The following is a 243,793-nucleotide window of genomic DNA, read 5'->3' as shown; positions in this document are numbered from 1 at the left end:
TAGTGGCTTCCGTTTTCCTTTTCTCTGGCTTCCTAAGTGTTGCTTCCCTTCTGTTAGTTTTATCTCGGCCGTGCAAATGAGCACAGATTCACACCCCGGGCGCCAGGCTCTGCACCCGTGCACGTGCGCTCTGCGCCCCCTCGACCTTCTACAGGTTCCCCCTCCCGCGCCACCCGGTCCCCGCCGGCCACTTCTCCTCCCTGGCGCCCCCGCCTCCGGCCGCTGCAGCAGAGCGGGACGGACCCGGCAGAGAGGCCGGGGTTTCGGCCGGGGCGCAGGAGCACTCCGCTTCCCGCCGCCCCATCCCTCCCGGGCAGAGCCCGAGGGGTCCCCTCCTCTGGGCAGGAGTGAGGACGAGCTTCAAAGGTGAGGGAGGACTCTGGGGAGCCTGCTCCCAGGCTGGAAGGCCAGGCTACCCCGGGACCTGGGCTCGACTCAGAAAACGCGGGCGCCCGGCACCCCAGGTGAGGTTGTCTCCGAGCGGGCTGGGTCGGAGAAGGCCCGTCTACACTGCACGCGCTCGGCTCCGGAACAGCGCGGCCGAGCAGCCCGGTGGCTGCAGGAGAAGGAAGCGGGTCGCGCGGGGGAGGCAGCCCCACCCCTGCCGCCCAAGGCCGGACTCCCCCGCGCCCGCCGCAGCAGCAGGTGGGGGCCCGGAGGGCCGGGGGAGGGGCCCGGCTCGGGGCGGAGCCTCAGCGGCGAGCACTGGGCGGTGCGAGCGGGGGTAGGGGCTGGAGCCGCAGCCGGAGCAGGAGCCGGAACCGCGAGCCGGGCTGTCCGGGCGCCCGCCGGAGCTTGCAGCGCGCCGGGGCTGGGACCGGCCGAGCCGAGCGCGCCGGCGCCGCGACCGCAGACAAAGGCGCCGCTCGCTCCCGGGCCGCCGCGCTCTCGGGCTCTGCTTTGGGTAAGTGGCTCCCCCTTTGCTTTCTTTCTTCTCCCGGCTGCCTGCTCCTCTCGGAGTTCCACGGGCTCCAGAGAAGCCGGAGAGAAAGGAAGAAATGATACTTCCCCTCTCTCTCTGCAGCCCCATTTCACCTTAAAAAAAAAAAAACCCCTAAACAAAACCCCCAGCAAATTTCACACTAGCGAGTTTCCGAGCGGTGGGACGTTTCCCGTGGGATCGACTCGGCCGCCCTCTGTGACCCCTTGCTCCGCCGACTGCGCGCGCCTGTGTAGACCCTGGATCGGCGATTTGGATGGGAATGTTACCGCTGGGCTCCCCCGGGGCGGGAGGTGTAAGGGAAGAGGCTACAGGGACCGGACGCCGCGAGGGGACCCCATCCCCAAGGACAGTTCGGCGCGTTTTGGGGCGCCGAGGGGCTGTTCGCACTGCCAGTTCAGATTCGGATCTCGGTGATGGGGTCTGCCCCAGTCCTCTAGCATCCTCCCCTCCAGCCACCTTCCCGTCTTTTTCAAGGGTTAATATAGCGCCCCCTACGCCCCACCCCACCGAGGCTCACACTCTGCCCCTTCGCGGCCCCAGGGAGGAGGCTCGGGGCGCCCGGGAGAGCGGGGAGGGAAGGGAGCTCCGCCGCTTTTCCCGCTGGGTAACCTCAAACCCGAATCTGCGGGGAGAGCGGGCGGCTACGGGCGGAGAATCGGGTTTGACATCACAGCGCCGTCCCGGGCGGGCTCTCCCAGCCTCTTCCCCGGCTGCTCTCCATCAGAAAAGCAATCGGAAGCCCGGCTGGCTTTTTTGCTTTTGTTCTGTCCTTAACTCTCCGGAACCCGGGGAGAAGCCGGGGCGGGCAGATACCCCGGGAAGGGGACCCTGGCGGAAGCTCCAGGTGCAACCCCAAAGTGACAATTGGAGGCGGCAGCTGTTTCCCCACCCCTGGGTGGGGAAGAGATTCCGATCGCTAATCAATGCTCGGGATCTGGCAGTGGGTCCGCTGCTTGCTAAAGAGTGGGGTGTCCGCCGCGGCCGCGCGCCGTCACGCGCCTCTTCAGCACTCTCGAAAACGCTACCTCGAGACGCGCATTTCCATTCATGGATCTGTGCCTGGGACTTGATTAATGTCACCCCGCCCAGGTTCTCTAAGTAGCGAGTGTCTGCTTCCATTCAATTTAATAGCCATTTATAGAGGCCTACTATGTGCAAGGCAGCAGCCCTACGATTATCTTAATTTAAAAGATATTTATGGAGCACCTACCATGTGCAAAACAGATGTGTTACAAACTTTTCAGTTTAGAGGATTTTTATTGAGTACTTACGGTGTTCAAGGCACCTGTGCTCTGACCTTGTTTTAATAGATATTTACTGAGCATCTATTGAGTACAAGCTGGGGTTTTTTCCCCACTTTTTTTTCCTGAAGGTTTGCCCAGTGTATCTTTTGAGGGCGGGATATGGAGGCAAGGAAGCCAGAATATGTCTTCGAACCCTTCAATTCCTTTAGTAACCTGAATTTTAACCTTTCCAGACAGCTTCTTGTGTGGTTTAGGAAGAGCTGGTCTTCTACACTACAGCTTGAGGGTTTCTCACAGGGGAGCAGGGCAGAATAATGAAAAGGCTACTCTGGGACCTCTTTCCAATTCAGTTTCCTCACATTGAAAAAAAAAAAAGGGAACCAGTTTCTTTGTGCAAAGCACCATGCTAGTTATTGCAGGGAATCAAAGGTTAATGAGGCAAAGCCTTGACACTCAAAGGGTGGAGAGTTTGTGGTAGGGACAGAAAGACAGACAAAAGACAATCAATTAAACCAGGAGGGCGGGGGGCTGGGTTGGGGGCATGAAGATAGGGCCAGCATGGACCTGCCAGCCGCTAGCTCCAAACTGGTGACTGGGTTGAGAGTGGCTTTAAAATCCCATCATTGTGGTGTCTGGGGACCTTCAGGCAAAATCAAATTGTCTGAGGGTCCTACCTACTAAAAGATTAGATGACTCTATTACTCTGATACTCCTGGGATCCTGAGACACGCTGGAATATCCAGATTGGCAAGAAAACCATGGGTCCTCAGCCTCTTGACAAATAGTTGTTATATATAGGCTGTTATCAAGGAAATGTAGTCTAGTTGGTAGGATTGTAGTCTAGTAGGAGTTCTTGAGATAAACCCGTAAACTGACTGCTTGGGCAGCATATATGAAACGCCAGGAGCAAATTCCTCCCAGAATTTAATGTCGAAAACAAAATTCTCTTCTCATGGAATTGTGCCTTTCCTTTTATCAGATGGCGAGAACTTGCTCTGTGTCTAGTATGGTTATCTTTTTAACTTGGCGTCCAGAAATTCCTAGTAAGTGCTTTATCCTAGCTTCTTGGTACAATGATCTTTTTCTTCCCAATTTATTTCTCATCTCCCTTAAAATTTTTTTTCTTTTAAATACTGCACTGTGTTACTTTTTGTTACGAATCTGAAAGCTCCCCTCAAATCTTTTCTGGAAGTAGCCCCGTTATGAAAGATACCTAGGAAATATGGTAAACACTAGATGAATGACTTGGAGGCCCTGTACTTATAAGAAGAGGGAGGGAAAAAAGGCCAAAATCAGGAATGTACAGAGAAAACATAAGTGGCCTTGCAAGATGGAACAGGATTCAGATAAGAAAAGAAGACAAACAAAGACCTCCCTCCCAAATTGAGGGAAAGGTTGTAAGCGGAAGTGTGATGGAAAACAAACCATCTTTAGAGCACTTTAGGAATTTGATAGCTATTCATCTGGAAGAGTTTCCGTTCATTCAACAAAGAAGCACTGCCCGAGCATTTAACTCTGTGTCCAGGACTTTGCTAGGTAGGGGCTTCACCCAGCACAGTCTGGGGTTCACTGTGATTCCCACAGCTGGTGAGGACCCTTGTCTCCTGTTCCAGCTGCAGGGATAGCACTGCATCCCTACCATTCTTTGAAACATTCCTAGAGTTTTTTCACCTGAGCTGAACTGTACTGTAATCTTCCTCCAGGCCAAGAATGTGACTTTGGTTTTTTTCTCTGCATCCTTCCCTGCCTACAGGATCCAGCATAGTCTGTAGAGTAGGTGACATTTATTCCAGAACCCTGGATTGCCCATTCCTTCCCCCTTTCCCTACCTCCTCAGGGCCTGGCCTCTCTTCCTCTCCACCACTTTCAGCTGCCCAAAGCCTTTCACTGTATGAAAATGAGGGGCAAAACTAATCTGTCATCAGTCACTTTCTCTTGAATATGAATGTAGGTCACTGTTTTCCCTTCCAGGGGTCCCTGCACTTGAAGCCTCATTATGGAAGGAAAAGTTTTGTCCACCATGAGATTTCAAGCATAGACAAGTGGGTATTGGAGGTACCTGGGTAGGCGAAGCGCCTTTCCTGGTGCTCCTGAAATTATGCTACCACCTCCTCACCTAGGCCCTCTTGGCAAGGGTCTCTGCAGTCCCACAATCCATAAAAGTCTGGAGCCTTCATTGCTTCTTACCGTGGCATGGTGGTTGAGGTCAGAGAGCAGCTCTGCCTGAGCTCCCTGTCAACCTAGCCTTCACTCTCTCTGTTCTTTAAACGTTAATCATTTTCTAGACAGAATCCTTGCTTCCTTCCCTACAGGTGCCATTATTTGAAGGCTGGGAAACCTGGGTGCTCTTGGTGTTGTGGGCTGGGTAATTCTTCGTCGTGGGGAGCTGACCTGTGCATTGTAGAATGTTTAGCAGCAGCCCTGGCCTCTACCCACTAGATGCCAGTAGCACCCCACACCCCCTCCCCAAGTTGTGACAATGAAAAGTGCTCCCAGTTATTGCCAGATGTCCCCTGGGGAGCAGAGTCACCCCTGATTGTGAACAGCTGTTCTGAGGGGTACTGGTTGCTCTGTATCATGCTGTGTAACCATTCCCACTTTTCTGGGAGAGGGCTTCTCTAATGTAACTTGGTTGGCAAGACAGGTGACTTGGTAAGTGTGTACTATACATTGTGGAATTTCCGTATGAATAATTTCATAAATCAGAATAAACATCCTTTGTCAGGACACATATCCTAATCTGGTCATCACAATGAGTCAATCTTTGGAGGCAAAACAACAATCACCACCACAACCCTCCCCCACCCCCCCCCAAAAAAATCTCTCACATTCATCCCCTAGCATGCGTTTGATTTATATACTAGGAATGCAGGTAGTAGGACCTCCACTGGCAAACAGGATTACCCACAGGGTCATGCCCAGCCACTGAGCAGCAGTGGGAGAGGGAAGTGGCAGGCGAGGATCCAGTTCTGAGGAGTCCTCTTTAAGAAAAAGACAAATACCGTTTGCTAACACATATATATGGACTCTAAGAAAAAAAAAAATGTCATCAAGAGCCTAGGGGTAGGACGGGAATAAAACACAGACCTACTAGAGCGTGGCCTTGAGGATATGGGGAGGGGGAAGGGTAAGCTGTGACGAAGTGAGAGAGTGGCATGGACATATATACACCACCAATGTAAAATAGATAGCTAGAGGGAAGCAGCCGCATGGCACAGGGAGATCAGCTCTGTGCTTTGTGACCACCTAGTGGGGTGGGAGGGAGGGAGACGCAAGAGGGAAGAGATATGGGAACATATGTGTATGTATAACTGATTCACTTTGTTGTAAAGCAGAAACTAACACACCTTTGTAAAGCAATTATACTCCAATAAAGGCGTTAAAAAAAAGAAAAAGACAAAATAACCAGGTGAACGTGTGGTTGCTAGAGCCCCTCCCCAGCGTTGGGAGGGTTTCTGAGGTTTCAGTTTCATTTGCTTCAGGTGAAGCTGCCTCTGGACATTGTTTTGAGGAGTGACAGCACAGCTGTGGCTGCAGGAAAGGGAAAGTGGAGGCTTTCTTCTACCCATGACTGGCAAGAGCTAAGAGAAGCTTCTCAGGCTTGACTTCAGTAGTGCACAGGGATCAAAATAGAATTGTTAAATAAATACAGGGTAGCTGGTACTTCTGTTAATATCTGCCTTCAGAAGTAGAACTTTCATAGTGTCAGCATCATCAAGAAGGTGATGAACTTTCTTTGCAGGATGGAACAGGGGACATGGTTAGTTCAAGCTTAGCAGCAGGATCCTTGAGTTCTTCTAGTGGATGGAAGTAACTTAATGAACATTGTAAGAGTGATGTTGGCCTAGTGCCCAAGTTATTGCTTCCAAAAGCGAGTGAAACTCTTTTTCAAGTCACGGTAATGGTATTGGAAAAGTTTACAGATTTCATTGCTTCAAACTTCTATTTTGGAATACCCAAGTGTGGGGTGAGACTTTTCCTTTCATTGAAACAGGCCAGATAGGAAATACCTTTTGGGGGCAGGGTGGGCAACTAACTCAAGTACTCAAAAACTTAAAATAATAAAACAAGCAAACAAAAGCCCTCTATATTTCAGACTTTTCATTCATTCACAATCTTTTTCCTTAGTCTAAACGGACCTATTTTCAAGGAGGAAGAGAAGGTGCTATGATTAGTATCTAAATGTGCCTGCTGTGCGTGAAACTGATCTGCCAACGTGCCATTGTCTAGATTTAACAAAAATAAAGACTCTCTATTGGAAAATTTGCTGTAGGAGGGATTCTTTAAAAAATTACTAGTTTTCTATTTGTCTTTAAAGTGATTTGATTTTTACAAAACTTTTCAAGAGTCAAGATCAATTTGGAGATTTGGGATCAAATCTACACGTCATCAGAGACCTTAGACCTGCAAGGGATCTTGGGAATCAGTGACCAGCTCTCCTTGCCCCATTGTGTAAATGGGGAAACTGAGGCTGAGAGAAGTTAGGTGGTTTGCCAAAGTCACACAGAGGTCAGTGCTGAGGCTGGGCTAGGAGTCCAGAGTTTGTCCTGTTCCCTTTGATACTCATGCCACCGGGGTACCTTTCCATATTTCCAGGTGAATATTAGTGTAGGAAGAGCCAGGAGGAAAAAGAGTTCGATAACTTGTCTCCTTTCCAGGTCATCTAATCCGGATAGAACTAATCATTGATTCAGACTGATTACATCTATGCCCAAGGTGTGTGTGCATACAGGTAGCACTGGGGGAAAACTGGGACAGTTGGATTAGTGGCATGAGATTATTTTATAAAACTTTCTATGTACAGCATGGTGACTACAGTTACCAATACTGTATTATATATATATATATATTTGAAAGCTGCTAAGAGAGTAGATCTTAAAAGTTCTCATCACAAGAAGAAAATTGTAACTATGTGTGGCGATGACTTATTGTGGTGATCATTTTGCGATATACATACAAATATAGCATCATTGTTTTACACCTGAAAGTGATATAATGTAATATGTCAATTATATCTCAATAAACATTTTGAAAAAATTATTTTAACTTCCTTTAATGTTCTTTTATATTCTTTTTACAGTAAATAACATTTATTTCCCTATTTGGGAAAGTAATACCGATTCATTATGGAAAGTAGCAAGATGAATGAAAATAATCATTCTACCTGTGATTGATCTGATCATATTGTGCTATGTTTATTTTTAGTGTTTTTTTCTCAGCCCATTTTAAAACACAGTTCAGATCATACTGTACATGTAATTTTAATTTTTTATCTTGCTTTTTTCAGCTAATATTGTAACAAACAATTTCCATGTTATTACAAACTCTTTGTAAACATAATTTTTAATGACTACATAATTCAGTACTTTGGAAGCCTGTCAACTTATCACAATATTTCGTTACTAGTGGACATTATTTGCTCCCAATTTCTGACTACTGTATCATTTCAATGCGTAGTTTTGTGCCTATACTTTTCTACAATTCGGATTGTTTTCTTAGTAAAAATTCCCAGATAGTGAAATTACTCAACCAGGTATGGAAAGCACCATGTTAATAAATTGCTTTCTAGAACTGGAAATGATTTCACCACATCATTGACAACTTAGGGTCTTTTATTTTTTTAATTATTTATTTAAGATGAAAAAATATGTCGTGGTTGTTTTCATTTTGGTTATCAACATGGCTAAACATTTCTCTGTAGGATTGTTACCCTGTTTGTATTTTTTGTTAATTATCTATTTACCCTCCCTCCCCTGCATGCATATTTTATGAAGAGTTCCATCTAACCCTGCTGTTCCACAATTCCAATACTTCAAGGGCTGTGTTTCAGGCTGAGCTCTTTTTGTCTCAGTAATGGAGCTGCCTGTTCCATTCCTGAAGCGAGCTCGGGTGGACGGGGAGCTCCATCCCCTTGGTACCAGGCGGCATACAGTGAGTACTTATTCAGTGCTTCCCAGGCATTAATTCTCAATCCCTACCTTGTGAAGTGGGTACTGTTTAACTACATGGGAGAGTGAAGCACATAGTCACATATACTTTTAAAAGGGTTCTGATCACCAATTCCAGTGTATGTGGGGTTTTCCCCACACATCTGAGCAATTCTCTGTGACACCAGCTTGGTGTCCTACGATTCAACCCAATTCTGACACTATGTACCTGAGACAGCATCAGATCCCACAGGTTAAGGGCTCAGAACCACAAGGCTGCCCTTCAGTTCCAGTCGCAAGCTGGGTTATCACCTGTGCTTCTGACCAACTGGCTATAAATCATGACTCCCTCCTTGTGTTCAGTTAATTTGCTGGAGTCGTCACAGACTCAGGAAAACCCATTTACTCACTAGATTGCTGGTTTATTACAAAGGATATTAAAGGATACAAATCAATAGCCAGATGAAGAGATACCCAGGGCGAGGACCCGAACAAAGGAGGTTCTGTACTCGCGGAGATTGGGGCCCAGCACGGTGGTACGTGGAAGCGTTCTTTTTCTCCAACCTGGAAGCTCTCTGAACCCCTCCTTTTGGATTTTTATGGAGGCTTCATTACAAAGGCATGATTGATCAAATCATTGGCCACTGGCAATTGATTCAACCTCCAGCTCCTCGCCCCAACCTGGAAATCAGGGGGTGGGACTGAAAGTTCCATCCCTCTTTCCATGGTTGGCTCCCCTGGCAACCAACCCCCATCCCTATGTACTTTCCAAAAGCCACTTCATTAATATAAATCCAGGTGTGGTGGAGTGGGGCTTGTTATGGATACCAAGACACCCATCTCACCTTTTCGGCTCTAGAGCAATTTCAGGAACTGAGGACGAGAGACCGAATATTATAACAAAGGATATTGCCATTGCACTTATCGCTTAGGAGATTCCAAGGGTTTTGGGAGCTGTGATGTGAAGACCATATATGTGAGAAATACATTTTGTTCATCTGAATGGCCAAATTCATATTTCTTATAAATCACAATATTGCAACTTTTAACCACTGTCGTACTACCTCTGGATCTTTGCTAAAGTGACCTGCCTCAATTGCGTAGTTGGTCTTTGAGGGAACTGGGCTTAGGAAAAGTAGCAGCTTGCTCTGAACTCTATTGCCTGTTACTGGGAGAACTTTGTGGTATAAGGTAATTTTGCTACCTTAAACTTATTGCTAACTTTTATATCTCTTAGCCTCTCTTCTGTTTTTCCATCCTTTTTTTTATCTCCTAGCTACATCTGGTCGTTTTCCTGACCTATCTTCTAAGTCCCACCATGTCTCTTCAACTGTATCTAATCTGCAGTTAAATCCATCTGTTTCTTTCTTAATTTCAGTTACTGAATTTCAGTTCTAGAATTTTTAGCTCTTTTTCAAATCTTTAATGTTACTTTATATAGTCCTGGTTCCTTGTTCTGAAATTTTTAAGCCCAACTTCTATCTCCATAAGCATAGCAACTGTAGTTGTCTTACATTCTGTGTCTGATAATTTTTCCATCTGGGATGTGTCTGTTTCTTCTGTTTGTTGTTTGTCCAGATTCTCATGTTGGTTCATATTTATGTCATCATATGTCCTCGTGTGCCTTGTTGTCTTTGAATGTGTGTTAGATACTGTTTTGAAAAAAAAACTTTGTATAAATGCCATGTCTCATCAATTAAGAAATACATTTTTTCACATTTTAATCTCTGAAATTCAGATGTGGTTTACAATGGACCGAGACGTACATTTATAGTTGGTAGCATTTTTCTCTTTTAATTGGCTCGTACCTAAAAAAAATAGTGCATAATACAATTAGCAATACTGAAGGTTGATGCAATGAAATAATTTGAGGCTTTGAATGATGATAAACATGACAAGAGTTCTAGAGAGCCTTTTAAATAGCCTCTGTGGGCATTTTGGGTACCAGCAATCCCAGATCAATTTGAGCGCTTGAGATTTTCTAGGCCATCCAGATGACAGGAAGCCAGACTAGTTTATTTTTTGTTTTTGCTTACTAAAAAGAGGGCCTAGCTCTTTGAGGTCCCAACCGCAGGTGTGAAGTGGCTTACCAGACTTTAACCCTAGGGATGCCTTGGGTCCCTGACCCCATCAGGCTGTGCAAAGTGCTTTTCAACTTCCCAACTTCCTCATTCTGGTTGACAGATTCCCCCCAACTGGGTAAGCGTGGCTCCTAAGACCTAGGGCCACATCTAGGGATCTTCTCCCAGATCTTAAGCCTGAATCCCCCTCTCTCATAAGCTCTTTGGTGCTTTTAAGAAGAATTAAAAAAAATATTTCATCTGGGTTTCTTTGTTGTATTTTCTGGGAAGCTTGGTTCTAATTATGCAGTTTATCACTGCCGGAAGGAGGCAGTAGTGAATCTGATCTCTTAGAGACGGACAGAAGAGCGTGAAATACCAGCTGCTCTTTGCCAGCTCATGACTAGAGAACTTTCTCCCTCCACTCCTCATATGTCGTCCGGGTTGCAGCTGGAAAGTGGAAATTGGGATGAATACATTTCTACAAACTGGACACAGCTAAATATAGATATATTTCCCTATATAAAAGAGACTAATTCCTCAGGTTTTTCCCAATAAGGCGGGTGACAGCAGAGAGAGCAGTTGCAGGAGTGGTATCGAGAGCCCCATCAATCATCAGTCCCCATCTGGTCTCTTCCTTCTCATCTGTGCTGTCCTGCAGAGAGACGGGGATTTAGGACCAAGGAACCTGATGAGGGAGGAAGATGCTCTGTATTCCAGCAACTGTTGAGAAGTAAAAAAAAGTAGACCATATTTTAGCTAGGTAAGATGTCTTCCATTCATTGTGGGCCCCCGACATTTCCATTTGGAGAGCTGAATTTCTCACCCATGGCCGAGGCTATTCCTTGTGGAGACTAGACTTTTGTGTCCACAAGCCTCAGGGTGGCCTTTCCAGGGGACTCTTCTTAAATCTTATTTTTCAAAAGCAGATTCCTTTCTGGCTATTCAAAGACATATGCTTACCTATGTGTTCTCAAAATCAGCAGCCAAATGTATTTTCCCCCTACCTTGTTCCAACTCTCATAGATGTTTTCCCACCAGCTCTCTTGAAGCCAGAGAAATTTACAATGAGAAAAATGTACGTGTAGAGTTTGAAAAGGTTGGACAAAGGGGCACAAATGGCGGGAAGCCCTTCCTCCCACTTTACCAGAGCCTCCACTGGATTTTTTTTTTTTTTTGGCTGTGGGCGGGGCGGGGGGCCTTAGTTTTATTTGGGGCTCTTATTTTTATTTTCTCCCTGGAAACCTCAGAGCTGTCCTCTCAGAAAATTGCTATCTGCCCAGGGAACTGCAGATCCACTGTCACCCTTCAGGTGTGTAGCCACTGGGTAAAGTGAAGGAAGGTATGGTAGCAGGGGTCTCTCTCTCTAGAAGGGGCTTGTTTGGGATGGATATCCCCGCCAACTTTCTGGAGACCACCTCATACCTTTTATGTATTCCATGATGATTTACCCATTTTCTTTTCTTTTTTTTTTTAATTTATTTATTTTTCATTTATTTAGTTTTGGCTGTGTTGGGTCTTCGTTTCTGTGCGTGGGCTTTCTCTAGTCGCGGCGAGCGGGGGCCACTCCTCATCGCGGTGCGCGGGCCTCTCTCACTGTCGCGGCCTCTCTTGTTGCGGAGCACAGGCTCCAGATGTGCAGGCTCAGCAGTTGTGGCTCACGGGCCCAGTTGCCCCGTGGCATGTGGGACCTTCCCAGACCAGGTCTCGAACCCGTGTCCCCTTCATTGGCAGGCAGATTCTCAACCACTGCGCCACCAGGGAAGCCCAATACCCATTTTCTTTTATTTTTATTTAATTTTACAATACTTCACACATAGGAAAGACTACATATAACTTAGTCCATCTATTGCTAGAAATGGAAATCCTCCAGTTAGGTTTTTTTTTTTTTTTTTTTTTTTTTTTTTTTTTTTTTTTTTTTTTTTTGCGGTATGCGGGCCTCTCACTGTTGTGGCCTCTCCCGTTGCGGAGCACAGGCTCCGGACGCGCAGGCGCAGCGGCCACGGCTCACGGGCCCAGCCGCTCCGCGGCATGCGGGATCTTCCCGGACCAGGGCACGAACCCGTGTCCCCTGCATTGGCAGGCGGATTCTCAACCACTGCGCCACCAGGGAAGCCCCCTCCAGTTAGGTTTTAATAGTTGTCCTTAAAGGAACAAATCTGTCATTTCACTCCCAGGTGATTCTAGATTGTGACCGATACTTTTGGAGGAAATGATTAATGACTTAATTTTGAAGAGGCAAATTTTCTATTCTCCCAGAAAATGTACCATTCCATGATGATTTTTGGAGGCAGAATTCCTAGAAAGCCCCACCAGCCATAAGAATTTATGAACCATGATGTCTGAAAACTCTTCAGCCTGAAAGGAAGTAAATTAATTCCTCCAGGGTGATTCACTTTAGGTACAAGCCAGATTCCTCAATTTATCCATAAGTTAGGCTCTTAAGCTGATTTTTCTAAAGAGGCATAATTATTTTGACCTCAAGGCCGTTTTCTATATTTCTATCATCAAATTTTCCATTGATTTGAATTTGAGGTTTTTTCCAGCCATCGTGAGACCATTTTGTCCGCTAATAAGAGATAATATGCTGTGATTTCACTCACATGTGTGAGAACCACAGGGGCTTCAGACAAAGTTAGCTGAGCAATTTCTGTACTTGCCATAGAGACCAGGACATTGCGTTCAGGATGTGGTAGCAATGGCACTTTTTACCAAATAGAACTTTTTAGAAGACTCGCAGCAGTAAAGTATGATAGCTCTTTCAACAGAAATAAAAGGGAGAGAGAAATTCAGAAATCTGAAATGATTTTATTTGTAGGAGGAGTATAAGGAAGATGATTGCAGCAAACCACTTAGAAGAGGAGGTGAGAACTATATAACAATGGAGTAACCACAGTGACTCTTTGGGCTTTCCAGATCTGAGGAGAGAAAATGAAAAATGTCTTGATCAATTACTATAACAACCCACCCATCTGCTATGTAATAAAGCCAGTGAAATATGGGCTATCAAAATGACAGGGAGAACTTTAGGATATACAGAGTATGGAAAGAGAGTTTTTTTTTTTTTTTACATTGTGAGTGAGAATACGTCTGGTAAATAGTTCTGGGCATGTTGTGACCTGTCATTTTCCTATACTTTATCATTTTCTTGAGCTGAATGGAGACTAAAGACAAATACAAGGCTTAGGTCCTTATTTTGTTAGGTCTCTAGATGAAGGATGATGAGAGGGAATATGAGTCCAATAGGAAAATGCTCTTAGTTTATGAAAGTATTTTAGTTACAAACTTGATGTCTCATTTCTAAATTTTTGGGCATGCTTTCATTCTTCAAGAGTTATCCAGTGAGTTTGTTAATCCTGTAAGCCCCCTTTTCATGAGCAGTCTTTGAAAGTGAACCTGAAATACATTTATGGAACAAGAGGAGGTAAAAAAAAAAATCCTTTGGCTTCTCTCTTCAATTTATTCAGAAGCAGATCCCCAGAACCAAAGATTTATCTATAGATTTATCTATATTTAACAGTTGACTTTTCTTTTTATTTCACCAACAAACATCACAGTGTTTTTGCTTTGCACTCCTGAATTGAGGATTTGGCTTCCATAATGTTTAAATAACCTTCTTGTCTTCTGTTCCTATTGGCAAGAAATAATAAGAACATTATTATTTAATTATCACCACTAGAAGCAATGTCAGATTTCAGTAATCTAAAACTATATTGCCTTAAACTGAGATTATTTGAAATAAGATCTTTCCTCTCCAGTAATGGATACCTAGAAAAGGAAGTGTATAGCTGTAGACACAGGGAGCAGATACAGGAACATATACATATACAGTTGTGATTATGGGGTAACCATAAGCTTTGTTTCTGGAAGGACACATAGACATTGTGAGTAGTGGTAAAGTAAGAAGTAACTGGTTATTGAGGCGAGGGAAAGGATTTTTTATTTTATACCTTTCCATACTATTTTGTTTTCAAAATAAGCACATATTTTTATTTAATAAGTAAATAAGGAGGAAAATTAAGTTCAGAACTAGAAGCCAAGTTCAGTGTTCCTTGAACCCTGATAGAATGAACTTTACCATTTATTTTGGACATTAAAAAAAATACTCCAAGCTGCCTCCTCACTGGTTTCATGCTGTAGCATCTATCATTCTATCTTAAATCATGGTTAGATGTATAACTATTTTCCTCATTAATTTTTATCACCATAGGTTGTCTCTCTTCCTTCTGTAGCTTTACTGTTCTAGTCCATTTCCATTATGGTGCATATATTAGTTCCTTAATCTTTGTTTTATGGAATTGGATATTCAAGCTACTTTCTCCCAGATAATCATTTTTAGGAAAACAAAGTAATAAACGTAGCCATTTCCACAAGACTAATATCATTGTCCACAAGAGAATTCAAACCACATAATGTCTGAGCTGGAAGAAAACCATCTTTGCGTGTATTTATTCTCTTGTTTTAGAAATGAGGAGCCTGAAGATCAAATCACTTGCTCAAGATCACACGGGGAATGAGAGGTGACTTGATACTCAGAGCCCGGATCTCTTCCAGCCCAGCCCTCCTCCTGCTGCAACAGTCATTACAGACAATCATTCTCTTGGTCATCAGGCATTTAGATGAATGGTCAATGCTGGCGAAAGATAGGTCAATTAAAACAGCAACTTGTGAAGAGGTAACTTCAAAAAGAAGAGGAGGTATTGAGCTGATTTTTTTCCAAGTTTTAATGAACCATTTTGCAGATTTACCTCCTTTTAAAGCAAATTTGCTATATAAACGTCAGCATTTCCACAAAATGATTGACAGTAGGAATCTTTTAGATGACAGGTATCCTAACCATGAGCGTTCGATAGAGTCAAATCTAGGCACAGAGTATCAAAGCTGTGAAATGAGGAATTAATTGCGTTTTCTGTCTTACCTGTTGGCTTTTTAAAATTGGAGCCATGTCTGGCCTGGTGAATAAGCCACCTGTCAGCAAGGAGTGATGAGCCCTCCAATTCCTAAGTTCACCCCTGGGCACCTAAGCACTCAAAAGCCATTCCCAGTTTTCAAACATGTTGAGAAGGGAGCTGGAAAGACTGTTTTTTTTGTTTGTTTTTTTTTGTTGTTGTTTTTTTGTGGTACGCGGGCCTCTCACCGTTGTGGCCTCTCCCGTTGCGGAGCACAAGCTCCGGACGCGCAGGCTCAGCGGCCATGGCTCACGGGCCCAGCCGCTCCGCGGCATGTGGGATCTTCCCGGACCGGGGCACGAACCCGTGTCCCCTGCATCGGCAGGCGGACTCTCAACCACTGCGCCACCAAGGAAGCCCCTGGAAAGACTTTTTTTTTGTCTGACACTACGCAAAGGAGAAACAGAAGGAGAAATTCCAAAGAGGGAGACAGTACCAGAAGTGTAAGGACTGGGGGAGCCCTGAGCATGGATTCGCTAATGAGTAGGCAGAATGCCACTTTTTCTGAAATATGTTCTTTTTGTGCCACTTCCTTTTGGATTCATACCATCCTAGAAGGCACTAGCTCCAATAGGCATAGCTGTAAAAGACACATCTTTTACAATAGGCATAGTTGTAAAAGACACATCTTTTAAAAATTTAATTCAGTTCAACAAATATTTAAGGTAGGTGCTGTACGAGAGTTACAGTAAAAATAGCAGAAGCCCAGCCCAGTTCTTCTGGAGCTTGGAGTCTGTGCTGCGCTTTCCAAACTTGTCTGCATGTTGGAATCATCTAGGGACCTTCAAAAAACACCGGTGTCTGTGTCCAGGCCACCATCCCTGAGCGAGCTTGTGATCCAGTTGGTTTGGGATGTGGCCTGAGGTTTGGAATAGTTTAAAAGATAATTCTAAAGTGCAGACAGATTTGGAAACCAATGATCTATGGAGTGGTTCTCAACCTTGACTGTATTAGAATCACCTAGACTGTATATGTATGTGTGCAAGTGTGTGTATATATGTGCATATGTATATGTATATATACAGAAGTATGCATGTGTATATAAGCATAAGCACATGTGTATACAAATGCATGTGTGCATTATGCATGTATATGCATGTGCATATACTCACGTGCATAATATACATATGCATATACATACATGCCCAGGCTCCAGCCTTAGAGACTATGATTTACGTGGTTTGAGGTGGGATAGTCCCCACCTCAATACTATTTAAAACCATGGTTCCCCAAATTGGAGTTTTAAAAATGCTGATGCCTGAGTCCCACTCCAGACATTCTGGTTTAATTGGTCTGGGGTCTGGTCTAGGCATCAGAATCTTTTCAAAGCCCGCCGTGTGATTCTAATATGCAGCAAAGGTTGTGATCCACTGGGTTAGTGTGCAAGACCAGGCTACCTTGTGCATAGTAGGTTCTCCAGAAAAATGATTAATTATGAAATGAAAACTAGATAGAAGAACTTATAAGAAAAGTCAGTACTAAAAAATTGTACATTCCTGGTTCTTTGGGCATTTCCCTAGGCTTGAATATGTTCTGCCGTGATTTGGGGATGGAGGGGGTGTCAAAAGCTAATTCAGCTCACGACCATAGCCTTTGTTGTGGCTACCAGTGAAACTTTCAGCTGAAAGTGACAGCCAAGATCTTCCTAACTGCTCTGTTCCACTATATCTGCTTGTGATGGGCGTGGCAGATCTGCCTGTCATACTTCTGATGTGTTTACCATTGTGTTTGGAAGAAAAATAACCAGAAACTAGCTTCTGTGAGATCTTGGTGCTCCAGCCTTGCATTTAGCCTGAGGTGAACTCTGTCCGGTGCAGCAGGCATCTGTGAGGGCCTGCCCCATGCCTGGGGTTTGGGAGAGCTCCCTGGAACACAGAGCAAAGAGTTGCCTCGTTTCCTTTGTTCCCTAGGTGATTCTTGATTAGTCCAAGAGGTTCAAGGAGGGGAAGTATTTCTGCATCTGGCCCCAGTGAATGCAGCTGCTTTCCGCCTTGGAGAGGCTCCACCACCCTGGAAAGGGGAAAACTGCCAGGCAGGGAGTTCACCACAGCTGCTTACTGGGCAAAATCTGAACTGCTCCTATTGGTCTTTGAAGACTCTAGGGCACTGGTTCTGAAACTTGAGTGGATCAGAATCCCCTGGAGTCATGTTAAACCACATACCTCTGGGGCAGCCCCCAGATTTTCTGATTCGGTAGGACTGGGGTGGGACCCAAGAACTTTGGATGTCTAATACCTTCTGGGCAGTACGAACCTGGCTGGTCTGGGGACTATCCCTTGAACACCACTGCTCTAGAAGGAAGGACACAGATGGCACCTGTGTTGTTTCGTGAAAGGTTATTACTTGATTGCTGCAAATTTACCTGATGGTCACAAGATCAAGAATTGAAACAACCTCCAACTATAAGATTGATAGATTAATTGATTGTTTAAATTATGAGACACCTGCTACATGCTAGGGGTCGTGCAAGCTTTGCTGCTATAAGGAAGAGGAAGATGCGGCTACTCGCTAAGCAGCTAGTCTGGGGGAGTAGGTGATGCATCACTAAAGGGACCCCTTTGTGCTCTGTAGAGGGAGTGCCCAGGTTTCCATGGGACATACACGGGCAGGAGGAGTGTGGCTTAGAGCTGGCTTCCAGGAGTAGGTGATTCTGGGGTGGGATCTCGGGGCATGACTAGGGGTTCGGCAGGTGAAGAAGAGGGGGCTGTGTTCCAGGGGCAGCATGAGTGAAGATGAGTGAGCCTGGTACGGGGAGCCACACGTGGTTTGGGGTGATGGATGGGGAGAGAGAGCTGAGTGTGGACAGGCAGGCAGATGCCAGATCCCAGGGGCCTGTCCTGCACATGGAGGAGCCTGGGCTGATCCAAAACCCAGGGAGGTCACTGAAGGGTTTTCAGTAGGTGAGTGACACGATCAGATTTGCCTGCAGTTTGGAGGAGCCTGTACCTGCAAGAGGCGCGGGAGGCTATCATGGGAGCCCCCGGGAAGGGATGAGGCCACAGGGCCCATGGCCTTTCCGGCACATTGTCCTTGCATCACCCTCTGCGTCTGCTCAGTATTTCACACTTTTCAAAGCTATTTCCAATGGACGCATTAACTGGCTTTTTGAGCGTCTGCTGTGTGTGCTTTTGGAGTGGAACCACGCAATGAGTCTTGTGGCTCCCCGTAAAGATGCTGTGTTTCAAGGAAAATTAAGTTAAAGTGAACGTCAAGGGCAACCTTGGAACAGGTGAGCCTCAAAAATGCAACCGCATGAGAGGCCTGTGTGGAAGGGATTGGGCGTTTCAAACCATTTAGCCTGGGTTGGCGGGGGGGAGGGATGGTCTCTCTGCGTGCTGTGTGTCTTTCGTGGAGCTCTGAGTTTTTCCTTTTTGGTTCTAACTGGGAGTCACACTTCCCTCCCCTGCTTTTACCTTGAGCACAGATTACAGATCTGAGTCATAGTCCAGCCCCCTGCTGGCAGCCACCTTCCCCCACCTCCCCGCCCTGCCATTTGAGGGCTTACCAAGAACAGTCTCCTAAATTCCTAGTACCCCAAGGTGACCTGAGTGCTGGGCATTATGGAGAGAAAGCGATTTCCAAAACAGATAAGACCCAGTCCATGCCCACCGCAGTTGGGAACGAGCTGTGCTTGTAGAAAACCATGAAGAGGGCTGCAGTGAGCTAGCCCTTGGGTAGAGACAAGTGCAAAAAGGGTTGGGGAGAGGAAGTCCTCATCTGACCCTGACCCATCTTAAAAAGAATCAACACGGATGAATTCCACTTGTGGTCCTTCGCACTTCATCTGGCAGTGAGAATTTGATTTGTGGCTTCCTCTCATAGGGCTCTTCATCACAGCGTAATCGATCCATCTCCAACAAGTGGCTCTTGAGGAAATCTATCCCGATAGGTCTCATCAGGATCCAGAGAGCCCCCCTGGGGATGTTGGAGGCTCCGTGTCTCCTGTCACGCCCCTTCCTCCTGCAGGCTGTGGGGTTTCACCATCGGCTGAGTGAGGGGCTCCCTCAGAAGCCTTGAGGGGGCTGCCGCTGGGAGAGGCAGGGGTCACACTGAATAGACTGATGGCCAGTGTCAGTGAGCCGTCTGTGCTCTCAGGTAATGGCGTCAAGATTTATAGGTCACAGACACCAAGGTGGATTTGCTGCTTCAAACCAACACAGTGGGTGTGAGAGTCGATTGCAGAATGAGTGGCTGGCAGCCCAGCTCAGATTGCAGGAGTGAGTAAGAGCAGAAAGCAATGGGCATGACCCTCTGTTGATGTTTGTCCTTGTCACTCGACGCTGTCCAGAGACACAACCTGCATGCCTCCGTGATGACTGTCCCAGGCATTTTGCTAGTGACCTGTCCGGCTGGGATTCTCTTGCTAGAGGGTTGCTAAGAAGCTTTTCCCGGGCTTCCCTGGTGGCGCAGTGGTTGAGAGTCCGCCTGCCGATGCAGGGGACACGGGTTTGCGCCCCGTGTCCCCTGGGAAGATCCCACATGCCGCGGAGCGGCTGGGCCCGTGAGCAGTGGCCGCTGAGCCTGCGCGTCCGGAGCCTGTGCTCCGCAACGGGAGAGGCCACAGCAGTGAGAGGCCCGCGTACCGCAAAAAAAAAAAAAAAAAAAAAAAAATGGTTTACCAAATGTCCAAGGGAACTTTCCTCCACCTTTGTCTAGTTAAGGCAGAGCTGCTTTCATCCTGATTCCATTTGCTGTTTGTCTCTGAATGAAGCTCGCCATGCAGTGGGTACCGTCATGGAAGTCTGTTCTTGGGTCATTTGAGGGGCTCTGCCTTCTCTCTTTCTCTCTCTTTCATGTTGTTTACCGCTGGCCCTGCTCGATGGACCAGAACTAGAATACAAAGTGTTTTGTCCATTAATGACATCGATTGTGCTAGTCGGATGTTTAAGTAAACCTTCAAGGCAGGAACTAAACCGATTACCGAACTTCTTTTCTACCACCCTCTTGCTTTCCATTTTGCCTACCATCACACAAGAGCTGTTGTGTAACTGGATGCTTGATCGAGGTGGCTGAATTCCCGTTGGCTCTGAGTCAATTCATTATCCAAACATGTCCGCCTTTATACTGCTCATGGGGCCTTTAGCCTTATACTGACCCAGTAGGAATGCTTGATGCATTTATTTATCCTTCACTCTGTAACCAGTAAGGGTCATAGTTTGCATATTCATTCTGGGTCCTCTTGTACCAAAATACACTAGTGCTTTTACTTAAAAAATGAGGGAACAAGATGTATTAATTATCTATTGCTGTGCAACAAATGATTCCACAATTTGAAAGCCTAAAAGAGCAAACATTTATTATCTTACAGTTGCTATGGGTCAGGAATTTGGAAGCGGTGTGGCTGGGTGGTTTTAGTTTAGGGTCTCTCATGAGGTTGAAGTCAAGATGTTGGCTGGGGTTACAGACGTCTGAAGACTTACCTTGGGTGGGAGGGTCTGCTTCCAAGTTCACTTGTGGCTCTTGGCTAGTGGCCTCAGTTCCTCTCTGGAGAGGTCCACACAACATCGCACCTGCCTACCCCAGAGCAAGTGATCCAAGAGAGAGCAGCCAGGAAGCTGCATTGCCTTTTATAACTTAGACTGAAATCGCATAGTGTCATTCCCATTTTCTTCCTATTCATTAGAAGTAAGTCGCTAGGTCCAGCCTACACCCAAGGGGAAGGGGAATTATGTTCTACCTTTTGAAGGGAGTGTCAGATAACTTTTGAACATGTTTTAAATCCATCACATAAAGTATGGTTCCTGGGTCTGACCAAATGGATGAGCAGAGATGGCTGAGTCCATCCTCTGCTAAGAACTCACTTCTTCCTGTGGGTGACTTGGTGCCTGCTCTGGGGAACTCCATGAGCTGTTGAGGGTGGAAAATGGTTGGGATGCCCAGGTGTAGAATTTAGAGTTACTCTGATAACAGTTATTGACTAGGACATATGTCAGTACAGTCACTGCAGGCAAGTATACTTCTATATATTCTTGGGAATAGGAAACTCATTTTTTATTTAATCTACTTTTGGGATTGTGGCCGGGGTGGTGGTGGTGGCTCTGTTTATATGCCATTGCCACCTGGTGGTGAAACCCTCAAATTGCAGGGTTTTTTGAGATACACATATATCTTTTTAAATATTTCAATTTGAAAAGATAAAGCTACGAAATGACCGCTGGTAGAAAATTTGCATCATACCTTTCAAAGCTCATTTAACATACTCTACCTCATTTGGTTACTACCAGAAGTCTGTAAAGTAAATAGAACAGATGTTATTATTTATCTCCACGTTGCAGATGGGAATCAGGCAGAAGAGACTGAATGCCTTGCCCAAAGTATGGACTAAGTCAAAAGTGAGAGCTGGAACTTAGGCCTCCAAGTCTACACCAGCAGAGCTTTCCTGGCATCCCATTAGGTGTAGCCCCTACATGAAGGTGGTAGATGCTTCCAAAGAGTGTTTATCAAGTGAAGTGGGAAGTACAGCACATGAAAGACATTTAACTTCCCAACACTGCTGCTGAATACAAGACTTCAGCTATCTGCTGCACAGAAGGGTTTGAAATTCTCTGTCTACATGGCTGATGATGTCATTTGTGTCAGTGTTTCTGAACGTTCTTTTCTGTAGTAGAATGAAGAGACACTGCTGTTTCTGTTATTTACTGCTGTATAACAAACCACCCCAAAACTTGGTGTCTTAACCCAGCAGTGACTTATTATTTCTCATAAGTGTGTAATTTGGGCAGCACTTGGCTGGTTGACACTTCTGCTCCATGTGGCATCATATGGGATCACTCATTTGGCTGCTCTCAGCTGCTGACTGAGTTGGGCTGGGCCGGAAGATCCAAGAAGGCTTCCCTCACATGTCTCACACCTTGTGTTCCTCTGTGTGATCTCTGTATCTGGCTTGGGCTTCCTCACAGCATGGTGGTCTCAAGGCAGCCAGACTTCTTATGTAGAGACTGGCTTCTGAGGGAGTAAGCAGATGTTGCCAGTTCTCTTAAGATCCAGGCTCCAGAGTCCCAGAATGAGCATCATTTCTACCACTTCCTGTTGGTCAGAGTAGCTCCCAAGGCCAACCCAGACTCACAGGGAGGAGGAGTAGACTCCACTTCTTGGTGTGCAGGGCGACATCTACAAACAATTATGGGAGGTGTTGGTGGCTAAGTGAGGAATTTATCTATTACAGTAACATTCATGCGTCCACTTGCTGAGAGAAACTCAGATATTTTTACTACCATGTACCATCCATAGGTACGAAGAAAACTATCTGGTAAATCCACCACGTATGCATAAGGCATTTGTGAAAATTCAGGAACAGCAAGTTCAGCCCAATGCGAAGATAAGGTGGAGGAAGAGCCCTGGCACCTGGGTCCTCTCTCTGCCTTTTGGCAGACCAGGCCCCCATTTGGGCTCTTTTCTGGGACTGCCCGTAGCTCCAGGAATTATGGCCTTGGTCTTAAAGATTACTTTATGCATCTAACCCAAACTCAATTCAGACAGATACTTATGAATAGAGGAAAAAACTTGGAAATATGGCTGAAAAGTTAACCTGTTAGATGGTAGAAAATATGAACTCTAAATGTCATGATAATGGTATGTCTAAAGCCTTTTATTTGGATTTGAATTATGGTTCAAATCCAAATAATGTGCTCAAATATGCACTGCTTCAATCGTTTATGTCTGGAAAATGGTCCTCTCTTTTAGTTTCACTCCATCCACCCGCCCAAGCACATCCTTACTTCCTGAGCAAGCTTTTGTTAGGTCTTAATTGCATTGAGAGCATAGGGTACAGAAGTTCAAATTGCAGTTAACAGAATTCACAGCTGGAGCTCCTATTGTTCCATGTGGTGGTTCTCTCACCTGCAAATTTTCACTGCCAATATATTCTGTAAAGCTCTTAATTTTTTCGAAGAGCTTTCAGACGCATTATTACATTTAGTTTTCATGGTAATGCCATAAGATAACACTGAGTAAGATTGCTCCCTTGGAGAAAGAAGGAAATATATAGAAGTCCAGGGATGTTAAGAATTTGGTCAAGGAGTGGCAAAGCCAGACTTACGTCGTCCTCTTTTTCAGTGGTGTTTCCTCTGTTCCGCACATCCAGCTTATAATATGCCTACCCTACTGCCCAGAGCATGGTGACCAGTCATGAGGAAGGAGCAATTCTTAGACTAAAACATCTGTTAGGGGCTTAATAATGGCCTTGGTCATGAAGTTAAGCTGCAAAGATATGCATCTTTAACTGGAATTTCAGTTAGTGGTGTAAAAACTTGCTTTTTGCAGTCAGTGGAGGGACCAGCAGGAAACGTGTTTTTGCCAAGCCCTGATGGAGGCTTTCTCTTTGGAGGGGGATTTGCGCTCATTCCCTTGTGGACCTGAGCATCCTGTAGGAGAGGGATCAGGGCAGCACTCGCATCAGCTGCTGGAGCACTTCCACTTTGCCACTCGGTTCAGAGCTGCCCAGGAGGTGGATGGTTTCGGGCCCCGTCAGCACGTCCCATGGTGCCATCAGCCAGCTCAAAGCACCGCACACAAATTAAGGAGGAAACTTTCTGTTTTTTAAGAAAAAAAAAAAAAAATTATTTTCGGCTGTGTTGGGTCTTCGTTTCTGTATGCAGGCTTTCTCTAGTTGCGGCGAGCGGGGGCCACTCTTGATCGCGGTGCGCGGGCCTCTCACCGTCGCGGCCTCTCTTGTTGCAGAGCACAGGCTCCAGACGGGCAGGCTCAGTAGTTGTGGCTCACGGGCCTAGTTGCTCCGCGGCATGTGGGATCCTCCCAGACCAGGGCTCGAACCCGTGTCCCCTGCGTTGGCAGGTAGATTCTCAACCGCTGCACCACCAGGGAAGCCCCACGGAGGAAACTTTCTTAATAGCAATGAATGGGCTTTCCTGCTGTGCTAAAATTAGAGCTGAAAGATAAACACAGATATATCACTGGAGTGGAATAATAATGTTATGCCATATGGGAAAATTCTAGTGCAGATTAGTGATCCTGTTGTCCTTGGAGTTCTTCAAAACTTTGTTATGAGCTTTGCAGAGATGGGGGGACAATGCATTCTGATTTGCCGGGGACAGTCTCAGTACAGTTTCTCGTCCTTGCATAATTGTTATGTTGTATGTTTCCTCTTACTCTCAGAAGTGTTCAGGTTTGGGTGATGTTATTAATAATACCACCAAAACTGGAACCAAGGCTTTTCCCACCTTTTGATTCTACATCCTTCCCTTAATCCCGCCCCTTGCAGATGTTCCCAACAGCGATGTCTGGCCATAGCCATGTTGGCTTAAGATGTCTCTTTTAATGCCCAGTAGAACTTAGGACCCAGTGAAGTGGGTGAAGATGTAGCGTGCTGACCTCGGTGACAGTGCAGAATTTGGTTACTCTGGAACATGCAATGTTGCTGCTCATTCCTTCATCTCGTGTGGCCAAGGGACACCCTCATGAAACAAGTCTTCTATTTGTTTAGTTCTTTTATGGCTCACAAGGCATTTGTTTCTGCAGTGTCTGTTTGCAGCATCTGTTTGATGCATCAGAAACATAAGGTGCAGGTTAGAGGTCTTGCAATCACTTTTTTCCCTAAGAGAGGAGGAAAGAGGCTCAGAAAGATGAATTGGATTGCTCAAGGTGACACAGCAAGTAAATGGCAGCGCTTGGCCCAGAGCTCAAGTATTTCTGACAGTTGACCCCCTGCTGGCCCCTCATTCCTGATTTCAAGGAGCTTTTCCAGCATGTTGTTAAAGTCGAGAGAGATGGTTTGATCCTAGGGCCACAGGGCTCAGAATGAGCACCTCATGAAAGGCTGAGGCGGATTCTCCGCTGTGAAGGACAAGTATGGTCTCTCTGACACCACAGTGGTGAGAAACGCAGTGGCCTCTTCCAGGACGTGGATGATTGTAATCGACCAAAAAGGCCTGAGAAGTTAATTAAGCAGCTCATTTTCAAATGGAGCCAAGTGGACAGAAGGCAAGCAGAGAAAGGCAAAGGACTCAGGAAGGAGAGGGTTTTTAAGGCTTGCAGACCCTGCCTGTCGTGAGTGAGAAATGGGGTTAAAAAAATGCTAGAGGCCCACAAAGGTTGGAGAAGACAAAAAAGAAAGGCCCAGAAAAGGGTTCAAGGGCAGGCCAGTGGCTCCTTCCACAGGGAAATTGTGTTTGGTTCCTCATTTGGATCAGGGAGGACTCAAGGGCAAGGAATTTTAGACAAATACAAATCAATAAAGACCAGAGCTGGAGGGGCTTCCCTGGTGGCGCAGTGGTTAAGAATCCACCTGCCAATGCAGGGAACACGGGTTCGAGCCCTGGTCCGGGAAGATCCCACGTGCTGCCTAGCAACTAAGCCCATGCGCCACAACTACTGAGCCTGTGCTCTAGAGCCCACGAGCCACAACTACTGAGCCCGCGTGCTACAACTGCTGAAGCCCAAGTGCCTAGAGCCTCTGCTCTGCAACAAGAGAAGCCACCGCAATGAGACGCCTGCGCACTGCAACGAAGAGTAGCCCCCACTTGCTGCAACTAGAGAAAGCCCGCGTGCAGCAACGAAGACCCAATGCAGCCAAAAATAAATAAATAAAATAAATTTTTTTAAAAAGAAAAAAGACCAGAGCTGGAGAAGAAACAGTCGCCAGTGTGGAACTGAGGACTGAAATGCTCGCTTGCTCTGAGTTAGAATAATGCCATTCCCCCTCACCATGGGCTTCAAAAGATCTCAGTAAGAGATTCAAAGACATAACAGAGGAAGCAACTAACTCATGTTGTGAGCAAATTAATTATAACTCCTCTTCTTGCTGTCCGTCTTTTCTTTCTATTTTATTTTCTGTCTCCCTTGTTTGACTGAGGGCACAGACTGATTTAGGTTTTCTCATACCAGGTAGAGGCTTTTGTTTCCAAGCAAGCTGGGAATTTATCAATGGAGTGAAGGGAGAACGAGCTGATTGGATGAGGTGAGAAGGCGGTCATGCCTGTTGTTTACTTCCTAACTTTTGAAGGAGTTGACTTAGAATCACTGGATGTTAGAACTCAGAAAAGGAACCCTAGAAACTGTGTAGTTCAACTTTTCATCTAATGCAGGTACACTGAACTTTTCTGCACCTATGTAAGTAGATGGCAATTCAGACATTTTTGGAACACTTTTCAGAGAGTCAATTTACAGGTATACCTCATTTTCTTACACTTTATTGCACCTCGCAGGTATGCATTTTTTACAAATCAAAGGTTTGTTGCAATCCTACATTGTCAGATGATGGTTAGCATTTTTTAACCATAAAATATTTTTTAATTAAGGTATTTACATTGTTTTTTTTTTTTTTTTTTTTTTTTTTTTTTGTGCTACACGGGCCTCTCACTGTCGTGGCCTCTCCCGTTGCGGAGCACAGGCTCCAGACGCACAGGCTCAGCTGCCATAACTCACGGGTCCAGCTGCCCCGCGGCATGTGGGATCTTCCCGGACCGGGGCACGAACCCGTGTCCCCTGCATCGGCAGGCGGACTCTCAACCACTGCGCCACCAGGGAAGCCCCCTACATTGTTTTTTTAGTCATAATGATATTGCATACTTAATAGGCTACAGTATAGTGTAAACATAACTTGTATGCACTGGAAACCAAAAAAAATTCATACTTTATTGTGATATTCACTTTATTGCTATGGTCTGGAACCGAACCTGCAGCATCTTCAATGTATTCCATCTCAGCAGATTGTCCTTTCCATTTCTAAATTTTTTAACCTATTAACCTTGACATAGCATCTGTTATGTACCTGACACTGACTGGTGTGAGTCCTTTACGTTTACAAAGTCATGGAGCTAACACAACTTTTATCCCTATTTTATAAATGAAGAAATTGAGACAGAGACGTTAAGTAACTTAACCAAGGTCACACAACTAGTAAGTGACAGAGATGGTTTTGGAACCCAGGCAGCCTGACTCCACAGTCTGTGCACTTAACCACCAATTTTGTTACCTCTCTGATAAGACATCTTGAGTAATTACTGTTTTTTTCTTATTTTGCATCAAATTGGCCCCTTGCATTTTCTATTCCAGGGTCTTACATGTGATTTACATGCTCCTGGTGCGTCTTCTGGTGGCATGCAATTTCCTGCATGCAAGAGCCTGGTGAAAAGCACCTGAGATTTAAGATCAGACTCACTCAGGGAGGAATCTCAACCTCCTTACTTGCTAGCTGTATATACTTACACAGATATTTTATCAGTCTTTCAGAGCAGAGGGCCCTCCATTTATGAAGCTGGACTAATTCTAAGATTCCTGGGTCATCATAAAGATGAGCAAAGGATAGGACTCATAGTGTGAGCTCCATCAAGGGTATGTGTTACTTTGTTGTAACTATATAGCCATAATGACATCTGTATTCATTCCCCCAAAATTGATCTGTAGATTCATACAATCTCAATCAAAACCGTAGCAGACTAATTTGAAGAAACTGACAAGCTGATCTAAAATTTATATGAAAATGCAAAGGATCTAAAATAGCAAAACAATATTGAAAAAGAACAAAGTTGGTGGATGTCCAGCAGGAAGTAATCCACCTGATTTCAAGATTTACTATAAAGTTATAGTAACAAAGATAGTATGATTCTGACATAGAAAAAACAAGTAGATCAATGAAACAGAATAGAGACTAGAAATAGACCCACACATCTACAATTAATTGATTTTTTTTTTCCAATAGTGTATTTTATTTTATTTTTTTTAACATCTTTATTGGAGTATAACTGTTTTACAATAGTGTGTTAGTTTTCCCTTTACAACAAAGTGAATCAGTTATACATATACATATGTTCCCATATTTCTTCCCTCTTGCGTCACCCTCCCTCCCACCCTCCCTATCCCACCCCTCTAGGTGGTCACAAAGCACAGAGGTGATCTCCCTGTGCTTTGCGGCAGCTTCCCACTAGCTATCTAATTTACATTTGGTAGTGTATATATGTCCCTGCCACTCTCTTACTTCGTCACAGCCCACCCTTCCCCTTCCCCATATCCTCAAGTCCATGCTCTAGTAGGTCTGTGTTTTATTCCCGTCCTACCACTAATCTCTTCATGACATTTTTTTTTCTTAGAGTCCATATATATGTGTTAGCATACGGTATTTGTTTTTCTCCTTCTGACTTACTTCACTCTGTATGACAGACTCCAGGTCTATCCACCTCATTACAGTTTTATTTCTTTTTATGGCTGAGTAATATTCCATTGTATATATGTGCCACATCTTCTTTATCCATTCATCTGTTGATGGACACTTAGGTTGCTTCCATGTCCTGGCTATTGTAAATAGAGCTGCAATGACATTTTGGTACATGACTCTTTTTGAATTATGGTTTTCTCAGGGTATATGCCCAGTAGTGGGATTGCTGGGTCGTATGGTAGTTCTATTTGTAGTTTTTTAAGGAACCTCCATACTGTTCTCCATAGTGGCTGTATCAATTTACATTCCCACCAGCAGTGCAAGAGGGTTCCCTTTTCTCCACACCCTCTCCAGCATTTATTGTTTCTAGAGTTTTTGATGATGGCCAATCTGACCGGTGTGAGATGATATCTCATTGTAGTTTTGATTTGCATTGCTCTAATGATTAATGATGTTGAGCATTCTTTCATGTGTTTGTTGGCAATCTGTATATCTTCTTTGGAGAAATGTCTATTTAGTTCTTCTGCCCATTTTTGGATTCAGCTGTTTGTTTTTTTGATATTGAGCTGCATGAGCGGCTTGTATATTTTGGAGATTAATCCTCTGTCAGTTGCTTCATTTGCAAATATTTTCTCCCATTCTGAGGGTTGTCTTTTCGTCTTGTGTATGGTTTCCTTTGCTGTGCAAAAGCTTGTAAGTTTCATTAGGCCCCATTTGTTTATTTTTGTTTTTATTTCCATTTCTCTAGGAGGTGGGTCAAAAAGGATCTTGCTGTGATTTATGTCATAGAGTGTTCTGCCTATGTTTCCCTCTAAGAGTTTTATAGTGTCTGGCCTTACATTTAGGTCTTTAATCCATTTAGAGTTCATTTTTGTGTATGGTATTAGGGAGTGTTCAAATTTCATTCTTTTACATGTAGCTGTCCAGTTGTCCCAAAACCACTTATTGAAGAGGCTGTCTTTTCTCCACTGTATTTTCTTGCCTCCTCTATCAAAGATAAACTGACCATAGGTACGTGGGTTTATCTCTGGGCTTTCTATCCTGTTCCATTGATCTATGTTTCTGTTTTTGTGCCAGTACCATACTGTCTTGATTACTGTAGACTTATAGTATAGTCTGAAGTCAGGGAGCCTGATTCCTCCAGCTCCATTTTTCATTCTCAAGATTGCTTTGGCTATTCGGGGTCTTTTGTGTTTCCATACAAATTGTGAAATTTTTTGTTCTAGTTCTGTAAAAAATGCCAGTGGTAATTTGATAGGGATTGCATTGAATCTGTAGATTGCTTTGCGTAGTAGAGTCATTTTCACAATGTTGATTCTTCCAATCCAAGAACATGGTATATTTGACAAAGATGCAAAGTCAAGTCAAGAACGGCCGTTTAACAGATGGTGCTGGAAAAAATAGGTATCTATCTATAAATAAAATGAACTTGATCCCAGCTCCACTGTACACATCAAAACTAATATTAGATCGTAGACTTAATGTGAAAGCTAGACATAAAACTTCAAGGAGAAAACACAGGAGATTATCTTTAAGATTTTTGATTAGTCAGAGATTGGGACACAAAAAACACTAACCATAAAGGAAGGAAAGGATATATTGGACTTAATCGAAATTGGATATTTCTGTTCATGAAGAGATGTTATTAAGAAAATGAATAGGCAGTCTACAGACTAGGAGGAAATATTTGCAACACATATAAATAAGACTTACTTAAAATGCAATGAAGAAGTCCTACAAATCAATAATAAGACAAATAGACCGATGAAAAACATGGGCAAAAGACTTGGACAGATATTTGACAAGAGAAGATATACAAAGGCCAGTAAAGAGTTTGCATCATTTGTCATAAGGGAAGTGCGGATTAAATGAGATGCTATTCATGACTGTGAGAATAACTAAAATCAGAAAGGCTGGCGATATCAAATGTTGGCAAGAATATGGAGCAACTGAGATGCTTGGACAATACTGGTGGGTATGTAAATGATACAACCATCTTGGAGAACTGTTTGACAGTTCTTATAAAGTTAAACACACCCTATGGCCCAGCTCTTTCACTCTTAAATCTTTACACAAGAGAAATGAAAACATATGTCTATAAAAAACTCATATGAGAATATTTGTAGCAGCTTTATTCATAATAGTCCCAAACTGGAATCAACCCAAGAGCTCATCAACAGGGAATGAATTGTGGTATGATAATGGAAAAGGGAATAATACTCAACAACAAAAAAGAATGAAATACTGATACACGCAACAGAATCTCAAAAACAAAATAGTGAGTGGGGAAAAAAAAGCCAGAAAAAAAACGGTACTTCCTAAATGATTTATATGAAGTTCAGGAACAGACAAAACTAATTCATGGTGATAGAAATCAAAACAATGGTGGCCTTTGTCAGGAGTGGGTGGGAATTGACTGGAAGGGGCTGTGATGAAATTTTCTGGGGTTACAGAAACATTCTGTTTCTTGATTGGGGGGTGGTTATACAGGTGGACATGGTCATCAAAACTCATTCTGTTAAATACTTAAGATCTGTGTAAATGCTATCTCAATGTTAAAAAACAATAATGATATCTGAAATTGAATATGTCATGATTTAAACAGTAACAACTGCATTGGGGCTGTCTGTTATTTCCATGATTTAAAACTTTCTGCTTCTATTAATGTGGTCTGAGAATGAATTCACTTTTTTTTTTTTTTTAAGCGGCAACTTCATTACACTCTTGCCATTTATGGAATTTGTGGCTAATGAAAACTGCCAGGTCTCTCTCTTCCTTTTAAGCATGAATTGCTACCAAGCAGTGCTCCTTTCTGAAATACTTCCTTTGTTTATCTAAGTGGGTCTATATGTAGCCCTTGAAGGAATGAATAGAACTTAGATAAACAAAGGAGGTATTTCAGAAGAGAGTAATACTGTAAATAATAACGAACGCTTAAAATGAATGCAGCAGTGCTTACTGCTGGATACCCTTCTAGGGCTTTACACATATTCTCCAATTTAACTCTCAGAACGACTCTATGGGAGAGATGCTACTATTATGCCCATTTCATGGATGAGCTGATCTGAGGCACAGTGAGAATAAATGACTTCTTGTCTAAGGTCACGTGGTCAGTAAGGGATGGTGCTGGAATTCAAATCCCGGTTGATCTGATGCCCAAAACTGCTCTTAGCTCCTGTGCTACACTCTGCCTGATCCCTGGTTTGCTTCTGCTTGATGTTTTGACTTGTTGACCACCTGTTCTGTCTCTGGCTAATCCTCTTAGAATAGCTCAACTTAGGTCACTCCCCTAAGGAACATCATACCAAGAGCACTTCATGAATTCCTTTCGTGACTCTTGTGGGAGAACCTGTCTATGAAGGGGCAGTGAGGGGGAATGTCACTCATGATCTCCAGACCTTATTCCAAGCCCAACCTTCACAGTCTCTCTCCACACACCAAAGTTCCAAGGAATTCCTTAAATACTGTCAATTAGCCTTGAGGTGCATGCTGCTGTTCTACATATCTAGCCAAATAGACATCAGTTACATAAAGTTAGATCGGGATGTGCTGCCTGGTAGCAACTCATGCCTGAAAGGAAGAAAGACTTGGCAGTTATCATCAGCCACAAATTCCATAAATGGCAAGAGTGTGATGACGCTGCTTAAAAAAATAAAGTGAAATCAAACTCAAGCCACCTTAATAGAAGTAGGATGTTCAGATTATGGAATAGCAGCCCCAAAGCACTCGTCATGGTTTAGAGTAAATCTTAGCATGTTAAATTTCAGATGTCGTTATTATTATTTTTTAACATTTAAGTAGCTTTTACACAGATCTTAAGTGTTCAGTTTAATGACTGTGTCCGCCCATGTGCCCATCACCCCAGTCAAGATACGGATGTTTCTATTACCCCCAAAAGTTTCCTCATTTCCCCTCTACTCCATCCATCCTCACCAAAAACATATTTTGATCCAGAGAGAAGAGGTCTTCTGGACCAGATTGGGACTTCTGTGTACTAATCTTTACCAAGCACTTTGTACACCCACAGACCCAGAGGAAGAGTCCATCGGAAGCGGGTGGCATAGGCTGGAAATAGCTTGTTGTGGAGGCAGATTTGATCTTACCGACTGGGAACACTGCATCCATCCCTCACAGCCAGTCCTGGAGGATGCTCACCTGTGCTAAAATCATGACTCTGTCCTGCTCATTTTCTTTCTAGACCAGTGTTCCCAGAGAGTCTTGCTAGATCAAAGCATAAGTTTCTGGTTTTGCATGCCAAAGGAAGCTGTCATGGAGCATTTAATTAACTAGAAAGTTCCAGGTGGTGAGTTATAAGTCTTATTTAGACCTTTTAATGATCTACATTCTTAATAGGCTATGTCAAATTGGCCTTAAAGTCAGACAGAAAGAAGACAGGAGAAGATGTTGGACCAGGAGGCACCCACAGGACACAGGGTGATGTTATATTTGGGAGATATGCCTAGTGCGTATACTTGATTGACAAGGCACACCTAGGTTTTCCCTGGGGCTCTATCGTAGTTCAGCTCTGTGTACACACTTACTTTCTTTGGGCTTCAAAGTCCTCAACCGGAAATTGAGATTAATGTGGTTTTTCTATCTCAAGGTTATCAGCAAAGGTTAAATGAGATATGAAGTAGCTAGAGGTCTGAAAATGCATAAAAGCTGTGTGACATTCGGGAGCATTGCCTGTCAAAGCCATAGATGTGGCCCCTTGAGGAAGCTGAGCTAGTGGAAAAACAAAACAATACAATAGTTGGGTTTGGGACCATCAATCAAACAACTTTTTCAGTCCCTCTGTGTTTGAGAATTCACCCTTAGTCATTCACTCTTCAAGGCTCCCTCCCCTCACAGCTAAGACCTCCTGAGAGATGTTAGGCTCTGAAACTGGATCTTCTAAATCGAAATCAACGGACGTTAATATTAAATATCTACTTCATGCCAAGCACTGTGAAGGTTATAAAAATGAGTAAGAAATAGCTCCTTCCCTCCAAGAATTTACAACTTGGTCATATCCCTAACATCAGGAGAATCCCAAACAAATCATGCCCTCCTATTTCATTCACTAACCAACACTACTGGTCTTCTTACTAGTTTGTCTTGATTTGTCCGAGTCTCAGCTTTTTCACACATTAAATAATTCCTGAGTTTCCTTTCTACAGTGAGTAATGGCCTAGCCAAGAAAAAAATCCTATCCTGAACTTCTAAGAGAAGACCAAAAAAAAAAAATTTACTGTATCTTTTGAAAGAGACATAAGTAAACTTGATATCGTTGTGTTCTCAATTTTTGGATGATTTTTGTTTTAAAATTTTCCATACACCTTTATCTTCGTCATTCATGCCTTGAGCTGACTCTTTTTTTTTTTTTTTTTTTTAGCTAAACACTGTACTTTATTTGGATTTCACCAGCTTTTCCATTAATGTACTCTTCTTGTTCCAGGAGCCAGTCCAAAGTAAGGCATCACACTTAGTTGTCACATCTCCCCAGCCTCCCCTAGTCTGTGATAGTTGCTGAGTCTTTCCTTGTTTGTTCATGACCTTAGCAGTCTTGAGGAGTACTGGCTCAGTATCATGTCCCCCCATCTGGGTTTGTCTGATGTTCTTCTCATGATCAGACTAGGGTTATAGGGTTTGGGAAGGAACACCACAGAGGTAAAGTGCCCTCTTGTCACATCATCTCGGGGTGTAGGACATCCACAGACATCACTGATGATGTTAACCTTGATCATGCAATTAAGGAGAGGTTTCCCACGTTTCCTCCACCATAAAAAGCTATTCTTTTCCCCTTTCCATGCTCTCTGTTTTGGAAGTGGACCACTTAGTCCAGCACACCCTAAGAGTCACCTCCTGCAGCAGAAAGTATCTACATATATCAGTTGGGTGAATGTTTCCCGGATGGAATTAATATTCAGCCTCTCTACAGTAGTACGATTCAACCTTGTACTACATTTTATCCTTGCTCTGTGCTTTGAGAACATTAGCTAATTAATCCTAATTAGGCATTATAGCAGAATCTCACTAATTCTCACTTCACTGATCTGTAAATAGAACAGCTTTTCTAAAGACCATCTGTCTTTACTTCACTTCTAAACTGAGATGTATATCAATGAAGTCTGTATCTATGAATGTATTTCTAAAGAGCTTATCTACAGAGTCTCAGCATGAGTAACTTTCCACAGATATTTTACTTGCTATTTTCTGCTTTCCTGTGGAGCATTATCCTTAAGTCATTTAAAAGAATATGTTTGTGAAAATAGCCTTGGATTTTAATCTCTGTATTATATTATGAACTCGAAATGGAACACCTTTCTTTAAGGAGTGCAAAGCCGATTATGATATATAATTAGGTAATATCTTCACTCTCAGAAAAACCCAGTCTCCTTATGACTTGATTTTTAATAGAACACAGTTTGGTTTAGGATGAATCTGTCTTGGATTCTGTCTAGTAGAATACATTGTATTTGGTACTTAAATACATTGCCTTGTGTATTATAATTATTTTCCATTTATATGCATCTGTGCTTTAACTCAACCATAACCTAAATGTTTTGAGAGAGTAGTCTGTGACTTATAACTTTGTCTCCTGTAGTGACTAGCTTGTGGCATTTGTAGTAGATACTGTTGGTTGCCTATCCAACAACAATCTGTGCCTTTCCTTCCAGTTTATTCAGGTACCCTCTCCCCTTCCTCAACCAGGCATCTCAGGAGAAATGGACCCACCCTTAGCTCCAAGAGCAGATCTGATTGGTTTAAGGGCATGCATCCTCCAGGCTTACGATTGCTTAGGGTGTGCACATGACCCCAAATAGACCATGAGAGGGCTTTCTGGGAGCTTCTGATAAAAGTTTCCTCCAATTAAAAAAAAAAAAAAAGCGACAGGGAGATGGGGGTTGGTTCCTCTGCCTATGGACATCGTCGTGTGTAACTCTGAAGATCAGAGCTGCAGGAGCCTCCCATCTCCAGTGGGAGCATAAAGCCAGGAGAATCTCAGGGCAAGGGCTGAGGCCGGTGCCATGCTGTGGCTTCTAGTTTTGTGAAACGATACATGTACTTACTGTTTAAGCCACTTTGAGATAAGTTTCTCATTATTTGCAGCCAAAGGCATCCCGAATGATACCAAATTATCCATAAATATTTTTATTTGATTGACTTTGGTTCCACAGGTCCTCTTTGGAAGAAGAGATTAAAATTGAACAAGAAGCACTAGTTGACTTTGGGAGAGTAATTGCATACCAGTTAGAAAATTTTAAAGAATATGTAGTTTTTGTTCCTATTCAGTCCTTTTTCATAAATGTATTCATTACATGATATTTTAAACTTGGTATTGTTCGTGGTTTGATGCTATAAAATAATAATAATAGTTGGAGTGGAGTGGATTGGTCTGTTTTGTTCTAGTGTACTAGTAGCGTGGGTCTGGGGTCATGAAGCGGGCTTGATTGTCACCTCCTCTGAATCCCATGCAACTCTCTCCTCCAAAAGTTGTTTGGTGTCAATCTCTTCCGCCCTTCCACTCGGCATCCCTCCTCTTTCCCTTTCCTTGGGCCAGCCTCGTGTGGGTAGATGCCCATGGAGCTGTCTTCCCTGGTGCAGGGTTAGCCTCAGCCCCTCTATCTTGGGAATAGGACGCAACCTCCCCTCGAGTCCACCCTTGATTTCCCCCCACGATTTCTTGGAGATCCTATTTGCTGCTTCATGGCATTAACTCATGACTTTTATTTATCGAGGCTCTGCAAGCTGACACCTATAGGAAGTCAGGCCCAGGAATATTGTTTCTCACCTTTACCCATATTTGCTTGATCACCAGGCACGTCCTACACTCTACGCATCTTCCTTTGCCTTACCTGCTGCTTCCACAGCAACTCACTGTGAGGGGGCTTACGAGGAAAGTTCTCTCCATCTCCAGGGACACCAGTTTGTTTTCCCTCCGTCCTCAGGAAAAGACCCATTAATTTGGTATCTTAAACCTTAGCCCAGTAAGTAAATTTCTTTTTTCTCTCCAGCCAGCAGCCCGATACTTCCCAGCTGGGATGAGCCAGCTCTAGCCCCTATATTTTTTATACTGTGTTTCTTGCATTATCTTCTGCAGAGTGTAGTCCCTTAAGGTTCTCTGTAGAAAAATGGTTCCATAGACTAAGTAATTTGAGAAATGCTGCAGACCATCCCAGCGAGTCTCCGGACATATTAGCACATTATAGGTCCCGATAATCCTGTATAAAGACAAAAGACAACTGCTTAACTTATTCGACTGTAACTCCCCTCAACCTCTTCTTCCCTTGGTACCTCCCCTCCCCAGTTTATTCAGTAGCCTGTGGATCCCACTGTGTAGAAGTTAGACTTCTCTGAACCCATTTGAGCTTTGCCACCTCTAAGCCTCTGCTCTGGGGGGTTCCTTACCTGGGACATCCTCACTCCCTTTGTCTCCAGATGGCTAGCCCTGACCCAGAGCCTCATGCAAGTGTCTGTGTGATAGTTTACTCTGAAATATTTCCATATAAAAGTTGCAGCAGGAGTGTGGACAAAATTTAACTCCAGTCCGCATCCCAGGGGTAAGTGAGTAGTGTCCAAGGTACCCTAATCAGGAACTAACATTCCAGAGATAGTTACCCAGCATTCCAGGCATCCCTGATAGCTATACCTGTGGGTTAATTAGCATAAGGTATGTGAGAAATGATTTTTCGCTGGTGTACTGAATGGTGTTTGGGATCAGTGATTAGTTAGAAAGATTGTCTAGGCCACACCTCCTGCATGAAAGAAGTAAAATCTGTGGGCCCAGGTATTGGATGCCCTGGGGGTCCTGAGGTCCCTGCTTCATGGAGGACCCCTGCTGCCTGTGTTCAAAACAGCCTCCTGAGAAGCAAGATGCTGGCTGAGTTGTCAAAGGGCCAAGATGGGGACTTTTCTGAGCTACCGGCACTGTTCATGTGGCTGTGTTTGCAGACAGAGCTGAGAAATGTTAAACAATTGGCTGAATTTCATCTAAGACTTGCTTCAGTCGTATCCTACTAGCTGGTACTAGCTCTTGTGTTCAGTCTTATCTTTGCTGTACCTCAGAGTTTGTACCTGCAAAATGGGTATTTATTTATTTAGTTTTTGGCTGAAAATGTTAAAAATGATGTTGGTAATCTGAAGAAAAATATGACAACATGTTTAGAATTATTCCACTAGACAAAGATGTATAAGGGAGGGGGCCAGCAGGATGCAGAAAAGGCAGACTGAAAGAGTGAAAGGATGAGGAAAAGTATCAGGTAAATGTCATTATTAAAATCATCACGGGACAGTGAATACTAAGTACTGCTTTTTAATACCAACTTAGGGTGCATGTTTTAAAGCTAAAATGACAAAAGGGGGTTAAAAGTTCCATGAATAATTCTTAAAAGACTTTGTATTATGATTTTCCCGGAGCTAAAGTCTTCCACTTATTTGCATCTCTTTAAACGAAAAGCTAAACCAGAGGCGACTGAGAGTTACCAGAAGAGCCTCACAGACAGGTTGGCTAGTCAGCAGAGGGTTCAGTCCCCAAAGGTGGTGACAGCAGGCTCAGTCCCCACCCGCTCCGGTGCTCAAGGTGATGCTGAGAAGGGCAGAGAGTCATCAGCCACCCCAGAGCTCTGCCAGCTCAATGGGCTTTCGTTTGCCATTACTCCTTTGTCCCACGGAGTAAACGTGGCTACATCAGGGACCTCTGAGCAACTGAGGCACCCAATTAAGGGACACCCACATCTCCTCTTCCCCTGTGACCACCACGAAGAGGGGACCTTTGCACCAGGCAACCACACACAACAGTTCCCTGCCAGTGTCCTGCCCTCCTCATCCGCCTGCTCTGTCTGCCACCACATTCTTGGGGTTCTTGCAGGAGCCTGTACCAGGAGATGGCACACCGTCATGCCTCCAGAACCCAATCTTCCACGCTAGGCCCTTGTGCTCAGTCTTACCTTGGCTGTGCCTCAGAGTCCATACCTGCAAAATGGGTATAAAAATAGTATTCCCTTCATGGGCCTGTTGTGCGGGAAGCTAGCTCGTAAATGCAAAGGCCCTAGAATATTGTACATTAGTACCTGTTCATTCTTCTTCTCCTTTCCCTCCCTCCCTTCCTCCCTCCTTCCTTCTTTCCTTCCCTTCTCTCTCTCTCTCTCCCCTCCCTTCCTCCTCTCCCCCTCCCTTCTTTCCTTCCTTCCTTCTTTCTTCTTAATCATCAAAGCTTCATCTTAACAGGCTGGGCTCGTTACACTGGTGAGGAATAGGTGAACTTCCTTCGTTCCTCCATGGAAGTTTGGATCAGATTTCTATTAGCCAAGATAGATGTCACAATGACCGTGTACTAACCTTCAGTTCTTTATTCAGAAACGAGTCCCTTCAGCCTTAGTTAGAGCTTATTTACTCTTGGTTTACATGGAGTTCTAATAAGCTTAATTTGCTTTCCGACTTCAGAGAAGATTAGAAATGACACATTAGAAGGAATTTGTGGCAGGCATACTCAAAGCAGCAAGAAGTGACTGCTGATAGTGAAGGTAGAGGCATATACATATAAAAAGCAGACAAAAGAACTTCTGGGATCTTTAGGGATAGAAAAAAGACACAATAGTCCCATACCTCAGTAGTTCTTGAATAGTGTCGTTGTTTTAAAGCCCCCTGGAATGGTTGATGTTTATAGTGATGGCCCTGAGTTATCAGGATGATTAATGATTGTTAGCGTGCTTTGTTTAGCGAGGCCGAAAAGTATGTGACAAGCTTTAGAACTTGCAGCAAAGTGGTAAATGTTAGTTTTGATGCTGACAGTGAGAAATCATCCTTTTATTTGTTAAGGCAATTTATATAACATACCCAGTGCCCAGATCATGCTGGGTAAATGAGGCATCACTTTACGTAGTTACAGCAGTTAATGTTTATAAAATATCCCCTAATTCATGAGACACAAGCTCAGTTACTTTATTAGGGAAACAACTCCCAAATCTGACTCCTGCCAGATCTGAAGGAGTTTTACAGACACACGTGAGAATACACAGAGTGTGGAGGATAATGGATCTGAGGAAGAGACTGTTGCCTGTAAATAAAGCAGCTCTTTTCTAACTTCTATTTTTAACTTCTGCTTTCTGTCTTGCCCTAGAAGGCCTTATCCACTGTTATGTTTTGCTAAGTTGGGAGCAGATATATTTTAGAGGTACCAGGAAAAGGCCTGTGGAATCTTTTGCTTTGGGCTGCAAAGAGTTTCCTGGTCACTGTGCTCAAGTTTGCCTTGGCCTTTTGGGAGCAGCTAGTCTCAAGGGTAGAAGGCCTGGAGCTGGGGTTTTGCCCCACCAGTGACTCAGATGTGACCCAGTCTGGATTCTGATTTGTGTCTTCTACAGAGATACGTAAGTTGGTAAGTCGGTAAGGGATTTGAAGATCTGTGACAAATGATACAGCAAGAAGCAGAAACTTAAATTACTGAATATACTTCCCCATTAAGGAGGAGGATGGTAATTATAACCCGACATTATTGCTGTGGCCATTGCCATGTATTAAGCTTTTCCACTGTACCAGGCACCATGCACAAATCAGTGCTTCAGCTCAGAACTCTCAACCCTCCAAGGCAGGTACTTTGTAGAATGAGAAGACTGAGGCTCAGGGAGGTTAAGTGACTTAGCCAAAGCCACACAGCTAACTAGAGAAGGAACTGAAGTTGAAATCCAGATCTGTCTGCCTCCAAGGGTCCTGCTTTTAACCATGAGGCAAGCACCTGGGGACATGCCCTTCCCCCGGGACCAGCCCAACCTTGGTCTTCGTGTAGAGGAAGGAGCCAGAGAGGGCTCCCAGGAGGACGCAAGTACCGCTCTGAGGGAGAAATGCCAGGGATAAAGATGTGGAGCCACTTGGATGGGGCCTTGGTGGAGCACTGCCTGGTCGTAACACTCCTCCCGGCGTGGGCCCTGGGTTCTCGGAGCCAGAACAAAGCACAGCAGCAGCAGGAGTGTACCCACCCACCGCATAGGGAAGCGCTCTGTGTCCCTGCTCCCATGGCCAACGTGTCCTTAGCCAGGGGCTTGTTCGGGGTCACCTCTGCCTGGGCAGTTTCATTGCTGATCTCCTTAGGTTTTTCAATTCAGGCTTCACGTTGTTCTCACATGGGTTGTCTCTCAGGGCAGCTGAGCTGCCATATCTCCCAGGAGGTGGAGAGGAAAGGGACCAGCAACCCAAGCTTCCTTCTGGAGGCTGGGCCATCGGGACAGGATGCCTGCTCTCCTGGGGGGGCCCGGGCTCTCCATTCCTTTTCTTTCCAGCTGACTCAGCTGCTGCTCTGCTTCCCTGGGTAACATGGCAGCTTCTGTCCATTGCCTCAGCCTGGCGCCAATTCCTCCAGATCCTCTTGTTTGTTAGGTAGGCGGCAGTCAGAGGGAAAGTTCAGAGGATGGATTAGGGCCGTGATCTCAAAGGGAAAGAGAGGTGTGGGCAGACCATCGCTTCATCCAGTGCTCTGTAAGGCATTCTGGGCTGCAGCAGAAAATGGAGGCTTGTGTTTCTCATGGGTCCAAGAAAAAGGAAGGAAGGGAGGGAGGGAGGAAAGAAAGAAAGAGAGAAGAAAGAAAGAGAGAGAGAGAGAAAGAAGGAAGAAAGAAAGAGGGGAAGTAACAGGTATCATGGTAACATAAGAGTACTTGGAAAGGACAGGCCTCTGCCCTGGAGTCAGACAGACATGGGGATAATGCCACTTGTGGCATTATCATGTGGCCACATGCCACATGTGGCCATGGACATTTTCTTAGATTCTGAGAGAGATTAGATAGATAGAAGCAAAGAAATCCTGGTTGGGAATAGTGGGGAATATTATAGGATGGGTAATATATATATGCCAGATTTTTGAGGATCTTGAGTGTCAAGCAGAGGGGTTGGAATTTTATCTTTTATATATTAGGGATCCAGTCAACGTTCCTGAGCAGGGACATTGCCTGATGAAACAGTGCTCCAGTGAGATTAGCTCAGCAGTATTAGTTCCATTCAAGTCCACGCCTGCTCCTGGAAAAAGAATTGCTGCCATTTCAAAAATGCTGCCCTGTTGGTGGCTTGGTAAGTCACTAATGATAGACTATGGTATTGTCTACCGAGCATTTCTAGTGCTGTTTTCCGGGACCATAGTAGGATTATGTTTTCCTATTTCAAAGTTAGGTGTGACTGAGTGACTTGTTGAGACCAATGCTGAGGGCAGTAAACTTTTTCTTGAAGGACCAGAGAGTAAATATGTACTGTCAGCTTATGGGCCCTATAGTCTCTGTTGCAACCGCTCAGCTCTGCTGTCGTTGTGTGGAAGCAGCTGCAGAGAGTAAGCACAGGAGCAGGTGCAGCCATGTTCCTATGAAACTTTGTGTAGAAAAACAGGCGGCTGGCCCATGGGCCGTAGTTTGCGACCCCCGGATCAATGTATCGTGACCGGGAGTGACCCTTTTGGACAGAAGCTCTGATCATGGCACGCGGTGACCGTGGAAGCACACGTGCAAGTGAAGCCCCCTGCCCACCTGGGACCCTAAGTGAGCGCATGGTGTGAATGAGACATAAACTTGGCAGTGTGAAGCCGTGGAGATTTTGGTGTTGCTTCTTACTGTAGCATCACCTGTCTCTGCCGAGTGATACCGCATCATCTTTGCATACAGGGTATCCCTGTCATCAATCAGCATCTTCGTTCTCCTAGGCCTCACTATCACAGCTAATGTTCACAAGCTCTAGGGGGAGGTCTTTACCAACTTTGTCTCAGTAATTCCTTCCCACAGCATGAGACATGGATACTGTTATTATACCCATTTTTACAGAAACAGGAAAGGGAAGTTTAGAGAGGTGAAATAATTTGCCCACGATCTCACAAACGGTTAAGTGTGGGAACTGGATTTGAGCCCCAGTCTTCTAATTCTAAATCCTAAATTCTTAACCTCTGTGTATCCTGCCTCGGGTTCAGGTCTTTGGATTTTTTTTTTTTTTTCTGTTATCCCTTCACCTCTTTGATCACTGCTCTTGGCTGTATGTGCTATTCTGACATAACCCACAGTGGCTCTGGCAGCAGGGTGAGAGGGAAGAGACTTGCTTACAGAAAAGTGCTGGTCTGAGCAGTTGGAGGAGGTAGATGGAAATAGAGGGATGGATTGGGTTGGCAGCTCAGACGCTCACAGGAAGAGGACCATTTTGGGGACTGACAGATCTGAGGAATCACTCTCAGTCGTGTATTCCTATATTTCCATCAGTCATCTCGAAGGCACGCTGTCCTCTTTCCATTCTCAGCCATGTTCTTGTCTTTCTTTGAAGGGAAAAAGTAATTTATGTTCTGGAATGGTCTTGAGAAATTGTGTTACTCTCCTTCCTGGCCTGACAAAGCCCTGAACAAGCTATCAAGCTATGATTGTCATCTCTGATGGTTTTGCAGATAATTTACCAATCTGGTATTGCAAAGGCCTAGCTCTATTTGATCAAGTAATAACAAGACATGTGATGAGTTCTTGTAACATCTGAGGAGCTACCACTGAGCTACCCGTGTGTTATTCAATATTTCTTATTTAAAGTCCCACTTACTTAAATTTCTCTATTTAGTGTCATGGAAAATTTTCTCTCGTTAAAATGATCGCTTTCCCTAATCAAAAATGAGGATTACATAAGCGATTATGTTTCCCTTTTTACCTTGGCTGTTGGGAAACAGGATTTATTTGATACTTGGAGATAATACCCATTTGGACTCAGGATCAGAGTAGATTATCTGCCCATTTCCCCCTCCTCCTTCACCTCTGGGTTCAGGTCTCTGTTTCTGACTTTAAGTTTTAAGTCACGGTTGGTTGTTTGGCCTGAGGTGACCCAACACTGGAGCCTACCTGGGCTCTTTGGTGGGGCTAATGGCAGACTCTGGGAGGGCTCACACCAAGGAGTACTTCCCAGAACTTCTGCTGCCAGTGTCCTTGTCCTCACACTGAGACAGAGCCACCCCCCGCCTCTGCAGGAGACCCCCAACACTAGCAGCTTTTGGGATCTCAGTTCCGCCACCAGGGATTGAACCCAGGCCAGAGCAGTGAAAGTGCCAGATCCTAACAACTAGACCACCAGGCTGTTGGTGCTCCAGCCAGGTGTCAGGGCTGTGCCACTGAGGTGGGAGAGCCAAGTTCAGGACACTGGTCCACAAGAGACCTCCCAGCCCCACATAATATCAAACGGTGAAAATCTCCCAGAGATCTCCCTCTCAACGCCAGGACCTAGCTCCACTCAACAACCAGCAGGCTACAGTGCTGGACACCCTATGCCAAACAACTAGCAAGACAGGAACACATCCCCACCCATTAACAGAGAGGCTGCCTAAAATCATAATAAGGCCACAGATGCCCCAAAACACACCACCAGACGTAGACCTGCCCATCAGAAAGACAAGATCCAGCCTCATCCACCAGAACACAGGCACTAGTCCCCTCCACCAGGAAGCCTACACAACCCACTGAACCAACCTTAGCCACTGGGGACAGACACCAAAAACAATGGGAACTATGAACCTGCAGACTGTGAAAAGGAGACCCCAAACACAGTAAGTTAAGCAAAATGAGGTGACAAAGAAACACACAGCAGATGAAGGAGCAAGGCAAAAACCCACCAGACATAACAAATGAAGATGAAATAGACATTCTACCTGAAAAAGATTTCAGAATAATGATAGTAAAGATGATCCAAAATCTTGGAAATAGAATGGAGAAAATACAAGAAATGTTTAACAAGGACCTAGAAGAACTAAAGAGCAAACAAACAGTGATGAACAACACAATAAATGAAATTAAAAATTCTCTAGAAGGGATCAATAGCAGAATAACTGAGGCAGAAGAATGGATAAGTGACCTGGAAGATAAAATAGTGGAAATAACTACTGCAGAGCAGAATAAAGAAGAAAGAATGAAAAGAATTGACAACAGTCTCAGAGACCTCTGGGACAACATTAAATGCACCAACATTCGAATAACAGGGGTCCCAGAAGAAGAAGATAAAAAGAAAGGGACTGAGAAAGTATTTGAAGAGGGCTTCCCTGGTGGCGTAGTGGTTGAGAATCCGCCTGCCGATGCAGGGGACATGGGTTCGTGCCCCGGTCCGGGAAGATCCCATATGCCGAGGAGTGGCTGGGCCTGTGAGCCATGGCCTCTGAGCCTGCACGTCTGGAGCCTTTGCTCTGCATCGGGAGAGGCTGCAACAGTGAGAGGCCTGCATACAGCAAAAAAAAAAAAAAAAAAAAACAACTCTCTCTCTCTCTCTCTCTCCCTCTCTCTCTCTCTCTCTCTCTCTCTCTCTCTCTCTCTCTCTCTCTCTATATATATATATATATATATATATATATATATATATATATATTTGAAGAGATTGTAGTTGAAAACTTCCTTAATATGGTAAAGGAAATAGTTAATCAAGTCCAGGAAGCACACAGAGTCCCATACAGGATAAATCCAAGGAGAAACACGCCAAGCCACATATTAATCAAACTATCAAAAATTAAATATGAAGAACAAATATTAAAAGCAGCAAGGGAAAAACAACAAATAACACATAAGGGAATCCCCATAAGGTTAACAGCTGATCTTTCAGCAGAAACTCTGCAAGCCAGAAGGGAGTGGCAAGACATATTTAAAGTGATGAAGGAGAAAAACCTACAACTAAGATTATTCTAACCAGCAAAGATCTCATTCAGATTAGATGGAGAAATTAAAACCTTTACAGAGAAGCAAAAGCTAAGAGAATTCAGCACCACTAAACCAGCTTTACAACAAATGCTAAAGGAACTTCTCTAGGCAGGAAACACAAGAGAAGGAAAAGACCTACAATAAGAAACCCAAAACAATTAAGAAAATGGTAATAGGAACATACGTATCAATAATTACCTAAATCTAAATGGCTTAAATCCTCCACCAAAAGACATAGATTGGTTGAATGGATACAAAAACAAGACCATATATATGCTGTCTACAAGAGACCCACTTCAGACCTAGGATCACATACAGACTGAAAGTGAGGGCATGGAAAAGATATTCCATGCAAATGGAAATCAAAAAGCTGTAGTAGCAATTCTCATCTCAGACAAAATAGACTTAAAACAAAGACTATTACAAGAGACAAAGAAGGACACTGCATAATGATCAAGGGATCAATCCAAGAAGAAGATATAACAGTTGTAAATATTTATGCACCCAACATAGGCGCACCTCAATACATAAGGCAAATACTAACAGCCATAAAAGGGGAAATAGACAGTAACACAATCATTGTAGGGGACTTTAACACCCCACTTTCACCAATGGACAGAACATCCAAAATGAAAATACGTAAGGAAACACAATCTTTAAATGATACATTAAACAAGATGGACTTAATTGTTATTTATAGGACATTCCATCCAAAAAAAAACCAGAATACACTTTCTTCTCAAGTGCTCATGGAACATTCTCCAGGATAGATATCTTGGATCACAAATCAAGGCTTAATAAATTTCAGAAAATTGAAATCGTATCAAGTATCTTTTCTGACCACAATGCTATGAGACTAGATATCAATTACAGGAAAAAATCTGTAAGAAATACAAACACATGGAGACTAAACAACACACTACTTAATAACCAAGAGATCACTGAAGAAATCAAAGAGGAAATTAAAAAATACCTAGAAACAAATGACAATGAAAACACGACGACCCAAAACCTATGGGATGCAGCAAAAGCAGTTCTAAGAAGGAAGTTTATAGCAATACAATCCTACCTTAAAAAACAGGAAACATCTCAAATAAACAATCTAACCTTACACCTAAAGCACTTAGAGAAAGAAGGACAAAAACCCCACAAAGTTAGCAGAAGGAAAGAAATCATAAAGATCAGATCAGAAATAAGTGAAAAAGAAATGAAGGAAACAACAGCAAAGATCAGTAAAACTGAAAGCTGGTTCTTTGAGAAGATAAACAAAATTGCTAAACCATTAGCCAGACTCATCAAGATAAAAAGGGAGAATACTCAATCAATAGAATTAGAAATGAAAAAGGAGAAGTAACAACTGACACTGCAGAAATAAAAAGGATCATGAGAGATTACTACAAGAAACTGTATGCCAATAAAATGGACAACCTGGAAGAAATGGACAAATTCTTAGAAATGCACAACCTGCCGAGACTGAACCAGGAAGAAATAGAAAATATGAACAAACCAATCACAAGCACTGAAATTGAAACTGTGATTTAAAATCTTCCAACAAACAAAAGTCCAGGACCAGATGGCTTCACAGGCGAATTCTATCAAACATTTAGAGAAGAGCTAACACCTCTCTTTCTCAAACTCTTCCAAAATATAGCAGAGGGAGGAACACTCCCAAACTCATTCTATGAGGCCACCATCACTCTGATACCAAAACCAGACTAAGACGTCACAAAGAAAGAAAACTACAGGCCAATATCACTGATGAACATAGATGTAAAAATGCTCAACAAAATACTAGCAAACAGAATCCAACAGCGCATTAAAAGGATCATACACCATGATCCAGTGGGGTTTATTCCAGGAATACAAGGATTCTTCAATATACACAAATCAATCAATGTGATACACCATATTAACAAATTGAAGGAGTAAAACCATATGATCATCTCAATAGATGCAGAGAAAGCCTTCGACAAAATTCAACACCCATTTATGATAAAAACCCTGCAGAAAGTAGACATAGAGGGAACTTTCCTCAACATAATAAAGGCCATATATGACAAACCCACAGCCAACATCGTCCTCAATGGTGAAAAACTGAAACCATTTCCACTAAGATCAGAAACAAGACAAGGTTTTCCACTCTCACCACTATTATTGAACATAGTTTTGGGTGTTTTATTCACAGCAATCAGAGAAGAAAAAGAAATAAAAGGACTCCAAACTGGAAAAGAAGAAGTAAAGCTGTCACTGTTGCAGATGACATGTTACTATACATAGAGAATCCTAGAGATGCTACCGGAAAACTACTAGAGCTAATCAATGAATTTGGTAAAGTAGCAGGATACAAAATTAAAGCACAAGAATCTCTTGCATTCCTATACACTAATGATGAAAAAGCTGGAAGTGAAATTAAGAAAACACTCTCATTTACCACTGCAACAAAAAGAATAAAATATCTAGGAATAAACCTACCTAAGGAGACAAAAGACCTGTATGCAGAAAATTATAAGACACTGATGAAAGAAATTAAAGATGATACAAATAGATGGAGGGATATACCATGTTCTAGGATTGGAAGAATCAACATTGTGAAAATGACTTTACTACCCAAAGCAATCTACAGATTCAATGCAATCCCTATCAAACTACCAATGGCATTTTTCACAGAACTAGAACAAAAAACCTCACAAGTTGTATGGAAACACAAAAGACCCCGAATAGCCAAAGCAATCTTGAGAACGAAAAATGGAGCTGGAGGAATCAGGCTCCCTGATTTCAGACTATACTACAAAGCTACAGTAATCAGGACTGTATGGTACCGACACAAAAACAGAAATCTAGATCAATGGAACAGGATAGAAAGCCCAGAGATAAACCCACACACATATGGTCACCTTATCTTTGATAAAGGAGGGAAGGATATACAGTGGAGAAAAGACAGCCTCTTCAATAAGTGGTGCTGGGAAAACTGGACAGCTACATGTAAAAGAATGAAATTTGAACACTCCCTAATACCATACACAAAAATGAACTCTAAATGGATTAAAGACCTAAATGTAAGGCCAGACACTATAAAACTCTTAGAGGGAAACATAGGCAGAACACTCTATGACATAAATCACAGCAAGATCCTTTTTGACCCATCTCCTAGATAAATGGAAATAAAAATAAAAATAAACAAATGGGGCCTAATGAAACTTACAAGCTTTTGCACAGCAAAGGAAACCATACACAAGACGAAAAGACAACCCTCAGAATAGGAGAAAATATTTGCAAATGAAGCAACTGACAGAGGATTAATCTCCAAAATATACAAGCCGCTCATGCAGCTCAATATCAAAAAAACAAACAACTGAATCCAAAAATGGGCAGAAGACCTAAATAGACATTTCTCCAAAGAAGATATAGATTGCCAACAGACACATGAAAGAATGCTCACCCTCATTAATCATTAGAGAAATGCAAATCAAAACTACAATGAGGTGTCATCTCACACCAGTCAGAATGGCCATCATCAAAAAATCTACAAACGGGGCTTCCCTGGTGGCGCAATGGTTGAGGGTCTGCCTGCCGATGCAGGGGACACGGGTTTGTGCCCCGGTCCAGGAGAATCCCACATGCTGTGGAGCGGCTGGGCCCGTGAGCCATGGCCGCTGGGCCTGCGCGTCGAGAGCCTGTGTCCCACAATGGGAGAGGCCGCAATGGTGAGAGTCCCGCATACTGCAAAAAAAAAAAAAAAAAAATCTACAAACAATAAATGCTGGAGAGGGTGTGGGGAAAAGGGAACCCTCTTGCACTGTTGGTGGGAATGTAAATTGATATAGCCACTATGGAGAACAGTATGGACATTCCGTAAAAAACAAAAAATAGAACTACCATATAACCCAGCAATCCCACTACGGGGCATATACCCTGAGAAAACCATAATTCAAAAAGAGTCATGTACCAAAATGTTCATTGCAACTCTATTTACAATAGCCAGGACATGGAAGCAACCTAAGTGTCCATCAACAGATGAATGGATAAAGAAGATGTGGCACATATATACAATGGAATATTACTCAGCCATAAAAAGAAATGAAACTGAGTTATTTGTAGTGAGGTGGATGGACCTAGAGACTGTCATACAGAGTGAAGTAAGACAGAAAGAGAAAAACAAATACTGTATGCTAACACATATATATGGAATCTAAAAAAAAAAAAAAAAAAAAAGAAAAAGTCATGAGGATCCTAGAGGCAAGATGGGAATAAAGATGTGGACCTACTAGAGAATGGACTTGAGGATACAGGGAGGGGGAAGGGTAACCTGGGACAAAGTGAGAGAGTGGCATGGACATATATACACTACTAAATGTAAAATAGATAGCTAGTGGGAAGCAGCCGCATAGCACAGGGAGATGAGCTCGGTGCTTTGTGAGCACCTAGAGGGGTGGGATAGGGAGGGTGGGAGGGAGACGCAAGAGGGAAGAGATATGGGGACATATGTATATATATAACTGATTCACTTTGTTATAAAGCAGAAACTAACACACCATTGTAAACAATAAAGATGTTAATAAAAGTTTTAAGTGGTATAGCATTCTATCGTAGGTTACTGAAAATCCTTCTTGGAAGTAGATAGGATGTAAATTATAATGGAGACTTCACATGGCCATGTCATAGCAAGTCAGTGAGTTAAACTGAGAGCCACTGATCCCCTTATCCTAGAAGGAAGTTCTTGTTGTGAATCATCTAAGATGGTGGTCAATCAGAATTTGAAATAGGGTAGGTTCACTTCCTTTTCCACAATGACAACTCAGGGTATCCTTGTTCTAAACTCATTGTGTGCATGTACCAGTGATCTAGATGGAGGTTTGGGTCCAGCAGACTTGATAAAATTAGTAACTGGAGAGAAACCTTTTACTCAGCACTTGCTTGCTGGACACAGCGTTTTACATGTTCTATCACATTTCCTTCTCAGACTGAGAGACCTGGCTTATGATGGGGATGAGGAAACAGGCTCAGATAGGTAAAGTAACTTGCCAAGGACACACAGTGAATAAGGGGCAGAACCAAGATTTAAACAAGACCTTTGTTACTAAGAACTACATTGTTTCTAATATGCTGCTTCTTGATGGTGATGACAGTGATACTAGGTACTTTTGTCCTATATGCCAGGTACTATTTTAAGTGCCTGATACCCATTAATGCATCACGATATACTTATGATAGGTTCTGTTACCACTTAAGTTTTACTGATGTGGAGACTGAGGCACAGAGAAGTAACTTGCCATAGGTCACAAAGCTAGTAATTGGGGGCAGGATTTGAATCTAGGCACTTTGGCTTTGAAACCCACTTGATTGTTATGCTGTACTATCTTTGATCCTATTGGTCTATAGATGTGGTAGTTACAGTGGGGAGAAAATTAGGATTTGGGATCATGAAACCTGGTTCCTGGTACCAGTTATGCCACTGAGTGACCAAGAAATATTGCACAGGTGACCTCCTTTCTGTACCAGCCAAGATCCAGTGAGAAGAGCAGAACCCCACCAGTTATTTTAACAGAGAGAGTTTAGTAGAGGGAATTGGTTATACAGGTGTGAGAGGTCTGCAAAGGCAAAGCGAACTTGGAGGAAACACAGAGGTAACCACAGGGAGTACACCCCTCCCCCCGCCAGGACAAGTGGAAGTAAAGGAAAGAAGCTTGGGGAGGGGACCTCATGGAACAGGGGCTCAGACTTCAGAGGATGGTCCCCCACTCCACTGGTCTGGGTATCGTAGGTCCTTGGAGAAGGGCCTCTCAGGGCTGACTCTGACCTTGGAGAAGCGGGCCCTGCCCACATGCTGCTGGTGCCTCTGAGGGGTGTGGTGAGGCTGGCTCTGGGAGTGTGGGACAGGGGGAGACGAGCACCAACTTCCAGTGCCTGGGTGAAGGGGCCTTTGCTGAGGCCACGCTGCCAGGAATAGCCCTCCTCCCGCCTTGCAGTTTAGTTTCCCTCTAGTGCCCCCTGTTGGCGGAAACTGACAGGGCACCTGCTGTCAGAGGAGCCTTGTGATCTGCATTTTGCTGATCCCCAGCCCAGCACCACTGAGCAGAGTATTGACATGTGGTTCACAGCTGAGAGACAAGCACTTCCTTGTAACAGGTACACCCTCTCTGCCCCTACTTCTTTATTTATAAAGGATGAGGTTGAACACATGGTGTGCAGGGGGCCGAATAGCACTCTATTGACCCCTCTCCTAGGCCTCGATCACAGCGAAAGATGTAGCCAATCAAGTTTTCATCCTCCCCTCCTCCCCTCTCTACTCTTAGCAGTGAGCATTTTGAGGCCTCATATGTCTTTTTTCCCCCGTACTTGCCTAGTGCCAAGAACAGTGCTTGCAGGGGACATTCATTATATGCTTGAAATATTGAATTATTGGATTTTTATATGTATGTAAGTCACCAAGTATTCGATAACCACAGACTGTGTACCCAGCCTGGGGCCAAAGAATGTGGGGAGCAGGCCATGCATGAGGCATGGCTTGGCCATGCATGAGCTTACAGTCTTGTTAGAAAGTGAGATAAACCCAATAAGCAGCGAGCAGGTTTTTTACCTTTATGATGAAAAGTCTCAAGTTTTAGTAGATTCTGGTGGAGTTTGAGTTCACGGAAGGGAAGGGGATCCACATTGCTTGGAGTAGGAGGTTTTCAAGAGGATGTGGTTTCTTACCCATCTCCCACGTGCTAACCTGGAGACATAATTTCTCCAACAACATGTGTGCTTGGGAGAAGGTATTGATTCTGCCACCTCTGTCATGTGGCATCGCAGATGTTGTGATTTTCCTCAGCATCATCTTCCCACAGTGAACCCAGTAGTTTGTGACTTCCTACATTAAAAAAAAATGAATGTTTGAGATATCAAGAGAACATCCAGCATCGTTACTTATTCACGGCTGCTGAAAATCTGCAACAGAGAAATCCCCTTGGGAGTAGCCCTGGATTCATCCTTGCATACCTCTACCAAATAAGTGAGCAGAGCAGACCTTTTGCTGAAAGGTGTCACAGAGCTCCTCATCCAGGCCTGGGCCAGAGTGTAACCTTGCAGATGTCACCCCAGGGAGAGCTGCACACCTCTCTGACAGCTGGGGCATTGTTCCCTGACCTCAAGGGAAGGCTTCAGGGACTCAATTAATGAAGCAGCACTTGATCTTCAAGGTCTACAGAGAAGGATAAATGGCCCAGAGGAAATGGTAGCATTCTTTCAGCGGCACCTGTCCACGTCAGCAAGATGTGGGGACAAACACTGAGTTAAACAACTAAGGAGGAATCTGATGATGCATCCCTTTGAGGTGACCACACTGTTGACACCACTTTCCCCGACTCCTTGTACAGGAATGGGACTGTGCGCTTTACACAGGGAGCTCAGGCACACTCCCCTCTCCCCTCTTTTTAATTTATCTTTTTAAAGGTTGAAGTATGTTGCATAAAGTAAAGCTCATGAATCTTCAACGTACAGCTTGATGAGTTTTTTACATGCGTATACACTATGCAAGTAGATAAGACTATAGACTATTTCTACTTCTACCCTAAAAGGCTTCTTCCTGCCCCCTCCCAGGGAGTCCTCTCCACTAAAGATTAGCTTTGTCTGGCTTTGAACCTCATATAAATGAAATCATAGAAAAAATATTCAATTATATCTTTTTCTTTTGCTGAATGTTGTACAATTCCATTTTTCTTTTTCTTTCTTTTTTTTTTTAATTATGGAAAAACTAGAAACAAGTTCAGAGAAGTGGCATGGCTTTAACAAGGTTTGATACCTTCAGTCCTATTCTGTTTACCATTGCACAGCTCATTACCATCCATCCATCCATCCATCCATCCATCCATCCATCCATCCATCCATCCATCCATCCTTCCACCCATCCATGCAAACTCATGTTGAAAGATGGCTCTATGTCAGGGATGGTTCCAGGTACTGGACATGTAGATATGAGTAAGTCACCCTGCTCTCAAAGATCTCCCAGTGTAATGGGACTGAGATATTTTAGGAGGATAATTAAGGTTTAGAGGGTGTAGAACTCTGTACAAGGAGCTGTGTATTTATGTGGATGCCTGGAGGAGGAGGAGGAGGGGGAGGAGGAAGAGGAGGGAAGGAAGAAGAAGAGGCAGTGGCTATTGCTGGAGGGCTCAGGGAGAAGGAAATGACATTAGAACAGAATTTCATTTTTCCTGTTTTCTCATCAACAGGGCTGCAAAATTTAAGAAGGCAGGTAGGGTTGAGGTAATCTTCTGTGTATATCTTATAGGGCCTTATGTTCATGGAGCTAGCAGGCATTCATGACCCACAATCTCCAAACATTACAAAATGTCTTCTCTACGGGCATGAGTAGTACAGCTAGATCTTTCTAATTAGGCAGAGAGCAGAAAGCAGCAGGTTACCATTTGATTTGATTAGACACCTAGAAAGATCTATGGCAAACAACAATGACAGTTTCAGCAGAGTTCCTGGAGTGGAACTTTCTAGCTAGGATAGACATAGGGCCCTGTATGAATTTCTGAAAATTATGTACATTAACTTGCTTCTCTAGGTATGTAGGTAGGAAGTTTTTCAAGATCTCTCCCTTCTGTCAGAACATAAGAATACACACTGTGGCAGACATGTGGTAAGGTGACCCCCAGTGAGTATAACCCCTTTATAATACCCCTGTATAATCCCCTCCTCCTGAGCGTGGCAGAACCTATGACTTGTTTCTAACCAATAGAATATGGCAAAGGTGATTGAGGATCATTCCCTTGATTAGGCTACATTTTATGGAAAGATGATAGGATGTCTCTCCCATAATTATGTTGTGTTATATAAGACTCTGCCTTAGCAGACTAGAGAGAGAGAGAGAGAAGGAGAGAGAGAGAGAGAGAGAGTATTCTGTTGGCCTTGAAAAGGCATACAGCCATATTGTAAGAAGGCCTGTGAAGAGGGCCACATGGCAAGAAACTGTAGGTGGGGTGGCCTCTAGGACCTGAGTGGCCTCCAGCCAAACAGCTGGTAAGAAGCTGGGGCCCTAAGTCATACAGCTGCAAGGAAATGAATTCTACTAACAACCACAATGAGCTTGGATTCTTCCCCAGTCAAGCGTCCAGAGGACAATGCAGCCCATTCAATATCTTGAGATCTGAGCAGAGGACCCAGCTAAACTGTGTCTAGACTCCTGACCTCCAGAAACTGTGAGATTATAAACATGTGTTACTTTAAGCTGCTAACTTTGTGGTTATTTGTTACACAGCAATGGATAACTAGTACACATACTTATCTACAAACATTGGTTGTATCAAAATAACCCCTCAGTGACACATGGCTCTGCAGACACTCTGAGTCCTATATGCTGTACAGAGATGTAGAAGTGGATGCAATGAATTCCTTTAAGGATTGCCATTTAGCATTTTACTTTGATACTATTATGGGCTCTGACTTATTTAAGAAGTAAACAAGGGCATTGCATAGGACATAAGTTTAGTTGTTCTGAGAGAGACCCTAAATCAGCCCCCTTTCTAACATTTGTAGGGCCTGGGGCAAGAATACAAATGGATGATATGCCATATGTCTAAAGAATGGAAAGTTACAAATCACTATTATGTATAATATGTTCTGCTATGTTGACAGATATACTTTCATAATAACAGTATATGTGTAAAGGTCTTTATATCACTGAAAATGGCAAAATATTAAAGATAATGGAGTATAATGATTATTTTGCATGCTTGGCTATTCTGCTGATGGAAAATATTTGGATAGAGTAATAAAATAGACATTTAATTCATATATTATTATATATTCCATAAAATATATTTCCTTGCTTTCATTTCAGGAAAAGGTCACTAATTATTTTGTTTAACATAGTGGGTGCTCAGTTGACAGTAAGAATCTAAAGGATTGAAAAATAAAACGTGTGCCAAATTTGAACAACGTATTTTCATCAAAATATAAATTTAAAGTAGTCAAAAATTTCAAGTTTAAGTGAAAGTTTTCAAAAAACTTTTTCCAAAATATTCAAAAATCTATTAAAACTAAACAGAAAACATACAAATTATAAATAATAAAAAACTTAACATTTTAAATTTGTTATTTAAATAAGGCTGAATTGTTAGTTTCTTGAACATTTAGCTCAAGATCTTATTAAACATTCTTATAAAAATAAAACTACTGTGGGCTTCCCTGGTGGCACAGTGGTTAAGAATCTGCCTGCCAATGCAGGGGACACGGGTTTGAGCCCTGGTCTGGGAAGATTCCACCTGCCGCAGAGCAACTAAGCCCGTGAGCCACAACTACTGAGCCTGCGCGTCTGGAGCCTGTGCTCCGCAACAGGAGAGGCCGTGACAGTGAGAGGCCCGCGCACCGCGATGAAGAGTGGCCCCCGCTTGCCACAACTGGAGGCAGCCCTCGCACAGAAACAAAGACCCAACACAGCCAAAAAGAAATAAATAAATAAATTTATTTTAATAAATAAATAAATAAAACTACTTGTAATTATAGCTTTTAAAGTCCATCTAGGTGCCAATGTAAAGAATCAGGGTCAAATTTCACATATATTATCTCTAGAGCCTCATAGATGTGTGTAAATTTAAGAGTTATATGAATTATTTAATATTGCAAACTATTGCTCCACTTTCCATATGGAACTCTTGTAAATCCCACTCCAATCCAGTGGTACTGATGGAACCAAGAACTAGAAGATGAAGAGAAGCGAAAAAACAGATATTTTGCCCTTCTGGGAAACAATACTTCTTTATCAAGCAGAAATCTGTTGCATTGATGCTATCAGCGAAGAAGGATTTGATGAGTTAATACCCCAGCGCTGGCACTGTTCAAATTCTCCACGTACTCTGAAGCTGCATCTGTCCCAGATCCTGGCAATGGCAAAGGCCCCAATCTTTCACAACATTTGGACACAGTGGCCTTTTGATTGAGCACTAGGGTACGAGATGTGGAGAAATGTTTCCCTGGAGCTTGAATGATGTTAGTCATGCCAGTGGATGTTTAAGGTACCAATCGTGCTGTGTCAGCACTGAGTCCTGAGTAATTGGAGCGCCCACGTGTTCTTTTGTGTGTGTGTGTGTGTGTGTGTGTGTGTGTGTGTGTGTGAGAGAGAGAGAGAGAGAGAGAGAGAGAGAGAGAGAGAGAGAGAGAGAGAATTGACCCAGGGCTTTCAGAAGGGCAGGGCCCCATGCAGTCACCCTTCTTGTCGGAGTCCAAGGGGGTGCTCGCTGCCCCAAATATTTTTTAAACAATATAGCAGTTGGTTTCCTTCTCACATTAGCTTGCAAGCGTAACAGTCCTTGATGGGACGGCAGCTCCACAGTCTCGAGGACCCAGCCTTGCTCTCTCTGATTGTTCCCCTTTCCCAAAGATGTTGCCCTCATCTGCATGGCTCAACACGGTTCCCCCTGTGTCTACAATCCAGCCAGAAGGAAGAAGAAGGGAGAGAAGCAGGGCATGCCCCTCTTTAAGGGTCTGAACCTGAACTTGCACACACCAATTCTGCACATATCCCACTGTCCACAGACGGCTGAGAAATGTAATCTTCCACTGGGTGTTCTTGTGTCCAACTAAAAATTTATGTTTCTATGAGAGAGGGAGAGGACACAATTTGGGTGACAGCCAGTAATCTCTGCCACAGGTGTATATTTTCTTATATAAGTTTGGAAGGAACCATAATAATTTAGAGTCACGGATACAAGGTTGCCCAAGTCAGTTATATTTCATCAAAACAACAGATATATAAGAAAGAGCTTTGGATGGTTTTAAGCACATTGCAGGCCAGGTGCTACCTGAAATGTGAAGCTGAGTGGGTGGAAAACTGAACTAGGTTCAGACCCACAAACAGCCACAGACTACTAAAGTGACCTCGATCCAGTTACGTTACATCTCTTGGCCCTAGTTTGCTCTTCAGTAAAATGAGGGCTTTGGATTAGACTACTGGGTTTACAAACTGGGTTCCATGGAAAGTTACGGTTCCTCAGTGTTGCTTCAGGTGCTGGGGGTTGGCTCTGAACTTTTCTTCCCTATGTGTTAGTCACAGCAGCTCCATTTTTATTGGTTGTGTGATTTTTTAAAAAGTGGGGGAAGAGGGCTTCTATTTCTAAAATGAAAGTTTGAAAATGCCTGGACACTGTGGTGACCGGTGGAGATAGCAGGCTATGGGGTCAGCCTGCCTGCATATAGTTATTTACTTATTTATTTAACATCTTTATTGGAGTATAATTGCTCTACAATGGTGCGTTAGTTTCTGCTTTGTAACAAAGTGAATCAGCTGTACATATACATATATCCCCATATGTCCTCCTTCTTGCATCTCCCTCCTACCCTCCCTATCCCACCCCTCTAGGTGGTCACAAAGCACCGAGCTCATCTCCCTGTGCTATGCGGCTGCTTCCCACTAGCTATCTATTTTACGTTTGGTAGTGTATATATGTCCATGCCACTCTCACTTCGTCCCAGCTTACCCTTCCCCCTCCCTGTGTCCTCAAGTCCATTCTCTACGTCTGCGTCTTTATTCCTGTCCTGTCCCTAGGTTCTTCATAACCATTTTTTTGTTTTTTTAGATTCCATATATATGTGTTAGCATACGGTATTTGTTTTTCTCTTTCTGACTTAGCTCACTCTGGGAGAAATCATACAGATCAGATCAGAAATAAATGAAAAAGAAATGAAGGAAACAGTAGCAAAGATCAATAAAACTAAAAGCTGGTTCTTTGAGAAGATAAACAAAATTGATAAACCATTAGCCAGTCTCATCAAGAAAAAAAAGGGAGAAGACTCAAATCAATAGAATTAAAAATGCCTACGTTTAAACCCCATCTTTGCTACTTACTCTCTGGGATATCTCAGGCTGAGGTATTTACCTTTCCTGAGCCTCATCTCGAAAATGTTGTCTCCTCATCTATAAAATATTGTTACTGTTATTTGCCTCTTGGGACTGTCTTGGGCTTAAATGAGATAATGATTCAGAGCGCTTATTTTTGAGGGTCTGGTGTAACGGACATGTTTAATAAATGGGAACCATTGTTATCATTGCTACCATCACCAACCTCATCTCTAAGCCTTCAGCTTTGGGCTCTAAGGCTTTGTGTTTCTGTGAATTGTTGTACAAAACTAAGGACCTTTTTATGAAATGAATTAACGATCAGTGGACATTTCTCTTTACTCCTGGATTTTCACAGGTTTTCTCCAAATGATGCACCTTAGAGTTAGCCCATACTGGGTAAAACAATAAACATAAGTAAGATGTAGGGTTCTGGAATTTCAGAGACAATATTAAAATAACTCTTTTGCGACAGACAAAACAATTTCAGTCTTTTAATTCAAGGAGAAAATGATTCAATTTTTTGAGGCTGCACATGGCAGGAAATAATACGCAGAGTTTATAGCACTTGAAATAGTTAACAAGAAGGATAAGCAGGAAAATCCCATGATATGACTTTTTGTCGAACTTGACTTTCCAGGGATTAAAGCTGCTTTGAGTTTAGACCCACGCTTATTCCAGTTTGTTTAACCCTTGACAGCTCCAGTCTGTTCCACTCAGTAGTTCCACATGAGGGGGTCATAATTAAAGAGCCGATGAAGCGACAATATAGAACTGTGTGATCCTGGAACTGAGAGGCCAGTCGATGTTCTACCCAGAATCGAATGGAAGAAATGTAACAGGGCTTTGGATCCACCCACCCATCTTATGATTTAAAATCCTCTCTAGCAAATTCCTGTTAAATCTTTACTCCGACTTGTAACCATAAGACCTTTGACATCCGTCTTGTTTTCTAGCTCTGTAACGATTCTTGTTTATAGAACCTGAAAATCTTAGCACTGAAGTGATGCTCAGAGTTTATGCAATGCCAGAGTCTTCTTCACATCATCCTTGACAGATTGTTACTGCTCCTTCCTGACCATGTCCCATGATGGGGCGCTCACGGCTTTGTTAGGAGGCAGCCATTCCTTTGGAGGAAAGAACCAACTTACTTGAAAACTTTTCTTTGGCCCTGAAACTTGCTTTTCTGATATATATGTATTGTACATGGGTGTATATACCTGACAGCCTTTTTTACCTTCCAGATCAACGCTATATAAACTTGATCCCTCTTTGCATGTGGTCTTTGAAATATTTGAAGCCAACCCACCTCTATCTTCAGCCTTAACATGCTCTGCTCTCTCAGCATCCCTCATATGTCCTGATGCCCTTTACCCTCCTGGTTACTGCCCTCTGGGCTTCTTTGGTTTTGATGAAAGTATATTTGTTGAAGTGAGTGAACCAAACCAGTTATCATACCCTGCACCTACTCTCATTCTTTTTCCATTTCTCCCCATTTCACTTTAAAATCTGTATGTGATACCCCCAATAATGGCTTGCTTAATGTTGGGGAAAATAAGAGGAGGAATATATACAGGCTCTTAAGTTCTGTTTCTCTGCATACATTTCTGTATCAAGATGGCTTCTAAAAATAGTTTTGTAATAATAATTCAGATGTAAATCTGGGGTCTGCAAAGTCTCTCAAGCCTTTTCCAATGGCCATTCCTGTGTTTCAGATCTTTATAATAAACCTGGGGGTAAAGGCTGCATCTTTTATTTATCCTTACTACATTTCCCTTGGCTTTTCCTTTGTGCTTGTGTTTTTTAATTACCTCTAAAATGTATTAAGGTACTTAAAAAATCTATTTCTATCTTTAGAAATGTTAGAGATCACAAGCAATTAGGCACCATCTACAAGCCTGACAAGAAAGCATTTGCTTCGTTGATAACTGTCACCATAGAAATGGAGTGAGCCCCACCTGGGACAGGTGTTTGAAGGGATGGATCAGGGTAAATAAGACCATCCCAAACCTCAAGTGAAAATGCAAAGACTGTGCTCTACAAAATACTGTCTAAAAGTCAGTGTGTGGGACCTTTGACACTTCTGAGATGCAGGCTCCTGGCTTGGGTAACTGCCTTTCTATAGTATGTCTTTCTATGACCCAAGAGGGTCAAGGTCATTACATGTTGTGTTTAAAAAAAGAAAAAAGAAGGTAAATGGAAACTGAGCTGAGAAGTGCAAAGTGTATCATTTTAATTAGGACATTCCCCTGCAAAAAGAAAGACCTATATGAAGGTCTTTCTTTTGTGAAGACTCATCTCTCTGTAAACCTGGATTAACATGACCCGGCTAGAGATTCCTAGCCTAAGGTGTATGAGATGCTATATTATATACCCATTAGTTTGTAATTATGATATCTGAAAAAATAGTGAAAAATATTCATCAGAAAAAATGAAATGATCGGCCATGATGTGTTTTTTAGTGAGTTATTATATTTATGTGAACTGCCTCATCAAAATTCAGGCGTTTACATTAAACTGGACCTAGAATCCTTGACTCACCCAATGAGACAAGCAAATCTGAATTATCATTGATGACTGCCTCTCTCCTGCTGTGTCTTTTGAGTAATCCTTCCTTCCCCAAGCAGTGAGCACATTTATACTCAGGGAAATCTTCTTTTAGACATTATTTTTAACTTCTTTATCCTTTTACCAAAACTGAGAACCACAAGCCAAATTGATGTTTCTCTTCCTTCTCCACCACAGGCCTTTCTTTCTGCAGTGTTGGTGAGATAGGAAGCACAGCCGCAGGCTAGTCCACGGGGGCTTGGCCTAAGTAGGGATGCTGGATGCTGGATGCTGCAGAGTTGCCAGCCATGAAACAGAACCAGGGGCCTGGCTCTCCTGAGGAAATGCAGGCCGTGCAACTTCTCTGTTTGGGTTGGCAACAGGAGTCATGTGCTTCACTTTTGCTGAGGCCTGATCATTTGCTGAATATTTATTTGTCCCCAAGATTATTTAGTTATTCTCAGGAATCCAGGCTCTCTGGCCAACTTTTCTCCTTTGGCATGGGCTCCCAGTGGGGAATGTGATTGACCCCTTCTCCTTTCAGAAGGGGCCTTAATGCTCATCAGGTTGGAAGCATTTTAGTAGAAAAGCAAAAGGGGACCCAGGAGGACACATGACTTGCCAAAAGATAGCAGCAGTACTAAGACTAGAGCTTGGATCTTCTGATCCCAAATCCAGAGTTCCTTCTAGAATCTCTCAAACTCTGGGGAGCATATAAGTGCCTGAGGAACTTATTTAATAAAATAGAGATTCTTGGGTCTCTTCTTTAGAAATTCTGACATGGAATCTGCCTGTTGAACACGAATCTCCGTGATCCAAGATCGCTTGTGTGCACTAGGTCACACTGGCTTATCAGTGTTTACCTTCTACTTGCATTCACCCTGTGCGGTTACTCAGTTAAATATGAAGATTGTTGTATTCCCTTACTTATTAAAAAAAAGAATATAGCACAAAGAACATAGTAAAAACATTAAAATAACTTACAGAAATAAAAAAACCTACCCATCAGTCTATCTATTCTACCTACCCTTTCATCTTTGGAGATGTTATCTATCAACCCAATAATTCTGTTATCTCATTTTTACTTCTTTTGAGCCAAGTAGCCTGTGTTATTTGACTTCCTAGGAAACAGGGTCCTCAAAATCTATTAAAGTGGAAAAATACTATTAATTTTATTGAGCATATGCTACATTACTGAGTGCCGTGCTCAGTGTTTTACATGCATTCACTCATTTAATCACATTGACCTTATGAAGAAAGTCCTATTGTTCCCATTTTCCAGATAAGAAAACTGAAGCTTGGAGAGGCTAATTAACTTATGCTAAGTTTTCTGGTTAGGAAGCAATAAAGCTGAGATTCAAACCCTCCTACTCCAAAGCCTATGCTCTTCCTCACCACACTGCTTTCCAGGTGTGCAGACAAAAGTCAGAGATGCCTGAACTTCAGGTCCTCACCTCCATGAAGAAAGGAGACATTCCTAAACAGAGAACAATCAGAGGACAAAAATAACAAGTGTACTTAATTTCTAAAATGTGTGCTAAATATATATGGTGCTATAGGGAGTAAGAGTACGGACGTATCCACTGGGCTGGAAGCTTTGAATGCGAGGGAGGAAAATGGCACTTTATCCTAATGGCAGAGGATGCTATGATAGGCTTGGGAGGCAGGGAGTAACTCAGTGAAATGAAAAGTCCCAGAGAGCCCCAGTCTGTCACGAAGCCATCCATTTTGGCTGACTCTCCAAGCAGGCCCGTTGCCAGAGCCAATAAAGGATTTGGGATTTGACTCTTTTCTTCTCTCTAGAGCTGTTAATCAGCACAGACAGGACCCCAAATGAGAGGGAAAAGGGATGACAAGCTGGAGGTCTTAATAATTCAGGATATAGTGCTACCAGGAGAAAAATTTTCCCCAGAAGTGAAATCTCCATTGTCCCCAGTGAGTTAAGTATTATAAAAGTTTTTCTTATGATTTCCTTGGAGTTTCTCCAATCTCTCCCTCTTCGAAGTATCCACTGTGCTTTCATTTGGCTGTAGCTTTAGACACGCCATCGTTTCACGTGCTGCTCATCACTGCCAATGATGTCAACTGATATTTACTGTCTTTTTTTGAAATTGAAGTATAATTCACTTACAATATTATATTAGTTTCAGCTGTACAACATAATGATTTGATACTTTTATACATTACAAAATGATCATCACAATAAATCTAGTTACCATCTGTCACCACTGTTACAATATTATTGACTGTATTCCCTATGCTGTATATTTCATCCCTAGAGGCATTTATTTTGTAACTGGAAGTTTGTACCTCTTAATTTCCTTCACCTATTTTACTCATCCACCCCCCTCCTCTCTGGCAACCTCTGTATCTCTGAGTCTGTTTCTGTTTTGTTTGTTTGTTTTGTTTTTTAGATTCCACGTATAAGTGAAATCATATAGTATTTGTCTTTCTCTGACTTATTTTACTAAGCATAATACCCTCTAGGTCCATCCCTGTCACAAATGGCACGGTTTTGTTTTTTACATGGATGAATAATATTCCATTGTATATACATACCATGTTTCCTTTATCTGTTTATCTATTGATAGACACTTAACTTGCTTCCATATCTTGGCTATTGTAAATAATGTGGCAATTAGCACAGGGATGCATATGTCTTTTCAAATTGGTGTTTTCGTTTTCTTCAGAAAAATACCCAGAAGTGGAATTGCTGGATTGCATGGTATTTTTAATATTTTGAGGAACCTCCATACTGTTTCCCACAGAGGCTGCCCCAATGGACATTCCCACCAATAGTGCACGAGGGCTCCCTTTTCTCCACGTCCTCGCCAACACTTGTTATGTGTTGTCTTTTTTATAATGGCCATTGTGACAAGTGTGAGGTGATACCTCATTGTGGTTTTGATTTGCATGTCCCTGGTGGTTAGTGATGCTGAGCAACTTTTCACGTGTGACAGCTACTGTCTTGTGCACTGTACTGTGCCAGGCACGGAAGATACTTAAGTCCCTGCCCTTGGGTGTTTAAGGCCCGTCTGGGGAGATAGGACCCGTCCATAACACCAATTAGCAGCCCTTAGAGTTCACTGTGATCTCAGTGGACTTTATTATAAAGGGAGGAAGACGTAGGCCACAAATTAAGAGGACAGACCAAAAGTGAGCCAGAGAGTCAGAGGACCCGGAGGTCCTGAGGCCTGGCATGGCCTGGGGTGGGAGGGACTCATCTTTTAGAGAAGGCAAGCCTCAAGAGGGGGTTCTGCAGGTAGGACTGGAGTTACACAATAGGCTACAGTGAGGGTGCTTCCAGCAGCTCTGTCTCCCTGCCTAGACCACAGCCGCTGGGAGGGGTCCGGGTTCCCACCACATCTCCCCCGGGGGCCCTGCCCCATGAGTTATACATCAGAGGCAGTGGCCATTGGGGTCCCCTGGGAAGCAGGCTTTATGACAAAGATTTATGTAAAGGGCGTTTGTTAGGGAGGGCTCTTGGGAAAGAAGAAAGAGGGAAGCAGAATTGAGGATAAGTTGGGCTGTGAGGCTGTCTCAGTGACAGCCTCGTCTGACGCCCTGGGGACTTCTGCAGCTGAAATGTCCTTCAGAGTTGCCCCAGCTCGGAGGTCTTTATACTCTCCTGTTATCTTGTCCTTGGATGTGGGCTGCCCCGGGAGGGAGCATGACCTCAGCTCTATTCAGCAGAGACAGTTCCGAATGGGGGCCGCACCCCCTGCAGCCAGTGCAGTAAGTCCTCTGTCCCTGAAGGGGGCACTGGGCAGCGGGGCAGATCCATCCCATGGGCTCTCCAAGAGCACTGGACACCTTGACTGAGAACAGCTCTCTCAGTAGCACTGGGTCTCTGATGGCACTTGGTCCCTGACTTGTGGCCGCTACATAGACAGGGTAGGGTTGGAATTGTTATTCTTGTTTAAAGAATAATAATTTTCCAGGCCAAGAAAGACCATTTTGCACAGGGTTGAGTAGCAGCCACCACAAATGGCCAAGTGTATGGGTTTCAGGCTTCAAAATACCATCATCATTTGTAATGAGAGGGAATGGCAGTGTTCCCAAGCCAATTAGTGATGGTTGGGGAGGAATTCGTGACCTGTAAAGTCAGGCAAATGGTATCATTTCAGATACTGTTCCCCAGAGACTTTTTTGGAGACAGAGAGGCCTTGGAGTAAGATAAACATCTCCGTGTACACAACCGTTAGTTAATTCAGGAGCCAGCCTAGGAAACAAAATAATGTATGGTAAGCCTCCTTTCGAGGAGTTGAAATACTTTGGGTATCCTTTCTCAGCCTTTAAGAGAGCTGTAGGAATTAGGAAGGGGGCACTCACTCTCTTTATTTTGTTGGAGGTGAGGAATCTCCGCAAAGTGAGGTGAGGCAGAACTTGGATCAGCCGGGCCTCAGTGCTTGAAGCACCAAGTTCCTTGGAGGCAGGGAGAGAGTGGATCTAAAAAGATTGATAAACATTGTGCAGCAGGGTAGAGTTTTCCACAAACTCATTTAGACTCCAAATCTGCGTGTCCCCCAGACTTTCCCATTTGTGTAAATGGTACCATAAACACCCAGTCAGTCAAGCAAAATCATTAGGAATCTTTCTTAAGTTCTCCCTGTCCTCATTCCTTAGAGCTAACCTGTCAGCACATGTTATTAGTTCCACTTGCAGAATGTATCTTGCATCTCTCTCCACCTGCCACCTGCACCCTGACACCCAAGTCATCATCATCGCCCACCTGGAGCACCTCAGTGGCTTCCTTGCTGGTCTCTCTGTTTTCATGCTAACCTCCCCCTAATACATTCTTCACATTTCAGGAATCAGCCAGAAGGAACTTATCAGCATGCAAATTAGATCACATCACTCCCCTAGTGAACACTTCATGGCTTCCTGGTACGCTGGAATAAAGTTGAAACTGCTTATTATACAAGACCCTGTGGGATCCTCCTCTTCAACCTTATCCCACACTGCTCTTCTTGCTTCAGCCCCACCAGCCTCTTTCCTGAATATACCAACCTCTTTCCTGCCCCAGGGCCTTTGCACTTGCTGTTTTCACTGTCTTGCTTGCTCTTCCTCTAGCTGTTTACATGGATGACTCCTTCTCTTTCAGGACTCAGCCCAAACGATATCTTTTCAGAAAGGCCTTCTAGCTAAAATAACCCTCTCCCCTGAGATAGTTGTTACATCACCTGTCTCTATTTCCTTCATGGCCCTTATCACAATCTGATTTTTTTTTTTTTTTTTTTTTTTTACTAAATCACTGTTTCTTTATGTGTTGTCTGTCTTCTCTCATTGCAGTGTAAGTTCCATCGGAGCAGGGACTTGTCTGTTTACTGGTTTACTGTTGTATCTCATTGCTAACACAACGATGGAACATAGTAGGCATGTAATCAGCATAGGGTGAAAGAATGAATGAATAAGTAAATATATGAGTTTTCTAGGGCCTGTTGTACAAATGAAAGAAGAATACAGGAGCACCAGCCAAACTGTGATTTCCTAATTACATTACTAGAGGTTTGTACATTAAGCTATAATTTGCAAATATTTTATTTTATTATTAATTTTTATTGGCGTATAGTTGCTTTACAATGTTGTGTTAGTTTCTGCTGTACAGCAAAGTGAATCAGCTATACGTATACATATATCCAAGTATTTTATTTAAGGTTCTAGAAGGACACACTATCTAAGGGAAACCAACACATGAGTAAATTGTGGTACTCCATACTATGTTGCCGTGGAGCTGTTAGATGATGCAGCATCTCCTCTTATAATTTCTTATAGTATGTTGCTTATAAGATAGGATATACTGTATGATCCTATTTTCCTTTTTTAAAAAAAGTGATATTATATCTATACGGCAAAGGCTAGAAGGATGTTACCAAAGTGTTAGCTAGGATCATCTGTGGAGTGTTCTGGTTATTCTTTGTTTTGTTTCTCTTATCTTTCTTATCTTATTTTTATATGGTGAATCTATAATCGTTTTAAAAGCAGCAACTGTTTTTGTTGTTTTTCTTCCTAAACATAGGAATGGCGAATTCTTTTGTGGAGTAAAGAATGAGCATCATCTTTGTCTTTTTCCTAAATCCAACTTTTCATACCTTGGTTCACTTGCTTTTCACTGAATACGCTGTGAATTAGGAGTTTTGTGGAGGTGATAGTGGTGGTGTCATTGGTGACAATGTTGTTTTAAGAAAAAGCCCTTCTCCGACGTGCGGCTCCTCCCTGGAGGGCGCTGTCTGGTACACTCTCCTGGTGCGGCCTGCAGGGAAGCTGTGGCTGCCTTGGGGCCTCCGGAGAGCCTGCTGTGTTCAGAAAAGAACTCCCGAGAGCGCCCAGCGGCCTGCTGAAGGAGTGCTGAGTCAGCCGTAAGTTTTGTCAAAGCACACAGCTGAGCCAGAGCCTCATCCTCTGTGGTTCTGAATTCCATTTGGATTCCCTCTCTAGGGTACCAGCGAGAGAAGCTGACGCTCAGGCCGCCCTAAACACTCAACCAGCTCTGTTCCTCCCTGAGCGGACTCGAGCACAGGGGCAGGTGAGGAGCGGGTGCAGGTCTAGAAGCGACTGACACTGGCCCTGGAAAGGCATCATCTGCATCGGGGAGGCCTGGCCTCTGTAGCCTCCGGAGATCAAGCCTTGGGTGACCAGAGTCCTGGGTTGCTAAGGGAGAGCAAAGGTGCTGGGCGTGAAACGCCGTGAGGTTTTGCTCGTTCCTCCCTTTGCCCTTGCCTCCTATCTTGATCTTTCTCCTTTCCTGGGCCCCCGGCATCATCCTCTGAGAGCCCCTAACTAGCCTCCACCTTCCACAGACCCGCAGGAGTCGAGAACCAACATTCTGTAAATAAATGCGCATCAGACGCTCAGCAGATGAGGCCAAGGGGCAGAAGGGTCCCTTTGTCATGGAGCTTCCACTCGAAGGAGAGAGGACAGACGTGCTCGTGCGGGCAAGACAAAGTGTAAGGCACGGACACCAGGGTAGAAGTGAAGCAGTAAATGCCCACATCAAAGGCCAGGCTGGATCCAGGACTGGGGAGGCCTGAGGCTTATACCACGTTGGAGGCCTTCTCAGAAAGAGGAGAGATGAGCTGCTAGGCCCCCTCCCAGGACTCTGAAAGGGGCCCTTGCAAGTGAGGAGCCCTTGGCTTAAGCCCTGTTAGTTTTCTGGTGTGATAGGGTTCTCCAGAGAAACAGAACCTATAGAATGTGTGTGTGTATATAAATAAAAGTATATTTAGATAGAGAAATAAATATATATGTGTGTGTGTGTATATATACATACACACATATATAAATATATATATAAAAAGAGATTTATTTTAAGGAACTGGCTCATTTGATTTTGGAGGCTGGCAAGTTCAAAATCTGCTGGTGGGCCAGCAGACCAGAGACCCAGAAAGAGCCGATGTTGCAGTTGAACTCCAAAGGCCGTCTGCCAGCAGAATTCCCTCTTGCTCGGGAGAGGTCAGCATTTTGTTCTGTTGGATGAGACCTGCCCATATTATGGAGGGCAATCTGCTTTACTCAGTGTCCCCTGATTTAAATGTAAATCTCATCCAAAACACCATCACAAAAACTTCCAGAATAGTTTTTACCCTAATATCTGGGCACCATGGCCCAGCCAAGTTAACATAAAATTAGCCATCACACCTGGTAAATCCATCTCTGAACGTGAGGAGGGAAGCAGCTCTGTGGACCAAGCCATCGGAGAAGGCTTCTTGGGAGTGGCGGACTTGAACCAGCCTTAGTGGACGAGTTGGCTTCATGGGGCCGGCTGTCCTTGCGTATTAAACCACAGGAGGGACTGGAGGGGTCTGTGTCGCATGACCCTCTACCAGACACCTCACCAGAGCTGCAAGGATTCTGGGATGGCTAAAGGGGTTGGTGGCCTTTGGCTCAAGAGGTCATCAAGGCCATTTCTTGTGGCCTACTTCTCCCTATACCGTCCCACCATGGGAACCTGGTTTTCCTTTTTCTTGTCCTCTTTCCCCTCTTTTGTCTTTCTCACCTTTTCTTCCTGTCTTTGCCCTCCTCCCTCAGGTTAAACCTCAGACAAGACAAGGCCCGTCTGGCTCACCAGACGTCACGAGAGGCTCTAGCAAGTGAGCTTCAGTCCAAGTCCTTAGAATGAGCCACAGCCTCGGTCTGTGGAGTCTTTCACTCATGCACCCAGGTCTCCTTGATGTTCAGAGAAAGCCTGCATTGGCTGATTTAATCGGTGTGTGATGTCATTCATCATGCAGGTGTAATTTAAGGGAGCCTCTCTGTGTTCCCTGTACAGGGAAGCCAGCCTCCTGGCTCTCCCAAGCCCCCCATCAATCTGCAAGACAAATGGGTGTTTTCATTAAGCCCTTTACCTACAGGCGGGCAAAGCATTCCAGCTCGGCACTTTTTGTATTCCCCCCTCTAGTCTTGGCCAAGTGGCTTCTATTTCAGCTCCTGTTGTATTTTCGCAGCTGGATCCTGCCTAGACCTCCCTCTGGGGGGAGGTTCTAGAAGGAGAAAGCTGACAAAAATCATCTGAGGAGGGTACAATGGATAGCAATGGCCCAGTGAGGAAGAAGGCCCTCCCTTCCAGAACATTCCTTCCTGCTCCTTGCCACCAGCTTCAGAGTCAGCCTGGGCTCGGGAGGAAGGAGGGGCTTCAGCCACACTTTCTCCTTCTTCCAAAACCCAGCCTTGAGATCCTTCTGATTTGAAAACGAAGTCAAAACACTCCACCGCCAGGGTTCATTCAAAGCAAAGTCGTCTGGTTGTAAGGGTCCCTTGCCTGCATTTTGTGCTGACAGCGTTCACCACTCTTCTTCACAGCACCCTGATGAGGAGGACAGGGCATGTTATCACCCCTATTCTGGGGAGGTGAGGTGAGGCCCGTGAGTGCCAGGACTTGAACCAGATCCCATGGCCAGTGCTGCCTGCCCAGGAATGATGCAAAGGGCAGAGTCACCCTTGGCTGTGACTTTGGACGGTGTTTACAGGCTACTCCGGAGTCCTGGCCTCACAGGGTGGTCTCTCCTAATTTCTTGGGGCCTGATGGAAGAATCTTTGTGAAGTCAGTGAGACAAGTCTGGCGATGACAGCATCCCCTGTGAGATATTAGACTCTGAGTGTGAGCCTCGGGGCCCGGAATGAGCTTCCACCAGGCCACCTCCACTCATCTGTCCCCTGTGATGACTTGTGACTCTCACGCTGAGCTACGTTTCCTGGGGGATGGGGTCTGGGGAGGAGGGAGGCCTGGTCTCCATTGTAGCTCTCCCCAAATGCCAAGTTGCAGCTAGCTCGGCTAATTGGCAAGCGAAGGAGAAGCAAAAATAGTGAAAATCTGTGAATTAATAAAACAGCCTTGAAGCAACTGCCAAAATGTGTACAAATCATGAAGTAATTAGAAGTGTGAAGAATTCTATCAGGTTGGCTGTTTCCAAATCCAGCATCTGATTGCTTTAGGAGGCCAAGGGCTGGCAGGCCAGGGGAGTAGAAATTCTTTCCATTGCATTCTGATCTTGCCTCCTTGGAGCCTGGGTTTCTTGAAACCCTTCTGGGGTCCGGGCAGTTGCTTGAATCAAATGTGCACCTTCCGAAGGCCCATTAGCACATGCGAGACCTAATAACTCCGGTAACATCTTATAGTTTAGAATAAAACTTTAAGGTGTCACGAAGTAGTTGTTGCAGCAGTGGTCTTATTTAATCTCACTGTCGCAAAATATTTTTATGTCAGTGTTTTTCAGAGGAGGAAACCTAGGTCCACAGAGTGGAGTGATATAAACCCAACTCCAAGAGCTAACTAGTAGCAGAACTAGGGCCAGATCCAGGGTCTCCTGACAACCCCACCAACCTTTCCCTCTCCCACCTACATTATTCCTTTGGGCCCTGCTGTGTCTCCCAGCAGTGCTAGATATTTGTATCTCACAATTCTCATGGCTAGCAGCTAGCTGCAGTTCTGTTTGGCCATGGTATTAAATTTAGATAAGTTGCTCAACCCATTTGTTTGATTCATAAACTAAGGCTCAGGCACAGTTAGCTATTGGTTGATTTTAGTTTCATTTTCTATCCAGATTAGAGCGGGGAGGAGAAAAGGATCCATTTTTCTTATCTTTTTGGAAACACTTTACGGAGAGAGGTTTCAGGTCTTAAGTCTTGTCATAAACCCTGTGAGGAGGGCTAGAACAGCATGTGCTTAGAGTTTCTTTGTTTGGGCTTGTTCTTTCTGGTCTGTGGGGACCTTCAGAGTAGGTGCACACATTCAGTAATCCAAGGGCGGGCTCACTCAGGGTTGAAATGCAGCTCAGAGGTAGAAATTCTGAGAGCAGAAATCAGAGCAGAGCCCTAAGAGAGTCATGTAACCGAGCTTGACGTGTATTGTTAATTCCCCAAGCGGCAGCGAAAGCTCCCGGGAGGATGGGGTTTACATCGTTTATAGCCAGACTGAGCAAACAACAGTGTGATTAAGTTACATGCATTAGTTGGCTCCATAATCAGAATAGAAATGTATGTGTTAATTTGGGATGGAGAGTTTTCAACAAAGCAGCGGCTGCTTGCAAAGACCCGTGGGAGAGGAAATGGGGAGTCAGGAGCGGTACCGGCTCTGGGATTTGAGGCGCCCAGTGCAGAAGGAAGATGTGGCCCCTTGTTTGAAAATTAAGAATTTCAAGACAGCCACGGCAGACGTTAAACCAAGTGCAAGGTCCTTCTGAGCGTGGGTGGAGCACTGTAGGGCTGCATAGGTCTGAAGCCCTGGAAGCCACAGGAGAAAGGAGGTTATGACCTGGGGCTAGAGGGTTCTGCGTGCACCGAATGGCATTGCCTAGAAGGCCAGAGGTGAATGTTGTTTGGCGTATATTTCTGGAGTCACTGGGATGCCCCGACTCGGTTCCAAGCTGCAGGGATTCTGTAGGGAGCAAGCAAGAGCTGCCAGGAGTGTGGGTGTTTCTGCGGACTCTGGCATCAGACCGTCAGCCCAGACAGCTTCAACCTAAGCTTGTTCCTTTCCTATCTGTAAATGGGCTGAATCATAAAACGCCCACCTCTGCTGTGAGGACTAAACACATTACCAGCTATCATGTGCAAGTGTGTGGACACCTCAAGGGCTTTAATGAATGTCGGCAAAGAAGACAGGCAGGTACACAGCCGTGATGCCTGATGGGGAGCCATGGGAGCACACAGGAGGGAGCCGGAGGACGGAGTTGGGGAAGGCCGCCCTTCCGGGCATTCCGTCTGCCTGAATCCTGGCTTGTTCCCTTTGGATGGATACTGAGACTTGGGCGTCTGACACCACAAGCTATTTCCTCCTCTCACTCCCTCTAGACCAGCCTCTCATTGCCATCCTGGGGAGCCAGGGGTGCTCTGGTGCCGACCAGACCTGGCCACTGTGTCCACAGAGGCCTCCTCTCCTGACTCATCCTTCAAGGTCCTAAAATTATGCTCTTTTCTAGTCCTCCACTTGCCAGGTTCTCTGTGATCTCCTGGATAAAGTGTTATTCCTCATCCTAATATTCACAGCCCTCCCCCATCTGACCACACCTGTCTTGCCGGCCCCGCCCCCTCCCATCACTACATTATGCAGAATCAGCTTCTCACCCTCACTGCATCGGCTTCAATCATTTTCTTCACCTGAGAGCCTCCCTCACCTGTGTTTGCAGTCGAATTCAATTCCGCATAAGTGGACTGAGTGCCTCTCCTACAGATTCTGTATTTGCCAACTCGCCTACCCACCAACATTTATTTGTAACCCTCAACTCAGTATTCCTGGTGCTTTCACTACTATTCACGGTCACGTGCAGAGCGGAAAGGCAAAAATTTGAGCCGCCTGGCGTGCACGTTCCCAGCTGAGATCCAGCAAGGTAACGGTGCCTTCCTGTTTCAGCTCTCAGACTGTAAACAAGCATCCTTTCTGCGTCTATTTAATGCCACTTTCTGTGCATGTTGGTGCTTTCTGTCGATGGTTTCACTGTTTAAGCGCTCCTAAGTGTAGAGCTCAAGGTCTCTCTAGTGTTCCTATGGTCAAGAAGACTGTCATGTGCCCTGAGGAGGAGACACATGTAGCACGCGTACGATGGGCGTCCTTCAGACCCTGAGTTCAGTGTTAATGAATCCACAATATGGTACATCCAGAAAAAGGAAGAGGAAATGCAGCAAAGTGTATGTAAGGCCGCTCCATTGTTTTGACCAGAGGCTCCAAGGGGCCCGACCCTGTATTTCCCCTGGGAGCAGTGGTTCCGTAGTAACGAATTCAGTGTCTGTGGAGACGTTGTAGAACATAACTACCACGAATAAAGGAAGTCAACCTTGCAGCCCCCGCCCTCCCCGGAAAAAAGGTTGAGATTCTACTAAGCATCAGACATCATTCAAACCCCTCTGGTCCTTTGTTGCTTCCTGCTTGATCCAGACCAGTGCTTTCTCTGTCCTGTGAGCTGATTTTGCGTCAGTGTCCGTGCATTCTATTTAATATTCACTCAAACCCTGCCTTCTGATGCCCCATCATTGTTATTTTAACTCTCCAGGTATGGCCCCCAGGTAGACAGTAAGTCCCTTTAGGGCAAAAAACAATGGACCCTCACACTGTCCTTCCCCGGGAGGTGGACACTGAAGATGTGCTGATGCCAAAGGTGGAAAAATTGTTAGAGTGGAATGTGCGTGCAGAGAGATACTAGACACAGCAGGGAATAATACAACAGAGGCTTTAGCTGCAAGAAAAACCTCAGAGCGCCTGCCTCCCCCGCCCCGCACCAGGGACGTGTGAGAATCAGAGATGTTTGTAAAAGCACAAAGTAAACGTTGAAAGTGCCACGTGAGTGTTCTTTGCTGTTGACATCTGTGGGTGGCCACAGGAAGGGATCGCTGGGAGTGGGGGGCTGCCTGGGATCCCCAGGCCAACGGGGCCCTCGTGGGACCTGGGAGGCTGACTCGGCGCTTTTCCAGCCAGGATCCCACCGGATACTTGGCAAACCAGCCAAGTATCTCGTGCTGCTGAGGGGAGAAAGTGAGATTTCAGATGGCCCTGAGTTTGATGTCCTCAGGCTGCTGCCTGGGGGAACTGCTGCCTTCCCTCTGGCAGAGGTCATGTATTTCCCGTCCACCTTCACGTGGCCTGGAGTGGTCACAGGTTAGGGCTTGGCCGCCCAGTCCCTGCAGGGATTCTTGGGAGCCTGTAGGCTGCTGTGGTGGGTGGCACATCCGCCTGTGTTTCTTCTTCTATTCATTTGAGAGAGGTCAATTTTTCTTCTTGTTGTTTGATTTCCACATAATTAGATTTGCAAGGTTTTTCTCTGTGTTTTGTCACAATCTACTGTCCTGATCTTTCCCTTTGCACTTTGGGGTGCCCTCTGCCCTTGGTACTTCCCTCTACTGGTTCTCCTGGATTCTTTCACATTCTGTCATGTGCTGTCTCGCGTTATGGATCTTTGTGAATGATATTAAGCACCTTCTGGTCTTTAATCATTCCTTGAGGACAGAGACTGGGTCTGGTACAATACCAAGAAAGTCATAGATTTATTACTGTTATCTATTGAACTGATGGAGTCATTTAATGAAAACGGTAACAAAGGTTAAGGTTCTACACCTGGGTCCCTGGGGCAATAAGGAAATGGACTAAGTCATGCTCCTCACCTGTCCCAGGTGTCTGTGTGGCAGGGAAGCCTCAGCTTAGCTCTCTTCTACCCTGTGGTGAGGGGAGAGGCTGCCTGTGGCATAAGAGAGGTGGGAGGGACACAAGGAAGTCCCTGCCGAGTCTAGAAGACCCTCGAGGGCACTGGGGGATCCTTTTCATCATGAATCTTTAGGAAAAAGAGACATCCATCTGCCTGGAATTGTTGCCTGGAAACGGGGACCTGCCTGGGAAAGGACAGCTGTTCCCAGGCAGCCTTGGCTGGGCCCCGTGGCCTGAGCTATTGTGGCAGGAGGGGTTGGGAGGTCCTGCGTCCCGGAGCAGTGAGCAGGTGTCCTAGTTGACTTAAATGTCATAACACGCACTGGCTCAGAGAATGTTCTAGTGCATCTCTAGGACACTTGACAACACGTGGGCTTCTGAGGGTTTGATTCTTGTCAGCGGCCTCCCTTTGTGCAGTGGCTTACCGGGCCAAGCCACTTGCTCAAGGTGCTGCCAGGCTAATCTCACTAACATACCTTGATCGTATCACTCAGAAACCCTCAGTGACTTCACACTGACGAAGGGATGAAATCATAGCTCCTTTCATCTTACTCTAAAATCTGTGAGGTCAGGGCCTTCCTCTGATGCTTCTTACTCGTGTCCTCAGGACAGTTGATATGGCTGGTGATGAAATGCTGAGTGAGTGTTGGCTTGATTTGATCTGTGATCACTTCTGGAGAATGGCCAGACTCTAGAATGTTCTGTCTGTCAGCCGGCTCTCCATCCTAAGGTAGAGAGCACAGTCCAGCACAGTCAGGGTTTCACTGTGCCATGTTGCTTTGCTTATAATCAGGTGTGGGCGTTAGGAAGAAGTCAGGGAACATTGTGCACGAAGCAGACAGTGTGAAGTTAGGGCAGATGGTGGGGAACAACAGTTTTGTTGGAGGTTGAAGTTCAGGTTTGTTTTTTCTGGGTCCCTGCCGCTCCCGCCTCTTCATATCTCCCAGGTGCATCATTTCTTTCCTTTGCCAACAGGCCCAGTGAAGCCCGGCACCTCCCTTCCCATCAGCCTGCAGCAAAGATGAGCGGGAAAGTTCTGAGCAGTGCTGGGCTCTGCTCCTGGAGAGGGCAGGATGCGAGCCCCTGGCACCATTGCCGACGTGGGGTTTGTCCGACACGTGCTACTTCTTTTCAACCTGGCTGTCAGGTTTTTTTTCTCTTCAAGAAAATTGAGGAATGTGTGCTTTCAGAGTGAGTTCAAGGGCAAAGTGAGTTCAGTTCCAGGAGTGAGAAATCTGAGTGGTCCATTGTAGTGACTTGGAAAGAGGAGTACAACGTGAGAAGTCTGATATTCTTTGGCATTTATTTTGTTCCTAGATATTGGCATGGATCACATCCTGCCTTATGTCATAGTTGACTTACATCTTGTATTAGAGCATCAGCTCTTTTAGAGAAGGGATTATCTGTCATCCGTCTTTTATTCCACCATGGGCATAAGAGGGGTTTCTCTGTGTCGTGGAAGAAGCTCTATGATCTGAGATAGCCAGGCTCAGTTCCTTAATAAGGGAGCCAGGAAACAGCTGCGAACCAGGAATTACTAAGGATGAAAATATATTGGCTCAGTATCCAAAGAATATTATCCCTATTACACCATGTGCTTTAGTATTTCTGTTCTAAATCCTTAAGGCCTAAGTTCTTGAGTCATTTTGCTACTTCCCCTTCCTGTGTGACTAGACTCAGGGCATTCTGGATCTTGCATGTTCCGGAGAGGTGGTTCTCAACCCTGATTCCATAATAGAATCGCCTGGGAACCGCTCCTGAACCACCTGATGCCCAATTAACTGAGACCCCCTGGGTAGGATCCGAGCATCAGTAGCTGTCAGACTCCCAGGTGATTCCAGCATGCGGCCAAGGCTCAGCACGAGCCATTTGAGGGAGGGGAATCTGTTTTATTAAATCATTTTATCTCCAGGGCCTCCTAGAGTGCTTGGCCCAGAGTGAGTATTCAGCAGATGTCAGTGCCTCCTGTGACCATCTCCTCGTGGATGTCATGTAACTTCAAACAACGTGATTCTAAGACCAAGCTCATCCCTCTTCCGGGGCTTCCCTGTCTCAGCATTTGCATCCCTGTCTGTCTAGTAGTGCAGGCCAGAAGCTTGGGGTTCATCTTTGATGCCCCTCTCTCTCCTTCCGCCACATCCCAGTCCTTCACTGTGTTTGGGGATTTTACACACTAAATCTATCTCACAGCTGTGCATTTGTTTCCATCCTCATCCACGGTCCTATCATCGATCCCCTGAACTACCTCAGAAGCTCCCTAGCCAGCTTCCTGAGTGCAGCCCAGCCCCACCAATCCACTCTCCACACCACAGTCAGAATCATCTTTACAAAATGCAGATATGATCTTGTGGCCTGTTGATTACAGCCCTTCAGTGACTTCCCACAGCTGTTGGGGACCGAACTCTTTAATCCGGCTAACAAGGCCCTGTGGTCTGGTCCTCAGGTCTCTGTGGTCTGGTCCACTAGACCCCAGGGTCTGACCTACTTTCTCAGTCTCAGTTCACTCCACTCTCTGGCCACAGCTTTGTACTCCAGCCACTCTCGCTTTCTTTCACTTCCTTGAATCCCTTGCTCTCTCCAGCCTTGGGGCCTTTGCACATGCATTTAAAAGGGAACGCTGGGGGCTTCCCTGGTGGCGCAGTGGTTGAGGGTCCGCCTGCCGATGCAGGGGACACGGGTTCGTGCCCCGGTCCGGGAAGATCCCACATGCCGCAGAGCGGCTGGGCCCGTGAGCCATGGCCGCTGAGCCTGCGCGTCCGGAGCCTGCGCTCCGCAATGGGAGAGGCCACAACAGTGAGAGGCCCGCGTACCACAAAAAAAAAAAGGGAACGCTTTCCCCATCTCCCTCTCCCTCCTTGCCTTGTTAATTGCCCCTGATCCTTCAGTTCTCAGCTTAAGAACCCTTATCTCAGTGAAGCCTTCCCAGGCCTCAGCCGGAAACTATTTTGTCCTGTGGTCTTGTGGCCTCAGGCTCGCTTCTCCATACTGGTTACCTTAATTTGTAGCTCACTTTCCATATGGGTGATTTTTTGACCCGTGTCTCTCTGCCCTGCTTGACTGCAGCCCCGCGAGGGGCAGGGCTGTGTCTGATTTTGCTCATTCTACTCCCAGTGCCGGGCAAAGGGCAGAACACCTAGGACGTGCTCAGTAAACCCTTGCTGACTGCATGCCTGGATACTCTTGCAGAGCAGCCCTAGGCATCTTTGGTCCCAGAGCTCCAGGCCCAGGAGTAGCTGCTGGCTTCTCTTGTCTCCTCTTCTCTTAGGCAGGGGCTGCCTCTCCTGCCTGAGACCCTGTGCTGGTTCCTAACCGCACAGTTATATGAAAGATTCCACATGACGTGTCTGCTTTGCCCTATTTTCAGCAACCTCGTAAAGATCAATGAATATCCATGCCCATCAATTGCTTTTCTATGGGAATCTTCTGATATTTCTTAACCTTCTTAGAACTTTCCCAAATCTTAATTTTTAGGGTTTAAGGTGTATCTTCTGTCCTGCCCTTTGGCTCACAAGGGATTTCAGGAGTTGCTCTTTCTCGTTCTGAATCCCGTCGCATAGTGTCGTATGTCATCCAGGCGCTTTCACGTATTAGTGCTTGTGGCCTCACAGTGACGCTTGGGGGGCTAGGGGGGGGGCGGGTGAGGGGATCTCTGTTTATAGATGAGAACATGAGGCCCAGGACCGCAGCTTCCCAATTCCCATCTCAGCCTTCTGACTACCTTTAACCCACTGCACACCCTCGCCTCACTTTAAAAGCCACTAGAAGCTAAACCCTGCATCCAAACATTGGTTTCTCTGAATCTCCCCACAACAATGGAGAGAACATTCGACTCCTGATTACCTGGTTCTGTGACCTTCTAAGACGCTTTTCCCATCTCTGGACCTCACTTTACTGATTTTGAAAAATGAGAAGTTTGGATCAGATTATTAAGGATTCTTCAGTAATAATAATGGTGATGGTAGTAATAATGGTGAAAATTAGAGTAATAATAATATTAGCTAATATTTATCGGGCACTTACTATGTGTCAAGTACTAAGTAAGTATTTTACACTGTCTAGGAAAAACGCTGTGCTTTTCCTTTATTCTTTCTCACAACACTTTTTTTTTTTTTTTTTTGCGGTACGGGGGCCTCTCACTGCTGTGGCCTCTCCCGTTGCGGAGCACAGGCTCCAGACGCGCAGGCTCAGCGGCCATGGCTCACGGGCCCAGCCGCTCAGCGGCCTGTGGGATCTTCCCAGACCAGGGCACGAACCCGTGTCCCCTGCATCGGCAGGCGGACTCGCAACCACTGCGCCACCAGGGAAGCCCTCTCACAACGCTTTTGACAGCAGATTGTATGGGGTTTTCTCTGACACCGACCAATTCTGTGACACCAGCTGGGTGTCCTACAATGCAGTTCAGTTCTGACACTGTCTACCTGAAGTTAACATCAGATTCTACAGGTGAAGGGCTCAGTCCCACAAGACTGCACCCATTTCAGACACCAATTGCAAGTCCAGGTTGTCACCTGTGCTTCTGATCTGCTGGGTATCAATCAGAAGTTCCCTTGACTCTACTTAGATTCAATTAATTTGCTAGCACAGCTCACAGAACTCCAGAAAACCTTTTATGTACTAGGTTTCTGGTCTATTACAAAAGATATTAAAGGATACATAGGGTGAGGTCCAGAAGGGTCCTGAACACACGAGCCTCTGTCCCTGTGGAGTTTGGGGTGCACCACCTTCCAGCACCGGTATGCATTCTTATTCAACAGCCTGGAAACTTTTCAAACCCATACTTTTGGGATTTATGGAGGCTTCACCACATAGGCATGATTGATTATTAACTTCTCTTCTAGCCCCTGTCTCCTCTCCGGAGCATGGCAGGTAGAGCTGAAAGTTCCAGGCATAGCAAGGCTTAGTCTTGTTGGTGACCAGCCCCCATCCAGGAACCCAACAAGAGTCTCCTCATTAGAACAAAAGATGCTCTTATCACTCAAGAAATCCCGAGGGATATAGGAGCTCTGTGTCAGGAACCAGGATCAAAGACCAAATATTAGCAGGAACCAGGTGTGGAGACCAATATATATATATTTCTATTATATATATATAATTAATATATATTATTTCACATACATGTATAGCTCAGTTTTAAATTCTTTAATCCCCTCTACAAGCAACCAAGTAGGGATTTCTGTGGCTCAGTTTTACAGATGTTGAAATTCAGAATTTAAAGCAACTCACTCAAAGCCACAGAGCCAGGAAATGACAGAGCTAGGATGTGAACCCAGGATCACTGGCTCCAAAGCCCCCCTTCTTCACCAGCTAAAGTAGAAGGCAGAGACCAGGCTTTGGGGTCAAACAGGTCTGGTTTGAGGACTGACTCTGCCACTTACCAGCTGTGTGATCCCAGATCCAGGGTACTTCTGTACATCTGTTTTCCCATATGTAAAATGGGAATAATACCTGTAGCAGGTGTATCAGGTTGCTTGGGCTGCTATAACAAAATACTACAGACATTTATTTTTTCACCGTTCGGGAAGCTAGAAGTCCAAGATCAAGGTGTGGGCAGCTTTGGTTTCTCCTGAGGCCTCTCCCCTTGGCTTGCAGGTGGCACTGCTCACTGTGTCCTCACACGGTCTTCCCTCTGTGCTCGTGCATGTCTGTGTCCTAATCTCCTCTTCTAATAAGGATATCAGTCATATTGGATTAGGACCTACCCATATGATTTCGTTTTATTTTAATCACCTCTTTAAAGGTCCTGTCTCCAGATACAGTCATATTCTGTAATCCTGGGGGTTAGGGCTTCAACATATGAATTTAAGGGGGTATGCAATCCAGCCCATAACAAGAGAGTCTTGTGCACCTTCAAGGACATCATGTTGGACAGAGTGCCTGACACACATAGGCACTCGGTTAATGCAGGGTCCTTCCCCCTCTCCTCTCATTGCTAGTTCTGACTGCACATCCATCCCTTTTTTTCCCTGGGTAATGATGAGACATGATGCTCTGTTGGCAGCATGAGAGTGAGCACGGGGTGGAATCTGTCTGTTTGGCAGCTATTTCTAGGGTGGAAAGAAATCCCTCCCTCCTTTTAGATTGTTTAGGGCAGGGTTTACAGTCCTAGAATTAACACCAGAAGCCTTGAAGTCTTAGAAAAATGTTATGATAAAACACAAGCCTTCAAACTTGCATGACCTCCTTTATCCAGGGATGGTTGCTTACCTTTCACATGTGAATTTCTCCTTTTCCTCCAGTAAGGCAGCACCTCCCTCCTCTTGCAGCTGAATAGCTGAGGCATTAACACTTTGCACACAAACGGCAACAGGCATCTTGGAGCTGCCCACCGCTGTACCCTGGTGGTTCCTGTGTTTGCTTCTGGCCTCCTTTCCCTCCTGAGAGCCCACCTTTCCAAAGTCACAGAATGTTGGAGGTGAGCTGCCCAAGAGGAGCCAGGAGAGCGGAAACATTAATTTAGTGCTGCTGACTTAATGAAGATGCTCTAGCATGGTGAAGTGGACATGAAAAGAGATGTGGGAGCCTTTAGAGAAAGACCAGATTCTTCCCTGGAAGGAAGAACCGAGAAGCAGCAGCAACAGTATTGTAAAAAAAATAGCAGCCACTGTTGACAGACTGAGAGCCCGTTACGTGCTAAGCACCAAGCAAAACTGCTTGGGTGAATTTTCTCCGCCCTCAGAGTAGGTTTAATGATCCCCTTTCTTCAGACAAGGGACTGAGGCCTGGGGAGGCCAAACAACTCATCTGGGGTGTCACAGCTCATAAGGAGCAGAGCCAGGATCCAAACCCAGGCCTGCTTATCTGCAAGAGGTCAGCAGAGGAGCAAACCTGCTCAGGGACTCCCCGGGGCACAATCTGGGAAGGTCACGTAGGTGACCAGATGGATGGGGCAGAACAGCTGCCTCCTAAGTCAGCAGGGAGTACCTGGTGCCCAGAGCTGACATGACCTTGTCCCTTCAGATATCCAGGGGATGGCCAGAAACACAGCTCAAACTCCACCTGTGGGGAGAGTAAGAAGCAAGCAATCTTGAAGAAACTAAAGTAATTCCTTCAAGGCTGGTGCCAAGCTTGATGACGAAATGGGAGTAAACCTGGAAAGCAGAAGTTCTTACACTAGAGCCAAATTATCTAAATTCTAACATAGCAGTTTGTTCTCTTTCTTTTCTGTGTGTACAGTCATCCCTTGGTATCCTCAGGGGACTGGTTCCAGGACACTAGCGGATCTAAAATTCACAGATGCTCAAGTCCCATAGTCGGTCCTTGGTATCTGCGGATGCAGAACCTGCATATATGAAGGGGCAACTGCAGTTTGCATCCTGAAAAAACTCTATTCTCTAGTTGCTGATTTGAGTGGGCTCGGAGAGCTAGGTATTTTATTAAGAGAGGTTGGGAAGAAATGGAGAAAAGCTGTAGTCTCAATGTCAAACCACTTTTGCTTTATTAATTTTTTTCTGCTTGTAAAATTATGGTTATGGCAGGAAATTAGAGAGAAAAACACAGGAAATTATAAAGAAAAACAATTTCTGTAATCTACCACTTGCAGATAACCATCAAAAATTTTAAAGACTTTTTTCCAGTCTCTTTTCTATACAATTTTAAAACAACAAAAAAAGAGATCATACTTTGCATCATTTAGTAAACTTTTATCACTTAGTGCTATATCATGCACATTTTCTAATATCTTTAAATGTTTTTTGAACAGACGTTTTTCTCCCCCAGTGGGTGATATACCATAATCTAATTAGTCCTTCCTTGTTGGTCGAGAGTTTCTTCCCTCTATTTGCTCACCTGGTAGGTGACCATTAGGGACCTCCCAATAGCAGAACAAGGTGGGAAGTCTATGCTATTTATATACAGTTCACTCTGTTAATAATTATCTCTAATATCAGCTAACAGAGGTCTGAACTAGTGTCAGTATCTGGTATTTATAGCCACCTCACATTTTTTGTCCTCCTAATAGAAACAGTTCAAATGTGTCACAAACCTTTTATTCTGGAAGTGAATATTAGAGAAAGATGATTCATCTTGGGAAGTGTGGGCATAGCCCAATGTTCTTTATAAACATCACACACACACACGTGATCTTTATATATACACATATATAAAAGCAAAGGGCAAGTGGCAAAGACCACCATGTTGGGAATAGAAAAGTTCGTATGACAATGAGATGTGAGATGTTTTGAAGGAGACTGACAATGAGATATACTACAAAATGGGCTTTTTATCCTCTTTGGGTGCACATCAGCAGTGTGGCCATTCAGAAACCATGCTCTGCCACCAGGGGTGTTGGACCAAGGAAATATGGGTATTTACCTCAATCCCAAATGGTTCTTGTTCCCAGGACATTTCCCTCTTTGCTTACAAAAAAGTCATATGAATGACCTTGCCTTAGGAATAGGACTTATGACTGCTTTCAACTCTTGCATTGGCCTTCACACACACACACACACACACACACACACACACATAACACCTATGTGTTAGTGGCTGAGCAACCAGGGGAGGAGAAAAGGGGACAACTTACAGACCTATAGATGGAGCAGCCTTCTATGAATGTATCTAAAAAAAGAAGGAAAAGGCAAATGTCAGCAAACAAAAATTATTTGAAAATTTACAAATCAGTATTTTTTTTGTTTTACTTTGTTATTGCCCAAGATTATTATTTGTCAATTTCAGGAGAATCATCTGAGCTGCAAACTGAAAAAAATGTTGGCTGAGTGAGATATCCAGGTGGTGACACAAAATCAGGCTCCATTCTTTTTCTTTTCGCTAGTTCACTGAAGACCCTGAAGTAGCCACTTTCCCAAAAATAATCTCTCTCAAGCGTTCCCTCTCTGAAACATGGAACATAAAAAGAGGCCTGGACATGTTGTCAGGAGAAGTTGGTTCTAATCTCACCCTGTCACTGAATCCCTCTGTGGGGTTTGGGCAAGTCTTTCTTGCCCCTGATTTCCTCATCTGTAAAAAAAGAAGTTCATATAGATTGTAGCTTTTGTGTTTGAAGGTGCTTTGGTGTTGCATAGATGTTTGATTTGAACTTCTTTTAAAATATAGTTTTAATTTCTTTTAAGAATCATAGGGACTTCCCTGGTGGCACAGTGGATAAGACTCCGTGCTCCCAATGCAGGGGGCCTGGGCTCGATCCCTGGTCGGGGAACTAGATCCCACATGCATGCTGCAACTAAGAGTTCATGTGCCACAACTAAGGAGACTGTGAGCCACAACTAAGGAGCCCACCTGCTGTAACTAAGACGTGGCACAACCAAATAAATAAATATTTTTTAAAAAGAATTATAACTCCCAAACCACACTCAAATGCATTGTTTATAATACAGTCAATGTGTTAATTTGAATTTTAGCTCACCTGAAAGTTTGTTCTGCCATCTCTTTTTAACTTAAAAATAATTTGAGGTTGTCAGTGTAAACTGTATTTTTTTAAAGCTATTATACATTTGCTATAACTTATCTCTATGAATCAGGATTTTTCAATAATATCAAGTTAACAAAATTTAGAAATAAACTGGGTATTACATAAGAATCAGGTTCAATGTTCTCATTGATTGTCTTTATAATTAAATGATTAGAATTTATACTAAAAATGGAGTAAATTAAATAGCATAGTCCAGAGTCTGTCTTGCAGTAGGTATTGTTACCAATTATTTAGAATGTTAGCAATTCTCCACTGTATTTTTTTGGTTTCCTGTAAGATCTTGTCTTTTGTTTATTTTTTTTTTAAAGTTCTGCAACATTACCTCTGAGAACCCCTCAGACCTGACATTCTATATAAATTACATTTTTACATGTAAAACAAAACGTACTTGTTGCCCTCCAAACATAATAGTATATACTAATGACCTTTAGTGGTTTTAGTGGAAGGCAGGGGATTAAAATAATTAAATGATAACCATTATAAAAGAAGTATAAGCAATATCCTAATTAATGAATTTGCTAATTATTTTCCCCACTGCTTCGCTGCTATTTGGTTGTTAGCTGAAGCACATTATTGTACATTTGGGAAGAGGAAATGTACTTGAAGATTGCAAAGACTAGCCTACGAACCAGAGCTAAAGATTTCCACCTCAGGGGATTTTAGGGAATAGGTTTTGGACAATTGCCCAATTGATCATTCTAATTTAAATTACTAACTACTGACTCCAGATTTGGTTTAGAGAAACTTTGCTGGTATATGCATTTTGTCTTCCTTCCCTTATTTTATAAGTAAAGAATACTCCAAGAAATTGCCTAAGTTTGAGTAGTCAGGACTATCAGGAAATTGTTTTCAGGAGCAACTTTGCCCTTTAATATAAATTCAGTGAAGCATTAAGTAGAACTCCTTTTTAAGGCTGGTGTCCCCGGACAGAATGGATGCCCCTTGTTTAATTACTATTTTAAGGGGTTAAATGATGCTGGGCATGAGCTCTAATGTGGCAGATGTGAACAGAGAACGCTGTAGCCAGGTTCATCATACAGTGTTCAAAGCCCAAACGGTCCTTCTGTGATTAGTACCCTGCAGGGGGTTGTTGGTAATCAATCAGCCTAAGTCTTGAGCCTTTAAAGTGAGACTAGAGGGGCTATTTTGCCATCATCCTCTTGATGGCTCCCTTTTGCCTTGGGAAAGGGGTTTCTTTACCTACTCTCCCTCCTCCAAGTCCCCCTAAGTCAGTGGTTCTCAAAGGCTGGTCTTGGACTTCCCTGGTGGCACAGTGGTTGGGAATCTGCCTGCCAATGCAGGGGACAAGGTTCGAGCCCTGGTCCGGGAAGATCCCACAGGCCGCGGAGCAGCTAGGCCCGTGTGCCACAACTGCCGAGCCTGCGCTCTGGAGCCTGCGAGCCACAACTACTGAAGCCCGTGCACCGCAACGAAGAGTAGCCCCTGCTCACTGCAACTAGAGAAAGCTTGTGCGCAGCAATGAAGACCCAATGCCGCCAAAAATAAGTAATAAATAAAATAAATAAATTTATTTTTTAAAAAAAGGCTGGTCTAGAGACCAGTAACATCAGCATCACCTGGGAACTTGTTAGAAGAGCAAATTTTCCAGTTTCACCCCAGACCTCCTGAATAGGACACTCCGGGGGTGGGACCAGTCACCTGCGTTTGAAAGATCCTTTGAGGTGATTCTGATGCTCACTCAAATTTAAGCACCGCTGCTCTGAGTCATGGCTCACCCAGGCAGGGTGCCCATTCAGGAGTAGGGTCTGGGGACTTCTGCTGATGTCATACCAACTGAGAGGAAGTTTGGGCTTACCCCCTAACTTCATTTGGCTGTGGTTCCAGACAGTCGTCTTCTTGCTTACAAAAAATGATATGGATGGTCTTGCCAAAGGAACAGGAATCGTGGCTGCTTTCATTCCTTCCATTGGCCTTAATGCACATAGACACACACAGGCACACTCTACCACAGCACTCTACAATCACCTATAGTAGTGAAAGACTAGTTCCTCTCAGCTGTGTGCTACTTGGGAGGGTAGCCATTTTGCAAATCAGTCTTCATCTTCTGCTGTGGTCCTCCAACATGGCTGCATGTTGGAATCACCTGGGGATTCCCCGTCCCTGCACTAGAAATTCTGGCTTAATGGTCAGAGTGAAGTCTGGGTATTGATATTTCTTTTCATTTTTATCTTTTTAGAGAAGTTTTAGGTTCACAGCAAAATTGAGAGAAAGGTACCGAGGTTTCCTGTATACCCCTGCCTTCACATATTCACAGCCTCCCTCATTACCAGCATCCCCCACCAGAGTGGTACATCTGTTACAATCGATGCATCTACACTGACACATCATAGTCACCCAAAGTCAAGAGTTTTCATTAAAGCTTATTTTTTTCTAAAACAGCAAATGTTTCTTTCTCACAGTTCTGGAGGCTGGGAAGTCCAAGATCAAGGAGTCAGCAGTGTCTGGTGAGGGACTGCTTCCTGGCTTGTAGATGGCTGTCTTCTCAGTGTATCCTCACATGGTGGAGAGCAGAGAGGAAGTAAACTCTCTCATGTCCCTTTTTATAAGGACACTAATCCCATCATGAGGCCTCTACCTTCCTGACCTAATTACCCCCCCAAAGACCCACCTCCAAATGCTGTCATATTATCATAGTTTATTCTTGACATTGTACATTCTGTAGGTTTGGACAAATGTATAATGACATGTATCCATCATTATGGTATCATACAGAGTATTTTCACTGCCCTAAAAATTATCTGTGCTCTGCCTATTCATTCCTCCCCCATTTCCCCAACACCAGGCAACCACTGTTCTTTTTACTGTCTGCATAATTTTGCTGTTTACAGGATGTCATATAGTTGGAATCATACAGTATGTAGCCTTTTCAAATTGGCTTCTTTTACTTAGTAATATGCATTTAAGGTTTCTCCATGTGTTTTCTTGACTTGATACCTCATTTCTTTTTAACGCTGAAAAATATTCCATTGTGTGGACCTACCACAGTTTATTCATTCACCTACTGAAGGTCATCTTGGTTGCTTCCAAGTTTTGGCAGCCGTGAATAAGCTGCAATAAACATCCGTGTGCAGGTTTTTGTGTGGATATAAGTTTTCAACTTCTTTGGATGAATACCAAGAAGCACAATTGCTGGATCATACGGTAAGATTATGTTTAGTTTTGTAGAAACTACCAAACTCTTCCAAAGTGGTTGTACCATTTTGCATTCCCACCTGCAATGTATGAGAGTTCTTGTTGCTCCATATCCTCGACAGCATTTGGTGTTGTCAGTGTTCCAGATTTTGGCCATTCTGATTGGTGTATAGTGGCTGATTTAACTTGCATTTCCAAGATGATGTATGATGTGGAACATCTCTTCATATCCTCATTTGCCATCTGTATATCTTCTTTGGTGAGTTGTCCGTTAAGGTCTTTGGCCCATTTTTTAATGGGGTTGTTTGTTTTCTTATTGTTGAGTTTTAAGAGTTCTTTGAATATTTTAGATAACAGTCCTTTATCAGATATGTCTTTTACAAATATTGTTTCCCAGTCTGTGGCTTATCTTCTCATTCTCTTGAAGCATCAGGATTTTAAAAGCCTCCCAGGTGGTTCTAATATGCTGCTGAGCTTGAGAATCAATCAGTTAAAATGTCAAGGCACCTGATGAAGGTGAGGAGGCGGATGGGATAGGCAGTGAGGGAAAAGCCCAGTCACTGACAAGGGGCACAAGCTCTTAAAAGCTGGTTCTCCAGGCAGCTCTCACAGCCCTCTCTTCTTTCCAAAAGCAAGACTTGAACTGGGTCCTTCCCAACATCTTGTCCCATGGAACCAAAACAGCTTTTCGTCTTCCCACGTTGTCCTTGTGACCATGAAGTTGACAGTAAGTGGATGACTCCCTCGTCTTTCTCACTTCAATCAATGCAAGCCATGTTTGTTTTTTTTTTAAGGTTCAAAAGGGACTCATAATGGAAAGCTACCATCATCTTCCCATCCCTGACCCCAAACTTTCAAGCATTTCTTTCTTTAGTTGTTTTGTTGTTTAGTTTCATATCTTTAAATAATTACTTTACCTGCTTTGTTGTGTTTTTTTGTTTGTTTTTGCTCATTTTTGTTGTCGTTTAAGAAAAAAAGAACAAGGCTGAGAAAGGAGTAGTTTGGGGAGTGAAAATCTCCTTTTCTGCCCATGAAATAATCTGATAGTATGTTATGTATTTATTTTTTGATGAATCTTTAATTCCTCCATAACTAGAAAATAAGCATTGTGGTCAGCGTCTTTACTTGATTTTGATAGTAACTGTCACTTTTTAAAGAGCTTATATTTATCCTTTAACTTCAAGTCCTTATATTATAGTCACTATCTTTAACTTCCTTTCTCTTTCCATCAGATTTCAGCAGTAGCTCTCAACTTGGTATGAGAATATGTTCCTTTTCCTTCCCTCCTTCTTCCCTTCCATCTTCCAAACTTTTTTTTTTCTACTGGATCTTTTTTTTACATGTCAAAGGTGATGACATTTACATTTTGTGGCCTATTCACCTGTCGATTGATTCTAAAAGTTGAAAACCAGTAAATGTCAGATTCATTTGTATTATGAAAAAAAATGTGAAAAGAAATGTTGTCCCCCACCCCCACCGCCCTCAATAACTCTCATCCCATCCCTGATTCTGCATTGCAAACAACAACAATGGCCCCTCAGAACTTGGGGTTTAAGTAGGGGGTGGGAAGGGGAGGTAGGTAGGAACTACTTGCTTTTCTACACACAGCAGTTTTGTTGGGGGTGGGGGTGAGGGCGTCCAGTGGTTTCACAGGCAAACCTTCACGGAATTCAACAGTTTCAGGAATTACTTCCCACCTGCCTTTTGACCTCAACCTGGGGCCTCTCCAGGTGTCAGTGGAGCTGGAGAGCCTCCTCCTCAGCTGACCCTGCTCCTGCCCCACCCCCAGCGTGCATTCTGAGCTGAGACTTCCAAATTCTCAACTTTTCAGGAAAGTGTTAAAATCCCTTGTCTTCTGGTCTTTCCCCTTCTGTTCTCTTCACTCTTATGGGTTTATATTGATGTAAAGACCCCCTTCCTAGCATTTTAATGCCATCTAAGTGGAAAAGGAGACAAATGCCTGCTTGGTCCGCATCTAGTACAGCATCTGAGTTGCCTCCCCCTCTCTCTGCAGCTGCCTCCCAGCAGGACTTGCGTGCAATAAGATCTGGGGTTTCTGCTTTGGAGAGGAGACCTTGCTTAGATAACTTTTCATTTGGGTGGGGCGAAGAGGGACTGGAAGAACTGAATACGATAGTATAAAATAATGGCCACATTCGGTTGCCTTGGTAACAGCCTCCCTCTGTAAATAACACCTGGGAGGTTGAGGGAGAAGGGGCGAGCTGATGTCAGCAGGTCTGGCAGGGGGGTTGATGGGGGTGGGAGAAGGGGAGGTAGTCACCAGATTGGAACCGCTGAGTGGCTAGGATCGGCTTGATGGCTGGGAACAACGTCACACCTGTCATTGGTATCTGGAGGGCCCCAAACGTGTTCAGTCATGCAAACAAAAGACTCAGGAGTTGTTTGAACAGGGAGAACAGGCAGCTGTGCTTTGGGTGGTGGGGCACTACTACACTATCTTCCACCCCTCTGCTCAGAGGGGCTCCTTGAAGCTCTCTTCTCCTTTTTCTTGGCAGCCCGGGAAATGAACTCCCTGATGTCAATTTACCATTCCCCTAAATAGCCAAAGCGATACCTAACCTTTCCTAACTAGGACATGGGTTTTCATTCCATGGTTAGAGATAAAGCTTAAAACATAGATCCCCGGGCTTCCCTGGTGGCACAATGGTCGAGAGTCCGCCTGCCGATGCAGGGGACACGGGTTCATGCCCAGGTCCGGGAAGATCCCACATGCTACGGAGTGGCTGGGCCCGTGAGCCATGGCCGCCGAGCCTGCGCGTCCGGAGCCTGTGCTCTGCAACGGGAGAGGCCACAACAGTGAGAGGCCCGCGTACTGCAAAAAAATAAAATAAAATAAAATAAAATAAAATATAGATCCCCTGGGAGAGGGAACCTGGTATCTTTAGTCTCAGAGAAGTATAGATGGCTGGACTCAGACCCTTCTGTAGGTGCTAATGGGGAGGGGTATGAGTGTTTGAAAAGGCGGTAGACAGGACACTGCAGAGAAAGAAAAGGATTAGAAATTGACTTTGGAACCATCGGATAGATGTTTCCTGACCATTTACCTATGATTGGCTGTTCCCTCATCCTCCCACCACCACCAGCACCACCCCCATCCCCTTCTCTAAACTCCCAAGTAGCTGTTCTGAGGGGGATCTTGTTCAGAGTTGCAGTGGAGAATATGGGATGGGATGAGGCTTCGCAGGGGAGAACCATCTAAAGAGGGAAGCTGGGGCAGCAGGAAAGAAAGGTACTTGTGGAGGGAATGGGGTGGCTGGGGAAGAGTGGAGAGAGGGGTGATGGGAGGTGAGGGATCGTTCTGCTGCACATTTAAAGCCATGGGATTAAAGACAAGGGGTGAATGCCGACGCGCCATCCAAAATGGCCCTAGAATTGGGCAGAGCACCACAAGCTCTCGAAGTTGGCGGAGACTAACTAGTTTGCCGTATTGCGGTTGCAGGAAGGATGGGCTTGTGAGCATCTGTGCAGGATCTTGCTGCTGTGTGATTATTAAACACTATATATAGCCATCTGACACTAGCGACGGGAGCTAGTTACCTTTCTTGGGGTTTCCTACAGTGAGGCCATTAATCTGTCTGCTGTCCCTGGTCACAAAAGGAAAGGGAAGCAAGAGAAAGACAGTCCCTTGTCAAGGGGCACATAGCAAGCTAATGGCAATTTAGTGGTGTCCCTTTGCACACCAGCTCCGTCGTCTGATTATACTGGGACAAGTCTTAGCAGTCAGTGCCCTGGGGCATTTAATTCACTCCGGCAGCATAGCCTAATGGTTAGGGCGTGGGGGTCTGGAGGCAGACTGCTGGGGTTTGAAAGCCTTATCTGCCACTTCCCAGCTGGGTATGCTTGAGCAAGTTCTTCACCATCCTGTGCCTCAGTTTCCCTGTTTGTAAGATGGAAGCAATACATCAGTATTGCAGTATCCCAGTATATTCCTGGGAATATCATTGTGAAGTTAAATGAGATGGAGTACATTGTTACCAGTTATTATTTAGTGTGGGAAGGTAAATAATAGCTACATGATTATTATTTCAGCAGTCTTTTATGTGATATTTACTTTACACCCTGACTTCATGGCTATTGCTTTTAACAAAAACCCTGTGAGATAAATACGGAAGGTATTAATATTCTAGTTAACAGATGTGGAAACTGAGGCTCAAGGTCATGTAATCTATGAGTGGCAGAGGTCAGACTTGAACCCAGAGTTCTTTCATGAGCCAGAGGCTCTCCACTGCACCTGATGGTCACCTTCTCCTTGGGGGACACTGCCTCCTCCAGGCAGTTTCCAAAAAATTATGCGAGGCTCTTCCTAAAAACAAGGGTCGTTCACTCTTGGCTGGTGTTTGAGAGTCAGGTGATGTTGTTCAGCCTCTGCACCTGGGGGCACACCTGCAGATGGCCAGTCAGGGTAGGGGGCTGCCGGGAACGTGGGATGGAGGGGGGTGGGCACCTCAGCAAGCCCCACCCCATCCCGCTCGGGCTGCCTGAGCATAGCCAAGGTGGAGCCGAGGGCCATGGGCTTGTGCCAGGACTGTCAGAGCACCTGCGAGGGCCACTCTCCCCAGGGTGTCCAGCTCAGAGCTCCCATCTCTCCACACCTACCGGGGAGCCTCTACTCACTCCTCAAGTCTCCGTTTAAACGTCAGTTCTTCAGGGAATCTGCCATTTTTCACCAAAGTAATTGTCTCCTTGTCACCCCTGCTCATAGCATCCTGTACTTTCCCATGATACGTTTATCACAGTTGTAATCATACGTACACGCTATTGGTGCCAATATTTGTGTCACATCTGCCTCTCCACCCCCAGACTGTAAGTTCCTTGGGGCCAGGGATCGTGTCTGCTTGATTTGCCCTGGGTCCTCCCCACTGCCTGGTACAAAGTGATGCTCAGTAAATATTACATGAAAGTATTAAGTATTAAAAATACATGCAAATGCTTTGGAAAGTGGAAAGTTGCTTTGCAAATGTGTTTTCACCTTAATTTTATTGCTATCTGTGGGACAACCACACAATAAAAGAACTATGGCATACTGCCATATGGCACACTGTCTATGGCAGCTGAAGCTTCCAGAAAAATCGGGCAAGACAGTTCATGGGAAGACTCAGCTATGTGACCTTTCAGTGTGGCTGCTGGTGAACGAAGGGAACTAGACAGATGAGCCTGAGGAGGTAGCCTTGGTAAACAACCTGAATTTAGCATCCCGAGTTTGTCAATGTGATGATCTGAAAGCTGGTAGGAGAAAACAAAAAATGAACAACTAAGGGAATGGCATGCAGTTGCTCTCTGGGTTTATTTTTGCTTAAGCTGGTGTGTTCCTACCATGCTGGTGATGCCCCACCTTCGGTGAGATACCTGAAAGCGAGCAGTTACCAGGAACCTACCAGCAAAATCCCTTCTCTGATCCCAGTTCCTTTTGGTTCCGCCGGACTCTCTGCAACACTCCCACTAAGTCAACTATCTGTTTCTACACCTCCGCTCAGCTCCTATCTGACCTCACTGTCACCCACACCGTGGCGGGTGCTGCCCCAGTGCGGTCTGTAAGGCCGGCCCAGTCTTCAGTGCTCACCATTCAACTGCTCCCTTGTCCCTGTGACCGCCCCGCTCTCGTCCCAGAGAACCGACCACGCTTCCACCAACACGTCACCCCTCCAGGGGATATGCCTCTGTGCGCACTTCCCCCAAGCACTCCTTGCAAACACCTCCACTCTCAAGTCGCTGGCTCCATTCCCACCCATCTCTTTATTTGTTCATCAGCTCTTTATTGAGCACCTACTATATGCCAGGAATTGTACAAGGCTGGGGATATAAGGACGAACCAGCCACTGTGCTTTTGCTCTCAGGATTCCCAGTAGTGGGAAGAAGGGCCTACAGAGAGGTACAACCCCATGAGATTACTGCCTTAGGTGTAGGCATTGTGCTTCATGATTCTGGAGAAGAGAGAGTTTACTCTGAGGATGGCAGGGCGACATTAGGGTAGCACTGCTTCAGGGGCCCAAAGAGGACAGTATCACCAACATACGGGCTGCATGTTCTGGGAAGGTAGAAAGTCAGGAACAGTCGCCCCAGTCTGTGTGGCTGCAGCGTGGGGTGCAGTTTAGGGAGTGGTTGGCCGTGAGGCGGGAAGACGGATCAGGTCTGATGCAGGGCCTGTGTGAGAAGCTTGGGCTTTAATCTCTGGGCAGTGGGGAGCTATTGCAAACCTTTTGAAAACAGGAGAATGAAATGATCAGTTGTGTTTCCGAGATAATTGGAAACAGAAAGGAGGATGGATTGGAGAGGTTGCAGGAAGGTGGTAGAGAGACCATTTGGGGGCTTTGGGGACTTCATTCATTCATTCACTCACTCACTCATTCTAAACCTGTTCACGGAGGGAGGGAAGCCACAGATGCTACAGGGCTCTCAGCTGCAGGAAAGCAAATGTGAATGGTCTCGCACCCCGCTGCTACAGTGGGGACAAAAGCTAGAGGTGGTAGAATGCAGACTCTGGACATGTCAGGATATCCAGGACCTAAACTCAGGCAGTCTGGCTGAAGACAAGGGGGACAGATGGCAGGATTTTCAAGACGGGGTCCTAGCTCCTCCCGTATCACCACCTCAATTCTTCAGTCTGGTCACAGCCCTCACCAGCTTCTCCTGGGAGGTGAGCCCATAGGAGACCTTGGCAGGGAGTGGGAAGAGAAAGGGCAAGTCCAGGCTCAGAGAACACCCTGAGCACAGGCACAGGTATCTAAGATTTTTTCCAGGCTTTAGTCCCAGTCATCTTTTCTGGCACTTCAAAAGAAATCGGAGCCGATCTTTGCTCCTTGGAGCCTGGCGAGCGTGAGGTGGAAGCTGGCACTCCGTCCCTTTCTGCATTTGTGTCGAAGAAAGACAGAACAAATCAATCCACAGGTCCAAAAGATGACTATCAAAGTCAGTGTCTGGTTTGCTTTTTGCTTTATTTCAAAGCAAACCTCGCCTTATAAAACTGAACAAAGGGATGCGGGTGGACTTTGGGTCCCGAACCCTCTACCTCAGTTCCGGTTGGTCAGGACTCTTGCAGGACCCCTTGGCTCCATCCTGATGAGACCCACACTGTCCTTCTCTCCAGGCTTCCTGAAGCCTGGCCTCATGAACACAGGCGCTACATCCCGACACTCTATCTGCCCACGCTTGAGATCCTAATTCGCAGTTTTGGCAGTTGAAACAGATTCTAAATTAAAAACAAGTTACATTGTTGCTTGAAAAACGAAAGTGTTTTTTGTCATTGGTCAGATAAAGCCTTACTGTAAAAGCAACCTTCTTCCCGCCTAGGAGGTTCTTACTGATGGGTGGGTAGCGGTTCCTCCCACCACGCTTGGTGAGCAGGGGAGTCAGTCCTTTGTATCCATGGGTTCCGCGTCTGCGGATTCAACCAACTGCAGGTCAAAAACATTTGAAAAAAATTTCCAGAAAGTTCCAAAAAGCAAAACTTGAATTTGCTGCACTCCAGCAACTAGTAACATAGTATTTTTATTGTATTAGGGATTATACGTCATCTAGAGATGATTCGAAGTATACAGGAGGATGTGCGTAGGTTATATGCAAATACCATGTCATTTTATATAAGGGACTTGAGCATCCTCAGATTTTGGTACCCACAGGGGTTCCTGGAACCAATCCCCATGGATACGAGGGGACGACAGTCATCTCTCTCTGCTTACTCCGAGTGAGAGGTGACCAGTGCTGGAGGGGGCAGCTCCTTCCAGCCACCCCTTCTTACTATCTGGCCTTACCTCTTCCCTCATGTTCTGGAAGGCAGCTCTGTCCACAGTGCCCACCCAGTCAACTGCCTTACCTACTCCTTTGAGCCCTAATTTGCCCTGGCCCTATAGCATTGGTGGATATTGAGGGCAGTGTCTACCCAGGAGCCTTCCTCTCAAAGGGTGGCTTGGAGGCTGGATCTACCTTTAAGCCTGGGAGTGGCTGAGCCCTTCCCCAGGCAGGCCCCCTGCCCAGGCCCATCGGCTTTGCTCTTGTTCCTGGCACCTGAGAATGCCAGCATAACAAGGGCACAGAGCCTGGTTTGTGCTGGTTTTTCAGAACTCATTAAATCCCAAGGTTCGTTTATCTGGAGTCTGCAGAGAATGGGAGAGGTGAAGGAATGCTTCACTGCGTCACTGTCCCACCCAAATACTTACACTGTGCTGGCCTCGGTGCCAGCCTGATCCAGGTTTCCAGCTCATGACACTGAGCAGGTAAAATCCAGTTCCTGCCCAGGACTCCCTGTATCTGGGAGAGCTGCGGAGTTGGTGGCTGCCGGCACCATTATGTTTGTCAAGCTAATGCGCTGTATTGTGTTGGTCAAACTGCTGCTCTTGTCAAGCTTCCAGCATTTTCTGCAATGAGGACTTTATTGATGTGTGTGTCTAAGGATCCCGGGCTGTGAGGACAGTCTTTGTGTGACAAATGCTAACAACAGCCCAGAGACTCAATAAGGAGGCAGGAGTGGCCTCTGGGAGTGGGGGCAGGGTCCCTCTTTCTTCCTGTTACCCTTCCTTCTCTCTCCTCATTCTTGCTCTCTTGCTTCCACTGCTTTCTTTCCCAACCTCCCTCCACTCCCCTCCCAGGCACTGGAGCCATCTGTCTTCTTCTCCAGGCAGCTCGTGATCTGTCGGAAGGCTGATCACTTCCTTCCCTCCCCCTTCCATGTCCGGCGGGGTTTGATGTCCCTGACCATCGGACGTAAGAAGCTTATTTGCATGTGGAATCCCTCACAGGCTTGTGGGAGTTCATTGTTCCTAAGAGGCCAGTGACACTCCCTAGTATCTCTCCTGCTAGAGTGAGGAGGAAAATGAAAAACAAGCACCCCGTCAGCACGTTTCCCCTCCAATGGGTCAGGTTCCTACAGTGTTATCTCTGTGGCATGGGGTTCTGACTCCTGGGGTCTAATAAGCTTTCAGTGAAGGAGGCATTCACAAGGAGAGCAGTGGAGAGGGCGATGGAGACATGGAGGTTAATAAGTGAGAGCAAATGGCCTCACCATGATGGACTTGCTTAGCCCCTTGGTGAGTATCTTAGTCTGTTCAGGCTGCTACAACAAAACCATAGACAGAGTGGCTTATAAATAACAGAAATGTATTTCTTATGGTCTGGAGGTTGGGAAGTCCAAGATCAGGGGTCCAGCATGGTCGACTTCTGGTGAGAGCCCTTTTCAGGATTGTAGATGGCTGATTGTATCTACACTGTATCCTCACACGGTACAAACAGGGTGAAAGAGCTCTCTGGGGTCCCTTTTATCAGGACTCCCATTCATGAGGGCTCTATCCTCATGACCTAATCACCTCCCAAATGCCCCACTTCCTAATACCGTCACATTGGGGGTTAGGATTTCAACATATGAATTGTGTTGGGGGCACAGATACAGACATCCGGTCCATTGCAGTGATTCATTGTAGACGCTCCATCCCGGGCTGGGTGTCTCAGTGTGTTCTAGGTCATAAGAGAAGACAGGGATAATTTAGCCTAAAGTTCCCTGCCAAAAAAAAAAAGACTCAAAACGCATGTGCAGTGGCTAGTGAACCAATACTCACTTCTTCCCATGCAGAGGCCACTCACTCTTGGCGGGCTGTGAAGGGATGAGAAAGGGTAACAGTTCCAGCCCCCTAGACTCCAGCTAACATCACCGTGGAAGTGGTTTAATTTTAGTATAATTGGTTTGTGGTCGTGGCTTACCTCCGATTTGTGCGAAATACTTTTGGAAGTATATTCAGATCACCACCCTGTTCTGATTCCCACGAGTTAAGTGGGGAAGTATGGTTATTCCCACTTCACAGATTAGAAACTCCTTGCTAGAGAGCTCCCAGGCAGTGGTAGGACTCGAACCCAGGTCTCCTGGCTCCCAGCCTATGGCTTTCCTCCTCAGCTATGACAGTCCCGTATGGGCCAGACATTGTTGCTGTCACCTGAGCTGTCAAAATACCACTTCTTCTGTCACTTGTGAACAGGGAGATGCAATCACCAAGAGAGGGAACATTTTTTTCTGCCCTATGAATGATTTCTTTGTACCTCTGAGTGCAACCCCTGTAAATGATTAGCCTCCATGAGAATAGGAGGGAGTAGTGTGTGATATATTTGCTGGATAATGGGCCAGGTAACTGGGTGAGAAGCAGGCCAGTGAAAGAAGTCAAGAATTCTATGAAATTTATTAAAGAGACTGCACTGCACAGAGGATTTGAGTCAGAAAAGACTTGTGAAATTCTCATATCTGCTTGGCATCTCTAACGGGGAGAAAAGAAGTGAGTTTTACAACTTTGAATTTGTAAATGGTGCTCTGGAGCCTGGGGCTTCTCAGAATGCATTTGTTCTGCCCAAGTATTATTTATTATTGAGTAGGTTAGGAATTAGGCACTGGGGCTAGAGTGATGCACAGGAAGGGGTCCCTGCCCTCACCAGTCTTCCAATCAAACACCGAAGACAAGCAATTAAAGCTGAAACAAAAAGGCAGAAAGTGATATGAGACAGGGAGGTGGAGGACACAACCCGACAGATAAGCTAGTCTGGGGAGGGAAAGGAGTATCAGGGAAAGCTTTCTGGATGACGGGGCATTTAAACTTGTACTTGTAAGGCTGAGTAAGAATTAGCCAGAGGAAAAGGATGGCGAACAGCATGTGTGGAGGCCTAGAGGCAAGACAGAAGATGACGTCTTCAATGGACTGAAAGACATTTTGTATGGCTGGTGAGTAGAGTCAAGGAAACCATGAGGTTAGAGGTTGAGACCTTTAGAAGCGATGCCAGTTTCCAAGATGACTTAAAGGAGGAAAGCAAATGCTTCTTCTCCAAGGAACTGGGGGAACTAGAAAAACAAAAGCAAGCACTCAAATGTGAGAGGGATGGGGGCGGGACCCTCCATGACAGAAGTCCCCATGGGAGATGACAGAATGCACTGGTGTTGCAACCAAGCCTGGATCAGGAAGCGGGCTCAACCCCTTTCTAGCGTGTGATCTTGAGAAAGTTACTTCCACTCTCTCAGAACGGAAGCAAGAGGTGCCTGCCATGCACAGATCACTGGCACAGTGTTCATTCATGTCACGGAATAGTTCCCCACAGTGTGGTGTGAAAGTTCAAACATCACTGAACATGTGTCACCGTGCCCAGCACATAGTAGGTCCTCGATAAATGCCAGCTGAGGCGGACCATGTGCCCGGAAGTGACTTTCTCATGAAATCTGGGCTGACAGAGAGTAATCTCGGAATTCAGGAAGGCACAGTGGCCCGTGGGCACTCTGCAGTGGGTGCTAAAGCAAGTGTGGGAGAAATGAAAGATGCCCAGGCTCTGCTTTTGCGAAGCTTAGACCCTGGCTGGGATCTCTACCCTTTAGAATACAGTCCAAACAAAGCAAACCCCAAAGAGGCTCACCTTATTTAGCCACTTAAGTCATAACTGTCCTGATTTAGATATTGCAAGAGGCCAACATCTTCTGTGATGCCAGGTTTCCTTCCTCTAAAAAAACAAAAAAGAAAGAAAAATGAGAAGTTTCCCTTTGCGTCTACAAAGGTCAAATGTAGGAGTTGTCTCAAATCAGAAGGATTTAAATGCTGGCACACACTCACACCCTCACACACTGGTGATCTGAAAGTCGGACTCCCAGCCTCAAGCCTAGGCAGGTACAGCCCCTGCCCCCGTGCTGTTCCCGTGGCGACCAGCACCCACACCCCACACTCAGGGACCCAGACTGACTGCCCACCCCCAGCTCTGCGCTCATGTGGGCATCAGAGCTCCAAACGAGGCCTCCGGAATTTCTCTCTGTGCTATTTCAGTATTGTTGGGAGGCTTGGGAAGCCTTTGTTCTCCCTGGCTGGTTACGTAATTTTCAAGAGAAAAAGGCAGAGAATCAGTGACTGAGCTGAATACTCCCAGAGTTTGCTCTTGGGGGAGGCGGTAACCCCAGAGTCTGATGTCCTTGCCGCTCATTTTTTCCTTCCAGCCCTCTGTAGCTGTCCTCCTATCCCCCCTGAGGGAGATGAGGATAAAACAGGTTCCCCTCCTGTTTCTTACTCGGTGGCACCCCCACCAGCATGCTCTGGAGGAAACCGTAGAAGGGAAACAAACAAGGGCCAGTGGCCTCACTGCCTGAAAGGGATGTTAAGGAGTTTGCACATGCTCACTGGGGCACCTGTCAGTGGCTCCCTGCTTGAGACGTATATATTTTAGGCCGAGGAGTGCTTTGGGCCTGGGTTGGTCACTGTCCTGCCGGCTGGTGTTTGAAGGGGATCCCGGGACCTCAGTTGGAGAGGTCCTGGGCGCAAGAGAGGCTCGGGACACTGCAGCCTGAGTTGGCCTCATGGGTGATCGCTGGGAGGAGCCATCTGCCTGTGCACGTGGGTTTCCACAAACAGAAGGGGCTTCCAGACTCGGGTACCTTACTGCCCATGGACACCTCCAGCCTGTTTCCCTCCTGGGTCGGGGGGAGTGGTACTTCACTTCAAGAGCTGGAAGACCAGGAAGGGTTGTTTCTCCTGATTCCTGGGAGCCCCGATGCTAAAAATCAGAGGTAACACAGTGATCACTGCCTTGGGACTAGCATTCCTCTCCTCGGTGAGGAAACGCCTCCTGGTCACCTCTCTTCTGGGGCTTGTGTGGCATTGTTGCTTGAGCCCCCCGCTTTATCTCCCACTCACCTTGGAGGGGTTCAGAAGCTTTCTGATCTGCGCCTCAGGGGCACATTTTTAAAATTTGTCTTTCCATTTGGGTTATACTTTGTCATAAGCCTAATCTTACTGCACAACGTAGCCATTCCTGTGTCAACTGGTATTTATTTCTGGAATCCTCACCGTGTGCCAGACACAGGACTCACCCCCGGGGTTAAGTCAGTGAAAAAGGGAGGTAAGATTCCACCCCCCGCCACCCCCTGCAAAAACCCTGATGACTTCCCAAGATTCTGTCTGGCTCTGGAATCTGATGGGCTCTAAGCCAGGTAAGACCCAGGACCCCCTGCCCAAAGCCTCAAGATTTCAGGCCAAGTTTGCATCTTTTCCATCTTGGACATGTCAAGAGCCAAGGTCTATGCGTCCCTCCTCTCTGTTAGCTACCTGTTATCTATAATAAATACCCCTGCATTTAGTGGCTTAAACAGCATTTGCTGTCACAGGTTCTGTGAGTCAGGAATCCGGGCACAGCTTTTAGCTGGGTGCCTGTGGTATAAGGTCTCTTGTGAGCCTTCAGTGGAGCCGTGGCCACTGGAGAGGGCTGGAGTCCTCTCAAGCTCACTTTGGGGAAGATCCGCTTCCTGGCTCGCTCACGTGGTGGCCAGCGGGCCTCGGAAGATCCCATTGCAAGAACTCACCCAGGTCTCACCTCAGGGCTGCCTCATGACATGGCCACTGGCTTCCCCCAGACCTATCACCTGGGATGGAAGCCACAGTCTTCTCATAACCTGATCTCAGAAGTGACATCCCATTATTTCCGCCATATTCTGTTCCTTAGAAGTGAGTCAGGAAGTCCACAAATGCTTAGGGGAGGGGATTCCACAGAGCCTGAAGCCAGGAGGCGGGGTCCATTGGTGGCTGTCTTGGAAGCTGCCTTCCCCCTCCTCCAGGAGGCTTCTCTGACTGATCTTCCTGGTCCTCTTACTGCACTTGCAGTCGAACTATGAAGTTGGTCCCTGAATATTCTTGCACTGTTTCTGTTATTGTTATGTGGTCCTTCTCTCCCTATAGGAATATGGGCTCCTTGAGGTCAGGAGCCATATGTTCTCCATCTCTTTATTTCCCACTTAGACCAACCATGTACCTAGCAGGTTACTATCAGGTGGACAGTGACAGCTTCAGGTTAAAAGAAAAAAGACAGTAAAAATGTCTTAAGCAAAAATAGAGCTTGACCATCTCACTTGGCAAGAAAGCTGGAGGCAGGCATTTCCAGGCTTAGCTCAGCTACTCAGTGATGTCTGCAGGGCCCCATGCTCATCTGCCAACTCTGGTGTGCTGGCTTGGCCTCCCAGCTTGTCCCCACATGGTCTCAAGATGGCTGCTGTGGCACCAACACCACTTCTTCCTACAAGTGCAGCTAAGGACAGGGAGTAGGGGAAGAAAACTTTTTCAGTGAGGCCCCTCTAGTGCCTTTAAGGCTTATTGTCGAGAACTGGCTGATATGATCACCTCTAAACCACCCATTGCCAAAGGGGAGTTGGGTTAGCACGATTGACTTAGATTCATGGCCCTCAGCAGGGATGCGTGTGGGAGATGTCATTGCCCTCTAGGATTTTGGCTATGTGTGAGGCTGTCACAGGAACCAGGGGGTGCTGTTGCCATTTAGTGGAGCAAGGCCGGGGTTGCTAAACTTTAGGCAATACTGTACCCTGTACCATATAGCTCCATGAAACAAATAACTCTTCTGTGCAATTGCCAATACTGCTGGAGACTGCTGCTTTGGACCAGTGGTTCTCAACTAGGGGTAATTTTCTGCCTTCTCCACTGGTGATAGTTTTCAATGTTTAGGGACATTTTGGTTGTCACAACTGGGGGGTGCTACTAGTGCATCTGGTGGGTAGAGGCCCGGGATGCTGTTAAACATCCTACAGTGCACAGGAAAGCCCTGCAGCTGAGAAGGACCTGGCACAAAATTTCAATCATTCTGAGGTTGAGAAGCCCTGGTTTAGACCCATCATCTAACCATGAGTCAACCCTGAGTTGGGCTCAGCTGCTCAATGGCTGACTCAGACTTGGTTTCTGTTTCTTTGGAGGAAGTGGGAATGGTTCCTGGGCAGGTGACCAGTGGCAGATACAGGACCAGCTGGGAGGATGCTCAGCTCAGCTACCCTCTAGGATGGCCAGTCCCTGCAGCCAGGGCCTCTGGCATCTGAGGTTTACAGTTAAAGAAGAGGTCAAGGGCTTCCCTGGTGGCGCAGTGGTTGAGAGTCCGGCTGCCGATGCAGGGGACACGGGTTCGTGCCCCGGTCCGGGGAGATCCCACATGCCGCGGAGCGGCTGGGCCCGTGAGCCATGGCCGCTGAGCCTGCGCGTCCGGAGCCTGTGCTCCGCAACGGGAGAGGCCACAACAGTGAGAGGCCCGCATACCGCAAACAAACAAACAAAAAAGTACTGGTTGGAAAGCAGGGTTATGGCTGTTTGAAGTTGGCGGAGGTTTTTTTTTTTTTTTTTTTTTTTGCGGTACGCGGGCCTCTCACTGTTGTGGCCTCTCCCGTTGCGGAGCACAGGCTCCGGACGCGCAGGCTCAGCGGCCATGGCTCACGGGCCCAGCCTTTCCGTGGCATGTGGGATCCTCCCGGACCGGAGCACGAACCCGTGTCCCCTGCATCGGCAGCCGGACTCTCAACCACTGCGCCACCAGGGAAGCCCTTGGCGGAGGTTTTCTGTTGCTGTTGTTGTTTGGGGTTTTTTGGTGTGTTTTGTTTTCTTTTTGGTTTGGTTTAGTTTTCCTTAACTTTTAATCTCATTTTAATGTTTTATTTCTCAATTTTTCTTTTTATCAAGTGGGCTAATTAACTGTGATCTCCACACTGAAGCTCAACACAGGCTGAAAAGGTATCTGGCTTGTGCTTTAATTTGAGAAGAACCACAGGGTGTGCATCCCCCAAATTTGCCCTCACTAGTCCTGGGAAGTCACATTGGGTCTAGATGGGTCTTGGTGGGAATCACCTACTTGGGCTCAGCTAATGGGCTACAGTGATGAGAAGTGTGGGCTTTGGAGTCAGACGGACCCTCGTTTACACCCCAGATTCATCACTGGCTACTTGTGTGACTTTGGGAAAGTCATTTCCCTCTGGGGGCTTCATGGGAGAATGATATCAACCTCATGGGGTTCTTGTGAGACCCAACTAATCAGTCCCTTGGCCCAGAGTGAACCCTCCACGTGTGTAGTTACCCCATCTTCATAGTGTCATCTTCACCAGTTCCCCAGAAAGGCTCTGTTAAGATACACATGGGGTTTGGGAGCGAGGCCCATCAACAGCACCATAGAATCGCAGAGCTGGAAGGTAGCTTGTGGAAAGCAGAGAGCTGGGTCCTGGGGGAACAAAACCTACAGATGAGCTGAACTAAGCCTGGGGCTGGGGGATCCCAAGCCCAGGGTTCTTCCGGGGGGGGGGGGCAGGCGTGGGATAGTGCCACTGTGAAGGGGAATGGGGGCTGGTGGTAGGGGATTGAGTCCAGGAGAGAGGAGACGGTGCAGAAAGAGCCGGAAAGGGGCCTGGTTGCCACACACTTCAGTGCCTCCTTGGGAACAAGCTAGAGGGCATTCCTACACAATCTAGAGCAGGGGTCTAGAGCAACTTACCCCCTGGCCCAGTCCAGCCTCCCACCTATTTTTGTCAAGTTTTATTGAAACAGAGCCATGCCATTCATTTGGGTATTGTCTGCGGCTGCTTTTGTGATGCAGAGGCAGGGTTGAATAATTGTAACAGAGACTGTTTGTCCTACAAAGCCTAAGATTTTTATTCTCTAGCCCTTTATAGAAAAAAACCTGCCAATCTCTGGTCTAGGGACTTCATTCACATAGACTGCAGCAATTAGGACCATGGAACTTCGAGTCAGACAGACTTGACTGATATGAATGGTACTACCTGGAATTGTGCAGGGTACATACAGCCTGTTCAACTGTAAACATCAGCCCTGCCGAAGAAGGTTTTCCTGCAAGTTTTTGGGTGCTCAGGAGAGGGAAGAAAGCAGTATCTGGGAAATGTCCTCCAGACAAGGCCTCCAATGCTGGGGGCCTTGGTTCCTGCTGAAAGCCACCAGCCTGAGGCTTGGGAGGGATCAGAGCAAGCAGAGGAGGTGAGTCTAAATTTAGACTCTCCAAAGCCGCTTTGTAAACTAGAGCCCCAGGAATCCCAGGAAGGGACAATTGGCACACACCACCAATCTCTGGTTTGCCTCCACATGTTAAAAGGCTGGATGCATGCGAGGATAATTAATTGGCCTCAGATAAGAGACTGATGGAAAGTTGGTGAGAAATCAGTGGAGAAAAGAAGCACCATTGCTAGGAGTCCTGGGGTAGAGATTTCTACTCCTATGTTTATTACGATGTTCACCATGGAATTGTGGGAGCCTTGCGGCCCTTGGAAGAGTTACATGTGTTCTTCTCGCTGACTGTCATTTGAGCACAGCTGAACCCATGACCTTTCCACTTCTCAAGGTGAATGCCAGCTCCCTGGTTCCAAATCACACCTGTGATTCAGAGCAGCTGTGAGCCACACCCCCCCCCCAAATGGAGAATGACTGTGCTTTGCCCTGAGATGCTGCATCACACCAAGAGCTGCCATCCTCACCCCTCTGCCCAGGTGGGCACATCCAGATGCCAGATGTGCCCCTCTCTAGGGCCGTTGGGCCCACGCCTCTTGGTATACCATGCAAGAAAAGAGCCCTAATCCGAGACTTCTTAGGTAATCGGCATTTCATAATCAGTCCACCTGTGAGGAAAGGCAAAGGGTTTACGGTAGAAATTATAGAGGAATGATAGGGGAAAACTTAGAAAATAAGGAGGTTTGAGAAGAGATGAATAACAGTAAACTCAAATGGGAACAGAGAAATGGTCAGGTGAGGGCTGCCTTTTTCGTGTTGAAATGCTAAGAGATGCAGCATCTAAGCAGATGATACTGAAGTTCAGAGATATTGGTTGGTCTGAGCAGTTGGGGCTTGTTGTACGAAGATCCCTGTTGCAGTGAACACGTTGCATTGGGGCAGCGATGGGAAAGGGGAGGAGGCTGACCGTCTAGGGAAGGTAGGCATCGTGGTTTTGTAGACATAACAAATGCACCTCAGGTAACTCCAATTCACAGGTATGTTCTAAGCACTACTTTGTGTCCTGGGCTTGAGAAACAAAGCCTAGTTGAGAGATAGACATGTATAAAAAGTTAAATAACAGCCCAGATTAGTATATGGTAAATGTCAAATACAGTATATATACACAAACACACTGGAGTTCAGAAAAGGGAGGAATGTCACTGAGGACACTTCAGAGAGGACGTGAGACTTCATCTGGATTTGGAATGATGGACAGGATTTCAACAAGTGGGGAAGAAGCAGGATATTTCAAGAACCAGAAAGGTGCAAGCAAAGCAGCAGGATGGGAATTAAAAGAGTGTATTTAGAGGCCATGAGGATGGTGGATTGGCTGGAATCGAGCCTTCCCAAGGTGACGGGGTTCCTGCTTTTAGCATGTTGGGCAGACCACTCAGACAGACAGACAGACAGACAGACACACACACACACACACACACACACACACACACAGACATTTCCTCCGCCTGTGAGAGGAAGAAGAAAGAGTTTTAAAAATAAATAAAACCCCTCTTAATTATCCACAAATTATCTGCACTGCAGCTGATATGGAACAAATCCTGCCTTCAGCTTGCTGGTGATGTCATCTCCCTGCTTAGGTGCTCATTCCCGTCTCTGTTTACATCCCATTGGGAGCCAGAAAGGGAAGAAGGCTTCAGCATCTCCCCTATAAAGCAATATGTAATTTCTTCTGTTTGCTCTGCCCTTGGGAATCGGGCCAAGTATATGGGTAGAAAGTGAAAGGTGTTCCAGTTTAGTTTCTGTTACCTGACTTGAGCAGCAGGAGTTGGAGGAGGGATGGAACAGGGCCCCAGGTGGCTCTTTTGTTCCCCTAAATTAGGTGTCCAGGTGGACTTTACAACACAAGCCATAGACAGGCTCAGTGGGTGGTCCCAGTACTGTCTCTAACTGGCTAGGAATCCTCAGAGTGAATGGTATTCATTTATCAATTCATCAAATGTTTATTGACCCTGTCTATGCTAGAAGCACTGAGCTGGTGTTCCCTGAGCTTCAGTGCCCTTATCTGTAAAGTGAGAACTCAGACTAGAATCGTAGTCTCTCAGTGGAGATGCTGGCATTTGGGGGTGGGTGTCAGTTATTCACTGATAGTGATGCTTGGCAGGATGATTGGCAAATCTGGCCCTGCTCATTAAAGACTTGTAGTGACTCCTCATCAGAGCAGCTAAGGAAGGCAGGACCACCCCCAGTTGAGGGCCACAGAACTTGTTTGTTACAATTATTTCCCAGTCTTAAGTTCTGATTATTTTGCTGCTGGGCCGGATAAAAACATGCAGAGTAGAATTGCTGAAGATTGATGAAGCATCAGGATATTAGGTACATCTTATTCAAACATAAGGGAAATTTTAACAATAGCAACAACAGGTAACATCTGTCAAGCGGTTACTATCTTCCAGACTCTTGGTAAATTTCTGTCATTAATAGTCTTTAGAAGGCATCTGATTATTTACTATTTCAGGTCATCTCTGTCCCCTAATTTCCCCCCTTGATTTTAGAACATTGAGTTGACTGTTGTTTTGCTTCATTTATCATTTGCAGAGTTCAGATGTGAAAGTATCCCTACAGGGGACCCTACAGGATTATGGGAATTAAGAAGCAGCCCTGGCTTGATTCAGTCCTTTGCACAGGATGTAGTGTTTGTTCTCTGTGTGTGTGTGGACTTTATAAACTTATAAAACCTGTCAGTTCCTTAGAAGCTATGATATTGCCTTTACTTCAGAGGTCTGAATTTATATTGCTAGTTTGGCCATTTTTTTCTCCCCACTTAGGTCCTATGCCTGTAATTTGAGTCAGCAGCCACCAGGGGGCAGTCAGGATATGATTTGATTCATTGCTTTGAAGAGCTAGGTCCCCATCATCAAAAAGAATACAGTTCACCATGCCAGCCCTGGTGTCATGCTAAGAAGTCTGTGCCCTGCTTGGCTGTGCAGAAAGTCCCTATTCCAGGGTGGCAATAAAATTTCCTTATAATCTGGTATGTATGCTTATGCTGCCTACATGGGCAGCAAGAGATACAAAGTAATTAAATCTCAGTGCAAGGCAAATTCTCTCAAAATAGTCAAAGACATTTGCAAAAGAAGGAAGAAAAGGGGTCCAAGTAGAAAAACAAAATTATTGATCCTTTATCTTCTCTCTGCAACTAGTTACTTTTAACTCTCACCCTTCTCAGCTAGTGCTGCTGTGTGTGTCTGGAGAGCATAACAAATGATTTTCACAAGGTCAGAGCTGATCATTGCCACCCACAGTTTGTGCATATTAACCTTCGGGGAGCATTTACATAAAAGGCACACCAGTTGATGGTCTTATCAAATCAATCCATCTTCTCTCCCTTCCAGGGGAGCGCTGCACACAGCAGGCGGGGTGGCTGGGCAGTGCAAAGCCTGGAATCCCCTGAGCAAGCAGTGTTTCAGCTGGCTGGACAGATCAAATAACACTTGGGCTGGTTAACAAAAGACACACAAGTGGGAAGGTGCTGGAAGCTGAAGTGTGGAAATTTACCCAACATTGTTTCTTTGACAGGAAAGGAGACTTGGTCCGAAAGATGCTGCATTCCTGCCAGCCTCTCTGGGTCCAGCAGAATACTGTCTCATTCACGGTAGTGTGGATGAGGGGGTGACGGAGGATGCTGCCCACATCTGAAGCCTCCAGAGGATCCTGGCTGGGCAGCTGAGCTGCCCTCAGGTCTGGGACTTCAGGTGTAACTTGGTGTAGAGCTCATGAAAGGTGCTTGGATTTCTCCAGCTTTCTTCACCAATGCTCAACAGACTGGTTTGGGTTTCAGAATCTAAGAGGAGCTGGTAGAAAGGAGAGCTGGCAGAGGTACAAAGAAGTCCCTACGAGCCTCTAGAATCCATTGTTGGGATCTCTTCCTACTACTCGGGACACAGAGAGCAGCTCCCAAGCTGCTGAAGGCTGTGATACCACCGAGCTTTGGACCATCGAAAGTAAAAGAACACAGCTCAGCAACAGCACCACATTTCAGCAAGAAGGAGCCTCTTTTAACAAAGGATTTAAAGGGGAGAGTTTCTGCATCTCTACTTTGTGGTCCATCATGATAGAAAACTTTACGTTCACATAGATAATGAGACTGGTTTTTCTTTCCAAGATGCTATATTTGAAAGAATCATGAGCCATTCTAAGCTTCCAGGGAGGCTCAGGATACATAGGAGTTGGTGGACAGCCTTCCCAGTACAGGTTAAGGAAACAGTCTGAGCCTCCAACTTCTGCAGCTCAGCGAGTATGGACATATTCCACTCTTGTCTCCAGGGAGCTCGTGGCAGTGACATCACCCGGAGAAAAAGCGTCCCTCAGCCTTGGGACTTGACAGAATGAGGTGTGCTGGGGAAGCCATGAGCTGGGACTTGGCCTTTCCTGACTGCCCCTTCATCCCACGGGCAGCCCCTGACCACTGAGCCAACGATGGCTGAGAAGGGCGACTGCATCGCCAGCGTCTACGGGTATGACCTTGGCGGGCGCTTCGTTGACTTCCAACCACTGGGTTTCGGCGTCAACGGGCTGGTGCTGTCAGCCGTGGACAGCAGGGCCCGCCGGAAGGTGGCCGTGAAGAAGGTCACCCTGAGCGACGCCCGCAGCATGAAGCATGCCCTCCGGGAGATCAAGATCATCCGCCGCCTGGACCATGACAACATCGTGAAGGTGTATGAGGTGCTGGGGTCCAAGGGTGCCAACCTGCAGGGCGAGCTGTTCAAGTTCAGCGTGGCCTACATCGTCCAGGAGTACATGGAAACCGACCTGGCACGCCTGCTGGAGCAGGGCACGCTGACGGAGGAGCACGCCAAGCTCTTCATGTACCAGCTGCTCCGAGGGCTCAAGTACATCCACTCCGCCAACGTGCTGCACAGGGACCTGAAGCCCGCCAACATCTTCATCAGCACGGAGGACCTCGTGCTCAAGATCGGGGATTTCGGGTTGGCGAGGATTGTTGATGAGCATTATTCACACAAGGTATGTCTGGCCAGGATGGCTGATACGGGTGGTCCAGGCAGCCCTCAGGAATGCTCGGTGCTCAGGACGGTGTTCCTAGCTCCAGCGGAATCAGAGGACTGGGGTCAGTATTGCGGGGAGGCCGGAGGCTGCTAGAAGGATCACGGGGCTGAAAAGTTGTTGCTGGGGGAGCAGGGAAGTTCTGGTTCTTAGTCTGCTTCTTAGTCTGGTCTAATGGTTCTGGCCATTAGTCATGGCTGTGACGGATGGCTCAAGGCCGTACCAGAGGGGTTGGATTAGATGATACAGCTCTAAACTCTGTGGCTTTAAAATTGTGCTGCTGGGGAGTTCCTTGGTGGTTTAGCGGTTAGGATTCTGGGCTGTCACTGCTGTGGCTCGGGTTCAGTCCCTGCCTGGGGAACTGGGATCCCGCAAGGCATGCGGCGCAGACAAAAAACAAAAACAAAAACCAAAAACCTTGCACAGTTGGTGAATTTGCCTCTAGCGCCCTCTTATTCCTGCTTATCCGCCTAACCTCCTCCCCTGCCTACTTTCCGCTCAGGATTCCCTGGGAGGCTTCTCACCACTGGAATCTTTTGCTCTGGTTCATCTCGCCTCCTCCTCCCATCAAAGCTGCCTCGCCTCCTCCTCCCATCAAAGCTGCCCCACTCTGTGTTCCATTCTTTCTGTCCGTGGACGGAGGCATAAACTGTGAATCTGATAAACTAACTCTCGGGGTACATTATCCAGCTAATGGCTCGGCTCTCCCGGGCCCCGTGATGTACTAGCCCCCTAGTGTGATGCTAAAGCCACGGGTGTCTGGATGCTGCTGACCCCCACGGGGTGGGCGGCTAAATGCTCCAGCAGCAGCAGAGATCAGAGCTGACCCGGCGACACTGACCCTTGTTCTCAAGGCCCCAGACCTCTTCTTACCTAATCCACTGTGCCCTTCAGGAACTGGGAGTCCTCTGAAATTCTATTCCCCTTACTTCAGTGCCTGCCACTTTAGGGGAGTCTCTGAGCACCTCAGCCAGGCACCCCTCCACAGAGCTGTGGAGTGGCTGTGATTTCCAGCCTCCTGCCCAAACTTTTGTATCATGAATTTTTACTGGAATGAATACATCCCTCAGGAAGTAGGTGCACCATAAACTGTTATCAGCCAAGGGGCTGGGGTGGGTGATGAGAGGGGAGGGTAGCTCTGACCTTGAACATGCTTCAGCTTTCTCTCTGAGGCCCCATTCCTCTGCTCTCCCTCGCCGCCCTATCTGCCTGCAGCCAGAAGGTCACGGACACCAAGAAACGTGCTGACCTGCCTGGTACAGCTGCAGCGGGGGTGGGGGGTGGGGGGTGGGGGCGGAGCAGGGCTCCCTGTCCCATCCTCACTGGCTGGAACTTGGGGTCCAGCCCAGATTTCAGACCTCGAATCAGCCCAGCTGGCTCTAGTTCCCTGGTGCTGCCTTAACTGTGAGCTTGCCCTCTGTCCCCCCTCCTGCAGCCAGGCCATCTGTCAAAACTGACAGCCGACTCTGTAGGAAGGAATGTCCATGGTTAAAAAAAAAAAAAAAAAAAAAAAAATCATGCCCTTCTGTCTTCCTAACTCCCTGTGCTATGTCTCTTTCTTCTGACGAGTGATGACCCCAAACAACTGAACCAATGGTTTTAACCCAAATCAGTTCTTATTTGGTAAAAGGACCAGAGAATCCATGACACTCTTATTTCTGGGATGCACAAAACCACCTTCTGAACTGGAATAAACCAGTACATTTGGCAGTCATAATAGGACCTTCCTCGATGAAAGGGTCTGATTAAGTGAAGTATTACAGGGAACGTGCGCAGAACAGCACGTGGTAAGCTTTGGGGAAAATCAGGGAAGGTGGTCACTGGGGCAAAGACTGGCTGTGGCAGCAATTCTTAGGTGTGTGGTTGTCTGAGGAGGTGATACTGTCTGAGGAGGCAGAGTCCCGGGCTCCCTTCTGACAGCGCTGACTGTGACGTAGACAGTCATGCTCTGCGAGCCTGCGTTTCCCCATCTTTGACGAGGATGATAATGTGCTCCCTGCCTGCCCTGCTGGCTTGTGGTTGTGAATCAAAATGGAACATGAAAGCAAAGCCCCTTGGAAAGTAGTAAGGACCCCATCCATTCAGCTAATGAGCGTTTACTGAGTACACAGGGCCCGGGTCCCATGCTGGGAGCCCGGGAGGAGCCCCAGGTTCACGGACCACCACAGGCGGCTCTGCTTCTGTCACTCAGGGGTGGGAAGCCACCTCTCCAGTTGGAACTTTCATTTTCCTGATGCAGAGGAATTTAGATGCTCTGACTTTCTCTTCGTGTGCTCTCTTCAGCAAAATTAGCCGTGGGAGGTTAAAAAAGAAATCACTGGAGCCAGCTATGAGCCCAGTAGGTGTTCACATCAGCCCTGCGTTTGGCAGGTGTCCCGTGCCCCCACCTGCTTCCTCCCCCATATGCTTTCTGCTTTTAGCTTCCACCCTGCTCTGCCCCGAGTAATGACGAGAGCTTTATATTTGGTGCCTTTATTTATCTGATGTGCATTTAAATCAGTTCTCATTTAATTCTCAAAATGCCGTGAGGCACTTCGGGCAAATGGTCCATTTTAAAATGGAGAGAATTGGCTTTCTCAGGATTACTTGGCTGACTGTGGCAGAAGGGACGTGAGAACTTGGCCTTCTTATTTCTTGATGGATGACCTTTCTGTGTGCTGTCTCCTTCACGAAGGCTTTCTGGGTCTCCAGTTGGACTGAGTCATTCTTTCCTTTGAATTCCCCACCCCCTAACCTGGATCTTCTAGCGCCCACCATTCTCTGCTCTGTTTTCCTGTGTGTGTGTCTGCGTCTTCCATGCTCTCCTAGGCTGAGAGCTCCTTAGTTTCTGATGGCCGTGTCATGTTCATCTTGGTTTCCTCCAGGGAGTCTAATCCTGCGCCTGAGACATGGCCCAGTTGATTGTGTTGACTGTCTTGAACTAATGGAAGAGTTGTCATTGGCCAGCTCATTACAGATAGGAAGCTAGCTGGGCTTATTGATTCCATGTACTTGGGAGGTTTGACTCTCAGCGAGAGAGCACGGCATTCTTCCAGCCAATGAATTGGTGGGGGTCGGACGTGTGCATCTGGTTTCCCTGGTGTGTTTGGAGGACAATGCCTACATGTGAACGGCTCTAAACTGACCCCTCCTAAAGTTTCATGGATACTGTGCTTGCCTTGAAGAGTATCGTGCTCACCTGGGCTGCAGCTAGTGCCTTTGCGTGGGCCATAGCCCCTTGCCAGGGACGGGCTTTGTGATCCGACGGGGGGCTGGACTCGGATGCAGCAGCCGGTGTTCACTCTCCTCATTGTGACTTTCTCACGGGTGGACAGCAAGCCTCCTTCCCTTCCACATCCCCTCATCTAGCACAGAGCCTGGCACAGGGTAGGTGTCCATTGTGTTTGTCTGGTAAACGAGGTGCCAGAGGAAATGGCCTTCTCTAATGAGCAGCTGGCAGCACTGGGGCTTTAAGTCAGTCAGGAACTGAGCATGTGTTCCCCTACCACACCGTCCCAGCGGTGCTGGTCTTTGCAAGGCAGAGGGCAACTGGAGGCCCCGGTTGGCCCACCGTGTCAGGAAGATGGCAGTGGGTGGCGATGGGGGTGCTCTGATGGCTCTCACTCAACAGACACGGTATAGAGGCCCCTGGTTTCTCTGCGTCATTGATTGCATGACCTCAGGCAAGTCCTTTTCCTTGTATAGCTTACTCCCAGAATAAGAGATCTATAGGGAGACCTCCCAATCACCTTGTCCATTTCCTCCATTTCACAGATGGTAAAACTGAAGCCTAGGAAGGGGAAGAGGCTTGCCCAAGACCACACGAGGAGTGGCTGAGCCAGGAGTACAATGTCCAGTTTTCTCTGAGCTCCTCCTCAGTGGTCTTATCTGCCAAACTGGGTCATCAGTTCCATTCTGCTTATTTCGCAGGATGCTTGTTAGAGTCAAATGAAAGTGGGGATGTCAAGGGCTTTCAGATGTACAGGGAGCTAAATCATGAACAGAACTTACTTGCCCAGTGGATGCCATGGTAACACCAGGCAGACACCCACATGTCAGTTTCCCCTCTACTGACATGGACCCAACTCTTGACGTGATGGCCAAAAGGTGAGTCATGAGGCCCTACCTGACGCCCAGCCTGTGGTCCTGTCATGAACCCCTTTCTGCCTGCCTCCTGGGCAGGCCTGCTAATTAGTTCCTTGCGTTTGTGTCAAGAAGAGGCAGCTGAAGGATCAGAGCATGTTTTCCATTGAATTTATCCTCTTAGGAAGTAGATGATCTCAAAAGAGAAAAAAAAATGTAGTTTAAGACTTCACTAAGTGCTGTGTAAATTCTAAGACGTGTCAGGAGCCCCCAGAAGAGGGTGCAGAGGGCTGAGCAGCATGTTGACAGTCTGATCAGCTGTGTGAACGCGTCCCTTCAGGAAGGGGCCTGGGAGAGGGAACCACATTTTGTCCTCATTGGGGCTGCCAGCGGACTTGCCTTTCCTGGGGGCAGTAAGCAGAAAAGCAAGCGAAGGAAAGAAAGCAAGAGCAAGAGGTCCATAAAATATGTTTTGGTGGATCATTTGAGCAAGTCTAAGTTTTCTGCTAGGCTGGCCTGCCTTTGAGCCCTGACCCCTTTCTACTTCAGAACCCTGTTTTCTTACCTCATGGTTCATGATCAGAATGTTCTCACACTCTGCCTCCGTATCATGAAGATTCCTTAGAAATCAACTGGTACGGTGGTCCTCAAAGTGTCGTCCTGGACCAGCAGCACCAGCTTTACCTGGGAACTTGTTAGAGATGCAAATTCTGAGGTCCCATCTCAGACCTACTGAATCGGAAACCCAGAGTGGGGCCCAGCAAGCTGTGGTTTAGCCTCCAGGTGGTTCTGAGGCTTCTGAACTTCTAAGCATCACTGACCTGAAGACGTGGAGTAGCTTGTCTGTGGACAGAAAGCGGATGCCCCTGGTGTGTCTGCTGCTGCTTGCGGCCAGGGTTCGCAAACTTGAGCACGATGAAGAAGGCTAAGAAATCCTCCCAGGTAACACAAGTGTGTTTCAAGTAGGTGCCTTAACCAAAAAGATAGTTAATGGTGGGGGGATATAAGGCACTGTGACGAGGAATTGTGACGATTGTTTTAGGCAGCATGGCTTTTAGGGCCTCTGTCACATCACTTGGAAACTGCCTGGTCCACCATCCCTTGAGCTTGGCAGAAAGCTGTACAGACCAGGGAACTCCATCAAAAGGAGTGTCGGTTCTGTTTAGGTTTTACTTTAACAAGAGTTAGGTGATACGAACGAAGATTTTAGAAAACATGCTTTTCATCCTGGCGTAAACTACTTCACTAGATGTTATTTAAGGACAAGACATTGCTTTCACAGTTCAGTGAGATAAATTGTTTGATTGAGGGCTCAGCAAATTACTGCAGTTTGGTAAGACTTGTGGTTCAAGGTCCCAAAGGAGGCAAAGAGGTACATGATGGAGTATATATCAGCCAGCTTCCAAAGGCTTTGCACAGAGCTTTGATCAGCTGTGTTGTGCTGATCAGCCCCACCTCCTGGCCACTCTGCCTTCCTTTGATGGCTTCTTGTCTATGTCCCTCTGTCTGCCTAGGCAGACACACAGAAAGCTCCCCTAGAGCACGGATTCCCCTGAAACTGAACCTAGGAAGAGGAATGCCCATTTCTGTGGCTGAAATAGAGTCTCTGCAGCTGATCAAGAGAATGTTCATTTGTTGTTCTGTGTGCCTGTATTTTGCATGGTCTCCACCTTGAAGATGCAGGTCCCTAGGTGCTGGAAGGGAGGAAGGGCTTGCCTGAGATCCCAGAACAGGACTGGGGTCCACAGTGCTGGCATTGGGAGAGGCCTAGCCACTCTTGAGAGCCAGGGTTCATGACAAAATGGGCTCATTGAAGGACAACGTGCTGAGGGCCCAGCTAGAAGTTCTTAAGCCACTAAGCATGTTATTCCAAATCAGTGGAGCTGAAAAGATTTATTTAAAAGGCTATGAAATATCCCTTTTTAAAAGGGAAAAATATGACCTAGGGGATTAGAACAGAGGTTGTGCTAGAGAGTCAAGTGTCCCTGAACACTTAAGCTGACTTGGAAAAGCCAATTTCGTTGGCTTTCAGTGCATCCCCCTAGTTCCCACTGCAGCCCCGGCCCCTGGAGCAGGGTCTTCATTCTGTCCCTGGGCCTCCTGGGGTCCTCTTCTACCCACTCCCGGAACGCTACACCCAGGCCTCCCTTCCTGGGAAGCAACCCCACTTAGCTCCAGGGGTGATATTATAAATCATTAATAACTGGCATGGTTCAGGCACCAACCAATTAGAAAGGAAGCTGGCAGGGTTCTGGAGGTGCCCTGATTGCCAGAAATTGACCCTTTATTGCCGGATCATAGGGAGGTCTGGGAGTATCTGGGAATGAGGCAAAGGTGATGAGCGAGGGAACCAGGGGCTTCAGTGGTAGCTATTTTCCAGCCAGTTTGCAGGTATTTCATTGCTCTAACAATTGGCCTAGCTGTACCAGTGCATACCAGCCATGCTTTGCTGCCTTCTTCTTCATATCAAAGCTCACCCTTCCCATGTGCCTATGGGTCTGGTTCTCCACTGGGAGTGAATGGTGGATTAAACAGTGCAAAGAGATCACTAGCTCCCTCCTTCCTGTCAACACAAGCCTACTCACTCACCTACTCACAATTAAAGCTGCCACCTCCTATGGCAAGCTCCAGAGCTCCAGAAGACTTCAAGAAGCAGGAAGTCAGCCTTCCTGCTAGGATTGCTAAAGAGGAGCTAGTATTTCATGCAGTACAGGCTTGCTGGGGACAAATTCTTTGTTTATCTAGAAAGTGTCTTTATTTTACTCTCATTTTAAAAGTTTGTTTTCCCAGGATATAAAACTCTGAACCTATGGTATTTTTCTCTTTCAGTACTTAAAAAATGTCTTTGCTTTATTTCCTATCCTTATTGTTTCTCAGAAGAAGGTCTTCATTCATATCATTGTTCCTCTGTATGTAATGTCTTTCTTTCTCTGACTGCTTTCAACATTTTTTCTTGATCTTTAACTTTCAACAGCTTGACTGTGATGTGCACAAGTGTGGTTTTCTTTCTACTTATCCTATTTAGTTAATTCATTGAACTTCTTGAATCTGCAAATTGATTTTTTCCCCACCATATTTGGGACATTTTCAACAATTATTTTTTTCTGTCCCACCTTCTCTTCTCCTTCTGGGCTCTGATTACTATGTTACTCAGCTTAGTATCATCCCAAAAGATTGTCCAATCTTTTTTTTCTCTTTTTTTCAGAATGGGTAATTTCTATGGCCTGTCTTCAACTTCATTGACCCTTTCTTCTGCCATCTTTAATTTGCTGCTAAGCTCATTTGGTGAATTTTTCATTTTGGATACTGTAATTTTCTAGAATTTCTATTTGGTTCTTTTTTATAAGTTTCTACTTGTGTGCTGAGATTCCCCATCTTTTCACTCATTGAGACCATATTTTTCTTTAAGTCCTTGAACATATTTATAATAACTGCTTTAAATTCTTTGCTAATTTGAACCTCTGTGACATCTCAGGATATATTTCCTATTTACTTTTTTTCTCTTGAATTTGGGTCACTTTTCCTGCTCCTCCACATTTCTAGTAATTTTTGGTTGTTTGTGGATATTACAGTTGATACTCTGAAAGAAACTTGAATGATATTGTCTTCCTTTAATAAGTGTTGAATTTTGTTCTGACAGGGAGTTAATTGACTGATGGTAAATTACAGAATCCTTGATCCTGTTAAGGCTTGGTTTTATGCAGGCCTAGAGTAGATTTTACTCCAGAGCATGATCCTTACTCCTATGGTATGACCTTTCTGTTGTCTCCCTTGAATGCCTAGAATGTTAACAAGGCATTTCCCCTCTGGCTGGACTGAAACTCCTATGTATCCAATGTTTCTGCAACCTCTACTATCCCTGTTCTGCTATTAGTACCAAAGTAACTACTCTCTGTTAGACCTCACCCTGTGTATATGCAGACCAGCCCTCAGCATATGCAGACCAGCCCTCAGCCAGAGAACTGTCGGGGAGCCCCCTACAAACTTCTGGGCCCCTACCCTATGAAGCTTCTTCTTCTCCAGTATCCTGCCCCACTGGCTCCAGTGCTTCTGCAGCCCTGGACTCTACCTCCTAAACTCAGTAGGAAAACATGTTCTGCTTTGTTCCACCTCCCTGTGCTATGGTTGGGAAATCTACCCAGGCAGAGTGCCAGGGTGAAGATGAAGCTCACCTTATGTGTTTGCTTCCCTTCTCTCAGGGATCCTGCATAGCCTATTGCCCAGTGCCTGAAAACTGCTATGTATGTTTGTTTAGTTTTATAGTTACTTTCAACAGGAGGGAAAATCCAGTACTTGTTACTCCATCATGATCAGAAATGGCCAGTGCTAACATTTAATGATGTAATGCTCTGTGTGGCTGAACATCTTTTAATGCTAGCTTGTAAGCACCTTGGAGGAAGTATTGATAACTTACTTATCTCCGCATCCCTGTAGCATGCTTAATGAATATTATTAAATGGAATTAAGTGGAGAGTCGGGGAGATAAGTGTTGAATAATGTGCTCCTCCTTCCTTTATACCTAGGAGATGTGCTGGGAAGGAAACTCCTTTCTGATAGCATCTTCAGTCTTGGTGGGAAGGATCCCAATTGCTCCAGTCCTGGCTCCAGTCTCTCTACTTGGGAACTCCAAGGTTGTAAATGTCTCAGGAACATGACACTGTCTTATTCTATAGGCAGATATTCCTGTGTTTATACTGGAGAAGAAAGATTAGAAAATTGGATCAAACCCTTTTAAATTTTCTCCTGAAATGTGGTTTTTTTTTCTTCATCTTTTACTTTGGTAGCCTGTTAAGAAGACAGTACTATAGAAATAGAAGACTCGAGGGGAGTATCATATTGCTATGTTTATCCTTACTTTCATGGGTAGCTTCTAATTCAGTACCACACTTCTGAGAGCTGGGAGAGACCAATCCTTATCTCTAGCCTAATTTGCTGCACTCCACTCATCTTGTGCCATGATATCACTGACTTGTCACCATTTGCTGGAAAATGCCATACTTGGTGACAGCTCTAGTCCCACACACTGTTCCCTTTGCTCCCACATAAACTCCCACTTATCCCTGCAGACTCCACTCAAAAGCCCCACCTCTGTAAAGCTTCACCAGCTCCCCAGGGGAGAGTTAATCACACCTTCCTCTGGTTTTCCACAGCAGTCATCCCCACACTATTGTGATTATTTGTTTATGATCTATTAAGTTTATGATTATGCCTCTCCCCCCAATAGATAGCAGGGCCCTTAGGAAAGAGTATGAATCTCATTCAGCTCTGTATTCCTAGCAACAAGCACAGTATCTGAGATATATGTGCTCATTAAATGCTTACTGACTAAATGCCTTTCCACTGAATCAAGCATGATCCTCAAGAGCCTCCCAGGATAAAGTATAATGTCTCTTCTTCAGGGCAGTTTTCAAATATTTGAAGTCATCTACCACATCCCTCTATATCTCTGGAGGCTAGAACTCCTTTGTCTTTACACAATAATATTTAGGTACTGTGATAAGTGCTTGACAGGTGTAGACCTATTTAGTCCTCATAACAACAACATAATATTAATAATAATAATAAGTGCTGCTGTTCCCATTTTACAGATGAATACACTAAGGCACAGAGAGTAATTTGTCCAAGGTCCCTCAGCTAGTAAATGGCAGAGTTGGATTTCAAAGCCCAATAGAATAGCCACCTAATAGTTGCTTCAGGTCATGCTTTAGCCACTGAGCATACTGCCTTGTTGACTATTTAGATGACAGTGTTTCCAGAGGTCACACTATCCTGACTGTCCTTTCACTGACCTCCTCCTACTTATTAGACCCCAGAGGGAGGGTGACATCTCTGCTCCATAAATGACTCACTGCTCATGATGCTGGTATTTTGAGGGACAACTATGTCACTCTATTGGCTCATATTGAGATCGTACCCAATTTACTTCCGTTAAGTTTTGTACTCCCTATTTTACATTTGCATCATTGATTTTTAGCCCTAGTACAAGAGTTTACACTTCTCCCTGATACGTTTCATCTTCTTGGCTTCAGGAAAATATTCCAACCTGACAAGATCTTTTTGGATCTTTGTTCTATCACATAATCTTATCCCATATAGCTTCACAATTCACAATTCTATGACTTCACCCATATCACCAGTTTTAAAATGTGTGAAGAGATTCAGTGAAAGGTTTCATCTTATGGCCACCAGACACCTCCCTCCATGGTGACACCCTAAGCCAGAATTCTTTTGGTTTAGTTGTCCAACCAGTTGTGAATTTACATAATTATATAGTGGTCTGACCCATGTTTCTTCATTGTCTGCAAAGATGTCCCATGAGATTTAGCTAAATGCCTTATTGAGATTCTGGGACATTGTCTATAGAATCCACTCATTCTACCTCAGTACAATTTTAAACTCATTCCAAAGTAAAGAATCCCAATTCAAGCTGCATGACCAGCTGTGATTCCTAGATACACAGAACTCAGATATTGGCAAACGCTGCCTCTTTACTTACAGAAAACATGATACATGAAAATTTAAACTTAACAAATTTGTGTTGGAGGTTAGGGCATGGCTAAATAAACTATGTTCATCCACTAAATGGAAAGTTATACAACCATTTTCAATGGTGATTTTGAAGAGTTTACAATAACATAGAAACTATTTATGTAATAATAATTAGGTTTAAAAAGCAAGATACAGAATTGGATAGATGGTATGATCATAAGTTTAAAACAAGGAGAAAAGAATGACATATAAAAAATAGACTAGAAGTAAAGACTCCAAAATGCTAATGATTGGACTACACATGGCTTTTTCTTCTTTTTACTTTTCTATAATTCCAGAAAAAGTACAGCATGAACATGCATAATTTTATCACAGTAACCTTTTCAGGTAGGAAGTTGGGGAAGTTTGCTGGGTGGGAAAAGTTTACAAGATGTTTATTGCAAAAAGTGGTAAACCGAGATTATTTGGTCCCTAAGAGAGCAGGGTCAAGCACAGCGGCATCTGGCCCAGGAGCCTGTGCATGCTGACCCTTGACTGTATTCTGCCTTGAGGTGCCCATGGTGTTGCATGTGTAGACCTTACCTCCTCACCCAGAGTGGCAGCCCTGCCTTGGCTGCTGTCTCCGTGGGAACATGGGACAGGATCTTCTGGGTGTGCCATGCCCCTGGGAAGCAGGACCACCCTCCTCATAGGTGGGGTGGGCATACACTGACTACTACCATGGGACCCTGAGCAAGTTATGTAACCTGCCTCTGGCTGGCTCCATCCTCTCATGATAATAGATTCTACTTCACAGGGCTGTGTGAGGAGTAGAGGAGATGGTGTGTGTGATGTGTGTGTCAGCCATCTGGGGAGCACTTGGTAAATATTAGCTCTTTTTTTTTTTTTTTACTGTGATTATGAATCACCATTGTAGGGAGTTCTGATACCTGAAATTCAACCACTTATGATGCCAAAACCCAGCCTCTGTGCACTGGTGCTGAATCAAATCTCAGAGGCAGAGTTTTGGGTGAAGTAGAAAAGAATAGCTTTATTGCTTTGCCAGGCAAAGGGGGACACAGCAGGCTCATATCCTCAAAACTGTGTGTCCCAACCTGGGGGGATTTGGTGAGTTTTATAGCAATTGTTCAAGGGTGAGGTTGCTTATAAGGATCAGGGTATGTGCAGGGCCTGCATTCCTTTAATCTGGAATGAGCTTGATGAGCTTCTGTGGTTCTCGAGGTTATCAGACTATAACCTTCTCTCTGGAATGAAGAATGCTTCATCAAGTGATTAACATCTTCCATTTGTTGGAAGTTTTAGTTCTGAAGAAGAGCTCAAAGAGATTGTTAAGTGTATTCCTTGAGGCAGCACCAGGACCCTGCCCCAAGGCTGCACTATTGTTTCTTGACTGCTCCTCCCTCGTCTCTGCATCCCCTCCCTTCCCTGATTAGCAACCATTTGAACCTGCCCTTTGGAACTCAGGGAAAGTCACAGAGGCTGAAGCCCATTCCCTACAAACAAGAAATGGGGTACACAGGCTTCTGTGCCCAGGAGCCCCTCAGGGTCCTGCTCAATTTCACTAACAGTAAATTTTATTGAGGCAGTTGACCATGTTTTAGTTTCTCTTCTAAGATACAAACTGAAGGAATGAAGAAGAGGGGGAACAAGTCAGAAAGCCTTTATTTGAATGAACTTATCAAAATGGATGGATTAGGAAGCAGTGTGCTGGGGGAAGTGTGTTTAACCCAAAAGGGGACCAGAATAGGGAGCCTCCTGTCTTAATTTTGACACTTTGGCAATTTAGCCAAAGACTGATTCTAGTGCTGAGGTTATATGCTAAGAGTGATATTCAAAATACTTAATAATTTCTAAGGTTTGGGACCAACCAATCAGAACAGCCATTGGTGATGACCCATCAGGATGGATCCTGGCTACCCCTGCACACATCACCCTACGAAGCCTGGAGAGCAGGGCCTGGCTTCTCCAGAGGTGCTCATTTAGGTGTCCGCCAGTGACTCCACATCCAGACAGGCAGAGCAGCAACTGAGAGCCAGGCCCTTGTCCCAGAGCTGCCCCACACTTATTCCTGCTTCCTTCTCTCTCGTCCATGATACCATGTTTGCCCTCTGCTCTCCAATACATACCTGGCAGCAGGAAAAGTGAAGCCATTCCTTAGTCTCCCTTCTGGGCCATGCTGGCCCCTCCTGTGTCCCCAGATGACCTGGACAGCAGGTTTCCAGGATGTTGAGGCCTCTAGAGTATGGCCATGAAGATTTTATTGTTGCACCTTCTACACAGAACTACTACCATCTGCAGAAACCATGCATCCTCCTGATGGAGGATGAGCTCAGTTAAGCAGTTGTGATTTGCAGGATTCATCTTCTTAGGGATGAATTTTTCCCACTTTAAACCCCTACCCCATTTATTTTGGAGTTGGAGTCACAGTTCCCTGTGTAGGAGAGCAAACCCAGGAGCACAGAATGACCGACCTGGTCTGGCTTCACAGGCCTGAGGAGTCACCATGGAGGAAAGAGGTTGTCCATAGATCACATGATGAATGCAGAGGAGTCTGAAACTGGGAGGACTGAGTTTGTAAGTCTGGTTGTCTTTGGCTTTTTGTGTGAGCTCTGTTCTGTGCTCACCAGCTGCCCTCAACCCTGACCCCAACCAATTCGCATATGCTGGGTGGGTCAGATGCTAATGAGAGTGCGTGAACAGCCAATGGCTACTCTAGTTGGGGGACCACTATCATGATATCTGCCCTGAAAATTTTCCTGCAATTCACAGTAGTGCACCTTGGGAGTACTTTCCCATCCATGATAACTCTGAATCCTCACACCAACCCTCTGAAGGAGGCAGGTCACATTAATTATTGTTCTCATTTGCCAGCTGAGGACTAGGGAGCCCCTGGGGTTGAGAGGCTCATCTAAGGCCCACTGCTAATAAGCAGCAGAGCTGGACCAGACCTGCCTCCAGGGACCAGGAGCAGCTGATGCAACTGGGCTCAGCTTCAGAACTTGAGAACTCCCCTGCTACCTTCCGTGATGAGATGAGGGAAGAGTCACGAAACAGGGGGCACTTGCTTCTGCTTTCTCATGAGGACACGTGGAGAACAGAGCAGTTCTGTGACCTTCCCTGTGCTCCCACAGTGGGCAGAGATGGAGCCAGGACAGAAAATGATGATCCCTGTGTCCTTGGCCCTCCCTTCTTCTCTCTGTGGTCCCCACCTTCCCACGTCCCTGCTGCTGTCCCCTAGCACTCCCACACACCCTCTCCCTCCATCTCTCCCCACTGGAAACTTACTGAAGCCCAGGACCTGCTTCTTTGGAACACAGGCTCCCACTGAGAGACCCAGAGCTCGCTGCTCCAGCATTCAGCCAGCTGGAAAAGGGCTACCAGGTAGGGTATCCCTTTCAGTAGAACACTGGTTTATATTTGCCTTTAAACTCTTTTTTTAAACAATTTAATTGAGATATTATCAACATACCATACAATTCACCCATTTAAAGTGTACAATCCAATGGCTTTTAGTATATTCACAGTCATGCATCTATCCCCAGAATCAATTTTAAAACATCCTCATTACCCCAAAAAGAAACCTCACCCACCTGAGTCATCATCCCCCAAAGTCTCTATCTCCCCAATCCTAGGCAACCAAGAAATCTACTTTCTTTCTTTATAGATTTGCCTGTTCTGGACATGTCATATAAATAGAATTGTGCAATATGTGATCCTTTGTGACTGGCTTCTTTTACTGTTTTCAAGGTCCATCCACTTGGTGGAAGCTTTTAGTACTTCATTTCTTTTTACTGCCAAATAACATTCCATTGTATGGACATACAACATTTTGCTTACCTATTCATCAGCTGATGGATATTTGGGTTTCCACTTTGGGGCTATCAGGAATAATACTGCTATGAACATTCATGCACAAGTTTTTGTGTTTACAGAGGTTTTCATTTCTCTTGGATGTAGACATAGGAGTGGAATTACTGGATCATATGATATTGTTTGAGGAAATACCAGGATGTTTTCCAAAATGGCAGTACTATTTTACATTCTCAACAGCAATGTATGAGGGTTCAATTTCTCTAAATTTTCACTCACTCTTGAAATTTTGTTTTTTTTTAATTTTTTAAAATTTTGTCTATACCTTTTTTTTTTAACATCTTTGAGTATAACTGTTTTACAATAGTGTGTTAGTTTCTCCTTTACAACAAAGTGAATCAGTTATACATATATTCCCATAACTCTTCCCTCTTTTGTCACCCTCCCTGCCACCCTCCCTATCCCACCCCTCTAGGTGGTCACAAAGCACAGAGTTGAACTCCCTGTGCTATGCTGCAGCTTCCCACTAGCTATCTAATTTACATTTGGTAGTGTGTATATGTCCCTGCCACTCTCTCACAACGTCACAGCTTACCCTTCCCCCTCCCCATATCCTCAAGTCCATGCTCTAGTAGGTCTGTGTTTTATTCCCATCCTACCACTAATCTCTTCATGACATTTTTTTTTTTTTTTTAGATTCCATATATATATGTTAGCATACGGTATTTGTTTTTATCCTTCTGACTTACTTCACTCTGTATGACAGATTCCAGGTCTATCCACCTCATTACAAATAACTCAGTTTCATTTCTTTTTATGGCTGAGTAATATTCCATTGTATATATGTGCCACATCTTCCTTATCCATTCATCTGTTGATGGACACTTAGGTTGCTTCCATGTCCTGGCTATCGTAAATAGAGCTGCAATAAACATTTTGGTACATGACTCTTTTTGAATTATGGTTTTCTCAGGGTATATGCCCAGTAGTGGGATTGCTGGGTCATATGGTAGTTCTATTTGTAGTTTTTTAAGGAACCTCCATACTGTTCTCCATAGTGGCTGTATCATTTTACATTCCCACCAACAGTGCAAGAGTGTTCCCTTTTCTCCACACCCTCTCCAGCATTTATTGTTTCTAGAGTTTTTGATGATGGCCAATCTGGCCGGTGTGAGATGATATCTCATTGTAGTTTTGATTTACATTTCTCTAATGATTAATGATGTTGAGCATTCTTTCATGTGTTTGTTGGCTATCTGTATATCTTCTTTGGAGAAATGTCTATTTAGTTCTTCTGCCCATTTTTGGATTGGGTTGTTTGTTTTTTTGTTATTGAGCTGCATGAGTTGCTTATAAATTTTGGATATTAATCCTTTGTCAGTTGCTTCATTTGCAAATAATTTCTCCCATTCTGAGGGTTGTCTTTTGGTCTTGTTTATGGTATCCTTTGCTGTGCAAAAGCTTTTAAGTTTCATTAGATCCCATTTGTTTATTTTTGTTTTTATTTCCATTTCTCTAGGAGATGGGTCAAAAAGGATCTTGCTGTGATTTATGTCATAGAGTGTTCTGCCTATGTTTTCCTCTAAGAGTTTGATAGTGTCTGGCCTTACATTTAGGTCTTTAACCCATTTTGAGTTTATTTTTGTGTATGGTGTTAGGGAGTGTTCTAATTTCATACTTCTACAGGTAGCTGTCCAGTTTTCCCAGCACCACTTATTGAAGAGGCTGTCTTTTCTCCACTGTGTTTCCTTCCCTCCTTTATCAAAGATAAGGTGACCATATGTGTGTGGGTTTATCTCTGGGCTTTCTATCCTGTTCCATTGATCTATATTTCTGTTTTTGTGCCAGTACCATACTGTCTTGATTACTGTGGCCTTGTAGTATAGTCTGAAGTCAGGGAGCCTGATTCCTCCAGCTCCATTTTTCGTTCTCAAGATTGCTTTGGCTATTCGGGGTCTTTTGTGTTTCCATACAAATTGTGAAATTTTTTGTTCTAGTTCTGTAAAAAATGCCAGTGGTAATTTGATAGGGATTGCATTGAATCTGTAGATTGCTTTGGGTAATAGAGTCATTTTCGCTATGTTGATTCTTCCAATCCATGAACATGGTATATTTCTCCACCTATTTGTATCATCTTTAATTTCTTTCATCAGTGTCTTATAGTTTTCTGCATACAAGTCTTTTGTCTCCTTAGGTAGGTTTATTCCTAGATATTTTATTCTTTTTGTTGCAATGGTAAATGGGAGTGTTTTCTTAATTTCATTCTCAGATTTTTCATCATTAGTGTATAAGAATGCCAGAGATTTCTGTGCATTAATTTTGTATCCTGCTACTTTACCAAATTCATTGATTAGTTCTAGTAGTTTTCTGGTAGCATCCTTAGTATTCTCTATGTATAGTATCATGTCATCTGCAAACAGTGACAGCTTTACTTCTTCTTTTCCTATTTGGATTCCTTTTATTTCCTCTAATTGCTGTGGCTAGAACTTCCAAAACTAGGTTGAATAAGAGTGCTGAGAGTGGGCAACCTTGTCTTGTTCCTGATCTTAGTGGAAATTTCTGTTTGTTTTTATCCTAGCTATCCTAATGGGTGTGAAGGGGCATGTCACTGTGGTTTTGATTTCCATTTCCCTGATGGCTAATGATGTTGAACATCTTTTCATGTGTTTATTGGCCATTTGTACACTTCTTTGGGGGACCGTTCATATCCTTTGCCCATTTTTTATTGGTTTTTTAAAATAGAATTGTATAAGTTCTTTATATATTCTAGATACAAGTCCCTTATCAGATAAATGATTTGCAAAAAAATTTTCTTCCATTCTTTGGGCTATCTTTTTACTTTCTTGGTGTTACCCTTTTAAGCACAAATGTGTTTCATTTTGATGATATCTAGTTTATATATTTTTTCTTTTCTTGCTATTGCGTTTGGTGTCAAAACTAAGAAACTGGGCTTCCCTGGTGGTGCAGTGGTTGAGAGTTCGCCTGCCGATGCAGGGGGCATGGGTTTGTGCCCCGGTCTGGGAGGATCCCACATGCCGCGGAGCGGCTGGGCCCGTGAGCCATGGCCGCTGAGCCTGCGGGTCCGGAGCCTGTGCTCCGCAATGGGAGAGGCCACAGCTGTGAGAGGCCCGTGTACCACAAAACAAACAAACAAACAAACAAACGAAGAAACCATCCCCTAATCCAAGGTCATGAAGATTTAACCCATGATTCCTTAAAGTTTTATAGTTTTAGCTCTACATTTGGGTCTTTGATTCATTTTAAGTTAATTTTTGTATAAGGTATGAGATAGAGGTCCAACTTCTTTCATGTGTCTCTCCTTATGTCAGTACTACACTATCTTGATTACTGAAGTTTTGTATAAGTTTTGAAATCAGGAGTGTGAGTCTGACAACATTGTTCTTTTTCAAGGTTGTATTGGCTTTTCAGGTCACAAAAAGGATACATTCTATAAAATGGATGAATCTTGAAACCATTATGCTAAGTGAAAAGCAGCCAGTCACAAAAGGCCACATATTATATAATTTCCTTTATATGAAATGTACAGCATAAGCAGATTCCTAGGGACAGAAAATAAATTTGGTGCCAGGGGCTAGATGTTGGGAAAAAATAGAGTGTGACTTCCAATTAGTATGAGGTTTTATGTTTGGGTGATAAAAATGTTCTTGCATTAGATAGTAATGATGATTGGCAAGGTTGTACAATGTACTAAAAACCACTGGATTCTTAAATAGCGAATTTTATGATATGTGAATTATATCTCAAAAAATTAATAAATACATAATTTGAACATCACTATATTTCTTTAAGAAATTAAATTTGTAGTTAAAAACCTTCCCACAAAGAAAACTCTGGGCCCAAATAGCGTCATAGGTGAATTCTACCAAATATTTAAGTACCAATTCTATAAACTCTCAAAAAACTGAAGAGAAGGGACTACTTCCCAATCTATTCTAAGCATTACTGTGAAGCAAGACCTGACAAAAAAACATTACAAGAAATGAAATATCTCCCATTAATATAGATGCAAAATTTCTAAACAAAACTTTAGCAAATTGAATTTAGCAATATATAAAAAGGAAAATGCACATCAGTCAAGTAGGTCTTCTCTCAGGAATGCAAGTTTGGCTTAATATTTGAAAGTCAATGTTATAAACATTTGGGGAAATAATTTGGCAGTGTCTTTAAAAGTTAAACTTACATCTACCATATGATTCAGATGTTCCACTTCTATATATTTACCCAAGAGCAATGAAAGCATATGTCCATATAAAGCCTTGTGTGTAAATGTTCATAGCAGCTTTCTTTTCATAGAGAAAAACTAGAAGCTATCCAGATGTTCATCAATATCCATGTGAACAAACTGTGGTATATCCATACAATGGAATTACTACTCAGCAACAACAGGCAATGAACCATTCACAACAGTTTGGATGGATCTCAAAATAATTATGCTGAGCAGAAGAAGCCAGACCAAAATGAATGAATGAAGCAAATACTATAAGGCTCCATTTATACAGAATTCTAGAAAAGGTAAGCTAATCTGTAGTGACAGAAAACAGATTAATGGTTGCCTAGGGAATGGAGAGAGATTATAAAGGGACATCGGGAAACTTTTGTGGGTGATGCATATGTTCATTATTTTGATTGGTGATGGTTTCACAGATATAAGTATATAAACTTATCAAAACTGTACACTTTAAATATGTACAGCTTGTATTTCATTTATACCTCAAAGCTGTTTTAAAGTGAAAAATCTTGGGATATCAGCCTAGATGGTAGAATAAAGACCCTGAGCTCACCTTCTCTCACAGACACACCAAAATCACAACTATCTGCAGAACAGCCATCTATGAAAAAGACTCTACAACTAAAGACATAAAGAAGAATCACAGCAAGAAGGGTAGGAGGGGCAGACTCCCAATAAAGTGCCATACCCTGGGGTGGGCAACACACAAAATTGAGAATAATTACAATTGCAGAGGTTCTCCCAGAGTAGTGAGAGGTCTGAGTCCCATATTGGGCTCCCCAGCCCAGGCGTCCTGCACCAGGAAGACGAGCCCCCAGAGCACTTGGCTTTGAAGGGCGGCAAGGCTTAATTTGGGGAGTCCTAGAGGGCTGGGGGAAATAGAGTCTTCACTCTTAAAAGGGTGCACACAAAACCTCACACTCCAGGACCCAGAGCAGAAGCAGTAATTTTGACAGGCGCCTGGGTCAGACCAACCTGCTGATCTTGGAGAGTCTCCTGGAGAAGCAGGAGGCAACTACAGCTCACCCTGGGGACATAGAGACTGGCGATATCCATTTGGGGGAGCTCCTTCTACCATGTGGATATTGGTGCTGGCAGGAGACACTGTGGAATCCTCCTTCTAGCTTGTTAGCCCCAGAACCCAGCCTGCTCTGGGCCAACAGCCCATAGGTTCCAGTGCTGGGATGCCTCAGGCCAAGCAACTAACTAGGCAGGGACACAGTCCCACCCATCAGCAGACAGCCTGCCTTAGACCGCACACCTCACCCCACCCCCCCACCCCCGAGCCCGCAGCTGCCTCTGGACACAACGCTGCCCACCAGAGGGCCCACGACCCAGCTCCACCCACCAGTGGGCAGGCACCAGCCCCAGAATCCCCTGGACCCTGGCCCTGCCCTCCAGAGAGCCTGCTCTAGACTCTGGACCAGCCTCACCCACCAGGGGGCAGACACAAGAAAACTACAATCCCACAGCTTAAGGACCCAACACACCCAAAAGCAAGCCAAATACTGACATGGGACTGGCTGGACCCTGGCCCTGCACACTTGAAGCAGGTCAATACAAGCTTCAGGATACCCCAGACCCTGTACTCAACTGTGTCTGGAACCAGCTCCACCCACCTGTGATCTGACACAAGCTCTGGGACCCCTGGGCCCTGCAGTCAGACTGCAGGACCCAGCTCTGCCTGCCAGTAGGCTGGCACTAAGCCCAGGACCCGGCTTCACCTACTAGTAGATGGACAACAGGCCCAGAGTATTCTGGACCCTGACTGCCCACCAGTGAGCCAGCACTAGCGCCACCCCCCACAGGGTTCCACAATCTGCCGCCTCATAACCGTGTCCTGCCAACAAGCAGCTGGCAGCCTCTGCACAAGGCAGGACCTGGCAATCAACTGGACCAGGGACAACCAAGCCTACCAGACCACTCACATAGTCAGCCTGCCATTACAGAAGGACCCACGCAGCCTTCATAGGGTAACCAGAGGGGACCTCACTGCTGGGATGCACAGGATATCTCCTATAAAGGCCACTTCTCCAAGGTCAGGAAAGGTAACCACCTACCGGATACATAAAAATAAACCAAAAAATCCCCCAGCAACCTAGGCAAAATAAGGCAACAGAAAAACATGTTCCAGATTAAGGAACAAGATTAAAAAGCCCAGAAGAATAAGTGAAGTAGAGATACACAATCTACTCACGAAAGAGTTCAGGGTAGTGATCATAAAGATGATCAAAGAACTTGGGAGAAGAATGGATGCACAGAGCAAGAACTTACAAGTTTGTTTGTTTTGTTTTTTTACAAAGAATTAGAAAATATAATGAACAAACAGATAAAGAATATAATAACTAAAATGAAAAATGCACTAGAAGGAATCAATAGTAGACCAAATGATACAGAAGAATGGATCAGTGAGCTGGAAGACAGACTAGTGGAAATCACTGATGCTGAACAGAAAAAAAAGAATGAAAAGAAATGAGGACAGTTTAAGAGACCTCTGGGACAACATCAAGTGCACTAATATTCATGTAATAGGGGTCCCAGAAGGAGTAGAGAGAGAGAGAAAGGAGCTGAGAACATATTTGAAGACATAATAGCTGAAAACTTCCCTAACCTGGGAAAGAAACAGACATCCAAGTCCAGAAAGGGCAGAGAGTCCAAAACAGAATTAACCCAAAGAGAAACACAAGACCCATTGTAATTAAAATGGCAAAAATTAAAGGTAAAGAGAATATTAAAAGCAATGAGGGAAGAGCAACAAATAACATACAAGAGAACTCCCATAGGCTATCAGCTGACTTTTCTGCAGAAATTCTGCAGGCCAGAAGGGAGTGTCATGATATATTTAAAGTAATGAAAGGGGAAAGCCTACAATCAAGAATACTCTACCCAGCAAGGCTCTTACTCAGATTTGGTGAAGGAATCAAAAGCTTTACAGAAAAGCAAATGCTAAAAGAGTTCAACATCAAACCAGCTTTACAAGAAATGTTGAAAGACCTTCTCTAAGAGGGAAAAGAAAAGGCCACAACTAGAAACATGAAAAAATATGAAAGGAAAAATCTCATTGATAAAGGCAAACATACATTAATGATAGAAGATCAACCACTTATAAAGCTAGTAGGCAGGTGAAAGGACAAGTAGTAAAATCATCTATATCAAAAATAAGCAGTTAAGGGATACACAAAACAATTATATGTAAAATATGATATCAAAAATAGTAATCATGAGGGGAGGAGAGTACAAATGCACAGTTGTTAAAATGCATTTGAAATTAAGAGATCAGCAATGTAAAACTATTACATATGTTTAGAGATTGCTATATACAAACCCCATGGTAATCACAAACCAAAATCTATAGTAGCTTTACACACACAAAAAGACAAAGGAATCCAAACATAACACTTAAGATAGTCATCAAATCACAAGAGAACAAAAAAGACATACAAAAACAATCCCAAAACAATGAACAAAATGGCAATAAGTGCATACATATCAATCATTACCTTAAATGTAAATGGACTAAATGCTCCATTAAAAGACATAGAGTAGCTGAATGGATACAAAAACAAGACCTGTATATATGCTGCCTATAAGAGATTCACTTCAGATCTAAAGACACAGACTGAAAGTGAGGGGATGGAAAAAGGTATTCCATGCAAATGGAAATCAAAAGAAAGCTGGGTAGCAATACTTATATCAGATAAAATACAGTAAGTCCCCTACATACGGACCTTCAAGCTGTGAACTTTCAAAGATATGAACATGCCCCTGTATGCCAGCTGTTGTACAGTACTACTGTACATTTCAAGGTACTGTACTGTAGATTAAAAATGTTTTCTTTTTTGTGTTTGTTTTTTATGTATTATTTGTGTAAAAAGTATTATAAACCTATTACAGTACAGTAGTATATAGCCTATTTCACAATAGTTGGCTACCTAGGCTAACTTTGCTGGACTTACAAATAAATTGGACTTATGAACATGCACTCAGAATGGAACTTGTTCATATGTAGAGGATTTGCTGTAGACTTTAATATAAAGACTGTTACAGGAGACAAAGAAGGACATTACATAATGATCAAGGGATCAATCCAAGAAGACATAACAATTGTAAATATATATGAATCCAACATAAGAGCACCTAAACACATGAAGCAAATATTAACAGACATAAAGGGAAAATTGACAGTAACACAATAATAGTAGGGAACTTTAACACCCCACCTACATCAATGGATAGATCATCCAGACAGAGAATCAATACTGAAACACTGGACTTAAATGACACATTAGACCAGAGAGACTTAATTGATATTTTTAGAACACTCCATCCAAAAGCAGCAGAATACACATTCTTTTCAAGTGTGCATGGAACATTCTCCATGATAGATCACATGCTAAGCCACAAAATAAGCCTTGGTAAATTTAAGAAAATTGAAATTATATCTAGCATCTTTTCTGACCACAATACTATGAGACTAGAAATAAACTACAAGGAAAAAAACTGCAAAAAAACCCCACAAACACATGGAGGCTAAACAATACGCTACTAAACAACCAATGAATCACTGAAGAAATCAAGGAGGTTCAAAAAATACCTGGAGACAAATGAAAACAAAAATATAATGATCCAGAATCTGTGGGACACAGCAAAAGCAGTTCTAAGCAGGAAGTTTATAGTAACACAAGCTTACCTCAGGAAATGAGCAACACCTTAACGTAACCCTACACCTAAAGGAATTAGGAAAAGAAGAATAAACTAAACCCAAAGTTAGTAGGAGGAAAGAAATCATAAAGATCAGATCAGAAATAAATGAAACAAAGTCTACAAAATAATAGGAAAGATCAATGAAACTAAGAGCTGGTTCTTTGAAAAGATAAACAAAATTGATAAACCTTTAGCCAGACTCATCAAGAAAAAAGAGGACCCAAATTAATAAAATCAGAAATGTAAAAGGAGAAGTTATAATCAACACCACAGAAATACAAAAGATCATGAGACTACTACAAACAACTGTGTGACACAAAAAATGGAGGACCTAAAAGAAATGGACAAATTCTTAGAAATGTACAATCTCCCAAGACTGAACCAGGAAGAAACAGAAAATATGAACAGACCAATTACCAGTAATGAAACTGAATCAGTGGGAAAAAAACCAAAAAACTCCCAGGAAACAAAAGTCTAGGACCAGATGGCTTCACAGGTGAATTCTTCCAATCATTTAAAGAAGACTTAACACCTATCCTTCTCAAACTATTCCACACACAAACAAAAAACATTAAAGGCCAATATCACTGATAAACATAGATGCAAAAATCCTCAACAAAATATTAGCAAACCAAACCCAACAATACATAAAAAGGATCATACACCATGATCAAGTGGGATTTATCTCAGGGGTGCAAGGATTTTTCAATATATGCAAATCAATCATTGTGATACACCACAGTAACAAATTGAAGAGTAAAAAACCATATGATCATCTCAATAGATGTAGAAAAAGCTTTTGATAAAATTCAACATCCATTTATGATAAAAACTGTCCAGAAAGTGGGTATAGAGGGAACCTACCTCAACATAATAAAGGCCATATATGAAAAACCCACAGCTAACATCATACTCAACAGTGAAAAGCTAAGTTCAGGAACAAGACAAGGATGCCCACTTTCACCACTTTTATTCAACATAGCATTGGAATCCCTAGCCACAGCAATCAAACAAGAAAAAGAAATAAAAGGAATCCAAATTGAAAAGGAAGAAGTAAAACCGTCCCTGTTTGCAGATGACATGATACTATACATAGAAAATCCTAAAGATGCCACCAGAAAACTACTAGAGCTCATCAATGAATTCAATCAAGTTGCAGAATACAAAATTAATATACAGAAATCTGTTGCATTTCTATATACTAACAACAAACTATCAGAAGGAGAACTTAAGCAAACAATCCCATTTACCATCTCATCAATAAGAATAAAATACCTAGGAATAACCTACCTAAGGAGGTAAAAGACCTGTACTCAGAAAGCTGTTAAGACACTGATGGAAGAAATTGAAGATAACACAAACAGATGGAAAGATATACCGCATTCTTGGACTGGAAGAATCAATATTGTTAAAATGACCATATTACCCAAAGCAATCTACAGATTCGATACAATCCCTATCAAAATACCAATGGCATTTTCCACAGAAATAAGACAAATAATTTTAAAGTTTGTGTGGAAACACAGAAGTCCATGAATAGCCAAAACAATCTTGAGAAAGAAGAACATAGCTGGAGGTATCATGCGCCCTAGCTTCAGGCTATATATACTACAAAGCTACAGTGGTCATAACTTTATGGTATTGGCACAAAAACAGACACATAGATCAGTGGAACAGAATAGAGAGCCCAGAAATAGACCCACACGCTTATGGTCAATTAATCTATGACAAAGGAGGCAAGAATGTACAATGGAGAAGAGACAGTCTCTCCAAGAAGCAGTACCAGGAAAACTGGACAGCTACATGCAGAAGAATGAAATGAGAACATTTTCTAACACCATATACAGAAATAAACTCAAAATTATTAAAAACCTGAATGTAAGACCAGAAACTATAAAACTCCTAGAAGAAAACATAGCAAAACACACTTTGACATAAATGTAGCCATATTTTTTTGGATCTGTCTCCTAAGGCAAAGGAAACAGAAGCAAAAATAAACAAATGGGACCTAATTAAACCTAAAAGCTTTTGCACAGCAAAGGAAACCACTGTGAAAAGACAAAATGAAAAGACAACCTACTGAATGAGAGAAAATATTTGCAAATGATATGACCAATAAGGGGTTAAATCCAAAATATATAAACAGCTCATGCAACTCAACATTAAAAAAAAAAAACCAATTTAAAAATGGGCAGAAGACCTGAACAGACATTTTTCCAGAGAAGACATACAAATGGCTGACAGGCACATGAAAAGATGCTCAACATCATTAATCATCAGAGAAATGCAAATAAAAACCACAATGAGATATCACCTCACACCTGTCAGAATGGCTATTATCAAAAAGAACACAAATGAAAAATGTTGGCAAAGATGTGGAGAAAAGGGAATCCAATACACTGTTGGTGGGAATGTAAATTGGTGCAGTCACTGTGGAAAACGGTACGGAAGCTTCTCAAAAAACTAAAGATAGAACTACTGTATGACCCAGCAATCCCACTCCTGGGTATGTATCTGGAAAAAATGAAAACACTAATTCAAAAAGATACATGCACCCTACTGTTCATAGCAGCATTATTTACAATAGCCAAGATATGGAAGCAACCTAAGTGTCCATCAACAGATGAATGGATAATGAAGATGTGGCATAACACTGGAATACTACTCAGCCATAAAAAAGAGTGAAATTTGGCCATTTGCAACAATATGAATAGATTTGGAGAGTATTATGCTACGTGATATAGGTCAGACAGAGAAAGACAAAAACTGTATGATATCACTTACATGTGAAACCTAAAAAATAAAACAAACTAGTGAATGTAATAAAAAAGAAACAGATTCACCGATATAGAGAACAAACTAGGGGTTACCAGTAGGGGAAGGGGAAGGGGCAGGATAGAGGTAGGGTTATTAAGGAGGTACAAATTACTATGTATAAAATAAACTACAAGGATATATCATACAACATAGGGAATATAGCCCATATTTTATAATAAGTATAAATGGAGTACAATCTTTAAAAATTGTTACATTATGTTGCACACCTGTAACTTATATAATATTGTATATCAACTATACCTCAATAAAAAGACCCCCAAATTAAAAATATTCAATCAATAAATATTTGAATGATAACCATGGTCGATGTGCTGGGGATACAAAACTGAAACACAAGACTGTGGACAAGGTTCCTGCCTTCATGGAGTTTATATTTAAGTGGGAAGCTTATACAGACTAGATGTTTTAACAGTCCCAGAGTTCACCCACACAACCCTTTCAGCCCCAGATGGAGACGTTCCCTCCCTTCCAGAAGTGCAGGAGAGTGGGCAGCACAGCTGGGTGCGGGGCTGCATGGAGCTGGGGCTCAGCCCCAGAAGAACCATGGTTGGATTTTCTCCTTTCTCTCTGGGGAGATGCCCCTTTAGGCATCTGACTCACCATCCGCCCTCCCACCCTGACCAGCAGGAAGCGGGTCAGGCATAGTGGTCGCTCTCGTCTGATAGCAGAGCAGACAGCAGCCCACATGTGCAGAAGGAAGGTGCCACGGGAAGAGGGAAGTCGGGTCGGGAGAGCTGGAGAGAGAGACCTCACTGGTTAATGTTTTCAGTCCTTTGCGGACATTACCCTCACCCTAACCTCCACCAAATACCCTTGGAGAAGCCTCTCTTTCTGATAAACATAGATGCAAAAATCCTCAACAAAATATTAGCAAACCAAATCCAACAATACATAAAAAGGATCATACACCATGATCAAGTGGGATTTATCTCAGGGGTGCAAGGATTTTTCAATATCTGCAAATCAATCAATGTGATACACCACAGTAACAAATTGAAGAGTAAAAAACCATATGATCATCTCAATAGATGTAGAAAAAGCTTTTGATAAAATTCAACATCCATTTATGATAAAAACTGTCCAGAAAGTGGGTATAGAGGGAACCTACCTCAACATAATAAAGGCCATATATGAAAAACCCACAGCTAACATCATACTCAACAGTGAAAAGCCTAAGTTCAGGAACAAGACAAGGATGCCCACTTTCACCACTTTTATTCAACATAGCATTGGAATCCCTAGCCACAGCAATCAAACAAGAAAAAGAAATAAAAGGAATCCAAATTGAAAAGGAAGAAGTAAAACCGTCCCTGTTTGCAGATGACATGATACTATACATAGAAAATCCTAAAGATGCCACCAGAAAACTACTAGAGCTCATCAATGAATTCAATCAAGTTGCAGAATACAAAATTAATATACAGAAATCTGTTGCATTTCTATATACTAACAACAAACTATCAGAAGGAGAACTTAAGCAAACAATCCCATTTACCATCTCATCAATAAGAATAAAATACCTAGGAATAACCTACCTAAGGAGGTAAAAGACCTGTACTCAGAAAGCTGTTAAGACACTGATGGAAGAAATTGAAGATAACACAAACAGATGGAAAGATATACCGCATTCTTGGACTGGAAGAATCAATATTGTTAAAATGACCATATTACCCAAAGCAATCTACAGATTCGATACAATCCCTATCAAAATACCAATGGCATTTTCCACAGAAATAAGACAAATAATTTTAAAGTTTGTGTGGAAACACAGAAGTCCATGAATAGCCAAAACAATCTTGAGAAAGAAGAACATAGCTGGAGGTATCATGCGCCCTAGCTTCAGGCTATATATACTACAAAGCTACAGTGGTCATAACTTTATGGTATTGGCACAAAAACAGACACATAGATCAGTGGAACAGAATAGAGAGCCCAGAAATAGACCCACACGCTTATGGTCAATTAATCTATGACAAAGGAGGCAAGAATGTACAATGGAGAAGAGACAGTCTCTCCAAGAAGCAGTACCAGGAAAACTGGACAGCTACATGCAGAAGAATGAAATGAGAACATTTTCTAACACCATATACAGAAATAAACTCAAAATTATTAAAAACCTGAATGTAAGACCAGAAACTATAAAACTCCTAGAAGAAAACATAGCAAAACACACTTTGACATAAATGTAGCCATATTTTTTTGGATCTGTCTCCTAAGGCAAAGGAAACAGAAGCAAAAATAAACAAATGGGACCTAATTAAACCTAAAAGCTTTTGCACAGCAAAGGAAACCACTGTGAAAAGACAAAATGAAAAGACAACCTACTGAATGAGAGAAAATATTTGCAAATGATATGACCAATAAGGGGTTAAATCCAAAATATATAAACAGCTCATGCAACTCAACATTAAAAAAAAAAACCCAATTTAAAAATGGGCAGAAGACCTGAACAGACATTTTTCCAGAGAAGACATACAAATGGCTGACAGGCACATGAAAAGATGCTCAACATCATTAATCATCAGAGAAATGCAAATAAAAACCACAATGAGATATCACCTCACACCTGTCAGAATGGCTATTATCAAAAAGAACACAAATGAAAAATGTTGGCAAAGATGTGGAGAAAAGGGAATCCAATACACTGTTGGTGGGAATGTAAATTGGTGCAGTCACTGTGGAAAACGGTACGGAAGCTTCTCAAAAAACTAAAGATAGAACTACTGTATGACCCAGCAATCCCACTCCTGGGTATGTATCTGGAAAAAATGAAAACACTAATTCAAAAAGATACATGCACCCTACTGTTCATAGCAGCATTATTTACAATAGCCAAGATATGGAAGCAACCTAAGTGTCCATCAACAGATGAATGGATAATGAAGATGTGGCATAACACTGGAATACTACTCAGCCATAAAAAAGAGTGAAATTTGGCCATTTGCAACAATATGAATAGATTTGGAGAGTATTATGCTACGTGATATAGGTCAGACAGAGAAAGACAAAAACTGTATGATATCACTTACATGTGAAACCTAAAAAATAAAACAAACTAGTGAATGTAATAAAAAAGAAACAGATTCACCGATATAGAGAACAAACTAGGGGTTACCAGTAGGGGAAGGGGAAGGGGCAGGATAGAGGTAGGGTTATTAAGGAGGTACAAATTACTATGTATAAAATAAACTACAAGGATATATCATACAACATAGGGAATATAGCCCATATTTTATAATAAGTATAAATGGAGTACAATCTTTAAAAATTGTTACATTATGTTGCACACCTGTAACTTATATAATATTGTATATCAACTATACCTCAATAAAAAGACCCCCAAATTAAAAATATTCAATCAATAAATATTTGAATGATAACCATGGTCGATGTGCTGGGGATACAAAACTGAAACACAAGACTGTGGACAAGGTTCCTGCCTTCATGGAGTTTATATTTAAGTGGGAAGCTTATACAGACTAGATGTTTTAACAGTCCCAGAGTTCACCCACACAACCCTTTCAGCCCCAGATGGAGACGTTCCCTCCCTTCCAGAAGTGCAGGAGAGTGGGCAGCACAGCTGGGTGCGGGGCTGCATGGAGCTGGGGCTCAGCCCCAGAAGAACCATGGTTGGATTTTCTCCTTTCTCTCTGGGGAGATGCCCCTTTAGGCATCTGACTCACCATCCGCCCTCCCACCCTGACCAGCAGGAAGCGGGTCAGGCATAGTGGTCGCTCTCGTCTGATAGCAGAGCAGACAGCAGCCCACATGTGCAGAAGGAAGGTGCCACGGGAAGAGGGAAGTCGGGTCGGGAGAGCTGGAGAGAGAGACCTCACTGGTTAATGTTTTCAGTCCTTTGCGGACATTACCCTCACCCTAACCTCCACCAAATACCCTTGGAGAAGCCTCTCTTTCTGATAAACATAGATGCAAAAATCCTCAACAAAATATTAGCAAACCAAATCCAACAATACATAAAAAGGATCATACACCATGATCAAGTGGGATTTATCTCAGGGGTGCAAGGATTTTTCAATATCTGCAAATCAATCAATGTGATACACCACAGTAACAAATTGAAGAGTAAAAAACCATATGATCATCTCAATAGATGTAGAAAAAGCTTTTGATAAAATTCAACATCCATTTATGATAAAAACTGTCCAGAAAGTGGGTATAGAGGGAACCTACCTCAACATAATAAAGGCCATATATGAAAAACCCACAGCTAACATCATACTCAACAGTGAAAAGCCTAAGTTCAGGAACAAGACAAGGATGCCCACTTTCACCACTTTTATTCAACATAGCATTGGAATCCCTAGCCACAGCAATCAAACAAGAAAAAGAAATAAAAGGAATCCAAATTGAAAAGGAAGAAGTAAAACCGTCCCTGTTTGCAGATGACATGATACTATACATAGAAAATCCTAAAGATGCCACCAGAAAACTACTAGAGCTCATCAATGAATTCAATCAAGTTGCAGAATACAAAATTAATATACAGAAATCTGTTGCATTTCTATATACTAACAACAAACTATCAGAAGGAGAACTTAAGCAAACAATCCCATTTACCATCTCATCAATAAGAATAAAATACCTAGGAATAACCTACCTAAGGAGGTAAAAGACCTGTACTCAGAAAGCTGTTAAGACACTGATGGAAGAAATTGAAGATAACACAAACAGATGGAAAGATATACCGCATTCTTGGACTGGAAGAATCAATATTGTTAAAATGACCATATTACCCAAAGCAATCTACAGATTCGATACAATCCCTATCAAAATACCAATGGCATTTTCCACAGAAATAAGACAAATAATTTTAAAGTTTGTGTGGAAACACAGAAGTCCATGAATAGCCAAAACAATCTTGAGAAAGAAGAACATAGCTGGAGGTATCATGCGCCCTAGCTTCAGGCTATATATACTACAAAGCTACAGTGGTCATAACTTTATGGTATTGGCACAAAAACAGACACATAGATCAGTGGAACAGAATAGAGAGCCCAGAAATAGACCCACACGCTTATGGTCAATTAATCTATGACAAAGGAGGCAAGAATGTACAATGGAGAAGAGACAGTCTCTCCAAGAAGCAGTACCAGGAAAACTGGACAGCTACATGCAGAAGAATGAAATGAGAACATTTTCTAACACCATATACAGAAATAAACTCAAAATTATTAAAAACCTGAATGTAAGACCAGAAACTATAAAACTCCTAGAAGAAAACATAGCAAAACACACTTTGACATAAATGTAGCCATATTTTTTTGGATCTGTCTCCTAAGGCAAAGGAAACAGAAGCAAAAATAAACAAATGGGACCTAATTAAACCTAAAAGCTTTTGCACAGCAAAGGAAACCACTGTGAAAAGACAAAATGAAAAGACAACCTACTGAATGAGAGAAAATATTTGCAAATGATATGACCAATAAGGGGTTAAATCCAAAATATATAAACAGCTCATGCAACTCAACATTAAAAAAAAAACCCAATTTAAAAATGGGCAGAAGACCTGAACAGACATTTTTCCAGAGAAGACATACAAATGGCTGACAGGCACATGAAAAGATGCTCAACATCATTAATCATCAGAGAAATGCAAATAAAAACCACAATGAGATATCACCTCACACCTGTCAGAATGGCTATTATCAAAAAGAACACAAATGAAAAATGTTGGCAAAGATGTGGAGAAAAGGGAATCCAATACACTGTTGGTGGGAATGTAAATTGGTGCAGTCACTGTGGAAAACGGTACGGAAGCTTCTCAAAAAACTAAAGATAGAACTACTGTATGACCCAGCAATCCCACTCCTGGGTATGTATCTGGAAAAAATGAAAACACTAATTCAAAAAGATACATGCACCCTACTGTTCATAGCAGCATTATTTACAATAGCCAAGATATGGAAGCAACCTAAGTGTCCATCAACAGATGAATGGATAATGAAGATGTGGCATAACACTGGAATACTACTCAGCCATAAAAAAGAGTGAAATTTGGCCATTTGCAACAATATGAATAGATTTGGAGAGTATTATGCTACGTGATATAGGTCAGACAGAGAAAGACAAAAACTGTATGATATCACTTACATGTGAAACCTAAAAAATAAAACAAACTAGTGAATGTAATAAAAAAGAAACAGATTCACCGATATAGAGAACAAACTAGGGGTTACCAGTAGGGGAAGGGGAAGGGGCAGGATAGAGGTAGGGTTATTAAGGAGGTACAAATTACTATGTATAAAATAAACTACAAGGATATATCATACAACATAGGGAATATAGCCCATATTTTATAATAAGTATAAATGGAGTACAATCTTTAAAAATTGTTACATTATGTTGCACACCTGTAACTTATATAATATTGTATATCAACTATACCTCAATAAAAAGACCCCCAAATTAAAAATATTCAATCAATAAATATTTGAATGATAACCATGGTCGATGTGCTGGGGATACAAAACTGAAACACAAGACTGTGGACAAGGTTCCTGCCTTCATGGAGTTTATATTTAAGTGGGAAGCTTATACAGACTAGATGTTTTAACAGTCCCAGAGTTCACCCACACAACCCTTTCAGCCCCAGATGGAGACGTTCCCTCCCTTCCAGAAGTGCAGGAGAGTGGGCAGCACAGCTGGGTGCGGGGCTGCATGGAGCTGGGGCTCAGCCCCAGAAGAACCATGGTTGGATTTTCTCCTTTCTCTCTGGGGAGATGCCCCTTTAGGCATCTGACTCACCATCCGCCCTCCCACCCTGACCAGCAGGAAGCGGGTCAGGCATAGTGGTCGCTCTCGTCTGATAGCAGAGCAGACAGCAGCCCACATGTGCAGAAGGAAGGTGCCACGGGAAGAGGGAAGTCGGGTCGGGAGAGCTGGAGAGAGAGACCTCACTGGTTAATGTTTTCAGTCCTTTGCGGACATTACCCTCACCCTAACCTCCACCAAATACCCTTGGAGAAGCCTCTCTTTCTGATAAACATAGATGCAAAAATCCTCAACAAAATATTAGCAAACCAAATCCAACAATACATAAAAAGGATCATACACCATGATCAAGTGGGATTTATCTCAGGGGTGCAAGGATTTTTCAATATCTGCAAATCAATCAATGTGATACACCACAGTAACAAATTGAAGAGTAAAAAACCATATGATCATCTCAATAGATGTAGAAAAAGCTTTTGATAAAATTCAACATCCATTTATGATAAAAACTGTCCAGAAAGTGGGTATAGAGGGAACCTACCTCAACATAATAAAGGCCATATATGAAAAACCCACAGCTAACATCATACTCAACAGTGAAAAGCCTAAGTTCAGGAACAAGACAAGGATGCCCACTTTCACCACTTTTATTCAACATAGCATTGGAATCCCTAGCCACAGCAATCAAACAAGAAAAAGAAATAAAAGGAATCCAAATTGAAAAGGAAGAAGTAAAACCGTCCCTGTTTGCAGATGACATGATACTATACATAGAAAATCCTAAAGATGCCACCAGAAAACTACTAGAGCTCATCAATGAATTCAATCAAGTTGCAGAATACAAAATTAATATACAGAAATCTGTTGCATTTCTATATACTAACAACAAACTATCAGAAGGAGAACTTAAGCAAACAATCCCATTTACCATCTCATCAATAAGAATAAAATACCTAGGAATAACCTACCTAAGGAGGTAAAAGACCTGTACTCAGAAAGCTGTTAAGACACTGATGGAAGAAATTGAAGATAACACAAACAGATGGAAAGATATACCGCATTCTTGGACTGGAAGAATCAATATTGTTAAAATGACCATATTACCCAAAGCAATCTACAGATTCGATACAATCCCTATCAAAATACCAATGGCATTTTCCACAGAAATAAGACAAATAATTTTAAAGTTTGTGTGGAAACACAGAAGTCCATGAATAGCCAAAACAATCTTGAGAAAGAAGAACATAGCTGGAGGTATCATGCGCCCTAGCTTCAGGCTATATATACTACAAAGCTACAGTGGTCATAACTTTATGGTATTGGCACAAAAACAGACACATAGATCAGTGGAACAGAATAGAGAGCCCAGAAATAGACCCACACGCTTATGGTCAATTAATCTATGACAAAGGAGGCAAGAATGTACAATGGAGAAGAGACAGTCTCTCCAAGAAGCAGTACCAGGAAAACTGGACAGCTACATGCAGAAGAATGAAATGAGAACATTTTCTAACACCATATACAGAAATAAACTCAAAATTATTAAAAACCTGAATGTAAGACCAGAAACTATAAAACTCCTAGAAGAAAACATAGCAAAACACACTTTGACATAAATGTAGCCATATTTTTTTGGATCTGTCTCCTAAGGCAAAGGAAACAGAAGCAAAAATAAACAAATGGGACCTAATTAAACCTAAAAGCTTTTGCACAGCAAAGGAAACCACTGTGAAAAGACAAAATGAAAAGACAACCTACTGAATGAGAGAAAATATTTGCAAATGATATGACCAATAAGGGGTTAAATCCAAAATATATAAACAGCTCATGCAACTCAACATTAAAAAAAAAACCCAATTTAAAAATGGGCAGAAGACCTGAACAGACATTTTTCCAGAGAAGACATACAAATGGCTGACAGGCACATGAAAAGATGCTCAACATCATTAATCATCAGAGAAATGCAAATAAAAACCACAATGAGATATCACCTCACACCTGTCAGAATGGCTATTATCAAAAAGAACACAAATGAAAAATGTTGGCAAAGATGTGGAGAAAAGGGAATCCAATACACTGTTGGTGGGAATGTAAATTGGTGCAGTCACTGTGGAAAACGGTACGGAAGCTTCTCAAAAAACTAAAGATAGAACTACTGTATGACCCAGCAATCCCACTCCTGGGTATGTATCTGGAAAAAATGAAAACACTAATTCAAAAAGATACATGCACCCTACTGTTCATAGCAGCATTATTTACAATAGCCAAGATATGGAAGCAACCTAAGTGTCCATCAACAGATGAATGGATAATGAAGATGTGGCATAACACTGGAATACTACTCAGCCATAAAAAAGAGTGAAATTTGGCCATTTGCAACAATATGAATAGATTTGGAGAGTATTATGCTACGTGATATAGGTCAGACAGAGAAAGACAAAAACTGTATGATATCACTTACATGTGAAACCTAAAAAATAAAACAAACTAGTGAATGTAATAAAAAAGAAACAGATTCACCGATATAGAGAACAAACTAGGGGTTACCAGTAGGGGAAGGGGAAGGGGCAGGATAGAGGTAGGGTTATTAAGGAGGTACAAATTACTATGTATAAAATAAACTACAAGGATATATCATACAACATAGGGAATATAGCCCATATTTTATAATAAGTATAAATGGAGTACAATCTTTAAAAATTGTTACATTATGTTGCACACCTGTAACTTATATAATATTGTATATCAACTATACCTCAATAAAAAGACCCCCAAATTAAAAATATTCAATCAATAAATATTTGAATGATAACCATGGTCGATGTGCTGGGGATACAAAACTGAAACACAAGACTGTGGACAAGGTTCCTGCCTTCATGGAGTTTATATTTAAGTGGGAAGCTTATACAGACTAGATGTTTTAACAGTCCCAGAGTTCACCCACACAACCCTTTCAGCCCCAGATGGAGACGTTCCCTCCCTTCCAGAAGTGCAGGAGAGTGGGCAGCACAGCTGGGTGCGGGGCTGCATGGAGCTGGGGCTCAGCCCCAGAAGAACCATGGTTGGATTTTCTCCTTTCTCTCTGGGGAGATGCCCCTTTAGGCATCTGACTCACCATCCGCCCTCCCACCCTGACCAGCAGGAAGCGGGTCAGGCATAGTGGTCGCTCTCGTCTGATAGCAGAGCAGACAGCAGCCCACATGTGCAGAAGGAAGGTGCCACGGGAAGAGGGAAGTCGGGTCGGGAGAGCTGGAGAGAGAGACCTCACTGGTTAATGTTTTCAGTCCTTTGCGGACATTACCCTCACCCTAACCTCCACCAAATACCCTTGGAGAAGCCTCTCTTTCTGATAAACATAGATGCAAAAATCCTCAACAAAATATTAGCAAACCAAATCCAACAATACATAAAAAGGATCATACACCATGATCAAGTGGGATTTATCTCAGGGGTGCAAGGATTTTTCAATATCTGCAAATCAATCAATGTGATACACCACAGTAACAAATTGAAGAGTAAAAAACCATATGATCATCTCAATAGATGTAGAAAAAGCTTTTGATAAAATTCAACATCCATTTATGATAAAAACTGTCCAGAAAGTGGGTATAGAGGGAACCTACCTCAACATAATAAAGGCCATATATGAAAAACCCACAGCTAACATCATACTCAACAGTGAAAAGCCTAAGTTCAGGAACAAGACAAGGATGCCCACTTTCACCACTTTTATTCAACATAGCATTGGAATCCCTAGCCACAGCAATCAAACAAGAAAAAGAAATAAAAGGAATCCAAATTGAAAAGGAAGAAGTAAAACCGTCCCTGTTTGCAGATGACATGATACTATACATAGAAAATCCTAAAGATGCCACCAGAAAACTACTAGAGCTCATCAATGAATTCAATCAAGTTGCAGAATACAAAATTAATATACAGAAATCTGTTGCATTTCTATATACTAACAACAAACTATCAGAAGGAGAACTTAAGCAAACAATCCCATTTACCATCTCATCAATAAGAATAAAATACCTAGGAATAACCTACCTAAGGAGGTAAAAGACCTGTACTCAGAAAGCTGTTAAGACACTGATGGAAGAAATTGAAGATAACACAAACAGATGGAAAGATATACCGCATTCTTGGACTGGAAGAATCAATATTGTTAAAATGACCATATTACCCAAAGCAATCTACAGATTCGATACAATCCCTATCAAAATACCAATGGCATTTTCCACAGAAATAAGACAAATAATTTTAAAGTTTGTGTGGAAACACAGAAGTCCATGAATAGCCAAAACAATCTTGAGAAAGAAGAACATAGCTGGAGGTATCATGCGCCCTAGCTTCAGGCTATATATACTACAAAGCTACAGTGGTCATAACTTTATGGTATTGGCACAAAAACAGACACATAGATCAGTGGAACAGAATAGAGAGCCCAGAAATAGACCCACACGCTTATGGTCAATTAATCTATGACAAAGGAGGCAAGAATGTACAATGGAGAAGAGACAGTCTCTCCAAGAAGCAGTACCAGGAAAACTGGACAGCTACATGCAGAAGAATGAAATGAGAACATTTTCTAACACCATATACAGAAATAAACTCAAAATTATTAAAAACCTGAATGTAAGACCAGAAACTATAAAACTCCTAGAAGAAAACATAGCAAAACACACTTTGACATAAATGTAGCCATATTTTTTTGGATCTGTCTCCTAAGGCAAAGGAAACAGAAGCAAAAATAAACAAATGGGACCTAATTAAACCTAAAAGCTTTTGCACAGCAAAGGAAACCACTGTGAAAAGACAAAATGAAAAGACAACCTACTGAATGAGAGAAAATATTTGCAAATGATATGACCAATAAGGGGTTAAATCCAAAATATATAAACAGCTCATGCAACTCAACATTAAAAAAAAAACCCAATTTAAAAATGGGCAGAAGACCTGAACAGACATTTTTCCAGAGAAGACATACAAATGGCTGACAGGCACATGAAAAGATGCTCAACATCATTAATCATCAGAGAAATGCAAATAAAAACCACAATGAGATATCACCTCACACCTGTCAGAATGGCTATTATCAAAAAGAACACAAATGAAAAATGTTGGCAAAGATGTGGAGAAAAGGGAATCTAATACACTGTTGGTGGGAATGTAAATTGGTGCAGTCACTGTGGAAAACGGTACGGAAGCTTCTCAAAAAACTAAAGATAGAACTACTGTATGACCCAGCAATCCCACTCCTGGGTATGTATCTGGAAAAAATGAAAACACTAATTCAAAAAGATACATGCACCCTACTGTTCATAGCAGCATTATTTACAATAGCCAAGATATGGAAGCAACCTAAGTGTCCATCAACAGATGAATGGATAATGAAGATGTGGCATAACACTGGAATACTACTCAGCCATAAAAAAGAGTGAAATTTGGCCATTTGCAACAATATGAATAGATTTGGAGAGTATTATGCTACGTGATATAGGTCAGACAGAGAAAGACAAAAACTGTATGATATCACTTACATGTGAAACCTAAAAAATAAAACAAACTAGTGAATGTAATAAAAAAGAAACAGATTCACCGATATAGAGAACAAACTAGGGGTTACCAGTAGGGGAAGGGGAAGGGGCAGGATAGAGGTAGGGTTATTAAGGAGGTACAAATTACTATGTATAAAATAAACTACAAGGATATATCATACAACATAGGGAATATAGCCCATATTTTATAATAAGTATAAATGGAGTACAATCTTTAAAAATTGTTACATTATGTTGCACACCTGTAACTTATATAATATTGTATATCAACTATACCTCAATAAAAAGACCCCCAAATTAAAAATATTCAATCAATAAATATTTGAATGATAACCATGGTCGATGTGCTGGGGATACAAAACTGAAACACAAGACTGTGGACAAGGTTCCTGCCTTCATGGAGTTTATATTTAAGTGGGAAGCTTATACAGACTAGATGTTTTAACAGTCCCAGAGTTCACCCACACAACCCTTTCAGCCCCAGATGGAGACGTTCCCTCCCTTCCAGAAGTGCAGGAGAGTGGGCAGCACAGCTGGGTGTGGGGCTGCATGGAGCTGGGGCTCAGCCCCAGAAGAACCATGGTTGGATTTTCTCCTTTCTCTCTGGGGAGATGCCCCTTTAGGCATCTGACTCACCATCCGCCCTCCCACCCTGACCAGCAGGAAGCGGGTCAGGCATAGTGGTCGCTCTCGTCTGATAGCAGAGCAGACAGCAGCCCACATGTGCAGAAGGAAGGTGCCACGGGAAGAGGGAAGTCGGGTCGGGAGAGCTGGAGAGAGAGACCTCACTGGTTAATGTTTTCAGTCCTTTGCGGACATTACCCTCACCCTAACCTCCACCAAATACCCTTGGAGAAGCCTCTCTTTCTGATAAACATAGATGCAAAAATCCTCAACAAAATATTAGCAAACCAAATCCAACAATACATAAAAAGGATCATACACCATGATCAAGTGGGATTTATCTCAGGGGTGCAAGGATTTTTCAATATCTGCAAATCAATCAATGTGATACACCACAGTAACAAATTGAAGAGTAAAAAACCATATGATCATCTCAATAGATGTAGAAAAAGCTTTTGATAAAATTCAACATCCATTTATGATAAAAACTGTCCAGAAAGTGGGTATAGAGGGAACCTACCTCAACATAATAAAGGCCATATATGAAAAACCCACAGCTAACATCATACTCAACAGTGAAAAGCCTAAGTTCAGGAACAAGACAAGGATGCCCACTTTCACCACTTTTATTCAACATAGCATTGGAATCCCTAGCCACAGCAATCAAACAAGAAAAAGAAATAAAAGGAATCCAAATTGAAAAGGAAGAAGTAAAACCGTCCCTGTTTGCAGATGACATGATACTATACATAGAAAATCCTAAAGATGCCACCAGAAAACTACTAGAGCTCATCAATGAATTCAATCAAGTTGCAGAATACAAAATTAATATACAGAAATCTGTTGCATTTCTATATACTAACAACAAACTATCAGAAGGAGAACTTAAGCAAACAATCCCATTTACCATCTCATCAATAAGAATAAAATACCTAGGAATAACCTACCTAAGGAGGTAAAAGACCTGTACTCAGAAAGCTGTTAAGACACTGATGGAAGAAATTGAAGATAACACAAACAGATGGAAAGATATACCGCATTCTTGGACTGGAAGAATCAATATTGTTAAAATGACCATATTACCCAAAGCAATCTACAGATTCGATACAATCCCTATCAAAATACCAATGGCATTTTCCACAGAAATAAGACAAATAATTTTAAAGTTTGTGTGGAAACACAGAAGTCCATGAATAGCCAAAACAATCTTGAGAAAGAAGAACATAGCTGGAGGTATCATGCGCCCTAGCTTCAGGCTATATATACTACAAAGCTACAGTGGTCATAACTTTATGGTATTGGCACAAAAACAGACACATAGATCAGTGGAACAGAATAGAGAGCCCAGAAATAGACCCACACGCTTATGGTCAATTAATCTATGACAAAGGAGGCAAGAATGTACAATGGAGAAGAGACAGTCTCTCCAAGAAGCAGTACCAGGAAAACTGGACAGCTACATGCAGAAGAATGAAATGAGAACATTTTCTAACACCATATACAGAAATAAACTCAAAATTATTAAAAACCTGAATGTAAGACCAGAAACTATAAAACTCCTAGAAGAAAACATAGCAAAACACACTTTGACATAAATGTAGCCATATTTTTTTGGATCTGTCTCCTAAGGCAAAGGAAACAGAAGCAAAAATAAACAAATGGGACCTAATTAAACCTAAAAGCTTTTGCACAGCAAAGGAAACCACTGTGAAAAGACAAAATGAAAAGACAACCTACTGAATGAGAGAAAATATTTGCAAATGATATGACCAATAAGGGGTTAAATCCAAAATATATAAACAGCTCATGCAACTCAACATTAAAAAAAAAAAACCCAATTTAAAAATGGGCAGAAGACCTGAACAGACATTTTTCCAGAGAAGACATACAAATGGCTGACAGGCACATGAAAAGATGCTCAACATCATTAATCATCAGAGAAATGCAAATAAAAACCACAATGAGATATCACCTCACACCTGTCAGAATGGCTATTATCAAAAAGAACACAAATGAAAAATGTTGGCAAAGATGTGGAGAAAAGGGAATCCAATACACTGTTGGTGGGAATGTAAATTGGTGCAGTCACTGTGGAAAACGGTACGGAAGCTTCTCAAAAAACTAAAGATAGAACTACTGTATGACCCAGCAATCCCACTCCTGGGTATGTATCTGGAAAAAATGAAAACACTAATTCAAAAAGATACATGCACCCTACTGTTCATAGCAGCATTATTTACAATAGCCAAGATATGGAAGCAACCTAAGTGTCCATCAACAGATGAATGGATAATGAAGATGTGGCATAACACTGGAATACTACTCAGCCATAAAAAAGAGTGAAATTTGGCCATTTGCAACAATATGAATAGATTTGGAGAGTATTATGCTACGTGATATAGGTCAGACAGAGAAAGACAAAAACTGTATGATATCACTTACATGTGAAACCTAAAAAATAAAACAAACTAGTGAATGTAATAAAAAAGAAACAGATTCACCGATATAGAGAACAAACTAGGGGTTACCAGTAGGGGAAGGGGAAGGGGCAGGATAGAGGTAGGGTTATTAAGGAGGTACAAATTACTATGTATAAAATAAACTACAAGGATATATCATACAACATAGGGAATATAGCCCATATTTTATAATAAGTATAAATGGAGTACAATCTTTAAAAATTGTTACATTATGTTGCACACCTGTAACTTATATAATATTGTATATCAACTATACCTCAATAAAAAGACCCCCAAATTAAAAATATTCAATCAATAAATATTTGAATGATAACCATGGTCGATGTGCTGGGGATACAAAACTGAAACACAAGACTGTGGACAAGGTTCCTGCCTTCATGGAGTTTATATTTAAGTGGGAAGCTTATACAGACTAGATGTTTTAACAGTCCCAGAGTTCACCCACACAACCCTTTCAGCCCCAGATGGAGACGTTCCCTCCCTTCCAGAAGTGCAGGAGAGTGGGCAGCACAGCTGGGTGCGGGGCTGCATGGAGCTGGGGCTCAGCCCCAGAAGAACCATGGTTGGATTTTCTCCTTTCTCTCTGGGGAGATGCCCCTTTAGGCATCTGACTCACCATCCGCCCTCCCACCCTGACCAGCAGGAAGCGGGTCAGGCATAGTGGTCGCTCTCGTCTGATAGCAGAGCAGACAGCAGCCCACATGTGCAGAAGGAAGGTGCCACGGGAAGAGGGAAGTCGGGTCGGGAGAGCTGGAGAGAGAGACCTCACTGGTTAATGTTTTCAGTCCTTTGCGGACATTACCCTCACCCTAACCTCCACCAAATACCCTTGGAGAAGCCTCTCTTTCTGATAAACATAGATGCAAAAATCCTCAACAAAATATTAGCAAACCAAATCCAACAATACATAAAAAGGATCATACACCATGATCAAGTGGGATTTATCTCAGGGGTGCAAGGATTTTTCAATATCTGCAAATCAATCAATGTGATACACCACAGTAACAAATTGAAGAGTAAAAAACCATATGATCATCTCAATAGATGTAGAAAAAGCTTTTGATAAAATTCAACATCCATTTATGATAAAAACTGTCCAGAAAGTGGGTATAGAGGGAACCTACCTCAACATAATAAAGGCCATATATGAAAAACCCACAGCTAACATCATACTCAACAGTGAAAAGCCTAAGTTCAGGAACAAGACAAGGATGCCCACTTTCACCACTTTTATTCAACATAGCATTGGAATCCCTAGCCACAGCAATCAAACAAGAAAAAGAAATAAAAGGAATCCAAATTGAAAAGGAAGAAGTAAAACCGTCCCTGTTTGCAGATGACATGATACTATACATAGAAAATCCTAAAGATGCCACCAGAAAACTACTAGAGCTCATCAATGAATTCAATCAAGTTGCAGAATACAAAATTAATATACAGAAATCTGTTGCATTTCTATATACTAACAACAAACTATCAGAAGGAGAACTTAAGCAAACAATCCCATTTACCATCTCATCAATAAGAATAAAATACCTAGGAATAACCTACCTAAGGAGGTAAAAGACCTGTACTCAGAAAGCTGTTAAGACACTGATGGAAGAAATTGAAGATAACACAAACAGATGGAAAGATATACCGCATTCTTGGACTGGAAGAATCAATATTGTTAAAATGACCATATTACCCAAAGCAATCTACAGATTCGATACAATCCCTATCAAAATACCAATGGCATTTTCCACAGAAATAAGACAAATAATTTTAAAGTTTGTGTGGAAACACAGAAGTCCATGAATAGCCAAAACAATCTTGAGAAAGAAGAACATAGCTGGAGGTATCATGCGCCCTAGCTTCAGGCTATATATACTACAAAGCTACAGTGGTCATAACTTTATGGTATTGGCACAAAAACAGACACATAGATCAGTGGAACAGAATAGAGAGCCCAGAAATAGACCCACACGCTTATGGTCAATTAATCTATGACAAAGGAGGCAAGAATGTACAATGGAGAAGAGACAGTCTCTCCAAGAAGCAGTACCAGGAAAACTGGACAGCTACATGCAGAAGAATGAAATGAGAACATTTTCTAACACCATATACAGAAATAAACTCAAAATTATTAAAAACCTGAATGTAAGACCAGAAACTATAAAACTCCTAGAAGAAAACATAGCAAAACACACTTTGACATAAATGTAGCCATATTTTTTTGGATCTGTCTCCTAAGGCAAAGGAAACAGAAGCAAAAATAAACAAATGGGACCTAATTAAACCTAAAAGCTTTTGCACAGCAAAGGAAACCACTGTGAAAAGACAAAATGAAAAGACAACCTACTGAATGAGAGAAAATATTTGCAAATGATATGACCAATAAGGGGTTAAATCCAAAATATATAAACAGCTCATGCAACTCAACATTAAAAAAAAAAAACCCAATTTAAAAATGGGCAGAAGACCTGAACAGACATTTTTCCAGAGAAGACATACAAATGGCTGACAGGCACATGAAAAGATGCTCAACATCATTAATCATCAGAGAAATGCAAATAAAAACCACAATGAGATATCACCTCACACCTGTCAGAATGGCTATTATCAAAAAGAACACAAATGAAAAATGTTGGCAAAGATGTGGAGAAAAGGGAATCCAATACACTGTTGGTGGGAATGTAAATTGGTGCAGTCACTGTGGAAAACGGTACGGAAGCTTCTCAAAAAACTAAAGATAGAACTACTGTATGACCCAGCAATCCCACTCCTGGGTATGTATCTGGAAAAAATGAAAACACTAATTCAAAAAGATACATGCACCCTACTGTTCATAGCAGCATTATTTACAATAGCCAAGATATGGAAGCAACCTAAGTGTCCATCAACAGATGAATGGATAATGAAGATGTGGCATAACACTGGAATACTACTCAGCCATAAAAAAGAGTGAAATTTGGCCATTTGCAACAATATGAATAGATTTGGAGAGTATTATGCTACGTGATATAGGTCAGACAGAGAAAGACAAAAACTGTATGATATCACTTACATGTGAAACCTAAAAAATAAAACAAACTAGTGAATGTAATAAAAAAGAAACAGATTCACCGATATAGAGAACAAACTAGGGGTTACCAGTAGGGGAAGGGGAAGGGGCAGGATAGAGGTAGGGTTATTAAGGAGGTACAAATTACTATGTATAAAATAAACTACAAGGATATATCATACAACATAGGGAATATAGCCCATATTTTATAATAAGTATAAATGGAGTACAATCTTTAAAAATTGTTACATTATGTTGCACACCTGTAACTTATATAATATTGTATATCAACTATACCTCAATAAAAAGACCCCCAAATTAAAAATATTCAATCAATAAATATTTGAATGATAACCATGGTCGATGTGCTGGGGATACAAAACTGAAACACAAGACTGTGGACAAGGTTCCTGCCTTCATGGAGTTTATATTTAAGTGGGAAGCTTATACAGACTAGATGTTTTAACAGTCCCAGAGTTCACCCACACAACCCTTTCAGCCCCAGATGGAGACGTTCCCTCCCTTCCAGAAGTGCAGGAGAGTGGGCAGCACAGCTGGGTGCGGGGCTGCATGGAGCTGGGGCTCAGCCCCAGAAGAACCATGGTTGGATTTTCTCCTTTCTCTCTGGGGAGATGCCCCTTTAGGCATCTGACTCACCATCCGCCCTCCCACCCTGACCAGCAGGAAGCGGGTCAGGCATAGTGGTCGCTCTCGTCTGATAGCAGAGCAGACAGCAGCCCACATGTGCAGAAGGAAGGTGCCACGGGAAGAGGGAAGTCGGGTCGGGAGAGCTGGAGAGAGAGACCTCACTGGTTAATGTTTTCAGTCCTTTGCGGACATTACCCTCACCCTAACCTCCACCAAATACCCTTGGAGAAGCCTCTCTTTCTGATAAACATAGATGCAAAAATCCTCAACAAAATATTAGCAAACCAAATCCAACAATACATAAAAAGGATCATACACCATGATCAAGTGGGATTTATCTCAGGGGTGCAAGGATTTTTCAATATCTGCAAATCAATCAATGTGATACACCACAGTAACAAATTGAAGAGTAAAAAACCATATGATCATCTCAATAGATGTAGAAAAAGCTTTTGATAAAATTCAACATCCATTTATGATAAAAACTGTCCAGAAAGTGGGTATAGAGGGAACCTACCTCAACATAATAAAGGCCATATATGAAAAACCCACAGCTAACATCATACTCAACAGTGAAAAGCCTAAGTTCAGGAACAAGACAAGGATGCCCACTTTCACCACTTTTATTCAACATAGCATTGGAATCCCTAGCCACAGCAATCAAACAAGAAAAAGAAATAAAAGGAATCCAAATTGAAAAGGAAGAAGTAAAACCGTCCCTGTTTGCAGATGACATGATACTATACATAGAAAATCCTAAAGATGCCACCAGAAAACTACTAGAGCTCATCAATGAATTCAATCAAGTTGCAGAATACAAAATTAATATACAGAAATCTGTTGCATTTCTATATACTAACAACAAACTATCAGAAGGAGAACTTAAGCAAACAATCCCATTTACCATCTCATCAATAAGAATAAAATACCTAGGAATAACCTACCTAAGGAGGTAAAAGACCTGTACTCAGAAAGCTGTTAAGACACTGATGGAAGAAATTGAAGATAACACAAACAGATGGAAAGATATACCGCATTCTTGGACTGGAAGAATCAATATTGTTAAAATGACCATATTACCCAAAGCAATCTACAGATTCGATACAATCCCTATCAAAATACCAATGGCATTTTCCACAGAAATAAGACAAATAATTTTAAAGTTTGTGTGGAAACACAGAAGTCCATGAATAGCCAAAACAATCTTGAGAAAGAAGAACATAGCTGGAGGTATCATGCGCCCTAGCTTCAGGCTATATATACTACAAAGCTACAGTGGTCATAACTTTATGGTATTGGCACAAAAACAGACACATAGATCAGTGGAACAGAATAGAGAGCCCAGAAATAGACCCACACGCTTATGGTCAATTAATCTATGACAAAGGAGGCAAGAATGTACAATGGAGAAGAGACAGTCTCTCCAAGAAGCAGTACCAGGAAAACTGGACAGCTACATGCAGAAGAATGAAATGAGAACATTTTCTAACACCATATACAGAAATAAACTCAAAATTATTAAAAACCTGAATGTAAGACCAGAAACTATAAAACTCCTAGAAGAAAACATAGCAAAACACACTTTGACATAAATGTAGCCATATTTTTTTGGATCTGTCTCCTAAGGCAAAGGAAACAGAAGCAAAAATAAACAAATGGGACCTAATTAAACCTAAAAGCTTTTGCACAGCAAAGGAAACCACTGTGAAAAGACAAAATGAAAAGACAACCTACTGAATGAGAGAAAATATTTGCAAATGATATGACCAATAAGGGGTTAAATCCAAAATATATAAACAGCTCATGCAACTCAACATTAAAAAAAAAAAACCAATTTAAAAATGGGCAGAAGACCTGAACAGACATTTTTCCAGAGAAGACATACAAATGGCTGACAGGCACATGAAAAGATGCTCAACATCATTAATCATCAGAGAAATGCAAATAAAAACCACAATGAGATATCACCTCACACCTGTCAGAATGGCTATTATCAAAAAGAACACAAATGAAAAATGTTGGCAAAGATGTGGAGAAAAGGGAATCCAATACACTGTTGGTGGGAATGTAAATTGGTGCAGTCACTGTGGAAAACGGTACAGAAGCTTCTCAAAAAACTAAAGATAGAACTACTGTATGACCCAGCAATCCCACTCCTGGGTATGTATCTGGAAAAAAATGAAAACACTAATTCAAAAAGATACATGCACCCTACTGTTCATAGCAGCATTATTTACAATAGCCAAGATATGGAAGCAACCTAAGTGTCCATCAACAGATGAATGGATAATGAAGATGTGGCATAACACTGGAATACTACTCAGCCATAAAAAAGAGTGAAATTTGGCCATTTGCAACAATATGAATAGATTTGGAGAGTATTATGCTACGTGATATAGGTCAGACAGAGAAAGACAAAAACTGTATGATATCACTTACATGTGAAACCTAAAAAATAAAACAAACTAGTGAATGTAATAAAAAAGAAACAGATTCACCGATATAGAGAACAAACTAGGGGTTACCAGTAGGGGAAGGGGAAGGGGCAGGATAGAGGTAGGGTTATTAAGGAGGTACAAATTACTATGTATAAAATAAACTACAAGGATATATCATGCAACATAGGGAATATAGCCCATATTTTATAATAAGTATAAATGGAGTACAATCTTTAAAAATTGTTACATTATGTTGCACACCTGTAACTTATATAATATTGTATATCAACTATATCTCAATAAAAAGACCCCCAAATTAAAAATATTCAATCAATAAATATTTGAATGATAACCATGGTCGATGTGCTGGGGATACAAAACTGAAACACAAGACTGTGGACAAGGTTCCTGCCTTCATGGAGTTTATATTTAAGTGGGAAGCTTATACAGACTAGATGTTTTAACAGTCCCAGAGTTCACCCACACAACCCTTTCAGCCCCAGATGGAGACGTTCCCTCCCTTCCAGAAGTGCAGGAGAGTGGGCAGCACAGCTGGGTGCGGGGCTGCATGGAGCTGGGGCTCAGCCCCAGAAGAACCATGGTTGGATTTTCTCCTTTCTCTCTGGGGAGATGCCCCTTTAGGCATCTGACTCACCATCCGCCCTCCCACCCTGACCAGCAGGAAGCGGGTCAGGCATAGTGGTCGCTCTCGTCTGATAGCAGAGCAGACAGCAGCCCACATGTGCAGAAGGAAGGTGCCACGGGAAGAGGGAAGTCGGGTCGGGAGAGCTGGAGAGAGAGACCTCACTGGTTAATGTTTTCAGTCCTTTGCGGACATTACCCTCACCCTAACCTCCACCAAATACCCTTGGAGAAGCCTCTCTTTCTGATAAACATAGATGCAAAAATCCTCAACAAAATATTAGCAAACCAAATCCAACAATACATAAAAAGGATCATACACCATGATCAAGTGGGATTTATCTCAGGGGTGCAAGGATTCCTCAATATATGCAAATCAGTGTGATACACCACATTAACAAATTGAAGAGTAAAAAACCATATGATCATCTCAATAGATGTAGAAAAAGCTTTTGATAAAATTCAACATCCATTTATGATAAAAACTGTCCAGAAAGTGGGTATAGAGGGAACCTACCTCAACATAATAAAGGCCATATATGAAAAACCCACAGCTAACATCATACTCAACAGTGAAAAGCCTAAGTTCAGGAACAAGACAAGGATGCCCACTTTCACCACTTTTATTGACTGGCTTCTGTTATTGCGGCTAAGAAGAGCTCTGACTCCCTTCCTCCCTTGGGGTGGCCTCTGTCTTCAGGAGAGCAGGAGGCGAGGTGTGGTGGGCAGGACCCTCTCCCCTCGGCATCACACGGGTGTGGGTTGGATCACCTCCTCAGAGCAGCTCTCACTGTCCTCAGAGCAGCCACGCAGGAGGGAGGAAGGTCTGTCCTGAGGCGTACAGATGAAGGCGGGCCCGGATGAGCACCCCTCCGGGGCTCTAGAGACCATCCTCAGGAATGTCCTGGGATGAAGCCGAATAGGATGGAGGCTGCTGCAGGCATAAGGAAGTAGGTTCTCGGCAGGCCTGTCAGGATTGGGGCCAAAGGGCCAGGAGCGGGGTGTGGGGTGACCGGCAGGCAGCGCCACATTTGTAGGCTTGGCTCCCAGGAGGCGGTCCCAGCCCGGCTTTTCTCACCTGCCATTCCTCCTTCCCCCCTCCCCCCATGCCTTCGCGGTTCCTCTGCCTAGCCTCCCTGCTCAGGACTCTTCCAGTGGGCATCTCACACACCATCACGAATGCACGGGCCTAAAGAAGTTGCTCGTTTGGGAACAAAACCCTGGCCTGAGATTCAATCTGATTTCTAGGCTCCATGCCGCTCCCAACTCACCAAGTGACCAGGAGCAAAGATCCCTGCCCTGTGCCTTGGTTTCCCCAACTGGGAAAGGGAACAGTGGCTGCACTTCTTCCCTCCTGAGGGCGCAGAAGATCAGAATTTAAAGCAATGTGGAATCTTTTCAAAGACCGGAAGAAAGACCAAGGGCTGGCGTCAGGGACCTGGGTTCCAGCCCTGCCTCCCACGCATTACCTGTGTGACCTTGAGCAAGTCACCCCACCCTGCGGGGCTCAGCCTCCTCACTGTAGATGAAAGAGAGAGTACACCCGCGTCCCGCACGCTGCTGTGGGGAAGATCGGAGATGCGGGCGTGCCACGCATGCGTGCGGAGGCACGGTGACCACAGAGCACCAGCCCCCAGACTAATGATCAAGCCAGTCAAGGACTCGCGTCCCAGGGCCTTCCCCTCAGTCCATCTCAAGACAGAGACCCCAGAATTTTAGATGCAAGGCTGTGCGAGATCAAAGCAGCCTTCATCCTTGACCGTCGGGTCTCTGCCCTGCACCTCCGCCTCCGCCAGGAAGGCCATTTCTGTTCCCATCACCCTCAGACTACGTTTGGGAGAAACAACCAGGTTTAAAGACTATCATCTTCTCGAGTGGTGCCAGATTATGACCCTCGGCGTGTCCAGCTCCCCTGGAGGGCTCTGTTGTCACAGCGATGTAAGTCGGCTGCCTTCACAGAGCGTCCTGCCGGGGGAGCCAGCGTGTCAGCGCTTGATGAGTTTTCTGATGAGCTTGGGGCAGGCGGCATAGTTAGCAAAATAGCAATCAACGGGAACGCTCAAGTAACCAGAGCGGCATGGTTCTCAGGGACACAGAATGCGAGGGCCACGTTAGAGCCTAGATATCAACTCATCTCACTACCCAGAAAGGACCCCCCCCCCCCCCCCAGAAAGTGACTTACCTGATGGTAAAGTCTAGATTTGGCTCTAAGGAGCAAACAAGTGACAACAAAATAAAGACAAGTCTCATCAAGAATTCCGTTGTTCTTCGGATGTTCACTTTAATTCGGTTCTGAAGTCTGTGGACCAAATGCCAAATGTCTTCCACGTTCTCTATGCTTCTCTCTGGTGCCTGGCACATAATGAACTACAATTCAGAAAGACCTGGAAGTGAAGAAAGTCATTCAGTCATCCATCAAAAATTGAATTCTGTGCCCTGGGTGCTATGCACCAAGGCAGGAAATCGAATGGGGACATTTCAGAGATATTTCCAGCCGCAGGAGTTGAAACAAAAAGCCTTTTCTGCTTAACCCTCATTTAGCCAGAACACCAAACCGCCTCCTCAGAAGCACTAGAAACTTTGTCTACACCATATTCTTTGTAACATTCTGCTTCCTTCTTGAACAATGGATTTTCTTCTCAGAAGTGGCTCCTGATTTAAGCAAACCAAACTATCCAACTCTGTGCTTGTTGGAGAGCTAAATAAGGTGTGTTTGTTCACATTACAAACCCAAAGTCCATTTTGCAAGTGTACTTCCCTTTAAGCTTGTACATGTTAAGCAGATCGAGACCTTCCTCCATCTAGCATGGGCCCAAGTTTTCAGGGACACGTCTGCTATATGCAATGAGACTTTCCTGAAATCTGTCTCTGTTATTTAGGGGCATAGGTGCCCAGGGCCATCCAAGAAAGGGATACTGCTTTCCTCAGCTCCCCTCTGGCTGATTGGAGGAGAGAGGAACAGAGTCAGGACTGAGGTCACAGATTCAGAGCAGTGAGATCAAGGAAGCAAGACAGGATGGATGTGAATTCCCTGGCAAATCCACCTTAGACTCTGCCCCGCTAGCCTTCTCCACAAAGCCTGGATGGGGACAGCCCAAAAAGGAGGCGTGCGAGGCCTGAGTTAGCCCAGAAGGCTCATGTCTCCCAAGCTAGCTCTTCTGCTTCACCTGCCTTGGCTGTTTCAGGTCATTACAGTGACCTCTGCGGCCAGCCCCTCTGACCTTGCTTCTCTCCAGGGCCTCTTCGTAATAGCGGTAGAAAAGGAAAGTGGTAGCTGTCCCTCTATTTTAAAGTGATAACTGTTCAGGTTGGGCTCTCACATTCCTAACCCACCCCCACTCCTACTTATTCAGATCCAGGTGAGAGTTGATAGGTAAGTTATAGTCATTTCCTTTCGGAAGGACATCTTCATGCTAACAACAGCTTGACACAGTGAGTTAACCTAGGCTGACATATTTCAGAACACCCAGATCCCCACAGAGAACAGGGCATTTGGAACAAAAATGTAAGGGCTTTGAACAGAGATTATAAATGACAAAGGGATTCTGCACTCACTGTATAACCATTTAAAAAGCTCTCTTCATCCTAATGAGAAGTCGTCTGTAACTGAGGTGAAGAAAGCAGGTTAAGGTAAAGTATAATAGCATTATTTCATTTTTGGAAAGAAAGTATATGTGTGTGTGGATGGAGAGAGGAAAGGAAAAAACAGGACTTATGCTAAATTGCGATTCCCTTTAGGTTGTGGGGTACCCTGAGAATCAAGGAATAACTTTCACTTTAAGGATTATTTCTTTGATGGCTGAAATTTTTTTAAGTGAACCTGTACCACTTTGCAATTAAAAAATAAAATAAAAATCTGTCCTGGATGACAGAAAAATGAAAGCTCCAGAAATGAATCTGCCAGGAAGGCAACGCGTCTCCAGGAAGGGCAGGGCACCAGAGAGATACGGAAGGAGCAAGAATTTGACTTAACTCTATAAAGAAAGGATTCGTAGTCAGTTGAAATTTAACATTTTCTGCTTTCTGATGGAGATCTGTGCTACTGAACTTAAATCCTGGGGCACAGTCTGGGTAAGAGCCTACTCTATGTATATATGGCAGGTGTCGCCAACCCCCGGGCTGCAGACCGATAGTGGGTCCGGGACCTGGTAGGAACCAGGCCACACAGCAAGAGGTGAGCGGCCGGTTAGCGAGCGAAGCTTCATCTGCCGCTTCCCGTCACTCGCATTATTGCCCGAACCAACACCCACCTCTTCCCACCCCCGCCTCGGTCCGTGGAAAAATTGGCTTCCACAAAACTGGTCCCTGGTGCCAGAAAGGTTGGGGACCGCTGATATCGGGGACTTCCTACATACCCACATGTTGTCATTTAAATGCCCGTGTGGCATTCAAGTAGAAGCAGTTTTCCAAAACCAATCATCCTAAAGTCAGAGCGTTTAAAAAAAAAAAAAAAAAAAAAAAAGCCTGGAGAATTTCGTTACAAAATAGGTTTTTATCACTCTCAGGTTTTACTTCAAGGTTTTCAATAGGCTCTTGCCCCATGTACCTTTGTGCAGAGAACACCTCTGATGGTTTAAGAGAGTGAGAGTGTCTAGAGCCAGGACTAGTTTTAGCCAAAACTGCAGAGCTGGTAGAATCTGTATCCCTTAGTCTCCTCTCTCTGCCTCCCTTTGCTCACATTAGAGCTTCCCTCCTCAGTTTGCCATCCCCCATCTCCTTTCCCATCCTTCCTTACATCCACAGGAGCACCACTGGGTGCTTCCTCCTTTTCTCAAAACCCTCCATGGATCTTAAAAAGGGAAGCTGGGAAAAAGGGAAAAGACCAAAAAAAAAAAAAAAAGGGAAGCTGGTATCAATCATTTACACTTTAGTATGAATGTTAAAATATAAATGTCTGGCTCTGTAGCCATATTTTAAGTTTTACTCTTTTTTTCTTTAACATCTTTATTGGAATATAATTGCTTTACAATGGTGTGTTAGTTTCTGCTGTATAACAAAGTGAATCAGCTGTACATATACATATATCCCCATATCTCCTCCCTCTTGCGTCTCCCTCCCACCCTCCCTATCCCACCCCTCCGGGTGGACACAAATCACCGAGCTGATCTCCCTGTGCTATGCGGCTGCTTCTCACTAGCTATCTGTTTTACATTTGGTAGTGTATATATGTCCATGCCACTCTCTCACTTCATACCAAAGAAGATGTGACACATATATACAATGGAATATTACTCAGCCATAAAAAGAAATGAAATTGAGTTATTTGTAGTGGTGGATGGACCTAGAGCCTGTCATACAGAGTGAAGTGGGTCAGAGGGAGAAAGACAAATACCATATGCTAACACATATATATGGAATCTTAAAAAAAAAAGGTTCTGAAGAACCTAGGGGCAGGACAGGAATAAAGACACAGACGTAGAGAATGGACTTGAGGACATGGGGAGGGGGAAGGGGAAGCTGGGATGAAGTAAGTTTTACTCTTGACTGTGAAAGGAAAGGTTGAATCCCAGGGAAAGGAATTTTCAGGCATCAGCCAGCAGGTGGAGGCAGTATTTTTCAAGCAACTTTCCTGCTGCTCCAGAAATCACATCACCTGACTGTTGCCTAGGTCTTGGGTCTTCCCACCCAGAGCCTCAGTACAGGGCCTCCCCCAGTCCTGGGGGGCCCCCTCTGCTCTCCAGAGGACATCTTTCATTGTTCTCCACAGACTAAATGGAGGTTTCTGGCGCAGACCACTCACCTTTTGTAGAAGACAATCTGGACACCCAGGATGCAGCAGGGCCTGGGATTCACTGTTGAGAGCCCAGGAGAAGGAAATCTGGAGCATAGCAGTCAGGGTTCCAGCCCTGATTCTATTTCTGAAAAATTGTGTGACCTTGAGCAAGCTATTCATCCTCTCTGAGTTTTCTTACCTGTAAGAAGGAAATAACAGCATCTGTTTTTCTCGGGTTGTGTTAAGGATGGATTGAGCTAAAGGATGCAAAGCGTTCAGCACCAGGCCTGGCAGGGAGGGAGCCCTCAGGAAGTGTGAGTTCTTCTTACTTGGTGGAACAGAGCAGGGCATGTGGGAGGAAAGAAAACCAAAGGCCCAATGGCAGCCAGACCTGGGGTCAGAGAACTTGGCACAAAGACACCTGTTTCTTGTCAGCACAGCTGTGACCCGGCAGCCTCCTATGGGTCCTGCAGTAGGTGAGCATGCGTGAGGGTTGGCTGGTGGCTCCCAAGCCCAGCACAAGTTTTGAAATGATGACTGAGGACAGCAGTCCCTCTGTTTTGCAGCCTCATTCACCTGAGGCACAGGCAAGAAGGAAGCTAAAAAGATCTTGAACTGCCGAACAGATGGTGTATAGCTCGTGCACGACGTTTATTAGACATTTTACCTGAGTCTGTTCACTTTACGCAGTTCTCATAAACTTCATTATCCGGTTGTCAAGTCTACAATGGATAAGAGGCAGCAAACTGGGGACGAGACAGGCACCCGAAGAGCAGAGGGAAGTGACAGTCGGTAGTCTGACAAGGCAGGAGACAGAAAAAAATAGAAAGACAGACATTAGAGTTAACTACGAGTCACAGCCCTCAGGCTCTTGAAAGGAGTTTCTGCCTCTGATTTCTGAGAGCTGCTGTGTGTGATGGCTCAGAATCACGGCGTTCAAATTCTTGACCCTGCCGAAGGGTGTTCAATCCCATTCAGTGTATTTTAAGCAGCCAGTGGTGTGTCTAACTTGAAGGACAATAGAACCTTGGGTGGGAGGCACTTTCAAGCGTGCAAATTCTTTCCACATATTTGATTATCATTTAATTCCTATGATAACCCGGGCGTAAAGGCAGGGCTCACGCGATCGTCTCCCATTTGACAGATGAGGAAACGAAGGCTTAGCGTGACCAAGAGACTGGCCTAGGCTCACATGACTTGTGCGTGGTAGAGCTGGGCTTCCCTCTGGGACTTCTGGCTTGTGGTCCAATGCTGTTTCCACCCCAGATGCTTTCACAGATTGTGTTCCTTGGAGACCCAGGGTTCTGCCAGGGGCTGCTACAGGGCTGCAGGGGTGGCCCCCTTTCAGGGCTGTGACTTCCCACCTCTGATTCAATGAGGAGTGCTCAGTATTTGTCTGCAAGAGACTCTGGATGGGGAATATCAAAAGGTCCTGCTGCCTAGAAAAATAATTGAAGAAAGAGCAACAACCGTGAAGCCACTGAAAATGTTGCCCTAAATATTTTGGGAACATTTCTATCCAAAACGATTAAAATCGAAAGAACGTCACGGGGCTTTGTGCACACAGGGGAAACTTTCTGCTCTCTGGAAATCTCAACTGGCCAGAATGACTTCCCCCAAGGATGTCCCAGTCCTCCAGGATGCAGGTTCCCTGAGGGCTGCCCCAGGTGGGCTCAGCCACCGACCTTAGATGGAAAGTTCTCAGCTTCCACTCTCTACTGACTCTCCCTCCACCCACCACGCATGCACGCAGGGTCCTCAGGCCACCCAGGGCCACCGATGACCTCTACAATCGCTGTCTCATGGGCTAAACATGTCCCTCCTCTGCACCTCTGGTGTCCCGTTCCCCCAGAGTCCCGCTGGGAGACACCTGGCAAACGCCTCAACGATACTCCAGTAACAAAGCTTACCTCACGTGGTGTCCTCTCTCCCCAACAGAGCACGTAGTAAAGTCTTTGACACCAGCTCATGTCTGTACGTGTCTCCCCAACTGTGAACATGTAATACTTGTCGAATGAATGACAGGTATCTTTCTGCATTTTAACAAGTGGCCTCTTACACACCAGAATGTCACCCCATGTCATTTATCTGAAGTGGCCTCTTACACACCAGAATGTCACCCCATGTCATTTATCTGAAGGTGGGAATATCAAGTCCCATGAGAGGCCCCCCGGGAGAGTTATCTGCATAGGGCGGGCTTCCATGACACCATGGGTGTCTTAAGAGGGAAATTACACTACTTCTCCTTCACCTGGCCACTCTAAGAAATCAGCCTGAATGGTAAGTGCTTGATAAATAGCAGTGTTGACTCTGAATGCTGCCCCATGCCTATCGGGAGCCAATGATCCAATGGGAAAGACAGAAGACAGACTAAAATCTTAGCAAATCAGACAAGGTGGCATCTAGTCAGTGTGGAATGAGTAACACAGAGGAGATCCTTTGTCGAAAACTTTCCTTTCCCTGCTTCCCTTTCTGGCCCATGTTTCCTCTAAGTTAGAGGTCATTTGGAGCTGAAGGGGTCAAAGAGGACGTCCTGAGGAGGTGGGGCACGGAGTGAGCCTTGTGGGTTGTTAGGATATAAATAGGAATGAGGGAAGAGCCATTCCAGGCGAGGGCTACGGCAAGAGCAGAGACGGTGGGCATCTCATCCACAGCAGAGCGTAACCCCAGTGGGAGAAGTGGGAGAAGGCTGGGAGAGCAAGGCAGGGCAGGAAGGACCAGAGCGCGCAGGCTGGTGGGTTTAGCGATAACACAACAAGCAAAAGAACTCTTACAGTCTCTGTCAACACAGAGATTGAGAAAGGGAGGGCAGGGGAGCATCTGTTCAGAACTCGGTGCTTCTCGTATGTTCCCACTGAGCCCTGACAGCCACCTTGGAAAGTATTACCTCTGTTGTGCAGATGAGGAATCTGAGGCTCAGAGGGGTTAAGAAAGCTACTGCGAGTCACCAGAAAGTAAGTTGCTGGCCCAGGATTTGAACCGAAGCTCACGTTCTCAACACAGACACCCAACATCTGAGAAATCTTCGTCTGGCGGGGCAGTGCAGGTTGCACTGGATGAGGCCAGAGCCAGGTCCTCCTGCTAAGAAAACCCAAAGGTATTTCAGTGCACTGTACCCAAGAGTCAGGGCCCCAGCAGAACAGAAACACCAAAAAGGATTTGTAAGGAATTTGATTTTTGCTATTAAAAACAACAGCAAAAAAATCAAAGTAATCATTGTGGGAAGAAAATTAGACCCTTGTCGGACATTGTATTAGTTTGCTAGACCTTCTGTAACAAAGCACCACAAACTGAGTGACTTGGACAACAGAAATCTAATGTCCCCAGTTCTGGAGGCTGGAAGTCCAAGACCAAGGAGACGCCAGGTCTGGTTTCTTTTGAGGGCTGTGAGGGAGAATCTGTCCCATGCCTCTCCTCTAGCTTCTGGTGGTTTGCCAGCAATCTTTGGCGTTCCTTGGCTTGTGGAAGCATCACCCTGATGTCTGCCTTCATCTTCTCCCAGCACGCATGTCTGTGTCCAAATTTCTCCTTTTTAGAAAGACACAGCCATACTGGATTAAGACCCACCCCAATGACCTCATCCTAAGTAGCTACACCTGCAATGACCCTATTTCCAAATAAGGTCACATTCCAGATACGAATTTTGGAGGACACAATTCAGCCTAAAACAGGCTTCCTTACACTTATTCTATAGTTTGTGTGGATTTTATTTGAATTACATACAGGAAAGGAGCACCAAGATAGATCAGCCCTAAGGGCCTCTAAAGCTTCTCCTGGCCTTGGGGACCCACCGAGCAGAGGAGTGTGGAGAGGACAGACCATGAGGTCCTGACCACGAGTCGGGATGAGGCTTGGACACTTGAGAGCCAGGAGAACAGCATGAGATGGTGCTCCCTGGCATTGAACCCCGACATCCAACCACAGGGGCTGCTTGAGGACAGGGTGGGCTTCCCTGGAGAGACACAAGAATCATTCTGCAGAAACTGCAGATTTGAGAAAACAGGACTTGGCCGTACTCACCCTGTGTTGGGATGCACCCTGCAGGGCTGAAGTCTTTGTATAATAGTTGCCCAGCCTCGAGACCAAAGAAAGAGCCCAGAGACAGCAACAGAGACATTGATCTTACGATGTCTTGCGAAAGAGACAGGGGAATCAAAAGTCAGAGACAAAGGGTCCTGGAGGTACCTACCATCGTGTGCAGCGGGCGGGACATGACAGCAACATCCACTGTTTGCGGGAGAAGGAAGCCTCTGTTTATAGGGAGAATGGATGTCAGGGCTCATCAGTTACTAGCGGCTAATTAAGCCGTATAATTAAGAGCATTGGATAGTCATGGAAGTGAAGCAGGGCTTAGTCGAGCAGGGGATATACAGAGAACAAGAGGACAGACATCTCAAGTGGCCTAACCATACACCCTGAAAGACTATGAGGTTCCAATCCGGGGTCTTTTCTGGATCCAGAGACCTCCCGCCTCATCCGACTCAGGGCCAAAGCAGCCAGCATTAGCAGGCGTGAGTTGCGTGTGTTGCCCATAACACAGCCTGAGAAATCAGGTGCAGGAACAGCCCTTTTTCCCAGCGTAACCTTGTTTTTACATGGAGTGTGAGAACATGTTTAATTAGGGTCATTATCCACATAGACACAGACGATGAAGGCAGCGCACACCAGTGCTGGCTGGCAGCAGTGGGCTTGAGGTCCCGGGAACGTGCGGGGAGTCGGCCAGGTGTGGGGCCCCTTGCGAGGAGAGACACGGTGAGGAGAAGAGAAAGTAGGGTGTGAAAGAAGCAGCAAAGAACTCACAGAGTCCTGGTCCTGGATACAGAGCCGTGATTTCTCAAAGTGCGGCCCCCGGACCCATAGCATCAGCAACTCCTGGGAACTTTTTAGGCCTGCGCAGTCTCTGGCCCTGCTCCGGACTCGCTGAATCATAAACTCCCTGGGGGTGGAGCCAGGGATCTGAGTTTAACAAGCCCTCCAGGTGATTCTCATGCCTGCATCAGTTTGAGAACTGCTAATGTAGAGCAAGGCTGTTCAAAACAAGGCCTGGCTTATTCACAGCTTCAGCACTTAACTAGCTGGGTCACCTTATCTTTTTCTAAGCCTTACTTTACTTATCTGTAAAATAGGAATAAAAACACCTCCTCTACAGGAGTAGCATGTGGACAGCAGAGGTGGGAACTTACCTGCTTTGTTCACTGCTCTGTCCCAGCACTCAGAAAAAGTAGCTGGAACATAGCAGCTCAGAAGATAGTTGCTGTATTGATGACTTAACAAGCCTCTGGTGAAGTATTCATTGAAGTTCTCTAGGTAAAGTACTGATATAGTACTTGGCAGGCATCTAGTAAGCGCTTAGTCATTATGGCTGCTGTTGATAATGATGATGCTGGTGGTCAGGAGTTCCTCTTCTGCAAAATGAGAGGCTTGATTGAAATGACCTATAACATCTCTTTCAGAGGAAGAGTCAGAAGATCAGATCCACAGCCTCTGAGGGTTCTAACTGTGCACCAAAATAGCTAAATGGGGAGGAGAAAGGAGGTAGGCTGTCCCTTCATCCACAGAGGGGAACAGAAGGAAGCTGGATGATATTGGTCACCTCTGGCCCTTGGGCCCAACAAGTACAGAGCATTCTCAGCCATCTAGAGAGTTTTCAAGGTCTCCTGAGCAGCTTGGAGGTTTCACTGGCCCGAGTCATTCCCATCAGCTGAGTCTGAGACCTAAATGCTCAACATGAGGCCCCCTGGGGCCAGACAACCTGTGGGTACAGGGGTTCATGGGCCCTGCCCAGTGAGCAGTTTCTCAGAGCTGCCTTAAGGGATGAACTTGTGAAGCCTTCTTAACTCAGAGAGCTCACCCATATTCCTCTGTCACTCTAAAAAAGTACTCAACCATAGTAAGACCACACAAATGAGCTCTTAAAGGACAATAATAGTCTTTCCCTCTGGGAATCAAAATGACAGCTGATCATGGTTTTCATTCTCCTGAAGGAAGGAAGGAAGAAACCCAGTCAGGGCCTAGGTTTCATTATTGGGTCATGCCCCCAAACACTCCTATATGTGGTACATCTTTGATCAACATGAAATAAAATCAAATCGGGCAGCAAGTCACAGGCTTCAGTGTCAGCCTTCCACAGAGAGGCGAGTGGCCTCTAGGATCAGACTATCCCAACAGCCCTAAAATAGCAAAGAACGTAACCACAGATGCAACAGATTCAAAACTAAGAGAATACTATGAACCCTATGCTCATAAATATTCATTTATTAAATAAATATATATTTATATTTTTCTAAGAATTTATTTCATATAATTATTTAATAAATAAACATATAATTTTATCAAATTTGACTCCAAAAGAAGTAGAACACCTCAATGATGAAATAATCATTGAAGAAACTGAATCAGTAGTTAAAAATCTCACAACGAAAACCTCAGGCCCTGTAGTTTACAGGCAAGTTCAACCAAACTTTTAAGTAACACATAAGTCTTATCAAACTCTTATAGAGAACAGAAAAAGAGGAAATACTCTGCTACATTAAAAGCTTGCTAACAAAACCAGAAACAAATTAAAGGAGGGAAAAAAAAGAGACCACATGATCATCTCAATAGATGCAGAAAAACATTCTGGAAAATTCAATATCTGTTCAATATCTGTGAATGATAAAAACTCATACCAACTAGGGATAAAAGGATTTCCTAAATGCTTAGATGATTTTTTCCTAAACCATCTAAAAAATGGTTTCTACCAAAAATGTTATACTTAACAGTGAAATGTTAAGAGCCTTATTTATTTATTTATTTATTTAAACCTATCAATAATTTTTTTCTCATTTTTTTAACATCTTTATCGGAGTATAATTGCTTTACAATGTTGTGTTAGTTTCTGCTGTATAACACAGTGAATCAGCTATATGTATACATATATCCCCATATCCCCTCCCTCTTACATCTCCCTCCCACCCTCCCTATCCCACCCCTCTAGGTGGTCACAAAGCACTGAGCTGATCTCCCTGTGCTATGCGGCTGCTTCCCACTAGCTATTTTACATTTGATGGTGTACATATGTCCATGCCACACTCTCACTTCGTCCCAGCTTACCCTTCCCACTCCCCGTGTCCTCAAGTCCATTCTCTATGTCTGTGTTTTTATTCCTGTCCTGCCCCTAGCTTCTTCAGAACTTTTTTTTTTTAGATTCCACATATATGTGTTAGCATACGGTATTTGTTTTTCTCTTTCTGACTTACTTCACTCTTTATGGCAGACTCTAGATCCATCCACCTCACTACAAATAACTCAATTTTGTTTCTTTTTATAAAAGCCTTTTTTAAAAACAAGGAACATGCTGGGGAATTCCCTGGCGGTCCAGTGGTTAGGACTCGGCACTTTCACTGCCAAGGGCCCAGGTTCAATCCCTGGTCAGGAACTATGATCCCATAAGCCATACGGTGTAGCCAAAACAAAACAATAAAAAACAAAAAAACTAGGAACATGCTAAGATTGCACTAGTCCTGGCAAACAAAATAAGGCAAAATTGTTATTATTCACAGATGATTTGACTGTCTAAATAAAACCTCAATCTACAGCCAAATCAATAGATTTAATAAAAAGACTTTAGTCTTTTTGTTGCTGAATATAAGATCAATATACAAAAGTCAACTTCATTTCTATACACTGGCTGAAAGCAGAAAACATAATTTTAAATAATATATCATTTATAATAGCAATCCAAAAATATTTGGTAATTTGGCAATTCAGTTCTTACCCTTAGTTAGGATAAACTTCACAGGTTAAGGGCACTCCCCGCCATAAGACTGCCCTTACTGCAGTCATCAACCACAAACTCAGGGTTTCCCAGGCCACTTGCATATCTGATCAACTGGCTACAAATTTAGGGATTCCCACACCCCCTCACTTGAACAATTCACAAAACTCAGGAAAACCCTATACTTAAAACTATAGTGTTATTATAAAGGATACAGATCACAACCAGCCAAAAGATGAGACCCATAGGGAAAGGTCTAGGAGGGGTCCAAATGTGAAGCTTCTTGGTCACCTTCTTGGCAAACTGATGTGTATCAGCAACCAGGGACACTCACTCAACCTTCAGTGTCCAGAGTTTTAATAGTGGTTTCATTACTGGGGTGTGGTTGATTGGATCATTGACCAGCTGAATGAACTCAATCTCCAGCCCCATAATCCTCTAATCATATGGTTGGTCTTTTGGGCTAGACCCATCCTGAAAATGTCTAGGGGTCCACCATGAATCACAAAGACATTCCTATTACTCAGGAAATTCCAAAGGGGTTAGAGTCTCCCTCCCAGGAACTGGGAATAAAGACCAGCCAAATTCTTTATTATAATTCTTTTATTAGAAGTCAATCTAACAAAAGAATACCTAGTGCCTCTTCACAAACTTCCTCTATAAAGATGCTGGAATACTATACAACTGTGAAAATGTATGAACTACAGGTTCACACATTAACTGCTGTATGAATTACAGTTTTGAAAACCAAATTCACTGGCAGTGCTTTGTAATAAACAGTGAAAGAAAGATCACCACTCTTTTGCAGAACCAAATTCCAAGAGTGGGCAGGGCCCACCAAGAGGGGTGGTGAAAAATTGGGAAGAAGGCAGACTTTCTCTTTGGGACCCATTCCCACCTCCTCCTGTGCCCCTTCCGCTCCACACAGCCCCCCACCCCCTCCCTCGATGTGTCCAGGGCTTGTATTCTCCTACCTCCCTTAGCTCTCCAAAACTTTCCAGAGGCATTCCTGAGAGTGGAGAATAAAATCCTTGCATATTCTCTTCCGGGCAGCAAGGAATTTGCTTTGCTAGCTGTTCCTCTAAAAGTGAAACCAAGGGGTTTAGTAAGTGGATTTAAGGGAGTGAGGTGGTGAGGGGACATTTTTAGATGGCCAAAAAATCAGACAGACCTTTTCTGGTGGCTAAAAATCATACCAGCTTGTTTGTCTGAGGAGGGAAGGCAACATCCTTCAACCCCCTGTAATCATTCCCTATACCCATATGCCTCCTAGGGCCTCTTCTCAAACTCTCTGGGTGACCAGCTCTCTAGGAAGTTTGCCTCAGCCAATAAGAAGATGGGCCCTGCCGTGGTTTACTTCTGAGAAGGTTCCTAGGATGGGTACCTGGTTTCCTATCTTGAAAATCCTGGCAATATGCCTCCCTGTCCTCCTTGGCCACTGACCCCTTCTTTGGACTGTTTTACTCCTGGTGGGGGTCAGATTTACCATGGAGCTTGTGACTCAACTCAGGGCTTCTCAGTTGCATGACCACCACCCCCACCCAAGGCCCTGGGAGGAACCCTAACGAGGTATCATGTATTTCTGTAATATTTGCAATGTAAGATATTTTGGCAGCAATTTGTTAGGAAGTGGTCTATTCCCATTCTGACTTGCCCTCCCCATACTTCCGCTTGTGTTGGATGGTGCTGGTGTGACTGGGCATTCAGAGAGTCTGATTAAGGGTAGGTTGGGCTAGCGATGCATTTAGTTTGGGTTTAATGGGATATGTTGATATGGTTTGCAGCTACTTCTGTATAGAGTTTAGTTAGTGCCAGCATCTCGGTGTAGGAATCACTTCTAGGAATCCCTCTGTGGCCCACCAAATCAACTCATGGAGTGTCATGACAAAGCAGCAGGACCCACCCTACAGCTCATAGTACATGACAACAACTAGGACATCACGGACAGCCTGGTTGATGAGTATCATTGATTCAAAGAATAGATGTTTAGTCACCACGTAAGAAAACTGGAAATACCCCCAAATCTTACAACTCATCAACAAAAGAATACCTAATAAGGTTTTTCCCAAATCTGACAATAATCCTGAAAATTTATATGATATACTGGTAACTAGTTTTGAAGGTGAAAGAAACTTCTAGAATATCAACCATACTGAAGAATTGACTGTATTAAAGGAAAGACTGAGTTATCTTTTCAATTATCTTTCAAATACTGAATTAGCATTAAATTCTGTCTGTAAGAAATTATATTACAAAATTGTCAGAGAAAAGATGATCAGAGGTTATGCAATCCATTCACGTGTTTGCTACTCACAGTCTGCCAAGCAGCTAATTAGTAAAAATGTTATTTTTATGAATGTTGTGATGTTTGTGGTATTTGCCAGCCTTTTATAATTTTTAATTTGCTGCAATTTTCTGATTCAAATAAATATTCATTTTCATACTTAATTTTGTGTTCATAATTTCCTATTTTTAAGCACCCTCCCCGAGCCTGGATCCACCATGGCCCCCTTGCTGTTTCATTCTTCACTTGGTGACTGCCCCGTCCTCCCTCCCTCACCCAGTGTTGACTTGTCACTGGTTGAATGATTGCAGTTGAACCAGCAAACTCACTGCCCAGAATTGGGCTGTAGGCTCCTTGAGGACAGTCCCCTGACTCAGAGCACCACACACAGGGCCAGAACCACCAGAAACACTTAAGAGATGCCTGTCAAAATACCTGTCTGAAATGGGACCAGCATTCCCTGGATCAGGTGACCTGGGCAGCCTCTCAGTGCTGGGGCACTTCACCTGGGCCAGGGACCTGCAGGTTTTCTAAGAAGAGAAGTGTTCCCACAGAGGGAGGCTGTGGCCCATGTTGGTAATGTGATCCTGGCTGGCTGCCTGGTCACCAAGGAGAGAAGACCCTTCTCAAGGTGAGTGCTGGGCAGGGTTGCTGAGCCTGGACTCACACCCTGACAGAAGCAACATGGCAGAAGGGCTGGAGTTGGTCTCAGGGCCTTTCTGCTGCCTCCTCTCCACCCATGCAGCCTGTGCCGCAGAGAGAGGGGTGGAGTGGCCTCGATGCTATTCACCCAGTGGCCTGCAATCCCCACATTTCTAGTGGCTTTTGTAACATGCAGCCACCCTGCCTTCAGCCTCATCTTCCTGCAGGCCCCAGAAGGTGCAGCGAGTCCAGTGGTCCCTGCCCTCGGATGCTTACAGGTAACTGGAGGAGGTGGTGAGTTTCCATCCACACAGAGCACACTCTGCAGGAGCCAGGATGTCAGTAGTCTTTGCCGATGTAATAGAAGACAGTGGACAAACGGGTCAGTATGTTTCTTCTCCCAGGTAAACGTGCTAACAAGGACCTTACTCTGCATTTCCCACAGTCGATCCTGCAGAAGATTGGTCCCCAAGATGCACCTAGAAAAAACAACTGGTTATGTGGACAAAGAGGTGTGGCAAGTACTGCATCCTTAATCTCTGAGGCTGTAAATAATCTTGCTGGTTGCTGCCCACCTGCCCCAAGGGTGTTTGTGTGCACACCTGACCTGCCCCTAGTAGCATCTCTGGGATGTGGACCCATTTGGGGAAAACTGCCTTAAGCAACTGTCAGTAAGACTTTTACCAGGACAGGTAGGTAGTCAAGTTCAGCAGTAGCAGGGCTTTTCTGGCTCCTTCTATCAAGTTCTGCAGGCAGCGACTTCCTTCCTACATTTAGGCTGGACCCTGGTCAGGGGTCTTCCTGCAGCAGGAGCCCTGAATGACCACCGCCTCCTTCCCCCAGACCCCTGCCCTTCTCAGGACCCTGGAGAGAGGGACTTGTAACACCTTTAGGTAAGCATGCTCGAGCCCAAAGCCTGTCCCCTCCCACAGCGATCTGTGTAATGAAGCCACCTGGGGGCTCTAAAATCTGCCCTGCTAAGTTCCACCTGATCCTGAGTGAAAACAAGCAAGACAGCAAGGGATCTCTCTCTTACTTTTCTTAGTCCATTGAGTCCATCTTCAATAAAGGTGGTGCTTTATACCCCAGAGCCTTCTGAGAAGGGGGTAGCCCCAAAAAGTGCCTTTTATTCTTCTGGACAGTCTCTCCCTGCAAGCTGAACAGGGGAGAATACTAACCCTCTTGTGAGGGGATGATGTATGAGCAGAAATGGGGTAGCTGGTAGCAGAAAAGGAACTTTGGGGACTGAACTGTCTGCTGGAGGACTTGATGACCTTGGCACACTGTGTCATTGACCTTCTGCCTCAGTTCTGCACCCCTTCCCATCAGGAACAGTAACAGTGCCCACCTTGTGAGGCTGATAATCAAATGAAAGAACTCAGAGAGAGCTCAGGTGCTAACTAGGACATGGTCAGCTCCTGGCAAACATTCATTATTATTGTACGCATCACTCAGTAGTGCTTTGGGATGAATATTCTCTTTCTTTTTGAGAGTGAATTAGAAGGGATGCACTGACCTCCATCTTGGCCCCAGGCAAGAATACCAGTGCCAAGGGCCCAGCTACCAGCATCAAAGTCAGGTCAAACAGAAATCCACAGCCACACCCTACAACTGAGGGAGCCCCTAGACTTCAGGGTGCTGGACTTGAACATGGCAGCTGCATTTGTGCTGCGATTCAAACATGGTCAACAAACTTCAAAACAGAGAAGCAAGAAGAACTACAATCCCGCAGCCTGTGGAACAAAAACCACATTCACAGAAAGATAGACAATATGAAAAGGCAGAGGGCTATGTACCAGCTGAAGGAACAAGATAAAACCCCAGAAAAACAACTAAATGATTAAGTGGAGTGCGGCAACCTTCCAGAAAAAGAATTCAGAATAATGATAGTGAAGATGATCCAGAACCTTGGAAAAAGAATGGAGGCAAAGATCGAGAAGTTGAAGTAAATGTTTAACAAAGACCTAGAAGAATTAAAGAGCAAACAAACAGAGATGAACAATATAATAACTGAAGTGAAAAATACACTAGAAGGAATCAATAGCAGAATAACTGAGGCAGAAGAACGGATAAGTGACCTGGAAGACAGAATGGTGGAATTTACTGCTGTGGAACAGAATAAAGAAAAAAGAATGAAAAGAAATGAAGATGGCCTAAGAGACCTCTGGGGCAACATTAAATGCAACAACGTTCGCATTATAGGAGTCCCAGAAGGAGAAGAGAGAGAGAGAGGACCCGAGAAAATATTTGAAGAGATTATAGGCAAAAACTTCCCTAACGTGGGAAAGGAAATAGCCACCCAAGTCCAGGAAGCACAGAGAGCCCCATAGAGGATAAACTCAAGGAGACACACACTGAGACACATAGTAATCAAACTGGAAAAAATTAAAGACAAAGAAAAATTATTGAAAGCAACAAGGGAAAAACGACAAATAACATACAAGGGAATTCCCATAAGGTTAACAGCTGATTTCACAGCAGAAACTCTTCAAGCTGGCATGACATATTTAAAGTGATGAAAGGGAAGAACCTACAACCAAGATGACTCTACCCAGCAAGGATCTCATTCAGATTCGATGGAGAAATCAAAAGCTTTACAGACAAGCAAAAGCTAAGAGAATTCAGCACCACCAAACCAGCTCTATAACAAATGCTATAGGAACTTCTCTAAGTGGGAAACACAAGAGAAGAAAAGGGCCTACAAAAACAAACCCATAACAATTAAGAAAATGGTCATAGGAACATACATATTGATAATTATATTAAATGTGAATGGATTAAATGCTCCAACCAAAAGACACAGGCTCGCTGAATGGATACAAAAACAAGACCCATATATATGCTGTCTACAAGAGACCAACTTCAGACCTAAGGACACATACAGACTGAAAGTGAGGGGATGGAAAAAGATATTCCATGCAAAGGGAAATCAAAAGAAAGCTGGAGTAGCAATACTTATATCAGATAAAATAGACTTTAAAATAAAGCATGTTACAAGAGACAAGGAAGGTCACTACATGATGATCAAGGGATCAATCCAAGAAGAAGATATAACAATTATAAATATGTATGCATCCAACATAGGAGCACCTCAATACATAAGGCAACTGCTAACAGGTATAAAAGAGGAAATCGACAGTAACACAATAATAGTGGTGGACTTTAACACCTCACTTACACCAATGGACAGATCATCCAAAATGAAAATAAAGAAACAAAAGCTTTAAATGATACAATAGACCAGATAGATTTAATTGATATTTATAGGACATTCCATCCAAAAACAGCAAATTACACTTTCTTCTCAAGTGCGCATGGAACATTCCTCAGGATAGATCACATCTTGGGTCACAAATCAAGCCTCAGTAAATTTAAGAAAATTGAAATCATATCAAGCGTCTTTTCTGACCACAACACTATGAGATTAGAAATCAATTACAGGGAAAACAATGTAAAAAACACAAACACATGGAGCCTAAACATTGTGCTACTAAATAACCAAGAGATCACTGAAGAAATAAACGGGGAAATCAAAAAATACCTACAGACAAATGACAATGAAAACATGACGATCGAAAACCTATGGGATGCAGCAAAAGCAATTCTAAGAGCGAAGTTTATAGCCATACAAGCCTACCTCAAGAAACAACAAACATCTCAAATAAAAAAATCTACCCTTACACCTAAACGAACTAGAGAAAGAAGAACAAACAAAACCCAAAGTTGGTAGAAGGAAAGAAATCATAAAGATCAGAGCAGAAATAAATGAAATAGAAACAAAGAAAACAATATCAAAGATCAATAAAACTAAAAGCTGGTTCTTGGAGAAGATAAAAAAAATTGATAAACCATTAGCCAGACTCATCAAGGAAAAATAGGGAGAGGACTCAAATCAATAAAATTAGAAATGAAAGAGAAGTTACAACAGACACCGCAGAAATACAAAACATCCTAAGAGACTACTACAAGCAACTCTGTGCCAATAAAATGGACAACCACAAAGAAATGGACAAATTCTTAGAAAGGTATAACCTTCCAAGACTGAACCAGGAAGAAATACAAAATATGAACAGACCAATCACAAGCAATGAAATTGAAATTGTGATTTAAAATCTTCCAACAAACAAAAGTCCAGGACCAGATGGCTTCACAGGTGAATTCTCTCAAATGTTTAGAGAAGAGCTAACACCCATCCTTCTCAAACTCTTCCAAAAAATTGCAGAGGAAGGAGCACTCCCAAACTCATTCTATGAGGCCACCATCACACTGATACCAAAACCAAACAAATATACTACAAAAAAAGAAAATTACAGACCAATATCACTGAAGAATATAGATGCAAAAATCCTCAACAAAGTACTAGCAAACAGAATCCAACAACACATTAAAGGGATCATACACCATGATCAAGTGGGATTTATCCCAGGGATGCAAGGATTCTTCAATATACTCAAATCAATCAATGTTATAAACCACGTTAATCAATTGAAGAAGAAAAACCATATGATCATCTCAATAGATGCAGAAAAAGCTTTTGACAAAATTCAACACCCATTTATGATAAAAGCTCTCCAGAAAGTGGGCATAGAGGGAACCTACCTCAACATAATAAAGGCCATATATGACAAACCCACAGCAAACATCATTCTCAGTGGTGAAAAACTGAAAGCATTTCTTCTAAGATGAGGAACAAGACAAGGATGTCCACTATCACCACTATTAATTCAACATAGTTTTGGAAGTCCTAGCCATGGCAATCAGAGAAGAAAAAGAAATAAAAGTAATCCAAATTGGAAAAGAAGAAGTAAAACTGTCACTGTTTGCAGATGACATGATACTATACATAGAGAATCCTAAAGATGCCACCAGAAAACTACTAGAGCTAATCAATGAATTGGTAAAGTGGCAGGATACAAAATTAATGTACAGAAATCTCTTGCATTCCTATACACTAATGATGAAAAATCTGAAAGAGAAATTAAGGAAACACTCACATTTACAATTGCAACAAAAAGAATAAAATACCCAGGAATAAACCTACCTAGGGAGACAAAAGACCTGTATGCAGAAAACTATACGACACTGATGAAAGAAATTAAAGATGATATGAACAGATGGACAGATATACCATGTTCTTGGATTACAAGAATCAATATTGTGAAAATGACTATACTACCCAAAGCAATCTACAGATTCAGTGCATCCCTATCAAATTACCAATGGCATTTTTTACAGAACTAAAATAAAAAATGTTAAAATTTGTATGGAGACACAAAAGACCCTGAACAGCGAAAGCAGTCTTGAGGGAAAAAACGGAGCTGGAGGAATCAGACTCCCTGACTTCAGACTATACTACAAAGCTACAGTAATCAAGCCAATATGGTACTGGCACAAAAAAACAGAAATATAGATCAATGGAACAAGGTAGAAAGCCCAGAGATAAACCCATGTACCTATGGTCAAGTAATCTATGACAAAGGAGGCAAGGATATACAATGGAGAAAAGACAGTCTCTTCAATAAGTGGTGCTGGGAAAACTGGATAGCTACATGTAAAAGAATGAAATTAGAACACTCCCTAACACCATGCACAAAAATTAACTCAAAATGGATTAGGGACCTAAATGTAAGACCAGACACTATAAAACTCTTAGAGGAAAACATAGGAAGAAGATTCTTTGACATAAATCACAGCAAGTTCTTTTTTGGTCCACCTCCTAGAGTAATGGAAATAAAAACAAAAATAAACAAATGGGACCTAATGAAACTTAAAAGTTTTTTCACAGCAAAGGAAACTATAAATAAGATGAAAAGATAGCCCTCAGAGTGGGAGAAAATATTTGCAAACTAATCAATGGACAAAGGATTAATCTCCAAAATATATAAACAGCTCATGCAGCTCAATATTAAAAAAACAAACAATCCAATCCAAAAATGTCCAGAAGACCTAAATAGACATTTCTCCAAAGAAGACATACAGATGGCCAAGAAGCACATGAAAAGCTGTTCAACATCACTAATTATTAGAGAAATGCAAATCAAAACTACAGTGAGGTATCACCTCACACCAGTTAGAATGGGCATCATCAGAAAATCTACAAACAACAAATGCTAGAGAGGGTGTGGAGAAACAGGAACCCTCTTGCACTGTTGTTGGGAATGTAAATTGATACAGCCACTATGGAGAACAGTATGGAGGTTCCTTAAAAAACTACAAATATAGCTACCACATGACCCAGAAATCCCACTACTGGGCATATACCCAGAGAAAACCATAATTCCGAAAGACACATGTTCATTGCAGCACTATTTACAATAGTCAGGACATGGAAGCAACCTAAATGTCCATCGACAGATGAATGGATAAAGAAGATGTGGTACATATATACAGTGGAATATTATTCAGCCATAAAAAGGAACAAAATTGAGTCATTTGTAGAGACGTGGATGGATCTAGAGACTGTCTTACAGAGTGAAGTAAGTCAGAAAGAGAAAAACAAATATCGTACATTAACGCATATATGTGGAACCTAGAAAAATGGTAGAGATGAACTGGTTTGCAGGGCAGAAATTGAGACACAGATGTAGAGAACAAACGTATGGACACCAAGGGGGGAAAGTGGTGGGGGAGGGGTTGTGGTGGTGTGATGAAATTGGCGATTGGGATTGACATACATACAGTAATATATATAAGATGGATAACTAATAAGAACCTGCTGTATAAAAGAATAAAATAACATTCAAAAAAAAACCAAACAAACTTCAAAACAATCTCCTCTTGACTGGTGGTCAGTGTCTGAAATTCCACCACAGGCATATCAATCATTCCTTTGGCTTAGATTTGTATCCAATTCATTCACTGCATTTAAAGTGAGCGTCTACCCTGCAGGGCAGAGACAAAACAGCCGGTCCCTGCCTTCAGGGCCTCCCCTCCTATGGAGCTGTGATCTGGAGATAAAGGGGGCCAGGATCTCAAAGGTTTACCAGCTAAGCCAGGCAGAGGGGAGGGGCCTGCAAGAATTTCCCCACAGAGAAAATGAAAAAGTAAATACTTACCTTACAGGGTTATCAGGAGGTGAGCTGAGCTAATAATGCTGGCACAATCCCTTGTGCATGGAGGGGGGGGGGCTCAACAAATATTACTTTCCTCCCCCTTCTAACCTGTTCTCATTTATTTACACGTGCGGATTAATCAGGGACTGAGAGGAGGGCTTGCTGGGTGAGAGGGGAAGATGAGAGAGCTGCCCCCATTTGGGGACAGGAGTGGGGGACAGAAGGGGAGGCCTGGGGGCTCAGAGATCAACTTCTCCGATGTTCTTCCCCGACATAGCCGCTCCTTTTGATTCACTCTGTTCTCTGCTCACATGTCCCCTTGTCATAGAGGCCTTCCTGGGCCACCCACTCAATCCATCACTGTATCTCCTGACCCTGCTTTATTTTTTATTCTTCACAGTCTCTCCACCAGACATACTATACATCCATTTGTTCAGCTGTCTTTCCTACCAAAATGTATGCTCCATGACTACAAGGGACTTTGTTTTGTTCACTAACAGGGTGGATTCTCAGTGCTGCCAGTTAGTATCTAATTTGGCCTTGGTCAAGTTTTTCATCTCTCTATACTTTTTTCATAGGGTCGCTTTGATGATTAAGTGCACTGATTATAAAGCAGCACTGGGCACAGTGCCAGAGCATATCCTAAGTTCTCAATAAATAGCAGCTGTTGTTATCATTGGTTATTTTCCAGTAAGTTTTTACTTCCTGTGGGTCAGATGTCTGGAGACCATTGTGGCTACTCAAGGAATCATCTCGAGTGGAGCCAGAAATAGAAGGCTGCCCTAATTGGGGGACTGTGAAAATACTGCTTACCTTTCCATAGCTGGTGAGCTAAGGATCCCTAGGATACGGTTCTCAAATATGGCTGCACATCGGGGTCATCTGGGGAGTTTTTTTAATGACTGATGCCTGGGGCCTCCCACAGAGATTCTGATGTAATCAGCATGGTGGGTGGCCTGAGAGTTGGGATGTTTCTTAAGTTCCCCAGGTGCTTCTAATGTGTATCAGGTTTGAGAGCCGCTGCTCCAGTGTGCTGCCAGATTTCCCCTTGAAAGTCAGTGAGACAAATGTCTAATTATGGCCTGGTGGTTAATGTATCTTCCTAAAAGGAGCCATTCGCTCACGGACCGGCCCATTAAAAATTAATCACTTTGGCCCAGCAGGGTCCCTCACTTAGAGGTTGCTAGTGACTGTGATGCAGAATCCTAGGATTCTAGCGCCCCACAGGGGAAAGCTTCGAGGCCAACAGCACAGGCAGATGGGGAAACTGAGGCTGAAGCAGCCACACCAAGCCTTCCCTCCACCCAGCTCTCTAACCAGCCCAGCCCTGGTCCTAGCCAGGATGGTGGGATTAGAGCTGGCGATCCCCGCGCATCACCGAACAAACAAAACATTTGATCGTGTCTTTGAACTGTAAGAGAATTCAGAGTTGATGACTGGGACCCCAGGAGGATAATGTCCAAAGCTTTTATCTGTGATGGTGACCTCTAGTTGAATTAGAAGACAACAACATTTCAAGAACGTGCTTTTTAAAAAGAAGCCCAACTCCATTGCTTCCACTTTCCTGCTGTTTAAAAGTAAGAAGTACAGTCTGCTGAGTGAAAGAAGCCAGTCACAAAAGGATAGATACTATATAATCCCACTTAGATGAGTAGTCAAATTCATAGAGCCAGAAAGTAGAGTGGTGGTCGCCAGGGGCTTTGGGGGGAGGAGTACGGTAAGCTACTGTTTACTCAGTTTTGCACGTGGTGGTGACGGTTGCACAACATGTACTTAATACTACTGAATTGTACACCTAAAAACAGTTAAGATGGTGAATTTTATGTGTATTTTACCACGATTAAAAATAAGTTGTTTTTTAAAGCAATTCTATTATAATTTTTTTTAATGTAAAACGAAGGGACCACATGGGGGCTGCAGGCCTATAGGAACTTAACTGGGCTTTTGGTTGATTTCCATGGAAACTGGGGAAGAGATGAATTTCATTGGACAGGATTCCCCACAGCATGGAGTGGGGAAGGGGCAGCCCCGAGAACAGAGGGCAGCAGATCAGCATCTAAGGGCATCTTAGAAGTTAATGAAAACTCAGTGCAGCTGATTTAACAATACTGTTTCTTCACCGTGTGTATTTTAGCTGCACAAACAGAATGTACCAGGTGACTTACCAATCATTGTGTTGTAATGGTGGGCTTTTAAGATCGTGTGTTCCTTCCCTCAGCCTGAGAGATTCCCTGCTGCACATATTCATGCAAACGCATTTAACAGAATGAGTTTAGAGTCAGCAATAAGAAAGGCGATTCCGCTGTGGTGTTACTTCTTTTTTAAACGGCTTCTAACGTACATGATATGGATATTGGCACAAATAAGAATTATACCTTCAGAGGAAGGAGGCTGTGGAGAGGGAGGCCATATATTTCTGCCTAAACTGGGCCTCTGGGAGGGTGTTGTTTTTCTAAATGATCTTTTGATGAGTGTCTATAACACAAAGAATTAGCCCCTATTACAGGTCAATCTGCTGCTCAGTTAGAGAAATCTGCCTGGCCTGTGAGCAAGGCAAGTCATAAATCCCTCAGGCAGGGCAGGATATTAAAGATCATCCAGGGCTTTGCTCGTCCAAGTTCAGTCCCCTGACCTGCATCATCGGCATCACCCTGTTGGCCTGACGAAATGGAATCTACATGTATTCAGCCCGGATTCCCAAGAATTTGAGTGCATGCCAAGGTCTGAGGAGCTGCGCTCTGGAGGGTGCTGCTGGCACATCTCCCACAAGCTTGCCCATTCTGTGCTTGCCCGCCTCTGCCTGTCAGGAGCCCAGCCCCCCTTGGACAGCCCGGTGGCTTTCCGAGGGCTCTCTTTCTTTACTTGAAAGGCAGTAGAGCTGCATATTCACATCAAAGGTGCTAAATCAGCACAACCTGGGGTTGAATTCCAGCTGTGCCACTAACAGCCTGTGTGACTGTGGATAGGTTGCTTACCCTCTCTGTGCCTCAGATGCCTCCCTGTCAAGTGACTATAATGAGAGTCCCTACTTCTTGGGGTTGTTGCAAGGATGAAATGAGTTAATCCATATGAAGCGTGAGAGCAGTTCGAGAAGCTCAGTAAATGTTAGCTATTATCAGTGTATTGCATGGATTTCTGCCTTACACTTTGGCTCACGTCTGTCCCAAGAGCCTCAGAGAGCAAGCTTAGCTCCTGGTCCGAATGACAGCCTTGCATGAGTCTAGAGGCAGCTTTCATGCCCCCCACAATGTTCTCCAGGCTCAGCGTGCCCTGTCTTTCCCATTCCTTATGTGATGTTCCTTTGGTTTCCACAGCACATCCACCAGGAGCTCTTCTGGGAACTTGCACCTCCACAAAATCACAGCAATCGTGCAACCATCGCCACTGACCCCCTAAAGCTCAAAGTTTTCACTTCTCCATAGCCTGATTCCTTTCTCCCTTGACCTAGTTTCTTCTAGATCAGACAGGAGTCCATGTGTGCATTCCTACCCGCTTTCAAGGAAGTGTGGTACCCAGGGGCCTTCCCGAAGCCTTTCTGAGACTGTTAACCCCCTGCTATCTGGAGAGCAGCATCTTTGCTGCCAGCCCAGCTTGCGAGCCTCCCAGCTTCCAGTGACAGGTGTGCTGAGCCTGCAACTGCCACAAGGGCTCCAAGAACGGCCCTCCAACTAGTCAGAATCAGCAGGAGCCCAATAACAGGCACAGGCCTGCCCAGGACTTTCCACAGGCTACACTGAAAGACCCATCCTACCCACCATCCCTTCCTCCCCACTCGGCGTCCTTCCACAGCTCCCTGCATCCTTCCTGGGGGTCTCAAAGTAGGAGGGGCATAAGGGTTCCCCTGGGAGCTCATATGAGATGGAGATTGGAGGATCTAAGTCAGCTTTGGCCAGTCTGCACGTCTCACAAGCACTTCCCCTGATTCTCATACAGGAGGTCCTTGGGGACCCGCTGACCTTCAGAACAAAGGTCAGTCTCAGCCCCTCCCCATGTCTCATTTGTCCACATGTCCAGACGTCTGTCCTCTGAGCACATTCTAGGTCTCGCCGGCCCCCCAAACTTTACTCACACTGGCTCCCCCCCACCGCCACCACCCCCTCAGATGTTCCCCAGCACAGCTATCCAAGATGTCCCCATCCATCAATACCAACTGAAACCAACCTCTTCTCATGAAGCTTTCTCTGACCCACCTCAGGACAAAATACCACCCCTCTGTGCTCGGAGCACGCCTCTGCCTTGCTGTCTATCATTGACTCTATTTAGTATGCGAGGTGGTGGAGGTCCAGCAGCATACAGGCTAGGGTGTGGGCTCTGCAGCTGGATGCCCTGGACCACTTCTCAGCCATGTGAACTTGGACAAGTTGTATAGAGAGGCTGCATCTAGAATCTGATGGATGGATTGTTGAATAAGTTCAGGTAAAATGCTAACACAGCGCCCAGCACAGAGCAAGTCCTACATAAATATTGACCGAGATCCTCTCCTGGTCCTTCCGATCATCTTTTCCTATTGAACGTTTCATCTATTTAACCACATTACATGCTCTTTGAAGCCAGGGATGATCTTAGTCATTTCATTTCTGCCGCACATGGATGACACAAGTTGGGCTCCCAGGACACATGCCACAGACTTCTGGTCAGGAAGGTGAGGCTGTCAGAGCCCCACTCCATCCTGACCTGGAAGCAGGGGCAGCCCTCAACAGCCATTAGGTATGAACGGAGCAGCAATCCTTCCTGCCTGCCCTGCCATCCCCCCACCCCAACGCACGCACAGAGCTACGGCTGACTGCACTCTTATCTTTTTTCTTTTAATAGATCTTTATTGGAGTATTATTGCTTCACATTACTGTTAGTTTCTGTTGTACAACAAAGTGAATCGGCCACATGCATACACATGTCCACATATCCCCTCCCTCTTGCATCTCCCTCCCACCCTCCCTATCCCACCCTTCTAGGTGTTCACAAAGACCCGAGCTGATCTCCCTGTGCTATGCGGCTGCTTCCCACTAGCTATCTATTTTACATTAGGTAGTGTATATATGTCCATGCCTCTCTCACTTCACCCCAGCTTCCCCCTCCCACCCCGTGTTCTCTATGTCTGCGTTTTTATTCCTGTCCTGCCCCTAGCTTCTTCAGAACTTTTTTTTTTTTAGATTCCACATATATGTGTTCGCATACGGTATTTGTTTTTCTCTTTCTGACTTACTTCACTCTGTATGACAGACTCTAGTTCCATCCACCTCACTATAGATAACTCAGTTTCGTTTCTTTTTATGGCTGAGTCATATTCCATTGTATATATGTGCCACATCTTCTTTATCCATTCATCTGTTGATGGACACTTAGGTTGTTTCCATGTCCTGGCTATTGTAAATAGAGCTGCAATGAACATTGTGGTACATGACTCTTTTTGAATTATGGTTTTCTCAGGGTATATGCCCAGTAGTGGGATTGCTGGGTCATATGATAGCTCTATTTTTAGCTATTTAAGGAAACTCCATACTGTGGTTGTATCAATTTACATTCCCACTAACAGTGCAGGAGGGTTCCCTTTTCACCACACCCTTTCCAGCATTTATTGTTTCTAGATTTTTTGATAATGGCCATTCTGACCAGCATGAGGTGATACCTCATTGTAGTTTTGATTTGCATTTCTCTAATAGTGATGTTGAACATCTTTTCATGTTCTTCTTGGCCATCTATATGTATTCCTTGGTGAAATGTCTATATAGATCTTCCACCCATTTTGTAACTGGATTTGTTTTTTTGATATTGAACTCCATGAGCTGTTTGTATATTTTGAAGATTAATCCTTTGTCTGTTTCATTTGCAAATATTTTCTCCCATTCTTAGGGTTGTCTTTTTGTCTTGTTTATGGTTTCCTTTGCTGTGCAAAAGCCTTTACGTTTAATTAAGTCCCATTTGTTTATCTTTGGTTTTATTTCCATTACTCTAGGAGGTGGGTCAAAAAAGATCTTGCTGTGGTTTATGTCAAAGAGTGTTTTTCCTATGTTTTCCTCTAAGAGTTTTATAGTGTCTGGTCTTACATTTAAGTCTTTAATCCATTTGGAGTTTATTTTTGTGTATGGTGTTAGGGAGTGTTCTAATTTCGTTCTTTTACATGTAGCTGTCCAGTTTTCCCAGCACCACTGATTGAAGAGGCTGTCTTTTCTCCATTGTATGTTCTTGCCTCCTTTGTTGTAAATTAGGTGCCTGAATGTGCATGGGTTTATCTGTAGGCATTCTATCCTGTACCATTGATCTATATTTGTTTCTGTGCCATACTGTCTTGATTACTGTAGCTTTGTGGTATAGTTTGAGGTCGGGGAGCCCGATTCCTCCAACTCCGTTTTTCTTTCTTAACATTGCTTTGGCTATTCAGGGTCTTTTGTGTTTCCATATGAATTGTAAAATTTTTTGTTTTAATTCTGTGAAGAATGCCATTGGTAGTTTGATTGGGGTTGCATGGAATCTATAGATTGCTTTGGGTAGTATGGTCATTTTCACAATATTGATTCTTCCAATCCAAGAACATGGTATATTTCTCCATCTGTTTATGACATCTTTGATTTCTTTCATCAGTGTTGTAGAGTTTTCTGAGTTCAAGTCTTTCACCTCCTTAGACAAGTTTATTCCTAGGTATTTTATTCTTTTTGTTGCAGTGGTAAATGAAAATGTTTCCTTAATTTCTCTGATTTTTCATTGTTGCTCTAAGGAGTGCCAGAGATTTCTGTACATTAATTTTGTATCCTGCAACCTTACCAAATTCATTGATTAGTTCTAGTAGTTTTCTGGTGGCATCTTTAGGATTCTCTATATATAGTATCATGTCATCTGCAAACAGTGACAGTTTTACTTCTTCTTTTCCAATTTGGATTCCTTTTACTTCTTTTTCTTCTCTGATTGCCGTGGCTAGGACTTCCAAAACTATGTTGAATAACAGTGGTGAGAATGGACATCCTTGTCTTGTTCCTGATCTTAGTGGAAATGCTTTCAGTTTTTCACCATTGAGTATGATGCTTGCTGTGGATTTGTCATATATGGCCTTTATCATGTTGAGGTAGGTTCCCTCTATGCCCATTTTCTGGAGAGTTTTCTTATCATAAATAGGTGTTGAATTTTGTCAAAAGCCTTTTCTGCATCTATTGAGATGATCATGTAGTATTTATCCCTTGATTTGTTAATGTGGTGTATCACATTGATTGATTTGTGTATATTAAAGAATCCTTGCATCCCTGGGATAAATCCCACTTGATCATGGTGTATGATCCTTTTAATGTGTTGTTGGATTCTGTTTGCTAGTATTTTGTTCAGGAGTTTTGCATCTATGTTCATCAGCATTATTGGTCTATAATTTTCTTTTTTTGTGATATCTTTTTCTGGTTTTGGTATCAGGGTGATGGTGGCTTTGTAGAATGAATTTGGGAGTGTTTCTCCCTCTGCAGTTTTTTGGAAGAGTTTGAGAAGGATATGTGTTAGCTCTTCTCTAAATATTTGATAGAATTTGCCTGTGAAGCCATCTGGTCCTGGACTTTTGTTTGTTGGAAGATTTTTAATTACAGTTTCAATTTCATTACTTGTGATAGGTCTGTTTATATCTTCTAATTCTTCCTGGTTCAGTCTTGGAAAATTGTACCATTCCAAGAATTTGTCCATTTCTTTGTGGTTGTCCATTTTATTGGCATATAGTTGTTTGTAGTTGTCTCTTATAATCCTTTGTATTTCTGCATTGTCAGCTGTGATTTTTCATTTTTCATTTATAATTTTATTGATTTGCATCCTCTCCCTATTTTTCTTGATGAGTCTGGCTAAGGGTTTATCAATTTTGTTTATCTTCTCAAAGAACCAGCTTTTAATTTTATTGATCTTTGCTATTGTTTTCTTCTCTTCTATTTCTTTTACTTCTGCTCTGACCTTTATGATTTCTTTCCTTCTACTGACTTTGGGTTTTCTTTGTTCTTCTTTCTCTAGTTGTTTTAAGTGTAGGGTTAGAATGTTTATTTGAGATTTTTCTTGTTTCTAGAGGTGGGATTGTATTGCTATAAACTCCCCTCTTAGACCTGCTTTTGCTGCACCCCATAGGTTTTGGATTGTCGTGTTTTCATTGTCATTTGTTTCTATGTTTTTTCTAATTACTTCTTTGATTTCTTCAGTGATCTCTTGGTTATTTAGTAGCACACTGTTTAGCCTCCATGTATTTGTGTTTTTTACAGTTTTTTTTCCTGTAATTGGTTTCCAGTCTCATAGTATTGTGGTCAGAAAAGGTGCTTGATATGACTCCAACTTTCTTAAATTTTCTGAGGCTTGATTTGTGACCCAAGATGTGATTTATCCTGGAGAATGTTCTATGTGCACTTGAGAAGAAAATGTATTCTGCCACTTTTGGGTGGAATATTCTATAAATATCAATTAGATCTATCTGGTTTGTTTTGTCATTTAAAGCTTGTGTTTCCTTATTTATTTTCTGTTTCGATGATCTGTCCATGGGTGTAAATGGGGTGTTAAAGTCCCCTACTATTATTGTGTTACTGTCAATTTCTCCTTTCATGGTTGTTAGCATTTGCCTGATGTATTGAGGTGCTCCTATGTTGGGTGCATAAACATTTATAATTGTTATATCTTCTTCTTGGATTGTTCCTTTGATTATTATGTAGTGTCACTCCTTATCTCTTGTAACAGTCTTTACTTTAAAGTCTATTTTATCTGATACAAGTATTGCTACTCCAGCTTTCTTTTGATTTCCAATTGCATGGAATATCTTTTTCCATCCCTTCACTTTCAGTCTCTATGTGTCCATAGGTCTGAAGTGTCTCTTGTAGACAGTGTATATATGGGTCTTCTTTTTTTATCTGTTCAGCCAGTCTGTGTCTTTTGGTTGGGGCATATAATCCATTTACATTCAAGGTTATTATTGATATGTATGTTCCTATTACAATTTTCTTAATTGCTTTGGGTTTGTTTTTGCGGGTCTTTTACTTCTCTTGTGCTTCCCACCTAGAGAAGTTTCTTTAGCATTTGTTGTAAAGCTGGTTTGGTGATACTGAATTCCCTTAGCTTTTGCTTGTCTGAAAAGCTTTTGATTTCTCCATTGAATCTGAAAGAGATCCTTGCTGGGTAGGGTAATCTTAGTTGTAGATTTTTCTCTTTCATCACTTTAAGTGTATCCTGCCACTCCCTTCTGGCCTAAAGAGTTTCTGATGAAAAATCAGCTGATAACCTTATGGGAATGCCTTTGTATGTTGCTTTTTGTTTTTCCCTTGCTGCTTTTAATAATTTTTCTTTGAATTTAATTTTTGTTAGTTTGATTAATATGTGTCTTGGTGTCTTTTTCCTAGGGTTTATCCTGTCTGGGACTCTCTGTGCTTCCTGGACTTGGATGACTATTTCCTTTCCCATGTTAGGGAAGTTTTCAACTATAATCTCTTCAAATATTTTCTCAGACCCTTTCGTTCTTTCTTCTTCTTCTGGGACTCCTGTAATTCTAATGTTGGTGTGTTCAGTGTTGTCCCAGAGGTCTCAATTCTTTTCATTTTTTCTTCTTTAATCTATTCCTTGGCAGTTATTTCCACCCTTTTGTCTTCCATCTCACTTATTCGTTGTACTGCCTCAGTTATTCTGTTATTGATTCCTCCTAGTGTATTTTTCATTTCAGTTATTGTGTTGTTCATCTCTGTTTGTTTGTTCTTTAGTTCTTCTAGATATTTCTTAAACATTTCTTGTATTTTCTCAAAACATGCCTCCATTCTATTTCCGAGACTCTGGATCATCTTTACTATCATTACTCTGAATTCCTTTTCAGGTAGGTTGCCTATTTCCTCTTCATTTATTTGGTCTTGTAGGTTTCTACCTTGCTCCTTCATCTGTGACATACTTTTTGTCATCTCTTTTTTTTTTTTTTTTTTTAATGTGGGATTGTGTTCCTGTCTTACTGGTTGTTTGGCCTGAGGCTTCCAACACTGGAGTTTGTAGGATGTTGGGTAGAGCTGGGTCTTGGTGCTGAGATGAGGACCTCTGTGAGACCTCTGTCCGATGAATATTCCCTGGGATCTAAGGTTCTCTGTTAGTCCAGTGGTTTGGACTCAGAGCTCCCACCGCAGGAGCTTTGGCCCAACCCCTGGCTCATGAACCAAGATCCCGCAATCCGTGTGGGGTGGCAAAAAAAAAAAAAAGATAGAGAACAATAAAAAATTAAAAAATAAAATTAGACTAGGAAACTAACAGATATGTTAGAAAGAATATAAAGATAAAAATATAGATGAATCAACAACCGGAAGGTACATCAGTACCACAATAATAAGAAATAGGAGGAGGAAGAAGGAAAAAAAGAAAGAAAAAAGTGGCAGGGGGAGGCCTTGGCTGTGGAGGGTGCAGTCTAAGCAAGAGCGAGGTTTGGTGGCTGGTGGGGCCTATGCTCAGGACCCACAGGGCTGGAAAAGGCCCTGGGGGCTGTGGGGGGTGGGGTTTAGGCTCAAGGAACAGAAGGGGCCCAGGCGTGCCCCCCACCGCTAGTCTCAGAGGGCAGGGGACTTCACCTGGGAGTCCAGCAGGCTGCCTTCACTCAAGTGGGCGGGGCAAACACCCTCCTCTCCTCTCCTGCTCCTCCCGTCTGGGAGGGCTCCTCCCACCTGCCTCTCCTATTCTCCCCTCAGCCTCCTTCCTATGCCCCCAGGACCCATGCAGCCTGGAGGGGGCTTTGGAGGGGGGGTATCGGCCTGGGAGCTCAGCAGGCTCCCCGGCCGAAGTGGGCCAGGAGATCACCCTCCGCTCCTCTCCTGCTCTTCCATGAGGGTCCCTCCCACCTGCCTCTCCTGATCTCCCCAGCCTCAGGGATGCCAATCCTGTCTGGCCTCCACTTCTCCTCCCCCTTCAGTGCCCCCATGTCTTGTTCACTTGGGGGTTCCTCCCATCTCTTTGGGCATCAGGGTCCCCACCAGCAGCTGTCAGGCACCCTAGTTGTGGGGAGATGCTAACTTGGCGTCTTCCCACACCCAGGGCTTTTATTCTTGGGAGAGTGTTGTCCCTATTTAAATTTGCCCTACCTCTGTGAGGTACCAGTAGGTGCATTAAAGGGTGAAGTGGAAAGTTTATGGGATCAAGCCTTCTCCTCCAGTCTTCTGACTCCCAGACCCAAGAGATCAGGCTTGGGCCAGTGGAGGCACAGAGAAGGCAAGCTGAGCAGAGCTGAAGCCCACCCAATACAGGCTTGCCGGAGCAGCGGATGGGTGCCCACCCTTCCGGGGTGAGTTCGATGGAGGCTGTTCTGAATTCCTTGGCAGGCAGCTGGGACTGAGTGTGGTTTCCTTGCTCCTTCAGCAAAGAGAATGCTCAGCTTTAATTCTACCCTCCCTCTGGATCTGTGGGGGGGTCCCTAATTACTCTCCTCCTGGGGCAGCTGCTACCAGATTATCTCCAAACAACTTTAAGGCTTTCAAAGTCAAAGCCTCTCACTGGCTGGACATGACTCCAGCACAATGGGCTGGTTGGAGTAATAGCTGAAGAAGCCCAAAGGCCCCATGGTGGGGTCTAGACAGGAAACCATGTCCACCCCTCCCAGTGGTGCCTCTGGAGTTGCCTTCTCACCGGAAACACCAAGGGACAGGGTGGCAGGAGGAATGGGACACTAGGGAAAGGGTGATTCTGGTCTTGTCTCTTACACTCAGGGGTGACCCGAGGAGTGTCCACTTCCCGTCTCCCCAGCGTGGTGATGAGACAACATGCCCGGCCTGTACCCTCTGTCCCACCCACTGGTCAGCCTGCCGATGGGCGAGCCCCAGGAGACACCATGTCTGATCACTGAAGACAACTTCCTCTACATCCAAATGGAGCTGAAACTATCTTCTCCCTGCAGCCTCTGGCAGAAAAGCCATTTAAGGATTTCTGTTGAGCCAGTACACTTATGGATTTATGGGCCCTTCTGATAAAATTGAGTCTCCACTCCTGGGTATCTTTAAAGATTTTTTTTTTTTTTTTTTTCGGTACGCGGGCCTCTCACTGTTGTGGCCTCTCCCGTTGCAGAGCACAGGCTCCGGACGCGCAGGCTCAGCGGCCATGGCTCACGGGCCCAGCCGCTCCACGGCACGTGGGATCTTCCTGGACCGGGGCACGAACCCGTGTCCCCTGCATCAGCAGGCGGATTCTCAACCACTGCGCCACCAGGGAAGCCCTAAAGATTTTTTTTAATTCTAGAAAATTCTGACTTTTGCCCCATCCACTCAACTAAAACTCCTCTGCTGAATTCAGATCACCAGTATTGTGCGGCAGGCCCCAGTGCCTCTCCCACTCAGACACCCAGGGCTCATCTCAGCTGAGGGCAAGACCTCCAGCCCCTCCCTATGTCTGCCCCACAGACCCAGGAATGGAGGCTCCCCTCTGTTCCCATCCCCCCCTTCCCCAGGGCTCCCCTTGCTCCAGAGCCTGGCAGAAAATGCACTGCACCTTCCCCAATTCTCCTCTGTCCTGTGGCTTCTGAAACATATCAGTAAATCCCCTGACTTGAGGGACAAGTAACTTGAGGGAAGCAGCTAGTAGCTGACAAAAATCTGGCAGGTTCTTGGTTTTCATTCAAAGGTAAGGAAGAGCCGGGGGTGAACTTTCTCAGCTGTTATCATGGCCTTGCCCATAATTCTGGCCCTGGGGCAGCCTTGCCCATGCAAACATCTTTCTTTTACTTTCAGGGCAGGTGTTTCAGAAGGAAGCTCCCTGTATCCCACTTCAGCTCCGGACTCTGCAGATAGGCATGTGTTAATTATAGGGAATTCCTTCCCATAAAAGATTGCTCATTTACACATCAGAGTAAACTCGCCTTAAGTCACCTCCCCTCTGGGTACTCTGCTTTAGTCTTCCTCTGACACTCTCACCCTCTGACTGGAAAATAAAATTGGACCATTCTTTATTTATAAGCCACCCACCCAGATGTGAGCTTCTACAGTCTGGCTTGTCTCTCCTTTTTAGAATCAAACTTAAACTCCTAACAGATTACTCTTCATACAGCAATGTGGATGAGTCCAGATGCATTATGCTAAGGGGAAGAATTCAGACTTAAAAGGCCACACACTGTGATTCCATTTATATGACGTTCTGCACAAGCAAAACTAAAGGGATGGAAAACAGTGGTTTCTAGGGAACTGGGGCTCGGGGGTGACCAGAAGGGGGCACGAGGGAATTGTGTGAGCTGATGGAATTGTATGTCTCTTGATTGTGATGGTGGTTTCATGATTCTACGCTTTGTCAAAACTCATAGAACTGTACCCTAAAAAGAGTGAATTTTACCGTTTATAAATTATACTTCAATAAACCTGACTTTTAAAAAAATTACTTACACTTGCCAGTCCTTTCTGGAAGAAGGCAAGGCATAAGGCAAAAGCTGTCAACTTTTCTAAACGCCTCATCCACCATTGAAAGTGGGAACTGGATCTCTCCATAAAATCAGGTCTGTTAAAGAAGGGGATCAGTGGTTCCTCCAGAAGGTGCCCCATTTTGAAGGGGTTAAGACCATGTGAGACGTTCCTTACTCATCCATCCACCCGTGTTCAGTGGACATTTCCTAGGAGGCAGACTTGGAAGTAGGCAATGCATAAATGGCTGTGAAACAAGATTACAGCCTCAGCCCATGAGGGGTGAATAGTCTAGTGGTCCTGGGGGTGGGGTGGGTGAAGGTGGAATTGCAGAGAAGTAAAGAAACAGTGACAAGACAGGGATCATGGAGCTCCTGGGAAGGGGCATTCAACCTCATCCCAGGGAGTTGGGAAGCTTCTGAGAGGAAGCAGGCCTGAGTGTGAGTCAGCCAGGAAGGACAGTGGGTATGAGGACACCCATCCCTGGAAAGTACACATGCAGAGGCCCAAAGGACAGAGAAAGGGGGCATATTTTTAAAATTATAAGGAGCTCATTTTGGAGCATCGAGGCTGGGGAATGGGTATGCTTTAGTCTTTTCTTCCTTCCTTCCACCAGTCTGAGGACCTGCTCTAAAGAAATATGTGCCACAGAGGAGAGAAGACTGCTGTAACTCAGGGATCTCAGGTTTAAAACAGAATAAATCTTTTCTCAACAAGTGACAAGATTTCAGATTAATTGATCAAAAGCTCCTGAGTACTTGGGCTTCCTAAAGTTTCAACTGTTTTTAACCTAGGTCTGTGATACTTTTTACACCAGCAAAAAGGAAAATTAGATGCTAAATTGGAAATTACAACAGCAAATAACAAAACCATCCCTAGAATTTCTCATTGGATCCCCCTGGTGCTAATTATCTGACCTTGACCTCCAAATAGGTCTATTTTTTCACTTTAGAGAGACCGTTCCATGTAATTCAACAGACATTTCCAAGATTCCACTGTTGGGCCAGCTTTGTGAATTACATAGAGAACAAGCTCTGAATTGCCTGGCTTTATTTCCCTATCTATACTGAAGCACCTATGCTGTCACTATATCCCGTAGTGAGGGATTCCACTCCAGACCGCACATTGAGCAGTGGCTGAAATCAGCTAGAACATCTATCCCCCAAAAGACACTCTGTAGAACTCCCAGAATCCTCTGGGCCAACCGAAGCTGTGTCCACTCTGCCTTTTAGGGCTGCTTCCAAAAGCCCTTCACCCGCACCCATTATGAAGCTGGCCTCATCCATTCCCAGCAGGGGCTTGGCGTCTGGCATCACGGCAGAATTAATTTAATCATCTGCACCAAAGCAACTGGCTTGATTTAAATTTTACAGCTGTTTCTGACATTCAGCCACTGAATAAATCAAATTCCACTGTCTCATCGTTACTCTGTTGATTGTGATAACAAACTCAAGTATGGCTCCTATTTATCCATCTTCTTACTAGATGAGGGTAGAGAGCTATGCGTCGTTACATCAAGATGGGGTGGGAAAGCATTGCTTCTTAAATAGTGTCATCCTGGATCCCTTTCTACAGGAGAGAACTCCAGGGCCTCATAAGATTCCCCCACCAAATCCTCTGAGCCCCACAAAGCTGCCTGAACCCCTCTAACCAGACGAGAAATGGGAAAGGATGGAGAGTGAAAGGGGTCCTGTCTCCCTGGAAAGGGAAAGGAGGAGAGGCATGAGAGGGAGGGTGTCTACAAATGACTGATTACTGGAAGCCGGGATTTTGTCTTCCAGGGTTACCTGTCAGAAGGGTTGGTAACGAAATGGTACCGCTCACCACGCCTGCTCCTCTCCCCTAACAACTACACCAAAGCCATTGACATGTGGGCCGCTGGCTGCATCCTGGCAGAGATGCTCACAGGGAGGATGCTCTTTGCTGGTAAGCTGCTACCCAGGCCACCTTCCTTCTCCTCTGCTGTAGCTCAGTAAAAGGGTAAACACATGTTAATCACAAACATGCTAGTCTTTCTCCTTGACATTACCTCTGCAGCTTTTATGGCACTACTTGGAAGCACCTTATTATCAACCATTTCAGGCAAAATACTGGAGAGGCTAAAAAAAGCCTTTTGAGCACAGAACTATGAAAATCAATGATCGTGTATATTCAAACACCTTGAGATTGACCCCTAAAAACACCCATCCTACATTTTCAGCCCCTTCCTCTCCTCTCCCGGCCACTGTGAGAGGTCGGTCTGGAATGCTCATTTGGAGAGGGGACCCCACAAGTCTCCCAGAGTCTCTGAACTGAGCCTACATGAGCCCACTGCAGGGAGAGGCCAAGGGACTCGTTCAGAGCAGATGCTGATCCGTAGGCACTTTCTGGGCCAGCGCTCACAGCATCCACAAGTGCTTAGTGGCTCACAGGGCATCCTGGGGGACACAGAAGAGCCCCGCCCTCGGCTACCAGCTTCTGGAAGACTGGGACCCCATGGGAATCGGTGGTATGGGGAGGGAGCTCTGTGCAGCTGGGTGAGTCAGGGGCACTTCTTAAGGAAGATGGGGCCTGGTTGGGTTTCACCTGGGAGAGGCAAATGGCAAAAGGGAAAATGGAGGAACTGGAGGTAAGAACAGCCTGGAAGTCAGAGGGGGCAGCAAGGACTCAGACCTGACCCATCCCAGCAGTGTCAAAGCTCTGAAGCAGCATCGGTGATGACCTAAGCGTAGAAGAGGAGTTGAGTTTCCAAGATGCACAAAGCCTGAAGCTTCTTACAGTATTCGTTCCCAGCATCCAGCATGACGCCTGGCAGGGAGACGACACTCCATAAATAATCATTTGTTGAATGAATGAATGAGTAAGTGAATGAGTGCTTGAACGCTTGACTCCATCCTGTCCCACAGACCTGGCACAGTCTGTCTTCCTCCCTCAGCCCAAAGGAGCACAGAGGCGGTGTGCTCATGACACGACCCAAGCTTAATTTGTTCTTCCTGACTTTTTTTCCCTCCTAATGGGCATCCAAAAGGTAAGACTCATTCCTAGCCTTAAAAATCACTTCCCTCGGGGCTTCCCTGGTGGCGCAGTGGTTGAGAATCCGCCTGCCGATGCAGGAGACACGGGTTCGTGCCCTGGTCCGGGAAGATCCCACATGCCGTGGAGCAACTAAGCCCGTGAGCCATGGCCGCTAGGCCTGCGCGTCCGGAGCCTGTGCTCCGCAACGGGAGAGGCCACAACAGTGAGAGGCCCGCATACCGCAAAAAAAAAAAAAAAAAAAAAAAAAAAAAAAAAAAAAAAAAAAAAAAAAATCACTTCCCTCTCCAGCCCAGTAAAGGACATGCACAGAGGCATATGGGAGAGAGCATCTGGAAGGCCTTGGGCCAGGCTGCTCCCATCACTTTAGCGATGGCCGACTCAGGCTCTATGAGACTGGCCCATTCCAAGAGGCACAGAATGCTAGGGGAACGGATGGGGCCCCCGAGACTACCCCTTCTTTCTACATTTGACCAAGCCCCAGAGATGGCAAGCAACTTGCCCACAGTCACACAGCAAGTTAGTGGCAGAGTGAACTCAGGTCTCCTGGCTCCCAGCCCAGCTCTGGTTCCCCCCGTCCCAGGGTCCTAGAACAGCCCGGGAGCTTCCACACGCGCCAGCCACGTGGGCAGCATGCTCAACCATCTGCTGTTTACCTCCCCACAGGGGCTCACGAACTGGAGCAGATGCAGCTCATCCTGGAGACCATCCCTGTGATCCGGGAGGAGGACAAGGACGAGCTGCTCAAGGTGATGCCTTCCTTCGTCAGCAGCAGCTGGGAGGTGAAGAGGCCACTGCGCAAGCTGCTCCCGGAAGTGAACAGCGAAGGTACCAGAGCCCCATAGCCGAGCCAGCACCTGGAGGCAGCACTCTGGTTTCCCCTTGGGGGCTGGGGCAGGCAGGCTCTTCCAAAGGGACCATACAGAGTCCCTAGACACAGCAGCTGGGGACCCCTGGCAGTGGGCATTTATTTGCCCTCGCTACTTCCAGACTGAGTTCGGCCATCAGGCCACCCTCAAGGCGGTCACAGCTGGTCCCCCATACTCTCCCCCTGATTTTGCTTCCTTTTCCTTCTTTCTCACTTGCCTCCCTCCCTCTCTCCCACCTCTCTTTATTTTTTCCCTCTGGAAGGCCATGGTATGGTTTGATCAGCTTCAAAGCCAGACCCAGGCTCAGTTCCCAGTTCCACCAGTGACTAGCTGTTTGGCCTTGGGCAAGTTTCTTATCTTCTCTGCATCTCAGTTTCCTTAACTGTGAAATGGATATAATAATACATGACACATAGGGTCACTGTGACAAGTAAGTAAAATAGAATTTGTAAAGCCCCTAGCATAGGATAGTTGCTCCATCATCTGAGATGTTACATTGCCACCAGCCTTATACCCGCTAGAGGCTCCCTTAGGAAACCCCTATATCAGGTAGGATATGGGTTTGCCAATTGTAAAAGAAACCCAGATTCTCAACAGCTTAAATAACGTGTATTTCTTATTTAAGAAAAAAGAAGTTAAGTTTATTTCTCTCTTATATAATAATCCAAAGTAGATAGTCTAGGGCCAATGTGGTAGATCTGCTCTACAGGCATCCAGGGCCCAAGCCCCTTCTGTCTCTGGGGCACGAACCCGTGTCCCCTGCATCGGCAGGCGGACTCTCAACCACTGCGCCACCGGGGAAGCCCGCCCCTTCTGTCTTGTATTTCTGCCACCTTAGGGTGTTGCCCTTACCAGCTGGGGGAAGGTAAGAAGGAGGGCAGCTCCCTTGACTTAACCTCACCTCCATTCGTGTCCTGTAGGCCAGAACATGGGCACATGGTCCCACCTCACTGCAGTGAGGCTGGGTAGTGGACACTTACTCCATTGCCCCTGTGTCCATTTCTATGAAAGAGGAAAACAGACTAGCTGTCTCTGCCACACTCCTCCCCATCAAGAAACCAAGAACTTGGACTAACAATTTCTCTGGCCATGATCCCCATTCAATCTGTCTCAGTTTCCCCATCTTTAAGGGAGGGGGGCAATTTGATTCCCCACAAATTAAGACTCAGCCCATCCACATTTACTTTGATTCCTAGGCCTCTGTAGAAATCCCACCATGTGACACAAGGTTCAGAATTCTCAGGAATTCTGGATCAGGGATGTGTCACCCGTGTCCCCATCCCCCAAACCACCACACGCACGGCAGTCCCTTCGTGACTTGGCTCTGAGCGGGGTGGGCCTGCCTCGCAGAGATCAGAGACATAAGTGATGGTCTAGCTGGGAAGATGGAGTACACGTCAGAGACGAGCCTGCGGCTGAAGGAGCACAGCCTAATGGGCTAACGAGAGCCTCACTCTGGGCATTTGGGGAGGGGAAGGGAGCCACCAAGCACTGAGAGGGGTAAAGAACCAGCCTGGAGGACTGGTGAGGGCTCACATCAGCGGGAAACTGAGTGTAGGAAGTGAAGCTGGATAGGTGAGAAGGGCCAAGAGGCTGCAGGGCTTTGAATACCCAGCTGACGTGTACGGACTTGATCCTGTAGCCGAACAGATGTTCACAAACGCTTCACCCTCCCAATGTGCCCGCTTCAACCACAATTCTCTTGTCTGCCACTGGGCGTGAAAAGTGGCCCCAATCAGCCTGGCCTCAGGGTAGGGAGGTATGGCTGAGATGAAACTTCAGTGGGAGAAAGGGTATCACACCCACCTGCCCGTCAGAGTCAGTTGGTGACCCTCGGTTTGTCCTGGATTGTCCATTTGAGGCCCCGTAGGCCTGGGAAGAGGTGGGAGTCCTCACTGGCTGTCACCCCTCAGAGGCTCGAAGGACATAGTCTGGGTGGACTGTATCCCTCAGCAGCCGAGACAGCCGTCACACCACAGGTTCAAGACAAGGGAGCAGGCCTGAGACGACGCCAGGGCGTTCACTTCTAAGCTCCACTTACAAGAAGAAACTATATCACAAATGACAGAGCTGATGAGGAAATCAGCTAATATACAAAACAGGGAAAGGAGTGCTCTGGGTGCAGCAGGGGTGAGGGGTGAAGGGCCCTGCCCATCTGCCTCTTGATCTCCAGAGACACCCCTGAGAATCCTTCCTGAGGATCCCAGGGGCTCTGAGAAGCCCAGCTGGGAATCCACTGGGGCCACAGAGAGGTGACACAATTGTACAGAAGCCTCATTATAGGAGAAGCACCAAAGAAAACATGTGGGAGGTTGAACTTAGAGAAAAGGAGTTGGTGGAGGCGGGGCCGTGTGGTTATGAGTTAAGGTGAAGCCAGTGCTGTAGCCGATAAACCTGAAGTCTCTGTGGCTTACCCGCTAGCAGTGTATTCACTGCTCAACTCAAGTTCAGACAGGGTGGGGGAACCTGGGGGCCACGCCTGGGATGCCGGCCATGTGACATCTTCAATCGTAGTTTCAAGGCTCCCCACTACCCGCAGGGCACCAACTTCCGGCCGAAGACATGGGAGGGGAGAGCAGACACTCCTGCAGGAGGTTTTTTTTTTTTTTTTTTTTTTTTTTTTTTGCGGTATGCGGGCCTCTCACTGTTGTGGCCTCTCCCGTTGCGGAGCACAGACTCCGGACACACAGGCCCAGCGGCCATGGCTCACGGGCCCAGCCGCCCCGCGGCATGTGGGATCCTCCCGGACCAGGGCACGAACCCGTGTCTCCTAGCATCAGCAGGCGGATTCTCAACCACTGCGCCACCAGGGAAGCCCCTGCAGGAGGTTTTTATGGGTCTGGCCTGGAAGCGGGGTACACACATCATTTCCAACCCCTTTCCATTGGCCCCAGCCACACCAAACTGCAGGGGAGGCTAGGAGATGCAGGCCAGTTGTGTGCCAGGAGGACAGGGGGCTTGCATGGGACATGACTGCTGCCCTGAAACATGATGGGAACAGTCATGGGGAAGAGAGAGCATGATGACATGAGGGGACCAGAGCGAGGCTCAAGGGTAGGAGTTAAAGGGGCAGATTTAGGTTTGCTATAAGGCAGGATTTTCTAACATTTGGGCTTCCCAGAAGTGTCTGGGCACCTGCTGGAGGACCAGCTGTCAGGGAGAGGGAAGGGGAGATTCTCATCCTTACTAGAATCAGTGGAGCAGCCTTCGGGGCTGGCGCTTTCCAACGTCAGGGTTCGCTGGGTCTTTCTTAATCATGATGATAACGGTGATGATGCCAGTCAATGTTTAGAGCTCCAACTCTCTCACTTCCTTGTCAAAAGGTTCAGGGTAGTAGGTGGGGCCGAGCGAGGGGCTGGGAGCCCAAAGAAGGAAAGACTTGCCCAGCCTGGAGCTGGGTAGTGGCAGAGCTAGGCCCTGCACTGCCTGATTCTTCCCAGTCCTGGGAATCTGTGAGGCTGATTCTCTTTCAGGTCTGCAGCCCTGGGCCCAGAAGCATGCCCTGAGCCCCAGATCACTGGGGAGGTATCAGAGTTACTGCTGCTTAACTGATCTTTCAGTCTAGGATTATGGAGCAGAACTGCATCCTCCTGGGAGGCCAGTGACCTTCAGAATCCATCGATTTCCTGAATCACTGATGAATTTTTCTGCAGAGAGGTCCAGGGCTGGTGTGAGGGGCAGGGTAATGGTGCAGGCTGAGGCCCACCCAGGAGCCCCTCAGAGGGCACAGAAGCCTGGCCTTGAGCTCAGCTGCTTTCCTCCTTTTCCATGTGGGCTGTAACATGATTAGCCAAGCCATGATTTAAGTGGAGCCTCCAGTGCTGAGAAGGAATGCAAACCTCCAGACTGGACTTGCCCTGAGTTAACCCAGGGCTGAGCTCACAGGGCAGACAGGTGTCCCTACCCCCGCTCAGGACAAAGGGCACCCGTGTGCGGAGCTGATGTTCAGCCAGTGCGCACCCGCAACGCCCTACAGGTTGCTGCCATCTTGATATACCTTCATGCTGGTGGGCAAATAGCCACCGCACAGGGCTCCTGAGTGTCCGTTTCCACGCCCAGGTTCAGCTGCCAGGTCCTGCCCTTGATCTAGCCACTGAAGGGTTACTGCCTGGCACAGCATGGGTGCTTCAGCCCAGGGGATAAATATTTTGAAGATGGCCTTTATTTGTCAAACCTCCAGGGGCAACACATGGTAGAAAGGGCTCTGGACTTAGGAGCCCTGGGCTGCCAGGGTCTGTCCCACCTGCCTAGCTCCACGGCGACCGCTCTCACTGAGGCTTTTTGCTGCTGGGTCCTCCACCCTCTCCAGCAGCACTCAACCCATGACAAATGAGAGTGGGGATGGAGATACCCCAGCTTTCCCGCACCCCCGAAGTGGGACCACCTCTGAGGTGTGTCCCATGCTGTCTCTTGGAGGACCCAGTGGAACGGAGCCCCAGGGGCTCTCAGCAGGAACTGTTCATTGGCACATCCTCTACTGGCTTCTTCCCCAATGCCCTACCGGGGCTTCCTGGCATCACTGCCACATAAACTACCTCCACCCCACTCCTTGTCTCTGGGGAAATGCGGCCTAAGGCAGAGTTCTAGCCCTGGCCCTCCTGTAACCAACAGTGGCCTTGAGCAAGTCACTGTACCCCTCTGGACCTCTATTAATTCATTAGTGAAGTCAAAAAGCAGCATCTGCTCTGAATTTGCCCCTAGATTGTGGTGAGGATCCTGAGAAAGGAAACATCCAAAAGCCTTTTTACAAATGGAAACGTACACACACTAGGGGGTGTCCCCATGCTGAGCGGTCTTATTCTCAGCTTGCCAAGGGCACGAATGACCTTCCTGTCCTGCTCTGCTCTCCACAGCCATCGACTTTCTGGAGAAGATCCTGACCTTTAACCCCATGGATCGCATGACTGCCGAGATGGGGCTGCAGCATCCCTACATGAGCCCGTACTCTTGCCCCGAGGACGAGCCCACCTCGCAGCACCCCTTCCGCATAGAGGATGAGATTGACGACATCCTCCTGATGGCCACCAACCAGAGCCAGCTCTCCAACTGGGACAGGTGCGGTTCCAGCCCTGGAGTCTGGAACCCACATTCCCGTCCTCCCATTTCTATTTGCCTCTGATCCTCCATGACCTTTCCTTCTGTCTCCCAAGTTCTATAGCCCATAGGGCGCTTTCCCCAGCTTAGCTTCCTGCCTTTCTCTCCTGTCCCCAGACATTCCCGGTAGATGACCAGCTATGTCCTGCACGCGTGGTCAGGGCCTGCCTTTGTGCAACACCGGCCACCACCAGCTTCCCAACCCACCCCGAGTGTACTGCACACAGGGTTCAATACAGTGTTGGTCAAGCACTTAAAGAGCACCCACAGCCAGAGCTCACGTCTGTGTAGGCTGGGAATTTGCCCCAGAAAAGCAAAATGCAGCAACTCATGACAAGAAAACAACGTGACATTTACCACCACACAACACCTTCAGGCCGTTCACATCATTTGCACCTCCTGAGATGCCAGTAAAGGGGCACCATTATTATTATTGCTCATTGACACACGAGGAAGCCACAGCTCGGAGAGGTTAGAGATTGGCATTGTGTCACACACCTAATTCCTGGCCTATGTGGGGCCCTCCCCAATCTGCACCCATGTCAGACACTGCTAAGCAATCACAGGACTCTTCCCTGCTAAACCGAGCCGGGCCTCAGAATCCTTCTCAACACAGTGTGCCCGGAAGTCACTACCAACGAATCCGAGTTGGGTAGAAGATACAGTTTTTGACAATCTCCGCATAAGCACACATGACCTCTTAGGTCCCTTCCTGTTCTGATGTTCCTACATCAGGCACCTAAACATCTGGGCATCACCATCTGCTAATTCTGGGAGGAAGCACTGGTAGCTGCTCGGTTTAGAAATAGAAGTCGAGGGCTTAGAAGCTAGGACTCCAAGGAGGCCTAAGTGGGAGCGCTACTGTTGCGAGAATGTGACGGTTAGTTACCCAAGTGACAGATGAGCAGTTTCTCCTTTTCAGTCATTTGACAGATGATGGGTTTCAGATTAAGGAGGCTCCGAGGGAGGGTCAGGGCAACGTTGCTATTTCGGGACAGGTTTGTTGGTTTGTTGTTATTGATTGTCGTTATCAAGAGTTGCCAGCAAATAGAGATGAATGAAGACTCTCTCTTGTGCCACCCCCATGCTAGCCCTGCCCTTGACTGTGGTTCCTGCAGCCCCTCCTCCTCCACTCCACAGCACCTGGGGGCACAGAGCATTGGCGCTGCAGGGTTTGTCCTCTGCTTATCATGGCTATGGCACGGCGTTGGTGTCAGGAAGACTGTAGCAGGGTTTCTTTGGCCCCTGCCCATCAGCTCTGACCACTTCTAAACCTGGTGCTCCTCTAGTGCTGACCTTTCCCATCACACCTGCATGAGGAAGGCGGATGCCAAAGGCAATGACAAACCCCTTCCCACAGGCCCGGCTGCTTCGGGCAAACTGCTTACCTCTGAACGCTAGTGTCCCCATCTATGAAGCAGGTGGTAGCACTCACTCCACAGGGTTGCCTGGAGACTGCAGACACCTTACATCTGGCCCTTGGCGTGTAGCAGCCAAAGGTGACGGGCTTCACAAGTTCTTCCTCCTAGAAATCCCTGCAATTTCAAGGACCCTCATGGGAGGAGGCAGTGTTCACCTCTAGGAGTGACCCCTACCTTAATGGCATCACTGGAAGGGTGGGAAGAACTGGGACCTTCCTGGGCCTCGCAAACCACAAGGCGTGGACTGCAGCTGCCCGCCTGCCCCGTCACACAGCCAAACCTGCCTGTCCTTGGTTTTTCCTGTGTGAGCACTAGGTCTCCCGTTCTGGGAGCGGCTGGCTGCTGCCTGAGGCTTCCCTTGGGCTCCCGCCTCTCCCCGCCCCCTCAATTCTGCATAGAACACCTGGCACAGGGAGGGAGGGCTCAGCCCAAGCTGATGGCCTGCCCACCTGCCCTTCATTTGCTCTTTGGCTAGCGGACTTTGCTCTTCAGGGCTGCAGGACAGTTGATGGAGGGCAGAATTCCAAGGATCTCTGGCCTCTCCGGAGGGTGTCTGTAATCTTTCAGTACGCCCTTGCCTGCTCAGCATCTATGCAAGGTGCTGCAGGGCCTCCAACCAGATCCACTACGGCAGGGCTTCTTAGCCCTGGCTGGAACTTAGAAACACCTGGGGAGGTCTGAAAACCACGCAGATGCTGGGCCCCTCCCTAGACCTCCTGAATCAGCATTGGAGATGTAGGGCAGGCATGGAACTTTATTTTTAATCCCCCCCCACACACAAGTGATTCGAATCTGAGCCAAGGCCGTGAAGCCCTCATTAGGGCCCTGCTACTCAAAGTGTGGGCCAGGGACCAGCAGCATTGGCGTCCCTGGGAGCCTGTTAGAAATGCAGACTCTCATACCCTACCTCATCTACTGGATCAGGGTCTGCATTTCAACAGGGTCCCCAGGTGATTTGTGTGCACATCAAAGTCTGCGGAGCACTGCATAGGTGGAGCCACTAGAAAGTACCATTACATGAGGAGAGGGATTTTGTTCTGTTCCCTGCCGTGTCTGGTAACGCCCAGAACAGCGCCTGGCACATAGGAGGTGCTCAAGAAATATTTGTAGGCTATTCAATGAATATTGAATATCAAAAGGATATAAGAGTTAAGCCGGGCAATCAGTCCTTCTACCTGAGCCCTGGAGGTTCACCGTTACTTGTCCCATCACCCTCCCACCTTGGGAGGTGAGGGAAGGAGCTGGAGGGACTGGGAAGGAATGGAAAGCCGGCCTGTGGGTGGCAGGCAGGGCTCAGGGGGGTTGGCTCCCCCCACAAAGCCAACCCGGTTGGAAGGGTCCAATCGCCATCTTGTCTTACCCTTGCAGGTACCCTGTGAGCCTGTCGTCGGACCTGGAGTGGCGGCCCGACAGGTACCAGGACGCAAGCGAGGTGCAGCTCGACCCGCGCGCGGGCTCGGCGCCGCTGGCGGAGGACGTGCAGGTGGACCCGCGCAAGGACTCGCAGAGCAGCTCGGAGCGCTTCCTGGAGCAGTCGCACTCGTCCATGGAGCGCGCCTTCGAGGCCGACTACGGGCGCTCCTGCGACTACAAGGTGGGGTCGCCGTCCTACCTGGACAAGCTGCTGTGGCGCGACAACAAGCCGCACCACTACTCGGAGCCCAAGCTCATCCTGGACCTGTCGCACTGGAAGCAGGCGGCCGGGGCGCCCCCCACCGCCGCGGTGGCGGCGGACGCGGGGGCGCGCGACGAAGAGCCGGCCAGCCTCTTCCTGGAGATTGCGCAGTGGGTCCAGAGCACGCAGGGCGGCCCCGAGCGCGCCAGCCCGCCCCTCCACGGCCCCGAGCGCCGCCTGTCGGCCTCCCCACCAGGCCGTCCGGCCCCCATCGACGGGGGCGCCAGCCCCCAGTTCGACCTGGACGTGTTCATCTCCCGCGCCCTGAAGCTCTGCACCAAGCCCGAGGACCTGCCGGACAACAAACTGGGCGACCTCAACGGCGCGTGCATCTCCGAGCACCCTGGCGATCTCGTGCAGACTGAGGCCTTCTCCAAAGAAAGGTGGTGAGGGCGTTGGAGGGGCGCTCCAGGCCATCCCGAAGACCGTCCTGGGAAAGCAGGGCCTGGCAGGAGGGGGCTGCCTCCCTGGCATCTCCACCACCCCTGCCGCCCTCTCTGCTGCCTTGGGGTTAGCCGAACACAGGAAGGATCCGAGGAGCGAGAGGAATGTCCATTTCTTAAACTGCCTTAATAACTAGCCTTTAACCTCTGGGAGTGGGTTTGAACAGGAGCCGAGATTGGGGGTTGATCACTTTCCCAGTGAGGAAGAGGCCCTTGTGTTTTTATAAGTGGCGGTGTACAGGGCAGAAGCATGTCTTAGCAGTCTGCAGGCCCCACCTGGGTGGCTGTGTGCAGTGGAAACTTGCAGGCAGAGTGTTGGAACCACCTGGCCCAACTAGCCTCAGCTGACGGATGTGGAAGGACAGTGAGGCCCAGAGAAGCAAAGTGACTATAAGTTCAGGGCCTAGTCAGTGTCAGGGCAAGCCTTGAATCCCAGGCCCCTGGCCCCCAGGCCAGTGTCTGTCCACTAAACAGTGTCTTCCTCTACTGGCGTCACTCTGGCTTTTCGCTCAGAAAACTTGGTTCAAGATGTTTCTTCCCTGTCCATTACCATCTGACCCATTCTACGTGTTTTTACTCAGAGCAATGCCCCCTGAACTCTGAAACGGGAAACTGAGCCAGCTTCTTTCCCCTAGTCCCCAAGCATATTTTTTCCAGGCTCCTCAAGTACGTAAATATTCCCATCTGCCTCACCCCTGTACTATTTGCCTCACCCCTGTGTGGTCTGAAATCTTGGTTGCAGACCAGACCAGTTTGGGCTCTGTGGGTAAAATAACCCATTCTCCCAGGCCTGTGCACACACCTTTTGCAGAACTTCCTATGCACTTTCCTGACACACGCACAGACACAGTGACACAGCTCCTGCTCCCGAGGGAATGTCATACACGGGTGAGTTTGAAGACAGCAATTCCAAGAATCCCTCCAGCCTGCCCCACACCCCAACCCCCATATTCATAGCCCCACTCCAAGCCTACCTTGGGAACTCACGTTCTCGGCATGAATTGCTCATTTGGAGGAAAGCAGTGAGGTGGCTGCCTAGAGCAAATGTGTTAGGAGAGAAGATTTCACACGGGGCCCATCCGACTTCATTAATATTACCCTTGATTTTGATCATCCGTTTAGCCCCGGCAAAGAGCAGGCCCTGAAGAAATGCATTGGAGAGCAAGAGGCCTTGGGGACAGGGAATCCAGAAAGGTAGGAAGGTATGAAAGGTGGGGTACCAACATCAAGGGCCCTCAGGGGTCAGGCACCAGCATGGGGACCCCACGACAAAAGAAAGGACTCGAGGCCACCGTGTCCCTCCTAGCTTAGGCCAGGATGAGTTCGGAGCATGCCAGATCAGAGGTACACTTGTACACAGGGCCTGGGGTGGGACGGTGTTTGGGCACAGCAGGCCCTCTTGCAAAAGCGTGGAGCCCAGTCCCCTGGAAATGCTCTGCCATTTCCACAATGGTGTTCAGCTTCCCCCAAAGATGCCCACAGGAGCCAGTCTGTAAACAGAGGATTCCTCAGTGTTGATCTTAGGCTGGGTTCACCCTCATCTCAACAGCACCTTAAATCTAATCAGCTAACTAGGATCTGTGCATTGAAACCTGCAACACGTTAGAAACATATTTAAAAGCAACCATACTGACCAATTTTTAAATGGAAGATATGAAGTGTCTGGGTTTCTTTTCTTTCTTTTTTTTTTTTTTTTTTTTTAAAGAAAAGGAAATGTACACCACTCCTCATGTGCCATTTGTCCTCAAAGGGCGGCTTTACTTTTTTGGTAAAGGAACAAGCTGCTGATCTTGACCAGGAGTTCATATATAATTGTTATTACAGAGGAATTGCTATTACTTACTCATGTTTTAAAAAAATCTATTAAACATTATTAAACTTGATCAGGATGGGCCAAATAAAGCTTTATTGGAACATAGATTCGTTTGTTCATTTACTTACTCTCTCATTCATTTACACATTATCTGATCCCATCTTTAATAGCAGATGAGCCATTGGAACCTGGCTGGCTTCTCCCTGCACCCACGAAGGCCAGCGTTTTGAGGGTTTGCAGTTGCAGAGGAGGCGAGGGGAGAATCTACACAGATTGGTAGAAAGGGAAGACATTCCAGAATCACCTGGGTCAGGCCCAGTGTCCATATAGTAGATTTCAAACTAACTTTTGGAACCAGTTCCAAACCTTCTGACCAAGGCTGGTCCTTGGTCTGATAGCTTCTTCCTAGCTTGGGGCTCTATCAGTAAGGAAAGTCAAATGGGGCACTGGCTCAGTTTCCTTCAGAAGCAAGAATCAGGTGCAGATAATTTGGGGGTGTTAGGAATGACCTCAGGAGACACTGAGAGGTGATGGGGAAGTGATGGGGAGGGGAAAGAAGCCGACAAAGGGTGCATGTCACCACTGTGGGCAAAGCAGCTTCATTCCGGTGTGGAGCTCCATTAGACAGAGTGGAACATCCACCTCAGGGCCTTCCCACCCTGCCTATCTTTGGCTGATGAACACACTCCTGGCTGTTACTCCCCCAGTACTTCTGGCCTGTTCTGCACTGCAGCACAGGCTCCAGGGGACAGAGAAAGGTCACAGGCAAAAGGACACAGGTGCTGGCAGGTGGAAGTTGGAGTGGCATGTACAGAAAGATGAGGACAAAGGGAACCTCGGTAGAGCACCAACTACATCCACAGGTGTCAACAATGGGACTTAACGTTAAAGCGTGTTCAGGACCCAGACAGAGAACACCACCTAGTGTTGGCAATACACTCAGGTTTTCTCAACCCTTCCTATCCCCTCCTCCCGGCCTATAACAATTAAAACTGGTCACAGGGCAGGAAGCTGCACTTTCATAAAGCTTCAGCAAGTAGAGGTGAAAGAAGCTGGAGGTACTACCTAGGCTGGGTTGCTACCTAAGCTACCCGTGGCTTTTCCTTTCAACCTCCTAAACATCCCAAGCCCAGCATCAGTGTCCCAGACATTGGCCCACTCATCAAACTCTGGCATCAGTGATCCCTGTCACTGTTGAGAAGATTTGGTGTCAAACCAGTGGGGGTCTTTGTGTCAGAACCTACTGGCAGGCCTGTGGTGCAAGCGCAGGAGCTCTTTTCTTGCCTGTGCACAGGGCCACTTTGATCCTTGAGGCTTGAATTTTGCTTTTTACACTAAGAACTTCACGAAGACCATAAAATACCCTTCCAGACTTTGACATTCAGAGTTCAAGTTACTTAGTCTCCACTGATGTCTCTTTCTTGCTCTGCACATTCTTGACTAGCAGGAATGTTAACACGCAATATGCCTTGTTACTTTAGCGCCCAGTAGCTAACTCCCATGGGAATGACAATGTGGGATCAGATTGGCCATTGGAGCACCTACTCCACCCAGTCCCTCTGGTCAATCTTAGTTGACAGGCTTGTCGCAAACAGGCTCTGTTACGGGAAAGAACAAGCATATGAATGACAAGTTTGTGTCTAAGAGCAAAACCTCCCATCCAACAATTGTCCCACCCTCTGTCTGGACCAAAACAAGGCTTACATCTTCTCCACTTTAATTCATGGACTCAAAATTAAGATAGAGCTTTAAATGACTGAGAAATTCCTTTGCAGAAACAAGGACACCGTGAGCCGTGCTGAGATGCATCAAAATATGGTTGTAGGGGTCCCAGTGGCCATCAGAGCTTAGTCACTACCATCTTGGCTTGGTTCTCAGGAATCCTGGGATGGGGATTCCTGAGTAAATGATTGATGGAGGGGATGCCTGAAGACAAGGGGAGTATGGGATGCAGATTAGGGCCGGGGAAGAGCACTCAGCAAGAACATGGTCCAGGCTAAAAACCAGCTTCAGCTCCACCCCACAGAGAGCTCTGGAGCACAGATTGCACCATGGAATTGACCCCACCTTGAGGAAAAGAGGACAGCCTTTTGTGCCTCCCTGTCAGCCAGTCACTGTTGCAGGCTGGGAGGGTAGGGTGAAGCAGAACCTATTCACCAAAAGCAGCTCTCCTGGGAGCAGCCGTGAGCCATTCAGCAGCCAGAGCCACAGCCACTGGGCAATTGGCAGACTCACTGCTGAAGGGGACCTATCTGGGTTAGGGTACCACCCACATCACAGAACACTGCACTAGGCTCTCTGGGGGATAAAGAGGGAGCAAAGGGCACCACCCAGCAGACGTTTATGGTTTGAGTGGATAAACGGGGCACGGCTATATAAAACCTCTGAGGTGCAAATAAGAGACCTTCAAAGTTCCCCACCTGGTGAGGACTCCAAGGCCCAGTTCCAGACCTTTCATTACAAATTTCCTGCTGTTAACTTTCCCCAAAGCAACCTCTCCACCACTGCCCCCTACCATGGAACTCTCAGCCAAGTGACTGTGCTGGGGGTCCCGAAGACCACCCTCAGGCTTGATCGTTCACAGCAAGAAGGACTCACAGGATTCAGAGAAGCTGTTATACTCATGGTTATGGTTTATTACATGAAAAGATACAGATCAGCACAGGGAAAAGGTGCATGAGCTAAATCCAGGAGAAGCCAGGTACAAGATTCCAGGTTTTCCCTCCCAGTGGAGTTGCATGGGGACATGCTTCATTCTCCCAGCAGCAATGTGTGACAACACATGTGAAGTATTATCAACCGGGGAATCTTACCTGAGCCACAGTGTCCAGGGTTTTTACTGGGGATCAGTTATGTAGGACTCTGGACTGATCTATGTTACTCAGTCTCCAGCCCCCCAAGAAGTCAAACTGATACAGCATGGCCCAGAGCCTCAGACATACAAAATATTCTTATCAGGCAGGGTATTCCAAAGGCTCAGAGATTATCTCTCAGGGGCCAGTCAAGGGCCAGTGCTTCTGAAGATAGGCCTTCCTCTGCAATGTACAGTTGATCCTTGAGCAACAGGGGTTTGAACTGCATGGGTCGACTTTTATGTGGATTTTTTCAATAAATGTATACTACTGTACTACACAATCCACAGTTGGTTGAATCTGCAAATCTGGAACAACTGATAGAGAGGGCTGACCATAAAGTTATATGTGGATTTTCTACTGTGTAGGGGTCGGTGTCCCTAATCTCCATGCCGTTCAAGGATCAGCTGTACTAGGCCCTGCTGACTTAACCCTCTACTGCATGGTGACATTGAATATATGTGTGTCTCCTGCAATTCTAAAGTCACGTGAGAGTTTGTCTAATATGAACATTACAGCAAAGCTGAGGCAACACAGCTGCTTGTAATAGAAATCTTATTTGGTAAAATATGCCTACTTATTTTTAAGAATATGCAGCATTATTTAAATATAATAATAGAAATCGCATGCATGCTGAGGCAGGTGTTAGGCAATCTAACACCTGAGATGCCCTTTCTTATTAAATCACAGTCTGCTTATGAAAGCCCAGGCTGTCACCAGATTTGCAAGCTAGCTCACTGCTCATTCTGTCAGTGTGGTTATTGCCACTGGGGCAATTGTGCCACATGCATGATGGATTGCTTTGGGAGGCAATCATTTCCAACGACACCAGATCTGCACTGGAACACCGCGCTGTGGCTGCGGAGTTCTGCGGCTGAAGGAGCTCTCTGGCTGTGCAGCTGCCTGAGGGATGACCGCATGAAGCAAGAGGAACAGTTGAGAACTGAGGATGCAACAGTCAGGCTGAGCCACGGCCAGCTCCAGTCCTCAAGAAGATGCTGCTCTGGGGGCTCTGGAGGTGAGAAGGAAGGGAAAGACCAGACTCTATACCTACGGGCACCTACCAGGTGTGATTAGAGGGTGTGATGGTTAATTTTATGTGCCAGGCTGATTGGGCCATGGTGGCTGGGTGTTTGGTCAAACACTATTCTGGATGTTTCTTTAAGAGTGTTTGGGGATGAAATTAACATGTACATCAGTGGGCTTTGAATAAAGCAGACTGCCCTTCATAATATGGCGGGGCCTTATTCAATGAGTTGAAGATCTGAATAGAGAAAAAAACTGACCTCCCCCGAGCATGAAGGAAATCTGCCAGCAGACAGCCTTTGGGCTTAAACTGCAATGTCAGCTATTCGTGGGGTCTCCAGCCTGCTGGGCTACCTTGCAGATTTCAGGTTTGTCAGACTCCAGCCTCCATAATTGTGTGAGGCAATTCTTTAAAATAAATCTCTCTCTCTCTCTCTCTACACACACACACACACATCTTATTGGTCCTGTTTCTCTGGAGAGCCTGACTAGTAAAGAGGGCAGGGCTTTACATGTACTATCCATTTTAATCCTCACCACAATTGAGGAGACAGATGTCATTAAACCCATTTTAGAAATGAGGAAACTGAGCCACAAAGAAGTTAAATAACGTATCCAAGGTCGGTATAACATAGGGTTTCAGAATAGGAATAATAGATCCAGACAGTCCGGGCTGGAATTCTAGCTCCACCACTCACATGCTGTGTGACCTGGGGCAAGTTACATAACCTTTCTATGCCTCCATTTCCTCATCTGTAAAATGGGGATAATAATAATAATAGCTCTCTCATAGAATCATTGCAAAGATTAAAGATGTTAAAATATGTAAAGCACTGGGATTCCCTAGTGGTGCATTGGTTGAGAATCCACCTGCCGATGCAGGGGATGTGGGTTCGTGCCCCAGTCCGGGAAGATCCCACATGCCGCAGAGCGGCTGGGCCCGTGAGCCATGGCCACTGAGCCTGTGCGTCCGGAGCCTGTGCTCCACAACGGGAGAGGCCACAACAGTGAGAGGCCCGCATACCACAAAAAAAAAAAAAAAAAAAGTAAAGCCTTAGTCTGTACAATCCAGTGTTTGATGTGTAGAAAGTGCTTTATAAGTGTTTGATTAGTAATTAAGATAAACAAGATAATACCAATAGTAAATGGTGGATCCAAATTTGTACCTAATAAATAACACTTTCAGTGTTATTTGTTCCTCTGGGGTTTTTACATTACATCAAACATGTGGAAAATCCACATCTCCATTAAAAACAAAAGTCAAGAGCGAAACCCCACCATCTGAAGTATTTGCCCAGCCCACAACCTCCCTTCTCTGAGAAGTGTACTCCCGCATTCACAGGGGAGTCCTCTGCATCCACGTTTGTGTTTTGGTGACCTTCCTCCCTCACCTGTCCCACCTCCACCCAGGTGACTGGACCAGGGCACACACCTGACCTGAGCTGGGCCAATCACATTCTTTCTCCTGGGAAGATGCAGAGACATTTGTCAGTGTTTGCTGTGGCTTGAACTGAGGACAAACCAACCTCAGAACTGTGAGGTGACCAAGTTCACTGTGTATCTTTCATCACAAAGGGAGAGGACAAAGCAAGAGGAGAGAGAGACAGAGAGACAAAGAAACTGCCCTAGTGCTGGTCAGGTTTCTCCCAGTTTCAGTGTCTCGTGGGGACCTGACTGCACCTTCTGCCCCTGGTTCCCATCGGTTACCCCATGACCTTAGACTAACACCCCTTTATGTGCAACTCCCTTGACTGCACTCTGGGGGCTGAGAAGAGCCTTGACTCAGCAGCCTTCCTGCCCAAGCCTGTGCTGAACCTCCACACCCGACCTGGATGTAGAGTAGCTCTATCCCCCAGCATCCTTTCACACTTTGGTACAGGCCGCTCATCACAGCAGCCCCCTGTGCTTTGCAGAAAAAGGGAGGAGACTGCGTGGTAGTTCCATGAGGTGAGGGGCTCTGGGAAGGATTTAGATAAAGCCCTCACCCGGGTCAGGATTGTGTGAACCCAACTGTGGGGGAGTAATGAGTGCCAGGTGGCAGGGGAAGATGTGGAGGGACCTCTGGGGCCCATTTCATCTCCTCTAAAACTCTGCTCGAGGCTGCGCTGAACTGAGCAGGGCAGGGGTCAGTCAATGGCAAGAGCAGCTCCCAGCTGCCAGCCCCATCCCCTCATGATTTCCAGCCACTTTCCAGTTTGGTAGCCACTCGCCACATGTGGCTACTGAATCCTTGAAGTGTGGCTGGTCCGAATTGAGATGTGCGGTGTCAAATACACACCAGGTTTCAAAGATTTACATTCAAAAAAGAATGTAAAATATCTCATTCATAATTATATTGATTACATATTAAAATCACTTTTTTTTTTTTTTTTTTTTTTTTTTTTGCGGTACGCGGGCCTCTCACCGCTGTGGCCTCTCCCGTTGCAGAGCACAGGCTTTGGACGCGCAGGCCCAGCGGCCATGGCTCACGGGCCCAGCCGCTCCGCGGCATGTGGGATCCTCCCGGACCAGGGCACGAACCCGTGTCCCCTGCATCGGCAGGCGGACTCTCAACCACTGTGTCACCAGGGAAGCCCTAAAACCATATTTTGATATGGTATTAAATAAAATATCAATATATTAAAACTAACTTCATCTGTGTCCCCTTATTTTTTTAATATGACTGGCTAATACAAAAGTGGTTTTTTTTGTTTTTTACAAAAGTTTTAAATTACATATGTGCCCCACCTTTTACTTCTATTGGACAGCACTCTCTGACACTCTCACTGGGAACAAACTTCAAAAGATCAAGGACACCAAGCTGTTGGTATAATTAAACTTCTATCAGAATCTGTGAGCATGAGAGTTTATCCAGCCAACAAACGTCCTCTGACCATAGGAAGGAAAAGAGCCACAGCTGTTTTTTACCAAATGGATCTCATTAAATTAATTACATTACCACTGGACAGCTCATTCAATGCCCTCAAGGAGTTTTAATAAAATCAGCAGTGTTCGAGCAGAAAGAGACCATCTACTGAATCCTACCTTAGAGATAAGGTTGTAGGTTCAGGGAGAGCTAGCTGACCAGAGTAAGGTCATATAGCAAGATGGTGGCTTCTGGCTCATAATCTAATGCTCTTCCTTCTATAGCATGATGCCTTATCTTGGGGCTTGAAGCATTCACTGTGGTTGGCTATCCAGAAGTAATTTCCAACACCCTTTCCTCTTGTCTATGTCCCTAGAGGCTGAAAAACTTTGCTTTTCCAACCTTCCTGGAAATATTCTACAGCCATGTGACCCAGTTCTTGTCAGTGAGGTATAAAGGGACGTTTCCTGAGGATCTTCTCAATACATATGAGAAGAAAACCTTTTATCTCTGCTTCCTGCTTTTGAATTTGGATGCAGTGCTGGAACTGCAGCAGCCATCTTAAGATCATGAGGCAACAAAGCCAAAGAACAAAAGTTAAACAGACTGTGGGGGTAAAAAAAAAGAGGGATAGAAAGAGCCCAAGTTCATAATGATGTCATTAAGTTACTGAACCAGCCCTAGAACTGCCCACTTTCAGATTGTTTGTTAAGAAAACAATAAATATCCTTCTGATTAAGCCATTAGTCTTCAGTTACAAGTTCTCTTTAACTTGCAGCTGAAAGCATCCCAGTGAATACTTATTTGAAAAGTCCCTAATTCCTCTACTATCTTATTCTGCTTCATTCCTGTCACTGTTGCAGTCTGGGCTCCTGCAGCTTGGTAGACTCTTGGCTGACCCCAGGGACATATTTCTGCTCAGGGTTATGCCTTTTATTGCAAAGAACCTGGCTTTTCCTAGAACATACGTGCAAAAGTTCCCAACCAAAATGAGTGTTTGGGCTCTCTTGTAGATACAGCCAGGTGTTGCTGTCACCCCCTCCTGTTACCCAGGGAAACCCTCTTGCATTATTTATTGTGTCTTTAAACTATAGTTCTCTAGCCATTCTGTTTCTCCAGCCTATTTCCCGAGATGTTTACTGGACACCTAGCTCCTCTCAGAAATAGCCGCAGTCCCCGATTTACAAGTCCTCTACCCTGGCTTTCATATCTGCTCCTATCTCACACCTTTGTACTTCCTGGGAGAAGATAGACATCTATCCAGAGAAGTGCCCATCTGCAAGCCCCATTCCCTCATGACTTCCAGCCACCGTCCAATTCAGTAGCCACTGGCCACGTGTGGCTACTGAGTCCTTGAAATGTAGCTGGTCCTAGTTGAGAGGTGCTGTAAGTGTCAAATACACACCAGATTTCAAAGACTTAGTACCCCCTGCAAAAGACTGTAGAATATCTCATTCATAATTATTTATATTGATTACATATTAAAATTATAACATTTTTGAAATCATATTAAATAAGATATATTAAAACTAACTTTACCTGTCTCTTTTTACTTCTTTCAATGTGGCTGGCTAATACAAAAGTTTAAAATTATATAAGTGTCCCGCATTATACTTCTGTTGGACAGTACAGTTCTAGAATGCTCTGGGCTGACTATGGCCTTAGTTCTTCTACAATAATATTTCATTTCAGTGAGGTCTCCATCTTCTCAAACTAAAAGAGTGACCCCAGAATTCCAGGCCCCAAGCAGTGTATGTGGAACAGGTCTCTTTCGGATCAAATCAGATCATAAAAGTGTTGGCCTCTTGTCTTAAAGATTGTTTGCAGACCCACTTAAACTGCCCTAAACAAAATAGTGTTTATTAAACAGATACAATAGTGTCTCTTGAAATCTGAAGGCCAGAAGCAGAATCGAGCCTCACGAGGGACTTAAACAGAAGCCCTGGAGAAGCCAAGAATCAAAGTTCTTCTCTTCCCCTCCCTTTGCAAAGGGTTTTATTATCTCATCTCCTGGCCCACCCAACCACTTTCATTTCACTTGAAGCCCTGAAGCTGAACGTCCTTCGGCTTTTTCTGAGTTTAGCAAAATCTATCACTGAAGTCACCAGAACAGAGTGGAGGACCAAGATGACCTGCTTACCAGATTACAGGTAATTTATTTTACCTCCAGTGGTGCCAGAGACTGCATTTTACATTTGGATCCCATCACGCTGAGCTGTGATTTATTTATTAGACTTGACAATGAGATGAGTCTGCCTGGTGCACACAGAGGAAATTTCAGTCTGAATGAGAAAGCAGAAGAAGCTGTGCCAAGGATGGGCACTGATTTAATGGTGGGCATGCCTCCTCACCATCAGGGAGCTTGTAAAATGAGGTCAAAACGGAGGGAACTCGTTAAGATAACTCATTATTACAAAGATCTGCATATGTGGAGGACTGTATAAACAAAACTTCATCCCTTAAAACTCTAATGGGACCTGGTCAGATAAAAAAAAAGCGGTCAAGGTTAGACCTCTCGTGTGGGTGGCAGACACTCCCCAGATGGACTGAACAAAGCTCTGCGGAGAAGACCCCCTCACCGACCCTCCTACTCCCTTCTTGCCTGAGCCAACACCTCTCACATTCCTGTCCTTCCATTCTTGCGTGCACCATGTTGCCTGAAAGGAACAACACGTTGCACTAGCATGAGATCCTTCACCAGCTACATTGAGAGCAAGGCCTAAGAGAAAGCGACAGAGGTCGGACCAGTTTGGGTGAGACCCAAACTTGTCCTGCAACTAGTGTGACTTGCAATGGAATGAAAGGTAGCAGAATCTACCATGCCAAAATAAGCCACTTTGGCCTAAAAATTATTCTGAGCCGAAGGCAATTAAGAATTAGCAAGCACGGGGCTTCCCTGGTGGCGCAGTGGTTGAGAGTCCGCCTGCCGATGCAGGGGACACGGGTTCGTGCCCCGGTCCGGGAAGATCCCACATGCCGCGGAGCGGCTGGGTCCGTGAGCCATGGCCACTGGGCCTGCGCATCCGGAGCCTGCGCTCCGCAACGGGAGAGGCCACAACAGTGAGAGGCCTGCATACTGCAAAAAAAAAAAAAAAAAAAAAAAAAAAATCCGCCTGCCAATGTAGGGGACATGGGTTCGATCCCTGGCCCAGGAAGATCCACATGCGGCGGAGTAACTAAGCCCGTGCGCCACAACTACTGAGCCCATGCGCCGTAACTACTGAAGCCTGCACGCCTAGAGCCTGTGCTCCGCAGCAAGAGAAGCCACTGCAATGAGAAGCCCATGCACCGCAAAAAGGAGTAGCCCCCACTCACCGCAACTACAGAAAAGCCCGTGTGCAGCAACAAAGACCCAAAGCAGCCAAAAATAAATTAATTAATTTAGAAAAAGAAATAGCAGCAAGCGCAAGAAAGCTCAGCTTTCCCTATCTGTCCTCTTTTCTGCCTAAAGAGAAGATAAACATTTCCTTTTACTGGAGACAGACTCTTATCAGCCCAGAGAAGGCACCAGAGGAATCTGCAAACAAACCTCACTCCATTTCCTCCCATTAATTTACCTTCCTGCCACTTGCCACCTTTGGAAGGCTGAAACTGCTTTCCTTTGTCTGTCATTTCTCTACAGATGCATTGTCCTTTGTTGAAGATGCTATATAAACCAGAGTTCTGAGCCACCATTTTGAGTTACTCTTCATTTGGGGTTTCTCCTATGTGATATGCACTGTATGTTAATAAACGGTTTTTCTCTTGTTAATCTTTTTGTTAGGGTCCCACCTGAAAACCTAAAGATGCTTAGAGGTGAAGTTTGGCCTCCCCCGCGAGAACCTCTCTTCAAAGTAAGAGAGATGGAAACCAGGAGGAAGAATCATTGGCCACTTGATGAAGGACGTTGAGCTGGGCTGAGAATGAAGGGGGAATTTCCACAGGGAGATGTGGGGAAGGGCCTCTGGGAAAAGTTTTTTCTGGACAAAGGCTCTGAAATCCATCCCAGGAGAGACTATGAAAAGGTGGGGATGATAGAGGAGGAGCATTCAGATCAGAAACCCATGGCAATGTGAGGCCCCAGAGCTTAACCTTCTTTTCTTGCACACTGGGAACCTTCAGTATTTCAGATGCTGCCTCCAGGGTTGGCCTGGCTGCTCATCTGGAGCCCCGTAGTGCATCTTTCCATGGTAGTAAAGCCCAAGTTGACCATTTCTCCTTCTAGAAACTCTATCGCCATGTTTCCCAAGCCGAGTAGCCGGGGAGCTAAGCTGGCCTGTTGGCAAGAGCAATGGGACAGTGTTTCTCGTCTCTTCCCTAGATCGTGCAGGACTCCCAGCCGTAGCCAACTTCTTCTCTACGAGTGCACCAAAGACGCCAGCTTGGCCACTTCCTGACACCTACCATGTCTCCCCTCTTCAGCGCAGGCTCTGAGTGGCCGTGTTTGCTGCGAGGCCCCTGGGACGAATGTCCAAGTGGCAGTAGCTGCAGAGAAGCTACGGTGAAGCCCTACTCAGAGCCCCTTCCTGTAGCTGCCAGAACTTCTCAGAAATTCTATACATAGAGCCATTCTACCTTTTCCTGCCTCTTCCTACTGCTTCAAGGCGGCCTTCACTTAGACAGAGGGAGCGGGAAGGCTCAGCCCCCTGAGGTAGACTCCCAACAGGGCCTCCCCACCTGCCTCTGAGCAGCCAGTCCTGTCTGTGCTCTGGGGCTCAAGCCAGAGTCCCTGCTGTGCAAATAAGAAGCAGGTCACTTCCTCGGATCTTCTCTTCTAGAAACAAAGTCTATTGACTTCAAAGAGGGAGGGGGAAATCCTGCCAGGCTACAGGATTGGACTCTGTGAAGTCACCGTTCAAGTTTAGGAACACCCGGCCTGGCTGTGAGGTGATCATTGCGTGGCCCGCCACCTGTTCCCTCCCGCCCCAGCCCGAGTCTACCCGGAAAGGCGAGGCAGGAGCCAGGCCTCCACGCCCAGAGCAGCCAGGGTACTCTCGCTGCTAACACCTCTGGCAGCTTGCGAGGGAAAACTTCTTAGTTGCTTCGTGTAATTTTTGTTTTCCCTTCTCTTGTCACACCCCTCTGCGGGGGCCACTGGCCCAAATCAATCACCTCAGTGTCTCCCCATCACTTATTATTCTCTCACCTGCTGCAGCCCAGCCTGGGGGAGACATTTCTTTTGCACAAACCAATAGGATGACAGATGGGCCATCAATATTCATAGCCTGGAATCTCAGGAATTGACCCTTCCGGGGGGAGGATTCCTGGGTAGGCTGGGCTGACAGATCAGAATCAAGCCCAGCATTCTCTGCTCTAAGTGGCAGCTCAGTCCTATCATCCGTCAAACAGGGCTCAGCCCCGCCTGCAAATCCCAGCTGGTGCCCAGATGTGGTGACGCGCCCCAGAGGCCAGAGCTGCCACCATCTGACTTAGTGACAGGTTACAACAGAAAGGACCAAGGAGGACTCCCATAGGAATGCTTGAAAATCCAGGCACCCTGAAGGAGTGTCCATTTGAGAGAATTGATTTACTAGGTAACTAGACCTGGAGTAACCCCAAGGCAGTTCCACCTCCCAGGCCCCTGATTGACACTGCAAATGGTCTTCCTGGAACCAAAGGCAAGAGTGATGGCAAGAGAGGAAAGAACTGGAAGGCAGCCTCTCACTCTCTCCAAGGACACCACTACTCCACTGTGCTGGTGTCAGACCTCAACCCTCCCTGGAAAGTGCGATGCTTCATTTTAACTGTCTGTTTACATGGCTCGTAGCTCTATGGAGGTTTAATGAGAACCAAACAAGTGATGAGACTGGGATATGGTGACAAACCCTCATTTATTGGAGGCCTTGATTTTAATAGCTGTACTTCCAGTTCAGGGGTGCTTTGAAAAATAATGATTGTGAGTATGGATTTTTGTGTGTAAAGATTATGAAGCAAACAGTTTATTATTATTATTATTGACATTATTATTATTAGTAGTAGTAGTAGTAGTAGTAGTAGTATATATAAATCTCCCTCTGTAAACCGCCTGAGATGAAGGCTAAATGTGTTTATTTGGGGGCTGAGGTAATGGGCAGTGGAAAACGATGCCCTTCTAAATTAAAATCATTTGCAGTAGTCCAGAAGGTGAGCGAGGTGTTCCCATGGGAAGGTGGAGGTCCCAGAAAGGACTCTCACTGCCAACCAAAAATTTGACACCTGGGTCCATAGTCCAAACTGCTGGCTCTCACTCTCCACATCAAGACATGCGGCTGTTGGAGAGGAAAAACTTTTCCTCTCCCCTCTTATGTTCTTAATCTGGGGTCTGTGAATTAAACTGGCAAAAGACAGATTAACAAGAGAAAAAGGTTTATCTGTGTACACATGAAAGGCAACAAAAGAAGTAACTGGCTTGTTAAATACAGTGGACCCTTGAACAGCACAGGTTTGAACTGTGAGGGTCCATTTATTCATGGATTTTTTTTCAGTAGTGAATACTACAGTACCACTCAGTCCAGGGTTGGTTGAATCCACAGGTGCAGACGAACCTCTGATGCGGGGGTCCAAATTATACACAGATTAACCCCTGCATTGCTCAAAGGTCAACTGTAGGTGAAGTTAGAGGATTATACACCTCTAGTAGGGGAAAGGTAGGGGAAGGAAAAGTCTTTTATGGGCTTTTGGAAAAAATAAATGAGTTTTTAGGAGAGCGATCAAGAGATAAAATTTGTGATAGTGTGTGTCTGTACAAGTATGAATAAACTTTCCATCTCCTTCAGGGTCTCAAAACTCCCCTAGAGGAGAGATTTAATGTGGATTTTATTCGCATTCTCCCTTCTGGGGGGTAGATCTGCCCTGTAGAAGAAATTTACAGCAGCCTTATTTCCCAGAGTTGGTTACTTTTAATCAGATGAGGAAAGCAGCCCCAAGGAGGTTTCTTTCTGTATCTTTTGATTCTCAATCGCCTTCAGCTCAAAATAATCTTTATGCTAAAGGGGCATATTTTGGGGGTGGCGTATTTTGGTCTCCTTCACAACTGAGAGGGGACAGTTTTCAGCGACCACCCCAGGATGAAGCAGCCGCATGGAGCCATCGCGCTAGGTTTCCATCAAAGCCACCTTGCCCTCACTGTGCACTCACCTGCCCAGAGCATCCTTCACCTTCCTGTCACTCCTCCCTCCCCCCCCCCCCCCACCGCCATGGCTCCCGGCTCCCTTCCGCTGGATGTGGAGGAAGAGTGGGGTGCGAGGAGGAAACAGTGACCACTGTCAAAGGAACCATAAGCTTCTACCTTTACTGCTGTTTTATTCCTAACCAGCCAGGGAAGTAGTGGTTAGGGGTAGTTAGCTATAAAGGAATGTTAAGCAATTTTAATTAGGGCTTTGAAATGCAAACCCCACATACTGAGCGAAACAGTGGGAGGGGGTGCATTATTTTTAGATATCTCAAGAAGCTAAGAATTTGCTGGAAAATACCCACAGAACCAGTGTCAAACGTGAGGGGGCAGGGGTTGGGGGGAATGTTAAGGAGAGGACCAATCCTCAGGTCAGGGCCAGAAGATGGCCTTGGCTATGCTGAGGAGGATGTCAAAGCGAAAGTGGGGAATCTGGCTGAGACAGAGAGATGCCCTGGGCAGCGTCTGTGAAATCCAAGCAGCCGGGTCAGGGAAACAGAGCTCTGGTTGTGAGGTGTAGGGCTAGACCACAGAGCTCAGGTTGAAACCTGGCATGGCTGCTCCAGACAGAGGGAAGGAGAGTAGAGTCACTCTCCAGTGAGTTGGACTGTGGGAAAGCAGAAATGTAAAGAAGGCTTGGGGCACATGTATGGATGTATAGTAGTGAGAAGACCTCAGGGCCAGGAGATAGGAGTTCTGGGTCCCTCGCCTGCCTACCTGTGTCATGGGGAATGTGGACCATGCCTTGTGTCCGTTGCACGAGATGATGGGTCCAGAAGTGTGCCCTCTTAGGAAGTCCTGCACGTACTTGTAGTGGGAAAGAGTACTTCACAAGACAGAGCTAAGGTGGACACACGCCTGGATGGACGGCTCTAGGGCCACAAGAGATTTCCTCTGGGCAAGTCTCCACAGCAACAAGAGCCCCAGGCAGGACAGGACAAAGTTAACACTGAACACGGCTGATGGAGCACTTTTATGGTGCTTAGAGCTGAGATGCAGTATGAACAAAACCAATCCACTCCTCCCCTAAAGGACCCGGCAGCCGGGTGAAGGGAGTTGGAAACAGATCCACCATGGCTGCTCCTAGGCTTCGAGCATCTCCAGTCTGACTCAGGGGAAGTCCCAAGCCAGCTCGTCACTTGGGGACTCTGGCGCCTTCCATCTGCTACTCCTGGGAAGCTGTGCACCCAAAATTGGATCAAATGCCTGGTGATGGAATTACTAGGAAGTGCAAGGAGGACCGGGGGTGCTGGGAGGGGGAGAAGTGTGCGCAGCAGGCTGGGGGTGGGGGGAATTGCCGAGGAGAAAGCAGCCAGCAGCTGCTGCAAAGACCTGGAGGAGAGGAAAATGAGATCTGACCCGACCGAGCGAAGACAAAGGAACAGGCAGGACCAACCTCCTGTCCAGGGTCTACTGACCACCTGCTCCAGGAGGAAGGGGCCGCGGGAGGTCCCCCAGGCCCGCAAAACGGACCAGATTTGCTTCTGGGCCGAGTTAACTGTGCCCCTTCCTTTCCCACCTCCCCAAATGCTTCGACTCAGCTGAATTCTGAATTTGCCAGCCTCCTAGGTAGGGTCTGTAGGATAGAACTCCAAAATAGGCCCAAACACAAAAAGCACCCCCCATTCCTGGGATGGGGAAGGAAGTTCCACTATCAGAGACCTCTTTTCTCCTTTAGGAGGAGGCTTTGAGATGCTTGTCACCTGTCAAAAGGCCAATATAGTGCCCTCGCAGAAGGGCCCAAGGGAAGGAGAGAAGATGCCCCCAAGATTGGTGGAGAGAGAGAAGGCAAGGAGGGGAGCTTACCCTGCGAGAGAGAGAGAGAGAGAGAGAGAGAGAGAGAGAGAGAGAGAGAGAGAGAGAGAGAGAGAGAGAGAGAGAGAGAGAGAGACTCCTGCCTGAATAATGACATCATGTTTTCCACTTACCTCATCTGGCACCCGTGACCCAGGGGCTTGTTTTCATATGAATGAGAACGTCTCTCCATTTGTTTTTTGTGTACTTACCCTCAAGAGCTATTTGTTCTAATCAGGGTCTCTAACAGCACACTCCCCAGCAACTCCCCTAAACTCCCCTAATTCACAACCTGCCCTTCTGGTAGGCCAAGGACAGACATCTATTTGGACATATGCGAAACACAACCAAGTGGGAAAATTAGAGGACACGAGAAAGACGTGGAATGAGCCTTTCCTGCCCTTAGAATGAGGCCCCTGCGAGAGGAGTCTGCACCGATCACCTCTAACTCCCAGCTGGTGGGTCTCTGCTCTTCTCTGCACTCTTCGGCCAGGAATGTTCACTCTGCATCCAAGAGCCTGACTTGCAGACCCGGAACCTGGAGCCAAACTTCCATCAGAATCAGAGAAGAAATGAAATGAGCAGGAACCGGCTGAGTTGAGGAGGAAGAGATGCTGCGTTGACAAAGCCTGAGCGCTCTCGCAGCCACGGTTTGAATTTGATCCTCAGGCCTCATTGTCCCAACCGACACGGACAATAAGAAAGGAGGACATCTGGGGGCCAAGACAATGGGCGACTCAGCGGTGTCCATCTGAAACTTCACCTGTCCATCCGCCCAGATCAGGCCTCTCCTGCCTCCGTACCCCTATTTCCTGAGGTACAAAACCAGGGCAATTTAAAATCACTTCAATTATTCCCTCAATGAACAAATACGGAGTGAGAGGATCTACTATATCCCGGCGACTGGGGCGGAGACCTGGGAAAACAGATAAATACTACAGACCTTCAACTAAAAGCACATGTGCCTCCCTATTGAGAAGCCTTCTGAACTTGCAGAGGGGGCTTCCACTATGAGCCCCACACAGCCCAGGAGGGAGGCAGGAAAGTTCTAGATAAGAACTCGAGGGAGGGGGCTTCAGCGCTCTGTCCACGCCTTCATAACTGGTCCATGGCTGGACTGGGCTATGGAATTGAGCCTCCAAGGTTGGAGGCCCAGATGGCCCAGAGGTTTGGAGGTAGACTATGATGGAGGTCTTGGGGGGAAAGTGGGTGCTATAGGCTGGACGTTTGTGTCCCTCAAAATTCATGTTGAAATTTTAACCCCCAAGATGATGGTATTAGGAGATGGGGAATTTGGGAGGGGATTAGTTCATGAGAATGGAGCCATGAATGGGTTCAGTTCTCTTATAAGAGAAGCTTGAGAAAGCTCCCTTGCCTCTCCTGCCATGTAAAGTTACAGTGAGAAGAGGCCATCTATGAGGAAGTGGGTTCTCACCAGACCCCAAATCTGCTGGCACCTTGACCTTGGACTTCCATCTTGCTCATTGGAACCTGTGCCCTTGGAGAACTGAGCTTCCACATGTGAAATTCCACTACCCTAAGACGGCAACCCAGAGAGACCACATGTGTGAGCTCTGGATGGCAGCCCCTGCCCAGCCCATCCTTCAGAGAGACACCTGATACATGAGCAAAGAAGCCTTCCAGTGACTCCAGAGTTTAACGATTCGAGTCTTCCCAGACCCTGTAGAACAGAGGAAGCCCTTTTCTCTGTGCCTGTCTATATTCCTGGCCCACAGGATCTGTGATATAACATGGTCATTGTTTTATACCCCGAGGTATCAGCATAGTTGTTTTGCAGCAATGAATCAATCACAACAAAGGCCTGAGCTGAGGACACTTGGCCAGCCCCACGTGCTGAGGATGACTCTCCAGTACACGGCAGGAGAAAGTGGCTTGAGCTCCAGTCATCCCAGCACCAGGAGAGACATGTGGGGAACTTAGATTCTCTGGTACCAGGAAAGGTGAGGCTATGGGGAGGGAAGGACAGCTCGTAGGACTCTCGGACTTCCTGGCAGTGGCAAAGTTAGCACTCCCTTGGCAGGTGAGTCTTCTGGTGGTGTTCTACACCCCGGTCCTCTGGCCTTTCCATGGATCACGGAAGCACCCAACTCCCCGTATTAAATCCTTTTCCACAGACGAGAGCCAGAGTGGCTTCTGATACCTACAACTGAATCATGCTGGGGCAGAGTCCATGCACCCTGCTTAGACTACCAAGAAAACGTGATTCCTATCCATTTCAGAGACTGCATCTCAGCCTTTTCATTGACTCTCTGAGATACAGAATCCTTCTAGTAAGTTCCCTTTGCTTTGCCATAATTGCTTTCTGTTGTATGCAACCAAAGAACCCCAACTAAAACACAATTTAAGCTACAAATTAAATGGGTATGTTATATTTATCCCACTTTTCAGATGAACAGTATAGGAAAGAATGCTGATTTCCATAGGATTGGAAGATGTAATTATGAATTTTTTTTTAGTCTTTAGGAGTGGCTTTTTTTTTACAGAAAAGAACACTCAGGAGCTACTTTGGTATTTAAAGTTAATATTCAAATCACTCAAAGTCCTGGTTTTCCTTAAGTTTTTAAGTTCAATTTAGAAATAAATTCTATTTATAAATCTTTCAAATTTCCACAAAAATGTTTAAGGAGACTTTTATAATTTAATTAAATTCCTTTAAATATTTTTAACTGTATGGATAAATCCAGCATACTCAATTTCCTTTTTAAAGTAAATCAGTGGCTGGCAAACCAAACAAATTTTCCAAGTACTTAAGTAATTCTTAGAAATCTAATAAAGTTTATCAACATGATGGTTAAGTTCTTCTAAATGTTCTGATGTTGTTTATAGACTACACCTCTTTTGTGCTTTTCAGCTTAAAATCTGAATTAATTGTTCAGTACTCTAATAAGCCAAATTCTCCAAATCCTTCTAGATAACTCTTGCGTCCCACCTCATATCCTTTGCACTGCTCACTGCTGCAGCCCCTAGCTTTGCACAGACGAGGCCTGACAGCATCTCCCATCCTCAGTCTCTCTTGCTTTTCACCCTTGTCTTGCTTCTCAGATCCAAGGCCAAGGACCCCTTGGGAACCACTCTGCACCCATACATGCACAGAAGCGTATGGGATTTGATGTCATGTAGGGGAAATCCAGTGGGAGAAAGAAGCCAGTGCTTCTTTCCATGTTCTCCTCTACTGTTCCTTGGGCAGACAATTCTATGGCACATTCCACAAAGTTCCTCAGAGGTGCTTGAAGGATGGAGCTTCAGTGACCCGCAGCAATGACCAACTCAATTATGCACCCAGTTTTATTGTTTTATTCCTATTCCCCAGGATTCCTTATCAAAATAAATTACCTGCCCAAACGCCATCATCATAACAGCTCTGCTTCCTAGGGGTGATGCAGGCTAAGACAAATACCAGTACACACGTATGATTCCCAGATTTCACACAATAGTGATACCATGGGTTTGTTTTGCCTCATAATCTCTGTTCTCAATTCTAAGTCATCGCATAGGTTTAAAGACCAACTAGAATTGCCATAACAGAGTACCACAAATTGGGTGCCTTAAAACAATTGAGATTTATTCTCCCATAGTTCTGGAGGCTAGAAGTCTGAAATCAAGGTGGCAGCAGGGCTCTCCTCCCTCTGAGACTCTGGGTAGAATCCTTCCTTACCTCTCCCAGCCTCTGGTGGCAGCTAGCAACCCTTAGAGTCCTTCAGCTTGCAGCTTCGTCGGTCAGGTCCACTCTCTGCCTTCACATGGCATTCTCACTGTGTTTCTTCACATGGTCTTCCCACCGTGTGTGTCTGGGTCCAAATTTCCCCTTTTTATAAGGATACCACTCACTGGATTAGGGCCCACCCTAACGACCTTATCTTACTTGGATAAATCTGCAAAGATCCTATTCCCAAATAAGATCACATTCTGAGATACTGGAAATTAGGACTTCAATTTATCTTTCTTGGAGGATGCAATTCAATTCATAACAACACTAAGGGAACAATTAAGTTATTCTAATCAATTTAGTGGAATTCCAAGCAAACTCTGAGGTTGCCTTTCAGCTGACCATTTCTCAAATTGACCAGAGATTCTGGCAGGATGTGAGAACAGAAACTGTGGTTCTCCAGGGTGAGGAGACACAGAACCATCTTCCACAGTCACTAGGCCAGTGTGAATCCAAGTCCATGCCTTCTGAACGGAATTATGGAAACAGAGATCATATCCTACAAATTCTTTCATTCAGCTTTGGTTGGAAAATGGAGGAGGAAGCAGAATCTCTAAGACTCAGCCGCTGTTAAAGAAGATTCCTGAGAAAATGAGAGATTGTTGATACAGGTGCTCTGCAAACATAAGTCCTGGGGTAGCCATTAAATCTTATTAGGTAGAAAAGGAAATAGTAGTGAATATTTACACACCTGTGAATGGATAATATAAGTTAATTCTATGCACATTCTGTATCTTGTCAGTTGAACTCCTGTCTAGTTTGCTAAAAAGTACAAAGGACTTTGCTGTAGTATTAAAAGTTTTATTCTTACACTTCCAAGGATTTTGACTTGTAATCTTAAGACTAATATGTTTGTTTTGTGTAACTACATTTGAGAGGATGTTTATTGTAGAAAATGGTGTTTGTTCACTTGGAGTTATAAGCTGCACTTGTCATAGGAAGTTGATTTTTCCCAGCAATCTTGGTGATAAATTAATTCACTATGACAGCACTTGTCTGGCTCAAATGAACTCAACTCATAGAAAAGGACTGAATCAGTTTTCTTAACATTAGGCACATAGCTAAAGGGACATTTTTACTTGCGGTATGCATTTATTAGTAAAGTGGTTCTAACGGATTAACCTTAACCACAGTTTGACAGGGTGATCCTACTGATTAAGTTGCTTGGATTCATTACACCTTACCTCATTAAATCTAAATGATTGTGTACCTAAGTCACTGGCAGCCACTCGATGGGATTTCACTATCTATTTACTTGTTTCTCCTGTGAATTCCTTTCATAGTCTCCCTACAATCCAGGAATCCTTCAAAATGACATTTGATTGGATTCTGCAGATCTCTCTGACTTTATCTAGCTTAACAGTCATAACTTCCAAGGTCATACAAATGACAGGAGAGAGGTCAACTTCTCAAAGAACTATTATCAGATGGGCACCCACTTTCACTGTTGCCATAAGGAATTTCCAGGTGAAAAGGCAGAAATGGAGGAGAGAGAGACAACCAGAAAGTACCTAATATAGTTCAGCCCTTGGATACCTGACTTCTTAGGTCCTTCTTCTTGTAAGTACACTTTCCAAAAGCTCGGGCCATATGCTGTATGCTCAGTCCCTCCCCGAGAGAGTACCTAAAGGCTGAGCTAGTTGCTTCATTCACCTCCAGACAGAGGATCGCTGAGATATGACCGATCCTCTATCAGGCCTTGATGGAGCAAGTCAGTGACCAAAGGCTAAAGAAGAAGCAATCTGTCCCATCAAGCCCAAAATCCAGCTACGAAGAGAAAAGGATAACTGCAATATGAACTCCCACTTGAAAAAAGAAAGGTAAACCACACACCGGGGTCACTAGAATAGAAACAGCAAGGACTCCCTATCCTGGTGGCAGTCCAGTGGCTGCCCAGAGTTCTTCTCCTGAAGGGGAAGCTTGTCTTCAGGTGGCCATTGGAAAGAATGTCCTTTCTGAGGACCCTACAGGTTTGGCAGCCCTTTCTTTGTGAGCAACTTAAGAATTGACCTAGTGATTGCCTACTCAGGAATGTCTTTGTAAATAAAGCTTCCTTAAAATTTAATAGAATTCCAGTCTATTTCTAGTCAGTCCCACATGCTAGTAACTCAAAACCAGAGTTCTTGGCTAGTTTTAATGTTATGGTCTAGAATTGGGCCTGGACTTGGCTTTGACGTTCTCTCCACCCCCTTGGTCCTCAGTTTAACGGAATCTCGCTTTTGTAAGTCAAACCTGTGAGCTGGGGTGACCGGGCTAGGAAATCATGATTCTTCCCTCCGGGCTGCATCTCAGCTACACCTCTACAATATAAGAGATTTTACCCTTTGTCTGGTGGAGAGCTGTTAACAGGAATTGCTTACGTGAGGTCTATGCGTATAGTTAGTGTATTTAAGTCCCTATTTTAGAAAGAGAAATATAAAATCAGTTGCATGGGTCTCTTTAAAATAGGATAAGCTTTTCATTATTAAAAAAGAAAAACTATGAAACAAATCATTTGGACCAGAAAGTATTGTGTTATTTATGTCATCAATCCCTTCTGGAAAAAGGAGTTAGAAGATAGAGAGAATATTTACAACCCAGGGAACTAAAAGCAAAAACAATTTGCTTGCTAATCAGATTGATACAAGCTCTCAAGAAAGACAGTTTAATTATGCTCAGTTCAGATGTTTTTCCTAAAATTCAAAACAGAAAATAAGAACTCTTGCTGGCAAGTTATTTCATTCCAGAATCATTGTTTACCCAGCTGAAACAGAAATCTAATATTTTTATCAATGTCAAGATTTATAAAACACAATTTAGATAATTGTGGAGAATCAAACTATTGCCCATGCAAGGGATGGTATATTAGTTGTCAATTGCTGTGTGATCTTAGACAAGCAGTTTATCTATCTAAAAGCAATGAATCTCTCCTAACCTCAGTTTACTTATGTATAAAATGGGCTAATTAGACTCATACATGGATTAGGATCTTTTCAACTGAGGGTAAATGATCAATTAAAAATAACAACAATGAGAGATTTATTTTCTTATGAGAAAGGGGGCAATTTCAGGGTTAATCTTACCCTTCAATATCTTCAAAGATGGGATTTTAAAAATTCTGTTCACTTTGGGGAGTTTGGTCTTGTGCTCAGCCTTATTGCAGTTGCAAGATGGACACTTCCAAAGTGACGGTATCATTTTGCATTCCCATCAGCAATAAATGAAATTTCCTGTTGCTCCACATCCTTACCAGCATTTGGTGTTATCAGTGTGTTGGCTTTTAGCCATTCTAGTAAGTGTGTATTGGTATCTCATTGTTTTAATTTGCAATCTCCTAATGATGTATGACTTGGTGGTTGAAACCTGGGTTTTCTGAAACTATGATTATGGAGAATGGAGCTACTGGTGATGACAAGGTCAACGGAATATCAGTGGAAGTGGGCAGATACGATAGGGTAGGGGGAAAATACTAGACTAGAAGAGGCTTCAGACCTGAGAGATCAGGTCATAAATAGAATTGTCTACATGGACACAAACATTACAGAATCTTAGGCAAAGGTTTGGAGGGGAGCACATGGCGAATGAAAACAGAGCATCAAGGATAGTAACTAAGAAGAGTGACAAGGAATAGGAAAATAGAAGGGAAGCACCTTATTCTCAAATAGTCCGTGGGGCTTAAAAACAAAGGGAATAAAATAGAAATGAGAGTCTAGAAACCATACATCTATGATCAACTGATTTTCAACAAGCACTCCAAACCTTTCAATGGGGAAAAAATAGTCTCTTCACCGAATGGTGCTGGGACAACTGGATAGCCACATGCAAAAGAATAAAGTTGACCCTTGGACCCTTACCTCACACCAAATTAAAAAATTAACTCAAAAGGGGTCAAAGCCCTGAACATAAGAAATAAAATTATTAAACTCTCAAAAGAAAACATAGGAGTTAATGTTTTTGTTACCTTTAATTTAGCAATGGTTTCTTAGATATGACACCAAAAGCATGAGTAACTTAATTAATTAATTAATTAAATGTCATCAAAATTAAAAACTTTTGTGCATCAAAGGACACTATCAAGAAAGTGAAGACAACCCACAGACTAGGAGAAACATTTGCAAAGCAAATATCTGATAAGGTTCTAGTATCTAGAATATATAAAGAACTTTTAAAATTCAACCACAAAAACACAAACAAAATCCAATTTTTTTTAAGTGGGCAAAGGATTTGAATAGACAATTCTCTAAAGAAGATATACAAGTGGCCAACATACACATGAAAAGATGCTTAACATCATTAGTTATCAGAGAAATGTAAATGAAAACCACAATAACATATCATACCCACTAGGAAGGAAATAATAACAATAACAACAATAATAACATGAAATAAAATGTTGGTGAAGATGTGGTGAAGTTGGAACTCTCATACATTGTTGGTGGGAATGTAAAATGTTGCAGCCAATGTGGAAAACAGTTGGATGTTCCTCAAAAAGTTAAATATAGAATTACCATATGACACAGCAATTCCACCCCTAGGTATATACCCCAAAGAATTGAAAGCAGGGACTCAGATGCTTATACACCAATGTCCATAGCAGCATTATGCACAATAGTCAAAAGCTGAAAACAACCGAAATATTCATCAGCAGATGAATGATAAACCAATTGTGGTATGTCCACACAATGGAATATTATCTGGCCATGAAAAGGAATGAAGTACGGATGCAGGCTTGTCAAGAGTTTTGCTAAGCTACTCCGGGGTATTGCTGTCTCAGCATTCATTTTGTTTGGCCAAGTTGCCTATAGGAACCTTAAACTGACACTATCCCTTCATGCAAGCACATGCCCTAGATGGCATCCACACCACAGAGTTACAACCAGATGTAAGTTCCTTATATGTTTCCCCAACAGCCCTTGTGATCAACAGCCTCCCCACTGCCCAGCACTTGTGTTCCTTAGGCGTCCCTTAGGAGAGCTTACCAAAACCTTACTCTTTTGTTATGAATTGACCAATCTGGCCCTAAGCCAGGCACCCCAAAACACTCCACCCATGTATATATCTGAAGGGAATTAAAACATTAATTCTAAAAGATACATGAACCCCAATGTTCATAGCAACATTATTTACAATACCCAAGATATAGAAGCACCTAAGTGTCCATCAACAGATGAATGAATAAAGATGTGATGTGGTGTAGATATATACAATGGACTATTACTCAGCCATAAAAAATAAGGAAATTCTGCCATCTGTAACAACATAGATGGATCTAGAGGGTATTATACTTAGTCAAATAAGTCAGACAGAGAAAGGTAAACACCATATATTATCACTTATATGTAGAATCTGAAAAATGAAACAGATGAATGAACACAACAAAACAGAAACAGACTCACAGATATAGACAACAAACTAATGGTTACCAGTGGGGAGAGAGGAGCAGGGAAGGGCAAGATATTGTTAGGGTATTAACAGGTACGAACTACATTTATAAAATAAATAAGGATATCTTGTACAACACAAGGACTATGGCCAATATTTTATAACTTTAAATGCAGTATAATCTCTAAAAATATTGAATCACTGTGTTCTACCCCTGAAACTAATATAATATTGTAAATCAACTATACTTCAATTAAAATAAAATTTTAAAAAAAGAATCCAGGATAGATGACATGGAATAATAAAACCCTTCTATGGCAAAACAAAAACAAAACAAAACGAAAAAACACTCCATCCATGGAGCCTAATAAAGGCATGTGCCCCGGGTCTTGCCTCTCTCTATCTGCCCCTGCCTTGACCCGCCCACATGGCCCCTTGAGGTACTGCATGCACTTCCTGTGGGTAATGAACGTCTCTATTTCAATTTCTCTTGTGGTCTGTTGAACTACGGGACTCACCAGCACCCTGTGCTCCACTTAACAAATGTTCATTTCACAAAGTCATGACAACAGTAAACATGGATGAACCTTAAAAACATTACACTAAGCAAAGGAAGCCAGATACAAAGGACCATATAGTGTATCAATACAATTCCATTTACATATAAGAAATATCCAGAAAGTAGATTAGTGGTTGCCAAGGATTGGGGTGGAGGGGGGAGTGGATGAGAAATAGGAGTGACTGTTTAAAGTGTATATAGCATTTTCCTTTGCGGTAATGAAAAAGTTCTGGAACTGTGTAGTGGTGATGACTGCATTACATTGTGAATATACTAAATGCCACTGAATTGTACACTTAAAGTGATTTAAATGGTGAGTTTTATGTTATATGAGTATGACCACCAAGAAAAAATAATAATAAGCAAAACAAAACAAAAAACATATGCAAAAGGAGTTGGCACGGAGTGAGGGAGAGTTAGTCAGCCACAGGAAACAGGGAGAGGTGCCTCCCTTGGGGGCAATCCAGGCCAAGGGGAGCCGCAGGGCAGGGACATCTCAAAAGTCCAGACGTGCACCTGCAGTTTCCACATAACTGCCTAAGGTGACCCTTAGTCAGCTGCCAACTAAGCACATAAAAGACTTCAACAAATTCCTATTGAAGGGCTGGAGACAGAAATGAAAGAAACTTCCTGCCTTTGCGGTGAAGAATGATACTTTCCCCTCCCCACTTCACCTGCAGCAGAACATATCCTTTCTCCCCTGAGAATTCCGAGAGTGCCCTGGAAATCCTAAATCATCCTCCCCCAATCACCACCACCTGAAGAATGCCTCTTAGAACGTGAAAGGCAGGGCGTTGTCGCCCTCCTCTGGTCACTGAGCAGCTTTGGTTTTCTCCCTCTGAGAAAACCACCCGGAAGGTGGTTACTACCTGCTGGCTGAGGCACCAGAGGTACCCCCCTCACTCTGTGTGTGCATTCTGGGGTCTTGAGATGTTCAGGAAGCTTGAGGGACTGGGGTTGTGAAGGCAGCACACCCTTTGCTGTCTCCTCACCCCTCACACACACACACACACACCGGCGTCCTGTACCCTCCACCCTCCCACGCAGCAGGCTCCTGGGTCCCAGCCTGTCCTCCTCTCCCATCTGACCCTGCAGACACCCACCTCTGCTTGTTGCTCAAAAGACAGGTTCACGCCCTCCTCCATGTTCACAGCTAATCCCCACTGAGAACCTGGAGAAGTTACAAAGATATAATGCCTCCCATCTGTAGTGCCAGACTTCTCCTTTCTGGGGTGATAAATGGGGGATGACCCCAGCTCCCATTCCTAGGGAGGGAACTCTCCTACACTCTCTCCTTCAATCCGCCCAGACACACTGAGGGCCATTGGGACTGCTCACCAAGAAGACTCTTCTTCCCAGGCTAGTGACAAACATCCATCTGGCAAACAGGTGTCCCCTTTGTCTCAGGTGGTCTCATTTCACCTCTGAAGGCCTAATGGGGGGTTGCCCAGACCACAAGAACTTCTGCCCTGGACATTTTATGTAGATAAAGAGCTGCCCGCTCAGGGTAACAGGAGAGATCACGACTGGCTTGCCCACCCAAAGGTACAGCCTTTACTAGCTGACCACTTTACTTTGACATATGCTAAACCATCAGAAATATACTCAATCTCACAACTGATAAGAGAAACGCAACATAAAATTGCAGTGAGATGCTATTTTTTACTATCAGATTGGCAGAGATCAAAAAGTCTGATAAGGAAATTCCCTGGTGGTCCAGTGGTTAGGACTCAGCACTTTCACTGTTATGGCCCGGATTCAATCCGTGGTCAGGGCACTAAGATCCTGCAAGCTGCACAGCCCACCAAAAAAAAAAAAAAGTTTGATAATTTACCAAGTTGGCAAAGCCAGGCCGTTTCCTATTCATTGCACATGGGGGTGAAAATGAGTGCAGCCTCTACAAAGAACAACTAGGCAATATCTGTCAAAATTTTAAATGCACAGATGCCTTCACTCAACAATTCAACTTCCATGTATCATCAAGTATATATCCTTCTACAAGGATGAAATGATAAAGATGTTTATTGCAATACAGCTCCTAATAACAAAAGATGGGGAAATCCTCAATGTTCAATAGGAGATGGGCTAAACAAATTATAATACAACCACAGAATGGAGCACTATGAGTTTATTTTTTTACACTCACAACACATCTTAATTCAGACCAGCCATATTTAAAGTAGTCAATAGCCACTTGTGGCTGGTGGCTTCCATACCGGACTGTGTATACTAGAAGCCCAGGACACAATGCAAACATCCCCGAGGAGGGTACTACAGCACAATCACTGTTCATGTGTCATAATCCAACAGCTCTGTCTTCTTGGAGGTCAGAGGAAACAGGGCCCTTATGAAACAGGATATGGAATTATTGATTATCGATTGTAGTAGAGAAAAGTCAAGGCCAGACTAAGAAGTGTAGGTTCACCTGGGGCTGCTGCCACCTGCCTCTGGGCAGGGGTCCCACACTAGAAGTTCTCCACCTGGATCCATGGTCTGAGATAGCAGGTTAAGGGGCTGCAAGAGGGTAATTACACCCAGGGCTGAGGGCCCCTGGTGACGACTTTCAGAAGAGGAAGTGAGAAGGGGTGTCGCGGGGCCATACAGAGAAATGAGGAGGACCTCACGCCTCCATCCCCATCCAGCTAGGCTGCCTCAGCTGACAACATTGTTAGCCGTCATCCACTCAGAGCACCTCTCTTCCCAGGAACATTCCATGCAGCTGAAGTGAAGACATTAGCTCATATCAGCCCAACCATGTAGGCAGAATCCTACAGGCAGCACTTCCAAATGGGTAAAGAGCAAGGAAAGAGCAGCAATTCTTAATATAGAACGCCTTCTTCAAGAGATCAAGAGGGCACCAAGGTCCTGGATGGTCTCTAAGGGCCCTGAATGTAATAAATGGATCAAAGAAGGGATTTATCCCTAGAGCCCAAAAGTAGGTTGTCAAATCCCAAGTGCCTCAGAAGAAAAAACTGAGAGGACACAATGGGAGCCCGGCTAGACTGGGCTATTTGTTGCGGTGGGATGGAGGTGTTTTTAAAGCAGCTGCACTGAGTTTTCTAGCACTCTTTGTGATACAGGTTCCTTAACAAGTAGAGTATGCTTGGAAGAGTTTTTCTCTCTGCAGTTACCCAAACATACCTTGTACACACACACACACACACACACACACACACACACACACACACACATTCTGCCTCACTGATTTTTGGAATTAATACCAAAGAAATAGGTTTAAATTTGGCAAGAAATGACAGTCTGATGGCAGGAGGAGGTATACAGCGATCCTAATTGACTATGCTTGCCTTCCTTGCAGATTCTGTGTGGTTAGTTCAACTTGTGCTGTTAAATAGTCCTAGAAAGGACAGGGCAGCCTGAGGAACTCGGAGTTCTTCAGGCAACCTTCAAACCTGCCATAACAGGCAGGGCTACAATTAATAGCCCAGCAGAAGAGTACGAAGCCTAAACTGAATAATAAGTATTCACTCACTGAGCTGACCTCAAGCGAAAGGGCTGTGCTCAAAAGAACAAGGAAAAGTGCCTGATGGGCCCCTGAGGGCAGCTCTGTTCGTAGTGGGGAGGGAGGGGTTGAGTTTTGAGGCCAGAAACGATTTCTACCTTCCACCCAACAGACCCAGCAGGCAAATCCCATCCTAGTCAGACCCCCACTTCCGGTGAGCCCCCTATGTTGTCTTGTCCACCACCCCTTCAATGCAAGGACATCACATAGCACAGAAACTGCATTTATTCAGCCCAGGGGAGCCAGGGGAGGGCCAGAAAGAGGGATTGAGAAAGGGGGGGATGAGCCAAAGAAGAGGCAAAGGGGGCTGCCAGTTCGTTTTTTTATTTTGAATGGTTGTTACACGCCCACGCGTGGAAAAGAATTGCCTGGTGCCTTTAATTGATTGAGAGATCACCATTCACTGCTCTTATTAAAGAACGTTATGAATGAAAAAAGCCCCAAAGCTCAGTCCCCTGCCGTGGGCTGTGGGTCATTTGCCACACCACGGGCTCCAGCTCTAGAAACACCTAGAAGCGTGAAGGGTAAGATTTGGATGCCCCCTTAGAAAAGGTATAACCCCACGTCCCCCCTTCTGACACCTCCCCATGCTACAGTCTGAGAAGTGCCTTCCCAGGAGCCAGCTGGGGACAGCCTTACATTAATGTTGGGGAAACCAGAAGTTACAGGCTTTGATGTCTCAGGCAGACTTCACTTATTGACATGTAAGTTTAAATCATATTTAATAAAAAGCCTTGAGAAACCCAAAATGCTAGGCCAGCCATTGCTTTTCTTGGGAAAGGTAGAGAGAGGAGGTTAATCAATAGTTAGGTCCAGAAATAAACCAAGTAGGGCAAAGGTCTTTTAAGTTTATAGACATACCTCAGCGTTATTGCAGGTCCAGACCATTGCAATAAAGCAACTATTGCAATAAAGTGAGTCACAGAAATTTTTTGGTTTCCCAGTACATATGAATGTTTCCACTATACTGTAGTCTATTAAGTGTGTAGTAGCATTGTGTCGGAAAAAGCAATGCATATACCTTAATTTTAAAATACGTTACTGCTGAAAAATGCTAACCATCATCTGAGCCTTCAGTGGTCATAATCTTTTTGCTGGTGGAAAGTCTTGCCTTGATGTTGATGACAGCTGACTGATCGAGGTGGTGGTTACTAAAGGTTGGGGCAGCTGTGGCAATTTCTTAAAATAAGACGTATCGCGTTTGCCACACCGACTGAGCCTTCCTTTCATGAACTATTTCTCTTAGCATGCAATGCTGCTTAAGAGCATTTTACCCACAGTGGAACTTCTTTAAAATTGGAGTCAATCCTCTCAACCTTTGCCACTGCTTTATCAACTAAGTTCATGGAATAGTATAAATCCTTTGTTGCCATTTCAAAAATCTTCACAGCATCTTCACCAGGAGTAGTTTCCATCTCAAGAAACCTCTCTATTTGCTCATCCAGAAGAAGCAACTCCACCTCCACTAAAGTTTTATCATAAGATGGCAGCCATCCTCTTCAGGCTCCACTTTTAATTCTAGCTCTCTTGCTGTTTCTACCACATCTGCAGTTACTTCCTCCACTGAAGTCTTAAAACCCCCAAAGTCATCTGTGAGGGTTGGAATCAACTTCTTCCAAATTCTTATTAATGTTCTTAGTGGCATCTAGAATGGTGAATCCTTTCCAGAAAGTTTTCAATTTCCTCTGCCCTGCTCCATCAGAGGAATCACTATCTATGGCAGCTATAGCCTTATAGCTATAGCTATATGTTTCTTAAAGAATAAGACTTGAAAGTCAAAATCACTCCTTGATCCATGGGCTGCAGAATGGGTGTTTTGTTACCAGGCATGAAAACAACATTAATGTCATTTTACATGGAGCATCAGAGCTCTTGGGTGACCAGGTGCATTGTCAATGAGCAGTAATATTTTGAAAGGAATCTTTATTTTCTGAGCAATAGGTCTCAACAGTCAGCTTAAAATATCCAGTAAACCATGTTGTAAACAGATGTGCTACCATCCAGACTTTGTTGTTCCATTTATAGAGCACAGGTAGAGGAAATTTCGCATAATTCTTAAGAGCCCTAGGATTTTCAGAATGATAAATAAGCATTGGCTTCAACTTAAAGTCACTGGCTGCCATTAGCCCCTAACAAAAGGGTCAGCCTGTCATTTGAAACTTTGAGGCCAGGCATTGACTTCTCTTTAGCTATGAAGTCCTAGATGACATCTTCTTCCAATATAGGGAGGGCTGTTCCATCTACATTGAAAACCTGTTGTTTAGTATAGACACACACTGGTTATCTTACCTAGATTTTCTGGATAATCTGCTGCAGCTTCTACATCAGCACTTGCTGCTTCACCTTGCACTTTGATATTATGGAGATGGCTTCTTTCCTTAAACTCCATGGACAAACCTCTGCTAGCTTCAAACTTTTCTTCTGCAGCTTCCTTGCCTCTCTCAGCCTTCACAGAATTGAAGAAAGTTAGGGCCTTGCTCTGGATTAGGCCTTGGATTAAAAGAATGTTGGGACTGCTTTGATCTTTTGTAGAGACCACTAAGACTTTCTCCACATCAGCAACAGGCTGTTTCACTTTCTTATTATTCATGTGTTCACTGGAGTAGCACTCTTCTTTTCCTTCGAGAACTTTTTCTTTGCATTCACAGTTTGGCTAACTGGCATGAGAGGCCTAGCTTTCGGCCTGTCTGTGCTCTCAACGTGCCTTCCTCACTAAGCCTAGTCATTTCTAGCTTTTGACTTAAAGTGAGAGATATGTGACTCTTCCTTTCACTTGAACACTGAGACGCCACTGTATGGTTATTAATTGGCCTAATTTCAATATTGTTGTGTCTCAGAGAATAGGGAGGCCCAATGAGAAGGGGAGAGATAAGGGAACAGCCGGATGGTAGAGCAGTGAGAACACACACAACATTTATTAAGTTCGTCGTCTTATATGGGCATGTTTGTGACCCCTCCAAATCAATTACAATAGTGACAACATAGATCACTGATCACAGATCACCATAACAAATATAATCATGAAAAAGTTTGAAATATTGAGAGAATTACCAAAATGTGACACAGAGACATGAAGTGAGCAAATGCTATTGGAAAAATGGCACTCGTGGGCTTGCTCAACGCAGCGTTGCCACAAACCTTCAATTTGTAAAAAATGCAATATCTGGGAAAGGCCATAAAGCAAAGCACAATATAATGAGGTATGCCTGAAAACAGACTTAACTGTGTGTATTCCATTATCAAGATAATATCCTTTCTTTGTTTACTGGTAGCTAATAAGAAGCAACACATAAATAAAATAGGTTAACCATCTAAACAAGTAAACTGTGTTTAATACAGGAAATTAGATTTGTTCCCTTATGTCATAAAATTTTTGTTTAGGGAATTGAATTCGTTTGCTAAGGTTGTAAGATGAGCTCACTAGTGAATTAATTTAATCCAGCGCTCTGCACATGGTATAGATTTTATTGCTCGTCAGAAAATCTCCAATTCCTGGGTTCGTTTTTCTCAGGCTTATAAGGGTCTAATAAATAAACTGTCACTCTAGCAGCTTTAAATCTAAACAGATTGAAACTTTTATTTTTCCTTAACAGAGTCATAAATGTTTTGAGTTAAATTTGATCCCAATATTCGAGTGATCCAAAAGAAAATCGCCTTGATTTTTGAACATTACTCTTCCTATCATACAGAAAAGGTTTGGATATAACTAAATTGTACAGAATAGATCCATGTTGAACTTGTAAATGGAATCCTATTTCACAGAGTAACAGGGGTACTTGTTATCTGGCGAAGCATCTTGATGTAAAGCCATGTAATGTACCTAATTTTACTGTTTTTATATTTTTAAGATTTTTATATATGGATTCTTTTGGGGGGGGGGGCTCTGCGTCAGGTCTTAGTTGCAGCTCATGGGCTCCAGAGCACGTGGGCTCAGTAGTTGCAGCGCACAGGCTTAGTTGCCCCATGGCATGTGGGATCTTAGTTCCCCGACCAGGGATTGAACCTGCTTCCCCTGTATTGGAAGGCAGATTCTTAACCACTGGACCCCCACGGAAGTCCCAATTGTTTGTTATTTTTAAATAGAAACCTGTGTTAATATTGTATTTCATTCTTTCCACCGCTATCCCTTGTATAAATAGGCTACAATAATGAGTGGCTACCATGTAAATAACACCCCATCTTGGGGTGACATTTTACAGTTTACACAGACTATCTCATTTGATCATCAGAATATCTTGTGTGGTGAGTTTTCCTCCCACTTCACAGATGAAGGAACAGAGGCTCTGAGAGATTATGTGACTTGCTGAAGGTAATAAGCCAGTAGGTGACGAAGTCAGGGTGCAGGTCTTCTGTTGCCAAGTCCTGTGTCCTTCCAGTGCACACGATGTCACATTTGGGAATCAAGTTTCTCTCTTTCTCCAGGGAGGCTATATCTGCTGATGCAGTCAATATAAGTACGTGGAAAGCTTTGGACTTCTGGTCACATTTTTGCTATGGCAGAGGCCTGTGCCTCTCGTAGCATGGGTTAAGAAATGACATTTTAACTCTCTGATCTACATTTCTGAAAAACATTTCTTCTTGCAGGGAGACATTTGGGCCATTTCCTGGTTAACATTTTTAAAGTGCTGCAGGAAACTCATTAGCTTGAAAGGAACATGATTACAGCAGTCACATTTGGAAACAGAAGGTAAGGCATTAATTATTAACAAGAGATCACTCCCAAGATACAACACAGAATGGTTAACAGAGCTGTTGGGACTGTTAGGACAGAATGAACAGAGCCCTTGAAGCTATCTCTGCAGCAAGAAAAGGCCCACCTCCTGCTCTGAGCAGTCACAACACCCCAGCAAGAGCCCAGTGGAAAAGAACAGCTTGTTATTCTTATTCAGTTATGATTCTTTCCTATTAAGATGCATTAAGCCATTCCAACACCTACAAGGTGACAGATTCAGGCTTGGTTGAGGCGCCAGCATTTGCAAGTCAATAAACTCAACCATCTTCACTGAATATGGGTGGTGGGCCAGGCTCAGCGCTACAGTGTTGGGGGCCTGGTGAGGAGCAGGATGCACAGCTACCCCTGGGACTCCAGTCATTCACTGGGGAGAATTGGGATGAGACTCACATCCCCATACTGCAGGCCAGAATGGACCTTGCTGAAGACCTGGGTGCCTTCAGAAAGAGAAGGAACAATATCTGGAGAGCTGGTTGCAGGTGAGGAGCAAAATTAACTAGAGTTTCCAGAGCACCTTCTATAAGCCAAATTTGTTGCCGAGTCCAAGCTCGCTCTGCTTCCTGCACGACAGGCCAATACATCAGAAGACGAGGTGTTGAGGCAAGGAATAGCAACTTTATTAGGAAAGCTGGGCATCTGAGAAGAGGGCAGACTAATATCCTAAAGTATCATCTTATCGAGGTATGAATGCCAGTTTCCTTTATAGAACAGAGAGGGGGAGGAGGTGAGGAAGTGAAGTGAAAAGGCCATTAGTCTTGCAAAATATCTCTTGGCTTGGCCAGCATCAGGGAGGGGATGTATTAATTTCTTCTTTTCTGCAGCCATTCACAGGTGGGCACTGTCAGAATGTCTCTCTGTGAGCTGAACAAAGGCACTTTAGTTTAACATCCAGGCAGACGGGCAGGGTTCCCCTAGGCATGACATTATTTATGCCAACAGCTATAGACAACATCATTTTAGTGATTATAGTAACAAAAAGCAACAGAGAGCAAAGGTTAAATGTAAAAGAAACAGATCCAACATGGAGTCAGGTTTTGTTCTTCCCTGTTACACAAGCACTGTGTGAAGTGCTCAGTGTTATTTAATTGAATATTTGTAGCACAGCAACTCTTTGAGTTGGGTTATTGTGTCCATTTCAGAGATCAGCAAACTGAGGCTTGGTGCCCTGGCTTACCCAGAGTCACATGGGTTAGTGACAGAGCCAGATTCACACTGGGAGGGGGGGCAGGAGGGTGGCCAATTCCAGGCCCCATCCTCCTAACTGCTTTGTTCTCCCTCGGAAGAAGAAGGGCATTTGGAATCAGCCCAGGGAATGGTGGGTGGAAACAAGGACATGGAGGGTGAAGTATTCAGGAAGTAGGAATTTAAGAAGAGCCAAGGGAAATTAGAGGTTTCTGTCTCTGAAGAGTCTTATATGTCAGGCTTGGAAGTCTGTGCTTAACTTGGTAAATAACAGGGGCCTTTGAATATCAAACCATCTCTCCTCAGTAAATGGGGATGTATTGGGTTTATCTAGAACCCAAGGATTTTCTAAGATCATTTAACACATAAATAAATATAGAAACAAGAGACTTATTCTCCTATGGTCAGACTGGAAGAATGTAAATTCAGTAACATCAATACCCTGATAATTACCCATAAGCCCTTTCACTTGTCAAAAAGTTATGTCATCAACAAGTTAAAACAAAAATGCCACGAAAGGGGACTTCCCTGGTGGTCCAGCAGTAAAAGAACCTGCCTTCTAATGGGGATGCAGGTTTGATCCCTGGTCGGGGAACAAAGATCCCACATGTCGCGGGGCAACTAAGTCCCTGCTCCACAACTACTGAGCTCGCGCACCTCAACTAGAGCCCGCGTGCCTCAAACTACAGAGCCCATGCGCTCTGGAGCCCCTGCACCACAACTAGAGAGAGAAAACCCGCATGCCACAACTAGAGAAAAGCCTGAGCACCGCAATGAAGAGACCGCATGCCGCAACCAAAGATCCTGTGTGCCTCAACAAAGATCCCGTGTGTAGCAACTAAGACCCGATGCGGCGAAAAAGTAAAGAAAAAAAAATGCCACAGAAGGACAAAGGCAAACACATACTACTGAGAGTGAACAATAACCATCCCAAGCTTTCCAAATATATCACTTTATACAACAATAGGCATTTAATTTTTACCTTGAAGTTTAAAAGAGCATTTAATTTTTACCTTGAATTTTAAAAGAGCATTTTGTCATGTGTTTTATGATTGTAAAAGTCATACATGCTTATTGCAGAAAACTTGGAAAATATAGAAGAGCAGAAATATGTGTCTGCCTTATTTACCAACACTACCTGCTGGCTCTCCTGCTCGGCGGCCCGTTCCTCTTTACAAACCACACTCTAGTGTTCTTATAACGTGTAACGCATTCCCTCAATTACTCCGCAGGATTCTGTTCACACCGATGACCAGTACTGATCACACTTGTTAGGTCCTCAACTTCCTTCTGTGTCTTTTTCTCTCCCTTCTCCTTTCCCTTTAAAAAGACCGATTTCATGAGCGACCTGAAAGCAGGGACCAAGTTTTATGCACACCCCTCCCTG

General features: G+C 44.6%; 1 protein-coding gene across 2 annotated transcripts; it reads left to right on the top strand.

The window, feature by feature from the left end:
* The first annotated feature begins 688 nt into the window (after positions 1 to 688).
* MAPK4 (mitogen-activated protein kinase 4) lies at positions 689 to 207,784 on the top strand. Of its 2 annotated transcripts, XM_059039803.2 has the most exons (6): positions 731 to 904; positions 106,770 to 108,215; positions 195,134 to 195,278; positions 197,031 to 197,192; positions 202,087 to 202,288; positions 205,117 to 207,784. In XM_059039803.2, exons 2-6 carry the CDS (start codon positions 107,670 to 107,672, stop codon positions 205,811 to 205,813), a joined length of 1,752 nt encoding a protein of 583 aa, XP_058895786.1. In that variant the 5' UTR covers positions 731 to 904; positions 106,770 to 107,669; the 3' UTR covers positions 205,814 to 207,784. The 2 variants fall into 2 exon arrangements, with proteins under 2 accessions (XP_066871032.1, XP_058895786.1); XM_067014931.1 differs by lacking the exon at positions 106,770 to 108,215 and having other exon boundaries at positions 689 to 904.
* The last annotated feature ends 36,009 nt before the right edge of the window (positions 207,785 to 243,793 follow it).

The sequence above is a fragment of the Kogia breviceps genome, chromosome 15 (genome assembly GCF_026419965.1).
Source record: "Kogia breviceps isolate mKogBre1 chromosome 15, mKogBre1 haplotype 1, whole genome shotgun sequence".
Lineage (NCBI taxonomy): Eukaryota > Metazoa > Chordata > Mammalia > Artiodactyla > Physeteridae > Kogia > Kogia breviceps.
Note: the sequence above shows the minus strand (reverse complement) of the source record. Positions and strands in the feature narration are given on the sequence as shown.

Bases quoted from the DNA above. Each gene is read 5' to 3' on its own strand.
- MAPK4 (XM_059039803.2), top strand. From the start codon at position 107,670: ATGGCTGAGAAGGGCGACTGCATCGCCAGCGTCTACGGGTATGACCTT. The intron at 197,193-202,086 runs GTACCAGAGCCC...TGCTCTCCACAG, and splicing joins CCCGGAAGTGAACAGCGAAG to CCATCGACTTTCTGGAGAAG. The intron at 202,289-205,116 runs GTGCGGTTCCAG...TTACCCTTGCAG, and splicing joins CAGCTCTCCAACTGGGACAG to GTACCCTGTGAGCCTGTCGT.